Below are 283,142 nucleotides of genomic sequence, written 5' to 3'. Positions count from 1 at the left end.
ATCCCAGGTGTAGGAGACCAGGGTGTTGTAAACCACCAAATGACAACCCACCTGCCTGGGGTTGGCCACTTAAATGGGGATACCACCTTCCCTCCTGGGACTCACCCTCCCAGGTAGGCACATGTCACACCAGCTCTGAATGTCCGGGCACTTAAGAGGCTGCACCCAGAAAGGCCTTCTGTGTTTTAAAGGTTGCCCAGCCTCACTGGTGACCCAAAGAAAGCAAATGAAAGCCACCAGGAGGTGCCATTTTCCTGTCTCTTATCAGATGGGCCAGAACCCAAACCCAGATAATGCTCAGAGCCGTGGCAAACAGTATCTCCTCACTCAGTGGCCTACAGTATGGATATGGCACCCTAGCCATTCAGCCACAGGACCAGCAAAGGGACCGTCTTAGAAGGCTCAAAGCCACTGAGCATGCACGCACTCATGCACGCATGTGTGCAAAGACCTGGATGGAGGGGACAATCCCATAGGCTCAGATGTTTGATTCTAGCTTCTTTATGGGGCCCATGAGCTCAGGGAACTGCAGAGCCCCATAGGGCGAGTGTGGACTATGAACTTGCAGCTGAGGAGCTGAGGGCCGGAAAGGGAAAGGACCCACCTCCAGTGGCTCCAAAATCCTAGTTGTTGGAGGCAGTGAAGTGTGTGTGCTGGTGACATCACTGCCTGAAATGCCCCCATTTGCTGCAGGGACTAGAGTAATTGCCCTTCATACAGACAGTGTTGATCGTGTACTTGCTCTGAATTGAGGATGCTCCCCAGACCTCTCCCAACTAGAGAATTTCCCCCATTTTACAGAGGAGGAAACTGAGGCACAGCCGCCCCCCCCCCCACCACACACACCCTGACTTTGGAGGACAGGGTGGGAGGATCAGAGCACACAGGCCAAATCCTGCTTTCTGCTTCCTGAGCTCCATCTGGTCCTGGCTTGGTCGCTGGAGTCTGCATGGTCTTCAGGGTCAGGCACCCAGCATACCCACATGTCCACTGGGACCCAGGACTTTCCATCAAGCTCAGCCCTGCTCTCCACCACAGCATGCTGATTACCACACCTGTCCTGGGCCCACCTCGGGCTACCCCTTGCACACCTGCACTTAGGACCACCCTCCACCCCAGGACCCCCAATAAATAAAAGAATACCAGCACTTCTGGGGTACTTATTCTGTACCAGGTACTCTTCAAGGTATGTGACCTCTTCACAACCAGCCAGTGAGGTGGGTTACAGATGAGGCCTGGGGAGGTCAAGTCACTGGTTCAGACACGCAGCCACTGGGGGCCAGGCAGGCTCTAAACCCACACCTTCTGACTTCACAGCCTCACGGCTTCTAAGAGCTTTCTCTTGCTCATAGCTGTGTCTCTACAGCCTGGCATACAGTAGGTGCTCAATCAGTGTTTGTGGACTAATTGCTTTCTTACAGAACTCACAACTCACCATCCTTCTGCCTGGCATGCCCATATCCAGCCTGCAAACTCCTACTCAAACCTCAAAGCCCCATTTATAATGCCTTCTGCTTAGGAAGTCTTTCTGGCATACCCTTCTAGGTTCCTCTGGTCCTTGTTCTCTTCCACCAGCCCACAGGACTGGAGGGGTCCATGGGGCTGGGGGTGTTCACGTCTGGCTTTTTCTCCCCCAGTATCGCCCCACACAGGCTAGGTGGGGGTGGAGGGGTAGGGATAAGAATTATTAAGGATATTAGATTTCTCCCACCCATCTGTCTTTTCTTCCCCTCCTCTCTGGAGATGTGAAGGAAACTTCCTGGAGCAGGAAAAGGCTTGTTATTTATTTTATTAGAAAATAGAGTGCTTATTTAAAGAACATTAAAAGGCCAAGGACCTGCATGAGAGTTGGCATGAGCAGGAGTGGATCTCAGGTTCAGCCAGACTGAGCGTTGGGATCCTCTCCATGGAGTCAGGGCGTCAGGGGAGGCCAGGGTGGGGGACCCTTGGCTCTAGCAGGAGGGCCAGGGAGCAGTCAGTGAGCACCAGGACGCAGTGCAGAGCTGGGGCCAGTGGTGCTGGTCGGCCTCTGCAGGCTCAGCAGCTCACCAGGTACATCCCTGTGGAGGCAGCATTGTGAGGGGTGCAGGGGGGGCCCTTGCCCCTACCGTGGGATCCCCCAATCCTCTTCAAAACACCCCTGTAACTCACTGTTCCCACTGCCCCATGGACCCCAGCAGCCCCTTGTGGGGACGGGAGAATGGGGGTGGGGATGGGTGCGCCAGAGGGGCTTCTGGCTCCCTGCCTTGGGTTCTTACAAGGATGCCGGCCAGGGGACACTTCTTTTTTTTTTGGCTGCACCCGCGGTATATGGGATCTTAGCTCCCCGACCAGGGATCGAACCCATGCCCCCTGCAGTGGAAGCTTGGAGTCTTAACCACTGGACCGCCAGGGAAGTCCCGTAGGGGACACTTCTTGATCCCTCTCACTGGGGCCCCGACCACCACTCTCCACCTGTGCCCCCCATCTTGGGTCTCCAGGCCCCAACACCCACCTATCCTTTCCAAACACCCCAAATACCTCCCCCACCCCCACACACTGGCAGAAGCAGGGAGTGGGGCTCAGAGCCCGGCCTGGTCTTGGCTCCGGGGATGCAGCGGCAGGGCGAGGGCGTACCTGTGGCGAACCTTCTCTTTACCAGTGACATGCGGTAGCCGCTCCCCACCAGCTCCAGGTCCACGCCGGACAGAGTGGCCCCCTCGCTGGTGAACTGAGCAGCCACAGGGCTGGGTGTGCTGGGCCCCGAGAATGGCTCCCAGCTGGCAGACAGGTGGCCAGAGCCTGGGGAGGTCTGAGGTCAGCTGTGTCCTGTCCCCGACCCCAGTCCTGCTGTGACCTGGGCTCCTCCTGAGCCCTGTACCCGAGCCTTTTGGTCTGTGGCTCTGTCTGTTCCCTTTGACTTCCTCTTGTGTCCTGCACCCTTTTCCTTTGGCCCCACGGGGCTGTGTGTGGTTTGCAAAGGAATCTTGCCTCAGGGCCTTTGCACCTCTTGTGCCCACCCCTTGGGATGCCTTCTCCTCCAGCTTCGTCAAAGCCCTTTCAAGCTTTCCTTGATGCCTACACTGCCCTGCTCCTAGCACATCCCAAATCCTCCCCTAGTTTGTTTTTAAAATTTTTTTAGCTGTGTTGCGCAGCTTGCGGGATCTTAGTTAACCAATGAGGGATAGAACCCGCGCCCTCGGCAGTGAAAGTGGAGTCCTAACCACTGGACTGCCAGGGAATTCCCTCTCCCCTAGTTGAAATAAGCCTCTCCCATTTGAGACCCCCAAGACCTTAAGCACAATCATAACTCACCCCCTGTCTCGGACACATCTGGAAGCTTCCATAGGAGCCGCTTCTCCTCCAGATTCCTGGCATCAAGAGAAGCTTGGTCCGGTCTCCACCAGAAAGGACATTGGGAGCCCAGGGTCCCAGCTCAGTTGCCTCTTGGCTACACGACCCGAGAAAGCCGGGTCTCCTTCCTGGCCTCAGTTTTCCCATGTGTGAAATGGGGGTGGGGTATGGAGCAGCTGGTTCCTGAAGGCTCTACAGCCTTGCAGCACTTTTAGATGATGCATTCGGCCCTATAAATTTGGCTTCTTGGTGACAGGTTCTACCTTTTGTACAAAACAAAGGCAACATTGTGCAGGGACTAAAAGCCAGGGACCACGAGTGGGTGGCTGGGTTGCAATCCTGGTGTGACCTAGGTGACTTAGCCTCTGTGTGTCTCAGCTCCCCCTCCATAAGTGGGGATGACGGTGGCCAACCCCTTGAGGGATTGCTAAAAGCCCCGAGCCTGTCAGTGTGTGCAGAACGCATGGAATGAGCCTGACGTGTAGGAAGCTCTCGGTGTCAGACATTATCATTGCTAGTAATATCACCCTTAGCTCCAAGCAAGGTGAGCCCACAGTGAATGGTCAGGCCTAGGGTGGACCCTTCAGTTGGCATATCAAAGGGAGCTCTGCTAGGTTCTGGGGGCACTGCTGAGCTTCCCCAGGCCTCCCACACGCCCTCACCAGGTGGCAGCTGGCTGCAGGCGGACGTTGGTCACAGGCTCCCCTACGGGCAGCAGGATCTGGACATTGGTGAGTGGCGTGGGCACGGCCGTGGCACCATGCCGGTAGCTGTACTCCACCGAGACCTGAGTGAGGGTTGCCCCGCACTGCCAGCGGGTGCTCAGCTGCAGAGGCACGGACTGGGGACCGGGGCGGGAGAACTAGGGGAAGGGAGAACAGGAGAGAGGACACGGCTTGAGCCATCCTGTCCTGCCACACCGCACACTATTCAGCCACACTGCCCCTGCCATGCCACCCGCCATTCAACCGACCTGACTGCACTGCCTAGGACACCCCAGGGGCTCTTTGTGGATGAGAGGCTGTGTTACAACACGTCTCCAGCAGAGGGCAGACGAGTGCCCCCTTCTAACAAAGTCTTGGGGACAGGTGCCAGCTGCCAGGTCCTGGGATCGGACCTCTTCTAATCTGCATGATGGGGCCATCTGCACTAGTGGAGGCCAGGCCCCCCTACACTGCCCACCCCGCCTACAGCTCACCCCACGCTCATTGCTATCAGCCTCCATTTCTGCTGCCTGCTCACCCTGTCCCCACCCACCCATCCCCTCCCTGCCCCCTCTGCCCCCACCATCCACCTGGCCCACCTGGTACCGCAGCAGCACTATGTTGTAGTAGGAAGCAGCTGGATTCTGTTCTGCCTGACGCTGCAGGGTCTCAGTCAGAGCCGCCATGTTGAGCCAGAAGTCTTTGGTCTCAGGGTCACTCTGGGAGGGGTCACTGCAGAGACCAGGAATAATCACCCCAGGCCTCGGGAGATGCTGTCCCAAGGGCCTCCAGCATCCCACCTACACCAAGGGCTTCCTAAAGATGCAGATTCCCAGGCTAACCTTGGGACCAATAAAGCATAACTCCCAGGGAAGGGCGAGGGTGGGAAGCAAAAGACAGAAGGAGAGTGAGTTTCAGAGAGGGAGAGCAGCTTGCCCAGGGTCACACAGCAAATCCCGGGAGGCAGAACAGGAATTCAGAGCCAGGGTGCTCCTGGCCCCCACCAGTCCCTGGAACCCCCTAACTTTTCTCCCTTTCCTCAGCAGTACCTGAAGAGCAGGTCAGCATTGGGATGGAAGTGCTCAATGGAGGCCGTGTGCACGAGGCGGAAGCTGAGGACCGGTGGGGGTGGGGTTCCGCTGAACACACGCACGATACCAGCAGGGAAGGTCATGGTCAGCTCCCCAGTTACTCGAGCCAGGCAGCTGGTGGGGGCGGGTGGTGAAGGCACTGGGCATTGGCTCAGGGCTCTGCCTGGCACCTCACGCTCCCCTCTCTCCTAGTTTCACTGTAGCCTGTGGCTCACCAGGTCCCTCAGAATCAGCAAGGCTCTGATCATGGCCAGCCTCCCAGCCCCAGCCTCCACCTCTTGTGTCCCTGCCTGGACAGCAATCCAGACACCAGGAAGAATCCACACTGGGCTGAAGGAGACAGGAACACCCCCTTCTCCAGTTCTCTTTTCCCCAGGTCACCAGGAAGCTCAAAGCAAAACATTCAGTTTTGTAACTGTCCTCAGCTTGGGTTTCCGGTCCAATACTCTCCTCCTCTTTGTGGCTTGGTCTTAAGGTCTTTTCGGCTGGGCACCGCCCCCAGATTATCCCTGGTCCCTCAACTCACCCTTAACCTGCCCCCTCCACGGGCCTGGCCTCTGGTCTTGCTCCCTTCAGTTTGACGCCCACAGCAGCCTCAGAGGAGTTCCTCTAAACCGTGGCTACATCAATGCCTAGCCCTGCTCAAACGCCTTCCATGGTCCCTACAGCCCTCAGGATGGGTCTGGTTGTTCAGCTCAGTGTTCGAAGCTGTTCCACGGTAAAGCAGATCATGAAACCCATTTGAAAGCTGTCTCTGCTGGAACCTAGATGCACAGCCCCCAGGGAGCCCTGTTTGCCTGTCACCATCTGCACTGTGCCCCACCACTGTGTACCTGGGGTTGTGGCCACGGAAGCAGGCGTGGACATACTCAGTGAAGGCAGTGGCCACGGGCAGGGCATCCTGGGAGCCCAGGACCACAGGGCTTGGGCCCCGGGAGACTCCTGGGGGTGGCAGGGAGGGAACGAGGGACAGGCAGAGTGAGCACAGGTCTCAGGCTCCAGAACCCACCCGCTGCCGACACAGCCTCCGTTGTATCACTAAGCCACACACCCGGACCAGAGAAGGTGAAACTGAGGCCCAGAGAGGACCCACGTACCATGTCCTGCCTGGGATGAGAAGCTGGGCCGTTCTGGGATGGTGCTGGGGGCTGAAGAGCCCAGTGGGGAGGGGCTCAGGGAACGAGACTGGAAGGAAAGAAGATAGGCCGGCCTGTGAACACCCAAGCAGCAGTGCCCCGATGCTGACCCTGGAGGCGACCCCCAGCCCAGCTCCTGCCACCCCCCCTCACCCTACCAGGTCCCCGTTGCTGCGCATAAGGGGATAGGATGCTTTCCTGGAGCGAGGTCTCCGGGGTGGGGCTGCCAGGCCTTCCCTGGCTGCAAGGTCAGCAGGTACAGGCATCAAGTCTGGGGAATGAGCATAAGAACAGACATGGCTGAGCTGCTGCCTGGGCCTCTCCAACCTCCCCAGGGGAGGAACTCAGCCCCAAACTGGGAGTTGGGCTTATAGGAGGAGACCCCCTGATGGTTGGGAGTCCTAGGGCTACAGAGAAGGTGCTGGACAGGACTGCAGACACCATCTGCAACCCTGAGTCTCCCAGACACTACACTGGTGGCTCAATAAGGGGTGAGCTCCCCATCACTGGGGGTATGCAAGCAAGGGCTGGATGCTCAGGAGGTAGGCACTCTACGGGGGGGTGGGGATTTGGCAGAGGCATTTTACCCACTATTCGGCAGTTCCAAGGGTAGTCTCCCACCCTGGCTTGTGTCTGAGTCACACCCTTCTAAATTAACTAATCATGGTGTAACAACTAGGTTCCCCTCGCTCTCTTGCGCCACTAGTGTCCCTGCTTTGCTCCATCTACAAACGCTTACTCGTCCATCTCCCCTCCTACCTACACCCCAGGCTGTGCCAAGGTTCTCAACAGGGTTGGATCCTTCATGATGCTGGGGCCGCCCTGCATACTGTAGGGTGTTGAACAGCCTCCCTGGCCTCCACCCCTCAGACGTCAGGTATACCCCGCCCCCAAGTGGTGACAATCAAGTAACAGTGGTGATATTGCCAAGTGTCCCCTGAGGGGCATAACTGGCCCAGCTGAGAACCTTAGTTCTACAGTGAAGCGCAGACAACTTTATCTGTCTACACTCATGGTCTACACTCACTCCCCTGAGCCCTCCCTTGAACCAGCTCCAATCAGGCTCTTTCTTTAACCAAGGATGGTACCAAGCCCCCCACCCCACCCCCCGCCACCCTGTCACCACTGCTGGGGACCTCATGTGGTCACAGCCCACAGTCCCTCTGACTCAGGCCCCCAGGAGCCAACCAGTAGGCAATCCCCTCCTTCCTCCCCCCTCTAGCCCTGCCCCTGCTCCACCCTGGGCGCTCTCCTACCCTCTCCCTGGGCAGCCTTCCATCCCACTTCAGCTTGATGATGTCTTCATGCAGCTGTCCACAGGGTGCTCCAGACGGGCCTCCCCCATCCACCTGCCATCTAAAGGCCCAGCCTTGACACGCCCCCACCCCAGCTTCTTCCGCCCCATCTTCCCTGCTCTTTCTGCCCTTCCCTCTCCTTTCAGCTGCCCTCAGGCCCTCTGCCCTGATTCCTCTGTTCTCTGGGCCCCGTGACTGTCTGCTGGCCTTCTCCCCACTGTTACCCCATCACCACTTACCTGGACTCACCTCCCTCGTCTCTGGCTCTCATCCTTGCCTACCAAGCGGTCAGAGAGAGCCTGCAATCCGAGCAGGTCCCACCCCTTCTTTGCTCACAGCCCTCCCTCCTGTGGCTCTGACCCTGCTAGGGGTAAAACTCACATTTCTCCCTGGGACCACCAGCCCCCACCTGATCCCATCTCCCTGCCAACATCTCCCCCTCCACTCCCTCCTTCTCCCTGTCATCACTCTGTTCCACCCACACTGGCCTCCTAACTGTTCCTCAAAGGGTCTTGCCTGCTTCCACCCCAGGACCTTTGCACAGGCTGTGCCCTCTGCTGGGAATGCCCTTCCCCCCCACGTCCATACGGCTGCGTCCTCACCTCCATCAAATCCCAGCTCAGATGTTCCCTCCTCAGGGAGGCCCTACCCTTCTGAGTCCTCACCAGGCACCTGCCACCTCCTGCCTTGTTAAATATCCATATCACTATTGTCCCTGCAAGGGTGAGGGTTTCTGCCTGCCTGGGTCCCAGCTGTGTCCCCAGCACCCTGTTCAGACCCTAGCCACATTAGGTGCTCAATCCTCCCCCAGGACTCAAATAACTCTCAGACTAGGGGTGGAGGAACTCACCTCCTCCAGCCACAGCCTCCACCCCCCAGGGACCCGGGGATGGTGCAAGGGGCTGTGGTGAGTCCGATGGCAGCAGGGGCTGCGTTCCCCTCGACTCTCGGGGCGGCACCCTACAGATAGGTGGGCTCTGTGGGGTGCCCGGGCGGGGAACCCAGGAATCTGGGGAGGGGCCAGGTGCCGCGTGGGACGGTGAGTCCAGGCCGGAGTCCTCCACGTTCTCGGGCGACGAGGAAGAGAAAGGCGAGGGGCTGGAGGTGAAGCCGAGACTGCTAGAGCCTGGGGGAGGGAAGGGGGCAGCCAGCTCCAGACCCCTCACACGGAGTCCCGTCCATCCTCCCGCAGGCCACGCCCATGTCGAGGAAGGCCCGCCCCCATTCGATGTCTCCCCCACCCCGCCTCCACCCCAGGCCATGCTCTCTGGCTACTTTCACCTCCACTGATGCCTGCCTATCCACTCATTGTCATCCTCACTCCCACGAAGGCCACACCTTCTCGCCGGCTCCGCCCATTCATGCCATGGCCTCGCCCACCCCAACTTTGACCCACAAAGGACCCCCACGTCCTCCCTCCGGCCTGGCCCAGGGTCCTGAGCCTCCTATCCTTGCAGTGGCCCCACCCTTCCTCCTGCTGGCCGCCCATGTCCCCGAAGCCCCAGCCCCGTCACCTGTAAAATCTTCATGGTCAAAGGCGGACTCTAGGGGAGGCCCAAAGAGGTTCTTGGAAACCTGCTCATCCGATTGCAGCTTCTCTGCATAGCTGGGGACAGGGAAGGGACAAGAGGGGTGTTTCCATGCTTCCTCCCACTTCAGGACCTTTGTACTTGCTGTTCTTGGTCTTGAGCTCTGTTCCCCTAGATCTCCCTACGGCCACCTCCTGCTCCTCTTCAGGGCTCAGCTCAAAGTCCTCCCCACCTCCCCTGCTACCCCTCCACCACGGCCCCAACTAAAGTCACCCACTCCTATTTTCCATCACATTGCCTGCTTTAGTTTCTTCACAGCACTTGGAAGCATCGAATATGCTCTAACTTATTTACTATTTGAAAAATCTGAGCCTCTAGAATGTGACTCTGAGAAGGAGGACCTGTCTTGGTCATTTATCTCCAGAACCCAGGATAGCACAAGTACACATAAGGTGCTCAATAAATGTTCATCAAGTGAATGACGAAGTGGTCCCTCAAAGATGGCACGCCCTTAACTCCCCGCCAGGATAAGAGAAGGGGAGTCAGAGACATGGGGAGGCAGCAGGGGAGGACGAGAGAGGCAGGGATGGCCCTCACCTGCCCACTCAAGTGGGCCCAATGCCCCACCTCCCATGGAACCCACCTGCCAGCCCTTGGGGCAGATCGAGGCCTCTGTAGTTTCCCAGAAGTGTCCCCTGCAAGAGATGTACCTCCTTGAGCCTTTCTGTCACCCAGGCTGCACTGCTTCCCACTCCACACACCAAGGAGACCAAGGTTTGGAGCTGTCTAGCCAGCTGCCCAAGGTGACCAGCAAATCAGGCAGAGAGGGGTTCGAACCTGAGCCAACTTGTCTCCAGCTTTTGGCTTCTTCCCCAGCCCCAACAATCCCTTTTGGCTCTCATTTAATTCTCATAATGACCCCATTTTATAAAAGGAAATCAGAGTGGGTAAGCAGCCTGCCCCAAGTTACACAGCAGAGTTCGTAAAACTGAAGACCCCTTAACAGGCTACTCACGTGAAGAATGGCGTTTCATGGTGCCCTGTGGACAAAGAGGTGGCATCAGGTCGGTGGCATCAAGCCAGCCCCACCTGCCCCCCACACAGCACCTCCCCACGCCTCACCCCTGGGCCAGGAGGGAGGATGAGGCTGCCAGCTGTGGCCCTAAGCTGTGCTGCGGCTGCCTCGGGGCTGCAGGTTGGGGCCCGGGCCGGGGCGGGCTTGATGTGCACGTAGAATTTGCGGGGCTCCTCATCGTCAAAATCGGAGTCGCTGGATGAGAAGCGGGAGGGCTCCGCTGTGCGTGCACTGCAGTCAAGGGGCCAAGCGGATTCCAACACGGGGTTTCCCTCCAGTCAGCCCTCAAATCCATCTCTTCCTGCTCACATCCCTTCGAGGCGCTGCACAATTCCATCTCTCACTACTTGCCTCCCTTGCCTCGACACCATGTATTTGCCATTCTCCTCCCCGCACAAGCCTTCATACAAGCATGCCCTGTCCTAACTAGTAAACTCCTATTCAGCTGCTAAACCCCAACACCGGCGACCCCCTCCTCCAGGAAGTCCCCTTGGCTCCCCCTCTGGGGTAACCAAGATCCCCTCTCTCCCTCTTGTTCAGCCCTGACCCCGCAGGGCGCAGGGCAAGTGTCTGCATTTGAATCTGCTTGGTTCACAGCTGGAGGCTCCCCTCACGATGTACACAGAGAGGGCTGCTAATGGTGGGCGGATCACTGTGGACAGAGCTTTGTCCTTGCTGTGCCAACAACTGCCCCCAGAAGGCGCCAGGAGGATATTGTTCTGGGTCACATCAGGCCGGACAGTGAAACCTTCTTCATCCACCTCTGGACATGTCTGGGGGCACAAGTTGTGAGTTAGTCTCTCTGGTACCAAACCTCCCATCTCACCCTGCCATGCCCCCCTCCACCTGTGGGCCCTGACTCAGACCGAGAAACAACCCCAATGGCAATAACGATCTTCTCGCAGTTTGTGGGCAGGTTCTTGGAGGAACAGAACATGCCGCAACCTGTCCTGAGGGGCAAATCGAGGCTAAGAGGGGACATTGGTCCCTCCCACGTGGTCCATGGGAGTTTGCAGCCACAGTGGGATTTGAAACTGGTCCCTAAGCTGTGCTACCTCTTGCCCCTTGAGCTCCAGGCTTGGCTACCAGGCCTGGGCGGCGGGGCCAAGGTGGGATGGACCCCTCCCACTTGCAGCCCGGCCTGGCCCCTCCCATGGCACTCACCCCTGAATCGGGCTCCAGGGAATCTCTGGGAATGCAGAAGGAGGTGTCAGTGTCAGCTCCCCCACCTCCTCTGGCCCTCCCCTCCGCCCCCAACACCGGACACGGAACCTGGGGCCAACCCCTGGGCTGCTATGTTGTCCTGAACTAGCCCTGCAGGTGGTGGGAACTTGGGGCTTGCTTGGGGCCGGGTTGGTGAATCTGGAGTTAGCTGAGCATGGGGTGTTCTCAGTCAACTTGGGAGGGGAGGAACCCTGGAGTTAGTCTGAATGTAGGGCTCACCTTGGCAGGGAAATAACGGGGCTAGCCTTGGCAAAGAAAAGAATCCTGGGCTAGCCTGGGCAAGGGTAATCCTGGGCTAGCCGGGGAGACCATGGGCATAGGGAAGAAAGTGATACTAGTCTGGGCAGGGGGACTCTTGGGCTCATCTTAACAAAGCAAGAATTGCCAGGCTAGATTAGGTGGGGAAACAGTAAGGCTAGCCTTGACAAAGGGAGAAATCCTGGGCCAGCCGGGGAAGGGGGAACAGGCAGGCCCTGGTCTAGTCTTGGCAAAAGGAGAATTCTGGACTAGCTTGGGCAGTGGTAATATTGAGCCAGTCTGGGACAGAGGAGCTCCTGGCCTAACCTGGGTAGAGGGACTCCTGGGCTAGCTTGGAATACGATTCTCCTGGGCTACCCCAAGCAGGGACCTTCGGGGATACCCTGGGCAGGGGGAGGGATCTTGGGTTAGCCTGGGCCAGGGCTGGGTTGGGGTGTTTCCTCACACAGCTGCAGGTGGCTCCCGCTCCCGCCGGCTCAGTCCTGGGAGGCGAAAGGCCTTGGCTCCCCGCAAACGTTTCATTGCTGAGGACAGATGAGGAGGATGCAGCTGAGCCCTGGGGGTTCCCCTTCCCATTCAGCTCTGTCTCCCTCATCCCTGTGGTCCAGCCTGGGCGTCCAGGCCCAGACGTACTTGCCTTCCTGCAGGGCAGCCGCACTGTATGCCTCAAAGTCCAAAGGCCCTGAAACAGAAAAGATTGAGAAACTCAGCTGGGCAGGGAGACTGGGCCTGGCAAGGGTAGCAGCATACCTTTGGCCACACAATGGCACCTGGATTTGAGCTCAAGACCAGTCAGGGTCCAGGGCCTGAGCCAAGATGCTGAACCAGCCCCAGAGATGGTCATGAGTGGGATGGGCCAAGTGTTCTGGTCCTGCCTTGGATGGTTGCCACCTTGGGATGGACTGGAGGGGGCACTGCCTGAGTTATTTCTTCTACCTCCAGCATTTCTGGGTGGAACTTGGGTGGTTCAGGGGATGGACCATAAGTCTGTGAGGTGGGCTGAGCCTCAGGTGCCAGGATGATGACCTGGGACTCTCTCTCAAGGGTGATGGGGAGCCATAGAGGTTATGTGAGCAGGAGCAGGGCATGACAAACCTGGAACCAGTGAAGGGCAAGAGTGGGGGCCCACACAAGGAGAGGTGGCCTGAGCTGGTGCTGAGCTATAGAGACAGGAGGGAGAAAAGACAGACCCTAGTGGTTGACTAGAGCTAGGGATGTAAACTGTGTACCAGCATCTACTGAGTGCCTACTATGTGCCAGGTACACACTTTGCCCTTTATCTGCATCAAATTACCGAACATTCACAACACCATTAGGTGGGGGTTATTATCATCCCCACTTTACAGATGAGGAAACTGAGACTCAGAGAAGGCAAGACAGACGTCCAAGGTCACACAATGAGCGACAAAGAACAGACACAAACCCAGATGTGACCCCAAAACTTTTGCTCTCAATTCTTCCTCAACTCTGTATCTGGACATTTTCAAATTGGTCTTTTGCTCAACAACCCTCAGTGGCTCCCTTGGGCCCTCAGGGAAAAGTCTGAAAGGCTGAGCTTGGCATTCAAGGCCCCTCTGGTATCCAGGTGTAAGAGATTTACACATAAGATCAGGCAGCAGATCCTCTTCGTCTGTGGGCTGCTGACTTAGCCCATTTTTCTGATGAGGAAAACGAAGCCCAGAGAGGTTCATTCTCCTCCCTCTCATTCCTTCCCTACAGCTCCACAGCCCAACCCCCACAGATGCCCACACTCACCAGGCTTCTCCTGGCCTGTGCCCTTGCTCTCTGCAAACTTCCTCAGCAGCATCTCCACGCTGATGTTTTCTATGTTCTGCTTAAACTCCTCATGTACCTGGGCCAGGCGGACGGAGTGTGTAATCAGGCAGGGCCAAGGCCCTCTTGCCCAGAACCCCAGCTTCATTCCCCACCCCTGGCCCCACTCACCTGTCCAATCTGCACATGGGTGTCCTCCACTGAGTGAGCATAAGAGCCCAGCAGTGCCTTCATTTGCCGCAGGTGGGTCTCCTCCATGGCTTGGAAGCGCTGAGGCAGGAGGGGAGGGGCAAATGGGAAGGTGGGACCACAAGGAGTGGCTATGTGACCCAGCCTGACCAATCAGGATGTTCCAATCCCCTGGCCTCAGTGACTGGTTGTGGGAAGAGCTCTGGGACTTTTGCTGGAACCATGGCAAAAAACACTTTCATACCCTGAGTCAATGTGTTGGTGGATGCATGTGGGGGCTGCTGGTGGCTACTTTGCTACACACACACACACACACACACACACACACACACACACACACACACACACACACACACACACACACACACACACACACACACACACACACACACACACACACACACACACACACACACACACACACACACACACACACACACACACACATCCGGGAGGGTATGTCTGCCTGGGAGTAAAGCCCTCAGGGAGAAAAACAGACTTGAGAAGCAGAGAGGCACAACTTCCTGCCAATGCCATTGGAGCACCTGGATCCAGCCATACCTGAAGCTCCGCCCCCTGAACTTTTCAGTTCCCTGAGCCTATACGTCTCCTTGTCAGTTTGAATGAAGATTTCTATCACTTGCAACTTTCTATCACTGCAAAATCAGAAAAAAAATCTGATTCTTAATCCTGAGATCCCAATCTGCTTTTCAAACATTTGGGTAGACAGAGACCCAGAGAGGTGCAGTGCCTTGCCAAAGGTTGCAGAGCTGGTGAGAGATGGAGGCTGGACCAGGAATCCAGGCTTTTCAGCCACCATGACATGTCAGGAGACTCTTGGCTTCTAAACCCTACACTGTCTTCTTCAAAAACCTCATCAGGGCTTCCCTGGTGGCGCAGTGGTTGAGAGTCTGCCTGCTAATGCAGGGGACACGGGTTCGAGCCCTGGTCTGGGAGGATCCCACATGCCGCAGAGCAACTAGGCCCGTGAGCCACGACTACTGAGCCTGCGCGTCTGGAGCCTGTGCTCCGCAACAAGAGGCCGCGATAGTGAGAGGCCCGCGCACCGCGATGAAGAGTGGCCCCCGCTTGCCACAACTAGAGAAAGCCCTCACACAGAAATGAAGACGCAACACAGCAAAAATAAATAAATTAATTAATAAAAACTCCTACCCCCAACATCTTCTTTAAAAAAAAAAAAAAAAAAACCTCATCAGTGATAATAAAAATAATAATACTAATACTTCATAGAGTGGTTTCTATGCACCTGGTACTAGTCTGAAAACTTCACATATGGTGACTCATTTAATCTTCACAACAATTCTATGAGTCAGGTACTATTACTGCCCCGATTTTACAGGTGGGGAAACTAAGGCACAAAACTGATTTGTTTTTTGAAATAATAATAACAGTAACGATAGCTAAGTGGCTCTAGAATTCTACGGCTTTAAGCCTGTGATTCTAAGTCTTCTGGAGTCGAGGGTTTGGAAGGTTCTGGACTTTTGGGGCCAGAGCATCCTGGGCCCAGGAATGTGTAGGTCTCCAAGGTACAGATGCCTGGTTCTTACCAGAGCTGAGTCCAGCATCTTCTGCTCGAAGTCAGCACGGGCTGAGTTGTACTTCTCCACTGAACGCCGCAGGCTCTCTGCTGCCTTCTTGGTCTTGGTCTCTGCCTAGGAGGCACAGGGAGGGGACGGAGTTGAGAGGGTGACACTCAGGGCACTTCCCCCGGCCCCATCCCCCAGCACGTAGACTCCTTGGGGTGCCCAGCATGTATGTGGTTCATGCAGGTTCAATGACCATCGCTCTGTGATATGTTGTCACTCTCCCGGCAGGCAGCTCCGTCACCCCTCAGCAAATTCCTCTGACCTGGGTGGGCCAGCGGTGGCTGGGGACCTGCAGCTGTGTGCCCACCTTGTCCATCTCCTTCTGGCTGGTGCTCTCCCTCCGCAGCCGCTCCTGGTCCATGCAACGGTTCAGGTAGTTCTCGCGGGACTTGGGCAGGAGCTGGCTGACACCTGCAAGGACCTGCACAGCGTCCAGGGTGCCCACTGCTTCCTCTTTGCACTGTGGGGGCGGAGAAGAGCATGCGGGCTACCTGAAGCCCCTGCTGGGGTGCAGGACCTGAGCAGACCCCAGGTGTATGCCGTGAAATTCCCAGCTTCCCAAACTCTGTGGGATTCCAGGTCCTAGAGAATACTTTTTCTGAGTATTCTATGAATTTCAAAAATTTTAACTCTTTAAATAGGTAATATTTACACATAATTCACATTCCAGAAAGTTTTAAGGGATGAGTTCAGGTAAAAACTTCCATTACCATGATACTTCTCCAGAAATAACTGGCACGTGCCCCATCAAATGTGCCCATTTTTTATGACAAATGGCAACAGTCCATACTGTTAAACTCACTGCTTTTTCCACTTAATAATTCATTCCCAAGATTGTTCCATATCAGCCTGTAGAAAACGTCCTTGTTCCTCAGTTTTTAAAACACTGTGGTAAAACACATATAACATAAAAGCTGCCATCTTAACCATTTTTAACTGTACAGTATGAAGTACTACCAACTCCCTTTTTTAACAGGGGTTAAAAACCGCAGACTCAAGACTTCCCTGGCGGTCCAGCGGTCAAGACTCCGCACTTCCGCTGCAGGGAGCGCAGGTTCGATCCCTGGTCAGGGAACTAGGATCCCGAATGCCGCAAGGTACGGCCAGAAAACAAAACAAAACAAACCAACGAACAAAAACCCCCGCAGATTCCAGGGATCTGTAAATGCAAGCCTTTATAACTCTAGAATTATAAGCTTCAAACATTTTGGGATCCCGAGAGTCTAAGGTCTGGCTCTTCCAGAGTCTAGAAACGTCAAATAACAAGATCTGTAGCCCCTGATGCTCTAGATCAGGGGTCATTTTCACACATCACAAAATATTCTTCTTTTGATTTTTTTTTCAACCACTTAAAAATGGAAAAACTATTCTTAGCTCGAGGGCTGCACAAAAACAGGTGGTGGGCTGGATGTGGCCCGCCGGCCGTAGTTTGCAGATCCCTGCTCTTGAATTTTGAGACTGAAATTCACCAATGCTCAGGTCTGTGAGATTCTGAGTTTGATGTCGTGGAATTAACAGAATTCTCAGAGGCACACACCAGGGGCTGGAGGTTCCAAGGCCCCAGAAGTCCTGGGATCCTGGGAGCCGCTGGCATCCCCCATCCACCAGCCTTGTGGTACCCACAGCACACACCTTCTTGTGTGCCTTAAGCTGTTCCTCGCTGTAGCGGAGCACGTCCTTGATGAGGTCCTGTAGCTTCCGTGTCAGCTCCAGGTGGCAGAGCGCCAGCTTGTCTGAGGAGACTCGGAAGACCTCCCAGAGTGGGGCGAAGGTCCTGGAAACAGGTGGGGTCACACATCCCGGGCCCAGCAGGCCCAGCCCCCCAGGGACCCCTCATACAGCATCTAATGTGTGCCGGGCCCTGCTAAGCATGAACACATATGAATTCATTTAATCCCCACTGCAGTTGTGTGAGGTGGGCCTGTGGCAGATGGGGAAACTGAGGCATGGGAGGCTCCATAACTCACCCAAGGGCCCTCAGCAAATGAATATCAGAGCTGGAATTTAAACCCAGGCCGAGGCCCCGTAGTCCTCTGTCTGGACTCCAGGCCCCGCCTGATACTCACAGGAAGCTGAGACTCAACCTGCCCAAATCAAGTTTGTGGGGCTTTCCCACCTCGACAGAAGACCCCTCTGGCCTCGCCACTGCCTTCGCTCTCTGCTGCCGCCATTTCGGCCCCCGACAGAACCTTTGCCCCACAGGAGCCACAGGGAACTTTGCAATGCCAATGGAACCACATCACATCCTGGTGTAAGAGTCACCTGTGTGTTGGGGCCCTGTGGCCCCTTCCCTCTATTTCTCCCCTACTTCATCTCCACTTGTCCAGGCCCTGCGGCCACGCCAGCCTCTTTGCTCTTCCTTGAACATGTATGGTGCGTTGCTATCTCAGGGCCTTTGTACTAGCTGAGCCACCTGCCTGGGTCTCTGTCCCGCAGACACCCCCATGGCTGATTCCTTTGCATTATTGAGGTCTTGGCTCCAGAGATAGTGTCCAGCCTCTAATGCTCCTATTTTGTTCTCTTCCTAGCACTTTTCTCCCTGGGAAAGGATTTTGTTCATGTCTGTGGTTAACAACCATCTCGTCACACACCCCAGATGTACACCTATGAACAGGGCATGAAGGTGACGGGAGGCTTTATCTGTCTTGATTGCCCCGGGCCCCCTGGTGCCTTGAACAGTGCCTGGCACACAGTAGGTGCTCAGTAAATATCCAGTGAATGAATGAATGAACTAGTGAATGAATGAACTATATTCCTCGGTCCAATTAGCCCCATAAGCAGGAGGATGACTCCCTGGTCCACATATCACAAGCGTGAAGAAATGTCCACCCAACGGCAGGTTCCTGTTGCTCCCCCCCACCCAGCGCACCACACCCTTGGCCACTCCTGCCCCACCCAGAGCACACTCACCCCACCGAGGTCCCATTGCTGGCCAGCTTGGAAAGTTTTGCCATTGCCTTCGAGTAGGTCTCTTCGATGGTGGCCCTGGGTAGGAGGACAAGGCAAGGATGGGGAAGGTTCTGAGCACACTTGGAAAAGGCCCCACACCCCTGGGCCTCAGTTTCCCCATCTCAAACATCTGAGCAATGTCTCTCCAGGAGAATGATACAGTCCCCTGACAGGGGGAGGTGTTCTGGAAATTCACGGGAGAGGTTTTAATCCTTAAGTAAAACATCGGTAGTAGTAGCAGCAGTAGCAACAGCAAATAAGCATATTTTTAAGCACATAATATAAATGTTTTATATGCTTTGTCTCATTTAATTGCAGAAGACAAACTCATATTTCCTTTTTCCCTCTAGACAGACACTGCTAAATGCCTACCTAATATCCACTCACATTTTCATCCTAATAGAACCTCAGTTTTGTTTGGGGTAGCAGTGTGCCCAGTTAAAACCAGTTACCCATTGGGGTATTTTCTTTTTTTTTTTTTTTTGTGGTATGCGGGCCTCTCACTGCTGTGGCCTCTCCCGTTGCGGAGCACAGGCTCCGGACGCGCAGGCTCAGCAGCCATGGCTCACGGGCCCAGCCGCTCCGTGGCACGTGGGATCTTCCCGGACCGGGGCCCGAACCCATGTCCCCTTCATCGGCAGGCGGACTCTCAACCACTGCGCCACCAGGGAAGCCCATTGGGGTATTTTCTGAGAGAGGCACCCATGGGGTAGCATAAGCAACAGTGGATGGATCCAGGATCTGAAGGCCCATAAAATAAAGAGTGGCCCCTGTCCTGTATGGCTGTGACAGGTCCCACGTGACAGCCACAAAGAGAAAAACCTGGTTAATAATCCTTTGGACTTTCTGCCCAGATTTAACAGGCGTTCAGCTGCTGAGAAGCTGGGGAGCAGAGGCTGCCTTGCAATTTGAGTTTATTATGTTTTCTCAGACGTTGGAACATTGACATGCTGAGATGTAGATTATTTCATCATACACGATTTTTCTTTTATCATACTCAGGGCCCGAGATTGAGTTTTCAAAATTCTCCTTGTAAGTAGGTCATATTAGCGTCTCTTCAGGGGGAGGCGTTAGAACCTGGTGATTGTCATTTAAGATGGGCCATGGGGCTGACAGTGTTGAGAACCGTTGGTTTGGAGGGTCTTCAAGCCCATTTGGTTCCTGGAGACCCCAGGGGCCTGGATCCTTTCTGGCAGGGTGTGGTGTGGTGGGAAGATGGAATGGGCAAGGGAAAAGGGGGCACCAGGGTTGGGGCACAAGATGAGCATGGCTGTGTGGACTGTGGGACATGGCCATGGGGTGGGTGGGGCTTGGGGACCTCACCTCTCCCGGATGAAGTCGGCCAGCTCCTTGGTGGAGATGGGTCCCTGCTTCACACTGTGGTACAGGACCTCAAAGCCATGGTTCTTCTCTCCCTGCAGGGAATGGGGGTGGAGATTGAGAAAGGGGATGGAGAGGACATCAAGGTTACCTAGCAACAGGGGCTGGGCTGAGGAGCTAACCAGAAGAAGTCCATCCTCTTGGTTGTAGGGATTGGTTCAGGCCTGAGCCAGTCAGCCTGTTGCATTTCCCCCTGGTCACAAGGATTGGTTCATGGGCCTTAATTTGGTCCAATCAGAAAGAAGCCTGGGAGAATCCCCTGGCTGTCCAGTGGTTAGGACTCTGCGCTTCCACGTCAGGGGGCCCGGGTTCCAACCCTGGTCAAGGAACTAAGATCCCACAAGCCGCAAGGTGTGACAAATAAATAAATAAATAAACAAACAAACAAAATTTAAAAATAAATAAAATTAAAATTAAAAAAAAGAAAGAATCCTGGGATTTTTCTCCCATAGTTGAGGGAGAGACATTCTCATTCACTGGTTGTCTCTCTCTGTCACTATCTTTCTGTCTTTGTGTGTGTGTGTATCTCTGCCTCTGTTTGTTCCTTTCTCTATCAGTCTCTTCCCCTGTTTTTCTCTCTATCTTTCCATAAATGATTATGTGGTCACAGGAGATACTGGAAACCAAGTGGAAACCATGAACTCTGGAAAGAAGCTGAACCTGAGAGGGTCTGAATAAAAAGTATGTCAAGTAGAGTTGCTGGATCAAACCAACCCTGAAAGCCACACTACTGCACAACTTTTCAATTTTATGAACTAATATGACCCCTGTTGCTTAAGTCACTGTAGTTGTGTTTTCTGTTCTCTTCAACATGAAAACTCCCTCTCTGAGGACCCCACAAAGCAGGATGCAGGTCTGACACCTCTCTCAGGACCCAGCAATATCCAGTACAGGGTGGGGCACAGAAAGGGCATTTCAGATTGTTGAATAGGTGGACAAAAGTTATTTTGCTCTTACCTGGGACTGGTGGGAACAGAGCCTCTACCCCGGTGCCTGCTGATGCCTTGCACCAAACCTCTTTCCTCCTAGTTCTGGGGTCACCATGGTGGGAGAGGCCAGGGCTGTGCTGTGTGATCCAGATCAGTCACTGACTCTCTCTGAACTTGTAGTGGCTCCTCATTAAGATGGGGGCAGGGAGTCACCTACCTCTCATATGGGGACGAAGTAAACACCAAGATGATCCACATCACGGTCCCCTGAAGCCCCAAAGGCAAGCCTAGTTTTTGCTGATTCATGGTATTACTTAGTTATCATTTTGCTTTAAGGTTGCTCATTTCTTCTCCAAATATATTGATTTAAAAGGGCAATGCTTACCACTATTCTCTTTTTTCTTTTTCTTTTTTAAAATTTTTTCTTATTTTTAGGCCACACCACACAACATGTGGGATCTTAGCTCCCCGACCAGGGATCGAATCCATGCCCCCTGCAGTGGAAGCGTGGAGTCTTAACCACTGGACTGTCAGGGAAGTCCCTACCACTATTCTAAGTGGAAAGCCAGGACCCCTTGCCATAATGAAGGGGACGGGAAAAAATAAGGCAATGACTATGTTTTAATGCCAGCCAGAACCTGTCACACGTGAAAGGCAACATGTCTGAACACTGAGCTGTCAGTTAAAAAGGGTGATCAGCTGGGGTCGGAGGGAAGTAGAGATATTTTAGCACCAAATGGGGCCTTGTAATTAGACTGAAAGAGGAAGCTTGTGGAGGGAACCAATGTTATTTAATTCCCAACACAAATCACTAAAGTGACCCCTTTAGGAGCACTTCACAGACCCTCTGGAAATGATGGTTTCCGCCATCCTCCTCCAACCTGAGGGGTTCACCCTCCCAGTTACCTGGAAGCTTGAAGGATAAAGCCAGAAGTCACCACCAGATAATCCCTCTTGCTGTGCAAATGGAAAAATGGAGGCCAAGACTGGGAAGACCCAGGACAGCCTCTTGGCCTCGCCAGCAAACAGCAAATGGTGCAGACATGCTGCTCTTTCCCACCACGGTATCTTTGCTGGGGCTGTTACTGTCACCTGGCTCACTAGCCTGCAACTTTTTCAACCCATCCAAATTCTTCCACCTCTCAAGGATCACTGCCAGGCCCTCCTCCTTCAGGAACATTCTCAGACCCTCCTCAGACCCCCACTTCCCAACATTCATTGTTGATCCCTCCAGCTCCCCAGGAATATATTTTCTCTCTTCTCATGTCTAGAATTATATTTCTTTTTTTTTTAAATTTAATTTTATCTTTGGCCTTGGCTTACGGGATCTTAGTTCCCTGACCAGGGATTGAACCTGCACCCTCGGCAGTGAAAGCACACAGTCCTAACCACTGGACCACCAGGGAATTCCCTAGAATCGTATTTTCAAGGCTCAAGTGTCAAATCCTCCTTTTATGCACTGGGTCACTCTGAGCCAGTGACTTCACCTCTCTGGGTCTCAGTTTTCTCATCTGACAAATGGGGACAATGACAGCACTCACCTCCCAAAGGTCTTGGTGAGATGAGGCTGGTACAAGACACAGGGCCTCCTGCACAGTGCTGAGGGCTGAGCAAACAGCCCCAGCAGGCCCCCGCCCACCCTGCCCAGGGGATCCTCGGGTGAGGCTGCACCAGGCACCGCCGCCCAGGCCAGCATCTGGAGCTGACTCAGAGCCAACTGCTGGCCTGTTTCCCAGACCTGGCAAAGCCCCCAGCAGTGTCTGGCTCCCTCAGGCTGGGCTGGCAGCCGAGGGTCCTGGGAGGGGCTGTCTCGGGCCTGTGTCTTCTTTCAGAACTTCTGGACTCCAATCTTGCTCCCACGCCAGCCCCAGAGAGATCTTTCTAATACAGCTTGATCATGTCCCTCTCCTGCTCACACTTCCCCCGTGGCTCCCCAGTGCCGTCCATGCCTCCAGGCCTAACTTGGTCCAACAAGACTGGGGCATCCCTGTCTGGCTTGATTTCCCCTGACTGGAGCCTCCTTCAGGCCAGTCAGGGCCCCAGCGTCACCCAGCAAAGAGTCACCAATACTAACAATAGATTAAAAAAGAAACATTAATTAAAAGAAACAGACATTCTAGGGGTACTACCTTAGTCCTGGGGAAGCAGGAGTTTCATCCCTCTTTCCCAGATGCAGAACCTGAGGCTTTGAGATGCAAAGCCACCTGCCCAAGGGCTCCCAGAAGAGCCCAATTCAAATCCCAAACTCAAAGCTCTTATCCACTGTGTACCAGGCTATCTTTGGAAGGAGGAGTTGGGGGTGGCTTCTATTTTCTCTTTGCTGGTCTGAATTTTCTGCAGCGAACTTGCATACCTCATACAATGAAAAAGAATTTAAAAGAAATGTAGGTGCCGCATGCCATTAAGAGAAATTTAAAATAAATGTAGGTGCCACTGTCAGGGTTCCAATACTTGGGCGACCACCGATCCTCAAACGGCTCAACAGCCCCCCCACACACACACACTTACACAGATCGCCACCAGGGCCTCAGAGAGTGGCAGCCCTTTGATGGGGTCACACAGCCGTTCAGAGGCAAATCCAGGGACTCTGACCCTTGGGAAGGAGGTGGAGATCCGTCCCCACCCCATCCCGCAACTGGCAAGGGGATGCAGCCCCTCTAAGAAAGCAAGTGCTAGTAAGAGGAGCCCCAGCTGGGGAGGGAGAATGGCCTGTTGCCATGGGCAACCAGTTGCCTAGCAACTGGGCTTCCTCTGCAAGCTCTGGGCCTGCAACTGAGGAAGGGGCTTTCTGCCCTGGTCCTTCCCTGATTCTCCTGTTCACACATCCTCTGTGGCTCCCCATTAGCCTAGCTCTGCGGGAGGAGTCCTTGTGCCCTCAACTGGCCACCCAGTGTCACACCTCTGGATTTCTGCCCAGGCTGTTCCCCCTGCCCAGAATGTCTTTTTGACATCCTGGAAAATCAGCCTTCAAAGCCCATGGCAAGGTGGGGTGGGGGCCGGCCGAGCTGACCACACACAGACCCGGCGCGGCGGCACTGCGGCCCCGGGGCAGCCGGCGCCGGGGACATGCGCTGATTCGATCCCTCCGGAGAAGTGTGTGGGCCTCTCACTGTTGTGGCCTCTCCCGTTGAGGAGCACAGGCTCCGGACGTGCAGGCTCAGCGGCCATGGCTCATGGGCCCAGCCCGCTCTGCGGCATGTGGGATCCTCCCGGACCGGGGTACGAACCCGCGTCCCCTGCATCGGCAGGCGGACTCTCAACCACTGCGCCACCAGGGAAGCCCAGATCTTCATTTTTTTAAGGGACTGAATTTTTACTTGGAGACATGTCTTCCTACTAAAGGAAAGACTAAAGAAGGATTTTACTGTCGACCAGGCAAGACACCTCCCCAAAGATGACAATGCCTTGGACAGTGTTGATGGTGGGCTGGGGCACCTGGAATCCTTGGCCCATACTGGCAGGTGGTGCTAAGAATGGATTACTCTGGAAGCAGGGGAGTAACATTAGGAAGAGCCCCAGTCCACACAGGAACCCAAGGATGATATCAATCACCCAGGAAGTTGGGCTGGATCTCAGCCAGATAGCAACAGTGTTTTTCAAAGAAAAGAGATTCTCCATCTTCTGAACTGCATTGCTGCCCTCAGGCAACAGAGCACTGGGAGTTCGCTTGATGGCAGAACCCCAGGCCTTCATCACAGAGCTGTGGCCTTGTCACAAAGGGCTCCTGAGTGTGGGGGAGGGGCAATAAGAAAAAGAGGCTGAATCACTGCCCCTCCCTCCCATCCAGACCCACAGACACCTGCACCCTCCTGGGGCTTCCAGATCCCTCCTTCCAACCACTCTCATCCTGTCAGAGAGACCTTAGCCAATTTTCTGTTCATTCCATCTGGAACCTGGTTCCTTCATCCATTAGAGACCTTTACTTGAGGCCCACCAACGTGATAACTCTTGAACATCTTAAGCTGACCCTGGAAGACTGGCTGTTTCACAGACATTTTTACTCAGGATTTCCTTTGTCCTCAGCTCCAACTTTCCCACATCATGTTTGTGTCTTGTGTAAACCCAGGGATAGAACTTGAATTTCTTTTACACTTAAAAAAAAAAAAAAAGCCCATGGCAAACACAGCTCTGTGTCCTTGCTCCTCCTCTGGGCATACCCAAGGCTGGGTTCAGCCCTGACCCTACAAGGCTGGGTGTATCTTACTGGCTCTGTGTCCCCCAGACTGGGGGCTTCTCAGGGTCAGGGCTTGGATGGAATCTCTTGGGGGCTCCAGCATCTCCCAGAGTTGGCTGGGTGTGGGGTCGTGGTGACAGGGAGGGAGGGAGGGAGTGAATAAAAACAAGTCTGTCTCACTTGGCTCCTTGAGTCACAGTATGTGGTCCCCAGCCTGGAGGGCAGACAGGTGAGCGGGTCCCTAGGGGTCAAGTGAAGAAAACCCCCCAACTCTCCAGGATGGGGAAGATGTGGAAATTCCCTGGCTGGAATGATCCTGGATCCTGAAAGTTCAGTCTGACCCTGGGTTTGAGCCCTGACTCTGCACTTTCTCACTGGGCAACTTCAGGTGAGAGATTCCTACTCTGGGCCTCAGTCTTCCTGTTCAACCTGTGACTTGCCCGAGATCACAAGGCCTATGACATCTGGGGGTATAGATTCAAACCCAGCCTGACTTTTCCCACCTTAACTTCTACCCCCTGCAGACCCTCCATCTGCCCAAGACTCTGCCCACAAGCCCCCAGGTCCCTCCATCTCCATAAAAGCACCCACAGCCCTTCCAGGAGCCCCCACCAAAGTAACAGTGGATCTTACTTACCCAAAAATACTCCCCAAAATACGACATCCTGATGGCCTCTATGGAGACCCCCGAAGGCTCCTGTCTGGTGCCTGTCTGAAGAGAGAGGCAAGTTTGAGCTGTAGTCATAGCCAGCTCGGGCCTGAGGAAGGGAATTTCCAACTGCTCTCCTTGTGGAGGAGGGAGAAAGAGGATGGAGAATGAACCAAAAATCCCAAGGCTGGGAGTATGCCAGGGCCCCTGAAATGATACAGCTCTGGGCATGGTCCTCAAGTAGCTCCCAGCCTAGGGGGACAGAGCTGGATACAGATGCCCAAGCCCTGGGGGGTCAGACTAAATGAAGAGATATGGGCTAGGGGAGCCTAGACTAGAGGAAGGGGCATAGGGGTTGGGGTTTTTAAGCATGAATAGGAGTTCACGGTCGGGGATGGGTAGAAAAGCTCTAGGCCATTTCACAGATGGAAAAACTGAGCCCTGCCCAGAGGGGAAGCTACTTGCCAAGGTCACACAGCCAGGAGACAGTGGATTTGCACTCGGGCCAGCTGAGTCCCAACCTGAGCACTCAGCCCCACGATGGGCAGCTCCTGTGGGAAGAGGGTCTGGTGAGAGGTGGACACTGGGACTGTGATCGGCCACATGGCAGTCGGGGTCCTTGAAGTGTCCCTAAGGTTCCCTTGGGGTCTCCTGAATCCCTCTACAACAGTCCCCATGTCATGCACACTCCTGTGATGGAAAGCTCATCCCTCACCATGGTGACCCAGCTGACACTGGTGGCCCCATGAGTCCCAACCCTACCCCCTGGAAGCCAGTATGTTCACCTGGTATCTGAGTCACTGTCCAGCTCTGTGCCTCAGTTTCCCCATCTGCAAAACAAGAGGGAATGCCTAGAAGGGGTCTTGGTGGAGGACCCCAGGCCTCCCTGCAGAGGGGGCAGGGCCAAGCCACCAGGCGAGGGAGGGACACTTGGTGTCCTTGGCATGTTCTTGAGGTTGGGCTTGTCACTGGAGCCCGCAAGCCTCATCCATATTTCATGACCCCACGGGCAGCTCAGCAGCAGCTGGGAGCCCAGGAGGCACAGTAGCAGCAGGGACGGGGCTGGTGACCGCAGGATGGGAAAACTCCCTGGGCCTCACCAGGAAAGAACTGAGCAAGGACCTTGGACAAAGCTGCCCTTTTCTGAGCCTCAGTTTTCTAATCTTGAAAGTGAGTTTAATTCGACCCATTATCAGCTAGCCCCTGGTCACTTGACTTCTGTAAGTCACCCAGCACCCACCATGTGCCTACCTGGCCTGGACAATACCAGGGTCCATGAGATGATTCAGCCCTGGGCCTGCTCCCTGAGGAGCCCTCAGTCTAGGAAAACAGAGCTGAACACAGATACCCCAGTCCTGCAGGGTCAAAGCTGAACCAAATGGAGGAACAAGGACTGGGGGACCTGGACTAAAGGAGGGGGCATGGAAGTTGGGGTTTTTAAGCATGAATAGGTGTTCACCAGGCAAACAATTATTTGATTCAACAAACATTCCCAACCACCACCCTGTGCTGGGTGATGCTGGGGCCCCTGAGAAACTCTAGCTCCTAGTGTAGCCCCTGAGGAAACCCAGTCTAGCTGGGGACATGCTAAGCTGACATCCCAAGGGGGAAAAGCCCTAAATTCCCATCTCATTTCTTAGTTTCTGGCTATGACCTAGACCCTGAGCATCTCCAAATCCCTTAGAGTTATGCTAACTGATAAGGGAACCACTAGTCCCATGTGGCAACTTAATTTTAAACTAAATAAAATTATATACAGTTAAACCCCTAGTTCCTCAGTTGTGCCAGTCTTGTTTCCAGGGCTCAGGAGCCACATGGGGCCGGTGGCCACCCTACTGGAAAGCACAGATGAAGTTCTGCTAGACAGTGCAGCTCTAGAGGATCCTAGGAGCCACCAGGCCCAAGTTCCCCAGAAACCAAGCATGATGCTACTGTTTTTACAACTCCCATTAGATGGCCCCTCCCCCAACACATACACTGAGCACGAGTGTGTGTGCAGCGCTGTGCCCAGCTCTTCACAGGTACCACACATTCATTCAGCCTTCACAACCACACCGCAAGGCTCAATCCCAACTTTACAGATGAGGAAATTGAGCCACAGAGAGGTCACTCACTGGCCCCAGGTCACTATGATTTTGTCCCTGACCTGTCTGCAAAAGAACTCCTGTTCGAAACTTCCACACTTGGCTCTGGATCTCCATCTTCCCCCAACCACCCTGCCATCCCTCCCGCCACTCAAGAGTCGTAATGGGGGTCAGGGTGGCAGAGCAAAGGGTGGCCCTGCGCAGGCCCCAGCCCGGCCCAGGAAGTGGCACCTACTGTTTCTCCTGAAACCCGGGCCAGGTAGAAGGGTTTCCCTTCTGCTCCTGGGCGGGGCATGGGGGGCAATGGGGGCCTCCTGGCCTGGGCTCAAACTCACCAGACAGTGAATGGGGCCAGAGCCCCTGTCAGCTGGGGAAGGCACCAGGAGAGAGCCACGTGGCCCCTGCCACTTCCGTTAGCACCAAGCAGAGGCCCCTGTGCCTGGGGGACAGGAAGCTCACCCTGCCCCGCCCACAGCCCAACCGCCACCTCCCCTCCCCCTCCAGACAGCACCCATGGGACCTCCCTGGCACCGTGCAGGTCCTGGGTGGGTAAGCTGAGGCCCCTAGCCGGGGCTATTATTACCGAGCAAATAACCTTCACAACGATTGTGAAATAATAGTACCCACAAACTGAGCACCAACCCTGGGCTAAACATTCCACACCTCACCATTGGGAGGTAGGCCAATGATGCCTGCTTCACTGGGGGGGAACCCAAGACTCAGAGAGGGGAGTCCACCTGCCCAAGGTTGCACAGCCCATGAATGGGAGCACCAAGACTCGAACCCAAGGCCGCATGAGGACGTTCATAGGCCAGAGGCACTTTTGCTTTCATGGGCCCCTTCCACCAATAAAAAAAGAGAATTTAAACTATATTTTACAATTACATTTGGCATAGAGACGAATATATTAATACCATATATTAAATGTTTTCTTTAACCCCAAAGCTTGTTTTTTTTCCCCTTCTGATTTTAAAAGAAGTTAAAACACCTTTACAGATCCCTAAAATATTGTGCCTGAGACATGGTGGTCACTGTGTCTGATGAAGTCAGCCCTGCGTGAACCCAGGTCTCCCAGCCTCCACAGAGCCAGGGCAAAGCCCAGAGGTGGACAGGGACTTGCCCAAGGTCACAGAGCAGGTTGTCAGTGGACCTGGATGTCCCCATCCTCTGGCTGCTGGAAGTGGGGAAGAGTCCTTCTGGGAGGTGGCTGACACAGGCTCTGGGTGCTGTCCAGAGATCCACCCTCCCCAGCACCAATTCCCAAAACCTTGGGGCTTCTTGCCGGTTCAGAATTAGAGCAGGTCTCGGAGCAGATAAAACAAGACAGGAACCAAGTCAGCAAAGAAGGCAGGGCTCATGTTCCTGATGGGTTGTCTGGAGCTCCTGACCTCTCACTTGGTGGCCCTGGGCTGCCCCTCACCTCTCTGGGCCTCTAAGGTTCTGCGAAACAGGATCTGTCATTTTGTTCCCCCTTGGACTCCAATTTGCTCACAGTAGGGCCAGTTTGGGGTTTTTCTCTTCCTTTCCTGTGACTGGCCGCTTGGCTATGCTGTTTCAAGGACCAGCTCTGTCATGTGCTTCCTCCGCTCTAAGGCTGACCACCAGGGCTGTGCCCATGTACACAATCTGGCTTGATTCTCACAGTGGCACTTGGAAGCAGTGTCTCAACTCAGCCATTACCCCAATGAGGCAACTGAGGCACCAGCCCCATGTCACACAGTGACTGGGTTGTGAACAGCATCTGAGCTCATGCTCAGGAATTTTTCAGTCCTCCCGCCCTGGTCTCCTCCCTCTCCAACACTTCACTTGGAAAACACTTATTGAGCACCAACTGTGTACCTGACTACCGAGCTCTGGAGACACAGCAGCCAATACCCTTGCAGACTCCCCTCTCTCCTACCCCTGCCCCAACCCGAGTCAGCTGTTGACCCCATTTATGCTCACTAATTTTGTAATTAGTATTATAATTACAATATTATAATGACTATAATATTGTATGATAATGATTGTAGTATTATAATGATCATGTCTGCATTTGCAGCACTCCCATTCTCACAGTCTGCTCTGATCTTCCAATGGGGATTCAGCCCATTTCACAGAAGAACACATCAAGGTGCAGAGGGGCAAAGCCATGCACAGGAGAGCTGGATTTGAACCTGAGAGCATTGGACTCCCAGCCCCACCACAGGGAAAGAGCCCCAAGGGATAGGGGATAGACTGGCCCAGTGCCTCCCACCTCCTCCTGCCCAGGTACCGGCTTTGCCCCTGGTGTGGGTGAAGGCATGTGGGTCAGGGTGTGTCCCGGGCAGTCCAGTGGGTGCGACCAGGGTGGAGGAGCTCCTGTTCTGATGATGGCAGCTTGGCAATATGTTTTATTGTCTGGCAGAACAACCCTTTCAGCAATGCCAGAATGTGACCATCAACCCATTTTGCAGTGCAGTAAACTGAGGCTCAGAGGCCAGCAAGGCATATGGGGAGATCTCCAAACCTATTGCTCTCTCTCCTCCAACCACCAACATCTTTAGCAAAAGGGTGGAGTTACATGTGGCAAAAGATGGGGTGGGTGGGTTTCAGAATCTGTAGAATACAGGCTCCAAAGCCCACTTTCAAATAAAAAAAAAAAAAAAATCAAGGCTCAGGGAGGTCTGTCACCTGCCCAAGGTCACCAGTGAGTCAGGTCCATCCAAAGCCACCTCCAGGTCCCCACTGCGGCTGGGGCAGGCAAATTCTGGGATCCGAGGCAGATGGAGGGGCCACCCACCCCCCAACACTCCTCCGCACTCCACTTGCAGCCAGCCTCCAGCAAGATCCTAATTTACGATTTATTTTAATCCCTGGGAACAGATGCTCGCTGCCCAACCCCACTGAAGCAGGGACCACCACCAAGTCCATGCTCTAAGTCTCTCTAAGCCTGGCCCGGCCTGGCCTGCCAGGCAAGGGACCCCACACTGACCCCTCGCTAGAATTCCAAACTTGGGGTCTCTGCAGAGGACGCCAGTGAAAGGCCCCTCCACCGCCCATCCTTGTGCTCAGGGGGCTGGAAAAGGACACTCTAGAGGAGGGACCAGGGGACCCCCAGCTCCTCGGCCAGGCCTAGATCGGGGTTCATAGCAGAGAAAAGGGGTTCCTCGTCTTGGTCCCCAGGGGTCTACAGGCCAGAGCTGGGAACAGGGAAATTGGGACCCGTTTCGGCTGTCCTGGGTCTCAGGCTGGAGGGAGAGTGGCGTCCGCATCTTTGCCCCGGAACCTAGACCCAGATCCAGGCTTAGAATAAAGGGATCTGGGGAGGGGTCTCGCTTCATAGCTGCCCCGCTGCACGCTCCAGTTCTAGGCCAGGAGATGGAGGATTTGGGAGGGGTCTCTAGCTCCCTTCGCGGATCCCCGATTATCACGGGGGAGCGAGGGGAAGGACGGGGCGCCCATTGCGCAGCCCCCCCACCCCCTGTTCTCCATCCCTCACACCCCGCCGCGCCTTTGACCCCCGGGGCCGCCGGGCTGCCAGGCGCGGTGCGAATGGGGGGCTGCGCGGACCAGGGGGCTTCGGGGGGGTCTCGGTGAACAGCACTTACCTCCCGAGCTCGGGTCGAGCCCCGCGCCCGCCGCCACCTGCGGCTCGGTCGCTGACACGCGAGCCCGCCCCGCCCCTCCTCTCCCCTCCCTTCGCGGTGCGGCGCGGCCGCCAGCTGGCTCCGCCTTTGGGGCGTGGCCGGGAGAGTCCCCACCTCCGCGGCCGCCTGGAGGCAGGGGCGGGCTCTGAGAGCCCGCCGCCAACCATTGGACCATTTAGGAGGCCAGCCCCTCCAGCACAGCGCGCTGATTGGCTGAGTCGGAGAAGCGGCTCCTTTTTTTTTTTAAATCTCCATAATTTAAAGCGACAGGTCCCGCTCCTTTCACCTGAGACTGGGTGGGAAGGGTGACTATAGATTATTGAGCTCCCAATGTGTGTCAAGCATTGAGAAGGACTCATTTGATTCCCTCTACAAGACTGTGAGCAGGACATTATTGATCCTCATTTTACAGGTGGGGAAACTGAGGCTCAGAGAAGGCTCCTGCAGGCCACATAGCAAGTCCACAGCCTTATAAGAGCAGCCTCAGGATCTGGTCCCAGAGGTGGGGAGAACCATCGTTAAGAATGTTGTCATGGGGCTTCCCTGGTGGCGCAGTGGTTGAGAGTCTGCCTGCCGAAGCAGGGGACACGGGTTTGTGCCCCGGTCCGGGAGGATCCCACATGCCGCAGAGCGGCTGGGCCCGTGAGCCATGGCCGCTGGGCCTGCACGTCCGGAGCCTGTGCTCCGCAACGGCAGAGGCCACAACAGTGAGAGGCCCGCGTACCGCAAAAAAAAAAAAAAAAAAAGAATGTTGTCATGTCACAAGTCTGAAAGGGTCCAGTCGCCCTCAAGTGAGTCCTCATAAAATGAGATTTATACAGCACCTGCCGGCCCTCCGTTCAAACCTCCACTCCTGGTTGATCTGCCTGCCCACAGGCCTGCTCCTCCACCAGCCTCCCCAGCTTAGAAAGGCCGCTCAGGAGGCTGGCCAGGGGCCTGGGAGTCCCTGAGAGCCTTCTCTTCCCTTCATCATCCACACTGGTCCTGCTGGCCCTGTGTCTCTGAAACACTCCCAATTTGCTAACTTTCCTGTACCCTGCAGTGGCCTGGGCCCAGTCATCTCCAGCCTGGATGCTGCCTGGGCTTCTGCTTGGGCCTCTTGTTGCCTCCACCTCCTCCCCCCGACAGTCCCTGTTCCCCATGGCAACTACAGGGTTTTTTTTGTTAATAAACTTTTAATTTTAGAGCAGTTTTTGATTTACAGAATTATTGTGAAGCTAATACAGAGAGTTCCTATGTGTCCTACACCCAATTTCCCCTATTAACATCTTACATTAATATGGTACATTTATCACAATTAGTGAACAAATATTGAGACATTATTATTAACTAAAATACATACATTATTCAGATTTCCTCAGTTTCCCCTAATGTCCTTTTTCTGTCCCAGGATCCTGTTAGGGATCGTCATCATGTCTCTCAGGCTCCTCTGGGCTAAGTAGTTTCTCAGAATTTCTTGGTATTGATGACCTTGACAGTTTTGAGAACTAGTCAGGTGTTTTGTAGGATGCCCCTCAATCAGGATTTAAAAAATTTTTTTTAAGTTGAACTATATTTGACATATAACGTTGTATAAATTTCATGTGTACAACATGTGGATTTGATACATTTATATGCCATAATATGCTTGCCACAATTGGTATTTGTCTGATGTTTTTCTCTGGGTTAGACTGGGGTGATAGGTTTGGAGAGGATCACAGAGGTGAAACTCCCGGGGCACATGCCATCAACGTGAATTTTCACTCTGATGTTGAGATCGCCTGGCTGAGGTAGCATCTGTCAGGTGTCTCCACTGTCAAGTTAGTCTCTTCCCCCTTTCCCTGCTGTACCCTTTGGAAGGAAGTCACTATTTACAGCTCACACCTAAGGGATAAGGATTCACTCTCCCCCACCTCGAGGGCAAAAATAATTTGGAATTCCTCTGATGGGAAATATATCTCTTCTCCCCATTTATTTATCTATTCAGTCATTCATATCAGTACGGACTCATGGATATTTATTCTACATTTTGGGTTATAATCCAATACTAATTTATTGATTTTCTTACTCAAATTTTTCCAGCTTTGGCCCCCAGAAGCTCATTCAGTTGGCTCTCATGTCCCTTTGACATGCCCCCATCCATCGCATCCTTGGTTTGTTTTCTTTTAGCACTTCCCTTACATTGTCACTACAAAATGCTCCAAGCTCATCTGGTATATTTCCTGCCCCAGTCCTAGAATCAGCCTTTCTCCAAGGAGCAGCCCTGGTGTCTTTTATTGGAGAATACTGTTAGAAACCAAGATCTGGGTAGTAGGTTTGCTCATCACTACTGGGGTGTAGTTGCTTCTAGGCGGCTGACAGAGCAAGGACATATATGTTTGTATACTAACCTGTGTATATACACAGATCTGTAAATATTTCCATATGTAACTGTATCTATATTAAGTTAAACATGAGTTCATACAGATATGTCTATACCTAATCCATTACCAAATGGATCCTCCTAGCCTCCTCCCTTGCCTGTCTGTAACCTCCCACTCCAGTAGTGAGAAACCTGGCTCCCACCAACTGCTCTCCATTCGCTTAATTATTCCATTCAGGGGCACAGGCATAGTGGCTTCAGGATGTTAACTTGTACCCACAGAGCGGTTTTCAAACAGAAACTGATCACCTGCCTCTCCAGCTCCAAACCCTGCCTGAGTGCCCAGCACCCTCAGTAAAGACCCCCCCACACACACACGCCAAGCCCTCCAGGCCAGCCCAGTCTGGCCACGCGCCCCTTGCGGCAGTCCCACCACCATCAGTCCCACTTCAGGGCCTTTGCACCTGCTGTTCCCTCCAACTGGAGTGCTCTCTTCCCAGTTCCCCATCTGACTGGTAACTTAGCTCTCAGTTCCTGCATGGAAGCTCTGGTCTGGCTTCCTTTCAGCCCAGTGATAACCCCCAGGGCTGGGGTATTGTGTTAGGCTTGGCCCTCTCCCTGCCAGAAGCTGGGAGATCCATGGGGGCCTGGCACCACCCACACCAGCCAGGTGGGGTCTGAACTGCATTCATACCCCCATACAAGCCTCCCTCAAGCCTGGGCCAGGGGCAAGGTTGGGAAGGGGGCTTTGATTCTTGTTTTACAGGTGAAGGGACCAAGGCTGGTGGACAAGAGGCTACTCTCTGAAGTCAGAGAGTGAAGACATGTCAGAGGCAGGGCTTGACCCAGGTGCACTGATGCCTAAGCTCTCGCCTGGCCTGACCTTGGATCCCAAAAGATGCTGTGAGGATGGGGAAGACAGGATGCAGAACAGGCCTGTCTGGGGTTGGGGAAGGAAACTCAGGTGTACAGTCACCTCCAATATAGCCCGAGGGTACCTGGAGGTTCAGGCCAGTTTTCTGAGATTGTGTGTGGGGTGGGGGGTTGGTGGGGTCCAGAGAGGTTAAGTAACGTTTCCAAGGTCACATTCCCAGTGATGCCAAGCTGGGACACAACCAACATTTCCTGAGCACCTACTATGTGCCAGGGAGGGGAACGGCACATACTGTGTAGGCGGGTGCCGACCTTGTCCTGTCCCAGCAGCAACCCAGCTTACAGACCAGAAGGCAGCACAAGAGGGTGACTCACTGGTGGTCAGGGTGGCATTTTAAAGGGAGTGGGTCAGGAAGAGCCAGAGAAGGGCCTGGGCTGGACGTAGGGACCAGAAGAAGAACAGGGAGGGCTTCCTGGAGAAGGGCCCCTAGCAGGTGGGGTTGGGAAGATATAGAGGTTTTGCGTTGCTCTTTCAGAGAAAGGCTACCCTTTCCTCCTCCATCGTAGCCTTCAAAGAGTCCACATCTTTCCAGAAAAGTGCCCTGGCCACAACCCACGAGGGACCCGGTCCCCTCAGACCCATCTCTATCCCCTCGGGAACCCCTGCCAACTCCAAGCGCCAACGCTGGCATGCTCACAGCTCCCCAGCTTGGACCCCTCTCTCCCTGACTCCCAGTCTTTTGAAGGGGAAGTCCCAACTGCTCAGTGGGGTGTCCACGCAGCTGTAGGGCCGGCCCCGCCCCCGGCCTGCCAGTGTTCCAGGAGCTTCAATTTTCTGTCTCCTCTCGGTTCCTCTAAAAGACCAAGCCTCTGCCTCTGCGGGTCCCTGCGCCAGCCATGCTCTCTGTCATCCCCTAACATTGGCTTAATCCTTTGTATCCTCAGGAAGCTTTCCCCGACCCCCAGGCCTGGGGGGCTCCTCTGGCGCCCCGTGCCACCCACCACACCCGTCATCGTGGGTTGTTGTCCCCACCTATGTGTCTGACTCCCCTACTTGACACTGTTTGCCCCGCGAGGGCAACATCCAGTAGGTGCTGACTGATGAATGGCTGGATGGTGGCATTCCAGGGAGTGGACACCGCGGGTGCAAAGGCCTGGAGGCGGGATGTGGATGTAGAAGCAACACAGAGAAATCAGGGGGCGGTTGCGGATCGGGCTCTGGCTGAGTATCGGGGAGGGGCTGCCGACGAGCAGGCAGCGCAGAGAGTGGGTGCCCAGGTCAAGATCGCACATCTGGCTCCTGCCGCATGCTCCAGGGTCCCCAGGTGTTTCAGCTACTGACGGGATATTTTTAGCGCATGCTCCGCAGAGGCTGGGCCAGACAGCTGTCAGGAGGGACTGGGGGAGAGGAAGAAGAGAGGCACAGAGAGGAAAGAGAAAGAGAGAGGAGAAAGAGGGGGCAGGGAACTCCAGGCCCCAAATTGTTCTAGGAGGCAGATGGGAAAGAGTCAGAGTAATGCCCTAGACCAGGAGTTGGCAAACCACAGCCCATAAGCCAAATCGAGCCCACTGGGTTCTTTCCGTAAATAAGGTTTTATTGGAATTCAGCCATTTATTTCCATTTGTTCAGCTATAACAGCAGAGTTGAGGTCTGGACAGACTCTATGGCCCACAACACCAAAAAAAATCATCTGTGGTTGTTTTTTTTTTTTTTTTACAGAATGAGCTTGCCAACCTCCTGCCAGGACAAAACTATCTCTTTGGGGGGATGTGTCAGTGGTTATTCATTGATTTTCACCACTATTTCTGATTCTCCTCCTTCCACGTACAAGGGAGGAGTATACCTTTCAGCTTCTGAATTAGGCAGAGTCATGTCACTTGCTTTGGCCAATGAAAGGAGAGTGGAAGTGGCATGTAACTTCCTGGTGGAAACCCCTAGGAGCTGGTGCCTGATTTGCCATGTCCCTTTCCCGTCTTGCCACCTGATGTTCTAGATGGTGGAAGTTCCATTATGCTGGGCTGTTAAATGAGGGTGATGAGAAACACAAGAGCATCAGAAATCTGAAGGGCAGGGAAAGGTCCACCAAGTGTTGAGTGCAAAAGTCCAGACCCCCCTCTCCCCACAACACATACACAACTTATTAAAATAAAAATCAGAGTGGAGTTCTTTCTAGGAATGTAAGGATGGATCAATGTTAGAAAACCTATTAATAGATTTTTTAAGATAAACTTATTCCCTCCAGTGGTTCTTCACTTTATTTATTTTGAGGCCCTGTTCTTAGGTGCATACAAGTTTGGAACTGTTACATCTTCTTGGTGAATTAAAAGTTTTGATTTGATAGTCCTATTTCTAGTACTATAGCAAACATATAACTTTATTAGTATGGGTATATCAGCTTTAATTTTTTCTTTAGTATTTTCCAGGTTTATTTTTTTCCATCCTTTAGTTTCAAAGTTTCAGCACTTTCATGTTTATTTTATTTTATTTTCACATCTTTATTGGAGTACAAATGCTTTACAACGTTGTGTTAGTTTCTACTGTACAACAAAGTGAATCAGCTACACGTATACATATATCCCCATATCCCCTCCCTCTTGAGCCTCCCTCCCCCCTCCCTATCCCACCCCTCTAGGTCGTACAAAGCACCAAGCTGACCGCCCTGTGCTATGCAGCAGCTTCCCACTAGCCATCCATTTCGCATTTGGTGGTGTGTATATGTCAGTGCTGCTCTCTCACTTCATCCCAGCTTCCTCCTCCCACCCCATGCCCTCAAGTCCATTCTCTATGTCTGCGTCTTTATTTGTGCCCTGCCACTAGGTTCGTCAGTAACGCTTTTTAAAATCCCATATATATGCGTTAGCATATGGTATTTGTTTTTCTCTTTCTGACTTACTTCACTCTGTATGACAGATTCTAGGTCCATCCATCTCACTACAAATAACTCAACTTTGTTCCTTCTTATGGCTGAGTAATATTCCGTTGTATATATGTGCCACATCTTCTTTATACATTCACCTGTTGATGGACATTTAGGATGCTTCCATATCCTGGTTATTGTAAATAGTCAGCACCTTCATGTTGAGATGTTTCTTGTAAATAGCATAAAATGAATTTAAAAAAATACAGTCTAAAAAGTCTTGTCTTTTAACTGGAGGTTTTTGTCCATTTGCATTTCTTTTAAGTACTGGAAAATTTTTATGTATTTCCATTATCTTATTTTGTGCTTTCTATTTGTACCTCCTTCCCTATGGAAGGCTTATTTTGGATTATTTCTTCTTCATTCTAATTTTTCCCCCTCTACTAATTTGGAAGTTATAGACTAGTTCTATTCTCCTAGTATTTACTGTAACTATTAATATTGCTACTCTGCTCAGCTAAGCAATATGTTACTCTCCCCTCAAACAATACAAAGATTTTAAAACCTTACTCCAATCAGCTCTTATTATTGGCCATTTTTGCCTAAATTTAATTTAGTTTTTAATCCTACATATTGGACATTATAATTCTTGTTAATGATGGTGATGTTTCTTTAGCTGCATCAATGTTTTTCCTGCTTTTCTGCTGTTTCCTTCTGCAAGTCAGCACTTCCACCTGGATCATTTTCTTTCTGCCTGAAAATATAATCCCTCAGAATTTCTTTCAGTGAGGGTCTTCATTTCTCTCACCCAAAGATGTTTCTGTTGTGTGAGAACTTCTTGCTATTTTCTATTAGCAATTTAGATGGTGCCCCACTGTGTCCTGAGTTTCATGTTGTGGTGCTGAGGAGCTGGCTCTTGGTCTGCTTTTCTTGTTGACTTTGGTTTCCTGCACTATCAGTTGTCTTTTTATATATCTTGCTTGGGACTTGGCTGGCTTTCTGAATACGGGTGAATTGATACTTTTCATCAGTTCTCGGCAATTCTCCGCCATTATCCCCTTCAGAGTTTGCCTCTGCTCTCTCTCCTCTGTCTCTTAATCTTTTTCTGTTCCCATGTTTGGGAAATTCATTCAGTTCCATCTTCTAGTTCACCAATTTTCTCTTCAGCTGTCTCAAATCCACTGTTGACCCAATTATTTGCTTTTTAATTTCTCTTAGTTCTATTTGGTTCTTCTACAAATATTACTCTCTCTTGCTCTTTGTTCACTTTTTAAGATTAAACACAGCAAAGACACCAGGATTAAAGATATCAGGTCTTTGCTGCTGGCATTGATAGGGTGTGAGTTTTGATTCTGGCTCTAATTTCCTGGGATGTGACTGGGGTGATTCTTTAAGACTGGGGTTGAAGTTTCTGCCAGTAGACCCCCAGGGTCACCACCATCCTGGACTACTTTTTTTTTTTTAATGTGTTCAGTAAGTATTTATTTAAAATCTATAAATCTTAAGACTTTTTTTTAAGACTCTTAAGACTCTTTACTGGAGTATAATTGCTTTACAATGTGGTGCTAGTTTCTGCTGTATAACAAAGCGAATCAGCTATATTTATACATATATCCCCATATCCCCTCCCTCTTGCGTCTCCCTCCCACCCTCCCTATCCCACTCCTCTAGGTGTTCTCCCTGATCTGATCTCCCTGTGCTATGCGGCTGCTTCCCACTAGCTATCTATTTTACTTTGGGTAGTGTATATATGTCAATGCCACTCTCTCACTTCGTCTCAGCTTACCCTTCCCCCTCCCTGTGTCCTCAAGTCCATTTTCTACGTCTGCGTCTTTATTCCTGTCCTGCTCCTAGGTTCTTCAGAATGCCCCCCCCTTTTCTTTTAGATTCCATATATATGTGTTAGCATACAGTATTTACTTTTCTCTGACTTACTTCACTCTGTATGACAGACTCTAGGTCCATCCACCTCACTACCAATAACTCAATTTTGTTTCTTTTTATGGCTGAGTAATATTCCACTGTATATATGTACCACATCTCCTTCATCCATTCATCTGTCGATGGACACTTAGGTTGCTTCCATGTCCTGGCTATTGTAAATAGTGCTGCAGTGAACATTGTGGTACGTCTCCCTTTTAAAATTTTTATTTGTTTTTTATACAGCAGGTTCTTATTAGTTATCTATTTTATACATATTAGTGTATGTATGTCAATCACAATCTCCCAGTTCATCCCACCCACCCCCAACTTTCCCCCCTTGGTGTCCATGTTTGTTCTCTACATCTATGTCTCTATTTCTGCCTTGCAAAGTTGTTCATCTGTACCATTTTTCTAGATTCCACATATATGTGTTAATATACAATATTTGTTTTTCCCTTTCTTACTTACTTCACTCTGTATGACAGTCTCTATGTCCATCCACGTCTCTACAAATGACCCAATTTCATTCCTTTTTACAGCTGAGTAATATTCCGTTGTATGTATGTGCCACATCTTCTTTATACATTCACCTGTTGATGGACATTTAGGATGCTTCCATATCCTGGTTATTGTAAATAGTGCTGCAATGAACATTGGGGTGCATGTATCTTTCTGAATTATGGTTTTCTCTGGGTATATGACCAGTAGTGGGATTGCTGGGTCACATAGTAGCTCTATTTTTAGTGTCTTAAGGAAACTCCATACTGTTCTCCATAGTGGCTGTATCAATTTACATTCCCACCAATAGTGTAAGAGGGTTCCTTTTTCTCCACACCCTCTCCAGCATTTGTTGTTTGTAGATTTTCTGATGATGCTCATTCTAACCTGTGTGAGGTGATACTTTAGTTTTGATTTTCATTTCTCTAATAATTAGTGATGTTGAGCAGCTTTTCATGTGCCTCTTGGCCATCTATAGGTCTTCTTTGGAGAGATGTCTAGTTAGATATTTTGCCCATTTTTTGATTGGGTTTTTTGTTTTTTTAATATTGAGCTGCATGAGCTGTTTATATATCTTGGAGATTAATCCTTTGTCTGTTGATTCATTTGCAAATATTTTCTCCCATTCTGAGGGTTGTCTTTCCATTTTGTTTATAGTCTCCTTTGCTGTGCAAAAATTTTTGTTTCATTAGGTCCCATTAGTTTATTTTTGGTTTTATTTCCATTACTCTAGGAGGTGGGTGAAAAAGGATCTTGCTGTGATTTATGTCAGAGTGTTCTCCCTATGTTTTCCTCTAAGAGTTTTATAGTGTCTGGTCTTACACTTAGGTCTTTAATCCATTTTGAGTTTATTTTTGTGTATGGTGTTAGGAAGTGTTCTAATTTCATTCTTTTTTTTTTTAAGGGCTTCAAATGATTGGCTTTTATTTATTTATTTATTTGTTTATTTATTTTTGCCGTGTTGGGTCTTCGTTTCTGTGCGAGGGCTTTCTCTAGTTGTGGCAAGCGGGGGCCACTCTTCATCGCGGTGCACGGGCCTCTCACTATCATGGCCTCTCTTGTTGCGGAGCACAGGCTCCAGACGCGCAGGCTCAGTAGCTGTGGCTCACAGGCCTAGTTGCACCGTGGCATGTGGGATCTTCCCAGACCAGGGCTCGAACCCGTGTCCCCTGCATTAGCAGGCAGATTCTCAACCACTGCGCCACCAGGGAAGCCCTAATTTCATTCTTTTATATGTAGCTGTCCAGTTTTCCCAGCACCACTTATTGAAAAGACTGTCTTTTCTCCATTGTATATCCTTGCCTCCTTTGTCATAGATTAGTTGACCACAGGTGCATGGGTTTATCTCTGGGCTTTCTATCCTGTTCCATTGATCTATATTTCTGTTTTTGTGCCAGTACGATATTGTCTTGATGACTGTGACTTTGTAGTGTAGTCTGAAGTTGGGGAGTCTGATTCCTCCAGCTCCGTTTTTTCCCCTCAAGATTGCTTTGGCTACTCGGGGTCCTTTGTGTCTCCATACAAATTTTAAGATCTTTTGTTCTAGTTCTGTAAAAAAAATGCCATTGGTAATTTGATAGGGATTGCATTGAATCCGTAGATTGCTTTGGGTAGTATAGTCATTTTCACAATATTGTTTCTTCCAATCCAAGAACGTGGTATATCTCTCCATCTGTTTGTGTCATCTGTGATTTCTTTCATCAGTGTCTTATAGTTTTCTGAGTACAGGTCTTTTATGTACCATTGACAAATGATAGTATCATAGTCACTAAATAAGAAATCAACATTTTATTCTATGAATATGGTTTTCAATTGCAAATTATCACTGTAAAAAAGAAGAGTGAAATTTTTTTCCTGTATTTGAAACTAATGAGTTGTGTAATAGTAGTTGTGGGATAAGTGTTACCTTCTTGACATCAGGATGTGTAGTAGGGCTGGACATTCTTACCAACATATTTAAAACTAAACTCTTTGGTGGATCCCTCAGCACAAATGCAATCATAAATACGGAGCCCTCCTCTGATCTAAAACTGTTTGTCAGTGCAGTTTTTCAGCCTGTCTCCTCAGCAGACAATAAGTGTATCAGATAATTTGAAATATGCTTGTATTAACTTTTAAATTAGCATCTAATTAAAAACTAAAATTAAAAATTCTCCTACAGAACTCAAAAATGCTGAAGAATGTGTTGTGTGGCTCTGTTTAAGAAGCACTGGCCTAGGGACTTCCCTGGTGGTCCAGCGGCTAAGATTCCATGCTCCAATGCAGGGGGCCCAGGTTCGATCCCTAGTCAGGGAGCTAGGTCCCACATGCCGAAACTAAAGATCCCACGTGCCGCAACTAAGGTCTGGCGCAGCCAAATAAATAAATGTTTAAAAAAGAAGCACTGGCCATAATCATTACACATTTCACCTGACAGTGCTTTGCAGTTTCATGAGCATTTCATGTCTTTTTGAATTATGGTTTCCTCAGGATATATGCCCAGTAGTGGATTTGCTGGGTCGTATGGTAGTTCTATTTTTAGTTTTTTAAGGAACCTCCATATTGTTCTCCATAGTGGCTGTATCAATTTACATTCCCACCAACAATGCAAGAGTGTTTCTCCACACCCTCTCATCCTAGACTACTTTAAACCATGTCATCTACCCAAGTTTGCTTTCCATTCTTGGGAAGATCTTATTTTGATTTCTACTTCATGCTTTGAGGTCTTTACTTATCAGACACACCATCTTGAAGGTCCATGAAAACGGAAGACCAAACCTGCCTTGTCTAACACAAAAGCCGCTTCCCTCCTGGGGTTTCTGTCTGCACTGGTCTGGCCTCTGACTGTTACTTGTTTTCTGGTTGCTCACTGAGCAACCAGAAATTAAGACTTAACTCTTACATTATGTTAATCAAGACTTAACTCATTTTTACCCAGCAATATTAGTTGTTTTTATTGGGACTCTAGCCCAATATCTGGTCATAAGCAGAAGTTGACAGTGCTTCTTATGCATGTGTTTGGGTCCCCTCCGTGGAGATTCTAGAACTCCAAGAAGAATCAGAATGTAAAATCAATTTTTTGTGAAGGAAAAAAGTAAAATTAAGGAGAAAGAACCTGCCTGGTGAGCTATTAAGGCACACAAAGCTATACCAACGAAAACAAGGAGATGGCCAGAAAAGTTGGCGATGGATTAGAACAGATTTAGAAACAAACAACGACACACATGGGATCTTTTTCAGGGAGGAGGGAGTGTTTCAAATCTGTACATAGCATTGAACAACTGAATTGCCCAGGTTGGGGCAATCCTTACCTCTCTCTTCATCCCAAAATAAGTCCTAGGTGGGTAAAAATAAACAAATAAAAAACCCTGGGAGAATTTGTGCCAACTGTGGAAGGGCCTCTAAAAGCACAAAAGAGAGACATTTAAAGAACTGTGGTTTGAAAATCATAAAAATAAAATGTTTACAGCAAAACTATTCATAAACAAAACTGAAAGGTAAATTTGGAAAAAACTGTACAACGCAAAAGTTTATTAATTGTTAAGATGGTAAATTTTATGTTATGTGTGTGGTTTTTTTTTTTTTTTTTTTTTTTTTGCGGTATGTGGGCCTCTCACTGTTGTGGCCTCTCCCATTGCGGAGCACAGGCTCCGGACGCACAGGCCCAGCGGCCATGGCTCACGGGCCCAGCCGCTCCGCGGCATGTGGGACCCTCCCAGACCGGGGCACGAACCCGCTTCCCCTGCATCGGCAGGCGGACTCCCAACCACTGCGCCACCAGGGAAGCCCTGTGTGTGGTTTTTTAAAATATTTTCTTGAGGATTTTTTAAAAAGATTTATTATTTATTTATTTAATTTATTTTTGGCCGCATCAGGTCTTAGTTGTGGCACGCGGGATCTTTTGTTGCGGTGCACGGGCTTCTCTCCAGTTGTGGCAGCAGGTTTTCTCTTCTCTAGTTGTGGTGCGCGGGCTCCAGAGCGCATGGGCTCTGTAGTTTGTGGTACCAGGCTCTCTAGTTGAGGCGTGTGAGCTCAGTAGTTGTGGCGCACAGGCTTAGTTGCTCCACAGCATGTGGGATCTTAGTTCCTTGAAAAGGGATTGAACCTGCATCCCCTGCATTGTAAGGCAGATTCTTTACCACTGGACCACCAGGGAAGTCCCTGTGTTACGTGTTTTTGTTTACAATTAAAATTTTTAACAAGTTTGTTGTCCCTATTTTAAAAAAAAGGAATTATGATATATGAATGAGAAAAAAACAAATGTCTAATAAAAAAAAGTGAACCAGCTAATTAAAAATAAATATAAGAAAATCTCCCTGGAAAGAAATGAAATGAGAACAAAGAGGCAGCACCTGTATGTACTCAACAGTTTGGCCAAGATGAAAAATCAGGGTGATACGACTTCATGTATAAACATTAACCTATCTTGAGACCCTGGACTAAGAAGTCTCTCCTTGTGGGAAAAGGGAGGTAAGTATTGAGGGGTTAGGACTTGGTCATAAGTTTTTTAAGGTCACCATTCTACCCAGTGCAGATGGCATCTTATTGAAAACACTATCTAGGTGTTTCTGTACATGCAGAATAGAGAGATCAGGGAGGGGCTTCATCAGGAGATTGATGTTTTGTAGCTTTTAAATTTCAGATTGCTTTTTTTTTTTTTTTTGGCCAAGCCAAGTGGCTTGTGGGATCTTAGTTTCCTGACTAGGGATTGAACGCAGGCCACATCGGTGAGAGCACTGAGTCCTAACCACCGGACCACCAGAGAATTCCCTCAGATTACTTTTTAAGACCTTGCTGTAGAGTGAGACTTTCCTGCCATGAGTGCCAATTATCCCTAGGAAGAGGGCAACTTTTATTTAATGGCTTCGGAGCACAGAGACTGGGGTTCAAATCTCTGCTAGGCCACTAAATGGTTTGTGTGGCCGGGGTCTGGCAGCTGCCTTTCCCGTCTATAAAACGGGGCCCTCACGGCCGCTGGGATGGGCTGGAGGGCCATGGTCAGCAGCAAGCTCCACTGGCCAGGGGTCATCACCTGAGAGGCACTGTCTCCCTTGGGCCTGGGTTTTCCCATCTGTGACACGGAAGCCAGAGCATGCCTGACCTGGAGGCTACTGGGGATTCCACAGAAGCTGTCTCCCCCCAAAACTGGGGACCCACATGGCAGCAATGACCGCCCGGGGTGCTGCCAAGTCTCCTGCCGGCAGAAGGAACTGAGGCCACAGCCACGCGGAGTACCTGGTTTATTTCTGACACAGGTGCACCTCAGGACAGCGGCGGACTTGGGGCGGGGGGTGGTGCTGGGGGCAGGGCTAGAACTCCACCTTGCAGGCGGGGAAGGCCTCGTCCTGCATGGACACAGTGCTGTTGCTGCCCAGCACCGTGATGCCCAGCGCGTGGTGCCGGGCGTGTGTCTCCTCATACCACTCGTGCATCGCCACCGAATCGAAGGTGGGGATCAGGGTCACCTGTGGGTGGGACAGATGGACCAACGGTGAGGGGGAGCGCCCTCTGCCCTCCCGGCCCAGCCCCAAGGCATCTGAGGCCCCACTTCTCTGACCGCGTTTGTCTCCGCCTCCATTACCTCTTGCCTGGATGTCTGCAGCCGGCGGCCAGCCTGTCCCCGAAGTCCCTTCTCCTTCCCATGGCACCCAAAGGACCCTTTCACAACCCAGGAGACCGGACCACTCTTCTGCGAATTCTTCTCCATGCTTCCCGCACACCCCCACCGCTGCCATCTCCCCCTCTTCTCTTGCCCAGGTCTCCCTCCAGCTCCCTGAATACACTAAGCCTACTCCTGCCGCTGGCCTCCGCCCACGCTGTGCCGTCTGCCTGGGACGCTCCCTCTCAGCTGCTCCATAAGCTGCGTGCAAGGCTGGGTGTCAGCACACTCACAGGCTGAGTGGGCGGCCAGGTACCTGGAGGCTCCTTCTATCCAAATTCGCCTCACCCTTCAAGGTTCTATTTCAAGGCTTCCCATGGGGACAACCCCAGCCCTCAGGGTCAATTCTCAACGTTCTTGGCTGTGTAGACACCACACATCTCACCTATTCCTCCTGGCTGGTTCTCATAACATTACGGAGGTTCAGTGCCAGGGGTCAGGCGAGGTGATCAAACCAGCCCCACCCTGCGACCTCACCCAGCTTTGCTGCAGACAAGGAAGTGGATGTAACAGGAACAGAGTCCCGAGAGCTGGGGGGCACTCCTGCATTTGACCTCATTGCCGCATGGCCCTGGGGACATGGCTTAGTCTCTCTGAGCCCCACTCCCTCCTTGGATGCAGGTGAAGATCACACCAACCTCACAGGACAGTGTGGGCTCAGCAGGAAGACACCGGGAAGTGCTGACCCTGCCCAGTGCCAAGAGCTTGGGCAATGTCCCAGTGACATTTGCTGTCATCGGGACTGTCTCACACCCGGGTCGTCACGTACCTGGAGGTCACGGTCCCACTGCTGCTTGCCAGCCAGAAGTGCATCCAAGACAGCCCGCATGCCCTCTTCCTTGTGCTGGTCCTGGCCACTGATGACGTAGCAGAGCGCACGCACCCTCCGGAAGAACTCCTTGTCTACCAGGCGGGCACTGCCCCCGCTGGGCAAGTAGGCCAGGTCGAGGTAGACGGGGGAGCTCGGCGGGGCCAGTGACCCTCCTGGCCGACTGCCAGCTGACCCTGTGGGTAAGAGGGATGGGGTCAGTCGTGAGCTCTGGGGACAGGGAGGGGCTGAGACCCAGGGCCCGGGACAAGGCTCCCAGCTCCCTGAACCTCTCTGAGTGGCTCCCTCCCTGGCAGGAAGCCTGATCTCCGTTTTATGGTTGACAAGCTCTCCCTGGCTTGTCCTGCAAACACCCCAGCCAACCTCTCAGTGCCTGGATACTCCCTGGCCAGTCCCTGGACACAGACATCCCCAGGGCCTGAGGGAGGGGGCAGCCAGGGAGGGCTCCCTGGAAGAGGGGGTTTTAGAGCTTGAGTTCCTAAAGCAGCAGTACCTGGAATTCTCAGCAGCATCCACCTGTTTATTTACTCAAGGGGAGCCAATCGGGCATTTATCAAACTCTCCTGGGCACCGCACCCTGGGGACACAGCAGTGACCCAAACAAACAAAAATCCCTGCCCTCAAGGTTGACAGGGAGCCAGAGTGGGTGTAGGAAGGAGAGCTGAGAGAGGGTGATGCAGGCTGGGCAGCCTGGATGGAGCTGGAGCAGCTGCTCTCAGGGCGTTGTCCATGCCCTGAACCCAAAGCCTGTGCAAGGGGGACAAGGCCACCATTCCTGGGCCAGTGAACTCATCAACTGATTGAGGACGTAGCCAGGTCTTGGCCACAGGAAGCCTGCCAGGTGTTTGGTGTCTTAAGATCATAAACGTTGCCCAGTCCAGGGTGTGGGCCCAGAAGGCTGCTGGGGCATTTTCAGAATGAATGAAATGCCCAGCTTTGGGCAAGTAGCGCCCCTCACTCATAACTGGGGACAGTGGTGTCGAGGACCCTGAGTGGTGCCCCAGGAAGGGAAAGCCACCGTGGCTGTGGAAGGCGAGAGGGGGACAGGAGCAGCAGAGGCAGAACAGCAAAGCGAAGACAAAGGGAATGTGGGCAGAAGCCATGGGGCAGGAGGACAGGGGTAGAGCAGGGACTGGCAAGCTGTGGCCTGTGGGCCAAATACGGCAACTGCCTGCTTCTGGAAATACAGTTTTACTAGAACGCCCACGGAGTACTTACTGAGCTGTTTTTGTGCTACAACACCTAGTTGAGTGAGTAGCTAGCTGAGTAGCTGAGAGAGAGACCATCTGTCCTACAAAGCTTAAAATGTTTACCCTTTGGCCCTTTAAGACAGGCTTTGCTGACACTAATGTCGATGGCTGGTTTATCAGAAGCAGTGGTAGCAGGAGACCCTGAGTGGCCAAGACTGTGGCCTTTGGAAAGAGGCCAAATGCCCAGGAAGAGAAGGTCTCAGATGATCCCCAGCCTCCGGGTGCCAGCCTTGCTCATGGGCCCTAGGGGCCACCCTCTCCCTCTCCCTGCCACTGTGCTGGGAGCCCCTGACCTGCCAAAGGTCACAAGGGCCCATCAGATGCCTCTCTTGGAATCTGCCCAGGAAAGACAAGAAGTGGTGGCTCAGGGGGGCGCTGAGGCTAGAAGACAATCAAGAGACCAGGGTGGCCAGGAGCTGAGGACAAGCCACATGGGGAGAGAAGCTGGAGATGCCTGTCGGCTCCCGGAGGGCAGGACCACCCCAGGCAACTAGAATAGGGCTCAGTCCAGAGCAGGCGCTCAGTGAACATGACTTGGAGTTATTATGACTGTCATCATTGTCACTGCTTTCTCACCAGCCCTCTCTTGGTAATTCTAGACCAGCTCTGACTGATGCAGTGGCCACCAAGCACTGGAACGTGGTGTGAGCCAAGACATGCTGGGAGTGCAAAACACGCACCAGGCTCCCAAGATGTAGTGTGGAAAGAGAAAAGGGAACTATCTAGTAATATTTTATATTGATTACATGCTGAAATATCATTTCGATATAGTAGTATGCAGGAAAGAATTAACACAGCAGGATTCTGGGACCATGGTACAGTAGGAAGCTCCAAGAATCTGCTCCCCAGCTAGACAGTTGTGCTGGCAGCCTCAGCATAAGGTTGAAGCAACTTACATGGGACTTAAAGGACTGTAAATTTTTTCTTCTTCTTTTCTTCCCCCTTCATTTTTTTTCTTTTTCCCCTTTCGGGAGCCAAACATTTAAGCACTAGGACACTCAAAAGCAACTACCATACAGGGGAATTTAGAAAGCAACCACAGATGCCCAGCAAAAGGTACAGGATCAGAAAAGACGTGAGAACGCCCTAAGTTTACACCAGACTGATCCCCAGCACAGAGATAGCCCACAGTAATCAAACAAAGGAAAGAGCCACATCAAACCCTGGGGAAGGGGAAAATTTGGATCTCAAGTGATCACATTATGAGATTCAAATGTACAGTTTTCAATAAAAAAAAAATCACAAGGTACATAAACAGGAAAGTATGTCCCAGTGAAAGGAAAAAAATTTAACAGAAACCATCCTTAAGAGAGACCAAATGGTGGACTCACCAGACAAAGACTTTAAAAACTGTCCTAAAGATACTCAAAGAACTAAAGGAAGATGTGGAAAAAGCCAAGAAAACAATGTATGGAAAAAATACAAATATCAATAAGGAGAAAGAAAACATAAGAGTAAATGAAAAGAAATTCTGGAGCTGTAAAATACAGTAACTGAAATGAAAAATTCACTAGGAAGATTCCACTCAAGGTTTGAACAAGCAGAAGAATCAGCCGTCTTGATGACAGGGCAATGGAAATTATTGAGTCTGAGGAACAGAAAGAGAAATAATTGAAGAAAGTGAACAGAGCCTAAGGGACCTACAGGATACTATCAAGAGGACCAGCATACACATTATGGGAGTCTCAGAAAAAAAAAAGAGAGAGAAAGGGGCAGAAAGATTATTTCAAGAAATAATGGCCAAAATCTTCTTATATTTAATGAAAGACATGAACATAAACATCTAAGAAACTCCATGAACCCCAAATAGGATAAATTCAAAGAGAACCAGACTGAGACACATGATAATCAAATTGTTCAAAGATAAAGACAAAGAGAATCTTTTTGTGGGAAAGAAGTGATAAAGGGGACATTTATAGCTATAAACACTTTTATTAATATCTCAGATCAACAGCCTAACTTTATAACTTAAGGAACTGAAAAAAGAACAAAAGTAAATCCAAAGCTAGCAGAAGGAAGGAAATAATAAAGATTAGAGCAAAGATTTTAAGAACAGAGAGTAGAAAAATGACACAGAAGATCAGCAAACCCAAAAGTTGGTTCTTTGAAAAAATTAACAAAATTGACAAATCTTTAGTTAGATTGACTAAGAAAGAAAAAGAGAGAAAGAGCGAGAGAGAAGGGGCAAGGGAACTGGGAGTGGCCAGCGGGCAGGAGGCAGCGGCAGGTGCCCATTGTCCGGCGGGAGCTGCGCGGAAGCCCCGCACCTCCCCGCGCCCTTCACCTACTCCAGGAGCGCGCGGCCCTATGGGCCAGTGCGGGCGGGGGTCTCCTGGAGGCCGTGCGCCCAGAACCACCCGCGGGGCTTGGGAGGGGTGTGGGGTCGCGCTCCCCGGCTCCTTCCACTCCCGCTGGGAGCTGGCTGCTGGCGAGGGCGCCGGACGAGGGGAGCGGCGCCCGGCGCTGGGGTGCGCAGGGGGCGGAGAGGGGGGGCTGGAGGCAGCGGGGGAGGGGCTCGGGCCACCATGGACGACAAGGTGTTCACCAAGGAGCTGGACCAGTGGGGTCGAGCAGCTGAACGAGTGTAAACAACTTAACGAGAACCAGGCTAAGGAAATTTTAACAAAAGAATCAAATGTGCAAGAGGTCCGTTGTCCTGTTACCGTCTGTGGAGATGTGCATGGTCAATTCCATGATCTTATGGAACTCTTTAGAATCGGTGGGAAATCACCAGATACAAACTATTCATGGGTGACTGTGTAGACAGAGGTTATTATTCTGTGCAGACTCTGACTCTTCTTGTGGCATTAAAGGTGCGTTATCCAGAACATATTACAATATTGAGAGGAAACCACGAAAGCTGACAAACTACCCAAGTATATGGCTTTTATAATGAATGTCTGTGAAAGTATGGAAATGCCAATGTTTGGAAATTCTTTACAGATCTGTTTGATTATCTGCCACTTACAGCTTTAGTAGATGTACACATATTCTGCCTCCATGGTGGCCTTTCCCCATCCATAGATACACTGGATCATAGAAGAGCCTTGGATCGTTTACAAGAAGTTCCACATGAGGGCCCAATGTGTGATCCGTTATGGTCAGATCCAGATGATCGTGGTGGGTGGGGTATTTCACCACATGGTGCTGGCTACACATTTGGACAAGATATTTCTGAAACATTTAACCATGCCAGTGGTCTCACACTGGTTTCTCATGTTCACCAACTTGTAACGGAGGGATACAGTTGGTGTCACGATCGGAATGTGGTTACCATTTTCAGTGCACCCAATTACTGTTATCGTTGTGGGAACCAGGCTGCTATCATGGAATTAGATGACACTTTGAAGTATTCCTTCCTTCAGTTTGACCCAGCACCTCGTCGTGGAGAGCCTCATGTGACCCAGTGCACCCCAGACTACTTTCTGTAAATTCCTCCTGGGAGAACCTGCCGTTGTACGTGGAAGTATAGCTGGCTTTTTAAAAATATATATATTTAAAAACAAAACAAAAAAAAGCAACAGTAATCTATGTGTTTCTGTAACAAATTGGGATCTGTCTTGGCATTAAACCATATAATGGACCAAACTGTGCCATACTAATGATGAGCATTTAGCACAACTTGAGACTGAAATTAGTTCAACACTATGTTCTAGATCGGTCGCTCTTAACAGTTTGCCTGCTGTGTTTGTAGTAACCACTTTCCTTGGGACTGTTCAAGCAAAAAAGGTAACTAACTCCATCTCCTTTTGCACTTACTTGGAGATTTTAGTTAGAGTGTTTAACTGGCATGGATTAATAGGGTTGGATTTTTACTTTTAAGAAGAATTCATAAAGCTAACTTCCACTTAATTCATCACCGTTTATTTTATTGAAATGTATAATTAACTGAAAAATTCTTGGGAGTACGTTGTCATAACATTTAAAGAGATTTCCCTTCATTTAAACTAAATTACTATTTTATGTTGATCTGCATATTTCTATATTTGTCATGACAGTGCTTGCATTCTATTTGGTGTACTGAGCAAATAAACTTTCCATTTTAAACAAACAAACAAAACAAAAAAGAAAAAGAGAAGACTCAAATTAGTAAGATCAGAAATCAAAGTGGAGATGTTACTACCAATCTACAGAAATAAAAAGCATTATGAGAGTACTATGAACAATTATACACCAACAAACTGGATCACTTAGAAGAGATGTACAAATTCCTAGAAACACAAAACCTACCAAGACTGACTCACAAAGAAATAGAAAATCTGAATAGACTTATAAATAGTAAGGAGATTGGATCAGTAATCAAAACCTCCAGGGCTTCACTGGGTTTCTACCAAACATTTAAAGAAGAATCATTAGAAAGGAAAAAGTAAAGTTATCTCTGTTCACAGATGATATAATGTTATGTGTAGAAAATCCTAAAGATTCCACACACACAAAAGAAACCTGTTAGAACTAATAGATGAATTCAGAAAAGAGCTGGATACAATATTAACACACACAAAAACAACTGCATTTCTATATGCTAACAGTGAACAATTCAACAAGGAAATTAAGAAAACAATTCCATTTACAATAGCATAAAAAGAATGAGATACTTAGGAATCAACTTAAAAAGGAGGTAAAATATTTGTACACGAAAACTGCAAAACACTACTGAAAGAAACTAAAGAGAACATAAATTAATGGAAAGATATCCCATGTTCATGGATTGGAAGACTTAATATTGTTATGCCACCACTACCCAAAGTGATCTACAGATTCAATGCAATTCCTGTCAAAATCCCAGTGATTTTTTTTTGCATACATAGAAAAAAATACATTCTGAAATTTATATGGAAGCTCACTGGGATCCCAAGTAGCCAAGGAAACCTTGAAAAAGAAGAACAAAGTAGGAGGACTCACATTTCCTGATTTCTAAAATTACTACAAAGCTACAGTAATCAAGGCAATGTGGTAGTAGTATCAAGACAGACATATAGATCAATGGAATAGAATAGAGAGCCCAGAAATAAACTGTCACATATATGGTCAAATGATTTGTGACAAGGGTGCCAGGAACATTCAATGGGGAAAGGACAGTCTTTTCCGCAAATGGCCCTGGGAAACTGGATATCAACATGCAAAAGAATGAAGTTCAATGCTTATTTAGCACCATATCCAACAATTAACTCAAAATGCAAAATATAAGAGTTAAAACTATAAAATTCTTAAAAGAAAACATAAGGCAAAAGCTTCATGACACTGGATTTGGCAATGACACCAAAAGCACAGGCAACAAAAGAAAAAATAGACACACTCAACTTTATGAAAATCAAAAAATTTTGTGCATCAAAGGACACTATCAACAGAGTAACAAGGCAAGCCACAGAATGGGAGAAAATATTTACAAATCATTATCTGATAAGGGATTAATATCCAGAATATATAGAGAACTATCACAACCTAACCACAAAAAGACAAACAACCTGACTTAAAAATGGGCAAAGGACATTTCTAAAAAGATATACAAATGCCCAACAAGCAAATGAAAAGGTGCTCAACATCACTAATCATTAGTGAAATGCAAATCAAAACCACAGTGAGATACCACCTCACACCCATTAGGATGGCTACTATCAGAAAGCCATAAAAGAGGGCTTCCCTGGTGGCGCGGTGGTTGAGAGTCAGCCTGCCAATGCAGGGGACACGGGTTCGTGCCCTGGTCCGGGAAGATCCCACATGCCACAGAGTGGCTGGGCCCGTGAGCCAGCCAACAAAAAAAACAAAAAAAAACCCCAAAAAATGGCTTAAGATAGTCAATTTTTTTTTTTTTTGCGTTACGCGGGCCTCTCACTGTTGTGGCCTCTCCCATTGCGGAGCACAGGCTCCGGACACGCAGGCTCAGCGACCATGGCTCACAGGCCCAGTCGCTCCACGGCATGTGGGATCTTCCCGGACCGGGGCACGAACCCGTGTACCCTGCATCGGCAGGCGGACTCTCAACCACTGCGCCACCAGGGAAGCCCAAGGTAGTCAATTTTATGTTACATTAATTTTAGCACAATTTTTAAAAATTGAAAAAAAAAAAACACAGCAAGCCCAAGACTGCTATCCTTAGAAAGCTGACAGGTTGGCCCTTGGCTGCCTTCTGGGAACTTGGATTTCAGAAGGGTTCCCACCATTTCCAAAATTCCAGACTCCCCAGGAAGGGGTGAGCAAGTGTACAGCATAAACTACATTGCTGTACAAGTAGTGTAGGCATGGTGAGCCACTCTTCTTATCATTTGGGAAATGGTGGGAACCCTTCCAAATATATATATATAAAATCTGATCATTCTCAGATGTATTTGGTCTTTATCCACAGTTCCCGCCTCACACCTCCTAAAACCCTTGGAATTTTCCGGTCAGTAAGAGCAATGGGAGCATCTTTTGTTACAATACTTGGTTTCTTGTCCTCAGTTCCTGAAACCACTTCAAGGCCATAAAAGTGAAATGAGTGTCTGTTATTCAAAACAAGCCCTTTCCAACACAAGGTTTCTGCTAATGAAGGTGACTTTGAATCCCACCCCAGGGTGGGGGCTGGTTGCCAGAAGAACCAATCATATGATTAAGAGGTTGAAACTTTCAGTCTTGCCCTTTGATTTTGGGGGAGGCGAGAAGGGCTTGAGGTTGAATCAATGGCCACTGGCCAATAATTTAGTCAATCACAAAGCCTCCATAAAAGCCCCAAAGGACAGCTTTTTGGCCCTTTTTCAGAGAGCTTCCACATCAGGGAAACAGAATGCTTCTACGTGCCACTGTGTGGGGCCCCAAGCTCCCTGAAGACATCAGATCCCTTGTTTGGGACCTCGTCCTATGTATCTCTTCAACTGATTGTTGATTTGTATCCTTTAACAGCGTTTTATATGTAATAAATTAGTAATCTAGGGAGTAAATGGGTTTTTCCTGAGTTCTGTAAGCTGCACTAGCAAATTAACCAAACCCAAGGAGGGGGTCATGGGAACCTCTGATTTATAGCTAGTCAGTGAGAAGCACAGGTAACAAACTAGACTTGCGATTGGCATCCTGAGTTGCAGGAGGTCATCAGAACCCCCAGTTTGCAGACAGTTGGTCAGAAGCACAGGTAGAAACCTGGGATTGTGACTGGCATCTGAAGTGGAGGGTGGTCTTGTGGGACTGAGCCCTTTACCTGTGGTATGTGATTCTATCTCTGGGTAGAGAGTGTCAGAATTGATTTGAATTCCTGGACACCCTGCTGGCATCCAAGAATTGCTTGTTGGTGTGGGGAAACCTACACACAGACACACACACAGTGGAACTGGGTCCAGGAACCCTTTTTGGTTGGTGTCAGGAGTGGGATTTGCTAGAATGACCCTGGCTTACAGAAACATGTGTTTTTTAAAGAGAAAGGATAAAAGTGTGGGGAATGAGCAAATGCTGATCCCCAGATAGCTACCTAGTCACCCACAGTATGAAACTGCAGCTCCACTGCAATCAGTTACCAATGGAATGTAGTAATGGTAGTAGACCCAACACCCAAGGAGTTGGCTAACTGGATATATCAGGAAATGCAAAATAATAAGCAGCATGCTGAATACACAGTTTCCTGGTTATTAGTATCTCTATTAGCCAAAATGAAAGTTAAAAAATGTGCTCATTCGGGTCTTGATGTTGAACCAAGTTCAGATTTGGGTAGATCTGAGGTTTGGTCATTAGCCTCAAAGCCGCCCAGAGAGGGAAAAATTATGCAGGGGCAACAGGAAATACCTCTAATGTCTCTGGTCACCAAGAAGGTAGTTAATGTAGGGGGAGGGCAAAACCAAGAAACAACTAAAACCAGGGGATAGAATGTAAAGAAACTGACTCACTTTGTGGACTGGTATCATCAGGTTCCTGAAGAACCTTTACCAAAATGGATCGTGAGAGTAACCAATTTGGGGGCTGTGTCTTTGGTTTTGAAGGCTGCAGAATAGAAGAGCACATCTGGGTTGATGCAGGACCCGAAGCTCACTATGAACAACCGCAGATTGTTCCAGACACACAGGAGGCTATTCCCGAAGGAATAACCAGCCTGATCGACTGGATAAACGCCACGGAAAAGACCGTTTATCCTGAGAAGGGGGGACTGCCCAACTCACCCCATAAATGCCAAGCGGGACACCCCAGATGAAGCAGCTGAGATGCCTTCCTATGCAAGCCATGTGGGATTAGCTTTATAACTGGGACATTCACCCACTGAATATGCCTGTTACCCAGGTTTTGGTAAATGCTGTGATTAACGGGACCCTTGTTGCATGGGCACCCCATGGAACTTTACTGCTACAAAACTGAACAACAGTTCAAGAAGCCTTATCAGATCTGCTATCTCAGCTTCTCTGATGACACCAAGAACATTAGAGTAATTAAGAAAACAGGGAGAGACAAAGGGGAGAGTCAAGGGACTCGACCGAGTGGAGTGGTAATCTTCAGATGGCTGTTGAAATGTAGAATGAATAAAGCAGACACTGATAGAGTTGAAACAGGTGAAACTGAGCAGGACCCTGTGGGGCTCCTGGACATGGAAGCCTTTCTGTGTACCCCGTTCCTTGTTTGCAGGGAACAGACTCCAGCCTCCATGACCTTCCCTTAGTCCCAAAGGGCAGATTCAAACAGTTGCTAATCAGGGAAGGGAGGGGATGCAGAGACAAGGGAGGAGCAGCCAAGAAACAATAGGGCAGCCTTGGGGCAGGGGCCTCGTTCCCCCTCAAGGGATACACATTAACAATACCTTTGAGCTCTTTACAGAACTAAAACCCCCGACAAATGGAAGATGTCAGCATTATTCATTCCAAAGAACAGCATCTGAGGCCAGATGAAAGGAACCAGAGAAGCTCATCAAATTACCTGAGACCAGATTAAAGGAGTACAGGTGCCCCCCCAACACACACACCTTAATCTTATCAACAACCCCGCCCTTGAACCACTGCTATAAAACTCTTCACCAGATCCGCCCCCGCCCCGGGTTGGGGGACACAGTTTTTCAGGGGCATGAGCCCACTGTGCCCCACTCTGCCTGGCAAAGCAATAAGGTTGTTCTTTTTTTTTTTAAAGCTATTCTTTTCTACCTCACCCAAAACTCTCCCTGCGAGATTCGATGTGGCACTGGTTCACAGAAGCCGAGTTTTCGGCAACAGATGCAGCACTACCAGAGACTGGGTGGACCAGTGCGGCCCCCAACGTTTTGTTAAAGGGCCCCAAACAAGTCCACTGTCTACTCTAGTTTGGAGGGATTTCGAAAGCCAGGAGGCAAAGATTACAATGAGAAACCTGACCAGGAATCCCCTGCGGGCGAGGATTAGGAAGATTAATCAAGATAAAGACTGAAGCGGAGGCCAGGATCTTCTGGCTCCACCCCGGGGGTGGGGACCCAGGGCCATCTGCACAGGCGTGGAGAAAACGGCCAGGAGAGGAAGGAGACCTTCCCAGGATTCCTAGATACAGGAGCCCAAAGCACTGTGATTCCAACACCTGTTGGTGAAGTCTTAGCGGGGGCTAAGGTTAGACTGGGAGGAACTGGAGATGCAAACGTCGATGGGATTAAGGTGAACACTGGGATGAAAACTGGGGTGAGTGGACAGATTTTGTGTGAGGTGGTCACGTCTCCTCTACCTGACTGTATTACTGGGATGGAGATCATGGCTGACTGGGGATTGCGTCCCCTACTTGATATTGTAAAGCAGAGGCCTGTAAGTCCACCCTCCGGCCAGTTTTAATTGGGGACACCAGATGGGAGCTGCAAGAACTGCCCGAGCACACACGGGCGGCTAACACAGAGTGATCTAGAACGCCTGATGGACAAAAAGAGACGACCACTTTAATTCATGATATGCTAGAAGCTGGAGTGTGGGTACCCACGACTTCACTGTTCCATAGCCTTGTGTGGCCCGGGGAAAAGACGGATGGTTCATGGAGTCTAACTGTAGACTATCGAGGCTTAAACCAAGTTGTACCACCCATTGGCTCAGCCGTTCCGGACACACAGAAAATGCAAGGAGGCTGCTACTCAGTGAGTGACCTCGTCAATGCTTTCTTCCCTGTCTCGATCTCAGAAAAGAGCCAGCAGCAGTTGGCCTTCACATGGGAAGGATCCCAATTTACCTTTCTTGTGCTGCAACAGAGGTATCTGAACTCACTGGTTTACTGTCGTGATTTGGTCAGAAGGGACGTGGACTTGATGCGGGTCGCCAGTGTAATCATATGCTATACAGACGGCGTTACGGTTATAGCGGAAACCAAAGAGCAGGCTAGGACTGATCTGAGTGCAACAGTGACGCACGTGACCAACTGGGGTGGGTTAATAAATCCAGCACCGGTTCCCAGGCCTGCCCGAACAGTCACATTCTTGGAAGAACCTGGGCAGGGGCCACCTGGGATATTCCACGAGAGACGAAAAATAAACTGTTGTCACTGTCCCCCCCAGGACCAAACCAGAAGCCCAGCGTTTGGTTGGTTGATTTGGATTTACATCTGGGAATGTTGCTTCCATCTGTAAGACCACCCGAAAGAAAGCTCTGAGCTAGGGACCCGAACGAGACCAGGTTGTGTCTGAATTACAAACGGTGGCAGCCCTGCCAACCCCCCACTCAGATATGATTTGGGAAGTGTCTGCCATACTCTGTATACTCTGCAGACTGGAGCTTCTGGCAAAAGCCCACGAGCACCTCCCAGCAGTGACCACCGGGATTTTGGACCAGAAAATTCCAAGATGCTGCCGCCCATACACAGTATTTGAGAGACCATTAGTAGCCTGCGATTGGGCATTAATTGAGATCACCTCGATTACTGATGGACATAAAATAATCATGAAACCTGAGATACCCATAATATCTTGGGTGATGTTGGAGGAACACTCCAATGAACGCAGTGCCCAGAAGTGTTCCATAATACAAAGAGAAATGGTTCACCCGAGAGCACGCTGCCAGGGTAATGCAGGGAGGCACCCACTGGATCATGAGCACGTAGCCTCTGTTCCTCTAGGACCGACTTTGGAGCCACCTGAGGAGCTGCTGGAACCGACTGGCACGTGGCCTTGCCCTATGGACGGCTCTCAACTGAACCACAAAGCGCGCTTGTTTTATGGATGGCAGTTTCAAGATGAATGGATAATAACCTGCTTGGAAAGCGGCTGCATTAAGACCAGGGGATGGCGAGACCCTGATTGGAGGCAGCAAGAAGAAATTGGCTCAGTGGGCTGAACTGCACGCTGTTTGCCTAGCAGTGGTGGAAGAACTGAGCAATGGTAAAAGCCCCTATGTTTGGGTTTTTACTCCTGGGCCGCAGCCTGTGGCGTGGCTGTGTGGTCGGGCAGATGGGCAATGGAGGCCTGGACTATTAAAGGGATGCCTGCATGGGGCGCGGCCTTATGGAAATCACTCTGGGGATTTAAGGGGTGCGTTAAAGTAGGACATGTCAACGCCCACCAGAAGAACCCCTTCCAGGTTTGGAAGGTCACTGAACCACCAAGTGAACGTTTTGGGAGGGCAGTCCATGAATGAGTCGGCATGGGGAGAGGGCTGCAGCAACGCAGAGCCCCACACATAGCCGGCAAGTGGATTACATTGGACCAAAGCCAGTAGCCCTGGGGCGGGGGGCTATAAATGAGCCCTAAAAGGAACAGACACCCTGCACTGGGTTTGCATACCTGATGGTAGATGCAAATGCTCAAAATACTGTAAGATTGGAACAGAAAATACTGTAACAATTTGAGCCACTGAGTTACATTTCTTCGGACCAATGGGTGCACTTTACAGCCCATACTGTCCAACAGTGGCAAGAGATGTGTTGCGTGTCATCCTCAGAGTAATGCTTTAATAGAAAATTGGAATGGGCGGCTGAAGCATTTGCTGTCTAAAACCAGGGGAGGTACAGGCTTGAGAGGCTGGCTTTCACACCGTCACGAGCATGTGCTCACACTCAACGTGAGCGGGGCTGAGGGCGGGTCCCCACTGGATAGATTCCTCCACTTTTCTGGGGGTGTGGGCAAGGTGGGGCGGGGGAGGATGCTGACGCGACTGTATAACTCTTCCCCTCATCACAGCAACTTTTTTTTTTTCTTCTCCTACTCGATGCAGTGGTCCCAGAACGAGGGATGCAACTGTGGGGGCCAGAAGCAGGGATGATTCCTAAACAAGAAACTGTAACTATACCTTTAAACCTTTATGTCAGAATTCCTAAGGGCCTGATGGGCCCGGAATGTGCCTTCACCCCCTCTGACAAAGTTGGTGTGGACAGTGAATGCTGCCCTGCTGCCTAGCAGTTGCAAGAGCCCACTAGTTCTGTACCTGTGTAACCCTACTCTATGTGAGCGGCAGTGGACGGGGCAGGGGAGACACCTGCCAGCCTAGTTTCCTGGCAGCAATCTGGACCAGCACGGTGGCCAAACTAACGTCCCTTCCAAGAGTGGAAAAGTGTGGGTAAAGATAAATGACAAATGGAGAGGAAAAATAACAGCTGAGGGTAAAGGGATGAATAAGTGGCTTGTGCAATGAGGGAAATCCAACATTTTATTAACACCTGAAGAGAGCCTCAGAGCAAGAGAATAATATAATCTCTTAGCAGAAGCATACCAGATGCCCAGCAGGCTGAAGCTAGTTTGCTGAGATCAGCCCTGATTTGGGGACCTGACAAGATTGAACAGCAGCCTGCACACCTGAATGGCATTGCTCTGGAAAGACATTCTGGTCCTGAGATATATTAATGAACAGGACCAACTGTTAAAAGATTAAATGGAATTCTAGCGATGCGCCTGTATCTTCTGACTCCTATTTTTCGGGCTACATCTACTACAAAGGATAACATTTGGGAACTGCTTCCTACTGGGACTTCAAACTGTGTGGTGTATAGCTCCCAGCAGACTGATCTATGTAATCACTGTGTAATGATAGATCTTGACAATCAATTGCTTAGAAAGGTCCCTGGTTATGATGGACAAAATATAATGGCAGCATGCCCAACATGGGAGGGTGTGCTGTGCACGAGCACATGTCACCCTGTTTTTGTGGATGGAAAACGATTCATCAAAATAGGGAAAAACCGTGGGTCCCTGATGGGATTAAAGCAGTGGGCGTCACATGGTAGCTCAAGTTCCCCTGGGGTACAGCCCTACCAGAGACAAGGCAGGCCATGGGAAGCCTCATGGCATACTCAGACTAAATTAAATTACATCTAGGTGTGCTTACCACGCATCTAAGCCTAGTCTGGGGGACCCAAAATTTTGGGGTGCAAAACATACACCCTATCTGCACACAGGCCATTAGTACACAATGGCAACAAGGTCTCTGGTGGATTCAACAACTCTGGCCCACAAGCCAGAAACAGCCTTAGGGTAAATAGGGGCTAGTAGGTATCCTAGGACAAGTGGAATTTGCTTTTAATGAGGAGTGGCATTCAGAGGAAAAAAATTAATTAGAATAGGCAGACTAGGGGGAGTTCTCTTCCAGGTGGAAGGCGAAGGATGGGAGCCAGACTGGAAAGAGAATGAGGTTTTAGCAAAGTGGGTCAGGCAGACTGCCAATAATGCTGGATATGCTAGAATTAGCATTGGGAAGGGCCGTGCACCTCGATCCAACAAGGCCTCTTGACTATTTAAATACATATGCAGGCTGAAGTGGCCACGGGGCAGTGGCCCTCAATCCTAGCTGCTGAGGCTCCGGGGCGCACACACCTATGGGAATGTTACGGCCCTCCAAGCTTATGGAAGTTCTCTGGGGACATTTATAATTTACACAGATGCACCCTGACTGCTCGCACCTCCAGTAAAGCTAGAAATAAAATATACCCTGCAGCACAGTTAGTTGGGATAGGAATGTTCTAAATACAACTCGTGTCCTCCCCATAGAAGGGAGGTGGGCCCTGCGATACAACACATGATGGAAATCAGACTCAGTACAAGCTTGTGAACTTGTCCCTAGTTACCTTGGAATCCGGAGCTAACTGAATCGTGGCCAGTGGTCACGACCTCTGTCCTTAATACCGTCTGGTATATGGGCAAAGGCAGATTCTGTTGGGAAGGCAAAGTGAACACGTCTGTAGCTCTTACCGATTTGTTCTGTAATGAAAATGAATTGTACAGTAACCATATTTTGATACGGTGTAACCCTGTCTGCTGGTAAGATTCAACTACCTCATGTAAATGAGTCTTATGGTAACACTGATACTGATGATCAAATGTATTGAGAGCCTGAGTTAAAGCCTCCTCGCGAGGTAATACCTGTGGAAAATGACTGGCCTGAGGAGCAGGATAGCTAATCACCAGCTGATTTCTGTGCTGAATAGTTCTGCACAAATTGATCGTAAGGTACAAGTAGCAAATGATGTTTCTCTAAATCGATCCTGGGACTTCCCTGGTGGCGCAGTGGTTAAGAATCCGCCTGCCAATGCAGGGGACACAGGTTTTGAGCCCTGGTCCGGGAAGATCCCACATGCCGCAGAGCAACTAAGCCCGTGCGTCACAACTACTGAGCCTGCGCTCTAGAGCCCGCGAGCCACAACTACTGAGCCCACATGCCACAACTACTGAAGCCCGCGCGCCTAGAGCCCATGCTCTGCAACAAGAGAAGCCACCACAATGAGAAGCCCACGCACCACAACGAAGAGTAGCCCCCGCTCACCACAACTAGAGAAAGCCTCCACACAGCAACGAAGACCCAGTGCAGCCAAAAATCCATCAATCCATCCATCCCTACCCGACACCAGCTTCTCCAAATGTCTGGCCTATCTATGTTGGTACTATTGCTACATCTAATAAATGCGACCCCAAATATAAGTGCTGTGATAGGTATGATTGCTTTGCTGTAAGGGATCCGTTTCACCAGGGGGTGGACTGCAGTATTGTGATTTGTAAGAAATACATATACTTGGTCATTCTCAGATATATTTGGTCCTTCATCCACAGTTCCTGGCTCACAGCTCCCGAAACCCTTGGAATTTTCTGATCAATATGAACAATGGGAGCATCTTTGTTATATTTGGTCTCTAGTCCTCAGTTCCAGAAACCACTTTAGGGCCCAAAAGGTGAAATGGGTGTCTTGTTATTAATAAGAAGCCCTTTTCCATCATAACTGGGTTTATGTTAATGAAGGTGACTTTGGATCCCACCCCAGGGTGGGGGCTAGTTGCCAGGAGAACCAACCTTGTGATTAGCGGGTCAGAATTTTCAGTCTTGCGGCCTGACTTCTGGGCAGGGGAGAGGGGCCTCAGGTTGAGTCAATCACCTTTGGCCAATGATTTAGTCAATCATGACTATGTAATGAAGCCTCCATAAAAGCCTCAAAAGGCAGCTTTTTGGCCCTTTTTCAGAGAGCTTCCACACCAGGGAACCAGAACGCTTTGTGCTACCATGCAGGGCCCCAAGCTTCATGAGGACATAAGATCCCTTGTTTGGGACCTTGCCGTATGTATCTCTTCATCTGGTTGTTAATTTGTATCCTTTAAGAGCCTTTTATACTAAATTGGTAATCTAGTGAGTAAATGGGTTTTCCCGAGTTTTGTCAGTAGCTCTGGCAAATTAATCAAACCAACGGAGGGGGGCATGGGAACCTCCGATTTACAACCAGTTAGTCAGAAGCACGGGTAACAGCCTGGGCTTGTGACTGGCACCTGAAGTGGAGGGTGCTCGGGGGACGGGCCCTTTACTTGTGGAATGTGATTCTGCCTCTGGGTAGACAGTGTCAGAATTGCAGCCAACTGTGGGACACCTGGTTGGTGTCCAAGAATTGGATCCTGGAAACCTTTCCAGTGTACGTGTGAGGTAGAGGGTGCCTGCACGACCAGCCCCAGTAGAAACCCTGGGCCCTCAGTCTCTAAGGAGCTTCCCTGATCGACGGCACTTCACACATGTCGTCACAGCTTGGAGCGCAGGGAATCAAGCACATGGTATGTGACTCCACTGGGAGGAGGCTTCCAGAAGCTTGTGCCTGGTTTCCCTGGGACTTCCCCCCATGTCTTTTGCTTTTGCTGATCCTGCTCTGTATCTCTTTGTTGTAATAAACTTATGAGTATGACCATACACCGAGTCCTCCTAGGCAATCATCCAACCTGGGGGTGGTCTTGGGACCCTCCACACAAATGAGTTTAACAAAATATAATATTAAAATTAATTTCACCTGTTTCTTTTTGCTTAGAGTGGCTACTGGAAAATTCACCACGATGGATGTTGCTCACATTACATTGCCGTTGACGGTACTGCTTGAGCACCTTGGAATTGCAAGTGCTTGAAGAGTCAGACCTGAGCTTCCATTTTATTGGAGAAACTGAGGCCCAGAGAGGGTGGTGCGTATGGCCGAGACCACACAGCAAGCAGGGAACAGGAGGACTTGGGCAGGGAACCCACTGCAGGACTCCAGCCCCCAGGTACTTACCGGATGGACCTCGAGTGGTTGTCTTGGGGACTGAGGACTTCCTGGCCAGGGGTGCCCGACTTCCTTTGTTACTAGGCTCGCTCCGGGCGCTGAGTGACCGACTGGCCCGGTCCCCACTGGCCAGCCCCTTGGTCTTGGCAGCGGTCACTGGAGTGGCTTTGGGGGCAGTGGTGCCACGGTTGGGGCGGGTAAGGGGCTTCCGGGTATGGCCGAGGCCCTCTCTCAGCCGGGCCTGCTCAGGAGGCAGCATCTCAGGGTCCACCATGCAGATACTAGGTGGGGTGGGCAGTGGCGGGGGTATCTTGAGCGGGTCAGGCAGTGGGTCACGGCGAGGGGCCCCAAAGCCCTCTGTGTCCTCATCCGAGTCCGCGGTGCCAGGGGCGGCAGGCAGGGGGTCCGAGTCAGACAGGGTAGGCAGGGACTCGCTGACAGACGTGGGTGGTGTCTCCTCCACCCCTGGAGCACCCGCCCGCTCCTGGGACCGGGCACTACTGTCATTGGAGCTGCCGGGGGAAACAGGTGCCGGCGCCATGGGCACAGCCTTGCGGTGCTCAAACTCACAGGGTGATACCAGGCACAGGTCCACGTCGTGTGGGGAGGCCGAGCGGAGCACCCGAGGGCCACAGAGTGGGAGGCTCAGCCCAGCTTCACTTGCGGCAGCAGGTGGTGGCGGTAGCACCTGCTCAAAGGACACGGACAGAGACTCGTCCACCTCTGTGGAGTGCGGGGAGCCCACCTCGGCGGGCAGCGAGGGGGTGGTCACTGTGGGGGACGCATCCGGCCCAGGCTCCCCACCCCGCAGTGGGCTCAGTGACAGTGGCCCACTGCTCTCAGTTGGGCCCTGGTGGGCTCCGGCGGGTGAGGGTGTGCACGGCTCGGGGGTGCTGGTTGCCAACAGCAGCTCCAGGGTCTTCTCCTCCAAGCTGCCGCCCTCCTCCCCGGCTGGGCTCAGCCCCAATTCCAGGCTGCTCTCCTGGCTGGGCGTGGCCACCAGCCGGGGGGCCGGGGAGCCGCAGGCCTCCGTGGCGGGGCTGGCCTCTCTGCACCGGAAGCTAGGTGGGCTGCGGGGCCCATTCTCTGCTGGTGGGACACCCGGGCGGGGTGTGTTGGGTGCTCTGCGGGGCTTGGGAGCCACCTGGGCGCCTGCTTTCTTGCCACTGACCACAGCGGAGGCCGCCCGCCGCACCTCCCGGGGTTGGGTCCGAGGGGCGCTCGGCTTGGGGTCCTTCTTCACCTCCCGGGAAGGCCTGGCTTCTTTCTCAGCCTTGCGAGGGGCCTCAGCCCGTGGTGGCTCCTTCTGGGCCACCCCGGGGCGCTCCTGGGTGGGCCTGGAGGGTGCCGTCGTCCGGCCCTCTCTCCTCAAACTGTCCCGGGAGCCCACGCTTTCCTTGCTCTCAGCTCGCCGAGGCCCCGCCAGGTCCTGAGGGGTCACCACAGGCTCCCGCAAGAACCCCAAGTGCTGCAGGCGGACCAGGCCATCCAGGAGGCGGGCGGGTGGCGTGCAGCCAGGGAACAGCACGCGCACCACCTTCTCAGAGGGGCCTGCGGGGTGCCACACCAGCAGGGCACACACAGAGGCCAGCGTGTGGTCAGTGGCGGCCGAGGGCGGGTGCAGCACGTACATGTCCAGGCGGCCCACGCCCATCTTCTGGAAGAGCACAGTGGGCTCGGCCGGCAGCGGCCCACGGTTCAGAGGCAGGGGGGTGATGCCCAGCCGGGCCAGGAGGCTCAGGGCCAGCTCTGCCTCATCCTCCCCGCGTACCAGCCGCGAGGCGGCTGCACGGGCATTGAGGAACACGATGCCCAGGTTGGGGGAGATCAGCCTGCGCAGCCGGTCATCCCCAGAGCCCCCGCCAGCGGCCGCCTCATCACGCTCCGCTAGCTTGCGCCGCAGCAGACTGTTGAGGCCGGGCAGGCTGTCAGCGCCTGCGTGGGTCACCAGCACGGCGTCCACCCGGTCCAGGTGCCGCACCAGCTTCCAGAAGCTTGACTTGGGGTTGGAGCCACCATTGACCAGCACGGTGAAGCCATTGACCGCGAAGAAGGCAGCATCCCCAAGGCCGCCAGGGAAGATGTAGCAGCAGGGCCGGGCGAGCCTGAGGAAGCCCACGGAGGCCGGAGGCTCGAGCAGCTCAAAGGGGGACGGCGGCTCCAGCGACTCAGCCACGTACTCCAGGAACTCACGCAGGCCCTCAGAAGCCGGCAGCTGCACTGGAGGGTTCAACCGCAGCTGGAGCACGCCCTGGAGGCCGGGCACTTCGGGTGCCAGCTGGGCCCAGTCACCAAAGGTCGGGCAAGTGATGGTGAGCTTGGGTGGGTTTGCAGGCAGGGGTGCGGAGGCCAGGAGATCCCGGATCTGTAGAGGGCGGAATGGTTAAGGGGTCACCTGGAGCCAGGCAACACCCAGCCCCTTGGGAAAACTAAGGCCCTTTGCCTGCCCTTGTCACCCTCAGGACAAAAACCCAGCCTTCCCATTCCAGAAGGGCCCATCGCCACCAGTCCGCCTCTACCCTCCCCCACCCTCTCTCTCTCTCTCCCTGCCCCAGGGCCTTTGCACTTGCTGTTCTCGACTCCTAAAGCACAGCATCCTCCAGAGAGACCTTCTACACTCACCCCCCCACCACCCCTGTGTACTGGTTCTTATCAAACCAAACGTGGTTTGCCAGTTTTTTGCTCATTTTGCCCCACCCAGACTAAGGGATTCAGAAGGGACCCCCATTCACATGGGACCTAGAATCTGCGGTGCCATTTGAAGCCTCTGAGACATCTACTGATCTACAGGCCCACACACTGTAGTGGGTCATGGGACTGGGCCCAGGAGGAAGACACGCCACCACCATTATTCCACAGAGGAGGAAGGGACGATGCTCAGGGGGACAGCAGGTCGCTGGAGCCACTCAGCCCAGTGGGGACAAGCCAGGCTTCAGAGGCAGGATGGTGAGGGGGAAGCTTACCTCTTTGTCCCCCAAGACCTGGAGGAAGTGGCGGGGTGAGAAGCCCCCTGTCTGGAGCAGCAGCTCCCCCGTCTCCTCCAGGTAGGGCCCAGCCAGTACCAGCAGCTTGTGAGAGGCGGGGTCCAGCAGAAGGTTCCGGAGCTGAGAGAGAGGGAGAGTGTTCAAGGCCCTATTCTGTGCAGTGAGACAGTCAGCACCCCTCTTTGGGGTGGTCCCCAGACCCTAATCTATATATAACCACCCCATTCCTGTCCCCATGACGGCCTGGCCAGTACTAAACTAGAAGCCGGGACTGTAGCCTATAGGCCTCCAGTTGGGCTCGACCCCCTATCCCTGCTCCCAACTCCTGCTCATTCTACAAAGCCCAGCTCCAGTGCCCCCTCCTCCTGGAAGTCCTGCACACCCCTTCTGGGCTCCCCGAAGCCCACCTCTCCCTCTGGCCCAGCCCCGGTGCCACGGGGAAGAGGGGCCTGTGTCTGGCTCTGTCTCCTCCAGCCCCTTCAGGGAGCAAAAGGGAGCATTTTTGATCAGAGGAATCAACCTGTACAAGAGTATCTAGAGGGGTGTCCCAGAGCTCTATCTTGTTCATCTTTCTCATGGGAAATTGAGAGAAGAGTGCAGATGTCCACAAGCTAGAAGTATTAAGTCAGTTCAGACAACTAGCGGGGCCCAGCCCAAGGGAACGCACGGGACGCAAACATCAGCTGGGTTCTGCCCTCCCACCTCCAGCCCTTCCCTATCTCATTCCTTCCTCCCAAACTCCAGCCTTTTCTGATTCCACCCGCTCCCACCATCAGCTCTGAGGAGGGAATAAATCGAGGCTGGAGTCATCCGGGGAGGCTTCGCTGCTGCTGGGTGTCAAGAAAAGGATTTCAGGCAGCACGAAGGCAAGGACACGTGAGGTGAGGCCAGGGGATGGTGCTCCTCCCAGCAGCCCACTCCCCCCCAGGAACCTACCCTTCCCTACCTCGTCACACAGGGACTTGTCTGATGGATTCAGGAGGACCAGCGTCTCCAGGGTGTCTCCACGGTGGTGCAGGCTCCGCTGGCCTGTGGGGGAACCGGGCCCTGTGAGTTTAGGGCTGAGCCACATACGTGGGCGTCAGCCTGTGACAAGGTCAAACCCTGCCTCACTGTGTAACCCCAGGCGGCCATGAGCCCCTCCAGGACTCCGCTTCCCAGGATCCCCAGCCAGAGGGTCATCCAGGGATTAACAGGCATGTGGTAAAGCTGCAGGTCAGGATGAGGCAAGAACAGGAAACCGCCTTGGCAGGCCTCACGCTGGAAAACAAGGCCTCCACTGCTGGCAGGGCCCAATTCACAGCTCTCAGCCCTGCGGGGGACGCCACTGTCACCCTCATTTTATAATCAAGGAGCCTGAGCCCAGGGAGGGCCAAGGAGGGTACACCCGGAAAAGGGCACAACATGGGCAAGGGCCCTGCGGCAGGACTGAGCTCTCTGTGTCTGAGGATCAGGAAGGGGCAGGTGGGGCTGCAGCGAGGGGTAGCAAGAGGGAGCCGAGGGCAGGGAGGCCTCATGGGCCACGGAGAGGGGAGTGGGGTTGATTCTGGGATCCGAACCCTCATCTGTCCCCCAGAGACCAGATGTGTTTCAAATATGGAGCACCCGGCCCTGGGTCTGGAGAGGCAAGGACCCTCTACTACTGGTTACCCTTTATCAGTTTATCACGGGGTTCTTATCATGTGCGGATATTGCCCCATTCAGGTGGGGAAATTAAGGCACAGAGAGGGGAAGTGGCTGCCAAGGCCACACAGAGCGGATGGGATTTCCAGCTCCCCCAAATGGTGAGGGTCAGGAAGCCACCCAGAACCACTAGGACAATGAGGCGACGGACACTTCCTTCCCCTCCTGCAGCGGCCTGGAGGTGACTCAACAGGCTGGCTGAGGCAGGGGAGAGCTGCAGGCAACACCCAGGCCCTGCCCAGCAGCTGCTCTGTTCACCCCGGTCACCGCAGAATCCCCAGGGAGCCACGGGACATGTGGGGCTGGCCCAGGAACCCCAACTCCCTCCTCGATCCTGTTTTCTCAGCTCCCCATCTATTGAGCATCTACTGTGTACCTGGCCCTGTGAAGGAATCACAAGCATAAACCAGACATAGTCCCTGCCACACCAGGCCTACACTCCACCCTCCAGTCCCGCTCAGCAGCCCTTCACTTTCCCAATGTCCTGTCCCTTTGACTGGGCCCTTCCCTCCACCCTCCACACCAGCCCCAGCTGCTTCTCATCCAAAAAGACCCTCCTCAGAGGTCTCCCTGTCCCCCACACCTCACTACCTTACCTGTCAACTGGGGACAAAAACACAAGTTCTTGCCTTGTGGGTTGCTGAGGACCAAAGGAAGTGAGTGCTGGCTCAGGGCCTGCCCCTGCTCTGCACTCAGTAGATCTCAGTTGTATTATTACTGTTGCTGCTTACAGCCATTCCCTGACCCCCATGCCTGGCATATAGTTGGCACTCAAAGAACACCTGTCCACTGAATGAGCAGAAGGGGAGAGCTGGGGCATGCAGGGTCCCCAGCCTCACCTTTCACAATGCTGGAAAAGGTGGCTGAGTGCCGTGACACGAAGACCTTGAGCTGCTCATCGAGGCTGCAGACGCCAGGGTCAATGTCCCATGACCGGATGCCTGGTGGGGAGAGGGGGGAAGGGAGGTAGGAAATCAGCTGGACTTCCCAGCTCCCAGAATATTTCAATAACTAGCGGATGGCTGGTGAGGGCTGCCACAGGCCCCTCCCCTCAACCTGCCCCTGCACGTGACGGCCTGGAAATTCAGAACCATCCAATGTGCCTTTGGAGCCCACTGCCTCCACCCTCAAGGAACCCAAAGTGTAACTCAGGCATTTTACAGAGAAGACTCAGGACATCAGAAAGAAAGTCCCGGCCTCCTAAAGAGTCATCTTGTCCCCTCCGTCATCCTCCCAACCCCACCACTGTTTTCACTGTTCCTCAGCCCTGCCAGGCACAGTTCCCTTCTCTGAGCCTTCGCGTGAGCTGTTCCCACTGCCCAGAGGTCCTTCTCCCCACCCTTCAGGTCCTCTCAGCCCTTTGCATCCTCTGAACACTCCTGTAACCATCTGAGCTTAAAACTTGGTCCATCTCCTCACTCACTTCGGTACCCGCCCCCCAACCAGACCCATTAGTCCTGTGAGGGCAGGACTGAGCCTGCCCATGGTCCCCACGCTATCCCTGATGCCCTGTGGGGTGACATTCCTTAATCCTGTGAACCGAGATGTGTGCTGCCGTCCCATTTTACTGGCCACGGACGGCAGGCCCTGCCGATCTGAGAGATGGGGGATGGATGAATGCCCTCCAATCACGGTTTGGGGTGCACCACGCCTGCCGGTCCCACCATGCCAAGTGGCTGCAGGTAAACCTTGCAGGTGCACCTATGACTCACATCCCCAGGTGCCAAATCCCCTGAGCAGGCAGCACCCGCCCACACCCCAATTAGCAGTTCCTCATGGAGCTGCGGAAAGTAGGCCCTGGAGCTCCGGGCCCAGCCTCCCCATCCCTGCTCCTCCCTCCAGGACTTCCAGGCTGCTAAGGCCCGAGGATTCGAGGAGGGCCCGGAGGGCGGGAAGCGGAGCCCTTGCCCATGCTGCCCAATCGCGTGGGTCCCAAAGCCGGGGCCTGTATCCCCTCCCCGGTCTGCACCCCGCTCGAGGCGGTGCAGCCCAGCCCAAACCCGAACGCTGTTTCCTCTGCGGGCACCCACGGCCTCTGCCTGCGCCCTGTGCCTAACGGTAAGGGGATCGGGGCACCGGGGCCCCCGGATCCAGCCGCCCCCCGCCCCATCCCCCGGCCCTTAGGCCGAGATGCGCCGCCGCGCCCGCCTCCCCGACACCGAGTTCCCGGGCCGGCCCGACCTCGTTCAAGCTCCTCCAGCACATAGGCTAGCAGCCCGGGGCACCCGCACTCGCCGCCCACCACGAGCAGCAGTGAACTGGGCGCCTCCACCGACCGGGGCCCTGCCGCCGAAACCGCCATCTTCGCGCCGGCCAGACGCTCCGAGCGCCCGCCCTGCTGTCCCCGCCCCTTAAAGGGGCCGGACCGGAAGGGTTGAAGACCCCGCCCGGAAGCCCCTCCTCGCCCGTTATCTGCCCCTTCCCGCCCATTGAGGTCGTGGGAGATGGGAGTATGGACACCTAAGGGTTGGCCTAGCCTTGGGTATCCACTTTGGGCACCCCTCCCAAATAACCACTAATTCATTCATTCAGTCATTCATTCTCTCATTCATTCATTCACTCAACAAGTTCTGACTGCATGCCTACTACATGCCAGTCGGAATCTTTGCCCTCTGGAAACTCACACCACATCACAGTGGGCCCAGTCAGAACCAGGTCCCAGATGGTCCCAGTTCCCCAGGTCAGGGCTTAAGCAGAGAAAAGAGGGGTACCTTTGAGGGCTTTGAGGGATGCATAGGAGTTTGCAAGGTGTGGATGATGGGACAGTGACATGTGAGGCATAAGTTAGATCATGTGCAAAGTTTTAAAGATAGGAAAGTACATGTGAATTTGGGACACATTCCAGAGCACTCTGGGCCTGGAACAGGGCACACTTATTCTGCTATATGCCAGGCGTTTTACTCCATTAGTTCACTGAATACATGCATAAACCTATGAAGTCGGCACTGTTATTACGGTCATTTCAGAAAAGGATGGAGAGGAAATAGACTTGGAGAGATGAAGTCACCAGGCCCATAAGAGGTAGAGCAGAGATTCAAATCCAGGCAGGTCTGATTCCAGATTTAGTCTGTGGCAGAGACTGACTGCCTGGCTCACATGGGTAGCCCTCCTTCCCCAGACAATTGCATTTGGCCTTTTTACCCATGGTGGCCACTACTTGGAAGTGTTGCAGCAAACTTTTTGACCATGTCCAGGAAGACCTGGGCTGTCTCCCTGGGGAGTGAGCTCCTCATCTTTGGAGGTATACAAAACCAATCAAGACAAATGAAAAGATCTGCCAAGAAGGATCAGCCTCCCACTGCCCTTCATTATCTGTTCAGCACAACTTCCTCCCTGGTCAGTGTGTAACCGTCACTGGCCACGTGCCATCTAATGTCTAACGTTTGGGTGCTCCACTTCCTCTCTCTCTTTTTGGCCCTGGCATCTTTCCTCTATCCTGGTCCCTCCCCCTTGGCTCCTTTCCCTGTTTCCTGCCTGCCTGTGATTTCTTCTATTATTGCTTTCAGCAATAATGGGAATGGAAGTGTCTGTGTCAGGTTCTGTCTCCCCCAGCAGGATAGGAGATTGTTGGAGGCCAGATCAGGCTGAGGTTTCTCTGGGGTCCTGGTCTTTTGCAGGACAAGGCTGAGCATCTGGGAAGTGCATGATAAAGGGTTGTGAAATGGGGGTGAAAAGCTAGTTCATCCACCATTCATCCATCCATTCATTCATTCATGTGTATTTATTGATTGGGTCAGGACTGGAACCAGGACCTTCTGCCTGCAGGCTATGCTCTTCCTTCTGCCCAAGCCTGTAAGTTATGGTTGCTAGTGTTCATTCTAGTTGGTCTTAAAGGGCCCTGAGGTGCCAAGATGTGTCTCTACCAGGAGATCTGGGAGCTGATGTTCTCAATGTCCTGAGGTTTTCCTGTCCCTGAGTGTCCCCCAGTCTGGGAACCCCGGTCTGGGGAGTGTGGGGAGCATCTCCCAAGAGATGAAAAAGCGTCTGGGAACCACCTCTGAAATCCCAGGCATCAGACTCCAGTCACTGCCCTCCTGCTTTTGTCCACACCCAGCTCCATGCCTGTTTCCAAGTCATCAGTCCCCAGAGGGATAAGGTGATGACATTTGTGGTGAAAATGGAAAACCCTCGACCTTCAGGACTGCTGGATGCTCTTGTGTCCTTCCCCTGGCACTTCTTTTCTCTCTCTCTCTCTCTCTCTCTCCCTCTTTTTTTTAAATTTTTTGGCCACACCACACGGCTTGTGGGATCCTAGTTCCCCGACCTGGGATCGAACCCATACGCTTGGCAGTGAAAGTACGGAGTCCTAACCACTGGACCGCCAGGAAATTCCCTTCTTTTCTCTTTTTAAGATTTTTGTTGAGGTTTAACACAGGCATAGTCAAGTTCATGAGTGTCAGGATTGGAGGTTGATTGAGGTGATGACCCTTGGGTCAGGATATAGGACATTTCCAGCCTCTGCCGGTTGCTTGGACCCTCCAGCTGATTCTCCCCTCCCTCAAGGTGACCACTACTCTGACATCCATCACTTTGGTGAGTTTTACCTGATTTTGAATTTCACACATGGGATCGTAAGGTGTCCACTCTTGGCTCTGGCTTCACTCTTTTTTTTTTTTTGGTACGCGAGCCTCTCACTGCTGTGGCCTCTCCCGTTGCGGAGCACAGGCTCCGGACGCGCAGGCTCAGCGGCCATGGCTCACGGGCCCAGCCGCTCCGCGGCATGCGGGATCCTCCCAGACCGGGGCACGAACCCGTATCCCCTGCATCGGCAGGCGGACTCTCAACCACTGCGCCACCAGGGAAGCCCGCTCTGGCTTCTCTTGCTTCTCATGTTTGTAGAGCAGGCAATTGTTCCTTTTTGTGGTTATGTAGTATTCCTGGGTATCATTTCTTTCTTTCTTTTGTTTTATTTATTTATTTTAAAAAATGGGGCTTCCCTGGTGGCGCAATGGTTGAGAGTCCGCCTGCCGATGCAGGGGACATGGGTTCGTGCCCCGGTCCGGGAAGATTCCACATGCCGCGGAGCGGCTGGGCCCGTGAGCCATGGCCGTTGAGCCTGCGCGTCCGGAGCCTGTGCTCTGCAACGGGAGAGGCCACAACAGTGAGAGGCCCGCATACAGAAAAAAAAAAAAAAAAAAAAAAGCTTTTTGGCCGTGATGCACAGCATGTGGGATCTTAGTTCCCTGACCAGTGATGGAGCCCATGCCCCCTGCATTGGAAGAGCAGAGTCTTAACCACTGGACTTCCAGGGAATTCCCCATTTTTTTCTTTTTATATTGTGGTAAAATAAATATAACATATTACTTATCATTTTAACCATTGAAAGTGTATAATTAAGGAATATTTAAGACATTCATGATGTAGCATGACCCTCACTAGTATCTAGCTCCAGAATACTTAAAAGAAGACCCCATGCCCATTAACAGTCATTCCCATCCCCCCTCCCACCCAGCCACTGGCAACAACTCTTCTGCTTTCTGTCCCTGTGGATTTGCCTCATCTGGACAGTTCATACCATATGTGGCCATTTCTATCTGGTTTTCTTTACTCAGCATAATGTTTTCAAGGTGCATCCACGTTGTATCATGTATGACCACTTTATTCCTTCATGTGGATCTACCACATTTTGTTTGTCCATTCATCTGTTGATGGACATTTGGGCTGCTGCTCCCTTTTCGCTATTGTGAATAGTGCTGCTGCAAATATTCACATGCCAGTTTTTCTTGAGCATCGCTTTCAGTTCTTCTAGGTCTATACCTAGGAGTGGAATTGCTGGGTCATATGGTAAGTCTATATTTAGCTTTTGAAGAACTGCCGCACTGTTTTTACACAGCAGCTGTAACATTTTACATTCCCACTGGCAGTGTACAGGGGTTCCAGTATCTCAACCTCCTTGCAAACACTTGGATTTTTTCCTTTCTATCTTAACCACCGGGTGCCAATTTTTCATGATTTGTCCATTTTACCTGTTTGTGGACATTTGGGTTGTTTCCAGTTTGGGGCGATTATGGTTAAAGCTGTTTTGAGCCTTTTTGTTCATGTCTCTTGGTAACTATACTCTTTTCTCCCCCAGTAAATGCCCAGGGGTGGAATTGCTGAGTCATGGGGTAGGACATGGCCAGGCTATTTTCTCAAGTAGCCTGTGAGGGAGGCAATGCCACCCATGTCCTGCCAACACTTAGGTTTCAGCCTTTTTTTGTTTGTCTTAATATTTTATTTTATTTTATTGAAGTATAGTTGATTTACAATGTTGTGTTAGTTTCTGGTGTTCAGCAAAGTGATTCAGTTATACATGTATATACATTCTTTTTCATATTCTTTTCCATTATGGATTCTTTTCCATTCCAGGATATTGAATATAGTTCCCTGTGCTAGACAGTAGGACCTTGTTTATCCTTTCTATATAAAACAGTTTGCATCTGCTAATCCCAAGCTCCCAATCCATCCTTCCACTACCTCCTTCCCCCTTGGCAACCACAAGTCTGTTCTTTATGTCTGTGAGTCTGTTTCTGTTTCATAGATAAGTTCATCTGTGTCATATTTTACATTCCACATAAAAGTGGTATCATATGGTATTTGTCTTTCTCTTTCTGCCTTACTTCACTTGGTATGATAATCTCTAGTTCCATCTATGGTGTTGCAAATGGCATTATTTTATTCTTTTTTTATGTCAGCCGTTTTAATATTTGCCTTTCTTCCCTTCCTCCCCCATCCCTCTCACCAACCCTGTTCTTCAACATTCATTAAGCATTTGTGTTGACAACACTCTAGTTCTGAGTGCTGGGAGAGGAACAAAGTCCCTGCCGCTGGGTACAAATCGCTCTCAATCTGGGACAGGAGGGAGCCCGAGGGCTGTATGCTGATATATCAGTTCATTTCATTCTTGCAACAACTTGGGCCATAAGCTCTGAGAAAACACATTTAATACATGAGAAAAAGGAATTTGGAGAGTCAAGGGACAGATCCAGTGTCTAGTACCCCAGCTGGGATGTGAACCCAGGGTATGTGACTCCAGGCCCTGAAAGAGGCATTCATTCATTCATTGTTTATTCATTTCTTCATTCATCCATTCCATAAACACTTCCTGACAACTTTACTGTGCCTCCAAGAGGTCTGAGTCCTGGTCCCCAAGGAAACCCCAGTCTGCAGGAAGAAGAGCAGGCCACAGATGCTCCCCAGCTGTGGATTCAGAATTGGGCTAGAGGGTGCACCTGGAGCTGGAGGAGTCAGGAGTAGGGCAGTGAAGGCTCTGTGTGGGGAGACAGGGAAGGTATCCTGGGACAAGGGACATTGAGGCTGGGCTTTTGAAGAGTGCACATGAGTTCATCATGGATTCATTAATTCGACAAACACCCTCAGCCAAATCCTCTGTGCCAACCTCACCTCAGCCTGGTCCCAGGGAGTCCCCAGGCTGGGGGAGACGGTGCCAGACACAGACTCCCCAAAGGATCACGGATGGGCTGGAAGGGGAGAGAGGGGCTGGTGGTGTCCCAGGTGGAGGAACATAGAAGTTCTTCAGTGGACCAGCAAGGGTCTGCTGGGAAGAGGATGTGGCTCCAATTTGCTCCCCAAGAGCAGAAAGAGCTGATGCTGAATGTTTTTGTTTTGGAATATATTGCTTGGGTTAAATGAGGCCAAGACGACATGATTCTGCCTCAAAGAGATGCTTGGATTTGCTCCAAGGCACCTCCCAGCAGTGGAGCCTCAGTTTCCCTGAGTGAGGAATATGGAAGGAAGAACATACAGCCCCTTACCCATGAGCCTGGCGTGCTGGTGATAGGGGAGGACCTCAAATTGTTGCCTGTGGGTGGAAGTTCATGCATTTGAGATAAACAGGGATCTGTGAATGGAACAGGGTTGTCTCAACTACACCTGAAAGGATCTAGGAGGACTTCCCAGGGGAAGTAGTGCTTGAGTCAGTCAGGACCTCAGCATGAGTATGGGACAACAGAGGAGAAGCATGTGGAGAAGGAAGAGCATTTCCTCTGGAGGGGAACGGCATGTGCAAAGGCCCTGAGGCCAGAACAAGCTGGCTGTGTTCAAAAACTAAAGAGGACCACAGAGTGGCTGGCTGGTGTGACAGGGAGATGCAGGGAGGGGGAACCAGGGAGGTTGGTGGGGGTTGGGCCATGCAGGGTCACAGGAAAGGGTGTGGGTTTTACCCTGAGGGCCATGGGAGCCATGGAGGGTTTGCGAGCAGAGGGGACGTGGAAAGTGAACTGTAAAAAGGACCATGAACTGATTCCAGGCATTTTACACCATTAACATGTAACTATCCATCCCATTTTACAGGTGGGGAAACTGAGGATTGCGGAGAGTAAGTCATGTGCCCCGGATCACACAATCACATGACAGACCCAGGATTTGAATCCATATGCCCTTAGTTTTAAAGGCTGGGCTCTTAGACACCACACTATGGGGCAAAAAGGAAAGAGGGGTCTGGGAGTCCCCTGACAGGGGTGGGCGCTCACTTGCAATCAGTTTATTCTATAAAATCACCAGGATGTGAGGTAGGGTGGGATGGTGGGAGGGAGGTTCCATTTTGTTTATAATCCAGTCCTCTCTGGGTGGGGAGGGCTCTCAGCCCCTTCCCAAATCCCCCAATTAGTGCAAAGAGGCCCCCAAATGACAATAACTTCCCCTCTCCTCTTACCAGCTCAGGGTCCTGCCAAGCTCCACCTCCACAGGGGATTGGACAAGACAGCCCACTTTGGACACCTAACAGCAGCTCAGGACATGAATGCCCCCCCTTCCTCCCCCTTGGGCCACTCTAAATCTCACCTCAGGGCAGGCCCTAGATAGAGGGTGAGTAGGGAGGGCGGTGACTGGCTGGAGTGGCTTGGCTCCCTGCGAGCTGCAGAGGACCATGAAGTGGAGCCATGAGTCATTGAGCACATACTGTATTCAATGTCATCCTCAGAAATGACATGCACCCCTTCCCTCCTCTGTTCCACACACATGTATTGAGTGGCAGACCAGTAGTGGGTGAATCTTGGTCCTGCCCTCATCAGGAGCTTCTAGCTCAGTGCTCCCAAGAGTGTTACTGAACTGAACTCGGGTCCTCTCATCCAACACGCTGCAAAGCCAGTCTACTGACACCAGGTTGTGGTGAAGGAAAGTACAGCATTTATTCTCAGGGCAGCAAGCAAAGAGAACAGTCAGCTAATACTCAAAAGACCCAATCTCTGCAATGGCTTCCAGAAAAAGGTTTTTAAAGGCAACATTAGGGGTGAGAGTCAAAGGGTGTGTGACCACTTCATGTACATTTTTCTGATTGTTTGGTGGTGAGGTAACAGGGTGATGTTTCAGGAATCTCAATCATCAATCTTCTGCCTCCAACCAGTTTAGGGTCTATATGTTTGTGGTCAGCAGTTTCCATCTGGTGGGGTCCTGGTTTCTGCAAAAACAACTTAAGAATGTGTGTCAGAAGATTATCCATATTCCTCAAGGAGAAACTAGGGGCTCTGTGACTCTTTTTATGGCTGACCTATTATTTAAGTTATTGTTATTATTTTCCTGCTTGACTGCTTCTCCTTTGTCCCTGCTTTTCCACTTCTCTGATCATTAACTGCTTGAGTCTGCTCTTGAGGAAGGCCTGACAGACTAAACCTTTTTCTACAAGCAAGAAGTGGGGAACACAGGGGTCTGTCACTGGGAAGGCCCCACAGGGTCCATTCTGTTTCATGAGGGCTGAGAGCTCCCTAATCTTTGATACCAGATTCATTCATTAATTATTCCAGTCGACATATATTTCTTGAGCACCTCCTATATGCTAGGCAATGGGGAGACAGTGTTCTCTGAGACCCCGTTCTAGCTTCTAAAGAACTTGCTGCCTGGTTGGGAAACAGACAAGAAAACTGGTATGAGAACACAGGATGCCAAAGGCCCAAGGGGCGGTCTCCACCCAGTCTTGGGCATCAAGGAAGGTTTCCTGGAGGAGGGGACGTTTCAGTTGAGAGAGGGAGAGAAAGTAGCCTATACAGGAGAAGAGAAAGGAAGTGGTGTTTCTGGCAGTGGGAACAGCGCGTGCAAAAGCAGGCAGGCGAGGCCTGTTGGAGGAATTAAAGACATTTAGGGAGGCCTAGTCTGGAGGAGGATGCAAGAGAAAGGAAGACCGGTTGCCAATCACCGGGCAAGAAGAGCCTTGTGGGCAGAGCTTTCGAAGCACGTCCTCTCATTGGCTACCACCTGTTGTATGAAGGACTGCCCTAGTGGTTACACCTGTCCCGGTCCAATCAGCGACGGCAAACGGGGCGTGGTCAGGGGCGGAGCTACATCCTGTCAGGCATCCAGTCCAGTGCCGGAGGCGACCTGCCTTGGGTGGCTTGCAATCCCGGGAGGAGGACGGAGACTGGAGGAGATTGAGAGGAGTCCTGACCCAGTTTCCCACCATCGTCCAGATCTGGACCCCCAAGTGGTGCAGTGCCCTGACATCCAGACCCTATTCAAGTCAAACGGTCACCATTGTATCCGCATCTCCTGTCCTAAAATTAATGCCGCCGTGAAACACAAGCTTGAAGTCAGCACAGGGATCAAGGGTACGGACCCCAAGCCTGGTGAGGTTCAAATCCCAGCTGTGTCCCTCCCCAGTTCTTTGACCTCCCTGTGCCTCAGTTTCCCCATCAACTGAACCTGTATCATAACAGCCCCACCCAGTAGGGGCGCTGTTGGGATTAAAGGAGTTAAAACACACCCAACAAGAACCAGATGCTGCATGTGCTAAGTGCTCATGCGGTTAGTTCTTTTTTTTTTTTAATTAATTAATTTATTTGGCTGCATGGGATCCCAGTTGCTGCATGTGTGATCTTCGTTGCAGCGCGCGGGCTCCAGAGCACTCGGGCTCTCTAGTTGTGGAGCGTGGGCTCCAGATTGCGCAGGCTTAGTTGCCCCACGGGCATGTGGGATCTTAGTTCCCTGACCAGGAAGCTAACCCGTGTCCCCTGCGTTGGAAGGTGGATTCTTAACCACTGGACCACCAGGGAAGTCCACCAGTTAGTTATTCTTGTAAGTTATCTTTTTGCTTTGGAAATCGACTGGCCACACGTAGCTCTCTAGAGAGCTGGAGGCGATCTGCCTGGGGTCTTCCCAGGGAGAGCATTCCAAACCCAGGCCTCTTTCCAGATGCATCCATTTTAACCCCAATAAAGCTGACATCCTGTTCCTAAACATGGTTAAACATCAGTTAAGGGCTTCCCTGGTGGCGCAGTGGTTGAGAGTCCGCCTGCCAATGCAGGGGACACAGGTTCGTGCCCTGGTCCGGGAAGATCCCACATGCCACGGAGCGGCTGGGCCCGTGAGCCTTGGCCGCTGAGCCTGCACGTCCGGCGCCTGCGCTCCACAACAGGAGAGGCCACAACAGTGAGAGGCCTGCCTACTGCAAAAAAAAAAAAAAAAAAAAAATCAGTTAATTTGGACTTTGCAGTTCCCCTTTTGCATACTAGAGCCCAAGTGTGTACGCTTCTGGGTCTCAAACCTTTTCAAAGGACTCTGGCATTCTTGGGAGCCCTGAGCACCTGGGGACTGACACAGCCTTATCCTAGAGGCATGGCTTCTGGTCCAGCTGTACCTCATACTATCTGCGCAGCTTGGGCAAATGCTTTGGCATCTCTGATCAGTTTCCCACCTGTCAAAGATGACATCATTGAAGCCCCTTTGTCGAGTGTCCTCAGCCCTCTCCCCAGGCTGGGCAGGAGTCCACTGGGTCTCCAGCCAGTCTGGGGTGGGGAAGCAGGACTTGGAGGCGTGGCATGAATGGGGGTGCAGCTCTGAGTTGGGGCACGTCGAGGAGCTTGGCTGGGGCAGTGGTGGCAGCAGGGGCCTGGAAGCTGGAGAGGGCAGAGGCTTGGGGTTCCTGCTGGCTTCTACCCTGAGCTGGACCCAGGCCCAACTGCAGATGAGCCTCACAAGCTCTTGGGATTTGCACTTTGGACATACATCCATCTCAACTCCCAGAGTCACTCCTTTATGCCTCAGTTTTCCTGGAAAATGGAAATGATTGTACACACCTGGAGAGATGGCACATAGGTAAGGTAAACAAGAAGAGCTCAATAATTGTTGAGAGGGAGCCCTTACTTTAAAAAAACAAACAAACAAAACCAAAACCAGGGCTTCCCTGGTGGCGCAGTGGTTGAGAGTCCGCCTGCCGATGCAGGGGACATGGGTTCGTGCCCCAGTCCGAGAAGATCCCACATGTCGCGGAGCGGCTGGGCCCGTGGGCCATGGCCGCTGAGTCTGCGCGTCCGGAGCCTGTGTTCCGCAACAGGAGAGGCCACAACAGTGAGAGGCCCGTGTACCGCAAAAAAAAAAAAAAAAAACAACACCCCCCCAAAAAACCCAAAACAAGACAAAACTATCATTTTAGAGGATTTGAGAATGTAGGTGTTAAGGGTCCCAGCTGGATTCCCTGGGTTCACACCCCAGCTCTGTCATTTCCCTGCTGTGTGACCTTGGGTATGAGACTGAACAATTTTGCTCTCAGTTTCCCTGCCTGTAAAATCAATTTGGGGATTAAACGAGAGAACATTTGTAGAGTTCTGTGCAGCACCTGGCACACTGAGGGCACTTGTTGAATAAGTTAACTCCCCTGGAGGTGGTCCCTGGCTCCAGGTGACCCCTAGCCTTAGGATCGTCTATTGACCCAGTACTGCCCTCTGCTGGCCACTCTGGGGACTTTGGGCTGAGCCCCACCTTGGAGGCCAGAGCCCCTTCTGCCATCCTGTCTGAACCAGTCCCATTTCTTTGCCCCCTTCGAGGCCTCATCCTCTTGATCAATCCAATCACTCTCGTTTATTATCAGCACTCTCCAGGCCAATCCAATCCCTTCACTTCCTCGAGTTAGTCACGCCCCAGAGTGACGCTGCTCAGGGCTGGGAATTTGCAAGGGATCAGCGCTGACCTTGTCCCATTGGCTTTCTAGGAACCAATTATTTTATTCCCATTTTATAGGTGATAAACGAAGATTGCCCTCATCGATTTCTCTTTGTTACCACCGGCCTGAAAGCCACAACTAAGGCCATGAGAAGGTCCAGCCTCAGAGCATTTGCACTTGCCATGCTCTCTGCTAGGAATGGCCTTCCTCCAATTCCACCGTGCTTAGCGAGACCTTGCCACTCTCCAGCTTCCTCTCTTCTAGGACTCCTTTCCCAACATCCCAATCAGAGTCTCCATCCCCCTTAGTCATCTCCCTTCCTTTGTCCCAGCACTGACCTCAGAGACTGGGTTCTGTTGCTCCACATCCTCCTTCCAGGCTCTAGGCAGCACCCTCACCCAGAGCCCCACCCCGACCATGGACGTGGCATGGACATGTATATGGATCCAGGCTGCATTTGTTGAATGAATGAATGAATGGTTACATGAATATCTGTGCTGCAGAAACAGCCTATTCTGAGAGTTGGTCCAGCCTCACTTTATATCCCAGCCTTGTCTCTCCAATCTCTCAGGAACTCAGTCTTCCTATCTATAAAAAGAGCACCGTATTGCACCCACCTCTGGTTGCAGAGGACTGAGGGAAATAACACATGTCAGGCAGGCACCCAGCACATTGCCAAGCACACAGTAGGCCTTCAGGAACCGCATGAATACTCTTCTCCTCTCCAATTATGAGAACCTTGGACTCGGAACTCATGTCCTGCTTCATCCACTTCAGTTCTCCCCCACGCCCCACCCTGCCGCAGTCCCCAGGGCAAGGCCAATGACAACAGAACTGTCAGGGGAAGAAGATGAGAGCATAGGACAGTCCCAAGGGCTCTGAATTCCATGTTCCCCAAACATCCCATTGCTTGTTACCCAGATAACAGGGACTGGAGTCAGAGATAGACAAACAGGTGGAGGGTGGACCCCTGGGTTTGATGTCTTGATTTTGGTCCTAGAAGCTGGGAAGCCCTTTACCCTCTGTCTACACTCTGGTCCCAAGTGACTACACTCTATCTCATGTTGATGCCTCTTCCATTTGTATCACCAGCCCAACCGCTCCCCTGAGCTTCAGACTCCAATATCTAACAGTACTGGGTATTCTCATTGGGTGCCTTGTAAGTATCTCATATTCAGCAAGTCCAAAGCACCGGCCCCAGTTTCTCACCCTGAGATCTGGTTCTCCATCAGCATGGTAGATGATGGCTCCACCATCAGGCATGTGCCCAGGTCCCAAACCCTGGACTCATCCTTGTCACTTCTTTTCCTTTACCCAACATGTCCAGTCCATTGGCTGGTTGTGTAGGCTCAGACTCCAGAATGAACCCAAACCTTCCCTGCACTCCCATGGGCCCCACCATCTCCCACCTGGATTCTGTCCTGGCCTTCTGCCACCTACATTCCCATCCTGACCATCCCTTCTCCCCTGAGCAGCCTCAGAAAGATTTTTTAAATTATAAATCAGATCATGTCCCTCCTCTGCTAAAAGCCCTCCCATGGCCACCCATTGACCTTCAAGGAAAACCCACAATCCTCCCTGGGGCCAGGAGATCCCACGTGGACTGTACTCCTGCTCACTACCTCCTCCCTTCCTCCCTCCCTCCAACCCTTCCTCTCTCCCTCTGACAAGTACTGATTCATTCATCTTTATGCAGTGCCAACTGTGTGCTGAGACTGGTCTCAACACAGTACAGTCACCACCCGCCAGTGCAGTTGGGGCATCAGAGAGGGGTCTGGGGTTAAGTTTAGGGTTAGGGTTAGGGGTTCATGGGTGAGGATGAGGCCTCAGTGGCCACAAGTTGCCCATGGAGCCTAGGGTCCTGCTAAGCCTATGTTCTGCCCCACAGGGCTGAAGTCCCCTGTCTTCCTCTCACTTAGTCTCCTTCTCTCAGTCTCTTTCTCTCTCTGCATCTCAGACCCCTCCACAAATCCCCCAGGCTCCTCACAGCCTCTCCATCTCCTCCATCTCTCACTCTGCTCCAGCCACACCAGCCTCCTTGGTATTCCTCCAACACACCAAGCATGTCCCACCTCAGGGCCTTTACGTCTGCTCTGCCCTCTGTCTTGAATCCCCCTCCCCCAACTCTCCCCATGCCTGGCTCCTTCTCCTCCCTTGGGTCTTAGCTCATGTGTTGCCTCTGCCAGGAGGCAGTTACCCTCTCCTCCACCATTTCTCTCTATCGTGGGACCCTCCCTGTTTTCCTCATAATTTTCCTTGATTTCCTCTGTGCGTGCTTATTTGTTTGTTTCCAACTCTCGTGCTAGGGACCGTGTCACTTGTTGGAACCTGTTGACAAGAGTAGTCCCCAGCATCCAGATGGTGCCGACAAATATTTGCTGAACAAATTGATTGACATCTGATTTATATCTGTCTCCTCTATGGAGCTTTGCTCAGTGCCATAAACCTTGCATGTACTCAGCAAGGATTGGGAATTTATTTGACGACCAAGCAATGTTGCCCTGTGTTGAGACTCTGGAAGCAGATCTGCTCATTCCCCAGTAAAGAGCTGAGCTCAGCAGATGCTGTGGAGGAGGAACTTTCTCATCCAAAGCCCAAATGTCTCCAGAGCTTCTCTTGGCACCGGGGATTGGCAAGTTTTAATAAGAACAGGGCCCCTGGGGATGGCCAGGAGCTTGGAAGGCTGGGAGGGATGTGTGTGTGCATTTGATGGAGTGGGAGGGGGGTCTCTTTGCACACACATGTGTGTGTGTGTTGTACTTTTCACCAGTCTGTACACTATCTCCCATCACCTCTCTTTCAATAATCTTTATCTGTGTATTTCATGGGATGGTGGAGAGAAAGTGAGACATCAGAAGCTAAGAGAGATGGAAAGACAGACAGACAGACATATGGATGGACAGTCTGAGTTTGCAAAAGACATGAATGTAGATGCACAGTGAGGAGAACTAAGGAAAGAGGGAAGAACAGAGAAGAGAGGACAAGAGAAAACAGCTGGGCATAATTAAGTGGAGGGAAGAGATAGCTCAAATAAGTAACTTTGGATTGAGCTGAGTTGTTGGTGGGAGTGAAATGGGACACTGGGACTTAAAAATTAATTGGATATGAGTGATCAGTTTATCAGGGGCTTTGGCAGAAGGAGGGAGATGAGGTGTGGGTAAGAGAGAGAGAACAAGAGATAACCTCATCCACCAGAGGGCAGACAGCAGAAGCAAGAAGAACTACAATCCTGCAGCCTGTGGAACAAAAACCACATTCACAGAAAGATAGACAAGATGAAAAGGCAGAGGGCTATGTACCAGATGAAGGAACAAGATAAAACCCCAGAAAAACAACTAACTGAAGTGGAGATAAGAAAACTTCCAGCAAAGGAATTCAGAATAATGATAGTGAAGAAGATCCAAGACCTCGGAAAAAGAATGGAGTCAAAGATGGAGAAGATGCAAAAAATGTTTAACAAAGACCTAGAAGAATTAAAGAACAAACAAACAGAGATGAACAATACAATAATTGAAATGAAAAATACACTAGAAGGAAACAGTAGCAGAATAACTGAGGCAGAAGAATGGATAAGTGACTGAAAGAATGGTGGAATTCACTGCTGTGGAACAAAATAAAGAAAAAAGAATGAAAAGAAATTAAGACAGCCTAAGAGACTTCTGGGACAACATTAAATGCAACAACATTCACATTATAGGGGTCCAGAAGGTGAAGAGAGAGAGAAAGGACCCGAGAGAATAATGGAAGAGATTATAGTTGAAAACTTCCCTAACATGGGAAAGGAAATAGCCACCCATGTCCAGGAAGTGCAGAGAGTCTCAGACAGGATAAACCCAAGGAGAAACACGCCAAGACACATAGTAATCAAACTGACAAAAATTAAAGACAAAGAAGAATTATTGAAAGCAACAAGGGAAAAACAACAAATAACATACAAGGGAACTCCCATAAGGTTAACAGGTGATTTCTCAGCAGAAACTCTACAAGCCAGAAAGGAGTGGCAGGATATATTTAAAGTGATGAAAGGGAAGAACCTACAACCAAGATTACTTTACCCAGCAGGGTTTTTATTCAGATTCGATGGAGAAATCAAAAGCTTTACAGACAAGCAAAAGCTAAGAGAATTCAGCACCACCAAACCAGCTCTACAACAAAAGCTAAAGGAACTTCTCTAAGTGGGAAACACAAGAGAAGAAAAGGACCTGCAAAAACAAACCCATAACAATTAAGAAAATGATAATAGGAACATACATATCGATAATTACCTTAAACATGAATGGATTAAATGCTCCAACCAAAAGACACAAGCTCGCTGAATGGATACAAAAACAAGACCCATATATATGCTGTCTACAAGAGACCCACTTCAGACCTAGGGACACATACAGACTGAAAGTGAGGGGATGGAAAAAGATATTCAATGGAAATCAAAAGAAAGTTGGGGGCTTCCCTGGTGGCGCAGTGGTTGAGAGTCCGCCTGCCGATGCAGGGGACACGGGTTCGTGCCCCGGTCCAGGAAGATCCCACATGCTATGGAGCGGCTGGGCCCGTGAGCCATGGCCACTGAGCCTGTGCGTCCGGAGCCTGTGCTCCACAACCGGAGAGGCCACAACAGTGAGAGGCCCATGTACCGCAAAAAAAAAAAAAAAAAAAAAAAGAAAGCTGGATTAGCAATACTCATATCAGATAAAATAGACTTTAAAATAAAGAATGTTACAAGAGACAAGGAAGGACACTACGTAATGATCAAGGGATCAATCCAAGAAGAAGATATAACAATTATAAATATATATGCACCCAACATAGGAGCACCTCAATACATAAGGCAACTGCTAACAGCTATAAAAGAGGAAATTGACAGTAACACAATAATAGTGGGGGACTTTAACACCTCACTTACACCAATGGACAGATCATCCAAACAGAAAATTAATAAGGAAACACAAGCTTTAAATGACACAATAGACCAGATAGATTTAATTGATATTTATAGGACATTCCATCCAAAAACAGCTGATTAAATTTTCTTCTCAAGTGCACACGGAACATTCTCCAGGATAGATCACATCTTGGGCCACAAATCAAGCCTCGGTAAATTTAAGAAAATTGAAATCATATCAAGCATCTTTTCTGACTACAACACTATGAGATTAGAAATCAATTACAGAGGAAAAAACGTAAAAAACACAAACACATGGAGTCTAAACAATACATTACTAAATAACCAAGAGATCACTGAAGAAATCAAAGAGAAAATCAAAAATTACCTAGAGACAAATGACAATGAAATCATGATGATCCAAAACCTTTGGGATGCAGCAAAAGCAGTTCTAAGAGGGAAGTTTATAGCAATACAAGCCTACCTCAAGAAACAAGAAAAATCTCAAATAAACAATCTAACCTCACACCTAAAGAAGCCAGAGAAAGAAGAACAAACAAAACCCAAAGTTAGTAGAAGGAAAGAAGTCATAAAGATCAGAGCAGAAATAATGAAACAGAAACAAAGAAAACAAAAGCAAAGATCAATAAAACTAAAAGCTGGTTCTTTGAGAAGATAAACAAAATTGATAAACCATTAGCCAGACTCATCAAGAAAAAGAGGGAGAGGACTCAAATCAATAAAGTTAGAAATGAAAAAGGAGAAGTTACAACAGACACTGCAGAAATACAAAGCATCCTAAGAGACTACTATAAGCAACTCTATGCCAATAAAATGGACAACCTGGAAGAAATGGACAAATTCTTAGAAAGGTAAAACCATCCAAGACTAAACCAGGAAGAAATAGAAAATATGAACAGACTAATCACAAGTAATGAAATTGAAACTGGGATTAAAAATCTTCCAACAAACAAAAGTTGAGGACCAGATGGCTTCACAGGTGTATTCTATCAAACATTTAGAGAAGAGCTAACACCCATCCTTCTCAAACTCTTCCAAAAAATTGCAGAGGAAGGAACACTCCCAAACTCATTCTATGAGGCCACCATCACCCTGATACCAAAACCAGACAAAGATACTACAAAAAAAGAAAATCACAGACCAATATCACTGATGAACATAGATGCAAAAATCCTCAACAAAACACTAGCAAACAGAATCCAACAACACATTAAAAGGATCATACATCATGATCAAGTGGGATTTATCCCAGGGATGCAAGGATTCTTCAATATAAACAAATCAATCAATGTGATACACCATATTAACAAATTGAAGAATAAAAACCATATGATTATCTCAATAGATGCAGAAAAACCTTTTGACAAAATTCAACACCCATTTATGATAAAAACTCTCCAGAAAGTGGGCATAGAGGGAACCTACCTCAACATAATAATGGCCATATACAACAAACCCACAGCAAACATCATTCTCAATGGTCAAAAACTGAAAGCATTTCCTCTAAGATCAGGAAGAAGACAAGGATGTCCACTCTCACCACTGTTATTCAACATAGTTTTGGAAGTCTTAGCCATGGCAATCAGAGAAGAAAAAGGAATACAAATTGGAAAGGAAGAAGTAAAACTGTCACTGTTTGCAGACGACATGATACTATACATAGATAATCCTAAAAATGTCACCAGAAAACTACTAGAGCTAATCAATGAATTTGGTAAAGTTGCAGGATACAAAATTAATGCACAGAAATCTCTTGCATTCCTATACACTAATGATGAAAATATCTGAAAAAGAAATTAAGGAAACACCCCCATTTACCATTGTAACAAAGAGAATAAAATACCTAGGAATAAACCTACCTAGGGAGACAAAAGACCTGTATGCAGAAAACTACAAGACACTGATGAAAGAAATTAATGATGATACAAACAGATGGAGAGATATACCATGTTTTTGGATTGGAAGAATCAACATTATGAAAATGACTATAGGGCTTCCCTGGTGGCGCAGTGGCTGAGAGTCCGCCTGCCGATGCAGGGGACATGGGTTTGTGCCCTGGTCTGGGGAGATCCCACATGCCGTGGAGCGGCTAGGCCCGTGAGCCATGGCCGCTGAGCCTGCGCGTCCGGAGCCTGTGCTCCGCAACGGGAGAGGCCGCAACAGTGAAAGGCCTGCATACCGAAAAAAAAAAAAAGACTATACTACACAAAGCAATCTACAGATTCAATGCAATCCCTATCAAATTACCAATGGCATTTTTTACAGAACTAGAACAAAAAGTCTTAAAATTTGTATGGAGATACAAAAGACACCAAATAGCCAAAACAACCTTGAGGGAAAAAAACGGAGCTGGAGGAATCACACTCCCTGACTTCAGACTATACTACAAAGCTACGGTCATCAAGACAATATAGTACTGGCACAAAAACAGAAATATGGATCAATGGAACAGGATAGAAAGCCCAGAGATAAACCCATGCACCTATAGTCAACTAATCTATGACAAAGGAGGCAAGGATATACAATGGAGAAAAGACAGTCTCTTCAATAAGTGGTGCTGGGAAAACTGGACAGCTACATGTAAAAGAATGAAATTAGAACAGTCCCTAACTCCATACACAAAAATAAACTCAAACTGGATTAGAGACCTAAATGTAAGGCCAGACACTATAAAACTCTTAGAGGAAAACATAGGAAGAACACTCTTTGACATAAATCACAGTAAGATATTTTTTAACCCACCTCCTAGAGTAATGGAATAAAAACAAATGGGACCTAATGAAACTTAAAAGCTTTTGCACAGCAAAGGAAACTATAAACAAGATGAAAAGACAACCCTTAGAATGGGGGAAAATATTTGCAAACAAATACAAAGGACAGAGGATTAATCTCCCAAATATATAAACAGCTTATGCAGCTCAGTATTAAAGAAACAAAAAACCCAATCAAAAAATGGGCAGAAGAACTAAATAGACATTTCTCCAAAGAAGACATACAGATGGTCAAGAAGCACATGAAAATCTGCTCAACATCACTAATTATTAGAGAAATGCAAATCAAAACTACAATGAGGTGTCATCTCACACAGGTTAGAATGGGCATCATCAGAAAATCTACAAACAACAAATGCTGGAGAGGGTGTGGAGAAAAGGGAACCCTCTTGCACTGTTGGTGGGAATGTAAATTGATACAGCCACTATGGAGAACAGTATGGAGGTTCCTTAAAAAACTAAAAACAGAGCTACCATACGACCCAGCAATCCCACTACTGGGCATATACCCAAAGAAAACCATAATTCCAAAGGACACATGCACTCCAATGTTCATTGCAGCACTATATACAATAGCCAGGTCATGGAAGCAACCTAAATGCCCATCAACAGATGAATGGATAAAGAAGATGTGGTATATATATACAATGGAATATTACTCAGCCATAAAAAGGAATGAAACTGGGTCATTTGTAGAGAGTGGATGGATCTAGAGACTGTCATACATAGTGAAGTAAGTCAGAAAGAGAAAAACAAATATAGTATATTAACGCATATATGTGGAACCTAGAAAAATGGTAGCGATGAACCGGTTTGCAAGGAAGAAATTGACACACAGATGTAGAGAACAAACGTATGAACACCAAGGGGGGAAAGCGGCGAGGGGTGAATTGTACACTTTAAAATATATAAATGGTGGGACTTTCCTGGTGGCCCAGTGGTTAAGAATCTGCCTGCTGATGCAGGGGACACGGGTTCGAACTCTGGTCCAGGAAGATCCCACATGCCGCAGAGCAACTAAGCCCATGTGCCACAACTACTGAGCCTGCACTCTAGAGCCCGCGAGCCACAACTACTGAGCCCATGTGCCACAACTACTGAATCCCGCGCATCCAGAGCCCATGCTCCGCCACAAGAGAAGGCACTGCAATAAGAAGTCTGCACACCGCAATGAAGAGAAGCCCCCTCTCGCCACAACTGGAGAAAGCCCGTGCGCAGCAATGAAGACCCAATGCAGCCAAAAATAAATAAATAAAATAAATAAATTTTAAATATATATATATATATATATATATATAAATGGTAAATTTTGTTATGTGTATTTTTTTTTTTTTGGCTGAGCCATACGGGATCTTAGTTCCCCAACCAGGGATCGAACCTGTGTCCCCTGGACTGGGAGCATGAAGTCTTAACCACTGGACTGCCAGGGAAGTTCCTGTTATGTGTATTTTACAGCAATAAGAAAAAGGAATTTAAAATTAAGAGCTTCCTAGAAACTTCGCTCAGGAGGTGAATTCCCTCCCTATGAGCATGGGCTGGGCTTAGTGCTTTGCTTACAAACAACAGAGCAGGGAAAGGGAAAAATGATAACTTGACAGTGGATAAACTTGGCAGACAACACCTTACCCAGGTAATCAAAATTAATATCCTCTGTGATGTCATGTGGACATCAGGGACCTCTGGTATGATGTGACAAGGAGGGAACCCCACCTCTGTGATCTTCCCCTTAAACTCCATCTAACTTGTATTAGATGAACACAAGTCAAGGGACTTTCTACAAAATATCTGACTAGCACTCTTCAAAGGTATCAAAGTCATGAAAAATAAGGAAAGACTAAGAAACTCAGAGAGGAGGAGACCAAGGAGATAAGATGACTAAATGTGATGCAGGATCCTGGATTGGATCCTAGACTAGATAGAGAACATTAGTGGAAGAACAAGTGAAATATAAAGTCTGCAATTTAGTTAATAACAAGTGCCAATGTTAATGGCACTTTTTTTTTTTTTTTTTTTTGCGGTATGCGGACCTCTCACTGTTGTGGCCTCTCCCTTAGCGGAGCACAGGCTCCGGATGCGCAGGCTCAGCGGCCATGGCTCACGGGCCCAGACGCTCCACGGCATTTGGGATCTTCCCGGACCGGGGCACGAACCCGTGTCCCCTGCATCGGCAGGCGGACTCTCAACCACTGCGCCACCAGGGAAGCCCAATGGCACTTATTTTGACCTATGTACCGTATAACCATATGTAAGATGTTAACATTAGGGAAAACCAGGTGAAGGATATACAGGAATGCTCTGTGCCTTTTATAGCTCTGTACCTTTGCAGCTTTTTTTTTGTACATCTAAAATTTTTCCAAAATAAAAAAGTTATTTTAAAAATTAAGAGTTTTGGGCTTCCCTGGTGGCACAGCGGTTGAGAGTCTGCCTGCTAATGCAGGGGACACGGGTTCGAGCCCTGGTCTGGGAGGATCCCACGTGCTGCGGAGCGACTGGGCCCGTGAGCCACAATTGCTGAGCCTGCGCGTCTGGAGCCTGTGCTCCGCAACAAGAGAGGCCGCGGTGGTGAGGGGCCCACGCACCGCGATGAAGAGTGGTCCCCGCTTGCCACGGCTAGAGGAAGCCCTCACACAGAAGCGAAGACCCAACACAGCAAAAATAAATAAGTAAATTTAAAAAAATAAATAATATAAATAAATAAATAAAAATTAAGAGTTTTGCAAAGCAGAAATAGAGTCACACATGTAGAAAACAAATTTATGGTTACCATGGGGGGAAGGGGGGTGGGATGAATTGGGAGATTGGGATTGAAATATATACACTTCTATATATAAAATAGATAGCTAATGAGAACCTACTGTATAGCACAGGGAACTCTACTCAATGCTCTGCGGTGACCTAAATGGGAAGGAAATCTAAAACAGAGTGGATATGTGGCTATGTATAACTGATTCCCTTTGCTGTACAGCAGAAACTGACATAACATTGTAAAACAACTATACTCCAATTAAAAAAATAAAATAAGATAAAAAATAAGAGCTTCTGTTCAGAAAATGACACCATGAATAGAATGAAAACAAGCCACAAAATTGGAGATTTTTACAACACGTGAAACTAATAAAGGATTTTTATCTAATATGGATAAATAACTATAAATCAATAGGAAAAGACAGTCACATTAAAAAAAATAGATAAAAGACTTCAACAGGCATTTCACCCTAAGAAGAAACCAAAAAATCATAGTGTTCCACCTCATGAGCAATCAGGAAGCTAATCAAAACCAAAATGAGGCACACTTCACCCTCTTATTTTGGAACAACTCAAAAACCCAGACAATTCAAACTGTTGGCAAGGATGTGGAGCAGCTGAATGCTTATATGGTACTGATGTGATGTAAATTGCTGAAGCCACATCAAAAACAAGTTGAATGTTATTTCATGAAGCTGAGCATATAGGTGACCTATGATCCAGCCATCACTACTCCTGTGCACCAGCCTACATTTCTGAGAATGGTTATAAAAGCTTTGTTTGTGATAATCCCAGAGTGGAAACAATCTTAAAGTCCACCAACTGGGGCTTCCCTGGTGGCGCAGTGGTTAAGAATCCACCTGCCAATGCAGGGGACATGGGTTCGAGCCCTGGTCAGGGAAGATCCCACATGCCACGAAGCAACTAAGCCCGTGTGCCACAACCACTGAGCCCACGTGCCACAACTACTGAAGCCCGCGTGCCTAGAGCCCATGCTCCACAACAAGAGAAGCCACCACAATGAGAAGCCCGTGCACTGCAACGAAGAGAAGCCCCCACTCGCTGCAACTAGAGAAATCCCGCGTGCGGCAATGAAGACCCAATGCAGCCAAAAATAAATAAATAAAATAAATTTATTTTTTAAAAAGTCCACCAACTGGAAAATAGATAATCAAAGATGTACTAATTCAAAGGAACACTATACAGCAGTGAAAAATGCATGCATTACAGCTAACCACAAGAAACTCAGATGAATATCAGTAAAATCACGTTGTGCAAAAAAAACAAGTTATAACAATGTGAATGTTTTATTTTAGTTATGGACAGTTCAAGAAGACACAAAACTAAACCCTGTACTGTTTGCTGATAAATATGTGGTAAAACTCTAAGGAAAAGTAGGGGAATGAAAAACAAAATTAGACGTAGCTCTTCCTTCAGAGGGAAGGGACAATCGATTGGGGAGGGACAGTGGCCTATGGGGTCTACCATTATGATGGTATTGTTCTTTATTCAAGCCTGTCATTGCTGCTTCTTACTCCTTACCTATGGTTAATCAATATGTAATAAAAATTTTGAAAGCAATGAGATTCTCAACAATGGTTGACATTATACATTACTATTCCAAGTGCTTTCAGGTGTTAACTTATATAATAACTCCTGCAATTCTGTGAGGTAGGTCCTGTTATCTCTGTTTTACAGGCAGGGAAACTGAGGCAGAATGGTCACATGACTTGCCCAAGGTCATGCCAGTGATTAGAGGCAGAGTTGGGTTTTGAACACATGCCTCCCTTGTGACTAACTCCATATACATCTTGTGTTTATGAAGCTCTGTCATGTGTGCTGGGGGCTGGGGACTCTGTGGGCCTCAGCCTCTGGGACTGTTCTAGGTACTGGAGATACACAATGAACAGGTTTTTGTATTAGGTGTGTTAGGGCACCGGCTCACACGGAACTGCCTGGTTAGATGTGTGGGGAGGGGTGGTGAGCAGAGCTGTGTTGGGGTCAGGGTTGGGGTCTGGGGGAGTCCAGAAATGTGGAGTAAGTGCTTGGTTTGGGGGAATTAGGTAAGGCTTTCTGGAAAAGAGTATATTCAAACTGGGCATTGATGGATGAATAGGAGTTTGCCAGTTACACAAAGGAGTGAAGGGTGGAATCCATTCCGAGTGTGTGCCAAGATCCACAGGCTGAGAGAAACAGGGACAGAGAGAGACCTAAACAGACGTGGCAGAGACACAGAGAGATTGAACAGAGAGAGGTTCACAGGGAGACACATGACCCAGAGAGACGGGGAGTCAAAGAGTCAGGGGAATAGAGAGACCCAGAGAGAGAGACAGAGAAACAGAGGCAAAGAGAACGAGATATAGAGACAGAGGAATAGAGATACACAGGGAGAGCAGAGAGACAGCAAACGACTCAAGATTGAGAGCTAAAGGAGAGACGAAAACACGCAGAACCAGAAGGGAACCTGCGTGATGGCTGCCCTCAGCTCCCACCCGGCTCCGGCCCTTTAAACCCCACCCTCACCCTTGAGCTTGCAGCACCCGCGCCCCATCAGGCTCCGCCCGCCAGCCCCGCATCAGCACCACGTCAGGAGCTGTCCGCGCCCCCGGTGCTGAACCAAGATGGCAGGCGGCGGAGGCCGGGCCCCGGCGTGAGCTGAGCGCGGGCTGCAGCCCCCGCCATGCCCCAACCCAGCGGCAGCTAAGACCGACCTGACAGAGCCGGCCCGCCGGCGACTCTGGAGACATGTCTCTACTATGCGTTGGAGGTAGGAGGCGAGGCTGCAGGGCGGGGAACCGATGTGGACCAGGACTGGGCTCGGGGTCCGTGTGGATGCGGCTGGGTTCCTGAGGGGGTGACCCGAGTACACGCGGCTGGGTTTTGAGGGGGTAGCCCTTGTAGAAGCGTCAGGGCGCCTGAGAAGGTGATCAGTGTAGATGCAGCTGGGCTCTCAGGGGGTCCTGGTTGCCGCTACTGGGGTCGTGTGGACACGGCTGAACGCGGAGGCCCTTGTGGACGCGGGCAGGGGTCTGGGGCTCCATCTGGAAACGGTCTAGACTGGGTCGTCTGTGTAGAACAGGTTAATAGCGGGTTCGTGTGGAAGGAGTCGGGCTGGGTAGTTCAAATGAATCCTGCAGGGTGCTTGGAAGGAGTCTTGGGCTGTGAGCTGGGCTGCGGGCAGGGCTGGGAATTCGGAGAGGAGTGCAGGGGGAGCGGTCTCCAAGCCCTGAACGTGTAAGATCTGGGTAGAGGGGCTTGGTCATTAGGACTACCGTGAGCTCTAGGTATCCCTCACCCTGGGAGTGGAGAGGACTGGGGTGGGGGAGACCTCTTCCAGCATTATGAGAGGGCTGTGATTGGGGGTCTGGGGGCACTTTTCCGGTTAACTCTTTGCCTTCTCTAGTGGAGGCTGGGGCAGTCGCCCGAGGGCCTCCCCCTCCCCGCCCTCTCTGGCCCCACCGCATGCAAATCCGGCCTTCTCCGCAGGGAGCCGACCCTTTGGAAGTGCAGTACCACCCTGCACCCCTCACGACCCATCCTCACCTCACCCACTTTGCGCTGGAGGGAGGAAAGGAGAGGTGGGGTGGAGCTATTTTGGGGCCGGAACGCCATCTGCATCGAGGCCCACGCCCAGGCCCACCTTCTGCGTTGGGGTGGGTGGAGGGAAAGAGACTCGGGAGGGGCATGACTGCCCCCCCAACCCCTGAGGCAGGGTGGGGGAGAAGCCAGCCCACCTGGACCAAGGCGTCTGGGGTAATTCTGAGTTCTCAGCAGGGAACCTTGGCGGTAGGGGTGGTGGTGAAACAGGGCTCAAGGCGTATAGAGGTCTCAACCTTGGGTTTTAAGGGTTGGGGTCCACCCCTTTCGCCTCTACTCCCTTCAAGAAGGCCTGGGGTGGGAGAAGGGGTGTATCCGCCAAGCCTGAGATGGCAGGCTTAGGGAGACCTTAGGCTGCCGGGAGTGTGCTGTGTGTGTATGTGTGTGTGTGAAAGAGAGAGAGAAAAATTGGGAGAGAGAGAGAGAGAGAAAGAGAGAGAGATAGAGGGAGAGAGATATGAACCCCAGCCTCCTCCTGGACCCGGGTGGGCAGGCCCAGGAGCCGGGAACCTCCCCCACTGCCCCTCCCCCCTCCCCCCTCCTCCTATGCCTCTCCATTCACAAACCCAGCCCCGCCCGCCCGCTCGCCGCAGCGGTGGCTTCCCGTGTGCTGCGCGCGAGGCTGGGCCGGCGTGGACGCGGGTGTTCTTAAAGGGACAGGGGCCTCCTTTCCTTGAGCTCGTTCCCAACGGTCGGGGCTGATGGTGGGAGAAGGGCCAGTAAGATCGAAAGTCAACTCATTCAGCCCCTAGTCTAGGGAATTAGGGAAGTCGGGAGGTGGAGTGGACCCCCATGAACCCCTCACAGACTAGGCCCAAGGGGAGGGGGAGGTGAACGTCCAACGCCCCCTCCTGGCCCCTCCCCATCCTCTGAGCTGCCTAACTCTTGGGAGGGGATAGCACTGGAGGAGGGGGTATGTGGGTTGCTGGCTGACTCCTCCAAGCTTGCTCTCCTCTGCCCCTCACCCCCGTCTTCGGAGCTGGGCTTCTCTAGAATCTCACCCTTAACTCTGATGCACACTGGAGTCTTGGCTGCAGGGGTGGTGTGAAGCGGAGGCAGTAAGAGGGGTGAGGCTTCCTAAATCGGAGGCCTAGGGGAAGAAGAGTGTTGGATGATTTTGTGGAACTTATAGAGAAGGAGTCACCAGCTGAGTAGAGGGGGTGGCTGGGAAGAGCAAGGCTTGGGATGAGGTGGGAGGTAGAGCCCTGAGGTGTAAAGGGAGCAGTGGATGCTAGGAGAGGCTGGGTGCCGGGAGACTGGGAGAAGTGGGGATAGGGAAATGCTGAGAAGGGTGGGGGAGATGCCCAGAGTGGGAGGCCTTGAGGGCTGAGGGGGAAAGAAGAGGGAGCAAGGCAACTAGGCTGAGAGGGCTTTTCTTGGATCTGAGTTCATCCTTAGAGTTGAGGAAATACCTGCCCCCGAACCAGGGGCCCACCCATGATTGCCCACATCTGCATACACTTGGACTGGTACGTTCAAACCCAGACTTGCCTCGGGTGGACAGAAATGCTCAGAATTCACCAAGTCTCTATGAAGACCACGTGTCTGTGACTGCACATTCATGGACACATGTACAGGTTCACATGCCCATTTGAACACACACACATACATATACACTGGGCACCATCACTCTGCGCCATAGACATTGTCCCCACAATACAGGCATGTGTGTCTGCACACATGCACACACACGGATATGTGTGATTAATGTTCATAATAGCCATGTCGCCTAAAGATCTACCCATGCCTTACCCCTCAGGCATGTACATATATATATGCCTGTTAGGGCCCTGAATCCCAAGAAACACATGTATACACATGATCAAATGCCAAGGCCATATATGTACACACGTGATAACACTTGCCTGGACACTCAAAGCAGTCACTTTGAATAGGTGAATAATGATGCACACATGAGTGTGTACATGTTTGCAAGTAAACAAAAATACACAGGCTATACAACTGCATATCACACACCCCAACATGTGTTTCTACCTAACATATCACTCAAAAACCTGCACGTACCTAAACTCACACAAACCAGCATGTCCCACATACAGTCACACCCCACTCCCCAGCACATACGTGCAGACCCTCACCTGCACTCAGATGGTGCACATGAGTACATGTCCCTCTACACATGCACACATACACCCATATACACTCACTTGCCTGCACTGGTAACACGAGCAAATACACATTCAAGAACACACAAATGCAAGTTCTTGTGTGCATATGCTGCAATAACACGTGGGAGACCACCCTGTACAGACCTTGCCTCTGCCACCTCTCATTTCTTTATCTATGTGGAGCCCCATTGCCCCCCCCTCACCTTAATCCACTTGCTAAGTCTTGGCAGAGTTCTGAGGCTGCTAACAGCAAGTGCCACCTTGTTCCTTTGTGAATTCATTCATATATTTACTCAGCAAGCATTGAGCACCCACTATATGTCAGGCATTGTTCCTGGCTCTGGGGACCCAGCCTTACTCCTGGCCTCATGCTAGTGGGGTCAGAGTGGGAGAGATGGGAAAAGGCTGCGGGAGATGGAGAGGAGCGTTTCTATGGCTCTTTTCCTCTGGGAAGCCTACCCTGTTCCCATCATCACGATTTGCCTGAGTCTCAGAAGATGAGGGGGAACTGAGCAGAAGGGACACCATGCTCTAGGTGGAGGGCACAGCAAGCGCAAAAGCGTGGTGACAGGGATTTGGTTCTAGACTTTCCTATGTGCATCATGACATTTTGCCAGGCCACTTAATGTTTAAAATGTTCCATAAATATTTGATGACTGAATATTGCATATAAATTAGCAAATGCGTTTGAGAGTGAGTTTACCGCACAACTAATAATAATATCTACAACAAGCCCCATCTATCCAGCATTCTATAGGCACACTGTTGAGGACTTTTATGCCCATTGCCCTCTTTAATCCTCAGAGCAACCCATTTTAGAGATGAGGAAAACCGAGGTTCTGGGAGGTTCAACAACTCGCCTGGTGCCACAGAGCCAGAGGTGTAGCTGCCTGACTCCACAGCCTACTGGGAGTGAAAAGTGAAAGTCGAGCCTCCCCTCAGCCCCCAGAACCTGGGGACACCTAAGTCCCTACCATGGGGTGAGAATCTGTCCTGGGATCACCTTTTTCCTTCATCCACTCAGCAAAGAGACATATCACAATCTCCCCATTCATCATGGCTTTTCCCCTGCCCCTCTCCCAGGAAGGCTTCACAAATCCCTCTGTCTCTTACTGTTTCTGATACCACACAGCCAGGGGTGTCTGCATCTGATCTTTGCTCTCAACAACCTCATAGGATGCCTCCGGTGTTGGCTCTGATTCATCTTCAGGGCTGCAGTCTTAGCCACCTCCCTATCTTGTACCTCACTTGCCTCCCACACACAATTAGCTTCCTCTGTGAGGTGTGAACCAGTACATCCTGAGTCCAGGAGGCCTGAGTTTGAATCCCTAAATCCAGCACTTCTGGGAAAGTCCCATATCTTCTTCATTCCTCAGTGTGTCCATCTGTAAAATGGGCACACTAATAGTGCCCACTGCCTAGGTTTTCTGGAACTCTCCAGTCATATGAGGCACGCAGAGAACTTGGCATGATGCCTGGCTTGTGGAAATGGTCAATAAGTGTGAGCCAAAGACAGGAAAAATCTGTGATGGTGTTTTTATTACTGGGGACTAAAAGCTTTCTGGAAAGTGGTCCGCGAGTGTAGGACATTTCCCGAGAGCTCACTGCGTTCTCAGGCCTGAGGAGGGCTCAGTAATACATAGGGCGCAAAAGAGGTGCCAACTCTTTGGAGGTACGTGGGCAGGGATGAAAAGTTCAGCACCGTGGACAGTTCAGGGAGGAGACACTGAGTTCAGCACAGTGGACAGCGCCCGCGCCGCGGGACCAGGTCTTCAGGTCTTCGCGTAGGGCTGCTGGAGGAGGCAATGACGTCATTCCTTCAGTGAACATTATTTAATGGGCACCTACTATATGCCAGGCCTAGTTCTAAGTGGTACCTGGTAAACAACACAGACAGAATATCTGTCAAGTTTCTTGGTGTGTTTTTTTTACATCTAAGGCTTCAGTCTGGCTCTGGCTTATTTCTGTCCATGGAGGATGAGAGTCCTCATTTATTCTCTCCCAGATGCAAAGCCAGAGAGACCAATGTCCTTATCCCAAAGCCCTTGTCTGCTATCGACATCACATACTAAATACCAAACATCCTAAAATCTATTTCTGAATTCTCTATGCTTTCCTTCCACCACTTGTAGTGTCTTCTGACACCTGATAAGCATGTCCTGTGGGTGGGCTTTCAGCCGCTTCCCCTGGTGGCTGGAGTTCTCTATTCCCCCACTCCCACTCCCAGGACTGGCAGGTTATGGACCAGATGTCCCAAGGACTGGAGTCTACCTCAATTAGAATCTAGGGTCGTCCAGGCCAGGAGCACACTTCAAACTCAACCAAATAATAAAAATAGTAATGATACTAGTAATGGTAATGGTACTAATAGTAGTAATAACAGTATAATAATGCTGATGCTAATAATAATGAAGAAGAAAGGGGAGAGGGAGGAAGAGGAAGGAAGAAGAAGGGAAGAGGAAGGGGAGAAGAAAGTGAGACCAACTAGGCTTGCCTTGCCCCATTTCCCAGATGCAGAAACTGAAGCCCAGAGCCTGGCAGCGCCAATGAGCCCCTGCTCTCACTTCCACCGATTTTGCCCTGGGCCACAGCTGCCTGTGCGTCCACATTAATCAGTCAGCGCAGATGGGGGCGGGGGGGTGGGCGGGGACCGGGGAGGCCGCGCAGTCTGCTGACCTGGCGTGACGCGGTATCTCCTGCCCGCCCGTCAGTGGGCACCTCCCCCACTCAGCACTCCCCGCGGTCGCGTTGCTCACGCCCTCCTCGCCCACGTTATAAATAGCTTCGTGCTTGTGACCAGGAGCTCGTGAAGGAGGGGCGGCGCTTCCGCCCTGGTGACCCCGATACCGCAGGCAAGAGGAAGGCAGCGGGCAGGGGCAAGGCAGCGGGGCGGAGATGTGATGACGATGACGGTGGTGAAGGCGACAATGACTCGTGTTCCTCTCGCTGACGGGGAAGAGAGAGGCAGAGAGAGACTCGGCTCTTTCTCTGAGCCCCATCCGCACCCCCACCCGAGCCCCTACCTCCAAGCCCTTTTTTTTTTTTTTTTTTTTTTTTGCGGTACGCGGGCCTCTCACTGTTGTGGCCTCTGCCGTTGCGGAGCACAGGCTCCGGACGTGCAGGCTCAGCGGCCATGGCTCACGGGACGAGCCGCTCCGCGGCATTTGGGATCTTCCCGGACTGGGGCACGAACCCGTGTCCCCTGCATCGGCAGGCGGACTCTCAACCACTGCGCCACCAGGGAAGCCCCCTCCAAGCCCTCTTATCCCCTGAGCCCCTTCCCTGAGGCCACCCACCCTTCCTGAGTCCCCTCCCCCGTCATGAGCCTCCTCCAAGCTCTCCGAGCCCCCTTCCCTTAGTCCCCTACCCCCCTCCTCCTTATCGCAATCCTATTCCCCGCCATGAGCTTCCTACGCTGACTCCCCATTCTTCTCTGAGCCCCGTCTCCCACCCTGAGTCTGCCCCTCCCCCCTCTGAGTCCCCAGTGATGAGCATATATTGATGTCCTCACCCTGAACTCTCTGAAGGGGCCCGGGGGCTCACTCTTAGAGCTAGAGCTCTCCGGCAATCTCCCACGGCTTGTGGACCCCAACTGAGCCCATTACCCTCTGGCCCAGAGAGACTTAGGGAGGAGGAAAGGGGGAGAGATAAGGGACTGGGAACAAGAAAGACAGAGGCAGAGGGAGGAAGGGAAGAAGAGAGACAGAAAGACGTGACAAGGGGATGACAGGGGTGGAGAGAACCAGCATCGGAAGGAAGGAGACAGGGAGAGACCTCCTCCCTAGAGGAGAGGATGGACGACAGACCTTGGACAACTGGCTTCCCCTCTGAGCTCTGCCCCTGGTCTGTAAAAAAGGGACACAGAGAGGGAGGTGCAGAGTGGGGCCCAGATTCGGTCATACACCCGTGAGTCCCTCAGATCTCCCAGGGCCTGGCACCTACCTCCTCTCTGGTTCCCACCGCCAGCTTTTCTCTCCCAATCCTGCCTCTCCTCTCTGCAGCATCTTCCCTGCCTGCCCTCCCTAGTGAAAATCTGTGTGTCTCTCTGTGTCTCTGACTATCATGTCTCATCTCCCCTCACTTCTGCCTCCCTCCTTTTCCTTTCTCTCCTCATGTTGGTCCCTCTATGTATGTGCCTTTCTGAGCCTCCGTGTCTCTCCCATCATTATCCCTCCCCGCCCTTCCCCTGCACCCTCCTCCTCCTTCACAGAGTCATCAGGTTTGCAAGCTGGAGGTCCCCCAGGAGGAAGGCCTGGAGCTACTGCTGGACAACGTCCTAAGTGCCCCTGAGCCTCACGCAATCCCAGAGATGACGGGCTGGGTGGCTGAGCTCTCTGTGGTCTGGGTGGGGCTGAGGCTATGAGAGGGGGCATGTGGGACAGGGGTAGGGACCCTCTCCCGCAAGAGAGGGACTTTTGCATGTGCAGTCATGTGCCTTGAGTGGGAAGGTGGGGAAGACAAGACTCGATGACTGATTTTGCATATGGGGCAAAGAGAAAGAGAGAGAGACAGAGATGGAAGCCCAGAGAGGGGGGTTCACTTGCCCAGGGTCACACAGCACCATAATCTGAACCCAGCTCCACCTGACTCCATGCTGAACAAGGGCTCACCTTTCCCGATGACCAGTCAAGGGCTCTATCTGTGTTCTACCTCCCAAACCCAAACCCAGGTATGGCGGGCATAATGCCCAACCCATTTGCATTTAAAATCTGGGTCTTGGGGTGGTGGTGGTGTTGGCATAGGAAGGCACTCATTCCCTCTTCTGCTCTGCAACTCTGGGGAGCTCACTCAGTGCTTCTGGGCATCAATCCCCACCCCCAACCTCATCCTCCCCACAGTCTGTCTGCAACAGGAACAAATAGTATTTACTGACAAGTGTTTAGAACCACTCTACTTCCCCCACCCTTGATGAGAATTCTCTCTTCACTGGCTCCATTCAGGTGCTTTTTTGAGGAAGAAATTCAAGTGATGAGGACAGAGAAATGAACCCCATATGGGAGGCTGGATCCCAGATAGGAGGCTGTGGCACCTGCCCAGAAAAAGGCTGAACTTGACTCTCAAAAAAAAGAAGAAAGAATAGAAACGCAATTCTGATTCTAGGAATTTATCCTTCAACTTACTTGCATACCCTCTTTAAGACATACTGAGAAAAAGAAAGGTTCTGCAGAGGGTGTAGAATGCTACCATTTCTGTAGGAAATAAAGTAATGCGCATGTGCACATGATTGCTTATGCATCTCTAGTACCACAAGGAATTGGTACTGTTGATTGCATCCAGGAGGGAGAATGAGAGCTGGAGTAGAAAAAGCCTTATCTTCATTGTATGATCTTTCAGTTGCTCTGGATTTTGTAAAATGTGGGTGTATTGCCTACTCAAACAAAAATATTCATTTGAAAATGTTAAAGGGAGAAGAAATATAGAAATCGAGAGGTCTCAGTTTGGGAGCAGGTTTCAGGTGGGAGTAGAGAGTAATGGTAGAGAAATGTACTGGGGGCAGATGCAGAGTTTGAGAGGTAATGAAAGTGAAAGTTTAATGTCCTGTGAGAAGATCTAGTAAAGAGTGGAATTGCTTTGAATCACTTGGGGTTGTGGGGTTATGTGAAATATGAAGAGACTGGACCACGTGGAACCCTGAGGTATATTTGAGTTGCACCTTTCACGGGTAAGTTGGGCTGGACAAGCTCTAACAACCTACTGGCCAGGACTGGGATATCTCTATGTGCACTATGGAGTCAGCTCTCTGGGTTGTTTTTTCCCACCTCGCCCAGTCCCCTTTGAATATGAGACTCTAAACCCTGGAAGCATTCAGGAGGACAGGCTGAGCTGGACAATTCGTGGAGAAGTCTCACTGGTCTAACAGGGGGATGGGAATCATTGGAGATTGTTTTCTCCTTTCTCCCTTACCTCCTCCTCCCCAACTCCCCTCCTCCTTCTGAAGCAATCCTGGAGGACTTCCTGTAAGAAGCCTCTCTTGCCACCTGCCCAGCTCCTTCTTTTGAATCTTGTTCAATTTTGGTGAAGTCACAACTGGAGGGAGGGAGCTCTAGGGGAGTTTGATGGGGAGGAGGGTGGGACATGGACTGCTCCCAAGGTCCAAACTTCCTTCCACTCCAGGTCGGCCTGTGCTCATCTGTCTGATGGCTTCTCTCTCTCTCCCTCTCATCCCTGCCTCCCTCCTCTCCCTATTTCTCTTCCTCTCATTGTCTTTGCCTCTGTCTCTGATTTTGCCTCTGTCTTTATCTTGTTTTTTTTTTGTTGTTGTTGTTTTGTGTTGTTTTGTTTTTAAAATCTGTTCGGTCTCTTTATTGGCCTCTTTTGCTCTCTATTTTTTGCCTCTCTTCTCTCTGTCTCTTTCTTTCTGTATCTCTCTCCTCTCTCATTATGTCTCTATTTTCATGTGTCTCTCTGTGTCTCTTTCTCTCCTCCCCAACTCTCTGCCCATCTCCCTTCCCTCTCTCTGTCTCTCTCCGCAGTCAAAAAAGCCAAGTTTGATGGTGCCCAAGGTAAGTGGCCTCTATTCCTGTCCTCTCCTGTGTTGTCTGTCTGTCTGTCCACCTCTTGGAGAGACGGGAGAGGGCGTCTGAGCCAGTGACGGGGAACTTGGGCTCTATGTCTGCTGAGCATCACAGAGAGTGTCAGACTTGCTCTAGGGTCCCAGCAGTCTTCCCAGCCATCCCCTGAAGACTCCACTGGGAGTGGGGCTCACCCTGAGCCAATGGTGCTTCCCAGAATCCTAAGAGATAGGGTGGGGACGCTTAGATTAGGCTGCAGCTGAGAAAAATGAGGTTCCGAGAGGCAAAGGATGTTTCCTATGTCCAAGGATATTGGACGTAGTCATTTCTAAGCATCAGGATTAGGTATCCCCAAATTCCACATCTCCCTGCACCAAGGCCCCTCCCTAGTGCTCTGAGGGGCTGGGGGTGGGGCTCTGGGGGCTGGCCTGGGAGTGGAGGCACAGAAGCACCTCAGGGTGTTGGACCTGGAGTGGGCCCAAGAACGCACAGCCCCTGAGGGATCATAGGGGTGTTATCGAGAGCTTGGGAAGTGGCATGGGGGAGTCCCTGAGCCCTTGCACTGACCTCCGCTCTCACTGCCACAGAGAAATTCAACACCTATGTGACCCTGAAGGTGCAGAATGTCAAGAGCACGACCATTGCCGTACGGGGCAGCCAGCCCAGCTGGGAGCAGGATTTCATGTTGTGAGTCTGCAGCGACTGGACCTGAATGGCCACACCCCTTGGCACAGCCGGGCACTTTGCTGGTTCTGCAGGGCACAACCGGATACCCGGGTGTCGTCTGGGACTCCCTTCGCTCTTCTTTCAGCCCTGTGTCCAGCCATCAACTTTGCCTCCAAAGCACTTCCCGAATCCAATCGCTTCCCTTTATCTCCGAGGCCACCAGCCAAGTCCCCTCTGCCCGCCAGCCTCCACCCTGGCCTCCTGCTGCCATCCACCTCCTGCAATCTGTTCTCCTCTAGGCAGCAAGGGGGATATTTTTAAAATTGCAAATCACATCCGGTCACTCTCCAAACTTGCCTGACGCTTGTGGCTCATCAACCTAAGAGCAAAACCCATATTTGTCCCTGCAGCCCCCCAAGGCCCGGCCCCTGTGACCTCACACCAGTATCTTGCTTCATCTCTCCTGCCTCACCTGCCCAGATACACCCACCTCTGCACTGTTCCTCCAACATGTCCAGCTTGTTCCTGCTCCAGGACCTTTGCTCTTGTTCTTCTTTCCCCCTCCCTCCCCATCCCAGCTGACTCCTTCCGTCCTTTGGGTCTCAGCTGTGTCACCTCCTCAGGGAAGTCTTCCCTGACCACCACCCTCAAGCTGAAATTGAACAGTAATTTCAGGCCCTGCCACCAATTGTTATTCTATTCATTTGTGTGATTTTTGACACCTTTCTGGCCCCTTCCCCTGGACTATGAGCTCCACGTGGGTAAGGCACTATTGGTCTCTGTTCCCACTGTGATCTCCATGCCAAGCACAGAGCCTGGCACACAATAGGTGCTCGATAAATATTTGTCTAATAACTGAATGAATTCATGACCTGGACCCTCCCCTCAACCTGGAGCTCCTTGGGGCCTCCTATTACATCCCACCTACTCTGATGATGGCCAAAATGTGCCATGCCTTCTTCTAAGGCTTTGATTAAATCAATTTTGCTTATAACCCTGGGAGGGAGGGTGCTAACATAATCCTCATTTTACAGATGAGGAAACAGAGGACCAGAGGGGCAAAGCCACCTGCTCAGTGACATGCAGCCTGTACCTGGCAGAGCTGGGATTTGGACCCAGGCAGCCCTCAACCCCTGAGCAGAGCCTGGCTGGGGACTGTCACTAGTGGAGGCCATGAGGGAATCCAGAGTTGGGATTCTGGAGCAGAGGAAAGAAGAAAGGGGAAAGAAGAAAGGAACTGGCTCTACAATTCTAGGAAAATGTGAAGGGGGCAGGACAGAGTGGTCCCCAATCCCCCTAAAGCCAGTTACTGAATGACCAGGTCATGGTCAACAGGTATATTCAAGGAGAACATTCCTTAAGATAAATCTTTGGTAAATTGGTAGGTTCAGTGAATTGGACATTCACCAAGGTTTACTACCAAATCTGCATATTTCCAGAATGGGGCCTGCAGGGAAAGTGCTTAGAGGTGTAATCATTCATATGCTCAAGGGTGTCCTCATATGATTGGATAGAGATGACACTGGGAAGGATGGAGGCACCACAGATGCCCTTATCTTGGGGTAATAGGGAGCCATGGAGGGCATTTGAGCCTCTTCCTCACTTAACCAGCATTCTCAGGGTCTGAGGGCTAGAGGAAGGGCCAGGTGATTTGGGGCTACGGGAGACATGTGACACCTGTCCCCATTCCTTCTTTCTCAGCTTGGAATCCTGGTTCTGCTGTGATACCCTGAGCATGTAACTTAGTCCTTTGGCCTCAGTTTCTCCTCTGTAGAATAAGAACTTCTGTGTTACCTTCCTGACTCGGACTCACCCAGGCCTGGGTTTGAATTCTAGTTGGTCATGTGTCCAAAGGCGAGTGAACTGACTTTTCTGAGACTTCATTACCTCTCTCCACAGCGAAATTAACCGCCTGGATTTGGGGCTGACGGTGGAGGTATGGAACAAGGGTCTCATCTGGGACACGATGGTGGGCACTGTGTGGATCCCTCTGCGGACCATCCGCCAGTCCAATGAAGTGAGTGGTGGGATGAGGGTTGGATAGGAGTGCTTGGGAGGGGCCCAGAGGCCAATGGTCTAAACAAGATGGACATCTATCTGCATCCCCTGACAATGTTCATGTAGACATCCAGGGCTGCAGTGGCAGCTCCAGTCACCAGGGTTTAAACTCCTTTCATCTTGTTGCTCTGCCTTTCTCCTCATGTGGCTTCCACCTCATGGCCCAAGATAGCTGCTCAAGGATTACCGTTACATCTGCATTCCAGTCAGGGGAGGGAAAGTTAGCAAGGGAAGGGGTTTGCACTCCTAATTAAGGGCCCAAACTGGAAGCTGGCTGTCATTGGCCAGAACTGTCATGTGGCACCACCTACCTGCAAGGGAGTCTAGAATATGTAGTCTTAGGCTGCATAGCCCTGTGCCCAGCTAGAAATGCATCCCTGTGGAAGAAAGGAGAAGGGATATTGCAAGCAACTAGCACTTTGTGCCTAGATGGGCATCAGGGAGTTTACGCCAGTCCCAAAGAAAATAACCTTGGCCTCCTCTCTAACCTCCAGGCCTTAAATTTCACCCTCTCCACTTGGCACCTAAGATCCAATCCTGCCCTCCCTGCCCATCACCCTTGGGAGGCCTTCCAGACGGCACCAACCCACTTTGCCAGCCTTATTTCCCCCACACCTCAACCTACACTCCTCACAGTCCCCAGGGATAGCTTCTGAACTTTCACATATGCTGTTCCCTGGGTTTCAAGTGTCCTCCTTTCCATCACCCTTAAGCCCAGCTCCCATGCCCTCTCCTCCAGGAAGCCCTCCCTAATTTCTGCCTGGATTCCTCCCCTCCCCTCCCTCCTTCTATCCTGGCCCTGACTTCATGGTGTTGCAGGTGTCTGTGTCAGGCTCTACCTCCTGTGACTGTGGGCTTCTCAGGCATTGCTCAGTGTGGACCAAGCTTAGAGCAGGCACCAGGTAGGGTTTATTTTTTAATGAATAAATGGAGATGGAGGAAAGAGGTGCAATAGTCCAGGCGAGCCCGAAAGGAAGGGTTGTGGGTGACCCAAAGTTTCCTCAGTGACCCTCCAGGTGTGAGGAAGGCCTAGTCACCTGGGACAACCATGACCTATGCAAGGGACCCTGGACTACTTCCCCATCACTGCCAGCCTTTCCCTGGGGCTGCAGAAGGAAGATTCTGCAGAGCATCATTCTCATTTCAGAGATGAAGAAACTGAGGTTCAGAGTGGACCCCACCTGCTCAAGGGCTCATTTCCCTGAACCAAGGGGGACTGGTTCATTCACTCAGGGGTATCCTCCCTGAATGGTGGGAGGACCAGGTCTTTTATCTGCAGTCGGGGCCCCATAACCCCTCATTAGGGATGAGGAGTGCTGTGCAAGGCCGGGACCGCCCCTACCTGACCCTACAGGTCTCTCTCTCTGGGTCCTTGCATCTGGGTCCCCTGACCCACCATGTTGCTCTGGATTGAGACCTTCCTTCTCTGAGTCTTGGTTTCCTCATCTAAAGTGGGGACATGGGGCCTCCCTGGTGGCGCAGTGGTTGAGAGTCCGCCTGCCGATGCAGGGGATACGGGTTCATGCCCCGGTCTGGGAGGATCCCATATGCCGCGGAGCGGCTGGGCCCGTGAGCCATGGCCGCTGGGCCTGCGCATCCGGAGCCTGTGCTCCGCAACGGGAGAGGCCACAACAGTGAGAGGCCCGCATACCGCAAAAAAAAATAAAATAAATAAAATAAAATAAAAAAATAAAGTGGGAACATGGCCCTTGCTCTTGGAGTAAGGGTAAGATGGGGCGAGGGAGACATTTCATTTGAGAATAGGGAGCCTGTTGGTCGGTGTGCAGCAGATATGTTACCCACCACACCTCACCCGGAACCCTAACCCCTGGTACCCCACCCACACCCCAGGAGGGCCCCGGAGAGTGGCTGACCCTGGACTCTCAGGTCATCATGGCGGACAGTGAGATCTGCGGCACTAAGGACCCCACCTTCCACCGCATCCTCCTTGACACCCGCTTTGAACTGCCCTTAGGTGAGTGTGGCGGGGGGTTGGGTAGGGTGGGACCCTCACCCAGCCCCAGGAGAATGGTCAGGTCTAGGTGGGTCCAGACAACACTGTATTCTGAGGATGAGGTTCCCCCTCCCAAGAGGAGAGTCTCCTGGGCTACAGCAAGTCAGCAGAGATGTACGCCTGCCGCACGCAGAGTACACTCCAGCTCCTGCAGGCCACCAGTGGGCTGCAAGTGCTTTTCAACCTACGGGGCTCAGGTCTGAGCTGTCTTAGCTGGTCCTTGGTGAGGTCTTAAGCTGCAGAAGTGAGCTGGATGTGGAGAAGAGACAAAGGCAGGAAGACAGAGACAGAGAAATGGAGAGAGAGACATGTAGAGATCAACAAAGGCAGAGACACAGAGAGGCCTCTTTACCTTTCCTGGAAGCAGCTCAGTTCTCCCACATCATCCTTCCAAGAACCCATGATGTCCCCATCCTGGTAATTCTAGGATGCAGCTCCTCTCTCATCCGCCACCCATTCCCAAGGCAGTTCTGGATGTGTGGTGGAGGGGCGGTTGTCAGGGGTGCCACCCTGTCCTCCTTTCCTCTCCCCCACCCACTGGAGACCAGCCCCATAGGCCTGCAGGATGCACTGGCTGGAGGCTGAGGGGCAGGGAGGGGCTTCCAGGCTCATGGCCAGGTCTCTGCTTCCAGACATCCCTGAGGAGGAGGCACGCTACTGGGCCAAGAAGCTGGAGCAGCTGAATGCCATGAGGGACCAGGATGAGGTGAGCGTTGGCATGGGGGCTCTTTTCTTCCTCTCTCTCTCTCTCTCCCCCTCTCTCTCTGTGTCTCCCCCTGTCCTCCACTCTCTGTCTCTGTTTCTCTTTCCACTTGTCTTTCCCTGTGTCTGTGTCTCTAACTCTTTGTAACCTGACTAAATCAGTGACCCATGTGGTCCAGTCTCAAACCAACGATGGCATCAAGGAACATACGGTCCACCAATGACACGACAATTTCAATCGAGTCAAATTGTGTATTTACCAAATACCATCAAGGAGATATAGAGGCCCTGTAACAGTTCTTACACGCCCTTTCTGCCCCTCACCCCTCAACTCCTTGAGTCACACTTTCAGGCTTTCTTAAAAGTTCTCCTCCCCCACTCCCAGCCCTAGCTTCTGTACCTCTGTTCTTCCATGCCATCCCCCTTCTTCTACACTCTATATTTTCACAGTTCAAAGACCCAGTGTGGCCCAGAAGACAATCTTCAGAAGGTGAGGGCAGGGAAGAAATAGCAGGCAAGGCTAGAACACCCTTTAGTGGGAGGTGGAGGGCAAAGGGGCCACACTCACATGTTAGCAATTTTTGTCCAACCTGAGTTCTCATCACCTTTCTTCAACTCCCTGCGTCAGTGTTTTCTCTCTCTTTCCTCTGTTTCTTTCCCTCATCTGTGTCTCTTTTTCTTTTTTTCTATATCTGTTTCTCATGGTCTCTGTTTGTGTCTCTCTCTCCCTCTTTCTTTCTCTGTGGACATCTGTATACTTCTCCTCCAGAGGGAGAGGATTTAGGAGGCGGGGGAAGTCAGGATAGAACAGAACAGAGGACCATCTTGATCCCCTGGCTTCTGGCACCCCCCTGAGACACACCCTCTCTCCTTCCCTCCCCCTCAGTATTCATTCCAGGATGAACAAGACAAGCCTCTTCCTGTCCCCAGCAACCAGTGTTGTAAGTACTTCTCAATTCCTTCCTGGGCTTCAACTGAAGCCCTCATCCCTCCTCTACCCCATGACTGTCCTGTGTAACGAGTGGGTCACTCACCTCCAGAGATATGAGTCCTAAGAGCACACAGTATCCCCTCACAGTGTAGTGGAAAGAAAAAGGGATCTGGGACTTGGGTTTGAGTCCTGCCTTACTATGTGGCCACAGGCATGTCCCGATCCCTCTCTGATCCTTAGAACCCCTCTCTTTGAAACAGGGGCACCTGCCAGCCCCTGCATTCTGATGGTTTTTGGAAGGACCCAGAACATCTGGAGGCTTGAAAAACACTTTGCAGACTCTTCAATTCCATTCATTAGATCCTGGATGAGGACTTATAACTCATTCATCAAACTTCCATGAGGCCAACACAGACCCCCAAGCAGCCCACACTCAGATGGTGCAGACAGACAATCCTGCCAACACATGTATAATAGGCGCCCATTTATTTAGATAAAGAAACTGAGGCCCAAGGGGAGAAGTGACTTGCCAAGGTCACACACCTGGCAGGAGGCAGAGCCAGGGTTTGAACCCAGGTCGGAGGGGCGACAAGTTTGCTTCTCTTTCCAGTGTGCTACGTCTATTAATTATGATGATGATCGCCATGTTTCTCTGTATATTGTCCCTCCATCAAGGCAGAAATTTTCAAGAGTGTCTATCCTCCTGTGGACACTCAGATGCCCCCAGACCAGGTCTCCACGGGTCTAGATGACTTTCTCCTAAAAGTGCCCTCCAAGTCCTCTGAAGTGAGGAGGAAGTGAAAATCATATAGTCTCAGAGGACAAAACCCCCACCCATGACACTTGGTCCCTACCCCACACTTCAACCTCTTTCTCCTTTTCCATCTGCTTCCGCATCCTCCTTTCCTCCCCTCTCACAGTCTCCCCTGTATCCGTCGTCCACCTCCCCCCACCCCCATATGCCCAGGATATGTGATGATGGAGCCTGGTGAAGGGAGGGGCTGGGGGACTGCAGTTGGGAGACCTCATTCCTAACTTGGGGTGTGATATGGAGAGAGTCCCTTATCTTCCCTGCCTGGGGAGGGGTCATCACTGCCCTGAAGAAATTACAAACCCCCTCTCTGGTGAATGGGGTCACTGAAGGATTGTGATGGGGGCAGAGACAGGCACGGTGGGGGCAGGAGCAGAGGACAAACAGCACCTGGGCAGGTGACCTGAAGCCAGAGGTGGGTTCAATTTGAGAATGGAGACCTACCACCCAGCGTTTACCTCCGAGTTCTCTTGGGACTGTCTTACCACCCCCATTTCACGAAGGAGGCGGCCAAGTGTCAGAGGAGAGGAGTCAGATTCTGGTCCAAGTGGTTTTTCTGAGATGCCAGATGCTGGGGATGAGGCGATGAAAATGTAGTTCTCTCCCTGGTCCTGATGCTCAGGCTGTGTGACTTTAGGCTTTTCACTCTACCTTTCTGAGCCCTCTTCACCTATAAAAGGATAAGAATGATTAAAAATAAAAACCCGCCCAACAGGGGTGTTTCGAAGTTGAGGATTTCCAGTCCAGTGTTTCTTTCATTATCTGGGGGGTGGGAAGGGAAGGAATGAGGAGTGCTGACCCCAAACTTCAGAGTTGGAAAACCCTGGGTCCAAATGCCTTCTTTATTACTTCCTGGCTGAGCCTGTGGTCTTGTCAAAAAATGGGGGTATCCTGCCTTCTTCCCAGGGTGGTGAGTGAAGGTATAACAATAGTCAGTGGTTAAAGTGATACTCGGGGAAGATACACAGGGCAGAAGGGGATGGGGTCCTGGGCTGGGAGAAGGAGATGGGGAGGATGGGGGAGCCCCCCTCCCCATGCCTCCCCCTCTGCCTTCTCCCTTTTATTATCTCTGCCCCTTCTCTTTGTAGGCAACTGGAATTATTTTGGCTGGGGTGAACAGCAGAGTAAGTACTCAGCTTGATGTTCTGGGAGGCCATGGGGAGGTGGGCACCTCGGCGACCCTGAGGCCCCCGCCCCATTGCTCAGGGAAATGGGGAGCCTGTGGCTGGCACATTGGGGCCAGAGGACTGGCAAGACCCCTCTTGTGCCCTCCTGCCCCCTGATCACTAACATCTGTTGGAGGGTCCTGCTCTGTCTGGTGGGGAGTGGGTAACACGACTCTGGGTGGGAGGATTCAGCTGGGAGGAGTGGGCATATAGACAGGAAACCTGCCTGTCTCCAGCTGGGCACTGTGGGCCCCCCACCCGCTTGCTCCCCCATGTATAACCTCATCTCCTCTCCTGTGATTCCTTCCTTTTTGTCTCCCCATCTTCCTCCTCTACCTGGAGCCCTCCTCCAGCCCCGATGTCACTCAGAGGCTGGTGGGCAGGGAGGGAAGAGGGTCTCAGACAGAGCAGCTGGGCAGAGACCCCCAGACAGATCTCACTCTGGAGACCTCAGCTCCCAAAGCCCCCCCAACACACACACACACACACACACACATCTTCCTCCAATTTGCCCCTGGGGAAAAGAGACAAGCTACCTCCCCCAAAATTGGATGACCATTTTTCTCCTTAAGGAATAGCTCTCTTTTCCCCATGACCTTTTCAGAGAAATCCGGTCCTCTAGTCTAAGCGTGAATCTACCTCCTAATCTCTACTCCATCAACTGGGGGCCCTCCCACCCCACCCCCATATCCTGATGGACAAGTTGCACCCCACCCTCCCTCCAGGAGCAGGAAAACTGTTTACAAATACAGTTGACCCTTGAACAACATGGGTTTGAACTGTGCAGGTCCACTTATATGTGGATTTTTTCAATAAATACTACTACAGGACTACACAATCCCTGGTTGGTTGAATCCATGGATGCAGAATTGTGGATATGGAGGGCCAATTATAAAATCACATATGGATTTTCGACTGCACGGAGGGTTGGCGTCCCTAACCCTTACATTGTTCAAGGGTCAACTGTATTTTGATCCAAAAGTATTTGTCAGAAACAAGTCAATCAGAAGCCAAGTTAGCCAAAATAAGCATTTGGCAGACAGCTAGGCTTGATCAAAACCAGTTTGCCACAAACAAACAATACTGTAAAAAAAAAAAAAAAGACATTTTGGATTAAAACCAGTTTAGCAAAAGCTGATAATTGGGTCAAGAAGAGCAAAGACAATTAGGCCAAAAGCAGGCCATTTTGTCAAAACAAAAGTGGCTGAAAATGCCTTATCCAGAAGCAGGCAATTTGGTCAAAAACTATTTGGTAAAAAGCAGAGTCCTGGTAAAAGCAGAAAGAATCCAAGAGAAAGCAATCTGCCCCTCAAAAACAGATAATTTGTGAGAGAAAATTAATTTGGTGAACATGCACAGAGCCTCATGTGATTTGGTTGGAAACATCTCAGTCCGGTCAAGGGCAATATGTTAGGTAGGCTATAAACCCCAATAATTGGGTAGAAAATAACTTGGTCAGAGGGGCAATTTGGTGATATTGACAAATTGTCCCCAGTTTCAGATCCCCCACTTTAGGCCCTTTATGGCTTCACAGTTCCACCCTGACGCCCACAAATCTAAGTTGCGGAAATTCACAACTGCTTCTGCCCTTGACGCCAGCACTGTCAGCGCGCAGCGCATCAGAAGGTGGCCATATGGCAGGGACAGGATAAAAAGCTTGCAGGTCACAATGGCTCAAGTCAAATGAGAAATCAGGAAACCAGAGGTACTTCGGTAAGGCCGGCTTTGCTGGCTAAAAATGAATTTAAGGTTTTTCTGAAGGCAAAATAGGGAATGAATCAAATAGCTAGCTCTACGTGAAGTATGAAATTAATTTTTTAACAGTTTACCACATTAAAAATTTTTGACCTATTTTTTTAATATATAGAAATAGACTATTAATGGGGAAAGAATTAGAAAGTTAAAATAAAGCAAAAAAAATTGGGAAAAGAGCAAAAATACTTAAAGGCATAAAGAGTACAAGCCACCCCCTTGGTGTTTAAAATCGCCAGTAAATTGATACCATGGCCGAGCATACTGTGGGCTTCCCAATCGGCTGGTTAATTTTGGAGGTGCTCACTTTTCAGCTCAACTGTTGTTTTCTAAATAAATTCAGTCTTTCCTGTTCCCACCACAATCCAACATCCTTTGAGACTTTTCTTTTTACTAAGAAAGAAAAATCTGTTTTCCATTTACTAAGGAAAGCAAACCGAACTGAAACATCCTTTAATTCTTATTAAACACTTGGAGTTTGGCAACTCCTCCCTGTTCCATTAGAGTGATAGATTCTGGGCATGTGGTAGTCTTGCCAACCTAAGAATCTGATCTTTTTGAGGAAGACAGCACCTTGGTAGAGCCCCTTCTTTGTTCCTGCGTATGTGAGTTCAGGGCTGGGGTCCCCATCCTCGGATATTAAGGAATCTCTGAGGGTTAAAGGGCATTTACATTCTACCTTGTCCTCTTGATTCTCCAACTTCCCCGTGAGTATCTGTGTGACTCCTGTTATGGGAAGCCTGATGGAAAAACGAATATTGTTTTCAGAGACCCTGGACTTTAGTAAAAGTCCATTTTCACATTTGAGCCAAAAGACACCTTCCAATTTGTCCCTGTCCTCCTCATATTGTAGGACCTACCGTGGACCCCAGGTTCTAGGTCCAGTTTGACCCACATACAGCAAAGCAGGGTTTTCACTTCCCTTCTTCTTCTTTTTTTTAATAGATCTTTATTGGAGTCTAATTGCTTCACAATACTGTGTTAGTTTCTGTTGTACAACAAACTGAATCAGCCATATGCATACATATGTCCGCATATCCCCTCCCTCTTGAGCCTCCCTCCCACCCTCCCTATCCCACCCCTCTAGGTCATCGAAAAGCACCGAGCTGATCTCCCTGTGCTCCGTGGCTGCTTCCCACTAGCTAACTTTTCCATTCGGTGGTGGATAGATGTCCATGCCACTCTCACTTCACCCCAGCTTCCCCCTCCCACCCCATGTCCTCAAGTCCATTCTCTATGTCTACGTCTTTATTCCTGCCCTGAAACTAGGTTCATCAGTACCTTTTTTTTTTTTAAGATTCCATATATATGCGTTAGCATATGGAATTTTTTTTCTCTTTCTGACTTACTTCACTCTGTATGACAGACTCTAGGTCCATCCACCTCACTACAAATAACTCCGTTTCGTTTCTTTTTATGGCTGAGTAATATTCCACTGTATATATGTGCCACATCTTCTTTCTCCATTCATCTGTCAGTGGACACTTAGGTTGCTTCCATGTCCTGGCTATTGTAAATAGAGCTGCAATGAAGACTGTGGTACATGACTCTTTTTGAATTATAGTTTTCTCAGGGTATATGCCCAGTAGTCACTTCCCTTATTCTAAAGCCTATATCTCTATTAAAATGACCCAAGAGCCTTCATTCATTCTGGTAGATTCCTCTTCTTGGGTGAGCAATCAGTGAAGACGCCCTAAATCTGAGAGACTGTGTTGGCCTCCATTGCGTGCTCTCTCTCTCCCCCTCCCCTCCCCTCTCTTCCAGATGATGACCCTGACAGTGCAGTGGATGATCGTGACAGTGACTACCGCAGCGAGACAAGCAACAGCATCCCGCCACCCTATTACACTACGTCCCAGCCCAATGCCTCGGTCCACCAATATTCTGTCCGACCACCACCCCTGGGTTCCCGGGAATCCTACAGTGACTCCATGCACAGTTATGAGGAGTTCTCTGAGCCGCGGGCCCTCAGGTAGTCACAGCGGAGTGAAGGATTCGTGTGTGTGTGTGTGTGTGTGTGTGTGTGTGTGTCCACCTCTTATCTCCTGGAGGGGGAGAGAGGAATAGGGGGTTGGAGGGAGCTGGGGGTGGAGGTAAGTGGGTTCTAGGAAAGCAGCATCCATACTTTCTTATAGGCAGTAAAACCTTTTCTTTACCCAAAATCTTGCAAGAAAACTCCCCAAGCTTGGTTAAAGGGGGTCTGCTTTGGTGGAAGAAAGAGATGGAAGTCAGGAAGCCCCTGAGAGGTTCCCCTGAAATAGGCGGGCTCTTTGGCATTCCGCTTAAAAGCCCCTGGTCCCTTTGTACTCTCTAACTGTTCAGGGTAGGAGGTGAAAGGAGGAAGAGATGAGCGTTAATAGGGGTAGGAGGTGAGGCACAGTGATGTTGGAAAGACTCCCAGCAAGCAGCTGACTCGTGGTCCTGGAGTGGTCCTACCTAGCCCTCCTGGTGACCCCTGACTCTATGTTCCTGACCAGCAGGCATGGGCACAGTGACTTGGGAGCTGCCCCTGCTCAGTCCAGCCACCATCACTACTCTTTTCAAAGTAGGCTGTCCCTAGACCTACCCCATAGGTGGGTCCCCTGGCTTGCAAGGGTGCAGTGTGTTGGCCCTTGAGCCTGTGAGACTGAAACTTGTGCCTGCTGCTGCCCACCCCCCCTCGCTGACCTGATCGCCCCAGTCCCGGTTTCTTAACAGAACAATAGCAAACATGATATTAAACAGGTTGGATATTTGTAAAGCACTTAGGGTGGTGCCTGAAAGTGCTACATAGTGACTGTTAGGTAAACAGCGCAAATAATAGTATTTGGAGCTAACTATGTGCCCAGCTGTGGTCCAGCGTCTTCCCTTCATCATCTCATTTCATTCTCTGGTTCGGAGTATCATTGGTTCCATTTGACAGATGGGGAATCAAGGCACAGAGCAGTTAAGTCACTTGTCTGAGTCTCACACCTGGTAAATCATCATAAGGACTAGTGTTTAAGGTGAACCCACTGGGTGGAAAGCAGTGGCCTGGTGAACTTTTTTTTTTGATTGTTTTGATTTTTGGCTGCGCTGGGTCTTCGTTGCTGCGCGTGGGCTTTCTCTAGTTGCAGCGAGTAGGTACGGGGGCTACTCTTCGTGGTGGTGCCCGGGCTTCTCATTGCGGTGGCTTCTCTTGTTGCAGAGCACAGGCTGTAGGCGCGCGGGCTTCAGTAATTGTGGCTCATGGGCTCTAGAGCGCAGGCTCAGTAGTTGTGGCACACGGGCTTAGTTGCTCCACGGCATGTGGGATCTTCCCCGACCAGGGATCGAACTCGTGTCCTCTGCATTGGCAGGCAGATTCTTAACCACTGTGCCACCAGCGAAGCCCCACCTAGTGGATTTTTGGTCATGGGTCTTCTTGCAAAATGTTTGCTCCCCAAAGAATACATTTCCTCCATTAAAGGATGAGCAGGATGAAAATTTTTAGTGCTCTTAACCCCCTTGATGTTGAACCTATACTTCTATTAATATGACCCCCCAAATCTCTTTAAGATATTAGGCTCAGTTCACACATACATCAGGGCCTGCTATTTGTGTGAGACCTTGATATATCAGAGTTGGAGGTTAACCCTATAACTTAGGTCCAGGACTAGGCTGGGGTGAGTGTGGTATGCTTGAAGTTGCCTCAAGTACAAAACTTAAGAGGGTGCCAAGAAACTCAGTACTCAATATAAATAATATATTAATGCAATATTTTAAAAAATCAAAATGGATGCCAAAAACATCCATGAAAAAAATATCACCAAAATGTTCCTTTGTACGAGTAGATTTTCTTGTATGTAAGTTACACTTCAATGAAATTTCTAAAAATCCATGACTAGCAAAATATACAAATTTAAGTTAAAACATGATCTGACTCTGCACTTGCAGACTCAGCCTCACCTACCTCATTCTGATCCTGGTCCTGCTATATCTAGCCTATAAGCAAGAAAAATAATGATGGTTAATTGAGCACTTACTATGTGCTATGTATTCTAATGAGTCCCAAATAATAGGCTTATTCTTTTTTTTTTTTTTTTTTTTTTTTCTTTTTGCGGTACGCGGGCCTCTCACTGTTGTGGCCTCTCCCGTTGCGGAGCACAGGCTCCGGACGCGCAGGCCCAGCGGCCATGGCTCACGGGCCCAGCCGCTCCGCGGCATATGGGATCCTCCCAGACCGGGGCACGAACCCGTATCCCCTGCATCGGCAGGCGGACTCTCAACCACTGCGCCACCAGGGAGGCCCAATAGGCTTATTCTTTACACCAATCTTATGAGGTGAGAATTTACCTCTTCATCTCCCCATGGCTTTGTAGATAAGGAAAATGAGGCAGAGAGATTAAGTTACTTTCCTAAGGTCACACAGCTAGTAAGTGGCTGAGCCAAAATTTAAACCTTGTCAAGCAGGCTTCTGAGTCCACAGCCACAATGCCACACTGCCTCTCAGCCCTAAAAAAGGCACCTGGGAACCTGAAAAGTTAGCCTCCCAAGGTCCTACAGCTGGACAAAAGTGATGTTCCCTCTATATCATCAGCAAGGACTTCAACCAAGGAGATTGTCCATCCTCTGTGTTACCAGCAGCATCTCAGAATCACCCCCGTGTTACCCCACATTCAAAAATTCAGGGGCAAACTCACTATTAAACATAGCTATCCAGGCTCCCAAATTGCAGGCCTTCTCCAACTCTTGACGAAGAGGTTAATTACGCAAACAAGTGTTTGCATCTGGTTGAGATTTGGAGAAGCCCTCAGAATCACTTTATTTCTAGTGCAGTAAGAAAATAAATTTTAAATGGTTTATCTTTGTGCCATCAAGGTAAATAAGCTTTCAGATCTGTGCTGCCCAACATGGTAGCCCCATGTGGCATTTTAAAGTTAAATTTAAAATAATTAAAATAAATAAAATAAAATTTCAGTCCCTCCATCTTACTGGACACTTTTCAAGTGCTCAAGAGTCATGCACATGTGGCTGGTGGCTACTAGGTTAGATGATGAGGACAGAAAACATTTCCATTTGCTGTGGAGAGTTTGAGTGAAACATAATTTGAAGAAAACCTTCATAAGCTCCCTACTCAGTCTTTACCATCATCCAATATAATATTTTTTTGCAGGTATTTGAACAACTTTTATTTTGAATTTTCCTATGTTTTGTATATACCATAGAAAGTTTGGATAGTTTATATATGGGATGTTTTAGAAGGAACTTTTTAAAAAGACTGAGCATTTTGGATGCAACTAGAGATGATCATACTAAGTGAAATAAGTCAGAAAGAGAAAGACATATCATATGATATCACTTATATGTGGAATCTAAAATATGACACAAATGAACTTATCTATGAAACAGAAACAGACTCGCGGACATAGAAAACAGACTTGTTGCCAAGGGGGAGGGGGAGGGATGGAGTGGGAGGTTCGATTAGCAGATGTAAACTATTATGTATAGAATGGATAAACAACAAGGTCCTACCCTATAGCATAGAAAACTATATTCAATATCTTATGATAAACCGTAATGGAAAAGAATATTTTTAAAAAGAAGATATAGGGGCTTTCCTAGTGGTCCAGTGAGTGGTTAAGACTCCACGCTTCCAATGCAGGGGGGGGCATGGGTTTGATCCCTGGTCGGGGAACTAAGGCCTCTCATGCTGCACAGTGTGGCGAAAAAATAAATCAATAAAAAAGAAGAATATGGGGCTTCCCTGGTGGGGCAGTGGTTGAGAGTCCGCCTGCCGATGCAGGGGACACGGGTTCGTGCTCTGGTCCGGGAAGATCCCACATGCCGCGGAGCGGCTGGGCCCGTGAGCCATGTCCGCTAAGCCTGCGCGTCCGGAGCCTGTGCTCCGCAACGGGAGACGCCACAGCAGTGAGAGGCCCGCATACCGCAAAAAAAAAAAAAAAAAAGAAGAATATGTATACAGTATAACTGAATCACTTTGCTGTACAGCGGAAATGAACACAACATTGTAAATCAACTATACGTCAAAAAAAAAAAAAGATTGAGCATTTAGTCTAACCTCTTTATTTTTTAGGTCCAAGGAAATGAAATGCCATACTCAAGGTAAAACATTTAGTGGCATAGGGGGGGAGTAGAATTAGTCTTACCCTGGATTTATTCTAGCATTCTTCATTCAACTCCTTTGTGCTTGTGCTATCCTGAAAGCAAAGAACTAGATCCCTTTCCATTTGTATTCATGACCTCCTTATTCCAACTATCTTCAGAAGCACTCCTGTCTCCCTAACAGTTTCTCCGACCATTTTTGCGACTGCTACAATTTGTAAAGCATCATTCATTTGCACATTCAAGGTGGCTCAGACTTAAGCAATTATTGGAACAAAGTTTCAATGCACTGGAAACAGTTGAAAGGAGAGTAAGACATCAAATATTAAGAAAATATTAACTCTTTTAGTAGATGGAAAAGTCTCTCTCGGAGAAGAAAAGCAGAAGAGTGCCCATCTTACAGATAGGGAAATTGAGGCTTAAAAAGTGGGAGCGAGTTGCTTGAGTCTCAGAGCAGGATGTGCACAGAGCTGGTCCCAGATTGGCTCCCATCCTGTGTGCCTGGCCATGTCTTGTCCTTCTCTGGCCTTGGGTGTGTCTGTCTGTCCTGGGGGGAGTCTATTTATTGTAAACATTCCTGGGATGGAATGGGGGAGTGGAAAAGGGGGAGAACTCTCCACTCTCACCATGAGCAAGTCATACGGTGGGGAGGGGATGCAGAGGCAGAGTTCCCCTGAGAGTGACTCAAGCCACCATCCCAGGCCACCCTGGCCTTGCTGCCCAGTGCTGGATGATGCTGGGCCCCCAGAGGGACAGGCATTCCATCCCACAGGTCAGGATTTGACTGGAGGAAGGGACACAACTGGACACACTGGCAGAGGGGAAGGGCAGGGAGGGTTTCCTGGAGAAATGTGCCTGGGAGCCAACATTTGGAGGATAAATGAAGAGTCTTAGGAGAGGAATTCCAGGCAGAGAAGACAGCTCAGCTAAAGGCTGGAGAGGTGAACGGGGCCAGATCACGCAGGGAGGCCCTTGGTGGCTAACTCGAGGACATAGCATCCAGGGGAGGCATCTGGGGTCAGAGCTGTGTTGGACCCCAATGTCAGAGCTGGGGTGGGAGGAGAGTCTCGGGGATCACTGGGTCCCATGCCTGACCACTGGGGCAGTTTACGTGGCGCCCAGGGTCACAGATGGACACATCCAGGCCTGTGTGGAGATCCCAGTCCTAGGCTGCCCCCCTCACTTGGGACCCCAGAATGGGCTGGGGTGGACTTCTGGGGTATTCACCAGCAGAGGGAGTTTGGAGTCCTTTCCAGGCAAATAATACCTGCTGATCCCCCATCCCAGCTGTCTACAAGGACAGGCACTAAAAAGCAATCAACCATATACATAACTTAGCAAACAAGGACTAAAGGACTGTAGGAATCAAACCCCTGTTTGATTCCTACAGCATCCCAGGGCCTGGCCAGGGAAGAGGGTCCTAGTCACTGAGAATGGAGAAAGTGTTTAAGACAAGGAATGCTGTTATTGAATGACTGAATGAGTGGTTAGAAGGGGGATGAGAGGTGGCCCCTGTGTCATGCTGTCTGCCCTCATGCAGAGACAGATATTTCTTCCTGGTCATGTCGAGTGTGATCCAGGGTACATATAAGGAGCATATAATATGGGTGGGCGTGGGCTTGACCTGGCTGGAGGGTGGGGGAGATTCACTCAAAGAAGTGCTATTAAAAAAAAAAAAAAGAAGTGCTATTTCAGTGGGCACCAAAGCATCTTTCCAGATAAAGCAGGCAAGAAAGGATGTTCCTGGCAGAGAGCACAGCAAGTGCAAATGTCCAGAGGTGGGCACAATTTAGGGTGCTGGAGGGACAGCGAGGATGGATGCTGATGTAGTTGGAGCAGGGGGAGGGAAGGGAGGATGGAAGGAGATGGGGATGGAGACGTTGGAGGATTTGGACCACACACGGGTGCAGAGCACGGCACAGAATTTTATTTCAAGGGAGGCGTGGTAGGGTTTGGAACAGGGGCAGTCCGTGTTTGGGTTTATGATTCCAATAAGCCCATTTGAGGCTTCTATGGAAAAACGTACTGTTCAGGAGAGAAGTGGATGTTGGGTAGGGCAGCATCGAGTGGAGATGGCGGAGCCTGGGCTAGGGTGGGGCCCAGGGTGCAAGGAAGTGGATGCACTGCACGTATGTTTACAAGGTGGAGCTGAAGGGACCTGCCGCAGGATCAGCTGTGAGTGGAGGTTGGGGAAGGAGTGGAGGCAGGGAGGCCCAAGTCCCTGATGAACGGAGGGGGCTTGGCAGTGGGAGGACCAGGTTGAGGCAGAGGGTAGGGGGTACATCAAGAGACAGGGGCTACTATGTTTGTTTCAGGAGCACTAGGTCTCCAAGGGGGCTGTGGCAGGGACACTGATTCGGGGTCCCAAACATGTGGGTGAAAGCTTTGCAGCCTCCATAGTGCATGGATAGGAGTGGTGCACAGTAGGTCACCGATGATCACTAATGTCACTGATCTGGTTTTATTGCCTGCCCCCCAAGATGGTAAATGCCCCAAGAACAGGTGTTTTTGTCTTGTTCACGGCTGTGTTTCCCTGGCAACCAGAGGAGCTCCACCAATGCTGGGAATCCAGGGAATGACCAATCCAGGGAATGACTGGGTGATGGAACCTGTATGACCGGGGCTGGGATGGGCAGTGGGTCTGTGCCCCAGCCCCTGAGCCCTTGGCCCGTTCCTGTAGCCCCACAGGCAGCAGCCGTTACGCCTCCTCAGGGGAGCTGAGTCAGGGCAGTTCGCAGCTGAGTGAGGACTTCGACCCGGATGAACAGAGCCTACAGGGCTCTGAGCTGGAAGACGAGCGGGACCGGGACTCCTACCACTCCTGCCACAGCTCGGTCAGCTACCACAAGGATTCGCCACGCTGGGACCAGGATGAGGATGAGCTGGATGAGGAGCTGGACGAAGAGCTGGATGAGGACCTGGAGGACTTCTTGGAGGAGGAGGAGGAGCTGCCTGAGGACGAGGAAGAGCTAGAGGACGAGGAGGAGGTGCCGGATGACATCCGAGGCTACACTGAGCGCGAGGAGGTGGCCGTGGCTGAGCCCAAGGACTTCAAGCGTGTCAGTCTTCCACCCGCCACCCCCAAGAAGGAGGACAAGGCCCCAGCCGTGCCCACCGAGGTCCCTGACATAGCCAAGGTGGCCCCTGAGTCAGCCGCCCCTGAGGAGGCACCTGCAGCTGAGCAGGAGCCTCAGCCTGAGCCCCTCAAGGCTGAGGAGAGGTAACAGGAAGGGGTTGAGGGCCTGTCACAAGGTCACAGGGTCAATGGTGCCATGATGGGGTCAGTGTAGACCTGGGGAATGGGGGCAGAGGTTGTCACAGGGTCCTGAGTTTATTGAAGGGATCGGGATGCGTCTAGGAGGTCAGAAGTGGCTCAGTGGGGTCAGAGGGGGTCAAGCAGGGTCATGAAGGAGTCTTAGAGGTTGTGAGGGGCTGGAGGGTTTGCCAGGGTTGGAGAGGTCACAAAAACATCAGAAGAGTTGCAGAGGGGCCAGGAAGGTGGCAAAGGGACCCAGGAGACCTGAAGGTGTCAGAGAGGTGATGGGCATGTGGGAAGGTGGGGGAGGATCACTGAGGCTGGTCAGAGGGTCACAGGTGGGTCATTGTGTCTCCGAAGTGCCAGGGAGGCCATGGAGGGCCCAGCATCACTCGGAGGGTGGAGGGTGGAGGGAGTGCCGGCCTCAGAGCCTCATAAAACCCCTTGCCTCAGTTTCAGGCCACGAGAAGATGAGGAAGGCCAGCAGGGTCAGGACTCCATGTCTAGAGCCAAGGCCAACTGGCTGCGAGCCTTCAACAAAGTGCGGCTGCAGCTGCAGGAGGTGAGTGAAAGCAGCAGTGGGCTCACCCCTAGCCTGGCCGTGCCCAGTGCCCCACCTACCCTCATTTCCCCATTCCTTCCATGCCCCAACCCACTCTGGTCTTTTCCCTGACCCTGCCCACACTAGCCCATGCCACTCATGAGCCACCTGGCCACGCCCACTTGCCACCCCACCCACCACCATGCCTCCACACATCCTGGTTCTTCTATGGCTCCGCCCACCCCAACCTGTTCCCATCCCTGCCTGGCCCTTCCTTAGCCCCACCCACTCCTGCCCTGGCCCCAGCCCCACCATTCCTGGCCCAACCCCTGCCCAATCTGACTCCTCCCTGGCCCTACCCATGCTTGCCTACTCTCCCCTGCAACCAGCTGGCCCCGCCAAGGTCTAGTCCAGCCTCCCCCAGGGCAGCCTGGGATTTCTAAGTGGGGAAGAAGGAGAGGCGAACTGGAACCTAGAGCTGAAATTAAGCTGAGGTCATGGCTATGGCCAAGTTCAGCGGCCAGGTTCGTGCATAGGGATAGAGGTTAGTGATAGGGTTATAGGTCAGGGTTAGGGCAGCAGTCAAAGATCAGAGTTCAGGGTTAGACTTGGTGATAGGGGAAGAAGTCAGTGCTTGGGCTCACAATGGGTGTCAGAGTTGGGGTTTGGGAAAGGTCTGAGATCTGGTCAGTATTGCAGAAGAAATTAGGTGAAAAATAGAATTAACATCTGGGTCAGGATGACTGTTCAGATGGGCAGCAGGAATGAGGCCGTTCATTCACTCAACCTGCTCTGGGCTGGACACCAAGCAGTGTTATTATCCAGGGTAACCCTCCAAACTGGGGTGAGGCTGGCAGGAGGAGATCCTAAACAGACTCCCAAAGTCTTAGACCTTCAATTATCAGAGCCACAAAAGTTTCAAATCAAATTTCTTATCAGTTGTACAGTAGAATTTTCTTTTACTATACAGTCTCATGGTTCTAGATTCAAACAGTAGAAGAAAATATACTGTGAAAGTCTGTTGAATAACTTTCACTAAGTCAACAAATTAAATGAAAAAGACAGCAACTACCCTTGTAATGGAACTAGCGATATAACAAGAAAAATAAACCTGAGCAGGATCTCTGGGTTTCATAGAGGGGGCATAAAACTAATCCAAGGCAATCAGGAAGACTCACTGGAGGAGGTGACACTTAAAGTGAAGTGATATCCAAAATACTTAAACAATATTTCAGAAGACGGTGTCAGACCCATCTCCCTGTCCCCCCCCCACCATGCCACCCTTTAGTTGCATGGTAGGGGGTGTTGACTCTGGGTCCACACTGAGACCTGAATGATAGATGGAGGCTGTTCGGGTGCAGAAGGTGGGAGAGCATATATACAGGTGGCACCGCTCAGGCAAAGGTCCTGGGGCATGAGATCAGATAATCAGGTGAGGCAGGGGGAGTTTAGTGAGTGATAGGATCTTATGAGTATTGAGCCAGCCCCTAAGAATCGCAGGACTATAGAGCACGAGCTCTTGTTCGAGATGATGCTAACAAATTCCCAATTTTGACAGACAAGGAGACTAAAGTTCACTGAGGTTGGTGTCAGAGAGTATCTCCTTTCTTCTCATTTTACAGATGGACAAACTGAGGCCCAGAAAAAGCCAGTGGGCTCCCTAAGGACACACAGTGAGGACTAGGACCCAGGCCTCCTGACTCCCAAAGGGGAGACAGCTGTGGGTGTGGTACATGTGCTGCCCTGGGAAGGGGCAGCCACACTGACCATATCCGTCTTCTGTCCTGCAGGCCCGGGGAGAAGGAGAGATGTCCAAATCCCTGTGGTTCAAAGGCGGGTGAGTATCAGATCTTGGGGGTGAGGGAGAGGAAGTTTTGAACCCAGAGCCTGAGACTGGTTTGCACCATAACCTCAGCCCAGCCAGGGCAGGGAGAGATTCCATTTAGACAGGGAACAGATTGCACATGAGTGAAATAATGTAGCCACTGTAATAAGGCACTCATGACAAGAAGGAGCCAAAGATAGTAACACATTGAATCCTCACAACAAACCCATGGGGGGCCCACTACCCCTATTTTACAGATGGAGAAACAGTCCAGAGAGGCCTTGCTCAAGCCACTCATATAATTCAAGAACATTTCCCCCTAGAGATAAATGTAAGGTAAAGAAGAAACCCATTTCCTGCACAATACATCTGCAACCCTGGAGTGAATTTTTTGCTTTGATTCTGCTTTTACATTTCTCAGATTATTGCTACAGTTGCTGGCTGTTTCATAATGATAGTTGTTGGTCTTACATGGAGCATTTGTCATATCTAATTTCTTAAGTTATTGCTTTTCCAGGGTGTTTTTTCAGCACTTGTGTGGTGAGGTTAGAGGATGCAAAAGATATTTGTAAATTACACTAATGTTTTAAATAACAGCTGGAGAGTGACTGCCTTCCCTTGTACATCCTTTTCAAACAGAGGCAGGGACACAGGAGCTGTGACTCCCAGATGGGCAAGTGTCCTGTGTGGGGAGCCCTGGAAGTGGGGTCTGAGATGGGGGCTCCTGTGTGCATGATTTATACAGGAAGCACTCTCAGGAAAAGCCTGTGAGAGCTTCCTTGGTAGCGCAGTGGTTAAGAATCCGCCTGCCAATGCAGGGGACACGGGTTCAAGCCCTGGTCCCGGAAGATCCCACAGGCTGCGGAGCAACTAAGCCCATGCGCCACAGCTACTGAAACCCACGTGCCTAGAGCCCGTGCTCTGCAACAAGAGAAGCCACCACAATGAGAAGCCCGCGCACCGCTACAAAGAGTAGCCCCCGTTTCCCGCAACTAGAGAGAGCCCACGCACAGTAACGAAGACCCAACGCAGCCAAAAATAAATAAATAAACATATAGGGCTTCCCTGGTGGTGCAGTGGTTGAGAATCTGCCTGCTGATGAAGGGGACACGGGTTCGAGCCCTGGTCTGGGAGGATCCCACATGCCGTGGAGCAACTAGGCCCGTGAGCCACAACTACTGAGTCTGCACGTCTGGAGCCTGTGCTCCGCAACAAGAGAGGCCGCGATAGTGAGAGGCCCGCACACCGCGATGAAGAGTGGCCCCCGCTTGCCACAACTAGAGAAAGCCCTCGCACAGAAACGAAGACCCAACACAGCAAAAATGAATAAATAAATTAATAAACTCCTACCCCCAACATCAAAAATAAATAAATAAATAAACTTATAAAAAAGAAAAGAAAAGCCTGTGAGGCAGGCGGGACCAGGTAGGAGAAACAGCCAAGCAGAGAGGTAGTTCAGGAGTCACCAAGCCTCTGCCTGATCCTGCAGGGAGCGCTGGAGCATGACTAACACCCCAGGGCTTGTCCAGAGTCACTGACTGCCAGGCATCACTCTCATTGGCCTATGAGAACTTTCTGGAGAGGAGCCACACCTGAACCCTCTCTGGGAACACCTGCACCTCTCAGTAAAGTAGATTTGGACAGACCACCGCAGCATCTGCCACAGCCCTCATTCTGATTAGCCAGCTACAGCAAAGCTGCCAAGAGGCAACAAATACAATTTCCAGTTCCCTCTTTCTCATGGGCTTTGAAATCACTTCTTCCAGGATAGACTTTAAATATACACAAATATTTCCAATTTTGAGCATAAAGAAAGATTTCATTGATATTTTATCATATTATTTAGATTTGCCTTAATTCAAATTTTCATTAAACGTGGGCAACTGTATCATCTCCCCATTTCTCAGATGAGGAAGTTGAGGCCCAGTGTCTTCATTTCTTAGGGCTGCCATAACAAACTACCACAAATGGAGGGCTTAAAACAACAAAAATGTATCTTCTCGCAGTTCTTGGAGGCCAGAATTCCAAAACCAAGGTGTTGGCAGGGCCACACTCCCTCTGACTTCTGTAGGAGAGAATCCTTCCTTGTCTTTCTAGCTGCTGGTAGTTGTTGGCAATCCTTGGTATTCCTTGGATTGTAAACGAGTCACTCCAATCTCTGCTTCTACTATCACGCCACTGCCTTCTCCCTGTGTCTCTCTTCTCATAAAGACACCACTCATATTGGATTAGGAGCCCATCCTACTCTAGTATGAGCTTGTCTTAACTAATTACATCTGCAATGACTCTATTTCCAAATAAGGTCACATTCTGAGGTACTGGGGGTTAGGACTTCAATGTATCTTTTCGGGGGACACAATTCAACTCTTAATACCTGGGGAGATCAGGTGTCCTGCCCAGGCCTCGGGAGATGTCTGCTGGAGGAAGGGGAACTTCCCTGGGCCCTTGACGTCCCTGGGTGTGTCTTGCAGCCCTGGCGGTGGTCTCATCATCATCGACAGCATGCCAGACATCCGCAAGAGGAAGCCTATCCCCCTCGTGAGCGACCTGGTGAGCGCCTGTGCCCTCCCCTGCCCAAGCAGAGCAGCCCTGCTACAAGCAGTGTACAACCTGTACAACTGCCCGTGGCAGAACTGGGGCTGGGGACTGGCAAGGCATTCTCTGGGACTAATGTGATCTAATTTCTACCCTGCGTGCTACGTGGACACTGCGTGGACACTTCAGGCCATGGTGAGTGATGGCAGCCCAGGCCCTTGAATCTCCTCCCGAGACCCCTGCCCCCGACTGGGATCTTCCAAGTGGTCCCCATCCCATGGGTTCTGGGGAGGGGACCTTGCCATGTCCAACAGTTCATGGGTCGGGAAGACAGCAGGTGACTCCTCACCTTGTTTCATGGCCTGGCTGGTGGTTTTGCTCTGTGGCTGTTGACCATGGCCAAGTGCAGTTCCCCAGTCTGGTCCATGGTGGTGGGGAATGGGTGAGTCAGAGGTGTGGGGCTGCTCCCTTTCCAGGGCCTCTTCTAACCTGGAGCTTCTGTCACCTCCCAATTCTTTTCTGGTTCTGCTCCCGCTGCTGTGACCTGTTTCTTATTTGTGGCTGTGGCTTGAATCCGTGGCTGGCGGCCCCAAACCATGGCTGGGGATTCTGCTCGCGGTGACAACCTCCCGGGTGCCAATCGATCCCTCTGACTCCCTTGGTGACTTCCCTATTCCAGTCTCTGGTGCAGTCCAGAAAAGCAGGCATCACCTCGGCCTTGGCATCCAGCACTTTGAACAACGAAGAGCTGGTGCGTGGGGCACTTCCCCTTCCCCAGCTTGGAGGGCGGGGCTGGGGGGGCTCCTGGAGGAAAGGAAGGGGATGGGGCAGAGACAGGCACTCCTCGCTTTCCAGAATTCCGACAACGCAGCCGTCAGCGAGCACAGTCTGTGCACAGGAACCCGTGGATTCCGACAGTGTGGGGCGGGGGACGGACCGGGACTTTACCATACTCAGAACGGGGCGGGGGAGGGATGAGGGCGGGGCAAGCCAGTGCCCCCAGGTTAAGGCTCTACGCCCATGTCGCATGCCCTCCCTCCCCGCAGAAAAACCACGTTTACAAGAAGACCTTGCAAGCCTTAATCTACCCCATCTCGTGCACGACGCCGCACAACTTCGAGGTGTGGACGGCCACCACACCCACCTATTGCTACGAGTGTGAGGGGCTATTGTGGGGCATCGCGCGGCAGGGTATGCGCTGTACCGAGTGCGGTGTCAAGTGCCACGAGAAGTGCCAGGACCTGCTCAACGCAGACTGTCTGCAGCGTGAGTGTCGTGCTCCCGCTGGAGCGGAGACGGAGGGGCAGGACAGTTAATGGTTAGGGGGCGGGGCTCTGACGAGGAGGAGGGGGCGGGACAGGGGCGGGGCCGTGGGACGGGATGGGAGCGACAGGAGGGGAAAGGAGAAGTGAGAGGGGTCCTAGAGGGGTGGGACGGGACTCAGGGAGGAGCTAAACTGTTCAAGGGACGGGCTTAATGGGAGGCAGCGGCTTCCACGGAGAAAAATAGGGTTAGGGTTAGGGTTAGTTCAGAGGTGGGAGGGGGCTCAAGTTGGGGAGAGGAGTCCGAGGAGGGGAGGGGCTTGGAGAGGGCAGGGTGTCGGAGGGGAAGGGGACTCACGCGGACTGGAGGGGCTAAGACGGGGGTGGGAACTTTAGGGGGAAAGGCCTGGTTGGGGGAGGATTCAGAGAGCAGGAAGGAGCTCTGGCAGCTCTAGCTTTGGGGGGATGATTCACCTGAACCCCGTGTCCGTGACAGCAGATGAGGAAGCCCTGGAGTGGGGATCAGGGTTCTCGCTCCTGGGACGGAGTGCTCTTTGTACAGTGACGGCTGTCTTTGTGCGCAGGGGCGGCGGAGAAGAGCTCCAAGCACGGGGCGGAGGACCGGACGCAGAACATCATCATGGTGCTCAAGGACCGCATGAAGATCCGGGAGCGCAACAAGCCCGAGATCTTCGAGCTCATCCAGGAGATCTTCGCGGTGACCAAGACCGCGCACACGCAGCAGATGAAGGCCGTCAAGCAGAGCGTGCTGGATGGAACGTCCAAGTGGTCGGCCAAGATCAGCATCACTGGTGAGGCCGCGGGGGGGAGGGGGAGGGACGGCCACGGGGGTCCCTTCTTCTCGGCCCCCTGTGCTCCCTCCCACGCCCCTTCCTTCCCTTTGCTGCACGTATCTGAGCGTCCCCGTGACTTTCTCATGTCGGTGTATATGCGTTTGTGCCCACAGCCTGGGCATATATGCCTCCAAACGTGTTTGCATGAAACTATCTGGGTGCATCTCGCTTGGTAGCCTCCAGAACCTGACCTCAAGGAGAGGAGTTGAGGGCACACAGTTTATCTGGGAAGTGAACCCAGGAAGCCACCAGGGGTATTGGAAAGTGAGACCAGGAGGGAACAAGCCCTACCCAGGGTGCCACCGAGCAGGCGAAGCAGTGGACACCTAGGACCACTGGGGGACGTTATTGACCTCCCAGGGCTGAGAGGTCCTTCCCAGGGGTGGGGGCCTTGTGGTGTTTATCCATTCCTCATCATCATTGGGATTTCCCTGAAAACAGACTCCAAGATGAGGATTTCGGGGCAGATGGGTATCCAGGAAGTGGTCCCAGGGAGTGCCATTGGGAGGTGGAGACATGAGTTTGAGAGCCGGGAGGTAAAGAGCCCTACGGAGGATGCCAATGAGTAGGTCATACAGTGGGCAACTGGGGGCTCAATCCTGCTGGGGACCTTAGGGGGACATTGTAGAGCACCACCCCAGGGGTGACCCTGGGGCACCTTCATATTCTTCATTGGGTGAGGGTTCCCTGGATGTTAACTCTAGCAAGCCGAGCATGCCCAGTGGGTGTGTCCATGGGCTCCTGTGGCCAGAACAAAGCCCTCAGTCCTTGTCACAGGCATTCCCTGTGGAGCCTGTGACAGTGTCTGTTCTTGGCATGCCTTGCTCCTTGAGCCCACATTTATATTTGTTTTGTGTGTCTTCCAGTGGTCTGTGCCCAGGGCTTGCAGGCAAAGGACAAGACAGGATCCAGTGACCCCTACGTCACCGTCCAGGTCGGGAAGACCAAGAAACGGACAAAAACCATCTATGGAAACCTGAACCCCGTGTGGGAGGAGAACTTCCACTTGTAAGTGTCTGGCTGGGCCCCCAGCCCCCTATATGGAGCTCCTTGTTGGAGCAGCTGAAGGGTGGCCTTCAAACACCTGCCCTGGGACTTCCCTGGTGGTCCAGTGGTTAAGACTCCATGCTCCCAATGCAGGGGGCCTGGGTTCCATCCCTGGTCAGGGAACTAGATCCCGCATGTGACACCTAAAGATCCCGCACACAGCAAAGAAGATCCTGCATGCCGCAGCCCGGCACAGACCAAAAAAAAAAGCCCCCTGCCCCAACCTCTTCTTCCCCCCTGCAGTGAATGTCACAACTCCTCGGACCGAATCAAGGTGCGTGTCTGGGATGAGGACGATGACATCAAATCTCGCGTGAAGCAGCGGTTCAAGAGGGAATCCGATGACTTCCTGGGGCAGACGATCATCGAGGTGCGGACACTCAGTGGCGAGATGGACGTGTGGTACAACCTGGGTGAGCAAGGGTGGGGTTCTGCAGGGGAGAGGGGAGGGGGTCCAGGGGAGCCAACCAAAGTGGGGAGCCCAGCTGGAGGGGAGAGACAGTGTCAGCAGGAGTTAATCTAGAAGCCCAGTCTAACAGAGGAGGCAGAGTCTGTGAGCCCAGTCTGATGGGGCCAGGAAGCACCAGGCTGAGACGGTGAGCAGAACCCAGGACTCTCTTATTTCGGTGTGGGAGAGTGAGGGAGGGACAGACTCTCCATATCTCATTCTGATGGGGAAGGCAGGAAGCAAGACCTGAGGATCCTAGTGTAAGGAGAGAGACACAGACCCAGGAATCTAACCTAAGAAAGGAGATTGAACTTTGAGAATCCAGTCTAAGGGAAGAGGTAGAGTTTGGGATTCCTAATCTGAGAGGGGAGCTACAGACCCAAGAGCCCTGTCTAAGAATGATGAGTAGAATCTGTGAGCCCAGTCTGAGGGCAAAGGAAGAGCCCAGTCTGAGAGGGGTGAGCAGAGTCTAGAAACTTCTTAGTTTGGTTAGAGGAAATCTAGATATCCTATTCTGATGAGGGAAGCAGGAAGCAAGACCTGGGGATCCTAGTCTGAGGAAAGAGGCACAGACCCAGGAATCCTGTCTCAGAAGATGGGTAGACTCCGGGGACCTTGATTTGATGGGGGTGGCAGAGTCTGGGAGCACAGCCTGGGGAAGAAGCGAGGCTCCTAGTCTAAAGAGGGAGATGCAGACCAAGGAAATTAATCTGAGTGAGGAAGCAAGATCTGGGATCCTAGTGAGATGGGAGAGACAGGGCCTAAGAATTCTAGTCTAATGGGGGAGACACAAGTCTAGGAAGCCAATCTGAGGAGAAACACCTAGGCCTTAATTCAGGGAGTCTGACAGGGCTGCAGTTACGCATATGTTAAAATAGTCCAGGGCTATATTGGGAAGTTCTGACACTGCCATCCCTTTCCGCCCTGCAGACAAGCGGACTGACAAATCTGCTGTGTCGGGTGCCATCCGGCTACACATCAGTGTGGAGATCAAAGGCGAGGAGAAGGTGGCCCCCTACCACGTCCAGTATACCTGTTTGCACGAGGTGAGGCCCACTGCTCCACCCTGCATTTGAAGTTCACCTTTGTCTCCCACGTTACCTCCACTCACCATTCCTGCCTGCCTACCTCCTCCTTCCTCTTTCTGACCACACCATTCGCATTCCCCTGGGCCTCTGAGACTGTCCCCTATGCCATTCTCTGTGCTTAGAAAACTCCTCCCCGTCAATCAGTGTCCAGCTTCAGGGCCCCCTCCTCTAGAAGCCCTCCGTGACCTCCAGGCAGACTCTCACTACAGAGATCCAGGTCTTCCAACTGTCCCAGTCCTGAACACTCGGGGTTAGGTTTTTGTGTGCCTGGGTTTGTCTCTTCCAGCTACCTAGGGGTTCCTGGAGAGAACTCAGTATGCTGAATGAATAAATGATTGGATGAATGAGTATTGAGCAAATAAAGAATGGGTGGAAAGATGAAAGGATGGATGGATGGATGTGTGCTTGATCTATTGGAAGTATAGATGAGTTGGATGCATGAATTGGGGATAGTTGGATAGATGGATGGGTGAATAAATGGATGGACAGATAGATGAAGGATGGAAGGATGGATGGATAAATTGATGGGTGGATAGATAGGTGATGGATGGATGGTTGAATGGGTTGATAAGTTAGATGGACAGATTAAGCTGTGGGTAGTAGATGGGATAGATGGGCATGTGGTTGAATTACTAGACAGAAGGATGAGTGGATAGGTGAATTTGGGGGTAGTTGGTATGGTGGGTAAGTAGGTTGGTGGATAGATGGATGGATGGAAGAAAGGGTGGGTGGATGGATGTATAGTTGAACCATCCACAGATGTATGGATGGGAGAATTTTGGAGTAGTAGGATAGGTGGATGGATGAGTAGATGCATGGACAGATGGATGATGGATGGGTGGATTGATGGTTGATTGGATAGAAGGATGAATTATTGGATGGACAGGTGAAGTTGCGGGTAAATGTATGGGATGGATGGATGTGTGGTTGAGTTACTGAAAGAATGGATAAAGTGAACAGGTGGATTTTTGGTAGTTGGATTGATGGGTAAGGGAGTAGATGGTTACAGGAATGGGTGGGTAGATGGGTGGATGGACAGATGGACGGATGGATGGGTGTGTAGTTGAACTATTGGGAGGATGGATGAGGGATAGCTGAAATCTGAGGTACTTGGATGGATGGACGGGTGGTGGACAGCTGAAAGGGTAGATGAATGAATTAATGAATAAATAGATAGATGGATGATGTAAACTGCCCTATACTTGGGATCTCTGACCCCCGGTGTCCCCTTGCACTCTCTATGACACCTTCTCCCTTGTGGTGGCAGAACCTGTTCCACTTCGTGACAGACGTGCAGAACAACGGGGTCGTGAAGATCCCAGATGCCAAGGGTGACGACGCCTGGAAAGTTTACTATGATGAGACAGCCCAGGAGATTGTGGATGAGTTTGCCATGCGCTATGGCGTCGAGTCCATCTACCAAGCCATGACGTAAGGCTGCAGGCTGTGGTGGACATGAGGATGAGGTGCAGGAAACTGGGGGGAGGGGTGGTTACCAAGTGGACACTGGCAAATCTGGGGTGGAAGGGATTCTTGGGAGGAGGAGCCAGAGAGGAAGTGAGTGTGGTGGGGGTTATGTAATTTCCCTGGAGGTTAGACAAGTGCCATTGCTGGGGGCTAGAGTGACAAGGATGAGAGCTGGAGATAAGAGGCAGAGATAGGGCAATTCAGAGAGGAGACAAACTCAGAGGACAGAATCAAGCAGAGGAAAAGGAGACAGTTTGGGGGCTTGTGAGGGCTGTCTTAGAGGCATTCTGGGAGCTGGACACCAGACCCAGTGCTTCCCATTCCCTCCTACCAGCCACTTTGCCTGCCTCTCCTCCAAGTACATGTGTCCTGGGGTCCCTGCCGTCATGAGCACCCTGCTTGCCAACATCAACGCCTATTACGCGCACACCACCGCCTCCACCAACGTGTCTGCCTCTGACCGCTTCGCAGCCTCCAACTTTGGGGTCAGTCCCAGGGGCAGGGGCCTGGAGATGAGGGAGAGCTTGACTCTGTGCTGTTCACACCTCGTGTGATTTCCAGATCCCCAATCTGGACCTGACTTGCTGTGTGACACTGCACTAGTCACTTCCCCTCTCTGAGCCTCATTTTACCCCTCTGTTGAATGGATGTTATGAGGGGTCAGTTCAACAACGGATGGGGTACACTTAACGTATAGCAACCACTTAGCCAATGTGGCAGCCACCTTTAGTTGCTACACTTGATCCCCAAGTCCCTGCTTTCATCCAGCCTTCTCCTCCTCCTCTGCCTCCTCAGAAAGAACGCTTTGTGAAGCTCCTGGACCAGCTGCATAACTCCTTGCGGATTGACCTCTCCATGTATCGGGTGAGAAGAGCATGCATGATGGTTTGCTCACCCCATGCATGTGTGTGCCTGGAGGGGACACCTGCCAGCAGGCATGCACATGGGAGGACCCATCTTAACACGTAGAATGTGTTCCTCTGACACATGTACACGTATGTGGGCAGCACCTGCCCAAAAAGTTTGGTGTATCCAAGCAGACAACCCCAGTTACTTCAAGGTGTTCTCAATGACCCCTAACACACCTCCTGAAAGTTGGAGGCTCTTGTGTCTCCCCTAAAACGCTGTCTCCCATCATCCCCCGGCCTTCTTCCATAACCCCACCTCTCTTCTCCCTTCCATAGAATAACTTCCCAGCCAGCAGCCCAGAGAGACTCCAGGACCTCAAATCCACGGTGGATCTTCTCACCAGCATCACCTTCTTTCGGATGAAGGTTGGTAAGGGGACCCAGTTCCATTAGCTCTCCAAGGAGTATACTCCGGGTCTGTTAGCTCCTAAATGAGTAACATTTCTTCTGGAAAGCAGTGCCCTTTCTCAGTGACCCTCTGCTTTCACATTGCTACAACATTTCCTTAAAACCAGCTCCACTTGTAGCCACTTCCTGGGTACCTCCTGTCCCAACTGTGTACACCCATGCATATCTCACTTCCTCCTGCCAGGTGCAAGAACTGCAGAGCCCACCCCGAGCCAGCCAGGTGGTGAAGGACTGTGTGAAGGCCTGCCTCAACTCCACTTATGAATACATCTTCAACAATTGTCATGAACTCTACAGTCGAGAGTACCAGACTGACCCGGTGAGGACCCCAGATAAGGCAGAAGGGACTAGGGAACTCCAACCAGACCCTAGTCCAAGTCCCACATCTGCCCCTTCCCAAGTGATTTAACCATTCTGGGCCTCAGTATCTCCCTCTGTAAAATGGGGTCATAAACCCACATCTCAGGATTAAGGAGGAGATTCAATGAGATATAAGCTTCAGATGAAACATAGTTAAGTGCTTAGCACCTGGTACACAGTAGGAGCTCAATAAATTTGGTTTTAGTTAAACTTAGTTGAGTCCGGCATAATACAATGTGCCTAGAATAGAGTCCCAGTTCAATAAATATTGAGTTGAATTGAATTTCTTCAGTTCAGTCTTGAACTCAATTTATTTGAGATCTTTCAACATGTCGTTTACATATATAATGTCCCAGGATTGTCAGTAAGGTTTCCAGGAGCTTATACTCTATTAGGAGGGAAAAATGTATAAATTGGGAATTTACAACCCGGGGTGATTAGCACTGGGATGGAGGAATTGCAAGAGGCTGTGGGAGCTGAGCCCCTTCCTCAGCTTGGGCTTCAGATAGGGGATAACACATAAGCTGAACTCAGTTCAATTTTATTTCATTCTGTTCATTTATATTCAGTTGAGTTGAAATCAAATTACTCTTAACTGAAGAACTGGGTTGAGATGAAGTAGATTAAACTGGGCTGGGTTTAGTTCAACTATGATCAGTTTAGATCTATTTATTTCTGTTTGCTTGACTTCAGTTAAAATTGCTCTAGGCTGGGGCTTCCCTGGTGGCGCAGTGGTTGAGAATCTGCCTGCCAATGCAGGGGACAGGGGTTTGAGCCCTGGTCTGGGAAGATCCCACATGCCGCGGAGCAACTAGCCCCCTGAGCCACAAATACTGAGCCTGTGTGTCTGGAGCCTGTGCTCAGCAACGAGAGGCCGCGATAGTGAGAGGCCCGTGCACCGCGATGAGGAGTGGCCCCCACTTGCCGCAACTAGAGAAAGCCCTCGCACAGAAACGAAGAGCCAACACAGCCATAAATAAATAAATAAATTTTTTTTAAAAAAAGCAAAATTCCTTTAAAAAAATAAATGAAAAAAAAAAAGGTACACGTTCCAAAAAAAAAAAAAATTGCTCTAGTCTAATTTGTGAGCATCACTGAGTTGGACTGAGTTGACTTTAACTGAGTAAAAATGTATTCATCTCCATTCAGTTTACTTGAATTGAAATTGTTCTTGACTGGGTTGAGTTGGCTTGAGTTAGGATGAGCTAGGTTGTTGGATTAGGTACCGTTGAGTTCAACTGAGTTTGGTTGAGTTGGACTTATTTCAGTTGAGTTTAACTACTTTCATTTCCATTGATTAATAACTAAAGCTGGATTGAGGTGGCCTGAGTATGTTAGGTTGAGATAAGTAGGTGGAGTTGGATTGGGTTGACTTGGGTTGAGTTGAACTAGATTACGTTGGGTTGGGTTGAGTTCAAGGTGATTTATTTCCGTTATTTTGATTTAGATTGATCTTGATCTTGAACAAGTTGATTAGGTTCAATCCAATTGGGTTCATTTGAGTTTAATTCAATCCAGTTAAGTTTAATTCCACTAATTCAGTGTAATTGTTCCAGTTCCACTGAATTAACTCTGAAAACTGCCATCTGTTAAGCTAAGTGGTCCTGATTTGCATTCATTTCAGTTCTGTTTGGTTTAGCAGGCTTGAGTTTGTTCAACTAAATTCAGTTCCATTCAGTTTTATGAGTTGAGCCTAATTAAGCTTCGTTGAGCTGTGTGGACATGAGCTCTGTTGGGGCCAGTGTATGTGAGTTTAGTTCCTTTTCATGCAGACCTCACACCCGAAACTTACATATGTTAATGGGGCCCTTCCTCACTAACTTCCTGGCCCTCAATAATGAAATGTCTGAGCTCCCCACCCCTGGATGCTTTGTGGCCAACATCCCTACTGTTCTTTCCAGGCCAAGAAGGGGGAAGTTCCCCCAGAGGAACAGGGCCCCAGCATCAAGAACCTCGACTTCTGGTCCAAGCTGATCACTCTCATAGTGTCCATCATTGAGGAAGACAAGAATTCCTACACTCCCTGCCTCAACCAGTGAGTTCTGTGTCTGTGCAGTTAATTATCTGGAGGTCGTCATGAATGTGTGTCACAGTTTTGTGCCTTGTGTGTAAAGGCAATCGTATCTAATTACATATGAAATGTTGTATATGTGGGGGCAGTTGTGGATGTGGTTGTGTATGGATGAAATATGGCATAATTTGCAAACAAACAAAATTGTGTGCATGTACACAATCACTGGTCTAATCAGACATGTATTTTGTATGTGTTGATTTGTGTAACTGTGCACATATGTATGTAATTTTATATGTGTCTGTAGGTTCATAAATAACAATAGATCGTGTTGTTCAAGTATTTACTATGTTAGATACTCTAGAAAATATTTTGCATGTACATCACACTATCTCTTACATGTGTGTATATAATTTTGTGTATAGTTGTGGTTTATGGATTTAATTGTTATTTGTGTACAATTGTGGAATGTACTTTAATGTGCAATGTTGTGTATTGTGTAATTGTGTGAATGTGTGCACACTTTTGGTTTGTGGCTTTACATGTTTGTAGAATTTTCGCCTGTGTTAGCTGAATGAGCTATTGTGTTTTACTGCTCCCTGAGGTAAGCGCTAGAAAGGCTCCTGTCTCTGGGGTGCCAGCATCTCTTGGTTACTTAGATATTGAGTTAAGATGAGGGATTTTGGATGGATGGACCAAATGATGGATGGATGAATGGATGGATGGACAGATGAATGGAGATGGATGGATGAATAGATGGATGGATGGATGGATGGACAGGTGGATGAATAGCTGGATGGATGGACAGATGGATGAATGGATGGATGGATTAATAAGTGGATGGATGTATAGATCAGTGGAAGGAGGGGTGGGTGGATAAAGGAATGAATGCAAGGATGGATGGAGAGATGGACAGATGGGTGAATAGACAGATGGGTGGGTGAATGGATAGGTAGATAGATGGATGAATGGGTTAATGAGTGAATGGAGGGATGGGTAGGTGGAGGCTCAGAGAGAAGCAGGGCCCCAGTGCAGAGTCACTCAGCAAGTCAGTAGCTATGAATGAACTTGAATCCAGATCCCTTGCCTGTCCCACACTACCCTCTGGGGCTGGGAAGGCCAAAGCATCCCATGCCACCTGGCTTCTGTCTTCCAAGCGTTCACTTTCATGGCCTTCACCAGGTTTCCCCAGGAATTGAACGTGGGTAAAATCAGCGCTGAAGTGATGTGGAATCTGTTTGCCCAGGATATGAAGTATGCAATGGAGGGTGAGTCCTCCCACCCCTGTATCTCCCAGCCTGGCTACAGCAGGTAGCTGTGCCTCAGTGTCCCCTCTAAGGCTGTGAGTGCCCTGGACCCTCATACCTGAGGTCAGACATCAGTGATGGCCAGAGTGGGCACTACCAATACAGAGAGTGGCAGACCCTCCCGGCTAAGCTGCCCCCTTGCTTCCCCCACCAGAGCACGATAAGCATCGCCTATGCAAGAGTGCTGATTACATGAACCTCCACTTCAAGGTCAAATGGCTCTACAATGAGTATGTGACAGAGCTTCCTGCTTTTAAGGACCGAGTGCCTGAGTATCCTGCGTAAGTCCTGTGCCCTGAACCCAAGCCAGAACTGTAGCGCTGACAGCTAGACTGAGGTCCAGGGTGGGAAGGTTGACCTCCTCAGAGTTCCCTGGGCATCAGGGGCACAGGTGGGGTACAGACCCAGTGCTCTCCGTTCTCAGTCATTGGACTATGGACAATTAATGGTCACAAGTATCAGGAACCGTGCTGAGCGGTCCCACTTGTCTTTTCTCATTTAATCCTTTCACCAATTCTACGAGATGGGAGTGTTGTCATTCCCACTTTGTGGATCAGGAAATAGAGGATAAAATGCTGAAGGATTTGCCCAAGGTGAGGTCTAATTAGTGACGGAGCCAGGATTCGAACTCAGGATGTCTGACTCTCGGGCTTTGTTGGAGAATGGGATGATGGTCACCATTTACCAAGGACCTACTGTGTGCTGTATCAGGATTTCAGAGAATAAACCCACTTGCCCAGGGGCAGTTTATCAACCAGGATTTCCACATGTCTGGGCCTTGCTCTGACAATAGTCACATCCTTCATTTCAAGGATGAAGCAGCCAAGGCCTCATGCAGGAGGGGAGCTGGGGAGTGGCCACCCAGGCCATAGCGTGAGTTTGAGCAGAGGGTTAGGGGGACAAGAGACGGCAGGGCCCCATCCCATCTCTCCATTCCAGGTGGTTTGAGCCCTTCGTCATCCAGTGGCTGGACGAGAATGAGGAAGTGTCCCGGGATTTCTTGCATGGAGCCCTGGAGCGAGACAAGAAGGACGGGGTAAGAAGGCTGATCCACCACCAAGGTCCCAGTCTGCTCACAGTGGCCTCACTACTTCTGGGGTCCATTGGGATCCAATTTGGGGGCAAAAAATGCCCTTCGGATGAGGCCAGTCTCTGAAAGGTGCCAGCCATGTTTGTCTTGTTCACAGTGTTGACGGTCTTTTGTTCATCCAACAAACGAATGATGGTTTATCAAGCCCGACCCCTCCCCGCTGTGTACACCTCTAAGTCTTGGCTCTAAGTTCGCCTTGCACACCGTCCATCTCATTATCATCCCAGGGCATTCTGACTCTCTCTGTGGAGAGCAAGAGGGTTGGGCTCTGGGAACTGCCTGGCTCTGACCTCTCTCCTCCCTCCTGCCCTCCTTCCCAATGCAGTTCCAACAGACTTCAGAGCATGCCCTGTTCTCTTGCTCCGTGGTGGATGTCTTCTCCCAGCTCAATCAGAGCTTTGAGATCATCAAGAAACTTGAGTGTCCTGACCCCCAGATCGTGGGGCACTACATGAGACGCTTTGCCAAGGTTCGGGAGTGTGGATGGGGTCCAGGTGGGGGATGGAACAGGGTCAAAGTTGGGGTTGGAGTTGAGGTTAGGATTGAGGTCAGAGTCAGGATTGATATTGAGGTTGGGACTGAGGTCAAGGTTGGGGTGGGTGCTATCACTGGTATTAAGGTAGGGGTTGAGGTCAGTGTTGGAGTTGGTCATGCCATAGTGATTGGAATTGTGGGTGAAGTTTGAGGTTGGGATTGGAGATTGAGGTTTGGGTTGAGGATAGGGTAATATCATTGGGATTGGAGTTGAAGTTGGGAATCAGGGTTTAGGCTGAGGTTGAGTTTGAGGTTGGGATTGAGGTCAGGGTTGTGGTTAAAGCTGGAGTTGAATTTGGAGCTGGGGTCAGGCTTAGAGATGGGGTTGAGGTTGGGGTTAGTTTTAGGGTTACTATTAGGACTGAGATTCAATTGGGCATTGAGGTTGGAGTGAATGTTAGGATTTATGGAGAACATGGGTGGGTGTTGGGGCAAGTTTGAAGGTTGGAACCATTGGCCTGGGGTTGAGGTTCAGGTGGGTTGACTTTAACCTGGGGTGAAGTTGAGGATCGCAGATAGGAATTGGGATTCCATTTGGGACTGAGTTATGCTTGTGTTTGGGGCTGGGTTAATGTGATTGTTGGTTGCTCTTGAGCCCAGCTTAAAAAAGAGCTGGGTCTATGTAAAATAATCATCTTCATCTGGTGGTGTCTCCCTTTGGCCATGATGGTCATCCTGGGTGGAGAATTCACCCAGCCCAGTGGTCCATCTTAGGTGCTAGTAGGAGTTGGGGTTCATCCCTGATCTCACTAGTGGCTCTTGATGGGCCCATCCAAGCCCAGCCCCTTGTCTGACCCACCCTCTCTGTCCCCACCAGACCATCAGTAATGTGCTCCTCCAGTATGCGGACATCATCTCCAAGGACTTCGCCTCCTACTGCTCCAAGGAGAAGGAGAAAGTGGTGACCTGCGGGGATCCCTGTCCTGTTTCCCCCTAACCCCATTCCATACCCCCAAAGGTCCATCCTTCCCTGGGCCCTGATACCTGTGTCTGCATGTGTGTCCAACTGTGTGTGTCTTTGTGTCAGACTATGTGAGTCTGGGGGTATCTGGAGGTGAGGGGATGTGCCTTCATGTCATTGTCTGGTTGTTGTGAATGAAGCCTTCAGGGTGTATGCTTCGGGGTGTAAGCTCAAAATTTTGAGCTTACAAAGTCTTGAGCCCATGTAGAAGAATACTGGTATGTGACAAGAACTCCCCTTCCTGCTACTCCCAGAGGTCCAGCCCCTCTCCTGGACCCACCAGGTTTAGCCCACCCCGGGGGAGTCCTCCTTCCCCCTGTTGGTCCCCAGAGACACACACCCCCAACACTCCCAGAAATCTGATCCCAAATGCTGACTTCCATTCTCAGATGACCCTATGGGACCCCAGCTTCCTCCAGACCCAGACCCTGTAACCATCTGAGGTCCCTGGCAGTGTCGGGGAGGGGAGGCTCTGGGGAGAGGTCCTGAGCACTGACTCCCTGTTCTGTCCCCATCCCTAGCCCTGCATCCTCATGAACAACACTCAGCAGCTGCGAGTTCAGCTAGAGAAGATGTTCGAAGCCATGGGAGGAAAGGAGGTGAGGCAGGGACCCTGTGGGGTCATCATCATCCCCGTGTCCCTGCAGGCCCCAGAGCCTGTACCTGATGAATTCCACTTCAGCTACTCCATCAAACCCAAAGAAGCGGCTTAACTGTCTGGGCCTCAGTTTCCTCTCCAGCCCCTTGGTATCCCTTTCCCTGGATTGGATCCCTTTCCCTGGGTCGGATGGGAAAATGCCCCATCCATGTGGATGCCCTATAAACCTGACCTGATGTCCCTTCTCCCTCCTCAGCTGGATGCTGAGGCCAGTGACATCTTGAAGGAGCTACAGGTGAAACTCAACAACGTCTTGGATGAGCTTAGCCGGGTGTTTGCTAACAGGTGGGGGCATCTCCAGGGCTGGGAGCAGAAGGGAGGGGACAGCTCTCAGACCGCTGAGCCTGCGGCATCTGGAGACTCAGCAGATGTAGTGGCGAAGATCTCAGGCTAGGAGTTAGATGAAGTTGAGTTCAATGCAGGCTTCACTGCTTACTAGCTGTGTGGCCTTGGGTGTGTTGCTTAACCTCTCTGAATCTTAGTTTACCCATCTGTAAAGTGGAGATGATGATAACAATAGTACCTGAGTAGGACTGTGTGATGAAATAAACAACACAGATAAATATCTTAGTCTGATGTCCATTTCTGCTATTAAATCCCACCCTGGCTGTTATATGCCATGGCTCCCTGATGCTGGTGATAAAAGGTCCACAGATCAGCCTCATCCTTCCTTTCTTCCAGAGGCCAGGAGAGTCTGATCTGAGCTCCTCCTCTCTGTGTTCCCAGCTTCCAGCCACACATTGAAGATTGTGTCAAGCAGATGGGTGACATCCTTAGCCAGGTGAAAGGCACAGGCAATGTGCCAGCCAGTGCCTGCAGCAGTGTGGCCCAGGATGCCGACAATGTACTGCAACCCATCATGGACCTGCTGGACAGCAAGTGAGCCAGGCTAGGTGGACTGAGTCCACCAGGGAGGGCTCCGGGGTCGGGCCTCAGAAACCTGGGGGCTGGCCTGGAAAGAACACTCAGGGCATGTTTGCTGGGTGATGGTTGAGTGGTTTGGATGGGTGGGTGAGTGGAGGCATGAAGGGATGGAAAAATGGGTGGGTTAATGATTGGAAGGGTTAGTGGGTAAGTATTTGTATGGATGAATGGATGGTAAATGACATGAGGGATGGGTGGGCAGATGGATGTGTAGATTAAAAGATAAATGCTTAGAAACCTAGATGGAGGGTATATGGGTAAAAGGATGGTTGGATAGATGAATGGATGGATGGAGAGTTGGGTAAATATTTGGATGGATGAATAACTGTTTGGAGGATGGGTGGGAGGACGGAAGAAAGGAAAGAAGGAAGGTAGGGAAAAGTGATGGAGGAAGAATTAAAGAAGGTTACCGTAAGGATGGTTTGGTGGATGGGTGGGTCACTTGTTGGAAGGATCATGGTGGATTGCCCTCTCTCAATCCCATACCGTCAATCATGAACTCTTTGTTGTTTTCCCTCTCATTCCCTTCCTCTCTCTTCTGAGCATGGCCTCAGCCCCCTCATAGTCCCTGGTCTCCAACCTTCCTATTCCAGATCATCCCCCACTATGTTCTTTCAAACAGGAAAGTCTGACTGTGTCTCTTCTCTCTTAAACACTCTCCCCCCTGCCCTCATGCTAAGGCCCAGGCCTTCCTCCTAGACTTTGAGGCCCCTTCCAAGTCTAGCCCCTGCTCACCTGTCCAACCACCTTTCACTCTTCTCCCCATGCGTCATGCATCATAGCCCCATCAGACCCCCCAGGGGTCCCTGTACAGGCTCTGTGCCCTCTTGCGTGTCCATGGAATGCCTTCCCACCTTGCCCATGTATTGAGGGGAAGGGGCTGCTCAGGTTAGGTCCATCTGGGCACTCTCTCAGGCCTGTCCCTTGCCCCCAGCCTGACTCTCTTTGCCAAAATCTGTGAGAAGACGGTGCTGAAGCGGGTGCTGAAGGAGTTATGGAAGCTGGTCATGAACACCATGGAGAAGACCATCGTCCTGCCACCCCTCACTGACCAGACGGTGAGGCCCACAGGGGGCCAGAGGGGACACCTGGGCTTCCTCCTCTTTGGGAGCCTAGAGAGCTTGGCATCAAACGCATTGGGGGCTTAGAGGTCATCCAGGCACAAGGGCCATCTGAGGGTATAGAAGCCACCGGAGGTCAGTGGGGCCATTCAAAAATCAGAGAGGTCACACATGGGTCAAAAGTCATCAAAGAGGTCATTCAGGGGTCACTTAAAGGTCAAGTAAAGAGATGTCTAGGGAACACAGGGGTCACATGTGGGTCACGAGATTATTCAAAGGTCAGAGATCACCCAGAAAACAGAGAGGTCAGCTTGGGGATCAAGGCCATCCGTGGGTTACAGAGGTTATAGGGGCCAGTGGGTTCATCAGGGGCCTTTGGAGGTCAATCAAGAGACAAGGAGAGGAGATACCCAGATTTCAAAGATCAGAGACCAATAGAACAGAGAGCTCCAGGAGGTCAACCAGAGGTTATGGAGAGCACCCAAGTTCGTAGAGGTCAAGCAGAGGTCAGTGGTCATCCAGAGACCAAGACCGTGCCTCTGGGACTCTTCTGGGAACAGCCCAGAGATGGTGATCTGCAGGGTTGGCGGGTGGGTGGGGGGAGGGAGGGCGGGGGGTGGGCCGCCTAGAGGCAATGATGGTGGGGGAGGCTCCGGACATCCCGCTGCCTGCCCGTCTCCTCCGGGCTGCTGGGCTGGGCTGGGGCACGGGATCCGGGGTCCGTCCCTCCTTCTCCGCCCCTTCCCTGGCCTCCCTGGAGACTCATGGTGACTTATTCCCCCCTCCCCCACCGCCCTGCCCCCATCACGGCTGACAGATGATCGTAAGTAGAGGCCCCTCTGTCCGTCTGTCTGTCCATCCGCTCTGTGTCTGGACTCGGCCCACCGCGTGGCTGCACCCCCCCACCCAGCGCCCCCTCCTCACCCACTGGCCCCCCATCCACTGTCCCACCTCCCGCCTAGATGTGCCTGTGTTTGTCTGGGGCGGGGCATGGGGAGGGGCAGGGCCTGGAGGGAGGGAGGCCACGCCCACCCCCAATTATAAGTACGAAGAAGGGGCATCCCGCCTCCCAAAACCTGGGCCCAGCACCTTCACATCTGCCCACATCTTTTAGTTAGAATTCGCCCTTACTCCCATGCTCAGACACCACCAGGATATCTGGGTCCCCAAAGCTAGAAGGAAGTTCAAAGTCAATGGAGCTCCTCTGACCTCTCTTTTCAGCTCTGAACTGTTAGTAGCCACCCAAAATACAGGTCCTCACCACCCCGGTCTGTATAGCTGATCAGTGCAGACCCCACCACCAACCCTGCTCACCTCACTTCCACCACACATACTAACACACAAGAATCCCAGACACACACCCAGGCACCCAGGTGGGGGACGATGTTGTGACTCCTTGGTGTCAGGCAGACTTGGCATCAAATCTCAGCCCAGCCATTCTCTCTGTGACCTTGGGAAGTCACTTCACCTCCCAACCTCCATTTCCTTGTCTGGAAAAAGAGGTTAATTGTAGCAGCTCTCTGAGTGTTGTTGTGAGAACCAAATAGGATGATGCATTAAAGTGCTCAACTCAGTGACAGACTGAGGCAATGCTCACTAAATTAGAGCTAATATTATTGGTGGTGGTGGTAGTATGTAGACACATAGGAGGGCAGAGATCAGTTAAAACCACTTTAGAGTCCTCTTTTGTAGGCAAGACAAGGCTGTTACAAGGTTTCACCTTGTCAAAAGTTTGCTAGTGCTCATCTCACTTCTTGTGGCTGCAGTGTGGGTCTTTGGCTGTAACTACGTGGTGGCAGCGTACCCAACTACAGACGATGCATTTGTGGGTAGAGAGCTAAGGGAATTCACATTTATTGAGGATTTTCTGTATTCCAGACCTCATAGCTGTTGTTTCAGCTCACCTTCATGACAACCCTTTGTGAGATGGATGTTATTATTCCCATTTTACAGATGAGGAAAGCTGAGGCTCAGAGAGTCACTTGCTCAAAGCCACATAGTAAATATATGCCAGAGTCAGGATTCAAATTCAGGTCTGTCTGAATATAGAGCCTATTTGCTTTCCTGTTGACTCAAGAACCAAGAGCCTCATATATACAGTAAATGTAAATGGATTTTTTATTTTGGCAGCAACTTCTCTCTCTCTGGCTCTTTCTCTTTCCTGTCTCTCTGACTCTCTTGCCCTTTTTAAGAGTCAGTCATTAAGGCACACACACAATCCCCCCGGCAACCCTGTTACCAGCCCTCTGTGCAGTGCAGATGCCCTTTACTTCCTGTCCCCATGAGTATGTGTTATCACTCTGGATTCCCATCCCACACAGCTTGCTAGGTTGATCACCTTGTGACATTGTCTCTGCAGGGCAACCTCTTGAGAAAACATGGCAAGGGATTAGAAAAGGTAATGAGGTCCTCGTCTGCACTGAGGTCCCAAGCTCTGGTGTCTGGGTGTGTGTGTGTATGTGTGCGTCCATTTGCATGGGCAGAAAGGCGAGCTGGGGGTCATGGGTAGGAGGACGGTGTCCTAACGAAAAACCAGAAGTCAGAGACAAAGTGATTCCCCAGGGACATGGCTTAGAGTGTGTGTGCGTGTTTGTGCGCAAACAGCTCCTGCCCTCTCACGACAATACCCAAAGGGCTTATCCCAGGCCTGGGCTCAGCTGAAATTCTGTGGCTTCAAGAAGGGCCCAGACACTGGACAACTGCCCTGGACTGAGACATGTTTTGTTTTGTTTATTCTAATGGGTGTTTGTTACAAGGAGATAGGAGCGGTGGCAACATGTGAACAGTTGCCCTTGCTGTGCAGTCATACAGGAGCTATCATGCCTGTGTGCACACAAGTGGGGTCTCCACTTCATGAACATGGGTTGTAGGGCTTCCCAACTCACTCATCCAGCCCTTTGGGGAACACATGCAATATGTCAGGCACCATATACATGTATATACGTCCCTGGGGGGGTGGAGAGTGCGTGGGTTTATGTGTGTAATTGTGCACATGCGTGCAAGTGTTTAGTAGTACACGTGTGTATTTTAGCTTGTGAATTCTGCACGTGTGTGTCTTCGTATGTTGATCTGGGGGTTTGTGTGTGCATAAACTTTCTGCACACCCATGGATGTGCCTGGGTGTGTGTCTGTGTTAAGTGAACTGGTGATACCTGTTAGTACGCTTCTTTTAGAGTCAGGCCTGCTGGGGTAAGGTCTTGGGAGTTGGGGGAGGAGAGACTCTGAGCCTTCTCTTCTTTCCCCTCCCCGAGGCACCCCATCTTGGGGCAGGCTGACTGTGGGATTGGACACCTGTCCCCAGGTGATGGGCTGATTCTAGCCTCCTGACAGTCCAGAGTCTGGCCCCAGGTCCCCACCAGAGGACAAGGGAAGGTGCCTAGCTGGGGAGGGGGTCCAGCATTAGACCCAGAACCTGGGAGGGAGCTCGTGGGCTGTGCTTTGAGGGGGCAGGGAAATCCCACTGTGTATCCTCTCAGCAGCCACCCGAACTCTGACCTTCGCCTGATTCTCTCCACAGGGCAGGGTGAAACTGCCAAGCCACTCAGATGTAAGACCAGCCTCTCCCTGTCTGTCTGGCTCCCACCCCAACCCCTACCTACCCACCACCCCACCCCGTACCTTCTTCCACCTCTGTGATCCGTGCCATCCGGGGGTGTACTGTGACCCTGTCTGTTGGTCTCTTCTTCCTTTGTCTGTCTGGCTTGCTCGTGAGGGGTGGTGCGGGGAGGGTGGCAGGTGGGGAGGAGGGTGCTGCAGGGGAAAGCAAGGTCCAGGCTGGGCTCCCGAGTAACTGTGCCTGTGATAGCCTTGGGCAATCACAGACAAGGAATAAGAAGAGTAGAGACAGCCAGGATGCTAATAATAATACCGGTAGTGGCAGGGTGACCAGATTCCACTGGCCAGCTTGGAAAAGCATCAACGTGATTCCAAACATCCCAGCTGTAAATGGCCCTCCTGCCTGTCTAGCCCTGCCTAGGACCCCCAGACCACCCCAGGACCCAGTAATTCAGGACTCATAACTTCACTGATACTCAGCTCCCCCCACAGCTGTTATCCCCTAAGCTAGTGTAGGTGCCCCTATTAGCCAGGGGAGGAAACTGAGGCTCAGAAAGGGCCAAGGACATGCCTCAGGTCACTCAACATAGTGATGGAGGAGGCAGGACATGTAGCTTCCAGGCCACGACCCCATCTCCCCTAACACTGCCCGTGACCTCGAAACCAAGTGATAAGAACCGTGAACACTGAACAAAGACACGACTAGTCCCAGCTAAGCTGGAATATGATTTCCCCCATCAAGATGGGAAAACTGGGGGTCAGAGAGGTTAAATGACTTGCCCAGGGCCACATAGCAGAGCTGGGATTTGAACCCATGCCCACCCGGTTCATCGGAGCCATAACCAGGATGTCATATTGCTGATGTCTGTTTTGGGGAGGAGTGGGGGCGGGGTACTGAGGTGTGTGTTAAGGGGGAGGTTTCTTCTTTAAAAGGTCAGATTAACAGGCCCCCCAGATTACTGGGGAAATTCTTCTACAGAGGGAATGGGCCCATGGTGGGTGGTGGTTTTCACTACACAGAGCCCATCCCATAGTTTTCTCAAGGCTCCATGACTTGGGGCTGGCAAGCCCCACCCATACCTGCAAACACCATCACAGCCTGCTCTCTGTTTTCTTCTCTGTCCCACAAACCTGGGGTCATGGTGGAGATGGCAGGATGGGTAGCACCCCACGGGACTGAGATTTCTGGAGACAAGGTCACCATCTCCTTCTCAGCCCTTCCTGGGGGGCTCCAGACCTCTGTCCCCAGGACACAACCATTGCCCTGCCCAGAGCCTTTGGACAAGAACCAAGATGGCGTCCAGGGCTGGGGTGTCAGTGGCGGCTTGGACACTGGGCAGAAGGACCCCCCCACCCTCACCCGGGTTATGTCTTTTGTTACCTACAGGGAACCCAGATGATCTTCAATGCAGCCAAGGAGCTGGGTCAGCTATCTAAACTCAAGGTGAGGCCAGGGGTGGGGGCAGGAGATTGGGGTGGGAGGCTTCTTAGTGAAGAGGTCCCAGAATAGTGGCATGCTCTGCAGGCTCAAAGGACAGAGACCCTACTCAGACTGGCTTAATCACAATGTATTTGCTCAGTGTATTGAAAAGAGGTACAAGGTTCAGCTTCAGATACAGCTTGATCAAGAATACAAACAATTTATTTGACAAATATTTATTGAGCACCTGCTGTGTGCCAGCCACATGCTAGGCACTGGGAACACAATGATGAAAAGACAGACCCACTGTCCAACTCTTCAGAGTTTAGCAAGAATGAGACCCATAGGCAGATCCCCAAGGCAGAATTTGCTCTGCCCACCTGGACACTCTCTCCATCCATCCAGGACCACATGGTACGAGAAGAAGCCAAGAGCTTGACCCCGAAGCAGTGTGCAGTTGTTGAGCTGGCCCTGGACACTATCAAGGTGAGAGGCCACACCCCTGCCCATCCCAGATGGGACAGGCAGAGGGTGTGGCTGGTGTGGACATGGACCTAGGCTCAAACCCACCTTAATTCATTCCATTTATAAACACTTCCTGATGACCCTTCTATGTCAGCTCCAGGCTGGCTGATGGCAGGGACTTGAGGAGCCCCAGGCTGGATGTCAGCTGGATGTAGACATCCCCAGCCCTGTGGGGTAAGGACAGGGTAGAAGAAAAGATGGGAGAGCCCAGGGAGGGGGCAGTAAGGGCTTTCTGGATTAGAAGGCATGTGGGAGGTGGTGGGGTTTGAGGAATGCATAGAAATTCACAAGGCAAAGCAACAGCATTCTAGGCAGGGAACCAGTCCATGCAAGAACATGGAGACATGAAAGGGGCCGTGGTCTCCATGAAATAAAAAGCGTGAAAACTACTCTGAAGGAAATGTTTTGTTGAAATGGAGAATTACAGCACAACAGGGTTGGCAACACATTAAGTTGGGGTGGTTAAGGAAAACTGCTTGAAACCTTAATCGAAGAAAGATAGGGAGCCAGCCATGGCAAAATAGGGAGTGGGGGTGGGGCTCGGAGGGCCTTCCTGCCAGTGAGCATAGTAAGTGCAAAGGCCCTGAGGCAGGTATGTTCTAGGGAAGACTTTTGGAAAGAAGGCTGGGAGGGGTGCAGGGCATGGGTGTTATTCTGAGAGTGCTGGGAGCCCACAGGCATGTTTGGGGCAGGGGTGGAGGTGAGGGAATAGCAGGACCTGGGTGTTCTGAAGATCTGCCCTGTCATGGCGTATCACAGCAGAGGGCAGCGGAGTGGGGGAGGGGGAGTTGGGGCTGCCCAGCCCGATGCGCGGGTAGGGGGTCCCACCAGCCTTACCTCTCTCCACCCTGTTCCCCACAGCAATACTTCCATGCGGGTGGCGTGGGCCTCAAGAAAACCTTCCTGGAGAAGAGTCCAGACCTGCAGTCCCTGCGCTATGCCCTGTCCCTCTACACGCAGGCCACCGACCTGCTCATCAAGACATTCGTGCAGACGCAGTCGGCCCAGGGTAAGGAGCCACTGGTTAACGCGATGACAATCCCCGCCCGCAGGGGCAGCCGAGCCCCTTTGACTCACCTCCTCTGTGATGTCATGGGTCCGGGCCGAATTAACAGCTCCGGGGCGCACCTGAGCTCCATGGTGTCACCAGGCCAATGAGCGATCTACAGCTCCTAGGGGCGGAACCTATGACGTCATTGGGCCAGGAGGGGATGACCTCTCCTGGGAAAATCCATGACGTCATGGGGTCAGGATGTGATTGAAAGTTGTGGGGCGGGATCTCTGACGGCCAGGAAGAGAGTGATTGACAGCTCTTAGGGGCGGGACCTCGACGCCCTGGTTCCAGGGAGTGGTTGACATCTCTGGGGGAGGGACCTGTGACGGTGTTGACTAAGGAGTGATTGACAGCTCTGGCAGGGGCGGGACCTCTGACGTCATGCGGCCAAGGAATGATTGGCAGCTCCCGGGGAGGGACCTCTGGGGGAATGGTTGAAAGTACCCCAGGGAGGGACCTCTGTACAGTCAGGGGCTAAAGAATGACAGCCCCAGAGATGGGAGGGACCCCGACCTGCAGGGGGCGGACGGAGAGGGAGTTCTCATTTCTCAAATTCTCTCTTTCTCTCTCTCTTCTCTTGCCTCTGTCTCCTGTCCCTCTCTGAGTTCGCACACAGCAGCTGGGGCTGGGGGACAGAACTCCAGGGTCCTAGTTCCCCTCCCTGGGGACCACCCTTTTCAAAATTGGCCCTAAGAGTGCAGACAAGGGAGAGAAGTTTGGCCGCTGACCCAGGTTTAGTTCCGGCAGTGGAAGAGGAGGCCGGGGTGAGGGGAGCTAAACCCCGTGGCCACAAGCGGCCCCCTTCCCCCCGAGTCAGCCCAGGGCCTAGGGCCCTCGGCTTCGTGCCCAGCCCACGCTGCTGCTTTTAGTGTCCCTGGTGTGCCCCCGGAGCAGGAGGCTGTCTGTCTGTCCGTCTGCAGCTGACGTTTCTCTCTCTCTTGTTTCTCCTCCCTCTCACTCGCCGCCCCCTCTCCGCGCCTACCCTGATCCCCGTCACGCACACTCGCCCTCCATCCTCGCCTCTCGCTCGTTCGTCTCTCCCCGCCCCACTCCTCCCTTCCCTCCTTTCTCCACCTCCCCACCGTGATTAGTCCATGGTGGAAAAGGGACTAGGTTTACCCTTAGTGAAGACATTTATCCTGAGAAGGGTACGTGCTTCCGCCGCCCACCCGCGCCCGGTGCCCGGTGCCTGCGCCCCTCCCGGCCCGGCTAGTAAAAGGCCCGTCCTTCCGTCTCCCAGGCCTGCGGGGCCCCGCCCAGGCCCGACTGGCTGCGAGGGGGCCGAGGCGGACAAGGGGGAAGGACGGCTTGCTGGTTCCACATGGGGAAGGAGAAGCGATTCGAGTCGCAATTCGTTTCTCCCTAGGTGCTTCTCTTAAACCAGATCCCGGGTCCCCCCAGACAGGCGCCTGCCCGGTTAAGAGCGGACTCAGATTACAGCTCTGCCACTCCGTGGCTGGGCGCCTCTGGCAACAGGCTGCCTCCCTGAGCCTCAGGCTTCTCATCTGTAAAATGGGAGCAGTCAAGGACCCTAAATCATAGGATTATTTTTAGGATTAGATGAATTAAATTTAGCCCTGAGACTTTCCTGACAGGAAAGTTCCTGACGTGTACTAGCTGGCAACAATTGTTAGTTGTTTTATTATTGTTGTTTATATGATTATTATGATAATGATTATTATTATTATTGATGTCACTTTTCCGATCATAGAAAACCAACATTTTTTAGGCTCTAACTCTGGGTCAGCCCTTGTGCCAAGCATTTCTCAGGGATTCACAAAAACATTCCTCCTGGTCGCTCCACAGGGCGTCCATCATTCCATAGATGAGGAAGCTGACTCTCAGAGGAGATTAAGCCCTTTGCCCAAGGAACCTTCCCCTGTAGGGGGTGTCTGGGACTTGGGGAGTGGGGATGGGGTTGGGGAAAGCACAGGGAAGCCCGCGAAAGGCCCTTCCCCTTGGAGCCAGCAAACCACGGGATGGGGGTGCCCAGCACTGCCCCCCTCCCCCTTCTTACTAGCTTTGGCCATGATCTGACCCCTCACCCCACCCACTACTGTCCGACTCTCCCCTGGCACCCCTCAGTCTGGCCCGGATTGAGCTTGCTGTGAAGCATCAGCCTGGGGGTGGCGGGTGAGGCTGAGCATGTGATTGGTTGGGGGAAGGGGGGCGGGAGCCTGAGATGACAAGGAAGGCAGCCTGGGGTGGGCAGCGAAGATGAGGGGGTGCAGGGTCTTCAGGCCCCTCTGCCCCCTGAGCCTTGGTCACTTTCTGCCCAGAGACAGGTAACCCGGTCAACCTTGGACTGACCCGTTCTCCTTCCCCACACCCACCCATGCCTTTCCCCCTGTTCCTCCCCCCATGCATGGGGTGCTCCAGGTGTGGGGAGCTTCCTGAGGGGCAGGGGAGGGGACTGGTGGGGGTGCTGACGGTCACAGGTTCCCAGGCCCCACAGGATGCCCTTCCCAAGAGTCACAGAGGGAGGAATGGGGACAGAAGCTTTTAAACTGCTCCTTCAATGATCCCTATCAGAACGAATCAATCAGGATGCTTGTGGTGGCCAGAAACTGAAGCGTACCTTACCCTGACTCAGGAAGACTAGAGAATTTGTGAGCCTGTAACTGAAAGATTAGGAATTGATTTGGCATCAGTAATAGCTGGATCTAGTGTCTCCAACAATGCCATTGGTCATTGGTCTCTGTTGAGACCTTTGTGAGGTGGACTCTCCCCTCATTGAGTAGAGTCAGCCTTGCCAGCCTAACCAGAGAGAGACTCTTTCCTAAGAGTTACAGCAAAAGTCTCAGGGCCAATTTCTATTGGCCCAGCTTGGGTCACATGACCATCCCTGAGCCAATCACTGCAGCATGGCTGGAGAATGCTCTGATTGGGCAGCCGTGGTTCGTTTAGCCTTACCTGAAGTGTGAGATGGAGCCACAAGGTCTGAGGTGAGGTAGGGACATTTCTCAATGGAAACTTGAGATGGTCTATTGGAAAAGGAATGGCAGGGAAAATGAAAGATTTCTCTACAAGCTGTCACTTTAGGAGAGCTGAGGATTCTGGGTCATGTTATCACAGTGTGTTTGAGGAGTAGTGAGGAAGCCTGTGAGGCTGGAGCCAACGTGGCAAGGGTAAGAGTGGAGGAAGGTGAGGCAGGAGAGGTAATAGTGACACATATCAGGGGTGACACTGCAGGCACAAAAAGACTTTGATTATTTCAGAGTGATATGGGAGCCATGGGAGGATTTTGAGCAGAGAAGGGACATGATCTGAGTTAGGATTTCTCTGGCTGGTGTATTGAAGAAGCTGAGAGGAGGGTGCAGGGAGACAGGGAGGAGGCCACTGCAATATTCCAGGTTGGCCTAGTTGGCCCAGGGACAACTCCTATTGGCCTATCTTGGGTCACATGACCATTCCTGAGCCAGTCACTGCAGCCATGGCCAGGGAATGCTCTGACTGGGCAGCCATGGTTCATTTAGCCATACCTGAAGTGTGAGATGGAGCCAGAAGGTTGATGGGGGCTGGACCAGGATGGAGGCCAAGGAGGTGGGCCAAATTCTGGATGTATTTTGAAGGTAGAGCTGACATGATTTTCCACTGTACCAGTACTTAGGGAGGAAATGAAAACAAAAAAGGGGTTGAGGACTAAGGCACCGGGTGCCCCAACAGCTTGAAGATCAACAGAGGAGGAGGAAATGGCAAAAGAGGGTGAGAAGGAGTGACTAATCTGTAGGATGAGAACCTGGATAGTGTGGCCTTGTTACAGCCAAGAGGGGAAACTGAGGCACAGAAAGCCAGGGTATCAGATGCTGCCAAGATGGTGTGAAAGATGAAGGCTGAGTTTAATGACAGGGAATGAGAAAAAGGACATTAGGCTCAGAGAAGTTAAGAGATCTGCCTGAGATCACACAGTGAGGCAGTGAAAGGCTAGAACCCAAGATTCTTGGCCTCCCTAAGAACACCCATCTTCCCAGCCCACCCTCAGTGCCAACCTGTCACGGCTGATGACCTGGTACCGCCAGCACATGGTGGGTGGGAGGCAGTCCAGGTCTTTTCTGGTGGGTGGGTAAGAATGAAGCTTATGCCAAGCATCCTCCCCTGCCCCGCCCAGGCTCGGGTGTGGAAGACCCTGTGGGTGAAGTCTCCGTCCATGTAGAGCTCTTCACTCATCCAGGAACTGGGGAACACAAGGTCACAGTGAAAGGTGAGTAACCTGAGGTGGGAGGGAGAGTGCCTCAGCCAGGATGCACTAGGTTCTAAGACAGAAAACCAAACTCAAACTGGCGTAAGGAAGAAATTTTTTTCGTTAAAAAAAATCTTTTTATAAAACTGAAAATTCCAGAAGTCACCACCTTCAGGCATAGCTGGATGAAGAGGTACAAAGAGTGTTACAGAACTCATTCCACTTTATCTCTCAGCTCTGCTTTCCTTTTGTTGGCTTTTATTTCTAATTAGAGCACAGATTGGGCTGTCTTAGCCAAGGCCTAAAATAACAGTGGCTTAAACAAGATAGATGGAATAAAGCTTTCTCTGAGGTAACTCCAAGGACAGTCAGCCCAGAATTGATATAGAGGCTTCACAGTGTTGGGGATCCAGGCCCCTGACATTTTTGTTGTACTTTTATCCCTAATATGCTTTCTTCTTCTGTAGGGTCCCAAAGAACTCAGCCCCCATCAGCATCCCACCTTGCAGCTAGGAGAAGGAGAAAGTTTAGGGCATTCTCCCTGCTTCTTAAGCCACAACCTGAAAGCTGTACGCATCACTTCCTCTTACATCTCATTGGCTGGAAGTTAGTCATATGGCCACACTTGGCTACAGAAGCATTCTGGGAAATGTAGTCTTTCAGACAGGCTTTGAAAACCACCACTGTGTACTGGGGGACCCTAATCAATCTTACCTTCTAATTCCCCCAACAGTGGTGGCTGCCAATGACCTCAAGTGGCAGACTTCTGGCATTTTCCGGCCATTCATCGAGGTCAACATCATCGGGCCCCAGCTCAGTGACAAGAAACGCAAGTTTGCGACCAAATCCAAGAACAACAGCTGGGCCCCAAAGTACAATGAGAGCTTCCAGTTGTAAGTCTGGGATGCTTAGGGGAGAATGGCAAGGGGACATCTGCTATATGAACCTCAGGGCCCACTAGGCAGGAGGGATGTCTGGTGGGCCAGTGGTACCTAGGGACAGAAACAGGAGGGATCACATTCTAGGTGGGTATGCTGGGAAGGGAGGCACCTTAGTGCAGGAGTGACATCAGTGAGGGGACACCAGGATGGAGGTGACCACCTTGGGGGGCAGACAGGTCCCAGAGGACAGTGAGTGTGATATAACCGCATGATGAGGGCTCATGAAGGGGAGGAGTCTGGCCAGAAGGAGCATGTTGGGCAGGGGCATTTCCAGGGCTGGAGATTCTGGTCTGTTTAAGAGGCGTGGTTGGTCATGATGGGGCAAGAGGCTTGTGGGTGAGGGGCTGAGGGGCATAGGCATGGAGCTCCTCGAGTCAGCAATGAACTTTGTCAGGGCTATTGGGGCAGGTCATCTGGAGGAGTCTGCTCTGGGGGACAAGAGTGGAGTGTGGCTTGGTTCAGGTCATGGGGATATGTGTCATATGGGTAGGACTGTGGTCACATCTAGGTGGGGCTTCCTAGGTCAGGGGCATCAGTGTCTAGAGGAGCAGATGATTTATGAGGAACATAAACAGGTCTGATCAAGGTGTACAGAGGGGTTATCTGGGGTGGGGGTGAGGATCGGCGGATCTTTGGATCAGGTGTGAACCTCACTGGGGCAGGGTAACATTGGGGGTTGTTCTTGGGGGACAGAGTACAGTGGGGTAAGGGGACATCAGAGCTGGGGGGAAGTGGGGGCCCCTGAGGGACAGGAGCCTGGCCAGTCCTGTGAGGGGAGAGCTCTTGGTCAGAGGACTTTGGAGAGGTAGGTCACCTGAAGCAATACCTGGAGCAAGAGCACCGCCTAGGAGGGGGCAGATGTCTCCTGGGGTGGCCCAAACTAGTTGAGGGCTAGGAATGTAGCCTGGGAAGGAGATGCAAGGGATCGGCGTGCATGTAGCCTGAAAGAAATGAGTTCTTGACCAGCCAGCATCAGGTCAGGACCCAGCAGCACTGGGGACTTCGTAGCCTTTCGTAGCCTGGGGGAGGGGGAGGAGTGCTGGAGTGGGTAATCACTCATGGTGAGACATCTTGGCAGGGTTACATGGAGAGGCATCTTGGGCGTAAGAAGAGTAGGCTAGGGAGCAGGGGGGAGGGGCCCCGTCAAGGGGAGAACTTGGGTTCAGATGGGAGCCTGGTAAAGGGGCTTCTTGGCGTCGTATCTGGGGTAGGGTGGTGGAGGCAGCAGCTCAGCTGGCTGAGAGTGTGGGTGCTGGTATCACGGGGTGGGAGCATGGCCTAGCCAGAGGACTCTGGGGGAAGGGTCTCTTGGGGGTGGGGATGTGGCTTGGCTGGGGGCTGGGAGTAGTTTGATGGGGACGTCCTTGGGTGAGGAAAAGGAAGAAGGGAAGGAGAGAGACTTGGCAGGGACAATGCTGGGGATGGACGTTGTCAGCTGATGTGGGCGTGTCCCAGCGCGGGGCTATGGGGCCGGACATCTGGGTCAGGGGTGGGGCCCGGCCTAAGTGGAAGGTTATGAAAATAGGAGGCCACTCAGTGTGGGAGTGGCCCAGCTCAGAATGTGCGGGTGTGGGCGTGACGGGGGCGGGGAGAAGCGGGGGTCACCGGTAGGGGCGTGGCTGGTCAGTGGGCGGGACGTGTCCTCACGCCTAGCCTTCCCGCAGCACGCTGAGCGCCGAAGCGGGCCCGGAGTGCTATGAGCTGCAGGTGTGCGTCAAGGACTACTGCTTCGCGCGCGAGGACCGCACAGTGGGGCTGGCCGTGCTGCAGCTGCGCGAGCTGGTCCAGCGCGGGAGCGCCGCCTGCTGGCTGCCGCTTGGCCGCCGCATCCACATGGACGACACGGGCCTCACGGTGCTGCGCATCCTGTCGCAACGCAGCAACGATGAGGTGGCCAAGGAGTTCGTTAAGCTGAAGTCGGACACGCGCTCCGCCGAGGAGGGCGGGGCCGCGCCTGCTCCGTAGCGTGGGGCACGCAGGCGGGCACCACTGCGCCTGCGCAGAGCGCGCGGGGCGGGGCGGCGCCCGCGCGCTGGGACCTCCCTGAGGTTGAGCCTCCGCGCTCTATGCTGAGGTTGGGCTGCACCTGCGCCCTGTATTTAGTTCCCCCTCTGGGGAAAGGTGAATGGCAACGCCCCGCCCCCTCAGGAGGCCACGCAGTGGGGCGCGAGGAAGGAAGAAGCCACATCCCCCAAATTGAGGCCGCTTCCCCAGCGTCTAGGGGGACTTTCGAGCTGGAATGGGAGGAAAACCCACCCCCTAGTAAGGAGGCCAGGTCCCAGGGCTGTGGTACCGGGAGGCTCTGTCTCCTGCCCCCTGGCGAAGCCAAAAGATGGGTCCCCACCCCCTGGGGCCCAAGATCAATTTGCCAAGTATGGAACTCTCTGCTCCTTCGAGGGGCGGGCTCTGGGCAAGGGGCAGGGCTTCCTGGAGCGCCCCCTAGGGTGGTCTGGGGCCTGGAGGGACTAGGGTGGTGGTTGGAGGGCCGCCGGGTGTACCAGAGTCCCTTTTGGTGTTTGTGCAAAAAATAAACAGGGAAGGGGGGAGGATGGAATTTCAAAAGCACATGCGCCCTTGGGCGCCCAAACCCTGGGGACCAAGGGGTCGGCTTTGGGTCTCCCATGCCGTCCCCACTTCCCTATGGGGGTTTGCCTCCCTTTTCCCCCCACATACCCAATCCTCATATTGTAGAGTTCAACCCACCCATTTGACGACGAAACTGAAGCCCGGAGAGCTGCCTGAGACAACGCCGAGGGTCCCAGTGCCACACCCTCTCCCCATTCCCTTTGGCCTGTGTGCCCCATTGAAGGGTGGGCTGAGATCGGATGACCCGATACAGCTCCCCATTGCTGCTAACCCCCCTTAGGGGACCTCCCCCAACCCTTAAAGGGATGGGGGTCCTGGGCCAAGACCCCCAGTGCCCCCTCCCACCTCTGGTTGCCAAGCAAAACCCCTGCCCTCAGCCCTTTCCATTGGGACCCCAGGGGGAGATACCCTGAGAACTCTTGACCTCCCGCCAAAAAAGAGTGAAGATTTGGGATCCCCTGGACCCAGTCCCCTAACCCAAGCCCTTCTTCCTCCCCCAGAATGCTCCAGTCAGGAAAGAACAGAATGCTGCAGTCAGGAAAGAACAGAAAGAGACCAGAAACTCTAGGGGGAGTGAGAGAGAGAGAGAGAGAGAGAGAGTGTGTGAGTGTGAGTGTGTGTGTGTGTGTGTGTGTGTGTACACATATACAAACTTGCTGGGACCTTCCTCCCCATAATCCCATTCATTCATTCAAACACACAGGTCACAGGATACCCCAGGAGGGGGCCTCTAGCTGCCTGAAACTCTTCCTCCTGCACGGATGTTGGGGCAGTTTGGCCAGAGTCAAATTTCCCCATTTTAGCGCATGCAGGCATTTTGGGAAACATTTTGGGAAAGGTTGGCACGGCTTGTCTTTGCCCATAATCTGCTTTTCCACATTGGACCAGCGTGTGTATGCCATGGGATTTTTTTCTGCCAGATTGAGAAATACAGGATTGTGCTGTGCTAGGGAGAAATTAAAACAGAGGGATGAGATGAGGATTAGCTGGGCTCTCGGAGTGGTGGAGGCTACATCAGATGGGGAAGGTGAGGGAGGGCTTTCTCTGGAGGTGAAAAGTGGGAAGGAACCACCCACTGGAGAGAAAAGAGCTCCAGGCAGCAGGAACAGCAGGTGCAAAGGCTAGGAGGTAGGCTGACTTGGAGCATAGCCGGGTTGGCGTGGCTAGAGCTGAGCCAGTGAGTGGGGTACTGGGGGATGGTGATGAGGTTGGGGATACCTGCAGAGGTATCAAACCAGGTCTTGTACGATGCCCTGGGGAGTTTTGATTTTACCCTCAGAGGCTTGGGAGGCCCCAGGAGATTTTAAAGCTGAGGAGGGTCTGATTTCAGGTTTTGAAATCTCCCTCTGTCTACGTCATGAAGAATGGACTGATGGTGGGGGAGAGAGGACAAAATGCTTTCAGGACACTGAGCTTAATTCTTGGAAAGACTTTGGAGTATATATTTAAAACTCTGCCTTAGATGAGCCCCAGGGTCCCTGGGTACAGATGTCCCAGTTGTGCACTGCCGAGGGGTTGAGCATCTCTAAGGAGGCCGTGTGCAAATTGAGTGTTGTATGTTTATGATAATGGTTTCCCTATCCGTGAACAAGAGTCTGGAAGAAGCGACACTGTTTTCTCATTTACCCGGAAGTATTTGTGTGTTCTTCTAAATTCAGGCAGGTTGAAGTGACTGAAGGTTCTGAACCAGAGATTAGGATGAAAGTTCTCATTCAGGATGGTGGGGGAGGTGGACCCCAGCCAGGGGCAAGGGACAGGCTGAGAGGTGGCTTGGGGAGAACGTGGAGTCTCCATCACAAGGACTGAGAGGCAGATTTGAACTTCAGACCATCCAAGAGGTGGAGGTGGGCTGGGCGGTTCACTTGGAGTTGAAAACACCAGCAACACCCAAAGGGGAGGTAATCTGTGATCTGGGGTGGGTTCTGAAAGACTTTTTGGATGACTGGCAGGAAAAGGGGGAGCTGAGCTTCTGCCGGAGAGAGCCAAGGTATTTCCCAAAAGATTCATCAGGAGGCTCTCTGGTCAAAGCGCGCGCGCGCGCGCGTGTGCGTGCGTGCGTGCGTGCGTGCGTGTGTGTGTGTGTGTAGGATCCCCAGCACTGGCCCAGGCACTTGGAGGAAGCCTCAGGGAGTATTTGTCGAATGACACTTTCTGACTCCCAGGCTAGAACTGTTTTGGAAATTTCCTCCCTCTTCTTTCTCCCAGAGAACTCCTACTCATTCCTCAAAACTCATCACAAATTTTCCCTTCTGTAGAAAACCCTCTCATCCCCCTCAGGACTTCCCCAGCCTCTTTCCTTCCTCCTCTGTCTGTCCCTTCCCCAGCCTCTGTCTCTGATGCCATGGGGCTAGGGGTGTCTGTGAAAGGCTCTCTGGGCACAGGGGCATGGCAGGGAGGGGATGCCTAGTTGAATTATGTCTCGGGCAGGGGGTTCTGTGTGTGCCCATGCATCCACATGTATGCTGTCCATACCAGCCTCCCCCTCCCACACAGATCTGGGCACTCAGGAGATCCTCCAGTCAGACTGGCTGAGCCACAGGGCACAGGGTGAACAGACGACAAGAGGGGACTGGAAGTGCTTGAAATCAGGATGTTCCTGTATTGGAAAAGGGAACAGGGCTTTCCCCAAGGCCACTCAGCATTAGATGATACCTTTGGGCTTTCACCACTTCACCTGAGGTTCCTGGTGTTCTGGGCCCAGGTGGGGTCTTGGGGTTGCATTTGGACCTCGCTCCATGCCAGGAGCTCGCCCCAGATTTCCATGGATCAGGGAAATAATAAAGTAGGCTTGTATTGGGATTGGGGGGATGTAACATTGAGGGACATCTTGGACAGAGCCAATCCCCCCTCAGAAGGGACAGAGACAGAGTAAGGACACAAAGAAGAGCAGGGAGGGAAGGAGAGAAGGGGAGACGGACAGACAGACAAGGGAAAAAATCAAGAGGGCAAGATCACGCCGGATAGGGACAGCCAGAACTTTGAAATGGAGAGAGAGAGATTCAGAGATGGGGAGATGCAGAGACAGAGGAGGGAGAAAAAGCAAAAACAGGTTTCTAGAGGAAGAGGGCCCCCTGCTCTCTCGCTCTCACCAGTCTGTCCTCGAAGGATTTACCTAAAGTGAGGAGGCACCCAGCCGCATCCCTCAGTCCTGATTCTCAGGCACCACAGCCTGAAACCTCACCGTGCCTCCATCACAGATGGAAAAAAAAAAAAATTAGCCAACTAGAACTCCTTGGGACCTCTCTCAGCTGGGACCTCAGAGACCTTTCTGTCCCCCCCAGCGCTGTCCATCTTACAGGTGGGAACACTGAGGCACGAGGCAGAGCGGAGACAGCCTGGAGTTGCCCCAACTCTGCTGCGCAGGCAGAGAATGGGGGAGGTCACTGGGGGGCTGGTCCACATCATGACCCCTGCTGTCCCCTGAACATCCTTTCCTAAGGATTGTCAAGGACCAAAGTCGTTTTCACTGACACGTGTTGCTCTTCTCTTTGCCTTTTATTTTTTTTAAAGAGACAAATCAAGTTGATGGTGTTAGGTAAGACCCCCTCCATCTTCCCCCTGCCCCCCGCCCAGCCACAGTGGCTCTCTCCAGGCACAGGTCCCAGGCAGAGGGTCCCTATGCATTCCCGGCCACACAGCCAGGGGGATTGAGACCCCAACCCTGGCCCCGGCCCCCTAAGACCCCCCCCCCAACCCGGCCACGCAGTCCAGGGAGGTTCTTCCTCCACACAACTTCTCTTAGCATGTGATTGCAAATGTGAATTCAAGATGCTGTTTGTCTGTTTTAATTCCATCCCGTTGGTCTGGCACCTGCACAGATGCCCCCATTTCTCTGTAAATATGTGACTTGGAACAAATGTTTAAAATCAACGAGAAGTGGTCATGAATGCATGGTGTTGAGATGTTTTGCACTATTCTGAATTTTTGGTCTCTGTAAAAATATTTTATTAACAGCAGACATTAAAAAAAAGAAAAAGCACACAGCCTCAGATGTATGGTGGCCTCCTTCCCTCCCCTGTAGGCAAAAAAAATCACGTAGCATCTACCGTGAGCAGCCACTGCTGAATACACTTCCTGCCCACGAACGCAACTCATTACAACTACCATGGTCCCATTTTACAGAGAAAGAAAACAGGCCCCAGGGGCAGAGCCAGCATCTGAACCCAGGATACTGGGCGGCTGTTGCTCTTAGCTCAAGCAAGTTAGGACACAAATGCCAGGGACACACTCAAATTCCACCCACACCCCCATGTTTGGAGGTTTTTTGTTTTGTTTTTTGCTGTAGCAGGTGAGAATCTCATTTCATAAACTTGGATGTGCAAAGAATGAAGCTTCACTTTTCTACACCTGAATTTGAATTTGAATTTCTGCTCCACCAGGAAGCAGAAACAGAATCTTATTCAGCACAGGGTTTCCTCGGTAAAGTCAGGAGTTTCCTCCTAAGGTTTCTACCTTAGGTTTCCTCCTAAGATCTGGAGTTGTTTCCACATTTGAGTGGCCAGGGCAGGGGCCATGGGATCCATCACTGGGAGTGAATTTGATGAGTGCATTTGGCTGCAAGTAAGAGACACAAGGACTAAAAGAAAGGGACTTTCCTGGCGGTCCAGTGGTTAAGACTCCACGCTTCCACTTCAGGGTGCACGGATTCGATCCCTGGTTGGGGAACTAAGATCCCACGTGCCACGCGGTGCGTCCAAAAAAAAAAAAAAAACCTACAACAAACACAGGGATGACCCATAGCTCAGCAACTCTGCCCTCAAGAGACCCTTGCACAGGGGTAAGATTGGAAGCAGCCTCAACGTCGTGGTATCTTCACAAAGGGAGAATATGATACAGGTGTGAAATGGATAAGCCACAGGTGTCTGCATGACGTCAGAAGAGGCAGCCTGCAGGTTCTGAGCATCCCTGCACATTCTTACTGACTGTGCCAGACTGCAGACCTGTACTTCTCCCAAGACTAAGCAGTTTCTGTAGCTAAGCACATAGGCTACTCAGCATGACTTTCTTTTTTTTTGTGCTGTGCAGCATACGGGATCTTAGTTCCCTGACCAGGGATTGAACCCATGCCCCCTGAAGTGGAAGCGTGGAGTCTTAACCACTGGACTGCCAGGGAAGTCCCCCGACAGCATAACTTCTGAGTAACTGTTTGATCCCTGATGGAGGGAAGCTGGCTTGTTTGCTGCTTTCTACAAAAGGTGCTCATCCCTTGACCCTGTATCCCTCAGCATATGGGGTCCATCGTGTCACCCATGGGGCTTGGGGACTGAGGCTCATGCTGCTTGCTGCCCTGTGAGGAATAAACCATCTTGCTCTGAGGCACTGAGTCCCACAGTTGACTCCACACCTATGGACGAGGGACAGGCTTACTGCTCTAGGAAGTGAGCTTCTTCATTCTGACAGATGACATGAATGAAGTGTGATGTTGAGTGAAAAAAAAGTCCCAGAAGGCTTCAAAGAGCATTACACTACATTTATAAAGCTCAAAAGACATACAAGATACATCCACAGAGATTTTGTTTAAGGATAATTGTGTGATTAATAAAAAATAATAAGCATAAAACTAACGGTTAAAAAATTGAGGATTCTACCTCATACACATCAGGCTACTATCAAAAAACAAAATAAAAGAGAAAACAAGCATTGGCAAAGATGTGGTGAAATTGGAACCTCTGTGCACTGTAGGTGGGAATGTAAAAGGATATAGCTGCTGTGGAAAACAGTATGGTGGTTCCTCAAAAGATTAAAAATACAGAATGTAAATTGGTGCAACCACTATGGAGAAGAGTATGGAGGTTCCTTTAAAAACTAAAAATATAGTTACCATATGATCCTGCAATCCCACTTCTGGGCATATATCTGGAAAAGACAAAAACCCTAATTCAAAAAGATAAATGCACCCCAATGTTCATAGCAGCATTATTTACAATAGCTAAGACATGGAGGCAACTTAAATGTCCATCAACAGATGAATGGATAAAGAACATGGGGTACATATATACAATGGACTATTACTCAGCCATGAAAAGAATGAAATAATGTCATTTGCAGCAACATGGATGGACCTAGAGATTATCATACTAAGTGAAGTAAGTCAGAAGTAGAAAGACAAATACCATATGATATCACTTATATGTGGAATCTATAATATGACACAAATGAACTTATTTACAAAACAGAAATAGACTCACAGACATAGAAGACAAACTTACGGTTACCAAAGGGGGAAGGGGGGGAATAAACTGGGAATTTGGAATTAAGAGATACACACTACTATATATAAAATAGATAAACAACAAGGACCTACTGTATGACACAGGGAACTATATTCAATATCTTGTAATAAACTATAACTGAAAAGAATCTGAAAAAGAATATATATCTAAGAATACATATATATATATATAACAGAATCACTTTTCTGTACACCTGAAACATCGTAAATCAACTATACTTCAATTTAAAAAATTAAAAATAGAATTACCGAATGATCCAGCAATTCCACTTCTGGGTATATGCCCAAAAGAATAGAAAGCAGGGTCTCAAAAAGATATTTGTATACCCATGTTCATAGCAGTGTTATTCACAATAGCTAAAACATGGAAGAAACCCAAGTGTCCATCATCAGAAGAATGGATAAGCAAAATGTGGTCAATGGAATATTATTCAACCTTAAAAAGGAAAGAAAGTCTGCAATATGCTACAGCTGGATGAACCTTGAGGACATTATGCTGAGTGAAATAAGCCAGACACAAAAAGACAAATACTATATGATTCCACTCATACGAGGTACTCAAGAGTAATCAAAATCATAGAGACAGAAAGTATAATGGTGGTTTCCAGGAGTTGGGGGAAGGGGAGAATGGGGAGATAGTGTTTAACAAGTACAGAATTTCGGTTTTACAAGTGAAAAGAGTTATGGAGATGATGGTGGTGATGGTGGCACAACACTGTGAATGTATTTAAGACCACTGAACTGTACACTTAAAAATGGTTAAGATAGGGCTTCCCTGGTGGTGCAGTGGTTGAGGGTCCGCCTGCCGATGCAGGGGACACGGGTTCGTGCCCCGGTCTGGGAGGATCCCACATGCCGTGGAGCGGCAGGGCCCATGAGCCATGGCCGCTGAGCCTGCGCCTCCGGAGCCTGTGCTCCGCAACGGGAGAGGCCACGGCAGTGAGAGGCCCGCGTACCGCAAAAAAGGAAAAAAAAAAAAAAAAAGAAAGAAAAAAGGTTAAGATGGTAAATTTTAGGTTATGTGTATTTTAACACATTTTTTTTAAATGAAGGATTAAAAAAAAAAGAAACACAAAACCAAGGGCAGTGATTGCCTCGGGGAGTGCGGGAGGCAGGGAGGTGGGAACAGGGAGCAGGGAAGTGTGTGTGATGCTATTGATGAAGATCTGGTGCTTAGTACATGATGCCATGTGGGCCTCTGCACAGGACAGCTCACAACATGGCAGCTGGCTTCATCGGAGAGAGAGAGAGAGAGAAATCCCAGTCCTTTGTAACCTAATCCTGGAAGTGACATCCCATTACTTTTGTCATAATCTATTGGTTAGAAGGGAATCACAAAGTCCAGCCCACGTCAAGGGGAGAAGATTACACAAGGGCTTGAAAACCAGGCAGAGATGATTGGGGGCCACCTTGGGGGTTTCCTAATTATGGCCACATTCCCTTGATTTCAAATTCCTGCCCTAACCCTGAAGCTTACAGGAGTTTGGTTTCTGAGCCTGCGGCATTTTGGCCTGCTTTTTCTGCTGGAACAAACGCATTGGAATTGAATGACAATAGAGCACAACCCTCCATCAGAAATAAATTGGAAGGATAATCCTGCTACAGGTTTACAAGGGCTCCACTGATGATTTTCATTAAAAAAAAAAAAAAAAAAGAAAGAAAGAAATGGGGTTTCTGTGCCAAAAAATAAAAGTAAAGCATTTGAGGATCCTGGCCTACCCAACATGAAACTATACACAAAACCCAACTCTTGGCGTATTAAAGATTTAAATGTGAAAAGCAAAATGATACAGATTTTAGAAGTCAGTGTAAGAGAACAGCTTCATGACCTTGACACAAGGAAAAAAATTTAATCAAGACACAAAAAGCATAAAAGGAAAATACAGGAAAAGATGATCAACTCAACACCATTAAAATGAAGAATTTCAGTTCATTGAAAGACACTGTGAAGAGAGTGAAACGACAAGGCAAATACCGGGAGAAGATATTTGCAACACATGTGACCAAGAAAAGAATAGTATCTGTAAAGAACTCTGAATCAACAAGGGGCAGATCACATCCTGTAGAAAAATGGGCTAAAGCATGAATAGGCATTTCCTGAATGGAAAACTTGATGGGTGATAAAAATATGGAAAGACACTCCTGGTAATCAGAGATTGAAAATGAGAGCCACAGTGAAATTGTATTACCAGGGCTGACGTAGCCATATGGGACCATCTTTCCATCTTGCTTCTTCCATCTCAGGGTCCAAGATGGCTGCTCCAGCTGGTGGTAAAAGGGAAGGGTCTGAGTGGGGCAAATCTTGGCCCTTTAGGTAAGACTGAGAGGCTGTGACCATCACTTCCACTAGGGGTCGTCAGACCAGAACCTCATTACTGCGTGTGCCTAGTTGCAAAGGATGCTGGGAAATGTACTCTTTGCTCTGAGCAGCCATTTTCCCAACCAAAGTTATAGTTCTATAGGAGAAAAGAATGTTTCTTGGGGCAAAAGTAGAAGTTTCTACATGGTCCTACTGTATAGCACAGAGAACTATATTCAATATCTTATGATAAACCACAATGGAAAAGAATATTTTTCTAAAAAGAATGTATATATATGTATAACTGAATCACTTTGCTGTACAGCAGAAATTAACACATTATAAATCAACTATATCTCAATTAAAAAAATATTGATTAAAAAAAAAAACTAGAAGTTTCTGCCAGCTGACCCAGCTCCCAAACTCATCCAACCAGGAGTCAACAAACTTTTTCTGTAAAGAGCCAAATAGTAAACATCTTAGGCCATACAGTTTCTGACACCACTCTTCAACTCTGCTGCTGTAGCATGAAAGCAGCCACATATAAATGAATGGCGGGGCTCAGTGCCCAAAAAATTTTACCTGGAAAAACAAGCAGCTATAGTCAAACAAATCCTTGTCCACACATGTTCAAGGCAGCACTGTTCACAATAGCCAAGGGTTGGAAACAACCCAAATGTCCATCAACAGACGAGTGGATGAACAAAATGCATTCCATATACTGGAATATTATTTGGCTTTAAAAAAGGAATGAAGCACTGATGCATGCTATAATGTGGATGAACCTCAAAATCATGATGAGTGAAAGAGAGCAGACACAAAAGACCACATAGTATATGATTCCATTCAAATGAAATGTTCAGAGGAGGAGACAGAAAGCAGATTGCCAGAAGCTGCAGGGAGGGGGAACTGGGGAGTGACAGCTAATGGGTACAGGGTTTCCACTGGGGTGCTGAAAATAGCCCAGAACTAGACAGAGATGATGGCTGCATAATTTTGTGAATGTATTAAATGTCACTGAATTGTACACTTTAATTGGTTAATTTAATATTATGTGAATTTCACCAAAATAAACACTAATAAATAAATATATATTTTTAAAAAGATGTGTAGCAGCTATGGAACACTGGATGAGAGTTCCTCAGAAAATTAAACATAGAATTACCATATGCTCCAACAATACGTTTCTGGGTGTATACCCAAAAGAACTGAAAGCAAATATGGAACAGATACTCGTACACCTACGTCCATAGCAGCTTTATTCAGAATAGCCAAAAGGTGGAAGCCATCCAAGTGTCCACTGGCAGATGAATGGATAAACAAAATGTGGTCTATACTTACATGCAGTGGAATTGAGGCAGGAGATAGATGGGCCCCAGGCTGAGCAGCTGAAGTCTGTCCCCTGTGGACAGATACTCTAAGATAAAGATAATGGCAGGGGGAGAGAGGAGCTGAGTCCTGCCTGGATAAAAGATAGAGAGACCACATATTTCTCATTCTTGATGTCAGGGAGAACTTCCCGACTACACATGCGCAGAAAGGCTCCTCGGGGGCCAGAAAAGGAGAGCGGGGTGCCACCCCATATTAGATGGTGTCAACCTTCCCACAGGCCTCTACGCTGGAATCCATCTTGGATAAGAGATGTGCGTACACACAGGGGAGGACCCTGAGTTATACCAAATACGGACTCAGCCAGGCAAAGCGAGATGATTGACCAGAGGAAACCCAGAAGAAATGCCCTGTATAAACGAGTTGAACTACCACGAAGGCGAAACTCTCTCTCTGAGCCCACCCATGCGTGTCTATTCACATGTACTCTTTTTTTCCTGCTAGTAAACACTTCACTTTTTTCACTACTTTCCATCCCATTATTGAGATTCATTTCTACAAAGCAGACAAACCAGGGCCTTGTCACTAGCCACTGGCCCTCGTAGCCTGGTAGCTAGGATTCAGGGCTCTCACTGCTGTGGCCTGTCTTCAGTCTCTCGTCGGGGAACTGAGATCCTGCTTCAAGCCACTGCCGGCCGAGGCCCACCAAGAGCAGAATATTATTCAGCCTTAAAAAGGAAGGAGATTCTGGCTCCTGCTACAACATGGCTGAACCTGAAGGACTTTATGCTGAGTGAAAGGAGCCACATACAAAATGTATGATTCCACTTATATGAGGTCCCTAGAGCCATCACATTCATAGAGACAAAGAGTAGAATAGTGATTGCCAGGGGCTGGGGGAGGGGAGAACGGCGAGTTAGTCTTTACTGGGGGCAGGGTTTCAGTTTGGGAGGATGAAAAAGTTTGGAAATGGATAGTGGTGATGGCTGCACAACAATGCAAGTACATTGACTGCCATGAGATTGCACACTTTGATATGGTTAGTTTTACGTTACCTGAGTTTCATCTCAATAAAAAAAACACTTTTTTTAAAACAACAAAACATGGCTGGCCAGATTCAGGCCATAGTTTGCCAACCACTGACTTAATCCATTCTTCAACTTCCCCTCCTGTTTCTCCCCTTTTCCCAACCTTAAGCTAAACTCTAGCACCGCCCTTATGCTCACCCCACCCTCCAGTCTCACCTGAACCTTCTGGTTCATCCTCCCCCCCTCCCCCCCCTCCTTAAACTACCGTAATCCCGCCCCCACTATTTACCCAAGCCTCCTTGTCACAACACCTGCCAACGGGGCAGGACCACCCAGGGAATGTCAACAAAATGGACAGTCAGTTCCTGGAGGGTGTAACACAATTATGTGATCCATGACCTATGTAAGATTACATTTCATTCCATAATTTGTTATATTGCATTATAATTATTTTGCTCCTAAACCTGCAATTACATAGAATGGTAGCTATGATTACACAGCCTGCAATTACACAATCATTCTTACCATCATCACAACGTACAGTCATAAACGAGGGGGAGTGGTGGGTCGATATCAGCACCCACTCCCACCCAACCCCTTTCTGGGCAGAAGCTGCAAAGCCACAACCACGCTGGAAGAAGTCCCTGCAGCTGTGCCTGTGCTCCCGTCCACCGGCCAGAGGTGACCTGGGGGTGGTTTGGAAGGCAGAAGAAACTGAAGCTGTCTTGGTTTTGCTTCCTCTTCACTCTGCCGGCAGCAGGGCATGGAAGCATCTGATATTTTGGAATCCAAATTCCCTTGTTCAGTGACAAGCTTGGAGGGCACTGAAAAGCAGTTGTGATGGAGGGGAAGGCAGCATCCTATTCCTGAATCATAGAGACAGGGTGTGTGCCCCAAGTTGGAGGTTTCAAGGACCTCCCGACTTTCCGCCTTCTGTGAGCGTGGAGCGCCTCAGTTCCCACGGTTAGCCAGTTCTGTGGAGTCATTCCTGTAGGAATGTTCTGGAAGGAAGGATGCGGTTCTCCCGGATGTTCAGAGAGCAAAGGGGAGATCAGAGTTAGATAACTGGATGGGGGCATCGAAAGAAAACTCAGCTTCCCAGGCACCATCTCCAAGCTTCTGATCCCTTCAGTCTGGAGGCAGAGCCTGAGAATCTACGTTTGAATCAGAGACATTTCACAGCAAAGGAAATTTCACTCATGCCACGAAGAAGACTCTTCTAGAGACTTCTGTCCCCAAAGGGCTGAATGGAATTGGGTGTCGGGACTGTGGACTTTTGAGGCCGGATCATTCTTTGTTATGGGTCCCCCCTGTGCACTCAGGGAATTTAATTTCTGTCCACTAGATGCCAGGAGCACCCACCCCCAGTCATGACAACCAGAAACGTCTCCAGACATCGCCAAATGTACCTGAGGGACAAAATCCGCGCCACCCCCCCCCCCACAAAATTGAGATCCACCAGGTTAAAATAAGATTTGGAAACATGACATGTTACACATGTAACGGTAACACAGGAGAAATGACTCCAGTGTTCTACGAGAGGGGACTGGTTAATAAACTGGGATCATCCACCCTCGCGGATACATGATGAATAGCTAAGATTTAACAAGAAAACATGGCAGCCTCTACTGAAACTTCAAGGGCGCATTTCTGTTAACCCAGCAATCCCACCTGTATTGACTTACCCAACTGAAATAAAAACTCCAGGAGGAAAGATGGATTGTAGAATACTGTTCATTGCCAGGCCGTGATATTCTTCCATCAGGATGACTGAATAAATAAATGCTGGTCCATCCTGATCACAGCCTATTTTATTGTATGTAACAATCCAAAAAGAGCTGGTAGACATCTGCGCTGATTAGAATGTCTACAATATGTTGTTAAATTTAAAAAGAAAGTTGCTGAAAAAAATCCGGGTACAATTTGATCCCGTGTTTATGAAATTAAAATGTGTTGTGTGGGAGAAAAAGAAAAAAGCAGGTTGTAACAGAGTTTATGTAACACGAATCCTCTTTTTCAAAACATGTATATATTTGTACCATGCAAATGGGTAAGACTGAAAGGTTTGTCACTAAAAAGTCAGGAGTTGTTGTCTCTCAGGACGTGTGATTTAATTTTGCTTTTTTTGGTTTGCTTAGCTGTATGTTCTCATTTTTCCACAAGGATCACACACCATCTGTTATTTTGTAAAAGCCTCGCGTATATGCCTGCACACCCTAAAAGGGCTTGAGAATCTTGAGAACCCTTATTTGATCCAGAAAATTCAAATGCTGTTGAGGGTGGATAAATGCCCCACCTCCCTCACCCCTGGGGTGGGACCACTCTGAGGTGCATGCTCTATGCTGCCCCTGCCCCCCAGTTGCCTCCCAGCCCCACCCCGCCGAGTCAATTGCTCACTGGCATCCCCTGCAGGGCTCCTTCCCTCCCTGCCTCACGTCCCCACTGCCATCAGGGTTTCCTGGGGTCACCTCTCAGATAATTCAAATCCTCATCTTGGGGTCTGTTTTCTGGAGACTCCAAACTATGACAGCCGCCCTCTTCATTCTGTTATTTGACCCCGCAGGATAGAATGAGGTTGACCATCTGTTGTCCCCGGGCTATTCTGGGGAAGTCTTATGGGGCACAATGGAATCCCGGGGTCTCACTCCCCCCGCCGCACCTGGTCTCCTCCCACATCTTGGCCTGAAGCAGGGAGGCGGGGAATGTGGGTGGTACACAGGTGGTGAGCAGAGCACTGGGCCAAGAAGGGAACAGAGACGTGAAACCCAACCAGGAACATTTAATACAAAATAAGCCAGTTATCCAGGACCCGACCCAGACAGCAGTTAGCTATCCCTCAGAGAATGAGGCACCGCTGGCGGGCTCTGACATTCGTTTCAGGCTGAAGACCCAGCAAGTCCTCCAGCCTGTGCGGGGGGACATCCTGCCCAGGCCGTGGGTAGCGCCCCAGTGCAACGGAGCCCACGCGAGGCCCCAGACGCATGATCCCACCAAAGGCTTGGACAGAGGAACCCCATGGAGCAGGCAGAGACCACACCTGACGTGCAGGGCAGGGCGGTCAAGCAACTGAGACCAGGAGTGGGAATGGGAGACCCCGCCCCCAGCTTCACCCCTCACCCCCTCCAGGGGGGCCGGGTCTAGCAGGGGGGCCTTGCATGAGGACATGGGGTTGCTGGAACCCATGGCTGCCCCTGGCAAAGGAAGAGCCACCCCCTCTCCTGGGTGGTGGACAAGGGATGTTATCTGCACACGGCTCGGGTGACGGGGGGTGGGGGGAAATGAGGAATCAAACTCAGTCAACCCCACTGGGAGTCCATGAGGTCAGGCACACAGCCAGCACTCAATAAATGCTTGCTGCATGAAGAAACGAAAGGACTCCTTCATCTCTGTTGGTGATCAGATGCTGACTGAACAGCTGTCATCCTGTTTTGTATCACCAGTGCCCGGCACACAGGAGATGCTCTCCGGATGTGTGGGGAAGAAACCACTTAGGAGTGAAAAGCACCTTGTTTATCTTCAGCCCTAGCACAAAGCTCAGCTCCCAGCACACAGCAGGCACTCAATAAATGCACCGAGTCAGTAAGGACTTTTGTGTCGCAAGTACCAGGCACATATTAGGTGCTCAATATGTGTCTGAATAAATGAAAGTTTACCTCACTAGTCCCAGAGCCTGGAATGGTGCCCAGCATACAGTAGGCACTCAATAAATACTCGAATGAATTCAAACAGTGAATGTGTATCACTAGCGCCTGCTTCTTGATGGGGGATCAATAGTGCTTGATGACTGGATCCATCACTGAGGGAGGGAATAATTATGCCTCATTCACTACCAGAACACAGGAACCTGGGACCCAGTAATCGCTTAAAGTGTTGGGCGCACCAACTGTTGCCACCCAATCCACCTGTTCCTGGCATACAGTAGGCACCTCTGTTAATGCTGCCTGCATGCACGTGATTGCTGAGCAAGAGCTGGCTGGACGCCGCCCTGTGTGGGGAGCCCTCCTTGGCCTGCCAGGGGTCCACAGGGGCCCCGCTGTCCCCGGCGGGCGTGCGGGGGCCGGGCCAGCGACAGGCTGCTTTGGATTCATGGCCACCGCCCCTCAGAGCTCTCAGAGCTCATCCCGGGCAGCGCTGTCCAGGGGGGACTGCAGCACGTCAGAGTTCTTGGCCTCGCGGCTCAGGGCCTGCTGCTCCCGCATCTTCTGGGATTTGGCCCGGTCCCAGTCGGTCTTGACGTGCTCGTTGTTCCACACGACCGAGGTCTCCGTGTCGCTCACGTACCCGTCGTCCCCTGTGTAGTGTGTGGGGTAGATGAGCAGGGGCTCCACGGAGAAGGCGCGCAGGTCCCGAGGGGAGAAGTGGGCCTTGTATTCAGACCTGCAGGGGAGGAGGGGCACGGGGGCCGCAGTGGGTTGGGGGGCACGAGACGAATGGAGACAGAAGTGGGTGGCAGGGGGAGGGGGAGGGTGGCGGCTAGGGACCAGATGGAGGAAGAAGCAGGCAGAGGAAAAGCCACCTCTCTGGGACCCACGAGCCTCACGCCCCCACCCGGGCCTGCTCCACAGCGAGACCCCAGCCCACCTGCCCACCACCACCCCCTCTCACACTGGATGCTTGTCGAACATGACCGGCAAGAACTCGTCCACGGGCAGCATCTTGGAGAGTGGCCGGGCAGCCAGCAGCTTGCGGGCGCCTTGCAGGGAGATCACGTAGGCCAGCGTCCAGTACGAGTAGTCGGCCTCCACCAGGTTCCTCACGCGGGGCACAGCTTTTTCGGGGTGCTCCACCTGCATCCGCTTCCGACCCACGTAGCTGGGATGCAGAATGGGGGCCCAGTCACCTTCGTCCCACCTGCCCACCCAAGAATGCTAACGCACAGATCCACGGAGCCCGTGGTGGGTGAGGAGCAATGAGGAGGCTGGTGTGGCTGGACTGGGGTGAGAGCAGGCCCACAGGGGTCTGGGGCCGCAGGGAGGGGAGTGGGCTTTTTCTGAGGGCGCCAGGGAGGGTGTGGAGCTGGGGAGGCTGTGCCGCAGGAAGGAGAGCGGAGCTGAGAGGGGAGCTGCTCTGGGTTCAGAGGGCTGTGAGGCAGGTGGGCAGGAGTGAAGGGGAGAAGCTACTGCTCCTATCAACAGCAGGGTCCTGAGTCTGAGGCCCAGAACCCAGATCAGGGCCCTGCACATGGTGCTAGGGGCAGAGGTGGGGTGGCGAGGATGAACCAACCCACCTACATGAGATTCCAAGGGACTGTTCCAGAAATATGCTGGCCATACTCTACCTAGCACTGCTCTGAGACCCAGGCTCCCGTGGGCATACCCCACTCAGCCAAGCCCCCAGGCTTCTGGCCCTGCATCCAAGCTCGGATCAAACCCACCCCAGGCCACACCCCAAGTTCTTTAGCCATGTCCCCAGGCTTCTGGGTCAAATCTTAGCCTTATTCTCTACCCCACAGGCTCCAGTCAAGTCTCCAAACCCTGAATGAGCTGGCAGGCTTCCACCAGGTCCCTAGACTTCCGAGTCAAGAACAAGTCCTCCTGCCAAGCTCCCAAAAGTTGGCCCAACATATTAACCTGCAAAGGCCCTCCGACCTAGAGGCTCTAGGCCACACCTTTGAGTTCTGGCCCCTCCCAAGCCCCACTCACATGAGGTCCCAGTCCAGACCCTCCCGCTCCACATCCTGCATAAGGTTCATTAGGCGCCTCTTGAAGAAGATCTCGAAGCGCAGGTCGTCCTCGAACACGAGTGATTTCTGCAGCCTGCGGTCCACAACCTGAGGGAGGAGGCCCTGCTGAGATCTTGGAGAGATCAAAGCCAGGCCTGACCCCGGAGCCAGTTCTGCTTAAAAGCTCTGGGGCACCAGGAGAAAAGCAAACTACCCCCCGCCCACAACACACACCACCACCAATTTGTTTGGTTTTTTTTTGCGGTACGCAGGCCTCTCACTGTTGTGGCCTCTCCCGTTGCGGAGTACAGGCTCCGGACGCGCAGGCTCAGCAGCCATGGCTCACGGGCCTAGCCGCCCTGCAGCATGTGGGATCTTCCCGGACCGGGGCACGAACCCGTGTCCCCTGCATCGGCAGGTGGACTCTCAACCACTGCGCCACCAGGGAAGCCCACCACCACCAATTTGGATCTACCTCCTGGCCAAAACTTCCTCCTCACAACTTGGTAGCAGATTCCACAGCCTTACTTAAGCCTGGCTGCTCCTTCCCAACCCAGGGCCTGGGCCTACGCTGTGCCTTTGACACAGAGCACCCTTCCCCCACACAGCAGCAGGTAGGTTCCCTCTCACCCTTCTGGCCTTAGCTCACCTGTCACCTACTCAAGAGGTCCTCCCTGACTATCACCCAAAGCTGCCAGTTGAGGATAATTCATAACCCTGGGCCTCTCCTGTAGATGCCTCTCACTTATTTCATTGTCATTTATTTCTTTGTGGATTATCATCAGTCTCCCCACCTCCCAGGGCTGTGAGCCCTCTGAAGGGGGCTGGGTCTATCTTGGTGGCTGTCGTGTCCCCAGCACCAGCAGCAGGCTGGGCACACAGTAGGTCCTTGACAAATGTTCCCAGAATGAATGAACTAGAGAATCTTCACAACTGTCCCTGTAGTTGTGACTCCATCATCTGGGGAAACTGAGGCTCAGATTGGGAAATGCCTTCCTTGCTCACAGAGCTCACCCCTCTCAGAGGCAGGACTGGACTTGAACCTGGATCCCCTCTGGCTCTACAGCTACCTGGACACCGCAATCCCTGCCCCATGACCTCCATGATGAATATCAGAAAAGGAGGGCAACCTGGCTGAGCACCTGTCGCCTCAAACACCAAATGCCCCATCTGGCCTCACGCCTGCTGGTCCCAGGTTCCAGTCCGTGCCTGGCATCCTCGCCCATCAAAACCTTTCCTTCCAAGGGTGTGTGATGAGCCTCTGGGGCTAATGGGGTACCAATGTGTGGGGTCTGCATTAGTTATCGTTGCCATGGCTATTACTCCTACTAGTAAGCTTTGAGCACGGTGCCCAGGCTCTAGATATTTGACAGCGGGTGGACATGAAGAGGTTTCTCTTGGAGGTCCTGGGCCTCAGACCCTACCTGTTTCTAGAGTCAGGCTTAACCCTCCCCAGACTCAGGCTCCACATCTGCACAGGAGAAGGACAGCAGTTCAACCACCCAGGGTTCAGGTGACACATTCACCAAAGAGAGAAGACTGTCTGGGATGCAGGTGATTCCCTCCTTGAGCTGTAAAGAAGGCTGAGGGGCCTGCCCCACTGCGGGACCCACCTCTTTCCAGATGTTATAGTGGCTGAGGAAGCAGCCCAGTTCGCCCTTGGTGAGGGGCCGCCCATGGTAAGGATCCTGGTAGCCGGGCAGCATCTGGATGCCCAGTGCCTCTACCTGGCTAGTGTTCATGGCTCTGTAAGGGGGGACAGGAGGGGGTCAGTGGAAGACTCTCTCTGCCCACAATTCCACCATTAGCGACATTCCCCCTTGCCACCCCGTCCCCCCAACCTGCACACCCCTCTTGGACCCAATGTGGGCTGCCAGGGCATGGTCTACACCATGTGCGCAGACCTGCCAGCACCCTGCGCAGGGTCAGACTCACATCCGCTCCACAGCCGCCACCCACCAGGTGCACACACCCACACGTGGAGCCGCCCCTCCCCCAGCGGGGTGGGACTCACTTGCCGTCCACAGCCTCCACCAGCCTGCACTCGATCTCCTGCTCCTGCAGCGCGCGCAGCATACGTTCCCGTCGGTCCTGCCGTCGCTTCAGGTTGATCATGAAGACCTGTGGCCCAGAGCCTCGGTTGGACCCTCCAGGTCAGCCCCTGGCCCCACTCCTGAGGGAAGGCCCAGCCTACCTCGTCAAAGCCCATCTTGTCTGGCATCTTGGTGGGCACCGAGATGAACCGCGAGGGCTCCGCGGGTGGGTGCTTCACTGGGCGGCAGAGAGAAGCCGAGGGGTCATGGGGGTCATTGGGAAGTGGGGGGTGACCAGCCTCTTTCCAAAGCCCCCTCCCCACCCTCTGCGTGGCTCCCTGTCATCCCGAGCTCCTCAGCCTGGTGTTGGAGACCCTGTCTGACACGGCCCCACTCACAACATCATTGCTAGTCTCTCTCCTCCACCTCCCACCCACTCTGGCTGTTGGCACTGCTCCAGACTTACCCATCCCCCATTCCTACCTCTGGACCTTTGCACATGCTGGGCCTCTACTGAAATACCCTTCCCTCCTCCCTTCCTCCCCCTGAGTTATCAGCTAAGAGGCCTTCTGGGACGGGGCAGGGGGTGGACGGGTGGCAGCAGAGGAGTCTCCTGACCTCCCCAGGCTGTCAGGTACCTCTTCGGGGGTCCCCAGAGCGCTTGGGCTTCCGTCAAAGCCTCATTCTGCTGTCCTACCTCCCCAGCTCCCTGATTATCTCCCATGAGCTCTGCCAGACGGATACCAGGTCTGTCCACTCACACTGGCTCCCTTCGCCCAACACAGAGCTCGGCACAAACTCATAAAATGAACAAAGGAATGACTTTCCTCATCTACAAAATGGGCTAATAAATCTCTCAGAGGTTTATGTCATGATAAGATGCCATGAAATCACACACATTGTTTTGGCTTAAACTGTATCCTCCCCAAAAAGATACTTTGGCATCTTGACACCCCGGTACCTTAGAATGTGACCTTATTTAGAAAATAGGATCTTTAATGAGGTCATTAGGGTGGGTCCTAAGCAGTTTGACTGGGGTTCTTATAAAAATGGGAAAGTCGGATACAGAGACACACAGAGAGGGTAGACGGTGTGAAGACACACAGGGAGAAGATGGCCATGTGACTGGAGTGACACATCTATGAGCCCAGGTATGCCAAGAATTTCAGGGTGTTCGCGATCATTCTGCTTTTAGCTGCTGTGAGCAGTGCTCAGACCATATCCCCGGGGCCCTGTCTTGGTACATCCCTGACGGTTTCCCACAGAAGGATCAGATCCACAGGGGACTGTGAGCCTGGTGAGGCTCCTGGTCATCTACCAGGCTGGCCCAGAAAAGGTGAGTGTGGCATCTGCCTCCCCAAGAACAAAGGCCCTGTGTGAGCTCAAAGGACAGACACAGGCCCCTCTGTCTGGGAGAAGCCTGGGCGAGGCCCAGGGTCAACCTGGCACCTCCCACCTCGCAGCCTGGGCCTCCTCCAGGGACACTGTGCCCTGGGGTTTCTTCCTATCCAGGGCCCATCACAGCTCCCTGCCACCCCCTGTCCTCCTCAGGGGAGCCTAGGACCCAAGGGCAAGGCTTTGGGATCTGAAGACCCAAATTCAAATCCCAGGTGCCCTTTCCCTCTCTTTCTCAGCCTCTGCCTGCCCGCCTGTGTGTGGATGGTGAAAGAACCTGCTGATGGGAAGTGGGGTTATCTCTTCATTCTTTCTTATCAGTTCTGGGAAAATGGAGCATATTAGGTCCAGAAGAAGCAACACAATGCAGCCTTTCCAGAGAGCCATGTCAAAAAATGTAACACCCCCTAGACCCATCATAGGGTGAAGAATTAAACTTGACCACAGAGAGGTCTGGCCTTTGCTCCCAGCTCCTGGGAGGTTGAAGCCCTTGGAAATGTCTTTGTTTCTCTCAGGGCTTGGGCCATACTGGGTATGTATGCCAACAGTGTGATTTAGGGTGGAGGTCTTGGGCTACTTGGTATTGGCTCAATTTCTGCAGGGACTGGAGATGGAGGTTAGCCACGTGGCAATCATCTGTATCTGTGTGTAGGAGCCCCAGTAAAAACCCTGGACATGGAGGCTTGGGAAGCATCCCTGGTTGGCAGTACACCATGCATGTTGTCACATACTAGTGCTAGGAGAAGCAAGCACTGTCCATATGACTCCATGGGAAGGGACAGGGACAACAGGAATCTCTGTGCTTGGAACACTCCTAGATGCTGCCCCATGCACCTTTTCCCTTTGCTGATTTTAATTTGTGTCCTTTGGCTGTAATAAATTGTAACTGTGAGTATAATCGCTTCCAGTGAGTTCTGAGTCCCTCTCGTGAATTATCAAACCTGAACGTGGTCTTGGGGACCCCAGATTTTGCAACTGGTGTAAGAAGTGAGGGCAACCTTGTGGATATTCCCTAACTTTGCACCCACTGATGCATGTCTAGACCTCTCTCGCACATGGCAATGTTGGGAAAAATGGGAAACGCCCCCCATGCCGCTCAGGAGAAGACTGGTAAAGTGACATATGACACAGCCAAGAGTGAATAAATCTGTGGCTGAACATCTACATGGAATACTACGCAGCAAGACAAGAGAACGAGCCACAGCCACATGCAGCAGCCGGTGACAGCAAAGACGAGGACACTGGGCAGAAGACACCGCACTTGAGCAGCTTGACTGATGTGAAGCACAGAAAGGGAAAAAACCCGTCAGCTGGTGGAATCACGACAGTGGGGGACCCCGGGGAGGGCCAGAGCCTGGCCCGTGTCTGGTGACAAGGCTATTAAAAACAGAGAATGGTGAGCTCTGAGAGGGAATGCAGGCTTCCTCACCGTTTTCCACATACCTTGCCCTATGCACCTCTTGCATCTGGCTGTCCCCGAGTTGTCTGCTTTTAGATAAGGGTATTTTTTGGTTGTTTATTTTATTATTTTTTTTTTTTGCTGTACGCGGGCCTCTCACTGCCGTGGCCTCTCCCGTTGCGGAGCACAGGCTCCGGACACACAGGCTCCGCGGCCATGGCTCGCGGGCCCAGCCGCTCCGCGGCACGTGGGATCTTCCGGGATAGGGGCACGAACCCGCGTCCCCTGCATCGGCAGGCGGACTCTCAACCACTGCGCCACCAGGGAAGCCCCTGTTTATTTTTTAATTGGGCACAGATTGGTCAATAAAAACATGGTAACATTGAAAAAAAAATTTTAATAAAAAATTTAAAAATAAAATAAAAACAATCATCATGCTGCACACATATGACCTGTCACTACTGTGTATGCTAAAACTCAAAGAACAGGATTTACACTGAGCCAAGTTTATGGGCCAACTGGGAAAGACACCCCATTGTCCATGAGCAGGTAGGGAAGGAAGTTGCTGGATTCCCCACACACAGAGGGCATCGCTCTGAGCTTTTCTGTAAGCTTGAAATTTCATTGTAAGAAAGACTTTTTTCTTTTTTGGGCCATACTGCATGGCTTGCAGGATCTCAGTTTCCTGACCAGGGATCAAACCTGTGCCCCCTGCAGTAGAAGCGCAGAGTCTTAACCACTGGACCGCCAGGGAAGTCCCGAAAGATTTTTGAACACATGAAAAATCACATGCACAGCCCGGGAACAGGTACCCACACAGAGGTGGAGAAAAAAGGTGGTTTTCACTAGAACTGTAAGGAAGGATTTACACAAATATCTGAAACCTCCAGACCCTCCTTTCGTCTGTTCTGTGTGATTTGCTCTGGCGCTTGAGAAACAAAAATATTCACGCTTCTGTTGTGCCTTCCGTTTATAACGGCAGCGTAAACAGTCTTCCGACCAAAAATAACAACGGAAATATAGTGAAAAGTTAAACTAGGAAAACTATGGCAGCCTGGAGAAGCTTCTCAGGGTCCGCTCGCCCACAGGACTTGGCAGGAGGCAGAGACCTACTTCTTATGACTACAGCCTGGTGGGTTTGCCAGGCTGAGCCTGGGCAACTGCATGGGACGGACACTTGGCTGTTGCGGGGGTCTTCACCCTGATGACCTTGCAGCCTCCAGGTGTCACCTCAAAAGACCCCAAAGCCCCCACAAAACAAGGCAGGGTGTCATTCCATCTTCAGCCACAAGGGGGAGACACAGACAGAACCTTCTAGAAACGGATCAGAGCCGGGCCCGGGGGGTGGGGCACGGACTGAACCTCAGGGCAGGGGCCTGGCCCTCCAAGACCCTCTCCATCTGTGCAGTGGGAGGAACAGCCATGCTGCTTCCCAGGCCTTCACAGGGATGTGGTCAGCACAGGGCAAGACCCCCATGGAAGAGGATGCCATACCACTGTCCGGTTGCTTCAGAGACCCTCAGCCGGGGCAGAATCCCCTCCTCAAGCAGCATCAATGGCAGCTCAGCCCTATGCGTTCAGCCCACCTCACCAGAGGGACAGTTGCTAGTTTAATAGTCTACGGATTTATATGTATATGTGTTAGAAAGACATGAGCTTGCAACCACGGTAAAAATATGTAGTCTCCTTTTAAAAATGTATTCAAGTTTAAAAAAAAAAGTGTCCGTTAAGATAGATATTAAACAAACAATAGTGGGTCTGGAGGTTGGCAGGGACATGAGTGACAAAATGGCCCGAAATGGCTGTGTCCTAGATGCTGCCACGCACATGCAGGGTCATCAGTGAAATCTGCTGCCCTCACTGCTCCTACACTCTCCATGGCTCCTGACTGCCCCGGGGGAAAAGGCCCACTCCTCAGCCGAATGTCTGAGGCCCCTGCCCTGGCCCTACCTGCCAGCCCTGCCCAGCTCACCAGCCCCACTTCTGTTCCACCAACCTCACCTGTTTCCTGAGCTCACAGCCCCTCCAGCCTCCCAGCCTCCGCACGTGCTGCTCCCTCCGGCTGCAATCCTCTTATCGGCTAACTCCTACTTACCCTGCATTTTAATGCCACCTCCGCCAGAAAGCCCACCCTCATTTCCCCGAGCATGCCGTGCACAGCTGCATGCAAGCCAGCACTCTGTGAGAGGGCAGACAATCATCCACCTGTACCCACTGGGTTCCCAGTGCCCGGCGAAGAGACTGGCGCCCAGCAGACACTCAGTCAGTGTTCACAGATGTGAGATGGCAGGGAGAGGGAGGCGACTCAGCCCTCCCAGGTTGGCGCAGGCAGACTCACCCATGACCTCCAGCTGCACGTGCATGAAGCTCTCGGCCTCATCCTGGAGGGTGCTGTGTGCCCGCAGTGGCACCGGCAGAAAGCCATACACCTCCTTGTTGCAGACGTACATCTGGACCTCTGGAGCCAAGGAAACAACAATCAAAATTGAAAACAGAGCAATAAGGCAGTGGAGGCAACCTCCGAACAGAGCATTAGCCTCACAGCCCAGCATGGGGCCAGAGTGTAAATGGGTCCAGCTGTTCCCAGCAACCGGCAGAGAACCCCCCACCTCGGCGCTCCATCTGGGAATTGGAGTCAGAACAGGGGTTCGCAGTGCCAAGAAAGAAGAAAAAAAACTCCAGAACTGTTAACGAGCGCCTTGCACCGGTACTGACTCAGTCCCTGCAGGATTCCATGACAAAGCAAACCACAAAACTGCGGGTGAACAGTAAAGATGCACATTTATGCACAAAAATGAGATGCAGTTGGACAAACCATGAGTTACATTATCTCTGTGTTAGTCCTTTTCTGAATGGTTTCAAATTTTATGAGTATGTATCTTTTTTTAAAGTGATAAACCCAACGAAAACGATTTTCATTGAAGGGCCAGATAGTAAGTATTTAGGTCTATGGGCCAAACAGTTCTCTCTCAACAACTCAAGTCTGCCTTTGGACCGTGCCCAGAGAGGGCGTGGAAGCTCTGCGCCCCTTCCCCCAAACCTTGCCCTGTGCATCTCTTCCTCTGGGTTGTTCCCGAGTTATAGCCTTCTATAATAAACAGTAACCTAGTGAGTAAACAGGTTTCCTGAGTTCTGTGAGCTGCTCTTGCAAATTAGCAGAACCCAAGGAAGGAGTTGCAGGAACCTTTGATTTCTAGTCATTTGGTCAGAAGCACAGGTGACAACCTGGACGTGCAATCAGCATCTGAAGCGGGCTGGGGGACATAGTTTTGTGGGACTGGGCCCTTAACCTGTGGAATCTGAGGCTATCTCCAAGTAGACAGAGCCAGAACCGAGTTGGAATTGAGCTGAATTCTCAGACACCCTGCTGGGGTCCCAGAATTGCTTGTCGGTGTGGGGAATACACCCTCACCTCCAACCTACACACATAGGAATTGGGTCCAGGAACCCAAAAGATATTCTTAGCTTGCATCCATATGAAAACAGATAGTGGGCTGGACCTGGCCCATGGGACATAGTTTGCTGACCCGTGGTTTAAAAATAAATGACAGGGGCTTCCCTGGTGGCGCAGTGGTTGAGAGTCCGCCTGCCGATGCAGGGGACACGGGTTCGTGCCCCTATCCCGGAAGATCCCACATGCCGCGCAGCGGCTGGGCCCGCGAGCCATGCCGCGGAGCCTGTGTGTCCGGAGCCTGTGCTCCGCAACGGGAGAGGCCACAGCAATGAGAGGCCCGCGTACAGCAAAAAAAAAAAATAAATAAATAAATAAATAAATAAATAAATGACAGGTCAGTATATGGCTATGTTTTCTTCCTCTCTAAACTTTTATTTTTTGCCTGAAGTATACGACTAGGGAACAATTATGCTCAACCACAGATATTTGGGGGAATACAGGAAAATATCAGGATGGAAATAACTTTCAATAAGAAGATCTTAAAGACCTGGGGAGTAAAGCCACCCAGCAAAGCCAGGGCTGGAGAGAGAACGGGTCCTGGGGATATCATCTGAACACCTGGATACAGCTGCACCTGAAGTCATCGCTGCACCCTGCAGTTCTGGTTCTGTGAACCTTCCGTGGGCTCAGCACTGGTCCCAAAGAAGCAGAGAGACACCCCATGATGGCAAACCCCCTGTGGACTCACCTGCCTGTTTGCAGGAGAAGGCAAAAACAATGATGTCGTCGAAGGACCACGTATAGTCAGGGTGGGGAGGGTAGAACGCCAAGTTCCTGGATGCCGCCTTCCTCAGGTCAATCAGGAAGGTCGAGTGCACCATGGGGACTGCAAAGCAGCCCCGGCGGTCCCGCTTGCGGATGGGGATGTAGGCAGGCGTGCGCTTGTAGTAGCCCTGTGGGGAGGCAGGCAGAGTTTTGCATGGGGGTCCTTAAAGGTGAGGCTGGAGGCCTGGGACAACAGGAGGCACAGAACACCTGGAGAGTAAGACTGGGTGCCAGTTTCTGGCTGTGGTGGGCATTCCCTGAGTGCAGGGCTCTGAGCAGGGCCTGTCAGTCTCCAACCCCAGAGCCTCAGTTTATGGGCAATGGCACAGAAACACAGGGAAACAGTCAGTCATTTGCAGACCCAGCTCAATACTTCTGATCAGAAAAGCAGCATTTGAGAAAGGAAATTAAAAAGCTGAAAAAGGGACTGGATATTTGAGATCCTTTGATTTTAAAATTAAACATCAGAAGTGGGACTTCAAGAAAGTCGGGGGGCAATCTTTCAGAAAGATTTTTTTTAAAGCTTCTGGAACAGTTCTCTCCCTTTCTCCTACCCTTTACGAACTGGAATTGTTAGCATATAACATTTAGATTTCTATGACATACTTTAAAAGATAGAAACCACTGAATTATTCACTTTAAAATGGTGAACGTTGTATTTTATGAATTACAAATCAATTCAAAACAAAAAGACAGGAGGAGATAGGATGGGTCAGCATCCTGGCTCTAGCCACCCAGCCCCCTTCCCCTGGCACAGCCCTGCTCCATCACCGGCCCCTCACTCTCCCTGGCTTTGCCTAAAACTCCACCCTCATCACTGGGTGGAACAATCAGAGCCTGACATTTTCCTGACTTCAGTAATTGGTTCAGGGGTAGGAGGAGACTGGACAAGGCTCAGAGTAGACTTTGGCTGAATGCTGCTGAGATCATCCCCCAGGAGTTTGAAAATGAAGCCACGCAAGGGATGGAGGAAGAGGAATATTGTTTCAACACCTGGATCAAGCTGTGCCTGAAGTCCCATCCTGGCACCATCACGTCATAGCTATGTGAGGGCAGGCAAGTCACTTCCTCTCTCTGCATTTGTGTTTCTGCCTCAGTAATGGGTGTAGGGGCAGGGGGCACACAATCGTAGACCCTCCCTCAAGGTCTATTTAAGGATTATCACAATAGTGTTTATCAAATGCTCACCATGAGGCAGTGTGAGGATAAGTTAGACTCCAAATCCAGCCCCCAGAACCCCCAGGCCCCTGCCCTACCACGGTAACCCCCTGACCTGGGAGGTCATCCCACACCAGAAGTTGGAGTACGCGGCCCGGGAATCCAGCATGGGGGCCACCACCGTCTTGTTCTCAGCGATGAGCTGGGTCAGCATGTCAGGGTTGAGAATCAGGTTGTCCGCGTCCACAAACTGCAAAACACCCGACATGGCATCACTGTGGGCCGCCAGAGTGAGCCGGGCTAGGCCACAGCTTGGAGCAGCTGGGGCAGAGGCCGGAGCCCTGGGGAGGGGGGCACCTGGAATAGCATGTGCAGCCCTGGAAGCCACCTGCTCCTCAATGGACAGCTCTGCCCTAAGTCACCAGCAGAGTTCCGTTCACACAATGAAATACACGACACTGCAAGAGAAGGGACGGACCACACAGCACGAAGCGACACAAATGGGTCCCACACACGGTGCTGGCGAGCCACGGGAAGTGACAGTGGGTGCATCACGTGGCTCCTTTTATGGGAACTTTCAAGACGGGCAGCACTGGTCAATGAGGAGGACAGTCGGGGCTGGGAGGACCACACTTTTTTCTATGTAAGTTAAATGCCAACAAAAAAATTCGTAAAAATAGGATCTTTACATAAGGCTTTTTTTTTTTTTAACACCTTGAATGTTGGGGTAAAAAGATGATAACTTGTTTGCTGCAGTCGGGAAGGAAACTCCCCAACCCATGAACAGGATCATCGTGGTGGGGGGTGCCTGCTTGTCCCCCCAAAACCGTATGTCACCAACACCTTCCAGAAAGGCCACACCAGAATATTCATGGCAGGATGGCTCATCACACAAACTGGGAACGACCCAGGAGTCTAGCAGTGGACAATCGGCTACAGAAACTTTGGCCCTGCCCTGCTGTCCCCTTGCAGAATGTGTCGAGACAACTGAAAAATCAAGCCACAGAAAACAATTAGGTAAGGACGTTCCTGTCTACCGATATGTGAAAACACACACAGCACGATATATTATACAACTATTAGGAGGTGGTATTTTTTTTAATGCACCTGGTCCACAGATATGCTTTCCGTTACCCATGCAGGGTTTTTCTGTGTTTTTTTTAAATTTATTTATTTATTTATTTTTGGCTGTGTTGGGTCTTCGTTGCTGCACGCGGGCTTTCTCTAGTTGCGGCGAGTGGGGGTTACTTGTAAGAAAATTTACAAGAAACAACAAGAAGCGTGGAAAGAAAGAAAAAAAATCATACCTTGTAGTCGTACCTCCCAGAGAGGCTCACTCTCTGGCTGTGTTTTTTCACCTCTATGTGCTTCCAAAACTAGTTTCCATCACCCCAAAGGAAACCCTGTGCCCGTGAGCAGTCACTCTGCATCCCCTCTCCCAGCCCCTGGTGACTGCTGATCTGCTGTCTGTTTCTGTGGATTTGCCTGTTCTGGACATTTCACATAAACAGGATCATATGCTATGTAGCCTTCTGGGTCTGGCTTCACTCAACCTGATGTTTTCAGGGTTCATCCAGGTTGTAGCGTGTGTCAGTGCTTCACTCCTCTTTCTGGCTGAGTGATATTCCGGGTTCATTGCGGCGCACGTACTTCTCACTGCGGTGGCTTCTCTTGTTGCGGAGCACAGGCTCTAGGAGTGTGGGCTTCAGTAGTTGTGGCTCGCAGGCTCAGTAGTTGTGGCTCCCAGGCTCTAGAGCGCAGGCTCAGCAGTTGTGGCGCACGGGCTTTGCTGCTCCGCGGCACGTGGGATCTTCCCGGACCAGGGCTCGAACCCGTGTCCCCTGCATTGGCAGGTGGATTCTTAACCACTGCGTCACCAGGGAAGCTCCCCATGCAGGATTTTTAGAACGTGTGAATCACTTGCCATAAACAAGAGTAAAAACTAGAATCTCTGCCTTCTCCAGCAACATGGGAAGGGCATTCCCACGTGGCAAGCCCCAGCTGGAGACGGGAGCTGGCTGCCCCTTGGGACAAGCCGTGCGGTCCTGTTATGTTCCTGCCCAGACCCCTGTGGACATTTGAATTTGTGACCTTGGAATACAGATGCAGTGAAAACAGCCAGAACAGTCTGGCAGTTCCTCAGAAAGTGAAACATGGAGTTACGGCAATTCCAGTCCTAGGTACAGACTGAGAGAACTGGAAACAGGGACTCGAACAGACATCTGCACACCACGTTTATAGCAGCCTTATCCACAGAAGCCAAACTGTGGAAACAACCTAAATGTCCACTGACGGATGAATGGATAAACAAAACGTGGTCCATCCATACAACGGAATATCACTCAGCCAGAAAGAGGAGTGAAGCACTGACACACGCTACAACCTGGATGAACCCTGAAAACATCAGGTTGAGTGAAGCCAGACCCAGAAGGCTACATAGCATATGATCCTGTTTATGTGAAGTGTCCAGAACAGGCAAATCCACAGAAACAGACAGCAGATCAGCAGTCACCAGGGGCTGGGGGAGGGGATGCAGAGTGACGGCTCACGGGCACAGGGTTTCCTTTGGGGTGATGGAAACTAGTTTTGGAAGCACATAGAGGTGAAAAAACACAGCCAGAGAGTGAGCCTCTCTGGGAGGTACGACTACAAGGTATGACTTTTTTTCTTTCTTTCCACGCTTCTTGTTGTTTCTTGTAAATCTTCTTACAAGTAACACCCACAGTGTTTGTAAAAAGAGAAAAAAAGAGGCCATTTTAATAATAATTTAGAAACACTAGACAAATGATTTCACATTCCAATATGGATTACTTAAGTCCCCGATTACAAAAATATACGGTATGTCAAAAGCTGCTTTGAGTTCTGAACCAAAACCTTGAGTTCCACCCAGGTTTGCTGAGAGAAAAAGGTGAAAACCAGCCAACGTCAAACCATGAAAGCAAAACCCAGGGAAGCAGACAAGGTGGCCCTGGGCTGGACGGTTCTGGGAGGTTCGAGTCCTACCTCTGTTCTTCACTGTTTCTGAGACTCCACCCAGCAGGCTGTCACTTCCCTCTCTAAGCCTCCACTTTCCCATCTATAAAATGGTCTGAGACGGCACCAACTCACAGGGATCCCAGGAGGAGCCTGTTCCATCCTTCCTCCTCCCAGGAGATGGCTCCGTCCTCCCCACAAGGTTCAGGCCAGGACGTGAGGTCCTTCAGGCACCCACACATCCAGCAGGGCCTGTCCCCTTGGCCTCAGAACGCATCCTGAACCCACAGCCCCATACAGGCCCCCACCCTGGCCTCCTGCAGCACCCCCTCCTGCCCCACAGGCCCTGCTCCCCACGGCAGCCACAGGGACTTCAGAAAATCAGAAATCAGAAATCAGAACCTAGCCCTCTCCTGTTCACACACCCTCCATGGCTCCCCATTACCTTCAAAGGAAAAGCCGCATCCCTCCCTTGGCCTGAATAGTCCGGCCCCCACCTACCGCCTCAGCATTACCCCCTCCATCACTCCACTCTGGGTACACTGGCCTCCTCGCCAGTCCTTGAATGCCCCAGGCTTGCTCCCTGCTCTGTTCCCTCTGCCCCGACACTGACCCCCAGCTCCCGCTGAGGCTGGCTCCTTGGTTCCTTCAGATCTCTGCTAGGACCCCTCCTAAGGGAGGCCCCAAATCCCTGGTACCTGTGGCCTTGACCTTATTTGGAAATTGGGTCTTTGCAGATGTAATTAAGATGTAAATTAAGATGGAGTTCATCCCTCCTACACTGCTGGTGGGAATGTAAATTGGTGCAGCCACTATGGAAAACAGTGTGGAGGTTCCTCAGAACACTGAAAATAGAATTACCATATGATCCAGCAATCCCACTCCTGGGCATATTCCCAGACAAACCTGTAATTCAAAAAGATACATTCACCCCTATGTTCATAGCAGCACTATTTAAAATAACCAAGACATGGAAACAACCTAAGTGTCCATCGATAGATGAATGGATAAAGAAGATGTGGTATAAATATACAATGGAATATTACACGACCATAAAAAAGAAAAAGTAATGCCATTTGCAGCCACATGGATGCAACTAGAGATTACCATACTCAGTGAAGTATGTCAGAAAGAGAAAGACAAATACCATATGATATCACTTACACGTGCAATCTAAAATACGGCACAAATGAACCTATTTACAAAACAGAAACAGACTCACATATATAGAGAACAGACTTGTGGTTGCCAAGGGGGCGGAGGATGGGGGAGGGAGGGACTGGGAGTGTGGGATTAGCAGATGTAAACTATTATACATAGGATGAATAAACAACAAGGTCCTACTGTCTAGCACAGAAAACTATATTCAATATCCTGTGATAAACCATAATGGAAAAGAATATAAAATAAATAAACAAATAAAACAATAATTACTTTAAAAAAAAGATGGGGTTCATAGTGGATTAGGGTAGGTCCTAAATTCAGTGACTGGTGACTTTATAAGGAGAAGAGACCACGTGACCACAAAAGCAGGGACTGGAGTGATGCAGCCACAAGCCAAGGAACACCTGGAGCCCCCAGAAGCTGGAAGAGGCAAGGAAGGATCCTCCCATAGAGTGCAGCCCTGCCTGCACCTTGATTTACACTGCTGGCCTCCAGAGCTGCAAGACAATAAATTTGCATTGTTTTAAGCCCGCCAGTGTTGGTATTTTGTTGTGGCAGCCCCAGAACACTGATATATCATCAAGTGCCTTTCACAGCACTGGCCGCCTTCTGATATTTACTCACGCAGTTTTGTTTTCTGGTCACATCCACCTTTCCTGGGATGCTAGGAAGGTGGGGCTCAGCCTGTGCTGATCCTCACTGTGTCCCCAGGGCCCGGCACGAGGAGGGCACAGGGAGTGGACGATAGATATATGCTGATTAATAAATTAAGAAGGTAGAGACCAAAGCTTGAGGTTTGGCACGTAGATGGAAACCCACCGCGGGCACTGTCAGGCTGGCATCACTGCATTCAACCTCCATGGCGAACCAGGCTCAGCTGTCAATGCCCTGCCCATCGCACCAGGGGAGGGGACCATGCCCAAGTCAAGGAGCCAGGCTGAAGGAGCTCACAGGAGACCCGTGATCTGTGGGCATGTAACCCAACATTGCATTCAAAACCTCAACCGGCCCCCTCTTCCCAGAAGCCCAGGAGGAGGAAGTGAAAGTCAGTGCTCAGCAGCTCAATGTCACCAACATCCCCCAGCCCCCGTCCCATCCTCCTGCTTCTCGGAGTGACCCAGAGGTCATCATCGTGGTTGCGGAGAGAACTCACATCACTGGTGATGCTGATAAAAGTGGAGATGACCCAAGTGTGCAACTACAGGCGTTGGCTGGGGACACAAAAGCCCATTTGTTCCTGACGATTAAGAATCCAGGTGGCCAAGGATCAAATCCCAGCTCCTCCACTAACCTGCTGTGTTACCTCTGACAACTCACTTCCCCTCTCAGAGTCTCAGTTTCCCCTCTGTAAAATGAGGTTAAGGCTGGTCTCCGAATCCCACCACTCTGCCTTCCCTTGAATACCCCAGACCTTCGGCTGGGGACCCATGGGTTGGCTGGTCAAGAAACTCACCAGGATGTAATCGGCCCACATGTCCCGGGCCGATTTCAGGGCTGCCTGGCGTAACTTCATGACGTGCTCATAGCGTGAGTCAGACCAGTGTTTGGGGCCCTCCTCATCTGGGTAGGACCTGCAGAGAGGCAGCTGTGATGTGGGAAGCACAGGGCATTCTTGGAGCCCAGAGAGGGTTTGAGCTGGCTGAATGTGGGGTGGTCAGAGAGGGCTTCCTGGAAGAGGGGATGTGTAAGCTGGATCTGAAGGCTGGGAAGAAGTAAGGAGAAAATAGGAGAATGGAGGTGTGTCCCCAGTAGGGGGCACAGCATGTGCAAAGGCCCAGAGGAGAGGGGAAAGGGCCTCTACTGCCTTGCAGAGACATCCCTGATGGTGAGGGGGAGACACTAGGAGAGAAGACCCGAAGCACAAGAAAGCTCGGAGCCTGTCCTCCCAGACTCCTCATCTGGTCTAGGCAGTGGGTGGGTACAGAAATAAATCCTGAAAGAGTGAAACGAACTGAAGTCCACATCACTCAGGGGCTCATGGGGACACTAAGCAGCAGAGCTGATGTTGCGGCTGAGTGACACAGGGAACAAAGCAGTGGGCGTCCACCACAAAGACCAAGGAATGAAGGAATTCCAGGTGGAGCGAACGGCAGGGGCAAAGGTCCAATGGGAGGCTTATGACCCACTGGTGAAGCTGAGGTGGGGTCAGAGTAGCCACAGCCAGCGCTGAAGGCTGCAGAGCTGGGCTAGAGCATCAGGGACTGGGGGCTGGGGACTGGCCCAGGATGACGGGGAGTCATGGAGGGTGTGTGAGCAGGGGCACAGCCAAGTCCAGCTGGGGGCAGGGGGCAGGGCAAGGCCTGGCACTCACTTGGGCTCCTCTGCCGGCCGCCACTCCACAGAGTGGTACAAACTCTTCGTGGCCACCAGCCATTCCCGAAGCATGGCTGACGTGTTGTCTGAGTTGTGGTCCGTGGCCACCCTGCAGACAGAACAGGCCAGTGAGTGAAGTTAGGGAGACTCAGGCAGGAGGAGCAGCAGCAAGGCAACAAGGGCTCCCACGACCTGGCTGGGCCTCCCACCAGCTACACAGCCCTGGGCAAGACACTTTCGCGCTCCGTGCCCCAACTTCCTCATCTGCGACACAGGGGGTGAGGACACGGCCCACTACACTGGGCTGTAGAGGGGATTAAACAAGCTAATTTTGGAAAAACACATTAGATGACGTTCGTACTATGGGGCATCAAGGATCTTATAACCACATTCGCTACTAAATATGTGAGATTTAATAAATATGTATATATATATATCATGCAGCCCTGCCCCACCTTCCTCAATTCTCTCCTATGAGCAATACCACTTTGGAGTGGGCTGTGGTCACTCATTCATTCAACAAACATTTCTTAAACACCAACTGGGTGCTTGGATTATCCGGCCTGGAGGGAAAAGGAATATTTGGAAGTCTAGTTTGACCATCAGCTGAGAGTTATTCTCCCAAAAGAACTGTTATTTAGTCAACAACAAGGATAGCAACGATGACAATAATAACAGTAATGATAATAATAACCACAGCTCTGGTCACTGATGTCAGGCGCAAGGGCTTCACACTCAGTAACTTGTTCATCTTCAGAGACAACCCAACTAGAATTATATTAGTATCCCCATTTTCCAGATGAAGAAACTGAGGTAGGAAGCAGTAAGTCACCAGTCAGGCTTGATCATGGCCCTGCCCCATTCTGCTTCTAGGAAGGATCCACTCCCCGCAACCTTCCGCCATCCGTCCCGTACCCCACCCACTCCAGTAGTCAGAAGGCAGAAGGTCCGATTCAGGCTGGGTTCAGGGAGCAATACGGCAGCAGGAGCGTAAAGACGTTCAGTTAGTAGAAGTGCAATGTGGGCCACTGCAACGCCCCAACTGGGTGTGGGGGCGGGTTTTCAGGCTTCCCTTTGAAGCTGTGTGTGCTCCCAAGTGGATTGGCAGGTTAGTTCCGGGCAGTGTGGCACGGGTGATCCCGGATATGCCCTAATGGGGGGTCCAGAAGGCAGAGCTGTGGCCCGCCCCCCCCCAAGAGGCCAGCAGGCAAAGCGCCGTTCCGGCTGGTGCTAATGCGGCAGGGGGAAAGCAAGCAGGAAGGCACGCCTGGGTTTGGCCTGCCCTGATGGGAGACAGCAAGCAAAAGGCACGCGTAGGGCTGGCCGGCCCCGCCCGGTGCCAGGAGAGCGGGCGGGGCGCGGCGTGGACCCGCCGGGATGGGGACAGCAGGCCGGATGCGGGGCCGCGGGCGCCGCGCTCACCACAGAGCTGTGCGGTCCCGGGGGTGCCGCAGCCGCTCGAGCGAGCCCAGCGTGGAAGGCAGCGCGTGGGCCGCGTTGCGCGCCAGCAGCGCGACGAGAACGCGCGGCGCCTGCAGCGGCGACTCGGGGCTCCAGCGCTCCTCTGGGAAGTAGGCGGCGGCGCCTGGCGGGCCCTCCAAAGGCGGCAGCGCCAACAGCAGCAGCAGCAGCAGCACCGGGAGGGGCCGCCCGTGCCCCCGGCACGCGCGTGGGGTCGCCGCCATCGCGCCACGCGTCGCCTTTAAGCCGCTTTTCTGCCGGCGGACGCGGACGGCGCCTTAAAGGGGCCGTCGGGACCCCGCCCCTGCCGCGCGCCTTAAAGGGGAGGAGAGCTCCTGGCGGAGTCAGCCGTCAGGGCCCGCCTCCAAACGGTCTTAAAGACACACAGTGCCTCCTACCCTCCTCAGCGGCCCGCTCGAAGTCAATCTGCAGGCCTGACCGGCAAGCCCAGCCGCCCCCGACCCCCCCACCCCAAGACGCTGAGCGCTCTGAACTTGGGTCTGTGCGGTAAAGGCGTCAGAGCTCAGAATCTGCCCTGCCACCGAGCAGCTGCTCCCTCCAGGATCCCAGCCTGATTCGCCATCCAACTTCCCATTTGTATAAGACCGGCTGTGTCACGAGTCGAACCTGGAGAGTCAGGATCTGGTTTGGGACTCAAGATGTGAGCCTCAGTTTCCTCTGCTGCAACATGGGTTTTACCACTCTAGTTCTCGACCTCCCTGGGATGTCCTCAAGGGTTGTTGAGTACCAAGCGCGTGGGCCCTGGCGTCCCCAGACCTGGCTTCAAATCCAGTCCCCAAGTGGGCCGTCTGTGTGAGCCTCAGTTTGTCCATCTGTAAAATGGAGTCATGACGACCCCGCAAGCTTGTGTGTAGATGGAACGGGAGGGAGGTGGACATTTCCAAAGAAATGCTACGAGGGGGCTGTTTTCCAGTAATCTAATGTGTTTTCTAATTCATTGTTTTTGTGGTGCTCAGATATCTATTTATTAATGTGACTGGTGGGGGTGGGGGCTCAATATTGTTAAGTAAAATTCAGGGCACAGATCGTGTGTCCTCAGTGTGTGCAAGAGACAGTAGGGCAAAAGTTAGGAAGGAAAGGTGAGGAAAATCTCATTCTCTTGGGGGAGGAAACCATGGAGTGTGCATTACCCCCCTCTGAAAGCTGAACTGAGAAAAACACTGGGGAAGTCCCTCCCAGAACTTACTCCGGAAGCAGCTGGAAGTCTTGTGATGTGAAGCTGCCAGGCTCCAGTGGACAGATGGCTTTTCTGGCAAACAGAGGAAGGCAGTAAAAGCTCTACTCTCAGCTGGGAAACTTGATACTAAGTTAAGATTTTGGAGCAAGTAAAGAAACCTAAAGGCCCACAGCAAGCTGAGAAAAAAACATCTGTGGTGTATCAGAAAGTGTTACTATCCTTAATATACAAAGAGTTATTAGAGATCATTAAGAAAAATATAAATTCTCCTGAAGAGAAAAGTAGGTAAAAGCTATGAACAGGCAATTCCCTAAAAAAGAAAAGAAAAGAAAGGAAAACACACAAACACACAAACAGTGGTAAAGAATCCACCTTCCAATGCAGGGGACACGGGTTCGTTCCCTGGTCGGGGAACTAAGGTCCCACATGCCACAGGGCAAATAAGCCCAGGCGCCTCAACTAGAGAGAAACCTGTGCGCCACAACAAAAGATCCCGCATGGCACAACTAAGACCTGACACAGCCAAAAATAAATAAGAAACACACAAACATATTAATGGTCAATAAGCATATTTTAGGTTCAATGTAGTCATCAAAGAAATTTAAAATAAAACAATGCACTCTGTGTGTGTGTCTATCAAACTGGCAGTTTTTCCTTTTATGAAAAGTCCTAGTGTTTGGAAAAGAGAATATGTACAAATCCTGCTGGTGAGAGTGTTAAAAGGCATAGCCTTTCTGGAGAGGAGTAAGGCGGAGGTGTGGGGATTATACAAGCCTTGAACTGGTACATATGCTTTGACTCAGAAATTCCACTAGTAGACATTTATCCATTGAGAATGACGATGAATGTGGGCAAAGCTTCAGCTCTGGAATGTCCCTGGAGGAGGCAGTGGGCAGAGTGGCTAGACCTCGGTGCTGGAGCCTGGTTGCCTGGAGCAAGTGCCTCTCTGAACCTCAGTTTCCACATCTGTAAAATGGAAAATGTCATAAGGATGCCAAAACATTTGGACACATCAAATGCCTGGCATATAATAAATACCCAGTAATTGGAAGCTTAGTGAGAATAATTTAATAGAAATGTAAAAGCACCCAGAAGATAAGTGGGCCACAGAGAGAAATGGAGGTTCACAGAGAAGCTCCTAAACACATGAGAAGACTCTCCACCTCATCCCCAATAAGACATGCTCGTTAAAATGATGCCAAGACAACATTTTTCACCCAGAAGATCTGGGAAATCCCAAGTCAGCTGACAGCCTGTGGGGAAATGGGCCACCTTCACACAGATGAGTGGGCACCAGGTGAGACCACTCTGATGGAGAGCACTCTCAAGACTGCTATTGAAATGACAAACATGCATGCTCTAAACCCTGAGATTTCACCTTGGGGGATTTACCCCCTTGCATGAAAAGTATGTAAGAGGTCATTCACTATGGTATTAGCTGTTAGTGCAAAAGATTAGAAGCAAAACCCCATCATCAATTAGATTCTGGTTAAATAGATTAAGGAGCCCATCCACAATCCTTCATCCCCAGTTGCAAATCCCCAAATATTATGACACCCAGAAGTCTTTCTAAGATTGTTTAATCTTCATGTATCCAGTGAGTGTGAATATTCATCAGTTTATCTGCAGCAACTGACTATGAGATGCTGCCCCCAATAAGCTAGGGAGTGTATTAGTTAGCTATTGCCACATAACAAATGACCCCCAAAGTTAGCCACTGAAAACTATACATGTTTATTATCTCAGAGTTTTTGTGGGTGAAGAATGTGGGAGCCGCTTAGCTGGGTGGATTCACAAAGCTCTCATAACAATGATACCCAAGGGGGTTGAGGAACTGAGAGCCGCTCCAGAATACCTGCATCTGCCCTGGGTCCTGAACATCCAGATTATAAACATCTTGCCCACTGGTCCGCTTCTAGTTGGACCAGTTGCTTTCTGTCCCATTTCAGGGAAGTCCCCATGAAACATTTCCGTCTTAGGGATGGAGTTCAGGATCCCTGCACCACCAGCAGTGTCAACCTCAGCCCTACACACATTTACTGCTGCAACAAGGAGGTCTCTGTAGGGTCCTATAGTAGGAGGCCAGGCTGCCCTGGCCCTGAGCAGAGCTCCATGCACGCATTGTTAAGGTGAACCCAAGGCTCCCATCACCACTATCTCCCCCACCAGTGCTGGGAACTGGTAGCCGTTGGGAGAGGTCCTATAGAGGCCTGGCAAGAAGAGATGGGACACAAATTCATATGCATGTCAGAGGATACCTCTGACACTCAGGCACACTCCTTGACTCCCCATTGCCCTAGTTCACCATGAGCTTGGCCAACCTGGCCAAGTCAGGAGACAAGGTGCATACTGTTCCATCCAGGAACCCACACTCACAATCCTCTTGTATACCCCACACAGGCCCCCCGACCCTGGCAATTCACTGGCATGGGCCAAGAACCTGTGAGGTCCTCACCTGTTTCTGCTTGGTCCCGTGGAAGCTCTGAGCAGCCATCCAGAGTGCAGGACATGTTGCTGGCACCAAGGGCTTTTTTCAATTCTAAAATAAGAGATAGAGACTTCCCTGGTGGCGCAGTGGTTGAGAGTCTGCCTGCCAATGCAGGGGACACAGGTTCAAGCCCTGGTCTGGGAGGATCCCACACGCAGTGGAGCAGCTGGGCCCGCGTGCCTCAGCTGCTGAGCCTGTGCTCTAGAGCCCGCGTGCCACAACTACTGAAGCCCACGCGCCTGGAGCCCATGCTCCACAGCAGGAGAAGCCACCACAGTGAGGGGCCCACACACTGCAGCAAGGAGTGGCCCCTGCTTGCCACAACTAGGGAGGGCCTGCACGCAGCAACGAAGACCCAATGCAGCCAAAAATAAATAAATTTAAAAATAAAATAAAGAGATAAACCCCCGGACCCACCTGGATAAGCCCCAGAATCCCAGGGCTTCTATGAATTTTCCCAGAGAGGCCACAAGAGGGCAAAGCATGGAAGAAATGTCTCAACCAGGAACCCTAAACAAGTGGCTTACATGAGCCTCTCTCCACACCTGTGCCCATGGCATACATTGCTAGCTGATCCCCACACCTTCACGGAGCCTGGATGCTACCTACCCCACCTTCCAGCACAATGCTTCAAGCAGACATCACAAATCAATTGAGGACAGAAACACCCCACCCCCCCACCCCGCCTTCAGTACATGTAGAACTTGCAGGAATGGAAACCTGTTTCTGAAAAATTTTTTCCAATCAGTGATTAGCCTTTTTCCATTTAAAATGTCCCCTATTCTAAAGGAACTCGGTTCTTTTCGTTTGGCCTCAAGGACACTTCTCACCCTTACTTCCTGGCTCCCAGAACACTGCTATCTCTGGGTTTCTCCCACCTCTCTGACTGCTCCTTCTGCATCTCTTCTTCCTCTTTGTGTCCTTCAAATCCAGGCTCTTTGGGACTCCTCTCCTTTCTCCCTACACCATCCCCAGGGTTGTGGTCCCTCCCATGCACCCAGTGACACCCCAAGCCAACAACAACCTCTGACTTCCGTCTCATCCTCATGCCTGGGCTCCGTCCCCTTGGTTGCTGCCCCTGCTCAAGACCATCCTTTGCCCCCCAGGACCAGGCCCTCAGCCTCCTCCCTGGCTTCCAGTCTAGCCACTGTTGCCCTCTTGCTCACACATCCTCCGTGGCTCCCTATTGCCTGCCACAAAATGTCTAAACTCCTCTGCCTGTCATTCAAGGACCTGCACGTCTGCCCTGGCAGACTGCAGCCTCCTCTCCTTCCTTCTGTGTCAGCTGTGACATTCCCTGAGTAACCATTACACATTGCTCATTCCCCTGTTAGTACACGTCTCAGCAGTCATAGGCATTGGGTCAGGAAGGAACAGACAAGGCAGGAGGGAGAAGAGACAGTCAGGAGCCTCTTCCCAGCCCAGGAAATCCTAAGAGGCCTACCCCAAGTCCACGTACTCTTGAGGGCTCAATGCCAGCCCAGAATAAAACATGGAGAGGTTGTTGAATGAGAAAATGTAAATGTCTATCCCCAGTTTTTAAATTTTGCCTCCCTTCTCTCATCCTAAGAACTCCTGCATATCCGTCACAGCCCCACTCCAATGCCCCCTCCTTCAGGGAGCTTCCATCACTGCCCCTCTAGGCTCGCCCACCCCAGATCCCCTCTGTCCCAGTCCTGGCCCTTAGTCAAAGGACTAGTGTTCACAGGTAGTGAGAGGTGATGGGGACCCTGGTAGGGCTCAGTATACACAGCCAGGGGTCAACAGGCTCCCCTGAGCCATAGGGGGTGGGACTCACCTCGATCAATCCTCTGCAGCAGGACCCCTCGGATGACATCCTCATAAATACCCTCAATGGTCAGAGCAGGGCTGCCCACAGCAAGGACATCCCCTTCGAACTCAGGCAGCTCCTGTAACCGAGGCAGGTGAGGGGCTGGGCTGGAGGGGTGGGCTATGTGTGACATGGTTTGAGCCCCAGCTCTGTCACTGATTAGCTAGGGAAACCTGGGCCTCAGTTTCCTCATCTTTAAAATGGGCTCCTTGACTCATTATTCCCTCGGGTTGTTGTGAGAATTGGTGAAACAAAGCACATCACACCTCAATGGGAATAGTACAGGTGTTTCTGCTGGGACCCCTCACAGCCACTTCCTGCCTGACCCCTGATGCAGACCCCTTCATGGTGCCCCTAAGCCTGTGTAGCAAGGCCCCTGTGACCTCTCCCCTCATCTACTTCCTACCCCCTTGTTCGCTAAGCCCCAGCCACACTTGCCTCTCCTCTGTTTCTCCAACACACCAGGCACAGACCTACCTCAGGACCTTTGCACATGCTGTACCCTCTGCCTGGAAAACCCTTCCCCAGGACATGGCTCATGGCTTTAGTTCACTACTTCTCAAGCATCATCTTCTCAGAGAGAGCCCCCCTAACCACTCGGCACCCTCACCATACACACATACACTCCCCCTCTGCCTCCTCCCTTCTCTGAAGCCTGTATCACCTGCTGATATGTGATGCACCGGACCCCATGCCAGCTCTGCAGACACAGCATTGTCATGGGAGAAGCAGAGGGCATTGTGAGGTCCCAGAAGAGCCATTGGACCCAGCCCCTGGGCTCAGGGAACAAAAGTCTCTAATCATCAAGGTGGCTCTATGAGCCTTATAGAAAGATGCTTGGTTGTTCTATAGGACCCGTCCCCCATCAGCTCACCGCTTTGCAGCTCAGCTCCAGCTGGCTCAACACGAAGGGCAAGAAGATGCAGAGCAGCCAGCCATGGATGAACCTCCTCTGCGCCGAGCCACTGTCCGACTGGAATTTCTGCACGACACACACGGCAACTGGTTTCACAACCACCTGAGCACCCAGGCCCACTGCCATGCCCTCTCCGCAGACCTCACCTTCAGCACGCGCCCCCTGACTTTCTCCAGCTGCTGGGCAGCCTGGTCACAGTCCAGAGCCGTGGTCAGACATTGGTCGGCCAGCTGCAGGAAGGTGGCCACAGCGTCAGCCATGAGCTGTGGGAAGAGATGCTGGGATGAGCCCTGGGAATCCATGCTCTTTCTGGGCCCTACGCCTGCTCGGTTGAACCCTTCTCAGCATCCGGCTTGCCCTGACCAACTACTTCCCTACAACCTCCTTCTTGTCCCAAGAAACAGCACTCTCTTCCTCTCAGGACTTGGGGCTCATCCAGTCAGTGCCAGGATGGCCAGCATGGGGATCAGAGAGCTGTCGATAGTCCAGGCTCCTTGGCTGAGCACCCTTGTGCAGTATCCAAACTGAACAACCGTGCCGGGCAGCACTGGGTCTTCTCAATCCCTGTCTCTTTCACTCACCATGTCCATTAGCACGTCCCAACCCCTTGGCTTTCAAAACACACCCTGCTCCTCTCCACCAACCCATTCTAATGGTTCAGACCTCCTCCCTGCCTCCTCCACTTCTACCCCCGACAGCCCCTGCTCCCCAGGGCAGGCAGGGCTTTCTAAAAAACCTTGAATCTGGCCATGCCCCTCCCCTGCTCACACACCTGCTGTGACTCCTATTGCCCTTGGACAGAGCCCAGCCCCCTGAGCCCCATACTCAAGGCCCTGACCCATCTGCGCCCCCCACCTCGCTGGCATATCTCCCACATCTATGCCCTCCCTTGAAATCTACAAGCCAATGTCTCTAAATTGCTTCACTTTCCCCAAATGTGGACACGCTCTCACACCTCCCAGGGCTTATCCACACTGTTCCCTCCACCCAGGACATGCCCCATTCCCATTCTTCCCCCAGCTGCCCCAGCCTGGCAGTCCTCTCCTCCTGGAAGCCTTCCCAACCCTGGAGATGGATCAGGTGCCTCCTCAGGGTTCCCATAGCACCTTGTGTGTCCCATCACAGCCCTGTCCATCATGTGTGATTACTGCCTGCCTGGTCGTGAGCTCATGTCTGCATGACACTGGGAGTCCAGCAAGGGAGGGCCAGGTCTGTCTGGGTCATCGTGGTCTCCCTGGCACACACTTGGCACCTACTCATTGGAGGCTGCCATCCTTGTCTCGCTTCCTCCCAGCCTCCCACTCACCCTTACCTGCTGTGCGAGATCCTGGGCCCCAAACACCAGGCTCTGTGTTCCAAAGAAGCCAAATGGTTCTGCCAGCTGACCCAGGCGCCCCCGGCTCCACTCCGCCTCTCGGTAGCAGGTCTGCATCAGCTCTGGGTCCCATGGCATCTCCCCAAATGAGTAAACCTGTGTTCCCATAGCAGTCAGGTAAGAAAAATACCACCAGCCAATGGAAGAGCAAGGCTAAGGACCTCATAGACAGTTCATCGAAGGAGAAACACAAATGGAAACACATCCTGCCTCAGTTGTCACCAAAATAATGCATAATAAAAGTAACTGTGAGGTAGGGTGTGATGGACATAAAACGGTAAAACTTGAAACAAATGATAACATGTGGTGCTGGCAGGGCTGACGGGAAATGGGCACACTCAGCCCTTGTCCCACCTGATGTTCCCTTTGTGCTGGATCCTGTGGCTGCAGAAGTGCAATAATCCAAAGTGGTATTTGCCCTCAAACTGCTCACAGAAAAGTTGGGGGAGACAGAGTGTAGACAGACAACAGTAGTGGTGTGTTAATACTTCTCTAAGGAGGGAAGCACGCGCAGCTGCAGATGCAGAAAGGACCAGGGAAAGTTCCTGGAGGAGGTGATTATGAAATGGAGATGTGAAGATTAATAAAGGGAAACCTCATTTAAAATAAAGTCACGGGAGATCCCTGATGGTCTAGTGGTTAGGATTCGGAGCTTTCACTGCGGTGGCCCAGGTTCAATCCCTGGCTGGGGAACTGAGATCCCACAAGTTGCGTGGCCAAATAAATAAATAAAAATGAAATCATTAAGCCCTGAAAGGGCGGGGTGGGGGGCTCTCGTGCACTGCCACTCCTTGCCCTCTGCAGACCCCAAACTGGAAGAAGGTTACTACTTTACCGCTCCAGCAGGAGGCAGATTTTCTCCTTATGCAGTAACAGCCCCAACTAATGAGAAACTACCACCACTCAGCCAATGAGAAACTGTCACCACCCTGAACTCTCGCTTTCCTCCAATGGACTTTCCTTCAAAGCTGCCCCTCCCAATTTTCTCCTTCTTCTCTATAAAGTAATGTTCCTCCCCTTCGTTTGCCAGACTTGCCTCTGGTTTTGCCATAGCTTGCATGTCCCGAATTGCAATTCTCATGCTGCCCTCCCTTCCCAAAATGTTCTGCTGATAAAATAACTGGCTGTTTCATTTTAAAGGTCAACAGACACTTAACGAGTTGAAGGTTTCTTGGCACATAGTATGCTCGTATTTAATATCAGAAGAAAAGAGCTGACCTGCGTGGAGCAGAATTCTGTCCCAGGAAATGGGGTGGGCTGTGGCCAAACAAGGCAATGGGAGGAGGAACAATTTGTGGGGAAGGTGACTCCAGACTGATGTTATTAAATGCTAATCTTGTCATCTTACTCCTTCCCCCCATGTTATAAACCGTGCCCCAGTGACCATAGCATAGCGGACCACCATAAGTAAAATGCAGCTTAGAAGAAAGTTCAGAGATTTTTTAAAGAGGTTTTCAAACAAGAAAGATTCAAGGTTCACGCAACTCTTCTATAAAGTTAACACGCTGCACACAGGCCCGATGAAACACGACCCACTGGACCTCACCTCCTTCCGCAGCTGGGTGCTGGAGCGGCTCCCACGCAGGTGGCGGGACAGGCGGTCCATGCCCTGGGTTAGGAGGGTCTGCACTGCCGTGAGTTCGGCTTCCACGGTGCTCAGCAGCGTCTGCGTGACCCGGGGCAGCTGCGCATCCACCTTCCTGCGCAGGCACGACTCGAGGGGACCCTGGACGTTGGCTGTGAGCGGAAGACACTGGCTTGGATCTCCTCCTCGAGGTGCTCCGCAAATTGGGAGGCGGGGGTGGGGTGGGGAAAGGAGTGAGGCCATGGGCTCAACAGGGTGAGGTAGACGGGAGCGCTGACTTTGAACACCCTCCTCTACCCCATTATACAGAATAGAAAACCGAGGCCAAGTGCGATGGGGATCGGCTCCAAGTTGCACACAGAGGCAGAGTTAGGATTCCAACTCTGTTCTCTTTGTTACTGAGCTGAGTGAGAGCTATTTCCGCCGTCTGACTGGACAACCCACAACCGGAGTCAGGCCTGATACCGCCAACACCTCTGCCCCTCTTCCCACCCAGTCTTGGTCTCCGGGCTCACCAGCTCCGTCCCTGGCCTTCCCGCCTCCCAAGCACCCGCCCTCCCTCTTGACCCCGTCTAGAGACCTGGTCTCACCACCAAAGCATCAAGGCCTCGCCCATTTTCCCACTTAGGCTCCACCCTTTTCTTTTCCGGCCCTGCCTCCTCCGGGTCCCAGACCTTGGGCCCTTTCCCTTACACCCAAGCTGTTCCCCTTCTTCCTCTCAGGCTCCCGGCCCCGCCCCTCACATCCAGGCCACGCCCGCGGACCTCACCCTGCAGCCTCCCTAACACGCGCTCCCGCAACTTCAGCATCTGATCTACGTCTGGGCGGAGAGTCTTCTCCAGGGCGGCGAGCAGCTCCTCCTTTTCGGGCTGGAAGGCGCGGAGCCCAGTGGAGGCCCCGGCCAGGACTGCAGCGTGGACGGCGTCCAGTAGCTGCCCAGATCAGCCGAGGGGACCCCACACGGGCCAGGGGCGCGGTAGAGAGACGAGATGGGGCGAGGGTAGGACAGAGAGAAGACAGACGCACAGAGATGGGCGGAGAGGTTGGGCGACAGTCGCAGAGAGGGCGAAGCTGAGCACCCGGGTCCGGCTCCTATCCCCATCCGCGGCCTCCCGCGTGTCCCTGCCCCACCTCCTCGACCCCATGCGTACCTTGGCCCAGGCCCAGGCCCGAGCGCGGCCGGCCCCCCGCAGGCCGGGCAGGGTCTGGGCTCGCAGCGCAGGCAGCAGCTCCCGCATCAGTACCGCAGTCAGCACCTGCGGGAGAGGTGACCATGGGTGCTTCGGTGGGCCGAGAAGGGGTCAGGGGGGTCCCGGGTGCGGCCTTGTGCGGCACTGACCTCGGCGTCCGAGCCTAGGGTCACGTCGTCGTCGCCAAAGTGGCCTTGCTGCTGCCGGTAGAGCCGTATGGCGTCCAGGAAGGCACGGGCGGCTGGGGCTTGACTTCGCTGCAGGACTGAGGGGCGGCTCCTCAGTGCCCGCCCACCCCTCCCCTGCTCTCAGGCTGCCTGGCTCCCCGTCGCCTGAGAAGGAAGCCCTCCGCCTCCTCGCCAGGTCCCAAACAGCTAAGTCTCACCCACTTCCAGACCTCTGCGCAAAGAAGTGCCCTCCGCCGGGAACACGCTCCCCTAAGTTTATCACCAGCCCATAAGGGGCCTGTATACCATTTTGGAAAAGGCATCCCCTGCAGGCAGTCACAGCCCAGATCCCACTGCAGTCTCCAGCTGCCTCTCCAGTTAGGTACGTTTGTTCAGTCAACAACCTGCCCAGATGTGTCAGTCCTAATTCCTCTTCTTCACCTGGCTGGCCCCTCATCTTTTTTAGACCCCAGTTTGGACATCCCCTCCCTGATCCCCCAGGCTACGCTCCCATGGGGCTGTGCCCTCATTACAGCCCGGGCCATGCACAACTGCCTGTTTCCCCTCTGTCCTCCCCCAGGATCCATTTTATAAATAAGGAAACTGAGGCTTGGAGAGGATCCCACAGCCAGCAGGAGCAGAACCATCCGACTCCAGACTCTGTGCTCCACCACTGCCTGCCCTTTCCCAGGACCCACCTGTGCCTCGAAGCCGGATGCCGCCCTGCAGGGCTAGCCTCCAGACACGCTGCACCTCCGCTGTGGCTGCAGAGAAACAGAGGTGCTGGCGGAAGGGGTGCTGCAGGAACAGGGGGAAACTAACAGGCATTTCCAAGAGGGGGTCAGGCTCTTCCTGTGTATGGTGTCCTGAAAGCAGAGGAGGTTGCATCTTCATTCATTCATTCACTCTAAAATCATTCATTCACTAGGAGACAATAACCATGAAATGTGTAGAGAACCCTTACTTCACCTCAGGCCCAGGAGGAGGTGTGCCCAGGGCAGACATCAGCAATCCATCCCAGCACTGTTTCCCAGCCTCAGCAACATGCTTAACACAGCAGTCCTAGGCAGCCACTGACAATCTCTCCTAGCTGGCATGTGGTCTGAGCCCTGCTTGCTGTGGGGTGCTGGAGTCGGCAAGGCCCAGGTTCAAACCTGGCCAGACCATTTTCTAGCTCTTTGCACAGATTTTCATCTCCCTGAAAAACCTCAGTTTTCCTACCTGCAAAATGGGCTAAAAAGGGATACCAATGACCTAGAACTGCTGGGAGGACACAAATGAGTGAATTTATTTTGATAAATTAAATTGGAGTCCCCAAATCCTCAGTGTTTTGTTCAGATTTCCAGAGTGATACATACAGACTGCGGTAAAATGCAATAATGCAAAAAGGGCTTCCCTGGTGGTGCAATGGTTAAGAATCTGCCTGCCAATGCAGGGGACACGGGTTCGAGCTCTGGTCCGGGAAGATCCCACATGCCGCGGAGCAACAAAGCCCATGCGCCACAACTACTGAGCCTGCGCTCTAGAGCCTGCAAGCCACAACTACTAAGCCCACGTGCCACAATTACTGAAGCTCGTGCGCCTAGAGCCCACGCACCGCAACGAAGAGCAGACCCTGCTCGCCGCAACTAGAGAAAGCCTGCACAAAGCAACGAAGACCTAATGTAGCCAAAAATAAATTTAAAAAAAAATAGTAATAATAATGCAGAAAAAGGTGGATGTCCCTTGTCATCCAGCCCTTCAATCGCAGCGCCCAGAGATGATAATAGCTGTTAACAGTTTGGGGGACATTATTCCAGATTTTAAAATCTGCACAAAGCTGTATGGGGTGCTTTTTTTTTTAACAATGTGGAGTTTTCTGGTTTATAACTGGCCTTTTGGCTCCTGCATATGTCTGGGACACCTTCAGAGGTTGCACACCTTTCCTTCCTGAGGGTCAGGCTGTAATTTATTTAATCAACCCCAAAGGATGCGTATTTGGGTGGATTCCCATGTTTTTGACATCATCAACATTTCTGTAGACGGTTCTTGTTGCTACATCTTCGCATGATTTAACAGCAGGATAGCTCTGCAGGGAAGCAAAAGGTGTAATTCTGGCTCTGTCCCTTACTAACTGTGTGACAGTCCTTAGCCTCAGTGTCCCCCTCTGTAAAATGGGGTGGTTAGTGATGGGGCTGCCTCCTGGGCAGATTCAATGAGATAATGCAGGCCCTCATCAGATGCATGCCAGCCCACTTATGCTGCTCCTTACCTATTCAGAGAGAGAAAGAGGAGGAAGAGGAAGGGGAGGAAGGGGAAGGGAGGAGAAGTGGGAGTGGGGGAGGAAGAGGAGGAGGAGGAGGGAATGAAGGAGAACCATCCTGGAAACACTGGACTGACCAATTACACGCTGTAACAAGTCTGTGCAATTTTCCTGCCCACCACTGCCCATCTCCCTACATGCTTACTGACACCATATTTTATCATTTTTACCCTTTGCTTCTTTGATTCTGGTCCAGTGACCTAACTCCTTCACCCTGACAGGAATGGGTGTTTCTCTTTCTAGAGCGAGGCTGCTCACCCAGAGGCAATGCTGCCCCCAGGGACACTTGGCAATGTCTGGAGATATACTTGGTTGTCGTTCTTGGGATGCAGAGTGCTCCTGGCATCTGGTGTGTGGAGGTGAGGGATACTCTTCAGCATCCTGTGAATGGTGGCCCCCACTGCAAAGAATGATCTGGCCCCAGTGTCCACAGTGCTGAAGTAGAGAAACCTGCTCTTGGGGTCCCCGGGAGCCTTACCTGAGGATTCTGGGCAGAGAGTGTCCAACAGGTGGAGATATTCACTCTGGGAAGTCAGGACTGTGTACCCTGTCAGTACCATGGAGCCCAGGGGACGGTCCCCATTTTCATATTCCTGCAAAAGCCATCCAAAGAACCGTTTGGGGACAGGTCTAAACTGTGGCTTCCATATCCCAGTGTGGGATCAGGGGAAGGTTTGGGGTTAACTGGGGAAATCCTCCACCCTCCCTCCTCTGTCCACCCCTCCCTCAATCCCTCCTTCCTTCCCTTCCCCATAGTGGAGCACCCAGCACCTGCCGTGTGCTAGGCCAGTCCCAAGTGCTATATGAGGACTAACCCATTGAATCCTTACAGCCCCATGTGGCATAGACCATCATCACCCCATTTCACCGAGGCGAAAACTGAATCCCAGGGAGACAAGTGACCTGCCTGAATTCCCCAGCTGGAAAGCAGGGCACAGGCGGCATGTGCAAAGGCCTTGCATGGTTTCAACCTCAGCTCTGCTGATGACCATGAGTGAGCCCCTACCCCTGGCCTGGGCCTCAGTTTATCCACCTGGCACAGCCAGAAATGCTCACCCACCCAGGGCCAAGCTTACAGGTTGGCCCTACTTGATGATTGAAGAAAGGAGGGGGGCTATGTTGGGAACTGGACCCCAAACCCACAATGGGGAGGGTGGGATGGAGACGCCAGAGGTAGATGGGCTGCAGGCCACTCACTCACCTCCCTGTGACTGAACCATTCCAGGCGGCCGTCCCCACGCAGGACACAGAAGACTGGCTGCCACTGAGGTGGGTGGCCCTGCAGCTGGGTCAGGGGCCCTCGGTGCTCCCGGACTCGGGGCAGCTTCTGTGGGAGGAGGGGCGGGCGGATGTCAAGAACATGGGCCAGTGTCCCAGTGTCCAGACCACCTGGACAGCTCCTCCTGTGTCCCGGGTGCCACCAAGTACAGTAAGTCCCCTACATATGAATGAGTTCCATTCTGAGAGCGAGTTTGTAAGTCCAATTTGTTCATAAGTCCAACAAAGTTAGCCTAGGTACCCAACTAACACCATTGGCTATATAGTACTGTACTGTAATAGGTTTATAATACTTGTCACACAAATAATACATACAAAACAAACACACACAAAAATAAATAAAACATTTTTAATCTTACAGTACAGTCCCTTGAAAAGTGCAGTAGTACAGTACAACAGCTGGCATACAGGGCTGGCATCGAGTGAACAGGCAAGAAGAGTGACTGACTGGAGGAGGGGGAGGAGGTGGGAGACGGTAGAGCTGAAGGATCGTCAGCTATAGGAAATGGAGGGCAAGCTGCAATTTGACTCATGCCTGACGCTGATGGAACGCACGTTTGCATCTTTGAAAGTTTGCAACTTGAAGGTTCATATGTAGTGGACTTACTGTACAGGTGCTTGGGCACTGCTGGTGTGGTGTTATATTCTTTATCAAGCACGCTCACAGCCTGCACTTCCAAATATGAACTGAGGCAGACACTTTTGTTATCTCCAATTTACTTGCAAGCGGACCCTTCCCCAGTTGAGCCTCAGATGAGACCCCAGCCCTGGCCAACATCTTGATTGCAGCCTGTGAGAGACCCTGAAAGAAAGGACCCAGGAAAGCCCCGTCTAGATTCCTGACCCACAGTAACTGAGATTACAGACGTGTTGTTTGAAGCACTGATTTGGTGGTGTATTTTTACACAGCATAGCTAACTGATACAGGTGGGATTGCTTGGTCGTGGAGCAGGTGTAGTTTAACGTTATGAGAAATGGCCAGGCCTCTGCCCACAGACCCCTCCCTCAGGCAGGATGGGACATCACCTTGTTTCATTTTCTTTGTCCCTCTTCTCACTTCCTGGCCACCTGAATTGTGTGCGTTTGTTTCACCAATGGTCCCAGAGTAGCTCCTGCTACACAGTTGGTGCTCAGTAAACATTTGATGACTAAACAAACAGCATTTGTGAAGTTTTGATTCTTCAGCAGGTAATGGGAACTCAGAGGTTTATTAAGTGATTCTCCATCTCTCTTCCTAAGTCTGAGATTTTTCATAGTAATAGTGTTAAAATGTTATAATAGAAATGATATACATAATGCAAATAGATAAAACAAGTATTAAAGAAAATGTTTCAACTGAAGCGAGGGGAACTCCCTCCACGCTGCTTGAACCCCAATGTCAGCTGTGCCCTGGCCCAGGGGGTTGGGACCAGCAGGAGGCAGAAGGTGCAGGTGGGGGCGATTCCCAGGCCCCATGATGCCCCAAGCGGGACAGGGGGAGTCCCAGGTGGCAGGGGGCTCTGTCCATGGTGCCACAGAGCCCCCACCCCAGGGCAGTCACAGCTGGGAGAATGGGTGTCCAAGAGAGGAAATCTCAGAGCCTGATCGGGACAGGGGACCCAGTATCCCTTGTAAGGAGTATGGGCTCTGGGTTCAAATCTTGCCTCTGCATCTTGCTGGCAGTGTGACCTCAGTCAGGTCACTTCACCTCTCTGTGCCTTGGTTTCCTCATTGGTCAAAGACCCATCCCCTGGGCTGGTGAGAACTAAGTTGTACAGGGCACATGGAGATCCTGGACACCATTTGCCAGCTCAGGAGACCTTTGGAGCTGGGGCTGGGCAGTTCCAGGCTATTTTGTTCCATCGATAAGCCCTTCCTGAGCCCCTACAAAGTGAAGGCACCATGTGGGCACAAGGGATCAGGGGGAAGGGGAAATAAGGCTTGGACCCTGTCCTCATAAAGCAGACAAATGGAGGTGGCAGACGTGTGAGCCCGGGCTGCGTCGGAGAAGCAGACAGACAGGGGTTCCAGAGGAGGTGCCCGACTCAGGTGGGGGTAATAGTAGTCAAGGAAGGCTTCTTGGAAGAAGTAGCAGATGAAGTATGGGATAGAATGGGGAGGGTGGCACATGCAAAGGCTTGGACGTCCAGTGGGCATGCTGTGCCCTTGGATGATGCACTCAGCCAGGCCACACCTTTTCCAACTTCAGGGCTTTTGCATTGCCTATGCCCTCTGCCTAGAATGCCCTTCCCTCTCTGGGCTTCAGGTCTGGCTCCTTCTCATCCTTTACGTCTCAGCTCAGAAGGACCTTCCTACACCCCAGCTTCCAGCCCCCAACACCACCCTTCATTTTGTCTTCCTAGCACCTATCACAAGTTATCCTGCATCATGATATGTTAGCTTGACAACAAACTGGTCATTTCCCCCAACTAGACTGTGAGCCCTGGAGGGCAAAGCGGGATCTGTCTCAGTCACTACTGTGTCCCCAGCATCCAGCCAGGGGTGTGGCACACGGTAGATGCCCAGTGAATGTTTGCTCGAAGAATGAATTTTGGGGACATCCCTGGTGGTCCAGTAGTTAAGACTCCACGCTTCCACTGCAGGGGGTGTGGGTTCGATCCCTGGTCAGGGAACTAAGATCCCGCATGCAACGCAGCATGGCCACAAAAAAAAAAAAACATGAATGAATTTTTAAAAATTTTTAAGCATTTATTATTATTTTATATATTATTTATATTTATTTATTTATTTGGTTGCGCCGGGTCTTAGTTGTGGCAGGTGGGCTCCTTAGTTGTAGCATGCATATGGGATCTAGTTCCCTGACCAGGGATCGAACCCAGGCCCACTGCATTGGGAGCTCGGAGTTTTAACCACTGCACCACCAGAGAAGTCCCAGAATGAATTTTTAATAGTCACACCAGGTCGTGGCACCAGCAAGGACAAAGGTGTGAGGAGGGACCCTCAAACGAACGAATGAACGGCCCCCCCAGCCTCGCCCACTCAGCACCCCCTCCCCCTTTGCGGCACCCACTTTGCTGTGCAGCAGCTGGCATCCGGCTGGCTCCTGGGGGCCCAGCTCTCGGGAGATCTGCCACAGGACCGAGGCTGCCAGCTGCCCGCGGTAGCAGGGCAGGAAGTTCCTCAGCAAGGTGTCTACCTGGCCTGCAGGGACAAAAGGATGGTGAAGTGGATGAATCAGGTCCCCCCCAACCTGCCAGAGGTGGGGGCAGAACAGGCAGAGAAGCCACTTACGGATTCCTATCTGCACCCCAAAGTTGCCCCGGAAGACATGCTCCAATTCCATTCACCCTTAACCCTCCGTTGCCTGTTTTTATCCACATGGGGGTTGGTGGGGGGCGGGGGAGTTAAAGGATTCAGGCTTAATTTATAAACGATGTACAACACACCTTAAATGTATAAAGCATAGAAATGAATGAGCTTGACATATGTACATACCCATGACACCATCACCGTGACCCAGATAAAGAACAGATCAATTGTACCTGAAAGTTTCCTTGTGCCCCTTACTGGGGGAGATTTTCAAAATCTTTTAAAAACCTCACCCAGCACAAGGGAACTTTCTGGGGTGATAGAAGTATTCTGTATCCTGATCTAGGAGGTGATTACACAAGTGTTAAAGTTCTTCAAGCTGTTCCCCTAATATGTGTGCACTTGGCTGTGTGTAAAACACATCTATCTTGCTGCCTGGAATGTGCATCTGATGACTGGAGCTTCAGCAGCCATTCTGAGTCATGAGGTGACCTCAGGCACAGGAGCCACGCATGTTAGAACCATAATATGGAAGGGGTTGGGTTGTCTGACTTTTATCAGGCTGCCTGCCACTGTTCCCCTCTATAGGAGAGAGAAACAAATCTTTATCTCGTTTAAGCCACTACAGAAAAAAAAATTCCAACACTTTGCAGAGTAGCTTATTGAATCCATTCATGTAATGACAACTTGGCCTTGTTTCTTAGTCTAGATCATGAGCCCCCCCTCCATATCCCCAGTGCCCAGCACACTGTAAGTACTCAACTGTGTGTGTGGAGGATGGAGGACACTGGCCCTTCTTTGTCTCAAATCAAGAACTGTGACTTAGTCCCTGGGGTCCACATTGAGGGGCCTATTGGTCCTTGCCCACCTGGGAGGATCATCCCACAAGATCTGGCTGGGCTTGGGGCACTTCCCACCTGGCCCTATGCCCTTCACCCCAAACCCATGCCCTGAGTAGGGTTACCAGATTTACCAAATAAAAGTACATGACGCCAATAAAATTTGAATTTCAGGTAAATAACGAATACATTTTTAGCATACATATGCCCTCATGCAAAATTTGGGACATACTTATACTAAAAAAAGTATTCATTGCCTCTCTAGAATTCACATTAATAGGGCATCCTGTGTACCTGACAACCCAGCCCTAAAGCCCATCCGCCAAAATCTGGATCCTTCCCACTCTACTCACCCCTCAGGTGCTGCTGCTGTCGCTTGTCCAAGGGGCTCGAGGGCCGCCCACCCATCCTGCTACTGTGTCCTGGGCTCCCCTGAAAGTGAAGCAAACACCCACCTCCTCCCCACAACCCCCCAGTTCCTCAGCTCAGGGGCACCCTGGGAGCAAGGTCACCTGAGGGGCCTGGATGCTGCGGAGACCAGTGCCTGGGGTCAGAAGCCAGAGCATGGTCCTGGTGTGGTGTGGGATGCCTGCTCCCTGCCCGGCCCCGCCCCCGGCCCCGCCCCCTGCCCTGCCCCACCCTGCACCTGTGTCCTCCCAGTTCCCTTGTGGCCAAGTCCCCTAGGACTGGTGGTTTCTGTAGGGGCTGCCCCGGGTTGCGGGGGGGGTGGGCGGGGTGGTGGGAGACAAAAGTCCTAGCTGGCCTTGGAGGACGGATGCAGGGCAGATAACAGCTGAGAGCAGCTGTTGGTGTGGGGTGGCAGGGAAGGGGGGCTGGGCAGAGATGGGGCAGCTAAATCCTGTACCTACCCCTTGCCAGGTGACTCTGGATGCAATGGGATCCAGTCCAGGCCCAGCACCAGGCTGGGAAGACAGAAGTGGACTGACACCCCGGGTCCCTGGGGTCAGTGCTGGGGTAGGGGGAGCGGGTGGGGAGCCACTGGCCACTGCTGTGCCGTGGACTCGTGGCTGTCTCCCTTCGGTTCCTGCTTTGCCAGTCCATTCTCTGTCGGCGCATAGAGCCCTGGACTGGGTCGGATTAGTTGGGCCTTCCCACTAATGGCACCTGCTGTTGCCCAAGCACGGCCAGGCTGTTTTCCTTCCAACCCTCTACTCTGCTTTTCTCAATCTGTTTCCACTCAGCCCCGTCCCACTTCCTCACTCTCACATCTGAGTGATCAACCCAGACAAGACGTTGAAGGAAATTTCACTTTCTGTGGTTTCGGCTTTAAGGTTTCAATTCCCACATGCCTCTCCCACCAGCCTCCCCTGGTCCTTGGAGCCAGGCAGAGCTGATGGGTGGGACATGAGCAGACGCAATCTGGGCCATTGCTGCAGTCCTGACGCAAAGCAGCAGCACCTCGAAGCATTCAAGGCTCTGAGCAGGACTGCAGCATGGCCAGGTGCAGAGGTCACGACTGGCCTTGGGTGTGCAACAGGAGCTCGGCCAAGTGAGTGGGCAGGGGGTTGAACCGTGTCCCCCAAAAGGATATGTCCACAGGCCACTATCAAAAAAACAAAAAACAGGGGCTTCCCTGGTGGCGCAGTGGTTGAGAGTCCACCTGCCGATGCAGGGGACACGGGTTTGTGCCCCGGTCCGGGAAGATCCCACATGCCACGGAGTGGCTGGGCCCGTGGGCCATGGCCGCTGAGCCTGCGCGTCCAGAGCCTGTGCTCCGCAACGGGAGAAGCCACAACAGTGAGAGGCCCGCGTACCGCAAAAAAAAAAAAAAAAAAAACCCAGAAAACAAGTGTTAGCGAGGATGAGGAGGAATTGGAACCCTTGGGCACTGTTGATGGGAATGTAAAATGATACAACTGCTGTGGAAAACAGTATGGAGGCTCCTCCGAAAATTAAAAATAGAACTACCATATGCGTTATGACCCAGCAATTCCACTTCTGGACGTATATCCAAAAGAACTGAAAGTAGGCTCTCGAAGAGATATTCCTCCACCCGTGTTCACAGCAGCATTATTTACAATAGCTAAAACACAGAAGCAACCCAAGTGTCCACTGACCGGTGAATGGATAAGTAAAATGTGGTATATCATATCTTAAAGAGGAAGGAAGTTCACACACGTTACAACATGGATGAACCTGGAGGACATTATGCAGAGTGAAATAAGCCCGTCACAAAAAGGCAAATACTGTATGATCCCAATTACACGAGGCACTTAATAGTAGTGAAAATCATAGAGACAGAAAATAGTATGGTGGTTGCCAGGGCCGGGGAGAGGGGAGAATGGGGAGTTAGTGTTTAATAAGTACAGTTTCAGGGCTTCCCTGGTGGCACAGTGGTTGAGAGTCCGCCTGCCGATGCAGGGGACGCGGGTTCGTGCCCCGGTCCAGGAGGATCCCACATGCCGCGGAGCAGCTGGGCCTGTGAGCCATGGCTGCTGAGCCTGCGCGTCTGGAGCCTGTGCTCCACAATGGGAGAGGCCGCAGCGGTGAGAGGCTGCGTACCGCAAAAAAAAAAAAAAAAAAAAAGTACAGTTTCAGATTTACAAGATGAAAAGAGTTATGGGGACGGATGATGGTAATGGCTGCTTAAAACTTTAAATGTATTTAATACCACTGAACTGTATACTTAAAAATGGTTAAGATGGTAAATTTTATGTGTATTTTAACACAGTTTAAAAAAAAGAATATGTCCACATCCTAACCCCTGGAACCTCAGAATGTGATCTTATTCGGAATAGACATCTTTACAGACAAAATGAGTTAAGGATCTTGACATGAGCTCATCCTGGATTTAGGGTGGTCCTATATCCAATGACAGGTGTCCTTATTAGAAGAGGACAGGAGGGAGGGCTTCCCTAGTGGGGCAGTGGTTAAGAATCCGCCTGCCAATGCAGGGGGACACAGGTTCGAGCCCTGGTCCAGGAAGATCCCACATGCCGCAGAGTAACTAAGCCCGCAAGCCACAACTACTGAGCCTGCGCACCACAACTACTGAAGCCTGCACGCCTAGAGCCTATGCTTTGCAAAAAGAGAAGCCACCGCAATGAGAAGCCCACGCACTCCAACAAAGAGTAGCCCCCGCTCGCCACAACCAGAGAAAGCCCATGCTCAGCAACGAAGACCTAATGCAGCCCAAAATAAATGATAATAAATAAAATAAATATTTTTTTAAATCTTATCTATAAAAAAAGAGGACACGAGGGAGTTCCCTGGTGGCCTGGTGGTTAGGATTCTGGGCTTCCACTGCCATGGCCTGGGTTCAATCCCTGCTCTGGGAACTGAGATCCTGCAAGTTGAGCGGCATGGCCAAGAAAACAAACAGACAAAAAAAAAAGGAGGGCTTCCCTGGTGGCACAGTGGTTGAGTCCGCCTGCCGATGCAGGGGACACGGGATCGTGCCCCGGTCCGGGAAGATCCCACATGCCGCTGAGCGGCTGGGCCTGTGAGCCATGGCCGCTGAGCCTGCGCATCCGGAGCCTGTGCTCCGCAACGGCAGAGGCCACAACAGTGAGAGGTCCGTGTACCGCAAAAAAAAAAAAAAAAAAAAAAAGGAGGACAGGACACAGAGAGACACACAAAGAGAAGGCTATGTGACAACAGAGGCAGAGATGAGTGATGTGTCTACAAGCTAAGGAAGGCCAATAATTGCCAGCAGCTACCAGGAGAGATACCTGGGATAGATTCTCCTGCAGAGCCTCCAGAAGGATGTAACCTTCCTGACATCTTGATTTTAGACTCCTGGCCTCATGAACTGTGAGACAGTAAATTTCAGTTGTTCGAAGCCACCTGGTTTGTGGTACTCTGCTATGGCAGCCCCAGGACACTCATCCAGGGTGCCCTTCCCTGCCCTCCACGTGCTGGGATGAGGGCTGCAGGTCAGGCCCTCCACCCGGGGACCAACAGTCCCACTGCCCGCCAAGGATCATGAGACAGCGGAGACTTCAAATAGATGTTCCTTTTAATAACTGAGTCACCCAGAGCCACGGCCCATGGGCTGAGCCCCTGCGCAGGGCTGGTGGCCAGACTCTATCGGCTTCCAGTGGCACCGCTCGGCTTTTCTAAAATTAAGCCTGGAGTGGGCTGGCAGCGGGGCCCAGACTGGGAAGATCCTAGCCACTCGGGTTGTGCATGGTCCCAGCTGTAGCATCTCAGCACCAGTTACAGGGTAGAATGCTTCTCAAAGGGCACGGTCAGGAGTCGGGCCGCTGCCTCGTCCAGGAACCAGCAAAGCTTCCCAGTGCGGGGCTGGACCAGGGCGGCGGGGAGCGGGTTTTCCTCCTTGTCCTCCAAAATGCGCTGTGTGGAGAGGGCAGGAGCGTGGGGCCCTGCCCGCACCCCAGCACCCTTGGACCTCTCCTACCCTCAAGAAGTGATATCGCCCATCCCGGATGTCCTAGTTTCAAGCAATCAGGAGGGATGGGGTCTCTTCCTTTCTATCATCTGTGACTGTTTAATATGGGGGTCAGCACACGTCTTCTACAAAGACCAGAGAGTCACTATTTTGGCTCTGCAGATCACACCCCGTCTCTGTTGCAACTACTCAGCTCTGCTGTTACAGGGCAAAAGCAGCTTTCTAAAGTGCCTGATTTCTTTATTTCAATTGTTTTCTATTTAACAATTAAATATATATGTATATGCATTAAGTGCTACGAATTTACCTGAGCAGTTTTGGCCTCATGTCATCCATTTCATTGCATAATTGTTAACTCCTAACTAGCCTGTATTTGCAGTTTTCATCTCCCCTTCAACCCAAGAATTACTGAAATATCCTGGGATCTCGTGCTTTCAGCACAGTAGTGTCTAGGGCCATATTCTATGCCTACAACCTTCTTGGGAAGGGGGCCCTCAGCTGTTACCTTCAGAACAGCTGCCTTGCCTTCTCCAGTTGCCACAAAGATGATAGTTCGAGCTGAGTTCAGCACGGGAAGTGTGAGGGTCACGCGCTGTGGAGGTGGCTTCGGGGAGTCGCTGATAGGGGCCACAATCTTCTCCCGCTCCTGGGGAGGGAGGCCCAAGGTAGAGACAGGAGGACAATGTCACTTGACCTCTTGAGTACTCACACATGCCAAGCATTGTCCATCCATCGTTCCATCCCGCCCTGCTAATCCTGTGGTACTCGATTTAACGTTCCTGTTTTAAGATGGGTGAACTGAGGCTCAGAAGGGTCAAGCCCAGCGGGCATGCCTGTTGGCAGAGGCTGACTCACACCATGCTGTAGGCACCTTCCAGCGCTCTGGAAGCCCCAGATGGCAGAGGCTGGGGCTCAGACATGAGCAGGGCCTTCGTGGGTGTGCTCACCTGCAGGAGGGGGTGGTCTGGGAAGAGTGAGCAGGTGTGGCCATCGGGACCCACACCCAGAATCAGCAGGTCGAAAACCGGGATGGAGTCCCCTTGGAATGCCTGGGTGAGGAAAGAAGACAGTCCCAAGAAGTTGTAAGGGAAGGGTGCAGAGGACACAAAGAAACAGTTGTCAGAAAAACAAGTCGTTGTAACCCAGTGAGAAATGCTCAGCCTCACCTGCAAAAAAAGGAACTCTAATCTACAAGGTTCCACATTTCACTGTCCAACTGGCTGACAGTGTGGGTATACAACTGTCCCCAAGATTTGAAGACCCAGGCCCACTACCAGGGTGTCAGAGACCAGGCCACCCTTAGGGTCCCCAAGGGCAGGGCAGCACTGTGGCCTCTCAGAGGGGGGATCCTCAAAGGGGGCTCTGCAGGGTGAGGCTGGGTCTGCTGACTGCCCCCAGGAAGTTTCTGCCAGTGATAAGCACACAGTGTCCCCAGCAGGGGGGCTCCGGCACTCTAGGAGAGGCCATCGGATGGATGAGGTCTTGCTGCAGCTGCTCCGAGGGACTCACCTGTCTCAGCTTCTTGGCATAGTCCTCAGCTGCCTCCTCCACGGGCAGCTCGGGGTTAATGGTGATCACCTGGCTGTCGGGGATCGGCAGCCTGGAGAGCAGGTGGGTCTGCAGCAGATGGAGGCACAGTGTCACCAACAGAAACACACAGTTTGTGGTGCCATGGGACTTGCACCTATGACTACCTGGATCCTCCAGGTGAGGACATGACTGTCATTATACCCACTTCCTGTGTGAGTGAGGATCCCAGTGGATCCCAGTGGCATTCCGCCAGGGGTCTTTCAAGTCCATGGTGCTTGGGGCCTCCTGGCTCCAGCCTGCACCTGTTTGGCCACACCACAGCCTTGTTTCTAAACCCCCAGGGCGGGGAAAGGTGGGTGTGGGATGAATTGGGAGATTGGGATTGACACATATATGCTACTATGTATAAAATAGATAACTAATGAGAACCTACTGTATAGCACAGGGAACTCTACTCAGTGCTCTGTGGTGACCTAAATGGGAAGGAAATCTAAAAAAGAGGGGATATATGTGTATGTATAGCTGATTCACTTTGCTGTACAGCGGAAACTAACACAACACTGTAAAGCAATTATACTCCAATAAAAGTAAACAAACAAACCCCCAGGGTCCTTTGGCCTTCAGGATAAAACCTAGCCCCTCTCTGCCCTCCACGAGGCCCTGCTGACCTTCCTGCCTCAGTGGGTACACCAGCTGCTGACCCTGCCTGGGAAACTCTTACACAGCCCTCAAGCTGCCTCGTCTGAGCAGCCACCCCTGCCTGCACCTCCCCCATACTGCTGCCTGGTGGCATGACATGTAATTGTGAAAAGCACTGACTTCCCTTCTGGGCTGCCACAATGGGGTGAGCGTACCCAGCACATAGCAGGCACCCCAACCTAGGATCCGTGGGTTTAATGCAGAAGCACCTGGAATCAGGCCTCCCGCAAGGCAGAGGGCTCTAGCCCTCTCCCGTGGAGATGAGCCCCAGGGCCTTGGATCTGCTCTGGGATGGATGCTGGCAACCCCCACCTCGGTGCCTCCTTTTAGGCAGGGACTAGCTCAGCTGAGGCAATGCTGAGCTGAACCACAAAGTAAAAGCAGGTAAACAATATCGTTTTTGGAGCAGTGGGGGAAGGCGGCAGGGACATGGGATAAACCCGCCAGACCTTATGGTGCTGACCCCCCTGAATGCTGGCCTGAGTGTGGGCTCTGTGTTGAGGGTAGTGGGGAGCCAAGGAGGGTGTGTGAGCTGGGGAGGAGCACGATCAGATCCATCGTTGGAAAGACCTGCTTTGTCCAAGGTTCCCATCGATACACACCCTTGGGGACTGTACTGAGCAAAGCCGGATGGAGTACAGGTGCCCCATTTCTGTCACCTGAGTCCCCTCCTTAGCTGCCCTGCCCCACAGGGTCAGAGCCATTCCCTCCTCCTCAGTTTGGGCTTCCAGGGAGCCCAAGGCTGGGCATCGGTTGGGCAGGTTCCTGGAAGCGGAACTGCTGGTTGATCGGGTGGACTCTCTCTAAACACTTTGTAGGTGCTGAGGAACCATCCCCGGGAAGGTGGCCCCAGCTAATCCTCCCAGCCTGGACAGCAGAAGGCCCATAGAACAGGGTGAGACATTCACGCTTTGAGAGCCCCAAGGTGCCCAGGGTCCATCCTCAAGGAGAGGAATACCTCTGCATCCCTGTACCAGGTTGCTTAGTGCCCCCCCAAATTCATGTCCACCCAGAACCTCAGAATGTGGCCTTATTTAGAAAGAGGGTCTTTGCAGTTGTCATTAGTTAAGATGAAGTCACAGTGCATTAGGATGGGCCCTAAATCCAATGACTGGTGTCCTTATAAGGGGAGGACACAAAGAGAAAATCAGAGAAGATGATGTATAAGCAGAGGTAGAGGTTGGAGTGATGCAGCCACAAGTCAAGAAACGCCTGGAGCCACCAGAAACTGCAAGAGGCAAGGAAGCCTCCTCCCCTAGAGCCTTTGCAGGGAGCATAGCTCTGCTGAAAACACCTTGATTTTGGACTTCTGGCCTCTAGAACTGTGAATCAACGCCTGTTGTTTTAAGTTACCCATTTGGTGGTACTTTGTTACGGCAGGCCCAGGGAACTAATATGATTCCCCTCACAGGGGAACTGGCAGAAGCAAATCCTCGCCCCACGTTTGTTCCCACTGCACAGCTTTTGCCTCTACTCTACCCTCTGCCCCAGCTCACCTGTGGCGGGCTCCTCACACCTTCTGGTTACAGCCCAAACGTCACCTCCTCAGAGCCCCCCAATGCCCACCATCCTGGCTGAAAGATGCTCCGCCCTCTTCCCTGGCACTTTCTACCATCTTACACTATTATCTTTTGTCCAAACTGCATTACGTTATGGCTCGGAGTGGATTTCCCTTATTTATTGCCCTGTGTGTTGGTACCCCTTGCCCCACGATGAGCCCTGCGAGGGACCTGTCCCTAGTGTTGGATACATGGACACGCATTGAATATCCATGCAACTTTCTCTTTGACTGTTTTGTTAGAATTCTGTTACTTGAGCAAGTACGGCTTTTCTAATTAAAAGTTTTTCAAAGTCACGCAAAGTAAAAAGAAACAAGAGCCCACTTTTAAATTAGGCTCTGGGGGAAGACACACAGGAAAGCAGACTTAAGGGTGGCCCCTGTCCCTGCTATGGGTCCCAGGTGCTCTCTGGGGGGCTGGGCCAGGCAGGTTCATACCCCGGCTCCATCACTGGTCACTAGATGACTCTCCTCTTATGGCCTCAGTTTCTCCATCTATGAAATGGAGGTACTAACAGCCCCCAGCCTCATAGGCTATTGTGGGGTTTCATGAGATGATGGATAAAGCGCTTGGTAATCAGTAAACCTTCCTGCTTATTACCAAAACAAACAAAAACCCATCACCTCAAGCTTCTTTGTGAAGAGAACACATACGGAACCTGAGCGATCTGAGGCTTCTGGCCAAACCTGCCCCTCCCACACTTCCCTGGGTGGGTTTTCCTCCTCCATCCATGGCAAGAAGAGTTGACTGAGACGCGGGGGGCTGGGGGGGAGGTGTGGGCACCCAGCTCAGACCACAGATCCTCCAAGCCTCAGTTTTCCTGCTTGTAAAACGGCGGGCAGGGGGTCCCCTGATTCTGTAGGAGTCTGGGGCCCCAGGCCAAAGATAACCAGTCACGGAGTCATCAGCGCCACAAGCTGTGTGGAGACCATCGAGAACTCGTCCAGGTTACAGATGGGGAATCTGAGGCCCAGGTTCCACAGCAGATCCCTCCTACCTGGCTCTTCCCTAACTCTGCCTTTGCACGCTACGAGCCTCCGGCGCCTGACTTTCTCTAGGTCCCTGGAATGGGCCACTCTGTTTCACCTCCACGCCTTTGCCCATGCCATTCCCTCTACCTGGCTACCGGATAAAGCATCAAGAGAGGCTTCAAGGTCCCCACTTTCCACCCGGGTGGCAGTGGAGGTGCAGCCAGATGGGACCTCAGGGCACCCAGCAGACCATTCATTCCCAGATCCAGTCCAGATAAGAGACAGTGGGCACGGTGTGACCCTGCAATACCCCCGTAGCCTGGTTCAGGCGGTGGGCGCGGCCTTCTCAAAGTGACCCCCGGCGGCCCCCGTAGCTCTCACCCGGTAGAGGCCGTACGTGCTCTCGGCGTGCTCGAAGGGCACGAGGCGCTCGTCGCAGAAGCCCAGCGTCCAGCGCGCGAGGCTGGCGGGCCCGGCGGGGGCAGCGGCGGTGGGCAGCTCGCGGGCCAACATTGAGACGAGGCTGCCGCCTGACAGGCCGAGCGTGAAGCGGGCGCGGGCCCCCGCCAGGCAGCACGCTGCCTGCTGCGCCACCAGTTGTGCCAGCGACGCGCCCAGCTCTTGCGAGCTCGAGAAGACCGAGATGAGGCCGGGGGCCGGCGCGGCCATGGCGACGGCGGCGGCAGGGAGGCGGAAGCCCTCCCGGCAGCCGCCAGTGCGCCTGCGCAAAGCCTGGTCCTGGTACACAGCTCTCGGTGCCTTAGGGCGGCTGCCTGTAGCACATGCGCAGTCCCACGAGTGAAATCCCGGCGGGTCGGGCAGCCGGTCCGGCTGCGCTCATTGATTCTTTGCGCGGTCATAGAACTCTCTCCTGGGCTGCGGCAGGCGGAGCAGGTGCAATTGCGCTCAACCTCCCGGTATCAGGGCGGGGCCAGAGAAGGGAGCTCAGAGCTTCCAGGCTCGGGAAGAGGGGGACCTGGGATCGGGTTGAGGGAGGTGATTTCCTGGAGGAGGGCGCATTTTGGTGGACTTTGCATTCCTGAACTTATGTTTGTCTTGCTGGTATTTGTCGTCTCTTTAATTAAAATATAGACTTGATGAGGACAGGGATATTTGTTGTGTTCACCGAGTCCTCCAAAGCCCCCTGAACTATGGCACAGTGTAGGGGCTGAAAATACACTTGTTGAATTTCTCCTGCATATTCTCTCTGGAGACCTCTGTGTCCCTCTGAGGACTTAGAGAGTCCTCCACCCTGGCTCTTGCCTGAAGAAGCTCCCAGACTGAGGCAAGTGGGCCTTGGCTGATAAGATAGAATATTCAGGGAATAACATGGGCAGGGAGGACTGGAAGGGGTTAGGAGGCCTGGTGGGTCAAAGCAGCTGGACCACGTCTCAGAAGCAGAGAGTTTAGGAGAGTGTAGTAAGTGCAATGAGATTTGCATAGGTAGTGCATCTTTAAAAGAAGTAGCAAGAAAACAATTCCATTTACAGTAGCATCAACGAGAATAAAATACTTAATAAATTTAGCAAAAGAGGTGCAAGACTTGTACACTGAAAACTATAAAACTTTGCTGAAAAGTGTTGAAAGATGATCTAAATAAATGGAAAAACATCCAGTGTTCATGGGTTGGAAGATTTCATATTGTTAAGATAGCAACACTCCCCCAATTGGTCTAGAGATACAATACAATCCCTATCAAAATTCTGAGAGCCTTTTTTGTAGATATTTACAAGCTGACCCCAAAATTCACATGGAATTGCAAGGACCCCGAATAGCCAACCAATCTGGAAAAAGAACTAAGTTGGAGGACTCACACTTCTTGATTTAAAACTTACTACAAGCTACAGTAACCAAACAGTGTGGTATTGACATAAGGATAGACATATCAATAGAATAGAACTGAGATGAAAAACAGCAACAACAAACCGTATGTCTTTGGTCAGTGGATCTTCAACAAGGGTGCCAGAACCATTCAATGGGAAAAAAAATAGTCTTTTCAACAAATGGTGTGACAATTAGACAGTCACACGCAAAAGAATGAAGTTGAGGGACTTCCCTGGCGGTCCAGTGGTTAAGACCCTGCTCCCAACGCGGGGGCATGGGTTCGATCCCTGGTCGGGGAACTAAGATCCCACATGCTGCATGGTGCAGGCAAAAAATTTAAAAATAAATAAATAAATGAAGTTGAACCTTGTAGTAGGCAGAAAGATGGTCCCCCCTAAGGTGTCCACACTGTAATTCCCGAAACCTGTGAATATGTTAGGTGACTTGGCAGGGGGAATTATGAGGTTGCTAATCAGCTGTCCTTAAAAGAGATTACCTGGATGAGCGTAGTGTACTCACAGAGGTCACTAAAAATAGAAGGAGGACCAGAGAATTGACAGCATGAAAAAGACTCAACCCACTGTTGCTGGCTTTGAAGATGGAGGAAGAGGCCATGAGCCAAGGAATATCGGCAGTATCTAAATGCTGAAAAAGGCAAGGAAATGGATTCTCGCAGAAGCTCCAGAAGGAATGCAGCCCTGCCAAACCTTGATTTTAGTCAAGTAAGATCCATTTCTGACTTCTCACCTTCAGAGCAATAATTGGTGTTATTTTAAGCCACTAAGTTTGTGGTGATTTTTTACAGCAGCACTAGAAAACGAATACAGATCCATACCTCATGCCATACACAAAAATTTAAATGGGTCAAAGACCTGAATGTCAGAGCTAAGACTAAAAGATTCTTAGAAGAAAACAAATGCAAAAATCTTTCTGTCCTTGGGTTAGACAATGATTCCAAAAGCATGAGCAACAAAAGACACATACATAAACTGGACTTCATCAAAATGAAAACCTTCTGTGTTTCAAAGGATACTACCAAAAGAGTGAAAAGACAACCCACAGGATGGGAGAAATTTTCAAATCATATATCTTATAAGGGTTTAGTATACAGAATATATTAAGAACTCTTACAACTCCAAATAGACAACCGAATTAAAAATTGGGCAAAGGGTCCAAATAGACACTTCTCCAGAGAAGGTATACAAATGGCCAATAAGCACATGAAAAGATGTCCTGTTTATTAGCCCTCAGGGAGATGCAAATCAAAACTACAATGAGATATCACTTCATACCCACTAGAATGACTACAATAATAAAACAAGTAGTGCTGATGAGGATGTGGGAAATTGGAAACTCACACACTGTTGCTGGTGGGGATATAAAATGATGCAGTCACTTTGGAAAACAGTCTGGCAGTTCCTCAAAAGATTAAACATAGAGTTACCGTGTGACCTAGCACTTCCACACCTACGTTTATACCCAAGAGAAGTCAAGACATGTTCTCGCAAAAAACTTTTGTGTGAATGGTCACAGCAGCATTACTCACGATAGCCAAAATGTGGAAATAACTTAGTGTCCATCACCTGGTGAGTGGTTAAACAAAATGTGGTCTCTCCTTACAGAGGTATATTGTTTGGCCATAAAAAGGAATGAGCTACAACTTGGATGAATCTTAAAAACATATTGAGTGAAATAAGTGAGACACCAAAGGCCACATATTATATGATTTCATTTCTATGAAATGTCTAAAACATACATCCGTAGAGACAGAAAGTAGTACTTGCCAGAGGCTGGGGAAGGGGAACGGGGAGTGACTTCTAAGGGACATGAGATCTCCTTTTGGGGTGATGAAAATATTCTGGAACTAGACAGAGGGGACGGTTGCATAACCTTGTGAATATACTAGAAGCCACTAAGTTGCACATTTTAAGAGGGTGCATTTTACGGTATATGAATAATAGCTCACTTAAAAAATAAACCAGTGATTCAGGCACATGAGACAGCAGGAGCGAAGGCGCTGAGGCCAGACACAGGCTGGAAACAACCATCTGTGGTCCAAGGGAAAAAGCCTGCAGGATGACAGTGCTAGCCAGAGCCTGGAATCTTCCCCAGAGTGACGGAGACCCTCAAGGGGTGTGGGGCAGGGATTCAGCCTGCAGCCGTCCGTCCTCAGGAAGCTCTTGGCCCCCAACTCTCCTCCTCCACGTGCCCTCTCGGGCAGCTGCTGCTCCTTCCTGGTCCCTCATGCACTTCTCAGCCCCTGCCTCTCACAGTGTACTTGCCAACGCCAGGCTGGGGCATTTTTCTTCCCACATCACAAATAAAGACATCCCCTCTGTGCACATCCTTCCAGGGCCCCTCCAAAAAGGAGAGGCTCGGGGCACAGCGCCTTCGGATCCCTAGCTCTCTTCCTGATTTACCGAGGGTCCCGGGGGCAAGTCACAGAGCTTCTCATTTGGTATAAAAAATACAGAGCTATCAAGCCACGAGAAGGCATAGAGGAACATCAAATGCATCTTGCTGAGAGAAGCCAGTCTGAAAACGTTATACATGGTGTGATTCCAAGTCCATGACACTCTGAAAAAGGCAAAACTGTGGAGACAGTAAAAAGATCAGGGGTTGGGGTAGGAGGAATGAAGAGATGGAACATGGGAATTTTAGGGCAAGACAAACTATTCTTTGTGATACTGTAACAGTGGATGCATGTCTTTATGCATTTGTTGAAACCCACAGAATGCATAACAGAGCGAACCCTAATGTAAACTGCGGACTTCGCTTAATAATAATGTATCTACATTAGCTTGTCAAGTGTAACAAATGTAGCCCGCTAATGCCAGATGTTAATTATAGTGGAAACAGTGGCGCAGAGGTGAGAGGGTATATGGGAACTCTGTATTTTCCGCTCATCTTCCTGTAAACTTAAAACTGCCCTGATAAGTAAAATCTATTAATTTTATTATTTTTTAATGTTTATTTATTTTTGGCTGCGTTGGATCTTTGTTGCTGCGCGCGGGCTTTCTCTAGTTGCAGCGAGCCGTGACTACTCTTCATTGCGGTGCGCAGTTTTCTCATTGCGGTGCGCAGGCTTCTCATTGTGGTGGCATCTCTTGTTGCGGAGCACGGGCTCTAGAGCGCAGGCTCAGTAGTTGTGGCGCACGGGCTTAGTTCCTCCACAGCATGTGGGATCTTCCCGAACCAGGGATTGAACCCGTGTTGCCTGCATTGGTAGGCAGATTCTTAACCATTACGCCACCAGGGAAGTCCCCTATTAATTAATTTTAAAAAGCAAACAAACGCAGACCCTGACACTAAGAGACGTCAGGATTATTTTCTTGCTGGTCTGGAGAGAACTTCTTACACTGCTGCAACTAGCGTCACAAGCTTTGCAGTGAGAAAGGTCCCCACTGGGCCACTTTCTCACCAGAGCCCCTCCCTGACAATGAGTTCACTCCCCTCCCTGTGCCTTCAGTTTCCTCATCGGTACAACGGGGACCATGATGATACCTTTGGAGGTGGTTGGATGTCTGAAGGGATGTTACCCAGAATGCACTTGCTTATCAGCACACCAGGGAAGCTCCATCCCCATCAGCAACAGATCCTTCTCCCACCCTCACTGGGCATCTCAGAGGCTATACCTTACACCCCCCTCCTTGCACTGTGGGCAGCCAAGGACCAGCTCCACACATCAATGGTTCATCCATCCTTGAGCTGGCCGAGGACTCATCCACCCCCCATCCAACCCCAGGGTCGCCCCCTCCTAGCAAATGCTCCATTGTCATAAGACTTTCTTCCTCTGTCCCCTGAAGTGGAGACGAGACAGACATTATAATTCTGGAGGGGGGACAGCTGAAGGTGCGAGCTGAGAGTATGAACTCTGGAGCTCAGAGTATGAACTCTGGAGCTCAATGTCCTGGGTTCAAATCCCATCTCAGACAGCTACCCTTGCAGGCTCAGTGGTTCTCACCCAGAGCTATGGCCTTATGTGCTGACCCCACACACAGAGGGCCTCCCTTCCTGGGGCAGCCGGACATGCCAGGACACACCCCCTGTCCCTGGCCATCCTGTGCACCTGCTGGAACCCACAGGCAGATAGGCTGTCCCTCTCCCGGGACCACCAAGGTCAGCACGGGGCTACAGGAGGACCCAGAGGCTGCAGGGAGGTGGCGAGAATGCTCACCCATGTGCCCCCCCCCGCCCCCCATCCCCAGACCCCTGAAGCCTTGCAGGTTGGAGAAGAGGCAACAGGAGCTGTAAGTAAAGGCTGAGTGTGTTTTGCTCATGTCTGGTGACTGTGTGTTCCCCGGTGAGGGGCCTGAAACTCACAGGGTTCTGGGCCATGTGGGGACAAACGGTGAGTGACTGAGCTCCCATCAGGCACCAGACACTCTGCAGGTTTATTTCTTAAATTCAGCTAGGAAACAAAATCTCAGTGCTTAGAAAGGCCCATGCAAAACAGCATGGGGTCACCTGCTACTGGCCTTGCTGTTCTAGGTGCGGGACGGTGCTGCCGGAGGGAGGGACAGAGGGGCAGTTTGGGTGGCAGGTCCCAACGATGGGTGTCCGGGCTGAGCCATCGACGAAGCTGATGGGGATGTCCGAGCCATCCGGGCAGGGTTGTCTCGGGATGTCACCAACCCAGGGTCCGAGCTGTCACTAGCAAGGCTAGCGGGACATTCAATAGGCTGGAACGCCTGAGGTCCAAGAGGCCATCTCAGATGCCAGCCCTGGCCTGGAGGCTTCCCTCAACCCCACTGCTGCCACTCCCCCGTGTCCCTCCAGCAGCCACACCAGGTAGGATCCCCAAGAGGCCTCTGCCAGGGTAAGCATCTGAGCAGTGGGCTGAGCAGCCACCCAGAGCCATCTTCAGGGCCCCTCCAGCAGAAGCTCCGTGGAGATGCCTGAACAGGGACATCTGGGCAGGGGAAACATCCAAGTGGTCACAGTCAGTTCCAGAAGTTTCTGGGGTATCAGGAAGGGCAGGCAAGGCAAGGGAGACCCACCAGGGACAGGAAGTGCAAAAGGCAATTGGCCCGGCTGGGGAGAGATTTCCTGCTGACCTGCACCCCTGGCCGAGGCCCCCCTGCCCCCGGGCTGGCCAGGCAGACACCCCTGGCTCCTCAGCTCAGCAAGGAGAGTGGAGGGCCTGCCTGGAGCTCATGCAGGCCTACATCGTCCGGGAATCCAGCAGCCTAGGGAGGACTGGGCTGGGTGGGCCTTGTTAAGGCACAGCTGAGAGGGAGGTGGAGAGGCCCCACTCGGGTTTACCACCCAGTGGGGAGGACCCGCGGAGGCCCCCAGGGCAGCTGGGCCTCCGCACAGACCCCAGCTCCCAGGAAGTGTCTGCTCTACTTTCGGCAGGAAGAGGGCAGGGGAGGAAAGATGGAGGAGAGAGGTGAGGGCAGTCAGGGACAGCAGGGAGGCTGAGAAGCAGGGAGCAGAGACAGACACACACACAGACACAGGAGTGGAGGACAGGCAGGGGGCAACCAGAGGGGGAGAGGAGGAGGGTGAAGGCGGGACATACAGGCTCCTCCCGGGATCCAGTTTCTCTGCCCCCAGGACAGGGCAGGGCTGTCTGGCTCAAGCCCCCCTCGCTTGCTGGGCCTGGTGCAAAGTCTCTGGTGGGCCGAGAAAGAGCGTCAGAGGGAGAAGGCGCCCGAACAGATGCGGGTGTAGACACCCTGATCCAGAGGCAGGTAGTGGCCCTGCTTCAGGTCCAGGAAGAAGAGCCGGTCTGAGGTCTGGCGTGGGTCGAAGCCTTCGTGCTGCAGCCTTGTCTTCTGAATCTTGAAGGTGCCTGTGGGGATGGGGGTGGAAGTGGGGGTGGGGTGGGGACTCGGCAGGGGCTTTCCAGGAATCCCCCCCCTCAACTCGCCATCCTGTCCTGCACCTCCAGACCTCTGAAGAGGCCTCTGCTAGGACCATTCTTCCCCATTTTGCCTGCCTGACTCCCCCCTGGCCTTTGGATCTCAGCTTCATGCCCCCTCCTCCAGAGAGGCCTCCCTGACCACCCTCATCATGGCCTGAAACTCTGTGTACCCCCTGCCTGGTCACGTGCCGACCCCCCCCACAAGACCAAGAAGGGGACAGGGCTGGCTCTGTCACACAGTAGGTCAGGGGTCAGCAACTTATAGGCCCATGGCCCACCCCATGGGCCAGATTCGGCCCACCATACGAGGTGGGCCACGCCCATTCACGTACACACTGTTTACTATTGCTTTTGCCCTACAGCTGCAAAGCTGAATTATTGCTGCAGAGGCTGTGGCCCGCAACTGAAAATATTTACTATCTGGGACTTTAAGGAAAAGTTTGTACTCCCTGAGGTAGACTATTAAAGAAGGGTTTTGTGAAAGACAGGGTTAGGGTTGGTAGGAAAACATGGAGGGAGAATCCCTGTGTGCTCTAGAGTTGGGAAGGTTTTTTTTCTTTTCAAATGAAACTTCGAAAGCACACACATGTGTGCCTTGGTGGCAGAGTGGTGAGCATTGCTGCCTTCCAAAAGCACAAACCACAAAATTGAAAAAGCAGAGGTGGTAGTGGTGGTGGTGTTTAAGTTTGTATCAAAATTAGAGGCTTCTTTTCAATAAAGGGCACCATGGACGGAGTTAACAGATTCCAAAACAGAAGAGATTTAGAAGGTCTGAAACCGCTAAGGAATTAGCATCTAGACTATTACGGGAAATTCCCATAAATCACAAAGAAAGATGAGGCAGCACAAAGACGGTCAAAGATACGCAGAAGAGGGTGATTTACAGCAGAGGAAACCTCAGAGGTGTGAGACGATTTGCTCAAATTTCCTAGTCATCAGAAAAAATGCTGAATATGAAGAAATGCACCAAACACTGCAGGATACCCAGTGGGAGTGGGAGTGAGAAATGGAAAGAAATAAGTATGTAAATAAAACAAGAAAAGGGCTTAGCCCACAGTGCCGGCTGGCCATGAACCATTACGTCGGACCTGGCACAGGGACTGAACTAGGACAAATAAGTAAATGACTGAGGAACTAACAGACAGATGGATACACGAAGAGACAGGGGGACGCACCTGTGGTGTCCACCTGGGGCAGGAGGCGCAGGAAGATGGGCCGTGCGTAGGGCGCCAGCACCTTCTGCAGCTCCTGGTACAGGGCATTGGGGCTCAGCTGGCCGTGGGGGTCCGCAATGGCTGCCATGCCTGCTTTGCCCTCCACCCCTGGAGACAGAGGTTTGGCTGAGACCACCACCCTTCGCCCCTCCATGGGACCAGATCCACCCTCCAATGGTGGCCCCTGGCTTCTGATCTCCAGTCCCTTCCACCTGGAATAATGCTCACCAAAGCAACAAACATTTTATGGAGCTCCTGCTGCACTCCCTGCAGCCCTGAGCCACGGCTGATTTCATGAGCCCATTTTCTGGATGAGGAAACTGAGGCTCAACATCAGGCATGAGGAGAGATTCCAGATCCAGGCCGCCACCCTGTCGGGTGCAGTTGTCCAGGTTGTGCACTGCTTTAGGTCCTGCCTACAAGGGTACCTGTACCTCCAAGCTCCTCCTGGCTGGGCTCCTCTGGGGCTGCTCCCAGGACCCTAGAACCACCCTCAGAGCCCCCAGCTTGCCTGGCACGGCCACCCCGTACACGGCCACATCTGTCTGGCCCAGCAGGCGACTCAGCACACCCTCCACCTCAGTGGTGGAGACGTTCTCCCCACGCCAGCGGAAGGTGTCCCCGCTGCGGTCCCGGAAGTACATGTAGCCCAGCTCATCCATCACCAGCACGTCACCTGGCAGAGAGGAGAGGGGGAGGTAAGATGGCAACCTGCCATCCCTACAGCCATCCCCCAGGGTCTGCACACCTGAGAGGTAGGCGCTGTCACCCTTGCGGAAGACACTGTGGGTGATCTTCCTGCTCGTGGCACTCTCGCTGATGTAGCCATCGAAGCGACGCAGCGGGTCCTGCTGGTTGATCTGGCCCACGAGGAGGCCGGGCTCCCCTGGGGAGGAGGCAGCGCTCAGGCTGTGCTGGGCGGGCAGGAGGTGGGGGGCCCCAGCTCCCTCGGGGACTAGGCAGGACCCTGCTCACCGGCCTGGCATGGGATACAGAGGCCCTGGGCATCCCGCAGTGGTTCCATGGTGTCCTCATTGACCTTCACCAGTCGGATGGGGTACACATTGGGCAGGATGCGGCTGTTGAAGCCACAGGAGCCGACCTGGGATGCGGCCAGCCGAGTCAACGAGGAGCCCCAGGGTGACACGGGATCCTCCCCCCACACACATACACCTTGCCTCTCCTGCCCCAGGGCCTGGAATTAGCACTCCTAGTGTCACCCAACTCTGTGACCTTGGATGATCTGAAAGAGGGGGGTATTAAGTGCAGCATCCTGCCAGGAATCATGCCCCCTCTCCCACCTTCCCAGCCTCCCTTGCAGTCATGTGAGGAGACCTGCCAACCGGCCGCCACTTCCTGGTCCTTAAAACTTTCCAGGCTGGCAGGAAGTGGATGGCCAAAGTGATCCTGAAGCCATGTAGGGACACTGGCAGAGCTTCTGCCCGCTGCCCACTGCATGTCACCCTGCCTGGCTCAGTTCTATGAGCAGAAAGGCCTGTCTAATGGGTTTCTGCCGCTGCACACGGTTGGGTATATTTGTTAGAGCGGCAACCTCTGCTGGTACGGCCAGAGTGTGCTCTGGGGCTGTCCATTCAACAGATGTGCGTGGTGGGGACTGTGCCTTGTCCTCAGGTGCTGGGGACCCAGCAGCGAGAGGCAGAAAGAACCCCTACCCCCTAGGGCGATGTATTATTCTTCTCATTCTCTGTTCCTGACTTTGGATGGGAAGGGCTTAATAAGGGAGAAGGAGGGTCCTGAGAGGGCAGAGTGGAGATAATAGTTGTTGATCATAAAAGCATCTGTTTGCAGAGTGCCTACTGCACGGGGAAGGGGTGCTGTGCTGAGCTCATGTTGTTGGGTGATTAGGACAAACCTAATAAGTTGTTAACCCCATTTACAGATAAGGAAACGAAGACCCAAGGAGTCTGAGTGACTTGCCCAGTATGAGGAGATCAGCACCCCATTTCTGGCCCTGGATCCCCCAGAGCCCTGCTCTCCCCTGCCACCTCCACTGCTACAAATTGAGGCTCAGAAAGGCTGAGGCGCTTGCCCAGGGCAACGCAGTCACGCTGTGAATTTGAACTCAGGGGTGACAGTCACATGACTGGGCAAGCCAGAAGAAAGCAGCCAAGTGCCCTGGCCGAGCTGCCCACCACAATCCAGGCTGTTCTTTGGGGACACGGGGCCGGCGAGGCATAGGTAGCATCGATCCCTGAACCCCGAGACCTGCCCGGGCCGCCCCGCCTGCGCCCACCTTCCCGTCCATGTTGGCGATGCTGCAGTTGCACTCGGTGGCTCCGTAGAACTCGCCGACCTGGCGCACACCGAAGCGCTCCGTGAACTCCTCCCAGATGGCTGGCCGCAGCCCGTTGCCCACCGCCAAGCGCACGCTGTGCCGCCCTTCTGCCTCGCTCACCGGCTGTTTCAGCAGGTAGCGGCAGATCTCCCCGATGTACTGGACCACCTAGGTGGGTGGGAAGCGAGCAGTGGGCGCCTGCGCTGGAGCAGAGAGGAGCCAGCTGGGGGCGGAGGCTGCCGCGGGCCAGAGACCTCCAGACCCAGCGACCTCCCCCACTCCAACCTGGGCGCTAGGAACAAAACGGCCTTAAAGATGATAATAGCAAGGAAACAGACCAGGCCTATCCATTCCCTCAATCCCCAACACGCCTTCCATCTGAGTGGATGCATCACGTCCCCCATGCCCCTCCAGCAGTCCCTCTATCCCCTCTGCTGCTTTCTGGGGACACCACGTGTGGTGCACGCAGGCAGGAAGGTGAGCCGTGGCGTTGACACTCCACAGGGCAACCCTCAGCCCAGAGGCGATGTGCTCTCCACTGTCCCCCAGAGCCCCAACCATCTGAGCTCAGGGTGCCCACAGTCCTGATCCTGGGGTGGGACCACTCTCAGGTGCATGCTCTTTGCTGCCTCCCTGAAGTCACAGCAGGGACCCAGCCCCTGGCCTGGACCCTCGGACAGACCCAGCTGCCCACGGAGTCACCTACTCACTGCCCCACCCGCACTGCCCCCAGGGCTCCTTCTCTCCCTGTCTTGTGGCTCCACCCCCTGGGGTCAAGTCCCAGATACCCCAGGTGCCCTTGAGTCCTCATCTCCAGGACGGCTTCTTAATGATACCCTCCCCATTTTACAGATGGAGAAACTGAGGTTCACAGACAGTAAGTAACCACCAAGGCTGATAATGTGGTAAAATTTGACATGTATCTGGGCATCCTGGCTCCAGAGTCTCAATGAAGCAGTTACATGTTCAGAATTAACCACCATGGCAATCAGTACAGCTTCAAACTACTCACTAGATGAAGCACAAAATTCGACCTGTGATCAATTCCATCTGGCCCTGCCGCCCTCACTGCCCCCTCTCCTTCTGACTCCTATGTTCACTCGGCTCTGCCACGTGGGTCTCCTCCTCAGGGCCTTTGCACATACTGTGCCCTCTGCCTAGAACACTCTTCCCCCAGATGCACCTGGGTCCTCAGGTCTCGGCTCAAATGTCACCGTGACTGAGAGGTATTCCTTGAGCAGGACTTAATAAGTATCTGATAAATACAAGTGCACTGAGCACTCACTACCAGCCAAGCAGAGAGCTCATCTGTTTAATCTTCCTGAGACTCCATGTTGGAGAGGAAGGCACTGAGACCCAGAGAGGGGACACAGGTGGCCCAAGATCACCAGCTGCTGACCAGGAAGCAAGCCCCAGGCAAGGCAAGATCAGAGCCCATGATGGTTTCTCTCCCTCTGCCCCCAGGCTCCCTCATGTGCTTTGGATGTGGCCCAGCCCACCCCATCTCCAGGATAGAACAAGTCATACAGCGTGGCCAATCAGTCCAGTCCATCCCCACTGATTGGTTCAAGGATAAGCATGTGACCATAGCTAAGCCAATGAGAATCAGCCCTGAGACTTTTAATGGACTGGTGGGAAGACAGGCTCTTTCTCAACTAGAACTGTGGGGAACAATCCTGGAGAAGCAGGGTGGGGAGGAAGCCACCCACTAAGGAAAGAAGAAAACAAGAGGAAGAGGAAAACAAATAGAGAGAGAGAAAGAGAGAGACCCTCCTTGATCAAGGTGTGCCTGAAGCTGTCCACCATGTGGCCTCCTCGGTTCCATAAGCCAACAAATCCCTTTCCTCAAGAAAGCCAGAATTTAGGTTAGGGCTGGGTTTAGGGTTTTGGTTTAAGCTGTCAACTGACAAAGTCCTGCCTAAATACATAGCTGCCCTCCAGACCATCACAGGTAGACGCAGCCACACTCTGAGCAGCTCGTAGCTGTCCTCTTCAGAAACCAGGCTGGGGAAGGGACAACACAGCCACAGTTGAGGCAGCTGAAGGTTTCAACGACCCTGTGGCCCTGAGGCCACATCTACGTACTGAGAGCCAAACAGCTGATCTTTACTCTGGCCTGGACCCTCGGACAGACCCAGGGCTGAAGGAAAGACAACTCAGGTTAGCTCAGAGAGGCAGACACCAGGTGCCCCAGCCGAGACCTCCTGCCTGCAGGGCAGCACCTGGACAGAAGCTGGCAGTGAATTGTCAACCTGGGACCCCCACTACAACTCCCGAGTCAGGGTGACCTCGTACACCCAATGTACACACCCAAGTGGGTATGGGGAGACACAGGAACTATACACCCATGGATGGATGATGGGCTGACTTACCTATCGCCTACCCATCTGCTTTATGCGCTAAAAAAGGGGAGTTCTAGATTACAGCCTGCTGCCTCCCGTGAGGATGGCCGGGCAGTTGATCTGAGCCATGCCCACTGCTGCAAATAAAACAGCCACGCAGTTTCCCCCATCCTACAGCCAGCCATGAGATGGGATTTCTAAACCCAAACGCACGCTCCTAAGTCTTTTTGGCATCCTTGTGAAACTTGACCTTTGAGGATTCCATCCTCTACTCCTTAAAGAGCCCCTCAGTGCCTTCTCTTGGTCACAGAAATACCCCTTCAAGGAAACAGAATGGAATTTCAGGGGCCCGGAGACAGTGAACAAAGCCCGATGCAACACAGCACGTCAAAGACAAAGAGAGGGACAGCCAGACACCACAGGCCTCCTGGTGGAGGACATGACATCACCCACAGGGAACCCTTGCCAAAAAAGTAGAACTTGAAGCGATGAAATATCTAGATCAGTGGTTCTCAACCACAGTCAAGACACCTGACAATGTCTGGAAACGTTTTTAATTATCACAGTTAGGAGGTGGGGTGCCAGTGGCATCCAGTGATTTTAGGCCAGAAATGCTGTTAAATAACCTACAGTGCACAGGACAGCCCTCATCACAGAGAAAGATGCAGCTCCAAATACCCACACTGCTGTGGTTGAGAGATGCTGTGCTTCCACTATGGAGAACAGTATAGAGATTCCTCAAAAAACTAAAAATAGAGTTACCATATGATCCTGCAATCCAACTCCTGGGCATATATCTGGACAAAACTCTTAACTTGAAAAGACACATGCACCCCAATGTTCATAGCAGCACTATTTACAGTAGCCAAAACATGGAAGCAACCTAAATGTCCACTGACAGAGGAATGGATAAAGAAGATGTGGTACATATACATACAATGGAATATTACTCAGCCATAAAAAAGGATGAAATAATGCCATTTACAGCAACATGGACCGACCTAGAGATTATCATATAAAATGAAGTAAGTCAAACAGAGAAAGACAAGTATCATATGATATCACATCTATGTGGAATCTTTTAAAATGATAGAAATGAACTTGTTTATGAAACAGAAATAGACTCACAGACATAGAAAACAAACTTAAGGTTACCAAAGGGGATGGGTGGGAGAGATAAATTAGGAGTCTGGGATTAACATATATATACTACTATATATAAAATAAACAACAGGACCTACTGTATAGCACAGGGAACTATATTCAATATCTTGTAATAATCTATAATGGAAAATGGAAAATAATCTGAAAAAGAATATATATATCTATAATGTTTATATATATATAACTGAATCATTTTGCTGTATACCTGAAACTAACACAACATTGTATAAATTAACTATATGTCAATTTTAAAAAGTAGTTAAAAAAACAAAACAACAAAAAACCCCCACTATGCTTGACCCTACTCCCAAGGTACAGGAAGTGCCAGGGAGAGAGAAGCATGTCAAAGGACCTCCCAGCAATACCCAGACTGGGAAAACACTACAGGCCAAACTTCATTTCTTCAATAAATAAATTACAAGGAGAGGTGGGAAGAGAATGAGGGAGAGACAAGGGGCACCTACAGATAAAAGGATTCTTATAAGAAACATCAACTAGTTGCAATGTGTGGGTCTTACCTAAAAACTGATTTTTAAAAAAAATACAGAAACAAAAAAACCCCATATTTTGACATGGTAAAACACTGGGGATCAGGCCATTGTCCGGATTCCTGATAACTGAGAAATCACTGGCACTTTTTGGCTGTGATAATGATACTGAGGTTATATGTTTGTGGAGTTTTTTCCTTCATTTTTACTCTTTCTTTTATTGGGGTAAAATACACACAATATAAAATTTACCATCTTAGCCATTTCTTTTCCATCTTACCCATTTTTAAGTGTACAGTTCAGTGTATTAAATACATTCACATTGTTGAGCAGCCATCACCACTATCCATCCCCATAATTTTTTTTTTTTTTTTTTTTTTTGGCCACACCACGCGACTTCTGAGATTTTAGTTCCCTCACCAGGGATAGAACCCGGTCCCTCAGCAGTGAGAGTACCGGGTCCTAACCACTGGAAAGCCAGGGAATTCCCCCACAAAAATATTTTTACCTTGTAAATCTGAAACTCTATACCCAGTAAACACAAACTCCCCATTCCCCCCTCCCCTGGCCTTGGCAACTACATCCTACTTTCTGTCCATGATTTTGGCTACTGTGAGTACCTAATATAAGTGGAATCATGCAGTATTTGTCTTTTTGTGATTGGCTTATTTCATTCAGCATAATGTCCTCAATGGTCATCCATGTTGTAGCCTGTGTCAGAACTTCCTTCCTTTTTAAGGCTGAATAATAATCCACTGTAGGGATGAACCACATTTTGCTTATCCATTCATTCTGTTGATGAACACTTGGATTGCTTCCATGTTTTATTTATTGTGAATAATCTGCTATGAACATGGGTGTACAAATATCTCTTTGAGACCCTGCTTTCAAATCTTTTGTTTCATTTCTTTTTAATTAATTAATTTATTTATTTTTGGCTGTGTTGGGTCTTCATTGCTGTGTGGGGGTTTTCTCTAGTTGCGGTGAGCGGGGGCTACTCTTTGTTGCAGTGCACGGGCTCCTCATTGCGGTGGCTTCTCTTGTTGTGGAGCACGGGCTCTAGGCGTGCAGGCTTCAGTAGTTGTGGCACGCAGGTTCAGTAGCTGTGGCTCCCGGGCTCTAGAGCGCAGGCTCAGTAGTTGTGGTGCACGGGCTTAGTTGCCCCGTGGCATGTGGGATCTTCCCAGACCAGGGATCGAACCCAAGTCCTCTGCATTGGCAGGCGGATTCTTAACCAATGCTCCACCAGGGAAGTCCCAAATCTTTTGTTTTAAAAACAGCCCTCACCAGACACAAAAGTCCACACAGATATCCCGTTTATAAGAAATGTCCAGAACAGGCAAACCCATAGAGACAGAAAGCAGATTCATGGTTGCCAGGGGCTGGGGGAAGGGGAATGGGGAATGACTACCAGTGGGGACAGCATGTCCTTTTGGGGGTGATGGAAATGTTCTGGAACTACATAGAGGTGGTCACTGTACAACACTGTAAATGGACTAAGTGCCACTGAAGTATCCACTTCAAAACAGCTAATCTTGGGGACTTCCCTGGCGATCCAGTGGTTAAGACTCCGCCCTTCCACTGCAGGGGGCACGGGTTCCATCCCTGGTTGGGGAACTAAGATTCCGCATGCTGTGAGGTGTGGCCAATAAATAAATAAATAAATAAATAAAACTAAATAGTTCAAAAATTGAAAACCAAAAAAAAAGCTAATCTTATGTGAATTTCACCTCAATTGAAAAAAAAAAAAGACCAATCCTCATCTTTCAGAAGTTTTACTGACATATCTATGCAGGAAACACGCTGCTATCTGGGGCTGCTTCACAACAACACAGAAGGAGGGATGTGCTGGGGGAGTGGAGGGGGTAGGACAGGGTATCTGATGTCCTCTGGAGCCGAGTGATGGATACCTGGGAATCCCCTAAACTTTTCTGTCCACATTTATGTATATTTGCAACTCTCAAGAGTTAAGTTAATAAACAGACTGTCTTCTATTTCAAGATTCAGATTAGCAGTTTTCCCCAGACCACCCCCCACCACCCCAAGCAGAACATAAAATCCTCAAAAGCACAGCAGGGCAGAGTCATCGCCCCGAGGGATCCCCTAGGATGCCTGGCCCAGAGCCCCCACCCTGTCCAGCTGTGTGATCTGGGCAAGTGGCTGAACGTCTCTGGGCCCCACCTCTTCAAGGTGGGGTCAGCACCTGCCAATTTGCCAGTCCCTGGACACACCCCCTTCCCTCCCCTCCTCACTCCTTCTTCCACCTGGAGGAAGGTACTAGGCACCTGTATTTCCACCCCCATCACAGCACTGAAATCCTCGGCCTGCTCTCCTCTCATTGTGGAGGGGAGAGGAGAGGAAGGGATTTGTCTTAACCCCTACCTGCTCTGCAGGACAGTGGATGCCCTCCACCTCTGCTTCATGCTTATCCCACCAGGAAGCTCTGGGCTTTGTGGCCTTAACCAGCACAGCGCGGTGACTGCACCCATTTCCCTGCAGCCACCAGCAGGGAAGACCTTAGGGGCACAGGGAGTAGGGAAGGCAGCACCTTAAGGATCTCAGGCAGTCTGTGTCCAATCCCAGCTGCATTAAAAGCCTCAGTTTCTCCACCTACAAAATGGGTATGAGGCCTTTGCCCACTCCCAAGCAGCTGTGAGGTTCCAATGAGTTTACATGTTGAAGGTTTAGCCTCGGTCTGGGCCTTGAGCACAGAAGCACTGACTACCCACTCCCAACCCCACCGAGTCCCTGGGAGGTAGCCATTCAGAGCCATATACTTGGAAGGGTGGGCGGAGGGCTGGAGGTGTGAGAGGGGGCGGGGCCTGACCGTGCAGTTGTACTTGATGCAGTCATCCCAGAAGCGGCTGGCTGAAAACTTCTTGCGGAGGACCACAGTCAGCCCGTAGATGAGACACTGACCCACGCCAACGATGTTCCCTGCAGAGAGTGGACTCGATGAGGGGTCCCCAATCCCCCGCCCCCTCCCCCGCCCGAGCTTCCGTGGTTGTGGTACCTGCCGAGTGGTACAGGGGCAGACAGTCGTAGAGCACATCTGCCGCCTGAATGCTGTAGGAGTGGTGGGTAAATGCCGCTATGCGGTAGTACCTGCAGGGGCAGGGAGTGCAGGGGCTGGGACCCACACCCCCGAAAAAAGCATGGAGTGGGGGGAGTGAGCTGCATACTGAGGCAGAGCCATACCAGCTCATAGGGGCCTTATAGGCTGGCAGGAGAGGAACATGCAACAAATAAAGAAAATGGTGCTTGCTGCCACGAGGGATGATAGAGCAAAGGGACAGAGAGAGGCTGAAGGGGACAAAGCCAGGGAGGGTGGGGTAACCTGCCTGGGGAGGTGACACATGAGCTAAGGCCCGGCAAGAAGGAGCTGTAGGGTGAGCTAGGGAAGGGCACCCAGGTGAAGCGCAGAGCATATGCAAAGGTCCTGAGGCCAGAAGGAGTCTGGCAGGTTTGAGGAAGTGTGAGGGGTCGAGGAGGGAGCGAGCGAGAGGTGGAGAGGAGGAAAATGACATCAGAGAAGTGGCGGGTGCTGCACGACACGAATACGGCTTTTATTCTGAGGGCCAAGGAGGGTACAGGGAGGTCTGGCACAGAGGAGGTCTGATTTAGGATTTTAAACCTTACTATGGTCACAGACCATAGGGGGCAGGAGTGGGGACAGGAGGAGACTGAGGAGGGGCAGAGGGCAGCACGGTGTCCTGAGATGGGCTGTGGGTTTTACCCAGTTGGTATCAAGATGCCCACAAGACCCCAACAGGAGCTGGGGGTCGGGGGGATCAGGCCGTAGAGAGGACCTGGAGTGGCTCTCCTGCGCTGGGGGCAATGCCCACGGGCCCCTCACCTGCTGTGTACGACGATGGCAGCCTTGGGCAGCCCCGTGGTCCCTGACGTGTAGATGTAGAAGAGTCGATCTAAGAGAGATGTGGGTGTTGGGGACCGGAGGCTGGCGTGAGGGGGACGAGGGGACTGGGTGGGCATCGGCAGGGGGGATCCCACCTGGACTCACCATCCATGCCCTTGCCAGGGGGCTGAGCTAGGGGGGCTGTGGAGGCCTCCTTCAGCAGCGGGTCCAGGAGCTGGGTGTCCGGCAAGACACCCTCGGGACCCAAGTCTCCAGAACAGAACTTGACCAGGCTCTTGCCCAGCTGTCCACTCACCTCGGCCACCACTGCGGCCCAAAACATATGTCATGGTCAAGGATGGGCAGGTCCCCTCCCAGGGCCGGGGAAGCACCATCTCCCTGCCCTGGGCGGCCCCAGGCCCCCACCGAGATGCTGCCCACACCCGGCCTCACCCGCTGCCAGCTCCCGTCCGAAGACCAGGGCCTTGGCACCCGAGGTGCCCAGGCAGAAGACCAGGGGCTCCCGCCGCAGGTTAACATTGAGCAATGCGGCCTCCATGCCCGCCTTGGCCAGACCCAGCCACAGCCCCACAAACTCAGGCCGGCCCTCCAGGAAGATGGCCACCACGTCGCCTGGCGTGTAGCCCAGATGGAAGAATAGGTTGGCCACAGCATTGGAGTAGGCGTCCAGCTGCGCGAAGGTCCAGCACACGCCGCTGCCCGCGTCCACCAGCGCCAGGTGCTCAGGCTGCCGCCGTACCACCTCCTGGAAGATCTGCGGGATGGTGTGGCGGGCACGCTGGTGCCACCGCAGCTCCAGGCGCACACGTATCAGCACGAAGAGGCCGCTGGGAGGGGGGACGAGGGGACGGTGTCACTGAGTGTCCTGCCCGGCTTCCAGGAAACCACCCCAAGCCTCAGCATCCCCACGTGGAGAAAGCAGAGGAAAAGGTCCCTGTATTCCCAAGGGTGGCAAGTGTTCAATAAGAACCCTTGGGTTGCTGGGTCTCTTGGAGAAACTAAGGGCAAAGGGCCATCTACCAGTCAGCCCAGAAGTAGGCGGATTCTCACAGCTGGCCAGGCCATGCAGTGTAAATCAGAGTCACCCTGTCCTCCTCCGCCACAGCTTGCTTGGTGACCCTGAGGGAGCCAGGCCCAGTCCTATCCTTTTTCTCTCCTGGGGCAGCCCGAGTGCCCCATGCTGACCCCCCACTGCCTCCAGCTTGGACTCCTCATGCCCTGCCTGCCTCAACTGGGCCCTGGGGTCCACCCCCTGAGCTGGGGGGGCTGTTCCACTCCCAAGTTACTCAATGGCACTAGGCACAGTTGGCTGAGCCATCCAGCACGTGTGCCCCCACACAGGGGAGGAGGTGCCTCTGCCCCAGGTGAGGCCAGAAGACAGGCTAGCGAGAGGCCCTGATGGCAGGTGCCTTGTTCCTCTGTCTTCACCTGCTAGTAGAGACAAGGGGATCAGAGGCCCCAGGGGAATATAGAACCCCAGTAGAAGGAGCCAGGTTCCTGAATGACCCTGTGGAGATGAGTAGCCATCACTGATGATGCCAGGCTGTCAGATGAGTGAGACATGAACTTGTTTGTGTTGTTTTAAGCAAACAGAAATGTCTTTAGATCACAGAACCAAGAAAGCTAGAATTTCTCAGTGCAGGAGCTCAAGAAACAAGTGGTCTTCTGGCTTTACGTGGCTCCCTGCCCTGCCACCTGACTCTGAGAGGTAACTTTGTGCTGGGTTAAGCCACTGTCAAGTGGGGACCTGTTTGTTACAGCAGCTTGCTCTGCCCTGACTGAGACAGGTGGTCCTCACTCCACCCCCAGGAAGGTTACCGGGGTGTGGTTCCCCAAATCCTAAATGAACACTTAGAACGGGTGCATTTTATTATATGTAAATTACATCTCAAAAACAACCCATGAAGACAGAGCAGATTGGTGGTAACTAGGAGCTGGGGGAGGGGGAATGGGGAGTAACTGCTAATGGGGACAGGGTTTCCTTCTGGGGTGATGGAAATGTTCTGGAGCTAGATAGAGCTGATGGTTGCACAACACTGTGAATGTACTCAATGTCGCTAATGGTAAATTTTATATTATATGCATTTTACTACAATAAAAATGAATGAATGAATTAAACTCATGAAGACTATCTGTGGCAAGGTTAAAAACAGGAGTCCTTACCTTCCAGATGTACACCCTGGAAAACTAACAGATAGAAAGATGTGCCACTGAGATTCAGACAGAGGAGGAAGTGGGTGGAGATGAGAAAACAATCATATGAAGATCACGGAAGCTGGGGGATGGGCACATGGGTTTATTACATTATTCTCTCTACTTCTGTAAGCTTGAAATTTTCCATAGTAAAATGTTTTTAACACAGATTTTTAAAAAATAAAATAAAAAAATAAATTTTAAAAATAAAAAAATTTTAAATAAAAATTTAATTTTTAATTTAAAAAATTTTAAAATAAATTTTTTTTATTTTAAAAATTAAAATTTTTAATTTAAAACTTTTTAATTTTTTAATTTTTTTGGCTGCACCGTGCAGCTTGCAGGATCTTAGCTCCCTGACCAGGGACTGGAATGGGCCCCCTGCAGTGGAAGTGTGGAGTCCTAACTACTGGACTGCCCAGGGAATTCCCTAAATTTTAAAAAAAGTTTTTAAAAATCAAAAATCAAAAAAAAATTTTTTAAATGATGTTTTAACCCTCCAAAGGCTCCCACTGTTTTTTCGATCAAGTGCCTTCCCTGTGGCCTGTGAGGCCCAGCACGGCCCAGCCCCATGCATCTGGCCACCTCATCACCCTCCATTGCCCCAGCTTGCTCTTGCCTCCTTCCCTGATCTTCAGCAGGGCAGAGGTTCCTGCCCCAGGGCCTTTGCCCAGCTCCCACTGCCTGGAATACTCTGCCCCAAGCCCCTCATCTCGGCTCCTTCTCATCCTTCACCTGTCAGCTCCAATGACACCTGCTCAGAGGGGTCCTCCCAGCCCTGCCCAGCTTGGATCAGTAAGACTATTTTAAAATATCCCTGCAAATCCTTTGACAGTCCTCCCTTCGAAAGGTGGGTTCTATTTCCCATCCGCTTGAGTGGAGGCAGACTGAGGGGCTTGCTTCTGAGGAAGAGAATGTAGCAGAAGTGACGCTATATGACTTCTGAGCCCACGGCACAAAGACAGCACACCTTCTTCCCAGCACACAGGAGCCCTCATGCCCTCTCGCTTTCCCTCTCTCTTAGGACACTGGCCCTGGGAACCCAGCACTGAGCTGTAAGGAAGCCTAGACATAGGAGATGATAATGATCATTTTTTAAGCCCCTAGTTTCAGAGGTAATTTGTTACACAGCCATAGGTAACTGATACATTCCCAGCACCCACACACCCCCACCACCATCGTTTTATTCCTTCAAAGTGATCATCACAATCTAAAACCGCCATCTTCCTTTCTGGGTTTCCTGAATTCTTGTGTTTTTCCATGAGAGCAGGCACCCTGTCTATCTGTCTATTGTGTCCAGGGCTGTAGTCCCAGCACTAGAAACAGGGCCTAGAATGTAAGGACGATGCTGGTGTCCCACAGGCTGGCTCAAATGCAGCCCAGTCTCTTCTGCCTGTGTGACTGCAGTTGTTGAAGAGTGTCTCCAAAAATTCATGTACACCCAGAACCTCAGACTATGACCTTATTTGGAAACAGGGCCTTTGCAGATATAATTAAGGTAAGTATGAGATGAGGTCAACCTGATTGCCTAGGTGGGCCCTAAATCCAATAACAGGTATCTCTACAAGAAGAGAGAGGGACTCCCCTGGCGGTCCAATGGTTAAGACGCTGAACTTCCACTGCAGGGGTCGTGGGTTCAATCCCTGGTCGGGGAACTAAGATCCCGCATGCTACACAGTACAGCCAAAAAGTAAAAAAAAAAAAAAAAAAAGAAGAAGAGAAAACAGAGACACAAGGGAGAGGCTCTGAGGAGACAGACGCAGAGACTGGAGTGATGCAGCCACAAGCCAAGCCAAGGACGCCTGGAACCCCCAGAGGCTGATTTTGGGTTTCTGGTCTCCAGAACTTTGAGACAACAAACTCCTTTTGTTTTAAGCTACCAAGATTGTGGTAATTTGTTACGGCAGCCCCAGGACACTCATACAGTGGGCATGGGTGGGTACATCCCTCTCTGGGCCTCCTGGTTAATGGGGACAATAAGATCCCATGCCTTCCAGGTCATTAGGGGATAAAAGAGATGGATGGAGACTTCTAAGGACAGGGCCTGGCGTGTCCTACATTCTCAATAAACTCTGTTGCTATCCTCTCCCCAGGGAGGTATGCACTGTCAGTAAGAAAACAGAATTGAATTAGCATCTTATCTGCCCAGCAACTTGACTCATACCTACCCTGTAAGGAAGAAAGAGGAACAAGCAAGTTCCAAGAGTGGGGCCCAGCCCAGGAAGTCCCCTGGGAGTAATGGTCCAGGGGAGGAGGCAGGACATGATCTGAGGGCCTTGTGCAAACACTGATTCCTCAAGTGTCTGTCCCGGAGCTGTGAGCCCCAGCAGAGCCCAGAGGAAAGAAAAAGTGCCCTGGCGTCAATGGCTTTGGTTCAGATCCCACTCCACCGCTTACCAGCTATGGCACCTGGGCAGACCCTGCCCTCTCTGGGCCTTAGTTTCCTTACTTGGAATATCAGGAGACTGAACATAACAAGCTCCAAGTGTTCTCCAGCTCAGCAAAGTGTAGGTATTGCCATTGTCCTATTTACAAAGAGGAAGCAGGGCCCAGAACAGCAGTGCATCTGTAAATGGGGGAACAGTGCAATTCTCGGCCTAATACCTGTCAAATGTATTAAGTGCCCAACCAAGAAGAAGGATAGAAAAAGAGCGATTCATCATTACTCTGCCCAGGAGGATCGGGTCCTGCCTCTGGGCTTTGCACCTGCTGTTCCCTCTGCCTGGAGCACTCTTCCGTCCCCCAGGTCTTTGCACGGTTGGCTCCTTCTCATCTGACCACCTGTGCTGGGTGCCCCACACCTACCGCCCTGTCTGCAGTAGTCTTGCGCTATCCTTGCCTCTCCCCAACGTGCTGTATTCTTCTTGTCACTTTCTGATGTTTAAATTATTTCCTCATTTCCTTCTCAAGCGTCCTTCTCCCTCATTAGGCTGTGGGCTCCATAGGACAGGAAAAGCACCATCTAGTGCATTCATGGCGTGTCATGGTGACCATGGCATCCCCGAAGCCCAGACAGGGTGTGGGGCACAGGAGGTCCTCAAGGATGGGTAGAACAAATGACTTTCTCCAATGCAGACTAGCTGGAATCCAGTTATCTCACAAGCACGGCCAAGACCCCACCGTCACAAGCCTGCAACAGTGTAGTCACCTCCCCGTGGTCTCCCGCCTCCACCCTGGGCCAGGCCCCATTCTCTGTGTAGTGGGGTGAATGGTGGCCCCAAAAAGATACATCCAAGTCCTGATCCTCCAAACTTGTGAATGAGCCCTTATGTGGAAAAAGGGTCTTTGCAGATGTAATTAAGTTGAGGATCTTCAGATGAGATCATCCTGGATTTAGGATGGGCCCTAAATCCAATGACAAGTGTCCTTCTAAGAGACAGAAGAGGAGACACAGACATAGAGAAGAAGGCCATCCGAAGACGGAGGCAAAGATTGGACTGAGTGATGCAACCACAAGCCAAGGAACTGCCAAGGATTGCTGGAAGCCACCAGAAGCTAGGAGAGAGGCATGGAACAGATTCTCCCTTGGAGCCTCCAGAAGGAACCAACCCTGCCCACACCTTGATTTCAGACTTCAGGCCTCTACAACTATGGCAGAATAAATTTCTGTTGTTTTAAGTCCCCCAGTTTGTGCTACATTGTTATGACAGCCACAAGAAACTAACACACTCTGCTTCATCTCCAGCCTTTGTCTATCTTCCTTACCACTCTCACCCCAGTGCCCCATTCAAAGGGGCAGAGGGGGTGTGTCTCCATTCCCACTGTCTGGGAACAAGTGCATTTCCTGCCTGGCTGCCCCAAACCCTCCTCACCAAGCCACCCTCTTCCTCCATGCAGGCCAGCCTGGCTGTGCTGCTTCCCTGCTCAGAACACTTCCCTGGGAACATAAGACTGTCTTCTGCTCAGTGTTCAAAGCTCTGGAAATCTGGCTCTAACTCTAACACTGCCCAACTCATAGACCTCCCACCATCATAATAGCCCCTTTCACACCCCCTGCAACATGGGGCCTGGTAGTCCCATGTTCACTTTCTTCTATCAGCATGTGATGGCTGGAGCCACAGCAGCCAATATGAGACCATGAGGGTAACTAACTGGAGATGCCAAGCCTTTGAAGCAAGGATGCCAGAGCAGAAAGGCAGAAGGAACTTGGGCCAATGATGAGATGCTGAACACAAATTGATCAGCCTGAAGCCACCTCCTGTCCCAATACCCCATTGCACATGGCTATAAATGTGCTTTACTGTTGATGCCACTTCTAGTTGGGATTTCCACTACTTGCAGCTGAAGCCTCCTCACGGAGAACACCTCCCCAGAGGAGCTGGTCCACAAGTGCAGCACACCTCCACAAAGTACCACCATATGCTGGACATCATGACAGGAATGGGGACACACAGGTGACCAAGGTAGGCGTGATCCCTGCTGCTATGGGTTTACAGTCAATAATCAAGGAGAAAGCAAATGAAAACAATGACAGTTTTATACGTTTCCTAAGAAAAAAGCAACAGGATGATGTGATCGAGCATGACCAGGACAGACTTCACCCACGGGGCAGGGGAGCCTTGTCTGAGGAAGCAACATTTGCACTGAACTTTGAAGGATGAGAAGGAGCCAGCCATGGGTAAAGCTCGAGGGGAAGTATTCCAGGTGGAGGGCACCACGAGTGCAAAGACCTGGAGGCAGGAAGGAGATTGGCAGGTTTAAAAGAGAGCAAAGGCCAGCGGGAGGAGAGGAGTGAGTGAAGCAGAGAGTAGGAGGAGACGGCCCAAGGTCGGGAATGTCTCTTCATGACTCTGAATCACTCCACCAACTGGTATACTGATTTTGACACATTAAAGTCACACGGGGGAAATGACGGCGCATTATCCATTTGTAGCTTCCAGTGAGCAGAAGATGGGAAAGAATCCAAACATCCTGCAGTAAGCGAGGGGTCAGATGAACAACGGTTCGAGCTGAAGCTTACGACAGAAGGCTGCGCACAAGAATGGCGCCCCCAATGCAAGGGATGAGGAAGGACCCTAAAGGTAAATGGGAAAAGTTACTGCTGACCGTGTGACAAAGATGGCAGATTGAGCACTCAGACACTGACTGTTCACAGTGCCCCCCAAAACGGCTAGTAAAAGGACTGAAGTGTGAACTCACAAGGACTGGGAAAATGGAAGTGGAGACCAAATCACCCCACTTTGGGAAGCTGGGCAGCAGCACATGAGAGGTGGAGGCCCCAGGAGGAGGGGGAAAGCAGAATCCTGGGCTGCAGTAGAGGATTGATGGAAATCTGTTTAAGAAGCCCCCTCTGTGAAATAAATGTCATGAGGATGTAATGTACAACATGGTGACTACAGCCAATAATACCTCATTGCATATTTGAAAGTTGCTAAGAGAGTAGATCTTAAAAGTTCTCCTCACAAGAAAAAAATTTTTGTAACTAGGTATGGTGATGGATATTAACTAGACTTACAGTGGTGATCATTTCACAATATACCAGTATCCCCTACTTTTCAAAAATTCACTTTAATGCCGCTTCTTTTTTTTTTTTTAATGCCGCTTCTCTTTTGCGAAAGACCAAAATTAGTACCTGTTTTTGCTAACCGAAAGAAATCCAAAGAGGATTTTCGCTTTTACAATGAAAGGCAAAAAGTAAAAATAGTGTTCGGTGTTTGTTCTGCAGGGAGCTGTTATAGGGGCAGCACGTACCCGAAGCAGTGAGAGAGGCACTGCCAAGCTCCTTCCCTGGGGACTACACTCAGCATCCCACCATCAAGCTGCCATAGCTTTGAACTGTGTCTGTGAGCATCTGAACTTTATCTCAATTTATTTTGTGCACCCGTTAGCAAGATGCACCCTAAGGTAATTGCTTCTTCCCTTTACACCATTTAGGTTTATGAAAGGTCTCAGAGGAATGCTCTATTTTCATGTAGCAGGAGAAACCTTTATACAAATAGCAAATCATTATGTTGCCCACCTGAAACTAACAGAGTGTTATATGTCAGTATCTCAATTGAAATAAAAAAAAAAAAAGTGGCCACCCAGGAGAAGATTGAAAGTCCATCCACAGGAGGGTTTCTGGGTGGGGCACCTCCCTGCAAATGGGTGTTAAGTGAATGTTTACTTGCCAGATGCCAAGCCTCCAGCCCTCTTCCCCGCTGTGTTCCTGGGATGCTGCTGGTGGGGCCTGTGCCCAGGCCTGGAGGAAAGACCCAAAGACACGGCACTGGACTTTCCCCAAAGCACCACCTGGCCAGGTGACCCCATCATGAAGCTCAGTTGACAAGACCCCCTCACCCCATACACACATCCATGCTGAGAGCTTCTAATTGGCTTTACAGCCAAGGACTACCAGACTCCTGGGGATTTCCTCTAATAGGGATGATGGAGACTAAAATAAACAAAGAAGAAAATCTTTGAGGAAAAAGAGATTGTGCAAAGAGAAAAAAACTAATAAAGTCATTAATATCCTTGAAAATGTATGAAGATATATTGCATCCATGAAACAAGAATAGGATGCTATATAAAAGCTTTCAGGGAATGAAAAAAAAAAAGATCCTGAAAAATTTAAATGTGAGGGCACAAAGAATGTACAACATACACATGAACCCTAATGAAAAATATGGGGTTTAGTTAATAATCATGTATCAACAATGACTTATCAATTGTAACAAGCGTACTACACTAATAAGAGATATTAAAAACAGGGGAAACTGTAGGGGAGAGTAAGGGGGTATGTGGGAACTCTGTACTTTCTGCTTAATTTCTGTAAATCTAAAACTGATAATAAAAAATGAAGTCTATATAAAAAAGAAAAAACATAATTAAAAAATCAATTAAAGGGCCTCCCTGGTGGCGCAGTGGTTGAGAGTCCGCCTGCCGATGCAGGGGATACGGGTTCGTGCCCCGGTCTGGGAGGATCCCATGTGCCGCGGAGCGGCTGGGCCCGTGAGCCATGGCCGCTGGGCCTGAGCGTCCGGAGCCTGTGCTCCGCAACGGGAGAGGCCACAGCAGTGAGAGGCCCGCATACTGGAAAAAAAAAAAAAAAAAAAAAATCAATTAAAATAGTCTATTAATTGGAACAAAGAATAATCATAATAAAAAATTTTAAATATGAAGGCATAAGTTAAACATTAATAGAAGGACTGAAAGATATATTTGAAGAAATATCATAGAAAGTAGGATAAAACGACAGAGATGGGGGCTTCCCTGGTGGCGCAGTGGTTGAGAGTCCGCCTGCCGATGCAGCGGACACGGGTTCGTGCCCCAGTCCGGGAAGATCCCACATGCTGTGGAGTGGCTGGGCCCGTGAGCCATGGCCGCTGAGCCTGCGCGTCCAGAGCCTGTGCTCCGCAACGGGAGAGGCCACAACAGTGAGAGGCCCGCGTACAGCAAAAAAAAAAAAAAAAAAAAATGACAGAGATGGAAAATAAAAAAGATAAGAAGATAGCTGATTCACTTTGTTATAAAGCAGAAACTAACACATTATTGTAAAGCAATTATACTCCAATAAAGATGTTAAGAAAAAAAAGATATGAAAATTATAGAACCAGTCCAGAAGATCCAACATCATATTCATTCAGTAAATGTTATCAAGCTAGACATTGTTCCAGGCACTCAATAATAGGAGTTTGAAGAAGAACAAAGGAAATAAAGGTGAGGAAATCACCAATGATAACATCAAGAAAACTTCCTTGACCTGAAACCCACCAACAGATCATACAATGGATGGAAATTACCCACCATCTTGAAAAGATCCCACAAGCTTCCAGAAGGAAAAAAAAAAAAAAAAGCACTGCAAAGGATCAGGAATCAGAGAGTTTTAGTCTTCTCAACAATAACCATGATGTGAGAAGGAAATAAGAAATGCCTTCAGTTTTGAAGGAAAATAATATCCAACCTAGAAGTCTATACCCAGACCATCAGTCAAGTGTGAGTGTAGAAATAAAGATATTTTCATACATGGAGGGTCTCAAAAAATTAAATTTCTATACATGATTTCTCTCAAAGCTAATGACGATGTGTTCCAACTAATTAAAGAAGTAAACCAAGGAAGAGGACTATCAAGGACCCAGGAAACAGGGTATCCAACCCAAGATAGAAGTGATGCTAATCCTCAGGAAGATGGGTAGGAACAAGCCTGGTGTGATGGCTGCCCACCAGGTAGAGAGAGCAACTAGAACAGCCTGGACAGACTGGAGGCTAAAAGAGAGACTTCTCCAAAAAGGTGAAACTGAAAGCCCATCTGATGCTATAAATATTAGAGGAGAGAGAGACAGATGTTGTGGAGTTTGGCTTTGAAGTAGAGATAAATACATAGAAAACTAACCAATACAAAGGCAATCAATAACTCCAGACAAAAACACATAAAGTTGTTTAACTCATATTATAAACAAGCGTCCTTTTGGCAGTCTATTTAATGCCACATTTTTTGGTGTTTTTGTGCTTTTTGTTGTTGATTTTGCTGTTTAAAATGGGCCCCAGGCATGATTCTGAAATGCTGTCGAGTGTTCCTAAGTACAAGAAGGCTGTGATGTGCCTTATGGAGAAGATACACATATTAGATAAGTTTTGTTCAGGCATGAGTTACAATGTTGCTGGCAGTGAGTTCAATAGTAATGAATCAACAATATATATTAAATGATGTGTCTTTAAGCAGAATACACACAAAACAAGATTATGTATTGACTGGTTGATGAAAATGTGATCAGAGGCTTGCAAGAACCTAACCTTGTATTTTCCCTAGGAAATACAGGGTTCAGTGGTTTGCTAATGGTTCAGTTTGCTAATACATGGTTCAGTATTTGCTAATTCAATGTTCTCAGCAACTTTGTAGAACAAAACTATCACAGGGAACTCCCTGGTGGTCCAGTGGTTAGGACTCCGTGCTTTCACTGCTGAGGGTGCGGGTTCAATCTCTGGTGGGGGAACTAAGATCCCGCAAGCCTTGCAGCATTTCCAAAAAAAAAAAAAAAAGAAGAAGAAGAAGAAGAAGAAAACTACCACAAATAATGAGAATCAACTGTAATAATACTGGGACAATGAAGGGATGGAAGAACATGTGTGTCTGTGTATGTATGAGGGTGGGTATGTGTACACCATGCACAGGGACAGGAAGAGAGTGAGGACAGGGGGATAAAGGGATGCCAAATCCTCATCTTCCATGGAGTGAGATGACAGATCAAGTCTCAAAGTGAAAAAATGCAGATTTGTCACATAAGCCATTTAGAGACGTGGAGGTGAAGTCCAAAAGGTTCAAAGGAGAGGTAAGAATCACTCCTGGAAGGGAAGGGAAAATGTGGGTAGAGGGTGGGGCTAGCAGCTGCCACCTGAGGTAGAAGGCTAGAGTCTTTCATCTCAAAGCCTGCATGACTTTAATAAAAGCAAAAATTTCAAGTGAAAGTGGAGAGAAGAAAGAAAGCAGGAGGTGAGGAATATGATGGAGAATGTGTGGCCATTTGTGAGCACCAAGAACAAGAAGAGGTCTACATATATTTCTTGGGAAAGAGACACAAGATGCCTCTGAGGAGGGGAACTGCACGGCTGGGGGCAGTGGAGAGAGGGCAGCATTCACAGCAAACCTCTCTCTAACATTTGAATTTTGTACCTGTGTTATGTATTAACTGTTACAAAAAAATAACTGAAAATGTAAAATGTTAAAAGTTAGCTGTTTATACATCCACCTCCCTGGTCAGATCCTGATATCTCAACCATTCAACGAATAAATAGAGGTGCTACGGTGAGCAGCCTCAGCATTTACTGAGCTAACCTTACAGCTACCCTCCAAAGTAGGGTTCTAAAATCCCCATGTCAGATGGTGGATGAGCTGGGAGCTCAGGGAGGTGAATTACACACCCAAGGTCACACAGCAAGTAGAGGACAGAACAACCCAGACCAGGCCCCCTGGCAGGGTCCCTCTGTTCCTCTTCAGGCTTGCCCCAAACATTCACCATGTACCATGTGACAGACCAAGTGCCCGTGCTGCACACAACAGGTGCTCAATTCATGTTTTCTTAAAGAAGAGAGGATGCACAAGGTGTACTCTTAGAGATGAAGGAACTAAGACTCAGAGGGTGATGTTTCATGGGCTAGCAAGGCGCAGAGTGAGGGCCACAGCTAGACACTCTGGCTCTAGCCACCAAGCACCTAACCTCTGAGGTACCCACTGCTGGGTGAAAGCAATCAGCACCAACAAGTCTGAGTGCCTACTATGTGCCCAGCTCTCCTCTAAGAGCTTCAATAGAGCACCCCAAGAACCCCATGAGGGGTACTAGTGTTACAGCCATGGGGAGAGGGCCATCAGCAAGGGTAGGAAGCACAGGAAGCAGCTCCCACAGGGGTGCTCCCTGTCCACAGACAGCACAGCAAAGCAACTCGACTGAGGCTGCAGTGGCTCGTGCTCAGGTTATTCAAGCATTCACAATGGGGCCCAGTCTTCACGGCCTGTCCCTCCCGCCCTCGCCCCCAGCCTCTCTGGAGCACACCCACACGAGCGGGCAGTGGACTTCGGCACTGGGCTCCAGCCACATGCCTGGGTCACCCTGCCTGGCAGCAGCACAAGCCACCCCCACCCTGGGGACAAAGAGGCCACTGTCCACCTCTGGGCCCTTCCTGAGGCCTTTTCTTGCCCCTCTGCTCTTTCTGCCCCTTCCTGCTTTCACCCTGAGCTCTAGGGCACCGGGGCAGGAAGAAATAAACACAGATGAATGTGATCAGATTTCATGTGGAAAACAGAAGATGAGTTAGAAGAACTGAGGCAGGGTGCTTAAATATTTCTGAACCTAGGTTCTAAATGCAGCCAGCCTGCACCACGACCCCAGCACAACACAGCAGCTAAGAACACATACTCTGGAGTCCTGCCGCTCCTCAGCTCTGTGTTCTTCGGCAAATGACTCCCCTCTTGGTGCTTTGGTTCACCAACCACAAAATGGGACTAGTAAGCATTCCTTCCTTACAGGACTGTGAGGACACTAGAACAAAACCTGGTACAGAGGTGGGTGGGTGTTATATAAGCTGCATTAGTTAGCTATTGCTGTGTAACAAATTGCAGCTAAAATTACTAGCCGAAAAGAGCAAACATTGATTATCTCTCAGTTTCTGTGGGTCACAAATCCAGGAGCAGCTTAGCTGGGTGGTTCTGGCTCAGGGTGTCTTGTGAGGCTGTAATCAAGGTGTCAGCAGGGGCTGTGATCATCTCAAGGTTTCACTGGGAGAGAATCCATTTCCAAGTTCACTCATGTGAGACTCTCCACAGAGCTGCCTTACATGACAGCTGGCTTTCTCCAGAGGGGGTGACCCATGAGAGAGCACCCAAGATGGAAGTCACAGTCTTTTTTATTACCTAATCTCAGAAGTAATATCCCATTGCTTTTGTTGTATTCTTTTCATTAGAAGTGAGTCACCAGGTCCAGCCCACACTCAAAGGGAAGGGATCATACAAAGGTGGGAAGACTGGGAGGTGGGGCCATCTTCCAGGCTGCCTCCTACAGAAAGTGTGTCAAGCTCTGTGCTGGGGACTCAGAGTGGGCCCAGCTTCTGTCCTGTCCCAGGGGAGACAGAGCTGGTCACAGATATCCCCTGCCCCATGGAGCCCAAGGAAGGAGTGAAGACCTGCCATCCAAAAAATATATCCTGCGCTCCTTGTCTGTGCTTCCCTGACGGGAGACCAGGGCCACAGGAGCACAAGGTCCAACACAGTCTCCATCTGTGCTGGCCCCCCAACAGGGCCCACAGTTTAGTGGGGGGAAAAAGACCCCAAAATTAAAAGGCAAGAAAGCAGACACGTGATAATTACAAGTGACTGATGCCGCTAGTGGTTACAAGTCAAGCTCTGGAGCCACACTGCCTGGGTTCAAATCCTGCCCCCACTACTGGCCAGCTGTGTGACCTTGGGCAAGTGACAAAACTATGCTGTGCCTCAGTTTGCTCATCTGTAAGATGGGACAAGAGAGTACCCATCTCTCAGGGTGGTTGGGAGGACTTGAAGAAGTCATGCTTAGCATAGTGCCTCACACAGAGGAAGCCCTGTGTAAATCTTGGCCATTCTGCCAGAGAGCAACAAGGTGGGAGGGTCTACAGAGACATAGGGTCAGGGGAGAGCTGTCTGACAAGGTGACATTTAAGCCATGGCATGATGAAAATGAAGAGCAGGGGAAGAGTGATCTGGGCAGAGGGTACAGCAAATGCAAAGGCCCTGGGGCTGGAATAAATACAAGTGTGTTTAGGAACAGCAAGGAGGCCAGTGTAGATGGAAGAGTGACAAAGGAAAGGACAGGAGGTTGGGAACATGGTCAGAAACCTCATGTGGTCTAGATTCTAAGAGCAACAGGGAGCCATGGGAGGGTGCTGAGCAGGAAAATTCAGCAAAGGGTCCCCTGAGGGAGGCAACATCATAAGGCGTTGCCAGGCAAAAGGAGGGCCAGTGTATTCCAGACAGAGGAAAGCAGCCTGAGCCTGACAAGGCGAGTTGATCTGGGGCCCAGATGAACCTATGGAGAGGTAGGGAGTGGCAAGTGGGCAGGGAATAGATTGTCAGGACATCAAGTACCCAGCTGGAGGCTGAGTCTTTTCTACTGCAGAGGATGGAGGTTGTGGAGGTTGTCTGAACAGAGAGCACAGTCCAATCTGCATGTCAGAAAACCAAGGGCAGGGGCAGGGGCCAGGGCATGGAAAAGAGAGGTCAGGTTCTAGAAGGTTCAGAACCAATTTGCAGTGGAAGTTTTTCCAGCTGCACACCATCCCTGCTGCTCACAGAGCCTCAGTTTCTTCACCTTTACAATGGGTTAGTCCTCCCACCTCCCCATGGGCACCAAGACTGGCAGACCCATAGCAAGTGCTCAGGGACTTCCACATGGAGGCTGTTCCTGAGATTTGCTCCGGTGGTAATGCCCAGAAGCACTTATTTCACCCCAGGAGGACTCCCAACAGCTTTTCTGAGCAAGCCCCTAGAGATACCCCAGAGACCTTCCAAGGATGCCTGCAAACACCACCAGAATCCCCTCCCCAGAGATTCTCAGTCACCAGAGACCCCTAAGCAAATCTTGGAATACACAGCAACCTCTCCACAGACTCTGAACAACCCCCAAAGTCACGCACAGACCTCAAACTCTCAAAGAGCACCCCGACCACAGAGAGACCTGTAAATGGCCCTGAGGAGACAAACACCCTTCAAAGGCTCTAAAAGCCCTTTACACATGCCCCAGGAAGCCCTTTCATTCTCCCTGAGAAAGTCCCCCTGAGAACTCCTAGGGACCTACCGGAGTCCCTGAAGATGCCCTAGAGCCCTCCCACAGTCACCAAAGCCCCATAGAGACCCCCCCAAACACGCAGGCCTCCCAATCAGCCTCAGCTCTCTGGAAGTCCTACTCGCTGCCCTAGTACCCCCAAGTTGCCGTCCAGAGCCCTGAGGTCACCCACGCAGGCTCAAGGACATTTAAATCTACTCATCTCCCTCCAGGGAATCCCTCTAGATGTCCCCTGCTAGTGCCCTCAGAGTCCCCCAACCCACTCTTTTCAGGTCCCAGCCCCGCCCCTAGCCCCGCCCTCACCCAAACCCCGCCCCCAGTCTTCAAAACCTCCCCCCACCCAAGCCCTGAAGGTCCCCCACGCTGCCCTTCCAGCCCCCTCTGTTCGCCCCCCTGGGCGCTCAGCCCGCCCCCGACCCCAGCCCTTGTATCAGGCCCGGGCTGTACTCACAAGAGGTCCCGCCTCGCCGTTTTGCAGACGATGCGCAGGAAACGCCAGCCACCGCCGCCTACGTACACGCCGAGCGCCACCGCTGTGCTCCAGGTCCACGGCAGTCCGAGCAACCACAGCAGCATCAGTGAGGCCACGGAGGCCGAACCCGCACCTGGAGCCCGCATCCTGAGGAGGCGGAGAGCTCTGAGGCCACGGCCCGCCCGGGCCCCGCCCCACGGCCAACCCAACCCCGCCCAGATGTCGCGCTCCGCTCCCGCTTGGAGCCGCCCCCCCCATACCTGGGATTGGGCACGTCTCAGACAGGCTCCGCCCCATCCCAAAGTGGGCACAGGCCTCCTTGCTCCTAGCCCGGCCCAGGCTTTCCTGCCAATCATTAGTGTATCTCCACGCCCCCAGACACAGCTCTTCCATTCCGTCAGTCACTGGCAAGCCCCACCCCCATGCCTCGACTTAGCAGCTGTTCGCTGGACCCAAGCTCCATCCTAACGACTTGGCCCCCAAGCCTAGAGTCCACCTTGGCCCCACCAAGGTCCTGGGCTTTCCTCCAGGCCCCACCTCTATCCGCCCCACCTCCACTCGATTGACCCCGCCCCCAGGTTAGGTCTCCGGCCCCGCCCGTAAGCACAAGCCCCATTCCGGAGCTCCGCCCGCCCTGGACCAGGTTCTGCCCCTAGGTTAGGCCTATGGCCCCGTACACAAGCACACGCCGCACCCACTCTGGGCCGGGCCCAGAGTAGCTCAAGCCCCGCCCCCAGTCCTGGGCCTAGCCCGTATTCCCAGGCCCAAGTTCCACCCCGTTCACCGGCCCCGCCCTCAGGCTTTGGCCCAGTTACCACCCTCCGCCTCACTCCTAGCACCCTAGGCCCCGCCCCACCTGCCCTCCCAGGCCGGCTCTCTTCCGACCTGTCTGGCTTAGAACCGCTCTGCCGCACAGCCGCAGAACCGACGCCCGCCCACTTCCGGAGGCCACGACCATAGAGAGGCCACCCTGGCCAGAGTGACGACGGCCAACGAGACCCAGGGGCTAGAACGCCTGGTGAGGAAGGCGGCTGTCTCCATGACAACCAAACTTCGCCAGCCTCCCAGCTCCCCAGTCCTATCCCTGCCGGCGATTAGGAAACACGTGCGTCCCTCAGCCAAGCGGCTTGGCTCCCGGGCGCTCCCGGCTCAAGCCCTAGATGGAAACCAGAATTCCTACCCCGGGGGACTAGCAACTCTCAGTTCACATTCAGAGCCTACCTGTACTGGGTTCTTGCCTCAGCTTATTCTAAATCCAATCCCCAAAGCCTCTTCGGACTCCAGGGACCTGGGGAGTACTAAACTCACAGCCTAGGGGCCCCAGAATATCCAACCCCTACCTCAGTCTTAAAGATATATTCCAATGGACTTCCCTGGTGGCACAGTGGTTAAGTATCTGCCTGCCAGTTCAGTCGACACGTGTTCGAGCCCTGGTCCGGGAAGATCCCACATGCCGCGGAGCTGCTGAGCTCCTGCGCCACAACTACTGAGCCTGCGCTTTGGAGCCCGCGCTTTGGAGCCCCCGAGCCACGGCTGCTGAGCCCACGTGACAGAACTACTGAGGCCTGTGCGCCTAGAGCCCGTGCTCCTCAGCAAGAGAAGCCACCGCAATGAGAAGCCCACGCACCACAGCAAGGAGTGGCTCCCAGCAACTAGGGAAAGCCCGCGCTTAGCAACGGAGACCGAACGCAGCCAAAAATAAAAAATATAAATTAATTAATTAATTTTTTTAAAAAAAGATATATTCCAAGGACCCAACTAATCGCAAATCCATATCCCGAAATCTTGTCAGTTAAGTCTCACCGCAGCAGCCCAGGGAGGGCAAAATTCACACACCAGTTCCCTACCCTTCCACAGGAACTCCACAGAGTCCCTTATTTGCATCCCAAGGTCCTAAATGCTCACCTAGAGACCCTAAAGCCCTCCCCTTGATCAGGTGCGGGCCAGTGCTGGCCTCGCTGCCCACCACCCTGTTCCCTGGCTGACCTGGAGCCGCTCACAGACCCTCAGGCTTTGGCTGCTCTGTCGAGGGTTACCAGAGCTCAGGCAGTAGGTGGGCAGCGACAGTGAGTACAAGACAGAGGACTCCCCTCCGGGGCTTCTGGTTCTGCAGACTCCTGGGACCTGCTCTGACTGCGTTGTGCCCATGTGGGCTTCTGCTTTGGCTCCTTCTCTCCAAGCTCCCCTTTCCTCTGCCCCTCTGCGCACCCCACCCTGCTTGTTTTCTGCACAGCTTGGCCGACCTTCTCAGCACTCTCCTTGGGAGGCGGCCAGGGCCTGCTTCCAGCACCATTTAGAGGACAGGACCGGGCAGGCGCTCCCCTACACACACACACACACACACACACACACACACACACGCATGCTGCCATTGGTCCCTGCGGGCCACCTAGGGTGGGTAAAATGGAGATGAGGAGGCAGATCCGGAGGACAGGCCCAGAGCCAGTCACTGGTCCCCTACTTTCTCAACCGGGGGTCAGTGGAGTCAGGAATGCCCAGTAACTACAGCAGCACTCTTATCCTGCCAGGTAGCACTATTGTGATCACCCCATTTTACAGGTAAAGAAACTGAGGCCTGGAACTGTCACTCTAGCTGGAGTTGAGATTCATTCATTCACAAATGTGGACAGAGAGCTTGCTCCCCTTCCTCCCCCTCCTCCTCCCCTTTCACTCTTCCTTAAACTTCTCCTCCCTCTTCTCCATCTTGCCCTGATTCCCCCTACTTCCCCCCTTCCTCCCTCTCTCCCCCTCCCCCTTCTCCTTCCCCTCTTCAAGGCCCCCCCTTAGCCTTCCTCCACTTCCCCTTTGCTCACCTTCTCCCCCTCCTCCACCCACTCCTCCTTCCCCTTCCCCCCTTTCCTCCTCCCCACTACTCCTCTTCACCTTCTTCCTCCATCCTCCTGCCTTCCCTCCTCCTCCCTTCTTCCTCTTTCTTCTTCCCCGCCCTTCCTCCCCTTCCCCCTTTCTTCTCTCTCTTCCTCCCTCCATCTGACCAAGTTTACTGAGCCCTGACTAAATAGTACACGTGGGGTCTTCCCTGGTGGCGCAGTGGTTGAGAGTCCGCCTGCCAATGCAGGGGACACGGGTTCGTGCCCCGCTCCGGGAAGATCCCACATGCCGCGGAGTGGCTGAGCCCGTGAGCCATGGCCGCTGAGCCTGGGCGTCCGGAGCCTGTGCTCCGCAACGGGAGAGGCCACAGCAGTGAGAGGCCCGCGTAATGCAAAAAAAAAAAAAAAGTACACGTGGGACTTCCCTGGTGGTCCAGTGGTTAAGACTCTGTGCTTCCACTGTAGGGGGCGCTGGTTCCATCCCTGGTCGGGGAACTAAGATCCCAAATGCCGCGCACAGAGATACAGAGATACTCTTCTCCTCAGTTAGCAATCCCCAAATCCCCAAAAAGGCTCTGCAAACCCAACTCTTTCTTAAGGTAGTGCCAGTACTCCAGCGGAGGGACCACTTCCCCGGCACTGACCCTGGCTGTTTTCAGTGACCAATGATCCCTTTTTACCCCTGTTTATCCTTTATTTATCCCTTTACATAGGGGCTTCCCCATACCCCCCAGGGACATCACACAACACATGGCAGCTTTCGCCCTGTTACCTTCCTAAGATCTGAAAAATTCCCAATTCCAAAAACGTAACTGTCCCCAGGGATTCCAGATGACTGGTTAAGGAACGGTCCTATCCCTGTTTCACAGGAGGGGAAACTGAGGCCTGGACAGGGGGACAGAACTCAGCTTTCAGGGCCAAAGCAGGCTCTGAGCCTCTCCAGTTGGGTGGCCTTGGGCAGGTCACCTCTCCCCTCGGCACACTGGTCGCCCTCTGGGTGGTAACACCCACCTCCCCCGCGCTCGCGCTGTGCAGAAAGGCTCACAAGGGGCTTCTGGTCTGTAGGGTAAGCAGGCACACAGTAGGTGGGGGGCACAGAATGATGGGTATCTCCCTTCCCCGGCTGACCACATGGGTCTGCAGGCCACAGCAAAGGGAGTTCTTGGAACTTTCTGGAAGAGCAAGAGAAATGAAGCACACGTTGAAATAAAATAACCGGAAGATCAAAGCATGGGAATTGCACTATCAGAAGAACATGAGCACCGTGTGGGAGGGAGCCATTTCTCTGCGCCAAATTCAAGTGCCCACTACAGTAGGGGTATTAGTTTATTGGGGCTGCCATAACAAAGTACCACAAACTGAGTAGCTTAAAACAACAGAAATGTATTGTCTCCCAGTTCTTCCTGAAGCCAGGAGTCAGAAATCAAAGGGTCAACAGCCTCATACCCTCTAAAAGTTCCAGGGACCCTTCCCTGCCTCTTCCAACTTCTGGAGGCTCCAGGCATTCCTTGACTTCTGGCCATATCACTCCTATCTCTGCCTCTATCTTCACATGGCCTTCTCCCTGTGTGTCTGTGTCCTCTCCTCTTCTGCCTCTTATAAGGACACTTGTCATTGGATTTAGGACCTACCTAGATAATCCAGGATGATCTCATCTTGAGATCCTTAATTTAATTACATCTGCAAAGACTCTTTTCCAAATAAGGTCACAGTCACAGGTTCTGGGGGTTAGGGCTTGGATATATCTCTTTAAGGGCCACCAGTCAACCCAATATAAGCAGGGTAACCAGTTAGAGCGGTGATTCTCAACTAGGGGGCAATCCTGCTCCTTTGGACACTTGGTGACACCTGGAGACATTTTTAATTGTTACAACGTGGGACTGGGTGTGGTGGGGATAGGGGTGTTATGGCATCTAGTGAGTAGAGGCTAGGGATGCTGCTAAACGTCCTGCAATGTCCAGGACAGCCCCACACCACAGAGAATGACCTGGCTCCAACTGCAAGGGGGCTACAGTTTGGAAATTCTGGGATAGTTGAAAGGCCCAGTTAAGTTGGAATGGACTCTGCAGCCTGACAGACGTCATTTGCTGGGTGATTTCTCCCAGGCTCTGTGCTTCACCTGCAAAAGGGAGTAAAACCATACAGGCCTTGTAGGGCTGTTCTGAGCACACAAGCCTGGCACCTATGTTGACCTGGAAAGTAAAAGTTATTTTACCAGCAAAGATGGGTTTATGGGGAAATAGCATGGAATTACAATTCAGGGCAAGCAACCTACAGCGAAACCCATAGACAAGTCAAACAACAACAATGACAACAAAAAGGAGAGGAACAGGGCTTCCCTGGTGGCGCAGTGGTTGAGAGTCCGCCTGCCGATGCAGGGGACACGGGTTCGTGCCCCGGTCTGGGAAGATCCCACATGCCGCGGAGCAGCTGGGCCCGTGAGCCATGGCTGTTGAGCCTGTGCTCCGCAACGGGAGAGGCCACAACAGTGAGAGGCCCATGTAACGCAAAAAAAAAAAAAAAAAAAAAAAAAAAAGGAGAGGAACATTATTTTATAAAGAAAAAGGAGGGGGGCTTCCCTGGTGGCACAGTGGTCAAGAATCCACCTGCCAATGCAGGGGACATGGGTTCGAGCCCTGGTCCGGGAATATCCCACATGCCATGGAGCAACGAAGCCCGTGTGCCACAACTACTGAGCCTGCGCTCTAGAGCCCACGAGCCACAACTACTGAGCCCGTGTGCCTAGAGCCTGTGCTCCACAACAAGAGAAGCCCACCCAATGCAATGAAGAGTAGCCCCCACTCGCCGCAACTAGAGAAAGCCCGCACACAGCAACGAAGACCCAACGCAGCCAAAAATAAATAAAAAATAAAATAAAATAAATTACTTAAAAAGAAAAAGGAGGAAGCTGAGAGGCATTGTTTGGAAGGAAAATCCACTGGAGAAAAGTGAGTGTTCAGGGTGATGAGAGTTTCTCATTGGCTGAGTTCCTGGGGTAGTTGATTTTCTGTAGGAGATGCGATGTACATCCTTTCTTCTGGTGCCTGTAATTGGTGATTCCTTACTATTGATGATTCTTCTGTTGGAGCCTGTAATTGACAGTTCTTCCTGTAATTGACCTTAAGTAATACTGCATGAGAGCTCCCCCTCTGGCCTCCCAACTCCATTTTTGTGAGGTTTCCCTTTATTTTCATACCTTGTAAACATCTTAGAAGAGTTCTCCATTGTTGAGATGATTTTGCTTTCAGTAATCTCTTGAATTCACAGTAAATTGGGACTTCCCATGGTTCTGGCAGAGAGAGGAAAATCTAACCAGGAAATATTAAACGCCATTGAAACCGCACACCTCGGATGGGACTCCAACCCACAGTCTCTGGCAGATGGGACTGGAACCCACAATCTCCCAGCTGAAACTTCACGCCTGGTCTCAGGGCTTACTGAAGTTCTTGTGTCTTGGTGCAGAGAGAATTCAACGAGAGGCAAAATGATAGGTAAGAAGTGGGGTGGTTTTCTGGGGGGCTGCGCCAGTCTTAGCTGCGGCATGAGAACTTCTTAGTTGCGCGGCATGCCGGCTTCTCAGTTGCAGCACGCGGACTTCTTAGTTGCGGCAGCCATGTGGGATCTAGTTCCCCGACCAGGGATCGAACCCAGGCCCCCTGCATTGGGAGTGCGGAGTCTTACCCACTCCGTACCACCAGGGAGGTGCCAAGAAGTGGATTTAATAGTATAGGACTCTTGTGAAGGATACAAGCAGGCAGGCAAGAGAGCTCTGCTGTCCTGAGAACAAAAGTGGCTACATTTTCATAATCAAAGAAAAAGTAGGTAGGGAAGAAGATCCCCTTCTTCCTCATTCTTGGGTAGATGTCAAGGCTTACCTCATTAGCTCCTTCTTTAAGCTTCTATGGTCTAACTGGGACTGTCATAGAGCTACTTAAATCATATGTATTGGGTTGGCCAAAAATTTCGTTCGCATCTTTCCATAGCCTCTTACAGAAAAACCAGAACGCACTTTTTGGCCAACCCAATATATTAGTAAAAAGGTGGTAACATATACTAAAATATGCTAGTTCATCTCAGGTTTCAGTATAATGTCACCTTTCCCCTAGTTTCTTTCACCTTTCCCCCAGTTTCTTTCACCTTTCCCCCATATTCCTCTGTAAGCTACGTGCAGGAATGCAGTTTTTCAGGGCAGGTTATCTTACAGACCTCACAAAGCCAAATGCAGGTCTTGTATCCATTTTTTCTGTGGTAGTGGCCTAAGTAAGTGTTTAGTTTCAAAATGTTCTGATTGTTTAGCTGACACATGACCTGGGCATTTCCTGGTTGGTGTCTGGTTTACGGTGATCTCCTGAAGTCCCTCTCTATCTATCTTCGCCTAGTGGGATTTCTAGCTGTGTAAGTATCTTACTCTCTCCCTATCAGAATGAAAGGTGGACCCATCAGGGATGGGCCCACTCACAAAGCCTTGACAAGGTAGGTTAAACTCTTGAGAATGAGGATTTTGTGGTTTTCTTTTTTATTGTTTAAAGCTAATACTAAGTTTCTTTCCGTCTCTCACATCTCCCTAGGTCCAGAAAAGTCCTCAAGACCTGGTGTTCTGGTTACCTATTGCTGTATAACAAATCAACCCAAACTGAGTGGCTTCATACAAGGCTAATCAACTATTTCTCAGGATCCCATGGGTTGCCTGTGAGACAGGCTGGGACCTGGGACCTGGGACGCTTTGCTGCAGTGCTTGTACCTGGACAAAAGTCTCCTCAAGCAACAAAATATTAGTACAAAGAAACTATAAGGGACTAAAAAGAACCGCGTGCACGCACAGTTGGGGCAAACTATGGACAAGAAACAAAAAGACCAAAAAACCCCAACTGCCACTTCTGAAGAGCTGGGAGCAAAAGCAGGGTACTGCGCATGCCCCCTGCACACACCACCACCAGAGGGGTGGGCAAGCCGCCCCTCTGGCCCAACCCCTGGACACACCCCTCCCCTCACCCCGTATAAGGAACCAGCTCGCCCCCACTTCAGCAAGCAAGCCAGCCAGGGAAACTGTTACCTGTTCTGCAAGTAGGGGCCTGCAGCAGGGCCCCAGTAAAGCCTTGCCTGAACTTCTTGTCTGGCCTCTGATCAATTTCTGTTGATTAAGGAGGCCAAGAACCCTGGTCAGTAACACCTGGGCGGTCCCTCTGCTGGTCTCACCTGGCACAGTCACTGTGCTACATTCTGTCAGTGGCTGGGCTGGAAGATCACACGTGTGGCAGTTGGTGCTAGCTGTTGGCTGGGCATCTAGCTCTCTTCCATGTGGCCTCTCAACCAATAGGCTAGAACAGGTCGCAGGCCAAATCCTGCACACTGTGGGCTAGGAATGGTTTTTACATTTTTAAACGGTTGAAAACAAAATCGAAAGATTGATGTCTCACGACATATGAAAATCCTATGAAATTCCAATTTCAGTGTCTGTACATAGAGTTTTATTGGAGCCCAGACACATAAATTAATTTACATATTGTCTAGAGATGCTTTTGCACAATAAGATAATTCAAAGTTGTAGCAGAGACTCTATGGCCTAAAATATCAAAAATATTTACTCCCTGGCCCTTTACATAAAAAGTTTGCCAACCTCTGGGCTAGATCAGCTTCCTTACATGGGGCGTCTGGAGGCCACATTCCAAAAGAGTGAAAGTGGGAGGTGAGAATAAGGCTTATCCTGTGAACTCACACCTTCCACCACATTCTATCAGTCAAAGCAAGTTAGGAGCCAACCTGGCTTCAAGGAGAGGAGAACTAGTTCCCAGCGCTTGGTGGGAGAGGGCTGTAAAATATTGTGACCATGATTTTCACCCTTACTCACCATGGAATCTTAAGGTGGGCTGTTCAGACAGAATTCAGGAGGGCAAAGGGAAGAAAAAAAAGTTTATTCTTATTAATTTCTAACTGGAATTTAGCATGTTTTCTCATGTCCTATCAAAGCAGATATTGGGGGCTTCCCTGGTGGCGCAGTGGTTGAGAGTCCGCCTGCCGATGCAGGGGACACGGGTTCGTGCCCCGGTCCGGGAGGATCCCACATGCCGTGGAGCGGCTGGGCCCGTGAGCCATGGCCGCTGAGCCTGCGCGTCCGGAGCCTGTGCTCCGCAACGGGAGAGGCCACAACAGTGAGAGGCCTGCGTACCGCAAAAAAAAAAAAAAAAAAAAAAAAGGGCAGATATTGGCCAGCTCTGTGACTTTGTCACCCGTGTAAATCAAAGATAATTTCACAGGACATCCTGGTCATGGCAGGCAGACACCTTGAAATATCATTTATGCTCATCTCGACTTAGAAATCACAGCTATTAATTAGTCGAGCCCTGTGATTTAGGATTACCGAATGCATTCATGAAGAAGCACGTATCTTTTTACATCACAATTTAACAAAATATTTTCACACCAGTATGTCAGTCTGTGTTTTTAATGCCTTAGCAGCTGTCTGCTGAGACAGGCCCATGAGCAGCTGGCCCCCTGCCCTCAGAGGTAGCAAAGAATCAGGTCGAGGTTAGGCAGATTAGTGAGGTTCTAAACTGGCCTCCTAAAAATTCCTAATCCTGGGACAGCAGCCAGCCAGCAGGCTCGGGGTCACACAAGGTCCTTGTGCCCTGTCCCCAGCACCCAGCCAGGGTTGCCATGGCCTGCCTGTTCTCTGGCCGTGTCCTGATCCGAAACAACAGTGACCAGGATGAGCTGGACACGGAAGCTGAGCTCAGCCGCCGGCTGGAAAACCGACTGGTGCTGCTGTTCTTTGGTGCAGGCTCGTGCCCGAAGTGCCAGGCCTTTGCACCCATCCTCAGGGACTTCTTTGTGCGGCTCACGGATGAGTTCTACGTGTTGCGGGCAGCCCAGCTGGCCCTGGTGTACGTGTCCCAGGACTCGACAGAGGAGCAGCAGGACCTGTTCCTCAGGGACATGCCCAAGAAGTGGCTCTTCTTGCCCTTCGAGGATGACCTGAGGAGGTGAGGTGAGAGGAGAGGTCAGGGAGGGCTTCCTGGAGGAGGGGCTCTTTCTGCTGAAAGTGAAGTATTTGTTTACTGACCTATCTGTTCCATCTGAAGTTGATGAGCACCCTCTGTGGGCCAATCAGAACAGAGAACTGGGGGGAGGGGCAGGGGAAGGGTACATATGCCCATTTCCATCCAGCTCCCTGGGGAGTTTACAACCTGGGAAGGGGGGAGCACAAACGTGAAACAAAGACTCAAACACTCAGATAAATGCATAATAAAGAACTGCAGTAGTTCCCAAGGACAAAGGGAGGATGTCATGTGAAAATATCAGGGGGAGACCTTGCTGAGAATTGGGGGTCAGGGGATGCTTCCCAGAGGAAATGGCTTTAAAGAGAGACACCCCCACACACACACCAAGGACAAGGAGGATAGGAGGGTAAAGAGTGAGGAAAGGGAAGGGTTTCCAGGCAGAGGACATAACCCAGACAAAGGCTCGGAGGATTTTAGAGAAAGAACAGCCAATTCAGGGAACACTAATACCAGGAGTAAGAAGGCAGCTTGTGGAGCAGCGCCCCAAATGCCACCTAATGAGTGTGGATGTGATCCTCAGAGTAGCTGGGAGCCATGGAGGGCACTGGAGCTGAGAGAGAGAGATGGTTGAGTTCAAGCTGTCCAAGGAGCTGCCCAATAAACTGTGTGATCGTTTGTGGCTATTTGCAAACTTTCCCCTTTTCAACAGTGAGACTTTCATTCTTTTTATTTATTTATTTTATAAATTTATTTATATTTTATTTCCTTATTTTTGGCTGTGTTGGGTTTTTGTGGCTGTGTGCGGGTTTTCTCTAGCTGCGGCGAGCAGGGGGCTACTCTTTGTTTTAGTGCCCGGGCTTCTCATTGCGGTGGCTTCTCTTGTGTTGGAGCACGGGCTCTAGGTGTGTGGGCTTCAGTAGTTGTGGCATGCAGGCTCAGTAGTTGTGGCTCACAGGCTCTAGAGCGCAGGCTCAGTAGTCGTGGCACACGGGCTTTGTTGCTCTGCGGCATATGGGATCTTCTCGGAACAGGGCTTGAACCCATGTCCCCTGCATTGGTAGGCGGATTCTCAACCACTGCGCCACCAGGGAAGCCCCTCATTCTTTTTAAGCCCCAATTTTTTTACTATGAAAAGTTTCCTGCAAGCCGTGGCCAAAGGAAAAAAAAGAAAAATTTCAAAGATACCAAAAAGTTGGAAGGAGCACACAATGAAACCCTTGGGCATTTTTGCCATTTGCTTTATCTCCATGCACGTGGAGTTTGTGCTGAACCATTTCAAAGTGAGTTGCAGACTTTGTGACATTTTACTGATGTCATCAATTTTGTTACAAAACTTAGAAGTTTCTGGTCATGGAGACCTTCATCCCCACCCAACATTATCAGAGTTGGCACACTTGCTTACTCCCACAGCCTTCTGCAGCTGAGGAGGTTCTTTTCCCCAAATGGTGAACATTTCCCCCACCCTGGGGGAAGAAATGCCAGCTGTAAGGGCATCATAGCCAAACACTGACCTTGTTTGAGGCAGGGTCCTCTCAACAAAACCTTCACCCAGGCAAGTATCCAGACAGAGTGAGCGAGTCCCCACCCCCTACCCCTCCCACACACAGGGTTGCCAGATAAGATACAGGACACCCAGTTGAATATAAATTTCATGTAACAATGAAGAATTTTTGAGTATAACTATGTCCCACGTAATGCAGGAACATACTTATAAAAAGTTATTTGTTGTTTACATGAAGTTCAAATCCATTCACACAGGGTGTCCTGTATTTCTAGTTGCTAAGTCTGGCAACTTACTCCTGTGGGATTTTGCAAGTATCAATACTATGTGTCTCTGTAAGGAGGCCTGGAAAAGGGCCACCCAAGAACCCCGTGGGTGGAAGTTAAGAATCATGGGTGATGGGCCCAGTCTGGTAGCCTACTTGACTTCATGATGACTGTGTGGGGTTTTAGCCTAGATGGGAGATTTGGTCTAGGGGTCTCCTGTGGATGGCTTTTCACTGGCTGTCTCTCATACAGAAAACAAAATCAAAAACTCCTTACCATGGCCCTGCAGGGCCTTTATGATCAATGCTGCACTCCAATCTCCCTCTGACCTTCAGGCTTTTGCACCAGCTGTGCACTCTGCATGGGAAAACTTTCCCCAGTTCTCCCCTTCCTCTTCCCGCAGATTTCAGCTCCAGGGTCACCTCCTTAGAGAGGTCCTCTCTGACCATAAGTCCTTTACTCAGTTTAGTATCTCTTTATGAAATCTGTCAGTGTTTATTCATTCATCCCACACACATTTCCTGAGCATCTACTCTGTGCCCCGCACTGTTTCAGGCACTGGAGACACCCGTGAATAGGGACAGGAATCCGTGTCCTAGTGAAGCTACTTTCTATGGTGGGAGAAAATGACAAACAGGAGAAATAAACTATGCAGTGTGTTGGATGCTGAGAGCCGCACATCAGCAGAGAGAAAGAGAGGCGTTGAGATTTAAGCTTAGGTGTCTGCAGCATACAGGGTCTTAATCCGCAGATGTCTGGGGAGAGTGCTCCAGGCAGAGGACATGGCCAGTGCAAAGGCCCTGTGGTGGGAGCATGTCTGGGGTGTTGGAGCCAAAGCCCGGAGGCCAGTGTGGCCTGGCCAGTTCTGGTTCCTGGGCATCCCCAGAGGCCGGCATGGGACAGTGCACACAGAAGGCGCTCAGTAAGTACTGGGAAAAGGGATGTGGGGCTCCTCCGCATAGGGTCAAGGACGAGGGTCCGACCGGACTGACCTGCCCGCCCCGCAGGGACCTCGGGCGCCGGTTCTCCGTGGAGCGCCTGCCGGCGGTCGTGGTGCTCAAGCCGAATGGGGATGTGCTCACGCTCGACGCGGCCGACGAGATCCGGCGCCTGGGCCCTGCCTGCTTCGCCAACTGGCAAGAGGCGGCTGAGGTGCTGGACCGCAGCTTCCTGCTGCCAGAGGACCTGGAAGACCCCGCGCCGCGGAGCCTCACCGAACCACTGCGCCGCCGCAAGTACCGAGTGGACCCGGCTGCGCGGGGCTTACGAGGCCTGGGTAGAGGGGGCGGCCCCGGGCAGGAGGGCGGGGCCGAGGGCGGGTCAGTGGGGCTGTTCTGACCCCTGGAGGGGTGGACCGGACTGGGGGTTCCATGATGAAACCCCCAAGAGGAGGGCGGGGGCGGGGCCGGGGCGGAAGCGAGCTGTTCTGATCCCTTTGGTGGGAGAGAACAGACAGGGGCGGGTCTATGAGGAGTCCTTCCCCCGCCCCGGGGTGGGTGGGGCTAGGGGGTGGGGTCTGCTCTGAACCCTCCGGTAGGAGAGAACAGACAGACAGGGGCGAGTCTGTGATAAGCCCTCATCCCACCCCCACCACCTCCCGGTAGTGGGCGGGACCGGAGGGCTGTTCTGAGGCCCCATGGTGGAAGGCTGACGGTTAGAGCAAGCAGAATCTCTGATGAGCCCCAGCGGGTCGGGAAGTGGGGGCGGGGTGAGGTGAGGGGACCATTCAGAGTTCAGGCCAGGAGGAGGGAGGGGACGTAGCGTCAGGCCGGAGCCGCGGGCTGGGGAGGTGGTCTGTATTCTGAGCCCAGCCCGAAGAGCAGAGGGGCGGTGAGGGTGGAGCTCCTCTGAGCTCCCCGGATGCAGAGTAAAGGCCGAGAAGTGGGGAGCAGGAAGGGTCTTTTTGCGGCCCACTCTCCACACCCTCAGGATTGATCGAGGGCGAGGAGCTGTGTAATGAGATGGCGGGGGAGAAGGAGCGCGGGCCCTGAGGTAGTTCGGACGCCCCCACCCCCGCCACAGGTGGAGGGTGAGACCTAGCGCAGGGCCGATGACGGAGGTTTCTGTGTGAGGCCTCCCTACCGCCCCCCCCCCCACCCAGGACCTGGTAGACCTAGGACCTGTCTTGGTTCTCCAGCGGCATGTCTGAGCCTTCCGGCCGGGGTGGTGAAGCAGGGAGAGCTTTTCAAGGGCCTCTAGAAATATTTTTAAGACTTGGGGACGAGGGGCGGTTACAAGTTCCAAAATGGGAAAATGCAAACTACAATCAAATGATGGTGCTGAGAACGCTCGGCCCACCGTGCACTAAATGGCGTTGTTCACATGCTTCATGCGCAAAACGACAGCAACCTTTTAACAACAGATTTGTAGTTTGCACGGGATGCAGTTCAATATTTGGTGCCGTGTGCGCTGGGTCCAGGACCTTCAGCGAGGGCTCAGAGACTCCCTGTCCCTGGTGAACCCTGAGGATTCACGAGGGAGACAGCAGAATATAGAAATCAAAAACTCTAGTCTGGAGCCCCTTCCCGGCTGTAGGACAGTCACCTCCCCTTTCTAAGCCTCCTTTCTTTCCTCTGGAAAATGACAATAAGGCAAGGTCCTACCTGGCAGGTCAGCCAAGGACCCAGAGCCGGAGCTCGCTTCGCGCACGAACCTCTTCATTTTGCCTCTGGCGCCGCCTGGCGGCGAGATGGGGAGGCGCGTCCTCGGGGCGGGGCCAAACATGCAAATGAGGTGCAGTCCACACCTGTTCCCGGTCTCCGGAAAGGGTGTGCTAGGAGGGCGGTGCGACTCCGGGATTTGGGAGGCCCTAGAGGCCTAGGGACTGGACAAGTGCCTCATTTCTTGCTCACCCCTAACCCCCAATCTCCAGGTGAGGAAATTGAGGCTCAGGTCGGTGATGCCACCTGCTCTGGTTCCAGACACATCTTGCCCTTCATGGACCTTAATTAGGCCTGTCTGTGAAATGGTTGTGTTAAACCCTGTGTGATAATGGCTCTTAAATTCTTAGGTCGCTGGCTCACCGACAGCCTTTAAAAGAAGTTAAAAAACATCCTTCCCGAGAGCAAACCACAGGACACACAACCCATCAATATCTTTACTATTATTTCAGCCAACACGGAATGAGAGTGGCCAGGTTTTGCCCCCTGGGCAGTGAGGTAGGGAAGTCCGCTCCCTGTCCTGTCGGGCTGTGTGATGTGGGCAGGTCACTGGCCGTCTCTGAGTCTCCCTCCTGGTAGATAGGGATCAAACCTCCCATCCCCATCTCTACTCCTGCTTGTCACAGCTAAGGTGAGGAAAGGACAGCTTGGCATCTGGCCAAGGCAGAGAAGATCACTCTCAAGAGTGTCACCTACAGAGTGTTGCCAACTTGCAGGGTTAAATTTCCAAACTGAAGCCAGACACCCCCAAACCAGAGAATCACCCCCATATTCAAAGGGGGTGTCAGGTCGTGGTATCTGTGACACTGACCCCCCAGCCTCCATCAAATAATTGTGAAGTCTAAGAGAGGGCTGTAATGACCTTTGGCCATTGCATGGAATTGTCCCTTTATTTGGCTGGTTTAGCGTGTGTTTTCACCTCCTCCCCAGAAGGGCAAGCTGGACCTGCCTTTGTCACCACTGGGTCCCCAGAGCCAGGGGGGCACAGGTCCCCATCAATGTTTGTCGAATGAATAAATGCCACTCTTACATCTGTATATCCCCAACAACCAGAACAGAGCAAGGACTCTGTTCCAAACAAATCACTGAGCCCCAGCTATCCCAATGTGAGACTTTTTCTTACCTGTAAAACATGGCAAATTCACTCAACTTTGGCGATGATGAAAAAGGCTGGGTGTGTTGGGCCAAAGCCTGGTGAATAAATGAATGAATAAACTGATTCCTGTTATAGATGAGGAGGCCCAGAGAGGTTAAGGGATTTACCCAAAGCCACACAGCAAAGGAAGAAGCCACCTGTTGCTGAAGGGTCACCCTGTTCTCTCCCCTAGGGTCATTTTACCCATCAGGCACTGGGCTGAGGGCTCAAGGCCCACAGACTTTTCCCAGAAGACCCCAAAATTTTGAAACCTGAAAAAAAATGGCTCCCCAAATTAGAGAAGAGACCTGGAAATTCAAAACCAGTGGGATCTATAACATTTCTGTGAAGCAATATAAAGCAGTGGGTGGGAGCCAGGCTGTCTGTGTTTGCTGTGTGACCTAGGGAGTTACTTAACCTCTCTGTGTCTCAGTTTCCTCATCTGTAAAGCCTAGGTGATGACTATGCTGTCTTTCAGGCCCAAATGCATTAAGACAGAGCCCTGCTTGCAGGAGGCCATGTCGACCTCATTCACTCTTATATTCTGGATCTATCAGGAATGTGTTAACTTTGAAACCATTTTAAGTTTTGATATTTCAAACTTTGCAAGAATTACAGAGCAGGAGTACAAAGCGATCCGTTCACTCATGCATGCAACAAGCATTTATTAAGGGCCTACTGTGTGCGAGGTGCAGACCCAGACACAAAGGGGACACAGCAGTGGACACTTGAAGCAGACATTCTGCGGTCTGGAGCAGCCACCCCTCTCCCACTACCGGGCCACACACAGTGGGAAAATTGTGTGCTGCCAGAGATGTAAAGTGCTACAGGAAAGCAAGAAGGCAAACAATCCAAATGAGTGAAGGATATGAAGAGACATATCTCCAAAGAAGATACACAAATAGCCAACAAGGGCATGAAAAGACACCCTACTTCAGTGGTTATTATGGAAATGCAAATCGAAATTGCAATGAGATACCCATTCACACCCTGTAGAATGGTTATTAAAAAAAAAAAAACAGAAAATAACAAGTGTTGGAAGGGAAATGAAGAAATTGGAAGCCTGGTGCACTACTGGTGGGAATGTAAAATGGTGCAACCGCTGTGGAAAACAGGCAGTTCTCCAATAAGTTAAATAGAGAGTTACCATATAACCCAGCCATTCCACTCTAGGTATAGACCCAAAAGAAATGAAAATAGGACTCAAACAAATCGTTGTATGTGCATGTTCATAGCAGCACTATTCACAGTCGACAAAAGGTGGAAACAACCCAAATGTCCATCAACAGATGAATGAGTAAAGTAAATGTGGTCCACCCATACAATGGAATGTTATTCAGCCATAAAAAAGGAATGAGGCATGGGCATATATACACTACCAAACATAAAATAGATAGCTAGTGGGAAGCAGCCACATAGCACAGGGAGATCAGCTCGGTGCTTTGTGACCACCTAGAGGGGTGGGATAGGGATGGTGGGAGGGAGGGAGATGCAAGAGGGAAGGGGACATTTGTATATGTATAACTGATTCACTTTGTTATAAAGCAGAAACTGACACACCATTGTAAAGCAATTGTACTCTAATAAAGATGTTTAAAAAAAAAAGGAATGAAGCACTGACACGTGCTACAACATGGATGAGCCTTAAAACCCTTATGCTCAGGGAAAGAAGCCAGACACAAAAGGCCACATATTGTCTGGTTTTCTTTATATGAAATGTCCAGAAAAGACAAATCCATAGAGACAGAAAGTAGATTGATTTGTGGTTACCACGGGCTGAGAGGGGGGAATGGGAAGTGACTGCTAATGGGGGAGGGGAGGTAATGGAAATTCCAGAACTAGATAGAGGTGATGGTTGCACAATGTTGTGTATGTACTAAATACCACTGAATTGTCCACTTTCTAATGGTTAATTTTTTTTTTTTTTTTTTTTTTTTTTTTCGGTACGCGGGCCTCTCACTGTTGTGGCCTCTCCCGTTGCGGAGCACAGGCTCCGGACGCGCAGGCTCAGCGGCCATGACTCACGGGCCCAGCCGCTCCGCGGCATGTGGGATCCTCCCGGACCGGGGCACAAACCCGTGTCCCCTGCATCGGCAGGCGGACTCTCAACCACTGCGCCACCAGGGAAGCCCCTCTAATGGTTAATTTTATGTCATGTAAATTTCACCTCAATTTTTAAAACTTAAAAATAAATAAATAATATCCCCCAAAATGTGCTGTGGGAAGAACAAAGGCTAGCAGCGAAGGACAGGTGTGCTGCTTGGGGAGGGGGTGCAGGAGGGCCTCTCTGAGGTGGCTGACGTTTCTGAAAAGCCTTGAAAGAAGGTGAGCAGAGGGGACATTCCAGCCAATTGCCGGATCCGCGGGGAGAGACCACATATCAGAGCGAATTATTTAAAAATTCGTTCAAGTTTCTTTTCTTTCTTAAAAGACAGCAATGAAACAGGTGCTTGGGGCAGCGGGAGGGGAAAATGGGGCACTTGAATGAGTTTATGGATCTGTGAGGCTCTCTGGATCCCGCCACTGCGCGCTTATCACACGTGGGACCGCCTCCGCCCCTTCTTCGCCCTTCCCCTCTCCGGCCACGCCCCTCCAGAACTCTGAGGCCAGGAGCTGTCGCTCACAGAGAAAGAAAAGACTTTGTCTCAAGTTTTCCCAGAGCTTTCTCGTCCTCACCGCGACTGGCATCCCGAGCCCTCTGCGGCCCCGACAATATTCAGAACCCCCCCCTGCTGCCCCGCCCCCTCTGGACCGCCGAGGGCCCTCGGACGCCCCTCAACTCCCCTGCCCCCTAAAATCTCTTTGATTCCTCAATTGTCCCATAGGCCCGCAGGACCCCTCCATGGCCAGGTCGTACGGCGGCCGGGTGCTGGCCGCGATGATCCTTTTGGGCATCCCCGCGGCCGTGCTGGCGGCGCTGGGCGCGCAGCTGCTGTTCCAGCTGCAGGCGGGCCGCGCGGAACTTCGAGGACCGCGAATCGACGGGGTGGGCCCGGAGCTGGGCGCCGGCCCTGGGCTGCCGGAGGACGCGGCCGGGGCGCTGCTGCCGCTGGCGGCCGCGCTCGCCGCGCTCGCCCTGGTGCTGGGTCTCACCTGCCTGCTTCTCGCCGCGCTCTGCGGCCACCTGGGCGCCGAGATGGCGCGGGGACCGGGCTCCGGCAGGTAGGAGGACCGGCCCCTCTGCCCGGCTGGGGGCTGGACAAGCCCGGGGGAGCCGCTGCCCTTCTCTGGGCCTCAGGTTGGGGGAGAGCTTTCCTTCCTCACTCCCTCCATCCATCTTTCCCTTCCTCCTTTCTTCCATCCCTCCCTCCATCTCTTTCTCCTTCTCTCCATCCATCCCTCGCTCCATCCTATATTTGCTGAAAATTTACAGCAGGTACAACTACAGCTGGGACCCCCTTTTCAAAGATATGGAAACAGGCTCAGAGAGGGCCTGGGGTCAGTTAGCCCTAGTGTTGATAGCGTTTGTCGTTTATGGAACCCTAAGCTCTAGGTACCCCCCACTTAATGTGGATTAGCACAGTGAAGCCCCCCTGGGTGGCTGGTGCTGTTATTATCTCCCTTTTTAACAGTGTGTTAAAAAGAGTTTGCTCTCTCTAGGCTGCCAGGATTGGAAGGGGGTGGGCTGGATTTGAACTTGAATCTGGTAGAGCCAGAACATGTGCCCTGGCCCTGGGTGGGGTTCCTTGTCAGGCACCTGAGCTCGGGGATATGGGCACTGGACAGGGCGGCCGGCGGGTGCATGTGGAGTGAGGAACCTTCCTTGAGCCAAGGACTTGGCTGTCCCATATCTGAGTGTTTCCTTCCAGGATTCTGGGGGAGGGGAGCTGGGATCCTTGTCCAAGATTCCATGGATTTGAGCGGATGGGAAATTCCACCATTTGATCCCATCCGAACTGTGCACCCTCCATCTAAGAGTTCAAGGGGTGCTGAAAAGCATGCGTTCTGTCAGTTGACAAATATGTGTTGGGCACCTGCCGGGGGCTGAGCCGAGCATTGGGTATTGGCGACCCAGCAGGAACTAGGCGGACCTGGACCCACCTTCATGGGGACACAGATAATGAAGATACAAAACATATCAGTAATGTCAGATGGTGATGAATGCCGGAAATGGATGAAAATGGGGTGATGTGGTGCAGGAGGACAGGGTGGGGGATGAGATGGAACCATCAGGGGAGGTCTGTGTTGAGACTTGAGGGAGGAAAGGAGGCAGAAGATCTGGGGGACTGTGATCCAGGCAGAGGGAACAGCATGTGCAAAGGCCCTGGAGCAGGAATGAGCTTAGGGTGTTAGAAGGTGATAGAGGTGATTGGTGTGGCTGAAGGGTAGATATGGAAGATGAGGGCCAGGAAGTGAGTGGTACTGGATTTTTTTTTTTTTCTGCATCCTGTGGCATGTGTGCTCTTAGTTCCCCAACCAGGGATTGAACTTGCCCCCCCTGCAGTGGAAGCACGGAATCTTAACCACTGGACCACCAAGGAAGTCCAAGAGGTACTGGATTATATAGCGCTTCCTGTGCTGTGGTGAAGACCTTGGGTTTACTCTGACTGAGAGAGTCGTGAGCCAGGAGGGATGTGATCTGACTTAAGTTTGAAAGAACCCACTGTGGCCACTGTGCAGAAAAGGGGTCAGGAGGGGAGTTGGAGGGCAGACCAGGGAGGAGGCCATTTCCATGGTATTGGTGGGAGGTAAGTGATGATGGAAGCTCTCAGAGCTTCCTTTTCCTGATCTCACAGGACTGGAGAAGGGCATGCACACAGCGGAAGCACTTAGCAAGGGGCTGGGCTCAAAACTAAGTCCTCAATCCATGTCAGCTTTTGGAAATCTGTTTCTGTTGTCACTGATAACAAGTTAGCCTCAGTTTTCTCACCCCCAAATAAGCTTATGGTCTGTAAAATAATGGAGGTCAGATGTTTAGCAAGTGTCTGTACACAATAGCTGCTTCATTAGTGTTGGATGTTCGAATGGACTGATGTATATGGATGGGTTTTGGGGGAGGGGAATGGAATGGATAGTGACTGGATGGATGAATGGACAGATGGTTGGTTTGCTCAATGGATGGTGACTGGGAGATAGACGATGGATGGATGGGTGGGTGGGGGATGGATGGATGGATGGATGGATGGATGGATGGCAGATGACAAATGGAAGCATGGATAATGATGGATGTTTAAATAAATGGGTGGATGGATGAACAAAGCATGGTTAAATGGATGGATGGCTGTATGGTTGAATAATTGATGGGGACGGATGGATGGTAAAGGATGAATGAGTTGGGGGATAGATGAGTGGACGGCTAGGTCCTCACATAGATCTCCAGTTCCCCAAAGCTGGACCACTCCCCCTACCTCTCCTCCCCAGCCTTATTCCACCAGCTCTGCCTCCTGAGCCCATTTTCTTCCTGCCCCCCTCCCTGCCAGGTCTGACTGGTTTCTCTATGACTGCCGCCTCCTCAGACACGTGGCCCTCGGCCTCTTCTGTTGTGGGGTCTCCGTCTACTTAGCAGGTACGTGCTCAGGATAGAACATGGGGTGTAGGGCCCTGGGTTGGGGTGACCAGGGGTAATAGCCCCACAACTGGGGTCAGCTCCAGAGGCAGCCTGCCCGTTTCACTCTTGGCTCTTACACTTTAGCCCATGGCTGGCATCTGATCCCAGTGGGGATTCCATAAATGGCAGTTGTCTTCAGAACACTTCTGATTCATCAGTTTTCTACATTTGCTTTGAATAAAAGTTTCCAAGTCCTTGGTGGTTTCTGGAGATAGTGTTTCACAGGTTGGCCTTAGCAAAAGCTGTTTTGCTCACAAATATCTGAATCCAGCTCAAGAAGGGCTTAAGAAAAAAAATACGCTTCATAAACCAGAAATGCAATTTTAAATCCCAAAACATGAAGCAGAGTAAAAACTAATAACCTGAGTGCCAGAAGGACACACTGCACTGTCTTTCCTTCCCCGACTTATAACTTTTCTTTGATCAACATTCTCTCACCCACACATGCTGGTAAAGGAATCAAATCATCATCTTTCTTAAAGAGACTCCTGACATCTTGTATTTTGTTCTAATCTTGAAAAATATGTTGCTGGTTCTGGAGACTCAGCGCTGAATCATACATAGATCCTTGGCAGCCCTATAAACAACCTGTTTCACTGGAAGAAAAAAAAATCAGCTGACGAAAAACAAAGGATTTGCTATTACTGACTTTCCTTAGTACCACAATAGAGAAATCGAAGTTTACAAGATATATTTAAAAGATATATTTATGAGATATGAGCCTAGGGTTCATTGTGGGAATTTGTATGTACAGTGCAGTGAACCCTGCATAACTCTTGTTGTTTGACTTCATAAAATGCTCTGGATTTTATTAAGTGTGGAACTTCCCTGGCGATCCAATGGTTAAGACTCTGCGCTTCCACTGCAGCGGGCGTGGGTTCATCCCTGGCCAGGGAACTAAGAACTAAGATCCCACGTGTCACGTGGCCAAAAACAAACAAAACAAACAAACAAACAAAAATGCTCGGGATGTGGGTTTTTTAAAAAGGAGAGTGGATGGAGTGACTCGTGTATCTGAAAAGATCAGGGGTTATTGGCCTCAGGTGTGGCTGGATCCAGGCACTCACATGAGGTCTTCAGAAATGCTTCTCACTTCATCTCATCACCTGCCATGCCCTGAGAAAGATGCCTGTCTCTGTAAGCGCTTTCAACACAATACCTATGACCTCAAGCCTTTACATAAGCCAACAAAAATGTTGGAGACTTGGGGGGGCTTCCCTGGTGGCGCAGTGGTTGAGAGTCCGCCTGCCGATGCAGGGGACACGGGTTCGTGCCCCTATCCCGGAAGATCCCACATGCCGCGCAGCGGCTGGGCCCGCGAGCCATGGCCGCGGAGCCTGTGTGTCCGGAGCCTGTGCTCCGCAACGGGAGAGGCCACAGCAGTGAGAGGCCCGCGTACAGCAAAAAAAAAAAAAAAAAAAAAAAAAAAAAAAAAAAAAATGTTGGAGACTTGGAGAATAAAATATTCTTATTCTAAAATACAAGAAAACTCACAAAGGGCAAAAAAAGGTAACTATGTCAACCTCATTAAGCATTAAATTAAGATTTGTTCAGCTCCCATTTAGATTCTTTTTGAGGATAGGTGACCTCACTCAGCAAGAATTCCTGAGCATGTCCAGCCAATCATTCATTCATTGCTAACCAGAGCCAAAATAATAGTTATAAAGATCTTTCAAAAGTGTTTAGAGCAGGGACTTCCCTGGTGGTCCAGTGGCTAAGATTTTGTGCTCCCAATGCAGGGGGCCTGGGTTCAATCCCTGGTCAGGGAACTAGATCCCACATGCTGCAACTAAGACCCAGCACAGCCAAATAAATACATAAATAAAAATATTTTTTTAAAAATGTTTAAAGCAAAAAAAGTCCTTGGCCTCGCCTTAATATATCAGACATGATGCATTGTGGCATCTTCAAAAGCAAGAGTACAGAGCTGGAGAAAGCATTAAAACAGCCCACAAAGTGCCAAGAAGTCCTCCATCAGCTCTGGGCTTCTCTCCTACCAATTCCCTAATGGCTGCAGTTAGAAAATAACCCTGTCCTCATAGGCCAAGCAAAGGTCCCAGGGCTGACTCTGACTGGCTGAGCTTGGGTCATGTGATAGCCATGCACCAATCACTATAATCAGGGGAAGCAGTGCTCTGATTGGCCTAGGACCATACATGTCACTGATGCCAGAGTAGTGGGTCAGTCCTTCTAGACCAGTGACCAGGGTAGGGGTAGGGACTGGACCAGCACTTCTCAATGGGGGCTGATTCTGCCCCTGAGGGAACATTTGGCAATCAACATCTGGAGACATTTTTGGTTGTCATGATAGGGCAGGGGGAGGATACTACTGGTATCTGGTGGATAGAAGCTGCTAAATGTCCTACAATGCACAGGACAGTCCCCACCAAAAAGAATGGTGGTGCCAACTGGACATCGGACAGGGCAACAGAGAACCAGTACAGGTCCTCAAGGTCAGGTCACCAACTGTCTTTTTTGTTTTTTAAGATTTTTTTAAATTAATTTATTTATTTTGGCTGCGCCAGGTCTTAGTTGCGGCATGTGGGATCTTTTTAGTTGTGGCATGAGGGATTTTTAGTTGCTGCTCCTTAGTTGTGGCATGCGTGTGGGATCTAGTTTCCTGACCAGGGGTGCAACCCAGGTCCTCTGCATTGGGAGGGAGGAGTCTTACCCACTGGACCACCAGGGAAGTCTCCGCCAACTGTCTTGTTGTTCAGATCAGCAAACTGAGGCCAGAGAGGGACTGTGATTCACTCAAAGTCAATCACAGAGATTCAGAAAGCCTGAGATCTGAGTTGTTTCAATCGTGGTAAAGTACACATAACACACAATTTACCATTTTATAGTAAAACAGATGTGATGATGATGTATTTGTCGGGTGTGAAAGGGTTAGATGAGTTAGTCTATGTGCCTATCATAATGTACAATTTTCTATAACTGCTCTCCATTTGGAGGAGCTCTCCCAGGGGTTGGAGAACAAACATTGAATAAGAGTCGTTTCCTTCCCCAGCACTGTCCATCTACGCCCTGCTTCTCTTTGAGATCGAGACGGGTGCAACAGCTGCCTCCATCCTTGGCTTGGGTGCTCTGGTCCTGGTGGCGGCGCTGACCCACACTCTACTCCGGGCCGCCCGGGCCACCCGCCGTGGCCTCCATGAGCTGTCCCCACCGCACTTTGAAGACGACCCTGTCTGCCCTGCTGAAGTCTCCAAGGCCAGCCCCAGGGCTCAGCCCCAGCAGGGTACCCATCACTGGACCCCCTACTCAGCCTGCCCAAAACCTGGGGACTCCCTCAGATCCATGGTTACTGCCACAGCACCTGCAGCCATAGGGGGAGGCCGAGAGGGCAGCCTGCCTGCATTCCGCATGCACCGGACACTGTCTGCCAGTGAGGGGCACTGGGAAGAGGTCACGCATGAGATGCGCAGCATCCTGAGCCACAGGCCAGGGGGTTCGGGGAAGGACTCCACTCTGGTGTGAGCCCAAAGATCAAGGATAGAGACCTAGTGTCAGGCAGCAGGAAGAGGACTCTTGTAGAGATAGCTCCAGGCTCAACCACAGTAACAGTATAATTTGATTTCTCTCTCAGTTCACAGCATCCCTGACTTGTATCCTCAAGGTTGCCTCATGGCACAAAATGGCTGCCAGGGCTCCAACCTTTACCTCCTCACGCAGAGAGGAAGGCAGAGGCCAGGACTTCTCAGGAGATTTTGGAAGTTTTCCTGGGATGCCTTGGGACACTTCTGCTTATACCCTATTGGCCAGAACAGAGTCATGTGGCCACACTTCAATACAGATGAGACAAGGAAATGTAGCTGCCCAGAATGAATAAGATTCTGGTATAGGCAGGAGGGGAGGGGAGAGCTCAGGCAGCGTTTCTCTAAACATCTCCGTCCATTTTACAGATGAGGAAACCGAGGCCCAGAGAGGGGCAGTGACTCACCAAGGGTCCCACGGCCAGTACTGAGCATCAGAGCCAGGATTCGAACCCAGGTCCTGTAACCCCCATGCTGCTGATAGTGCAAGTCTCAGACTCTGCGACTCCTTCCGGGCTGTGAGCGTTTGAAACCTGTGTGTGCGGAGCTCAGAGCAGCCCAGGGCCATGGACGCACCTGGAGGCCTGGACCCAGACTCCTGGCTGTGGGCCTGTGGCTGAGGGCTTCACCGCTCTGTGTCTCAGTTTCCTGGTCTGTAAAATGGGAACGGAAGCGGTCCCTCTTCCTAAGGCTGCCGCGAGACTCCGTGTGAGCCATTCCGGGGGCCTGTGCATAGCAGGTCCTCAAGGCGTGTCAACCTGTGCTTCTGTCAGTCGGGGTGCCTGGTAGCAGGAAAAGGTGGGTTGATGGCCAGTTTCTGGGACTCTTGGAACTGACAGGGCTTGGAGTGGATAACTCAGAGCCTCAGGGGGTCTCCAGAGGCCCTGGCCCCACCCGTGTCCTGCACAACCTGAAAATAAACTCCATGTCACTATTTCCATGTGATCTGAGCCATATCCAAACATGTTGCGTGGCCAAGTGCAGACCCAGGATGAGGGATGGAGTGAAAGGAGTGGGGGTAGAGAGGGCAGGAGTCAGGGGACAGAGAGTGTGCCCCTTGTAGAGCCAAGTCTGGGGCCCATGCCCCACAAATCTTCATGCATATACATTTCACAGGGTGTGGGGATGGCCTGGTCCCTGCCCCAACCCCAAATGGACAGATGTCCCCAGAAGTCTCCCAACCCATCCCTTCCTGGGCCACACAGGGACTCAGGGGCGGAGGAAGCTCAACCACACAGTGGCTTGAAGTCCCCCAAGACCCATCTCCATAGGCAGAGAGGTGGCAGCACCCAGCAGGGAAGCTGGTCCCCAAACCTGACCTTGGGTAAGGATTCTGATGATCAGGTACAGAGTTGGGTGCCCCATTGGCTTGGATCACCTCCTTCCTGAGTCCCTGGGAGGCTGCACAGACCTCCTCCTCCCATATGGCACCTGTCACAGGGGGTGCCCAGGAAGCATAGGCTCTCGGTGAGCATGAAAATATCAATGAAGAGGATCAAGTCAGAATGAATGTCATGTCCCACGCCTACTACTGCAGACACACACCAGGCACTTCCGGCTTTAGTTAATCCTTAGGACAACCCCACTCACAGATGGGCAAACTGAGGCCAGAAAAGCAAGGCCACTCATGTGAGAACACACGGCGGTGGTGATGGCTGGCACCCTATAACCCTGTCACATAGGACACCAGGACATAGCTAGTGCCCGGGAAACACTGGAGACTACAGTTTCTGAGAACTCTCTGGAATGGGGGAGGCCCTGGGGACTCTGAAGGTGGGCAAGAGAGTTGAGGAGGAAGGACCCAAGCTGGCTGTGTGCGAGGAGTACCTGGTGGACCGGTCAGGAGAATTAGAAGCTAGACCTCTAGGCCTAATCTTCAAGGCCAGGACTAGGGTGCGGGTACAAAATTTAAGGAGGCTCAAAAGAATTGAAAACAAGGGTTCAGACAAATCCTTGTACACGTGCGTTCATAGTACACGTGCATTCATAGCAGCACTAGTCACAATCACCACAAGGTGGAAACAACCCAAATGTCCATCAATAGATGAATGAATAAACAAAAAGTGATCCATCCATACAGTGGAATATTACTCAGCCATAAAGAGGAAGGAAGCTCTGACACATGCTACCGCATGGATGAACCCTAAAAACATGATGCTGATTGAAAGAAGCCAGACACAAAGGCCACATAGTCTATGATCCCATTTATATGAAATGTCCAGAACAGGCAAATCTATAGAGATATAAAGTAGATTAGTGGTTGCCAGGGGCTGGGGGAGGGGGAATGGGGGGTAATGGCTAATAGGGATGAGGTTTCCTTTGGGGTGACGGAAATGTTCTGGAACTAGATAGAGGTGATGGTTGCACATCGTCCATGCACTAAATGCCACTGAACTGTACATTTTTAACTGGTGAATTTCATGTTATGTGAATTTCACCTCAACTTAAAAAAAAAAAACAACTTTAAGGAGGCACTCACTCTCAGGTTCCTTCACGTGCAGGTGGGCCCCAAGTTTGAAGTGAGCACCTCCTTAAATGTGGGCCCTACGTGCTCACTAGCCTCATCCCAGTCTGATCTCTGCGCGTCCTCCTGGGACCAAGAACTGGAGCCCTGGAAAGTCTGCAAGGTTACGTGGGAGGCTGGCTGGAAGCGCTGCCCACAGTCCCTGCTGAAACCTGGCCCTGTTGTCGACACCACCCTGGATGGGGTGCTGAGCACCTTCGTATTCTGATCAGAATCTGGCGAGCAGGGAAGAGGCTGGTCCTAGG

General features: G+C 51.2%; 9 protein-coding genes and 1 pseudogene across 14 annotated transcripts; 4 read left to right on the top strand and 6 right to left on the bottom strand.

The window, feature by feature from the left end:
- Nucleotides 1-1,806: 1,806 nt before the first annotated feature.
- FCHO1 (FCH and mu domain containing endocytic adaptor 1) lies at nt 1,807-25,351 on the bottom strand. The gene is made up of 26 exons (XM_081230521.1): nt 25,284-25,351; nt 19,487-19,578; nt 18,125-18,199; nt 16,847-16,988; nt 15,522-15,674; nt 15,176-15,280; nt 13,590-13,688; nt 13,401-13,497; nt 12,283-12,327; nt 12,091-12,169; nt 11,328-11,352; nt 10,879-10,936; nt 10,211-10,389; nt 10,104-10,128; nt 9,732-9,783; nt 9,074-9,165; nt 8,410-8,685; nt 6,423-6,535; nt 6,226-6,313; nt 5,962-6,070; nt 5,087-5,242; nt 4,637-4,769; nt 3,996-4,195; nt 3,295-3,350; nt 2,617-2,781; nt 1,807-2,060 (listed from the first exon to the last, which is right to left on the bottom strand). Exons 1-26 carry the CDS (start codon nt 25,308-25,310, stop codon nt 2,038-2,040), a joined length of 2,664 nt encoding a protein of 887 aa, XP_081086647.1. The 5' UTR covers nt 25,311-25,351; the 3' UTR covers nt 1,807-2,037.
- A 17,907-nt stretch (nt 25,352-43,258) lies between these two features.
- Nucleotides 43,259-70,569, bottom strand: MAP1S (microtubule associated protein 1S). The gene is made up of 7 exons (XM_081232506.1): nt 70,413-70,569; nt 69,071-69,172; nt 67,495-67,577; nt 66,528-66,668; nt 63,574-65,929; nt 45,888-46,123; nt 43,259-44,924 (listed from the first exon to the last, which is right to left on the bottom strand). Exons 1-7 carry the CDS (start codon nt 70,531-70,533, stop codon nt 44,769-44,771), a joined length of 3,195 nt encoding a protein of 1,064 aa, XP_081088632.1. The 5' UTR covers nt 70,534-70,569; the 3' UTR covers nt 43,259-44,768.
- On the top strand, nt 49,723-51,520 carry LOC308616257 (serine/threonine-protein phosphatase 2A catalytic subunit beta isoform-like; annotated as a pseudogene). The gene has a single exon. The product of its transcript is annotated as a serine/threonine-protein phosphatase 2A catalytic subunit beta isoform-like (transcript).
- A 29,578-nt stretch (nt 70,570-100,147) lies between the features above and the next one.
- On the top strand, nt 100,148-158,101 carry UNC13A (unc-13 homolog A; the record flags this gene model as incomplete). The annotated part of the gene is made up of 43 exons (XM_081232644.1): nt 100,148-100,162; nt 101,452-101,521; nt 103,715-103,744; nt 104,341-104,440; nt 106,319-106,436; nt 108,329-108,452; nt 109,124-109,197; nt 110,080-110,134; nt 112,024-112,059; nt 115,618-115,825; nt 122,597-123,136; nt 123,626-123,734; nt 125,504-125,550; nt 128,010-128,088; nt 128,753-128,824; nt 129,120-129,339; nt 129,920-130,147; nt 131,056-131,197; nt 131,480-131,649; nt 132,615-132,730; nt 134,040-134,203; nt 134,574-134,724; nt 135,035-135,103; nt 135,424-135,513; nt 135,740-135,874; nt 137,817-137,950; nt 139,109-139,194; nt 139,388-139,514; nt 140,173-140,269; nt 140,649-140,792; nt 141,675-141,758; nt 142,340-142,417; nt 142,673-142,761; nt 143,203-143,355; nt 144,335-144,458; nt 146,821-146,859; nt 147,979-148,008; nt 149,404-149,460; nt 149,842-149,922; nt 150,823-150,970; nt 155,124-155,216; nt 155,929-156,088; nt 157,801-158,101. 43 exons carry the CDS (start codon nt 100,148-100,150, stop codon nt 158,099-158,101), a joined length of 5,187 nt encoding a protein of 1,728 aa, XP_081088770.1.
- Nucleotides 158,102-172,369: 14,268 nt separating this feature from the next.
- Nucleotides 172,370-193,706, bottom strand: COLGALT1 (collagen beta(1-O)galactosyltransferase 1). Its single transcript, XM_081233641.1, has 12 exons — nt 193,349-193,706; nt 191,925-192,035; nt 191,067-191,184; nt 185,592-185,726; nt 184,242-184,446; nt 182,438-182,557; nt 177,467-177,543; nt 177,287-177,393; nt 176,886-177,018; nt 175,253-175,380; nt 174,216-174,422; nt 172,370-173,987 (listed from the first exon to the last, which is right to left on the bottom strand). The coding sequence occupies exons 1-12, from the start codon at nt 193,609-193,611 to the stop codon at nt 173,720-173,722; spliced, it is 1,872 nt and encodes a 623-aa protein (XP_081089767.1). The 5' UTR covers nt 193,612-193,706; the 3' UTR covers nt 172,370-173,719.
- Nucleotides 193,707-195,137: 1,431 nt separating this feature from the next.
- NIBAN3 (niban apoptosis regulator 3) lies at nt 195,138-212,307 on the bottom strand. Of its 2 annotated transcripts, XM_081233640.1 has the most exons (15): nt 212,159-212,307; nt 210,728-210,858; nt 207,641-207,766; nt 206,918-207,032; nt 204,836-205,003; nt 204,120-204,235; nt 203,932-204,036; nt 203,550-203,712; nt 202,742-202,932; nt 201,133-201,291; nt 199,967-200,083; nt 199,779-199,886; nt 198,872-198,983; nt 197,041-197,124; nt 195,138-195,551 (listed from the first exon to the last, which is right to left on the bottom strand). In XM_081233640.1, the coding sequence occupies exons 1-15, from the start codon at nt 212,211-212,213 to the stop codon at nt 195,487-195,489; spliced, it is 1,815 nt and encodes a 604-aa protein (XP_081089766.1). In that variant the 5' UTR covers nt 212,214-212,307; the 3' UTR covers nt 195,138-195,486. The 2 variants fall into 2 exon arrangements, with proteins under 2 accessions (XP_081089766.1, XP_081089765.1); XM_081233639.1 differs by lacking the exon at nt 212,159-212,307 and having other exon boundaries at nt 210,728-211,120.
- Nucleotides 212,308-215,766: 3,459 nt separating this feature from the next.
- PGLS (6-phosphogluconolactonase) lies at nt 215,767-221,666 on the bottom strand. The gene is made up of 5 exons (XM_081231880.1): nt 221,318-221,666; nt 217,687-217,794; nt 217,125-217,226; nt 216,683-216,823; nt 215,767-216,122 (listed from the first exon to the last, which is right to left on the bottom strand). The coding sequence occupies exons 1-5, from the start codon at nt 221,603-221,605 to the stop codon at nt 215,985-215,987; spliced, it is 777 nt and encodes a 258-aa protein (XP_081088006.1). The 5' UTR covers nt 221,606-221,666; the 3' UTR covers nt 215,767-215,984.
- Nucleotides 221,667-227,130: 5,464 nt separating this feature from the next.
- Nucleotides 227,131-256,299, bottom strand: SLC27A1 (solute carrier family 27 member 1). 4 transcript variants are annotated; one of them, XM_081230697.1, is made up of 13 exons: nt 256,162-256,299; nt 255,881-256,048; nt 240,443-240,837; nt 240,155-240,316; nt 239,990-240,059; nt 239,147-239,262; nt 238,961-239,070; nt 232,098-232,307; nt 230,819-230,945; nt 230,592-230,729; nt 230,355-230,519; nt 229,805-229,951; nt 227,131-228,557 (listed from the first exon to the last, which is right to left on the bottom strand). In XM_081230697.1, the coding sequence occupies exons 2-13, from the start codon at nt 256,045-256,047 to the stop codon at nt 228,400-228,402; spliced, it is 1,965 nt and encodes a 654-aa protein (XP_081086823.1). In that variant the 5' UTR covers nt 256,048; nt 256,162-256,299; the 3' UTR covers nt 227,131-228,399. The 4 variants fall into 4 exon arrangements, with proteins under 4 accessions (XP_081086823.1, XP_081086824.1, XP_081086825.1 ...); XM_081230698.1 differs by lacking the exon at nt 256,162-256,299 and having other exon boundaries at nt 239,147-239,238; nt 255,881-256,088; XM_081230699.1 differs by lacking the exon at nt 256,162-256,299 and having other exon boundaries at nt 239,147-239,199; nt 255,881-256,088.
- Nucleotides 256,300-264,218: 7,919 nt separating this feature from the next.
- Nucleotides 264,219-269,485, top strand: NXNL1 (nucleoredoxin like 1; the record flags this gene model as incomplete). The annotated part of the gene is made up of 4 exons (XM_081232643.1): nt 264,219-265,709; nt 268,502-268,813; nt 269,099-269,202; nt 269,424-269,485. Exons 1-4 carry the CDS (start codon nt 265,384-265,386, stop codon nt 269,483-269,485), a joined length of 804 nt encoding a protein of 267 aa, XP_081088769.1. The 5' UTR covers nt 264,219-265,383.
- Nucleotides 269,486-274,131: 4,646 nt separating this feature from the next.
- TMEM221 (transmembrane protein 221) lies at nt 274,132-280,317 on the top strand (the record flags this gene model as incomplete). Its single annotated transcript, XM_081232014.1, has 3 exons — nt 274,132-274,451; nt 276,710-276,795; nt 279,848-280,317. 3 exons carry the CDS (start codon nt 274,132-274,134, stop codon nt 280,315-280,317), a joined length of 876 nt encoding a protein of 291 aa, XP_081088140.1.
- Nucleotides 280,318-283,142: the final 2,825 nt, after the last annotated feature.

This window comes from Mesoplodon bidens, assembly GCF_964165515.1.
Source record: "Mesoplodon bidens genome assembly, chromosome: 4".
NCBI classification, from domain to species: domain Eukaryota; kingdom Metazoa; phylum Chordata; class Mammalia; order Artiodactyla; family Ziphiidae; genus Mesoplodon; species Mesoplodon bidens.
The sequence above is the reverse complement of the archived record's forward strand: the minus strand, read 5'-3'. Positions and strand labels throughout refer to the sequence as shown.

What these genes read in the sequence shown, in the direction of transcription:
- FCHO1 (XM_081230521.1), bottom strand. Translation starts at nt 25,310, where the DNA reads ATGTCGTATTTTGGGGAGTATTTTTGG. An exon ending in GCCGACTTCATCCGGGAGAG is followed by an intron (nt 18,200 to 19,486) that starts GTGAGGTCCCCA and finishes CCTCCTACCCAG; the next exon opens with GGCCACCATCGAAGAGACCT. An exon ending in TGCGGCTGCCCTGCAGGAAG is followed by an intron (nt 12,170 to 12,282) that starts GCAAGTACGTCT and finishes ATCTGTCCTCAG; the next exon opens with CAATGAAACGTTTGCGGGGA.
- MAP1S (XM_081232506.1), bottom strand. Translation starts at nt 70,533, where the DNA reads ATGGCGGTTTCGGCGGCAGGGCCCCGGTCGGTGGAGGCGCCCAGTTCA. An exon ending in ACAAGTCCCTGTGTGACGAG is followed by an intron (nt 66,669 to 67,494) that starts GTAGGGAAGGGT and finishes CCTCTCTCTCAG; the next exon opens with CTCCGGAACCTTCTGCTGGA. An exon ending in AGTGGGACCGTGACCTCCAG is followed by an intron (nt 44,925 to 45,887) that starts GTACGTGACGAC and finishes TCCCACCCACAG; the next exon opens with GTGACCCTGATCCCCACCTT.
- COLGALT1 (XM_081233641.1), bottom strand. Translation starts at nt 193,611, where the DNA reads ATGGCGGCGACCCCACGCGCGTGCCGGGGGCACGGGCGGCCCCTCCCG. An exon ending in GGTGTGGGATGACCTCCCAG is followed by an intron (nt 184,447 to 185,591) that starts GTCAGGGGGTTA and finishes GCCTCCCCACAG; the next exon opens with GGCTACTACAAGCGCACGCC. An exon ending in ATGTTCGACAAGCATCCAGT is followed by an intron (nt 173,988 to 174,215) that starts GTGAGAGGGGGT and finishes CCTCCCCTGCAG; the next exon opens with GTCTGAATACAAGGCCCACT.
- NIBAN3 (XM_081233639.1), bottom strand. Translation starts at nt 211,000, where the DNA reads ATGGAATTGGAGCATGTCTTCCGGGGCAACTTTGGGGTGCAGATAGGA. An exon ending in GGGCCTGGGCCTGGGCCAAG is followed by an intron (nt 203,713 to 203,931) that starts GTACGCATGGGG and finishes TGATCTGGGCAG; the next exon opens with CTACTGGACGCCGTCCACGC. An exon ending in ACGGGACCAAGCAGAAACAG is followed by an intron (nt 195,552 to 197,040) that starts GTGAGGACCTCA and finishes TCCATTTTACAG; the next exon opens with ATGTGGAAACTGAGGTTCAG.
- PGLS (XM_081231880.1), bottom strand. Translation starts at nt 221,605, where the DNA reads ATGGCCGCGCCGGCCCCCGGCCTCATCTCGGTCTTCTCGAGCTCGCAA. An exon ending in ATGCCAAGAAGCTGAGACAG is followed by an intron (nt 217,227 to 217,686) that starts GTGAGTCCCTCG and finishes TTCCTCACCCAG; the next exon opens with GCATTCCAAGGGGACTCCAT. An exon ending in GCAAGGCAGCTGTTCTGAAG is followed by an intron (nt 216,123 to 216,682) that starts GTAACAGCTGAG and finishes CTCTCCACACAG; the next exon opens with CGCATTTTGGAGGACAAGGA.
- SLC27A1 (XM_081230697.1), bottom strand. Translation starts at nt 256,047, where the DNA reads ATGCGGGCTCCAGGTGCGGGTTCGGCCTCCGTGGCCTCACTGATGCTG. An exon ending in CGGACGGGAGCTGGCAGCGG is followed by an intron (nt 240,317 to 240,442) that starts GTGAGGCCGGGT and finishes TTTGGGCCGCAG; the next exon opens with TGGTGGCCGAGGTGAGTGGA. An exon ending in GCATCAAGTACAACTGCACG is followed by an intron (nt 232,308 to 238,960) that starts GTCAGGCCCCGC and finishes CCACCCACCTAG; the next exon opens with GTGGTCCAGTACATCGGGGA.